General features: G+C 42.0%; 7 protein-coding genes, 1 long non-coding RNA gene and 3 pseudogenes across 22 annotated transcripts in view; 6 read left to right on the forward strand and 5 right to left on the reverse strand.

Annotated features, from left to right (window-relative positions):
• The first annotated feature begins 7,444 nt into the window (after window positions 1–7,444).
• On the forward strand, window positions 7,445–26,799 carry Snupn (snurportin 1). Its single transcript, XM_046428116.2, has 9 exons — window positions 7,445–7,569; window positions 12,818–12,980; window positions 17,813–17,957; window positions 18,625–18,729; window positions 18,967–19,063; window positions 20,757–20,854; window positions 23,035–23,112; window positions 24,685–24,765; window positions 26,207–26,799. Exons 2-9 carry the CDS (start codon window positions 12,823–12,825, stop codon window positions 26,525–26,527), a joined length of 1,083 nt encoding a protein of 360 aa, XP_046284072.1. The 5' UTR covers window positions 7,445–7,569; window positions 12,818–12,822; the 3' UTR covers window positions 26,528–26,799.
• Window positions 26,800–39,568: 12,769 nt separating this feature from the next.
• On the forward strand, window positions 39,569–136,003 carry Ptpn9 (protein tyrosine phosphatase non-receptor type 9). The gene is made up of 13 exons (XM_046428067.2): window positions 39,569–39,752; window positions 78,631–78,774; window positions 81,978–82,067; window positions 82,809–82,933; window positions 87,303–87,408; window positions 95,695–95,805; window positions 98,053–98,381; window positions 106,137–106,230; window positions 122,694–122,760; window positions 130,639–130,717; window positions 132,587–132,737; window positions 133,137–133,344; window positions 134,158–136,003. The coding sequence occupies exons 1-13, from the start codon at window positions 39,690–39,692 to the stop codon at window positions 134,370–134,372; spliced, it is 1,782 nt and encodes a 593-aa protein (XP_046284023.1). The 5' UTR covers window positions 39,569–39,689; the 3' UTR covers window positions 134,373–136,003.
• Window positions 73,842–76,286, forward strand: LOC124081679 (ras-related protein Rab-9A-like; annotated as a pseudogene).
• On the reverse strand, window positions 120,595–122,430 carry LOC124081680 (large ribosomal subunit protein eL37-like; annotated as a pseudogene).
• A 9,102-nt stretch (window positions 136,004–145,105) lies between the features above and the next one.
• Sin3a (SIN3 transcription regulator family member A) lies at window positions 145,106–204,391 on the forward strand. Of its 4 annotated transcripts, XM_046428003.2 has the most exons (22): window positions 149,524–149,659; window positions 159,813–159,847; window positions 161,519–161,740; window positions 164,511–164,687; window positions 169,888–169,994; window positions 170,783–171,065; window positions 172,103–172,354; window positions 172,774–172,926; window positions 173,069–173,227; window positions 175,209–175,298; window positions 177,986–178,104; window positions 178,682–178,892; window positions 179,346–179,462; window positions 181,830–182,068; window positions 183,584–183,767; window positions 184,664–185,237; window positions 187,451–187,620; window positions 191,491–191,664; window positions 193,917–194,009; window positions 195,282–195,376; window positions 199,937–200,162; window positions 202,415–204,391. In XM_046428003.2, exons 3-22 carry the CDS (start codon window positions 161,552–161,554, stop codon window positions 202,643–202,645), a joined length of 3,843 nt encoding a protein of 1,280 aa, XP_046283959.1. In that variant the 5' UTR covers window positions 149,524–149,659; window positions 159,813–159,847; window positions 161,519–161,551; the 3' UTR covers window positions 202,646–204,391. The 4 variants fall into 4 exon arrangements, with proteins under 4 accessions (XP_058429804.1, XP_046283958.1, XP_046283957.1 ...); XM_058573821.1 differs by lacking the exons at window positions 149,524–149,659; window positions 159,813–159,847 and adding an exon at window positions 145,106–145,125; XM_046428002.2 differs by lacking the exon at window positions 159,813–159,847 and having other exon boundaries at window positions 149,522–149,659.
• Window positions 145,485–149,648, reverse strand: LOC124081711 (uncharacterized). Of its 2 annotated transcripts, XR_006848105.2 has the most exons (3): window positions 149,510–149,648; window positions 148,977–149,162; window positions 145,485–148,865 (listed from the first exon to the last, which is right to left on the reverse strand). It is a non-coding gene; the product is annotated as an uncharacterized LOC124081711 (long non-coding RNA). The 2 variants fall into 2 exon arrangements; XR_009225265.1 differs by having other exon boundaries at window positions 145,485–149,162.
• A 1,188-nt stretch (window positions 204,392–205,579) lies between the features above and the next one.
• On the forward strand, window positions 205,580–216,683 carry Man2c1 (mannosidase alpha class 2C member 1). Of its 3 annotated transcripts, XM_046428006.2 has the most exons (26): window positions 205,580–205,724; window positions 205,999–206,124; window positions 206,518–206,641; window positions 207,500–207,570; window positions 208,881–209,058; window positions 209,329–209,518; window positions 210,741–210,847; window positions 211,010–211,120; window positions 211,513–211,605; window positions 211,725–211,841; window positions 212,016–212,111; window positions 212,209–212,354; window positions 212,715–212,838; window positions 213,164–213,285; window positions 213,405–213,490; window positions 213,614–213,769; window positions 213,975–214,072; window positions 214,269–214,363; window positions 214,617–214,721; window positions 214,809–214,965; window positions 215,078–215,221; window positions 215,568–215,677; window positions 215,779–215,858; window positions 216,026–216,174; window positions 216,256–216,365; window positions 216,451–216,683. In XM_046428006.2, the coding sequence occupies exons 1-26, from the start codon at window positions 205,627–205,629 to the stop codon at window positions 216,575–216,577; spliced, it is 3,120 nt and encodes a 1,039-aa protein (XP_046283962.1). In that variant the 5' UTR covers window positions 205,580–205,626; the 3' UTR covers window positions 216,578–216,683. The 3 variants fall into 3 exon arrangements, with proteins under 3 accessions (XP_046283962.1, XP_046283963.1, XP_058429805.1); XM_046428007.2 differs by lacking the exon at window positions 214,617–214,721; XM_058573822.1 differs by lacking the exon at window positions 212,715–212,838 and having other exon boundaries at window positions 213,064–213,285.
• Window positions 216,684–217,145: 462 nt separating this feature from the next.
• On the reverse strand, window positions 217,146–225,083 carry Neil1 (nei like DNA glycosylase 1). Of its 9 annotated transcripts, XM_046428010.2 has the most exons (12): window positions 224,955–224,998; window positions 224,601–224,685; window positions 224,176–224,239; window positions 223,055–223,508; window positions 219,821–219,940; window positions 219,667–219,730; window positions 219,342–219,441; window positions 218,669–218,796; window positions 218,325–218,352; window positions 218,087–218,148; window positions 217,729–217,894; window positions 217,146–217,562 (listed from the first exon to the last, which is right to left on the reverse strand). In XM_046428010.2, exons 4-12 carry the CDS (start codon window positions 223,486–223,488, stop codon window positions 217,492–217,494), a joined length of 1,173 nt encoding a protein of 390 aa, XP_046283966.1. In that variant the 5' UTR covers window positions 223,489–223,508; window positions 224,176–224,239; window positions 224,601–224,685; window positions 224,955–224,998; the 3' UTR covers window positions 217,146–217,491. The 9 variants fall into 9 exon arrangements, 7 of the variants coding, with proteins under 7 accessions (XP_046283966.1, XP_046283967.1, XP_046283970.1 ...); XM_046428011.2 differs by lacking the exon at window positions 224,601–224,685 and having other exon boundaries at window positions 224,955–225,083; XM_046428014.2 differs by lacking the exon at window positions 224,955–224,998 and having other exon boundaries at window positions 223,055–223,178; window positions 224,601–224,816.
• A 3,055-nt stretch (window positions 225,084–228,138) lies between these two features.
• On the reverse strand, window positions 228,139–232,195 carry Commd4 (COMM domain containing 4). The gene is made up of 8 exons (XM_046428016.2): window positions 231,986–232,195; window positions 230,245–230,316; window positions 229,946–230,011; window positions 229,710–229,749; window positions 229,305–229,424; window positions 229,045–229,125; window positions 228,529–228,705; window positions 228,139–228,415 (listed from the first exon to the last, which is right to left on the reverse strand). The coding sequence occupies exons 1-8, from the start codon at window positions 231,986–231,988 to the stop codon at window positions 228,375–228,377; spliced, it is 600 nt and encodes a 199-aa protein (XP_046283972.1). The 5' UTR covers window positions 231,989–232,195; the 3' UTR covers window positions 228,139–228,374.
• A 21,706-nt stretch (window positions 232,196–253,901) lies between these two features.
• LOC124081687 (N-lysine methyltransferase KMT5A-like) lies at window positions 253,902–254,645 on the reverse strand (annotated as a pseudogene).
• A 24,701-nt stretch (window positions 254,646–279,346) lies between these two features.
• Window positions 279,347–286,540, forward strand: part of LOC124081688 (taste receptor cell protein 1-like) — a 9,616-nt gene continuing 2,422 nt past the window's right edge. The window contains exons 1-8 of the mRNA XM_046427969.2: window positions 279,347–279,468; window positions 280,279–281,479; window positions 281,551–281,797; window positions 283,693–283,754; window positions 285,201–285,358; window positions 285,471–285,601; window positions 285,912–285,976; window positions 286,276–286,415. Coding sequence (XP_046283925.2) covers window positions 279,426–279,468; window positions 280,279–281,479; window positions 281,551–281,797; window positions 283,693–283,754; window positions 285,201–285,358; window positions 285,471–285,601; window positions 285,912–285,976; window positions 286,276–286,415 — 2,047 coding nt within the window. The 5' untranslated portion in view covers window positions 279,347–279,425. The remainder of the gene's footprint in view (window positions 279,469–280,278; window positions 281,480–281,550; window positions 281,798–283,692; window positions 283,755–285,200; window positions 285,359–285,470; window positions 285,602–285,911; window positions 285,977–286,275; window positions 286,416–286,540) is intronic.

Below are 286,540 nucleotides of genomic sequence, written 5' to 3' on the forward strand. Positions count from 1 at the left end.
CTCTTTACTTATTTATTCATTTTATATTTTTAATTTTTTTTGAGTACTGGGCTGGAGTTGTAGCTTAGCAGGAGAGCACTTGCCTGCGATGTGTGAAGCCCTGAATTCAATCTTCAGCACTGCATATAAATAAGCAAAAGATCCGTTGACAACTAAAAACAACAACAAAAAATATTAATGGGGTTTAAACCAAAGGGAACTTTAAATTTGAGCTACATCCCAGCACCCCAACTTCACTTTTTGAGACAGGGTTTTCCTAAATTGCTTAGGATTTTGCTAAATTGATGAGGCTGATCCTGAACTTGTGATCCTCCTACCTCAGCCTCCAAGTGGCTGGGAATACAGGCATGCACCACCACACCCAGCTTCTTCAGGTAGTTTGTAAACTGCCTCTCACCGGGATTGGGTATTTTGTGATTTTCATTCTGTTTTTTTGTTGTTGGGTACTGGGGACTGAACTCAGGGGCACTCAGCCTCTGAGCCACTGGGATTACAGGCCTGTACCATTGGCACCTGGCTATGATTTTCATTCTCATTCTTTTTTTTTTTTTTGGTACTAGGGATTGAATTTAGGGGCACTCAGCCACTGAGCCACATCCCCAGCCCTATTTTTGTATTTTATTTAGAGATAGGTGGTAAACCCAACTTAATTCCCTCTTAAGATTGGGATCCATCTCATCACAAAGGCATGAAAAATTAATTTCGGCTTTACTATAAATTACTGAGATTTCTAAACTTGCTTGGAATGCCTGCCTGTGCCTTGAACTCACCCAGGCCTGGTTTTCCCTGACCAGATAACAACCCTCTCTGAAACCTTAGTGGCGCCTCATAAATTATGATGTTGGGATCTAAATTTACTCCCTAAGTGCTGAACCATTTAGTCCATTAATCTACTACCTGCCTTTGTATTATGCTTGTCAAAATCCTGTTATCTGTAAGTTCTCAAGACACCCCTGTTTTGCAACTTTTTGTGCCATAAAACTGAGCTTCTAGAGCCGGAGGACTGTCTTCTATTCCCACGGATTTTGGGAGAGGGACAGTCCTGGCCAGTCGGAATAACAAGCTTGCTTTAATTTGATTTAAATTGGAGTTGGAGGTCTTTTCTTTGTGTTTAACAACAGGGTCTCACTGAATTGTTTGCACCTCACTTTTGCTAAGGCTGGCTTTGCGATCCTCCTGCCTTAGCCTCCTGAGCCACTGTGATTTTCATTCTTATCTAACCTGTTGTTGCTAATCAGATCAGGCCCTGGTCACCTGGGTGTGACTAGGTCCACACTGTCCTGGGCTCCCAGCATTGTTCACTGGAGCTGATATCTAAAGTTCTTCATCTCTGCCCCTGCTTTGATCTCTAGTCAGGCTAAATTAAGGAATATGAAGTTTATTGTTTTCTCTTTCCACAAACTTTCTCCATCACTACTCTAATGGAAAAGCAATTACAGTTGAAACAAACAAGTATAAACAAGTACAATTTAAACAGAACATGTTAGCTGGGCACAGTGTGGCGTGCCTAAAATCCCAGCTACTTGGGAGGTTGAGGCAGGAAGTTCAGCCTGGGCAATAAAGTGAGACCCTGTCTCAAAGTAAAAGGGCTGGAGGTATAGCTCAGTGGTAGAGCACTTACCTAGCATACATGAGGCTCTAGGTTCAATCCCTAGTATCAAAGAAAAAGTCTTGATGTAGGTAGGACTCACTTAAATACGCCAAGGTTGGAAAAAGTGGAAGGGATCTGACAGCTATTTTGCCAGATTCTGGACTATATATTTTACATGTATCATCTCATCTAGTCCTTAGAACAAAGAAAAGATCATCATCCCGTTTTATATATTTAAAGATTAAAACTAAGGGAAGTGAAGTTCCCTGCTCAAACACTCACAGTTGATTGATGTATTATCTGTGTCTTTCCCCTTTCATTGAGGTCAGGGGCCATGCCTGGACTCCATAGTTTAGAAATACTAATTATTTAGTATTAATCAAATTAAGTATAATATTTAATCAAATAGTAATCAAATATAAATTTAATACTTATTCATCAAATGAGAAAACATCCTTCACTTGTCCCTACTAGAGAGATTTCTGTGCTGGCCCTAGTATTACATTTTTTTCCCCTGGTACTGGGGATTGAACCCAGTTAGCATTTTACCACTGAGCTACATTCACATCCCTTTTATTTTATATTCTGGGACAAGGTCTCACTAAATTGCTTAGGGCTTCACTAAATTGTTGAGGCTGGCCTTGAACTTGCAATCTTCCTGCCTCAGCCCCACCCCCTGCCCCCCGCCGGTTGCTGAATTATAGACATGCACCACTGTACCCAGCCCAGGGCTGCTTTCCCATTGAGCTACATTTTAATTTTTAAATTTTGAGATAGGATCTCACTAAATCTGGCCTTGAACTTGTGATTTTCCTGCCTCAGCCTCCAGAATAGCTGGAATTATAGGCATGAGCCAATTGCCCAGTTTGGCCTAATAAAACTTTGACTATTGATGGACTCTCTAGAATGTAGGCTTTTTTGAAGCAGGAAAGAGCCAAGTCATCTCTTTGTCCTCACTGTCCAGCAGAGGGCCTGGTACTCAAGATACATGATAAATATGTATAATGAAAGAAGAGAGGAAGGTGGAAACTGAGGGAGGGAAGAAATGCACAGTTTGGCTGTACAGTTCATTTCTTTCTGAACATAAATATTCTGCATCTTTAAGAATGGACACACAAGAATGGCAAAATTTTTTATTTGTTCTTTTTAGTTACATATGACAGAATGCATTTTGACGTGTTACACATACATGGAGTATAAGTTCCCATTCTTGTGGTTGTACATGATATGGATTTTTTTTTTTTTTATGATACGGAGTTTCACTGGCCATATATTCATATATGAACATAGGAAAGTTATGTCCAATTCATTCTACTATCTTTCCCATTCTCATTTCTACTATCATTTCTTCATTCCCCTTAGTGTAATCCAATGAACTTCGATTCTTCCCTTCCCGTTCCTTTATTGTGAGTTAGCACCTGCATATCAGAGAGAACATTTGGCCTTCAATTTTTTTTTGGGGGGGGGTGATTGGTTTATTTCATTTAGCATGATAGTCTCTGGTTCCATCCATTTACTGGAAAATATCATCATTTCATTTTTCTTTATGGCTGAGTAGTATTTCATTGTGTATAAATACCACATTTTTCTTTTAAAAAAATTTTTTTGTAGTTGTAGATAGACATCATGCCTTTATTTATTTATTTTTTTATGTGGTGCTAAGGATTGAACTCAGTGCCTCACACAGGTTAGGCAAGCGCTCTGCCACTGAGCTGTAGCCCCAGCCCCTATATACCACATTTTCTTTGCCTGAGAATGGCAAATTTTAAAAGGAAACATGATCCTCTGCTAGCTGATAATGGCTACACTTGACTGTGCCAGGTTTGTGCTGCCTCAGGTATTCTTCACAACAACCCAATACTGTTGTTCTTATGACTTATTTATGTTTAGTACTGGGGTTTGAATCCAGAATTATTATAGCACTGAACTATATCCCTTACCCTTTTTTAAAAATTAAAAAAAAATTAAATGTCTTTTTGAGACAGGTTATGGCTAAATTGCCAAGGCTTATCCTAGAACTCAAAATCCTCCTGCTTCAGCCTCCCAAGTTGCTGGGATCACAGGCATGTGCCACTGTGAAATCAGATGCTATCTCTTCCACAACTGAATTTGTGATTTAGGAGGGAGAGGTGGTAGTGTAACGGGGTTCACTTGATGCTGTATGTTTTTCTTTTTACTAGTCTTCTTTTGCCTAAACCTCCCTGATCTTCTTTTCCCTAAACTTCTCCTCCCTGATCTTCTCCTTCTTGATCTCTCCTCCCTAATTGCATTTTCTTTGAATCACCTCTATAAAAGCCCCAAGCCCCGTTCGTAGGGATGGGCAGAATCACAGCCTTTGGGACAGGAGTCCCCTGTGTTTCTCCTTTGCTAGCAAAGCAATCTTCTTTTTTCTCAAGACCCTGTTTTTTTTTTTTTAAGAGAGAGAGAGAGAGAATTTTTTAATATTTATTTTTTAGTTTTTCGGGGGACACAAGATCTTTTTATTTACTTTTATGTGGTGCTGAGGATTGAACCCAGCGCCCTGCGCATGCCAGGTGAGAGAGCTACCGCTTGAGCTACATCCCTGGCCCCTTAAGACCTTGTTTTTTAAATTTATTTTTTAGTTATAGGTGGACACATATTTATATGTGGTGCTGGGGATCAAACCCAGTGCTTTACACATAGTAGGCGAGCACTCTACCTCTGAGCCACAGCCCCAACCCCAAGACCTTGTTTTCATTATTGGATTGGCCTCAAGGATGAGGACAGAGCTTTCGGTTACAGTAGAGAAACTGAGAATTTTCAATTCTAACAAGTTTCCATGTGATCTTTGGCACCTTTGGAAGGAAACAACACTTTAAAAAGCACAGGCCTACCTGGGCTCAGTGGTGCACCCCTGTAATCCCAGTGATTTGGGAGGACAAGGCAGGAGGATTGCAAGTTCAAAGCCAGTCTAAGCAACTTAGGCAGGCCCTAAACAACTTAGTGTGACTCTGTCTCAGAATAAAATATATAAAGGGCTGGGGATGTGGCTCAATGGTTAAGCGCCCCTGGGTTCAATCCTTGATACCAAAAGAAAAGAAAAGCACAAGCCTAGCTGGTTATGGTGATGCATGCCTGTTATTTCAGCCGCTCAGCAGGCTAAGGCAGGAGGATCTCAAGTTCCAGGCCAGCCTTGGCTGTTTATTATTTATTGGTACTGGGGATTGAACCCAAGGCTACTTTACCACTGAGTTACATCCCCAGCCCTTTTTCTAAGTTTTATTTTTTAAATATTTTTTTACTTGTCAATGGATCTTTATCTGTTCATTTATACATGGTGCTGAGAATTGAACCCAGTGCTTCACATGTGCTAGGCAAGTACTCTACCATTGAGCCACAACCCTAGCCTTTTTTACTTTTTGAGGCAGCACCTTCCTCAGAGTCTCACTGAATTACTTAGGGTCTCACCAAGTTTCCGAGGCTGTTCTTGAGCTTGTGATTCTCCTGTCATAGCCTCCCTGGTCGCTGGAATTACAGGCATGCACCACCATAAGCCTGGGCAATTTAGTAACACCCTCAGCAACTCAGACCTTGTCTGGGAATGAAAAATAAAAAGAACCGGGGATGTGGCTCAGTGGTAAAAACCTCCCTCAGGTTCAACAGAAAGAAAGAGAGAGAAAGAGAAGCATGGGCCTTGTGCCTAGTCCAGAGCTTGGCATGGAGACATGGAGAAGCAATCACCTAAGTGCTGGATCAAAAAGAAAAAAACAAAACAACACAACCAAAAATGCTCAATTATCTTCCAACAGCTGAGGGACAGAGGCTGGAGGGAAGGCCATACTGCCTTCTTGCTTTGGCACTTGGGGTATATACCTCTTCTGTCTCCTCTCCCTGATAGGAAGAGGCTGGGTCAGATGTCCCTAGTTTCTGCTCTGAAAGTTTCTTTAGAGAGGATAAGACACAGCACTTAGCTGTGTGTGATGGAGTATATACCATAATCTCAGCTACTCAGGAGGGCAAGGCAGGAGGATCCCAAGTTCCAGGCCAGCCTCCGCAACTTAGTGAGATTCTGTCTCAAAATGAAAAATAAAAAGGGCTGGGGATGTAGCTTAGTAGTAAGCTGCCTTTGCTTCAATCCCCAGTACCAGAAAACAAAACCACACAGGTGTATGCGTATGTGGACAACCTTGTGAAGGTGAAATGCTAATGGCTAGAGTTGGGGAGCCATAGTTTCAGGCAGAACAGCCCTTTTTGGAATATCCACCAACTCCAAATGAGCCCTTGGGCCAGCTGCTGTTTCTTTATTTTCAGGGATATGAGCAGTGATTCAGCTGGGTACCAGTGAAGGACCAGAGCCTTTCTAGACCTTGGCCGTGCATTCAGGAACTTCTTTCAAATACAGTCTACTTTGCTTCAATGTTAGGGGTCTTTTTTCTTTTATGTGCAGTTCTGACCACTAGTTGTGACCTCTATGGTTATAAGTAGGAAATGGTGGTTCTGGGACAAACAGACACTGCAATATCAAATTTCCTTAATGCAGGCAGGCCCTGGGTTTTTCTTTTATGACAGTCCCACAAATTAAGCAATTATCAGTTTTTATTTTGCTATATCCAATAAATAATCTTTGTTAAGCCTGGATAGTGAAAGTCAAGTGTTCACCTACATATAATCTGAGGTCCCAAAGATTAGTCTTCCAGGGTCCCCAATTTCCTTTAGCACCAAAATTGTGGTATGTACGTAAAATATATGCCCAACAGGTCCACATCTTGATATTCCTTATAAGTCGTATCTTGGTATTCCTTAGATTCAAAATATGCCAGCTTCCCCCAACCCCTTTGAGGTACTGAGAATGGAACTTGGAGATTGAACCCAAGGCTCCAAACATCCTAGGTAAACACTCTACCACTGAACTACACTCCCTAGCCCTTTTGATTTGGAGACAGGGTGACTACGTTGCCCAGAATGGCCCTGAATTTGCAGGATAGGATTGACTGGCCTCAGCCTCCTGAGTAGAAGGAATGTTACTATTGTATATAATAGGCACTCTATTCTCTATATTAAAATATCTAGCAAATTCAAATGTTTGGTTCAAGAGCTGTGTGGCTTTGGCTAAGGTACTTAACCTCTCTGTTTTGATGATTGAATGAACTAATGCCTATAAAACACGGTATCTGGCTCAATGTCAGCATTCAATAAATAGCTATTCATGTTTTTTTTTTTTTATTTTACATCTCATTAAGTTAGTGCTACCCTGCAGAAACTGCATCCAAGTTGAGGGGGTCTCCTAAATCTCGGCTGCTTGGTCCCACAGCTTGCACCAATTCAATCATTTTTTCATCGAGGGTCTATTGAGTCCATGCCTTGTGCTGGATGCTGACTCCCTAAACAGGAATCAAGCCACATTACCAAGTCCACAGCCGAATACGAAGGAGAAATTCCCAAACCTAGCAAATAGGGAGTAGTCCAGGCAGTTGCTGGTGTTGGAAGGGCGAACGGGGAGGGGACGTTTAATAGTCCAAGACTTGGGATGTCAGACGGGGCCATCCAGACAACGAGCACTGCCCGAGTGAGAGAAATGCAGAGAAGAGGCAGCAGGCTGAGCAGATATGGGAAGGCGGCAGGACCCAGGGAGTGGAGGGCGTTGAATGCCCGGCCACGAGGTCGCCGCTCCTCCTATTGGCGAAAGGGGCTGGGAGGAGCTTGTACCCAGGAGTGGGGTCTTGCCTTTGTCAAGCCATCTTGTTGGAGAGGGCCGGGACGCGCAACGCAAAAACAGGACCCAGCTGTGAGTGACCGGAAAAGCCCGAGACCTTCAGGCGGAAGTAACGGCCCGCAGCGAACCAACTTCCGGCGTGCGCCACGGTGGGAGGAGCCGGAAACTCCGGGCGCAAAGACTGTGGGCCTAGCGGCGCGACGGCAGCCGAGGGGGCGGGTCCGACCCTTTCAGGGCAGCTGATTGGCCGATCCCCGGGGAGGGCGGTGGCAGCGGCGGCGCGTGCAACTGTCGCCTCAGTCCGGTGAGTGCTGAGTTCGAGTTTGGGTCTTGCCGGTTCTCGAGTTGCCCCTTATCATCCGTCTAAGGCTCCTCTGACCTGTCCCGCTCTCCGGCTCCCGGGACGGCCCTTGGAGAGGCAGAGCCAGGCCGGGGCCTCCCCTTTGGCGTGTTTCCGCAATTATGTACAGGCTGCCCGGCTAGAAGCCCTGAGGGTCATTTTTGTAGGGGAGGGGCGAACCATGCAAGGCCTAGATGACCCCATCGCTAGAGAAGGGCATTGCGGGGCGGTGGCGGGGAGTACGGCCGAGTGGAGCAGGTAAAATCACTGGGCAGGAGCCCGGCACGTGGGGGTAGGAAGAGACGGAGGACACGTGGAGGCATCAGAGATGAGGAGGGGGACAGGAAGTGGGCCTGGGCCTCAGCGCGGAGGAGGGGCCTGGGTGGGTCAGATCTTGGGAAGTTAGTGGAAACTAGTGGAGGATGAGTCCACGTGGGACGCAGTCTGAACACTTGTGGACGGAACCTTCCGTGGAATGGGCTGAAAGAATAAGAGCCAGCAAGGATGCCCTTAACAGGAAGGTGCAGGGACCCGCCCTAGTATCCGAGGCATCAATTTTAACGATTTTGTGGTTCTTGGCAAATCGGGAGCTAACATCAAGCATGAGCCAGGCGCGGTGGTACACGCCTCTAATTCAGCGGCTCGGGAAGTTGAGGCAGGAACATCTTGAATTCATAGTCAGCCTCAGCAACAGCAAGGCACTAAGCAACTCAGTGAGACCCTGTCCCCCCACCCCCCCGCAGAAAAACAAAATTGGGCTGCAGATGTGGGCAGTGGTCAAGTGCCCCTGAGTTCAATTCCCACTACCACCACCACAACAACAAAAGTAAAGAATGAAAAGGCCTATTGAAGATGCTTTGGGGAGCTGGGGCTGTGGCTCAGTGGTGGAGTGCTTGCCTAGCATGTGTGAGGCACTGGGTTCGATTCTCAGCATCACATACAAATAATTAAAATAAAGGTCCATCAACAACTTAAAAAAAAAGATGCTTTGGATTTGGTCTTTTATTAGTTTTTTTGCATGCTACTCCTCAGTAAATCCAGGGCCTGATTCATCCTCAGCAAGCACTACCACTTAGCTACAACCCCCATTTTGAGATAAAGTCTTAGGCTGACCTCAAACTTGCATCCTTCTGCCTCAGCTTCCTCAGTTGCTGAGATTACAGGAATGTGCCACTGCTTCCAGCTGAATTTGGTCATTACTTTAAGACCCAAAGATAATTTTTAAAGAATTATTTTTTTTCATTACTGGAGATTGAACTCTATAATTTGGTAGATTCATCTCCCATTACCTACCCTTTTCCTCCTGGTCCCCTTTCATTCTATTGATCTTCCTTTGATTATTTTTTTTTTCGAAGTGAAAAAGTAGGCTTTTTTCAAGTAAGAAGAAAAAACAGCTCTCGCCAGTCATTAGGAAACCTGGTAACAGGTTGCCAATTCAGGGTTTAATGTAGCAACCAGGTAGCCCTTTGATTTGCAAGAGATTCTCCCTATCTTTCCCCCCTTATTTTTAAGTTCTAGCTTCCACACATGAGATAAAACATAACCATTGGGGCTGGGGTTGTGGCTCAGCGGTAGAGCGCTTGACTAGCACGGATGAGGTCCTGGGTTCGATCCTCAGCACCACATAAAAATAAATAAATAGATTGAAGATATTGTATTCAACTACAACTAAAAAAATAAATATTTTTTAAAAATATAACCATCGACTTTCTGAGTTTGGCTTACTTAAATTCTTAAATTCTATCCATTTTCCTGCAAATGACATATTTCATTCTTTTTTTTTTTTTTGTACCTGGGATTGAACCCAGCAGCACTTAACCACTGAGCCACTTCCCCAGCCCTTTTTAAAAATTTTATTTAGAGACAGGGGTCACTGAGTTGCTTAGGGCCTCACTAAATTGCTGAGGCTGACTTTGAACTCAAGCAAACTTCCTGTTTCAGGCTCCCCAGCTGCTGGGATTAAAGATGTGTCACCATGCCTGGCTCCCATTTCATTCTTATTTATGGCTGAATAAGAATCCACTGTGTAGCTGGGTGCTGTGGCCCACGCCTGTAATCCCTGTAATCACAGCTGCTTGGGATGCTGAAACAGGAGAATTTTGAGTTCAAAGTCAGCCTCACCAACTGTGAGGTACTAAGCAACTCAGTATAGATCCTGTCTCTAAATAAAATACAAGAAATAGGGCTGGGGATGTGGCTCAGTGGTTGAATGCCTCTAAGTTCGATCCCCGGTACCCACCCCCCCCCCCCCCCCCAAAAAAAAAATCCACTGTGTATGTCTACCACATTTTCTTTATCCATTCATCTGTTGATGGACACCTAGACTAGTTATATAATTTGACGTTGTGGATTGTGCTGTTCAAACATGGATATGTGGGCGGGGGGTATAATTTAATTGGTAGAGTGTTTGCCTCACATGCATAAAGCTCTGGGCTTAATCCCTAGCACCACCAAAAAAAAAAAAAAAACCCAAACAACAACAAAACCCATGAATATGCATGCATTGCTATAGTATGTTGACTTTTATTCTTTAGGATAAATACTAAGGAGTGGTACCACTGGGTCATAATGGCGATTCCATTTCTAGTCCTTTGAGAACTCTCTGTGCTTATTCCTATAGTCCCGTAAGCACACTGTTTTTTTGGTTTTTTTTTGAGGGGGGGTACTGGGAATTGAATTGTGGAGCACTTTAGCCACTGAACCACATCCCTAGCTTTTTTTTTATATTTTTATTTTAAGATAGGATTTCACTAAGTTGCTGAAGCTGGCTTTTAACTCATGATCCTCCTGCTGCAGCCTACTGAGCTGCTGGGATTACAAGCGCACGCCATTGTGCCTGTCATTCTCAACCGCAATTTTTTAAAATTTCCTTTAAAAAAAAAATCAACCAAGCACAGTGGTACATGCCTGTGAGTCCTAGTGACTCTGGAAGTTAAAGAGGGAAGATTGCAAATTCGAGGCCAGCCCTAGCCATTTAGTGAGGCCCAAAGCAGCTTAGTGAGACACTGTCTCAAATATAAAAAGGACTGGGGATGGAGCTTAGTAGTAAAGAGCCCCTGGGTTCAATCCCAAGTACCACCCACCCCAGTCAAATGCTTCAAATTAAGAAAGATAAAATCTGATATCAAGTGTGCAGTAGAAAGTACCTCATTAGAATCTGATGGAATGACACACTAATCCCAGACACTAGAGAGTCTAAGGCAGGAGTATCTCAAGTTTGAGGCTAGGTTGGGCAGTTTAGCAAGGCACTATCTCAAAAAATGAAGAGCTTGGAATGTAGTTCAGTGGTAGTGCTCCACTGGGTTCAATCCCCAGGACAGAGGAAAAAGAAAACAAAACAATTCAATGGCCAAGTGGAAGTGTATGGAGTCTTATTTATTTATTTATATTTATTTTTTGTGGTACTAGGGATTGAACCCAGGGCCTTGTGCATGCTAGGCAAGCACTCTACCAGCTGAGCTATATCCCCAGCCCCTGGAGTTTTATTTTTTACTATGGAACTTCTGGAATGAGCTTGTTCATTTTGGTGCTGAGAGCAGTGGGACCTGGTATGGGTGGTTTAGTATTGGTGGTACTCTCTGATTTGCACCAGAACTGAAGGGTGGGACCAGTTCAGCTGGTTTCTCCCAAATGCTCCTGTTTTGTTATAGTCTGAGGCTATAAGAAACCTTTATTGAGCTCCTAGTCCACCCAGTAAGTACTTCATTCATAGGAATTTGAATAAAAAGTGAATTTACTTCTTTTCCTTTTCTTTTTAAAAACATTTTTTAAATTTTTTCATACTAGGTATAGGTACAACTATAATCCCAGGGGCGCTTTACCATTGAGCCACATCCCCATCCCTTTTTACTTATTTTGAGACAGCATCTTGCTCAGTTGCTTAGTACCTCACCAAATTGCTAGGCTGGCCTCGAACCTGCAATTCACCTGTTTTCGCCTTCTGAGTAGCTGGGATTGCTGGCCTATGCCAGCACGCCCAGCATTTTACCTCTTCTTCTCCACTTCCATCCTTTAGGGCTCATGTGGGTAGTCTTGTCTCCCATGTGACATACACTCCCTGTTTCCCTATTGTACCATGTGTAAATTCTTTGTACTAGAGTAGCTGGCATTCTCTTTTAGGCAACCTTCCACACCCTAACCCTTTTTGAAGTGAGTCTCACATAGGTAACCCTGAAACCTGAAACCATTCAGCCCCTCAAAAACAAAACATAAAATGAGAAAGTAACTGTTAAGTTTGGTTGGTTTTTTTTTTGGCTTCTCCTGTCTTCCTCTAGGGGCGCCAGAACATGTTTCTTCTGGAGCTAAATTTCCTGAAAATGAGTTGGCATTTATTTGGGTTGGAAATGTTCAGTGGTAGAGCATTTGCCTGGCCCAACTGAGGCCCTGGATTTGATCCCCAGAACTGGGGAAAAAGAAAAAAAAAGCAAAACAAAAAGACATTTATTACATAATTAGCCAGTTGCATAAAATTTATATTGACAATGTTATTGAATGATGGCCATTTAGAACTACTCAGGAAAAAATTAGAAGCTTGGTCACATAACTAGATGTCCAGTGGTAAAAATGAACAACAAGTTGAGTGCGATGGTGCACAACTATAATCCCAGAGACTTGGGAAGCTGTGAGGCAGAAGAATTGCAAATTTGAGGCCATCCTCAGCAACTTAGGCCCTAGGCAGTTTAGTGAGACCCTATCTCAAAATACAACTGGGGATGTAACTCAGTTGTAGAGTGCCCTTGAGTTTGGTTCTCAATTAAAAAAAAAAAAATGAATGACAGTTCATGGTTATGGGAAACAAAAGGATGATTTGATGATGGAATAAATTTTTTTAAAATTATTTTTTAGTTGTAGTTGGACACAATACCTTTATTTATTCATTTTTATGTGGTGCCTCACACACACGAGGCGAGCGCTCTACCACTGAGCCACAATCCCAGCCCTATGATGGAATAAATTTGCTTAGTGATTTATATTAGGTTTATGCATTCAGAGCTATCATGATCATTATCAAAATATCATTAGAAAATAACATTGTTAATGCTGATGTGTAACTCATTTACCTTTTAATTTCCTTTTTTTCACTATGGAAAAAATTGTGATTTTAGATGAAGTGGTGTATTTTGGGAAGGTAGCCATTATATTACATCACAACTGCCTGTATACCCAGGATGATATGAATGAATGAACCATTTTCTTTTTTTTTTTTTAATAGGGAAGATGGAAGAGCTGAGTCAAGCCCTGGCTAGTAGCTTTTCTGTGTCTCAAGATCTGAACAGCACAGCTGCCCCACACCCCCGCCTATCCCAATACAAGTCCAAATACAGTTCCTTGGAGCAGAGTGAGCGGCGCCGCCGGTTACTGGAACTGCAGAAATTGTAAGGATGCTTTAACTCCTTGGCTTCTTTCTTCATTCTGGGAGCTGAGAATGATTCAGGGGTGTCTAGGCTTGTCTCTACAGAACCCTTTCAAAAATAGACTATTTGTAGATTGATCTTTCTGCCAATAGATTTGGGAGGGTAAATCCTGGCAGAGTTAGGTATCCTTAATGTTCAGATTTTAGGAAAAAAAGAGGAAGTAGGAAGAGACTAAAACTTGAAAGAAAAGCTCAGTTATTTGGTTAAATTTTGCTGTTTTTCCTGGCAACAGTATGGAGCTTTGCAATTTAGGGACTTGTGAAAGCCACACCTAGACTTCCACTCCCCACATTCTGAGGGCTGCTTATGTGTGGCTTCTCCCACGCTCTGAATTCTGGTATTGGTGTGGTCTTCCCGTCTGCATTTACCCCAAATGTTCTGTGGAGCCCTTGGGAGTTCAAGACAAACAATTCCTTAGGGAATCTGAGGAAATGTCTTCCATACTCTTAATTGTAAGTGCCAAAATGAACAAACAGGGGAAGAGAGCAGAATAGAAGTGTTTGAGGTTGGGCTGTTTTGAAGACAGGACCTGTATTTTATTCTCAGTGTGGTGTGTGCCTCTTCTGGATCATAAATTAAGCAATTAGGGACTGGGAGAAACTATTAACTACTGCAGTTTCCATAGAGTCTATATTTTGTCCAGTGCTGCATCCCTGGATGTGTTTGACAGAGATGGTTCCCTATGTCTCCTCAGTTGCTTGCAGATTACATTCCGAGATCACTCCTATTTTCCTCTCCTGTTTTCTTCCTTCCTCCCTGTCTGTCTCTGTTTCTCTCTTTCTTGGGTCCCATCCCATATCTCATTATCTATGTACAAATATTCCAAAATCCGAAACATTTCTGATCCCAAGCATTTCAGTAAGGGATACTCACCTGTATGTGTTTATTGTTCCTCCTCAATTAAAATACAAGCATGGAAGTATAGGCAGGGCTCTGTCCTCATCTGTTCCTGGAAATGCAAGAAGTGGAAATGTACCCTCCCTGCTGATGAAGTCCAGGTAGAGGGGGAGGAGAGTGGGGCTAGAATGTGAGAATAAGAACCAGCAACTGGCTGGCTGTGAGAACTGGGTGGGGAAGCCCAGCCTCGCTTCACTGTAGACCATTTGCTTTCTTCCTCTGTGGGTCCACCTAGCACCAATGTCAGCCTGGGTCTGAGTTTCCCTTTTGGTGGGCAGCACAGAAGGAAGCCCCTGACTGAAGAACAGAGTCAAAGATCAGAGGAGACAGCTGAAGATTTGAAGGATCATCCAGAGAACAAGGTGCAGAAGTATGGGGACTAATATGACAGGCCTGGAATCCAGATCTAGTTTCATGTCCCTCTTTGTGGCCCACTCTAGCACACCAGGAAGAAATAATCCTCCCCCTTTTTCAATTTTACTTTATTATTTTAGAATAGGAAATATATTCATTCATGTAGTTCAAAGTTTGTAGAAGAATACATGTTGAAAAACTTCCCTCCCTATTTTGTCCCCTAGTTGCCCAGTTTCTTTCCTGAACTATTAGTTTTCTTTCCAAAGATATTCTGTGTAGATATGAGCAAGTGTGTTTGATTGTATATATAAATTTTTTTTTTAATTTTAATTTTTTACAATGCTGGAGATTGAACTTCATGCATGCTAGGCAGGTATTCTACCACTGAGCTATACCCACTATTATTATTATTATTGCTTATTATTATTATTTTTGGTACCAGGGATTGAACTCAGGGACACTTAATCACCGAGCCACATCCCCAGCCCTTTTTCATATTTTATTAGAGACAGAGTCTTGCTGAGTTGCTTAGGGCCTCGCTGAGTTGGTGGACTGTCTTTGAGCTAGAGGTCCTCCTGCCTTAGACTCCCGAGTCGCTGGGATTACAGGCAGGCAGCCAGCACTGTGCCTGGCTTATTATTATTTTATATTATATATATGCGTGTGTGTGGGGGTGTTGTAGAGGGACACAATACCTTTATTTTATTTATTTTTATTTTTATGTGGTGCTGAAAATTGAACCCAGTGCCTTACACATACAAGGTAGACGCTCCACCACTTAGCTACATCCCCAGCCCCAACCCTATTATTTTTAAAATACACGTAGTAGTGTACTCTACACTATTGTATATTTATTTAATAGTGTTTATTTATTTATTTATTTTTGAGAGCTTCTATATCAGTTCATAAAAATGCCGTATCATCCCCTTTTATGGTGCCAGGTATTCCATTGGTTGTTTGTTTACATGTAACCTTATCATTCCCCTACTGATGGGCATCTGGGTAGTTTCCTTCTTTTGTGATTATAAACAATGCCTAGGAAATAACCACAGATATACATCCTTTCACACATGTAGGAATATATTTGCTGTCTTTTGTTCTTGAAATAAAAGACCATTGTGCTTTCATATGTTCTCTCAGGTATGCAAATTCGAATGAATGGGCATGAACATGTGAATTTAAGAAGAAATCATCTGGGTGCTATCGTGCATGTATGTAATTCCAGGGACTCAGCAGGCTGAGGCAGGAGGATTGCAAGTTCAAGGCCAGCCTGGGCAGCTTAGTGAGACCCTGTCTCACAATTTAAAAAGACGGGGGTGGGGGGGGGGGGGGGGGGGGGGAAGAGGAGTAAGAAGAAACCAGTTAACCAGTTGGGTGCTATTGTGGTTGCACATTGCAAGTTCAAAGCCAGCCTCAGCAACTTAGTGAGACCCTGTCTCAAAAATAAAAAATAGGTTGGCTGCAGTGGCTTACACCTATAATCCCAGTGGCTCAGGAGGCTGAGGGAGGAGGATCATGAGTTCAATCCACCCTCAGCAAAAACAAGGCTCTAAGCAACTCAGTGAGACGCTGTTCCTAAATAAAATACAAAATAGGGCTGGGGGTGTGGCTCAGTGGTCGAGTACCTCTGAGTTTAATTCCCTGTATCAAAATAATAAATAAATACTAGAAGCTTAAGGCTCAATGGTAAAGTGCTTGTGTGGGGCTGGGTTGAATTCCCAGTACTGTTTTAAAAAAAGAAAAATAGGAAAAGAAGAAAACAGTTATGCTGGTTCACTGCCTCAGTGGTTTAATTCTTACATTGCTTTGAGGAAATCAAGTTTAGGAGGTACATTTCCAAATCAATTTAAAACACTTAGGTTCCAGAAATTGCTTTTTCTAGCCTCATAATTTCCCAACCTTTCTAGAACATACAGTTAAAATAATAATAATAATAATAATAGTAATAATAATAATGTAAAGTAAAAGATAAAATTGTAAACTAAGTGGCTCTTCTTTTTTTTCCCCAAAATATTTATTTTTTAGTTGTAGTTGGACACAATACCTTTACTTTATTTATTTACATGTGATGCTGATGATTGAACCCAGGGCCTCACATGTACTAGGTGAGCGCTTTATTGCTGAGCCACAACCCCAGCACTTAAGTGGCTCTTTTTGAAAGTTAGAAACTGAAGAGAGGCCTGGCTTCTCCTCTGAAAGCTGTGTAAAGTGGAAATCCCCAGAAGCTGTCCTGTTTTAGACTTCTCACTGCATCTCATTGTTTCCTCTCTCTCATCCTAGGGCCTTTGGAAACAGTGTCTGCCAGGCAGGAAATGTCAGTTCTCACCTGGGGTGGGTGGTGTGAGGGTGGGCTCAGCCTATACAGTTAGTGAACGTTGCAAATTCCTTTAAATATCTTACTTTTTCCATTCTTAGGAAATTCAGAGGAAGGCTGTGTCTGTTCAGGGGGGTTCCCTATTTAGGATCTATGAGGAGGCAGCCATTAGTTTGGCTTTGCAAAGGAAATTCCATATTTCTTACTCCCACCCAAATCCCCAAGTTGCTCCCAAATCTGGAGCCTTTGAATTAAATGAAATCTTTTTCATTATAGGATGTTTCTGTCTAAAATGTAACAGCTTATTTATTTTATTTATTTATTTTTTTGGTGGACACAATATCTTTATTTTATTTTTATGTGGTGCTGAGAATCGAAGCCAGTGCCTCACGCATGCTAGGCAAGCAAACTACCACTTGAGCCACATCCCCAGCTCCTCCTTTTTATTTTTGATTAACACATATTAATTGTACATTCTACTGGCATTCAGTGTGATATTTTCACACATGTGTGTAGCATGCACTGATCACGCCCAACCTATTTTTTTTTATTTGTTCATTTTAGTTATATACGACAATAGAATGTATTTTGATGTATCATACATATGTGTAGTATAACTTCCCATTTTTGTGGTTGTACATGGTTACACTGGTCATGTATTCATATATGAACATAGGAAAGTTATGTCCGATTTATTCTACTGTTTTTCCCATTTCTATCCCCCCTCCTTTTCCCCCACTCTCCTGTCCAATCCCATGAACCTCCACTCCTCCTCCTCCGTTGTGAGTCAGCATCCACAAACATGGGATTGGTTTATTTCACTTAGCATGATATTCTCTGGGTCCATCCATTTATCAGCAAATGCTATGATTTCATTCTTCTTTATGGCTGAGTAATATTCCATTGTGTAAATATACCACATTTTCTTTTTTTCTTTAATATTTATTTTTTTTAGTTGTATTTGGACACAATACCGTTATTTTATTTATTTTTTTTATGTGGTGCTGAGGATCAAACCCAGGGTCTCACACGTGCTAGGGGAGCGCTCTACCACGCACTTATCACAATTCCAGCCCCCACATTTTCTTTTTCCATTCATCTATTGAAGGGCACCTAGGGTGGTTCCATAGCTATTGTGAATTGAGCTGCTGTGAACATTGATGTGGCTGTGTCACTATAGTATGCTGATTTTAAATCCTTTGAGCCTATGCCTTTTTTTTCATTCCAGGAAGCGGCTGGATTATGTGAACCATGCCAGGAGACTGGCTGAAGATGATTGGACAGGGGTGGAGAGTGAGGAAGAAGACAAGAAAGATGATGAAGAAATGGACATTGACACTTGCAAGAAGTTACCAAAACGTTATGCGAATCAAGTGCGTGGTCCAGAGATGATTAGACCCACCTTCCTGTACAATGCAGTCAAAGCCCACTGAAATAAATGCTACCATAAAGAGGGGTGGGTGAGCCCAGCTTGGTAGTGCATGCCTGTGATCCCAGCAACTTGGGAGGCTGAGGCAGGAGGATTACAAGTTTTGAGGCCAGCCTGGCAATTTAAAAGACCCTGTCTCAAAAAATAAAAAGAGGTAGGAATATAACTCAGTGGTATAGTGCCCCTGGCTTGAGTCCCCAGGACCAAAACATAATAGTAATACACAAATAAATAAGATAAAATCAAGTACCTTATTCATCCCTGAGGTGTAGCCTCTGGATCATAATAGTTATGAAACTGGAAGGAGATGGGTAAAGTAAGGAAAGGAAAAGGGCCCTACCACCTTGGTCCAGGAAATGAGATAGTAAGCCCTGCATTGATGTAGGTGATAGCACTGAGGAGAGAAGCTGAGTCTCAAGTAAGTGGCTTCCATCCAGTCAGTTGTGCAGGAGACTGGCTCAACTACTGTGAGCACCCGGGTAGAAGTCCCCTCTGCTGGCTTTTCTGTTCTTTTACTTGTATATGTATTGTGCATGTAGGACATGAACGCTTTGTCCTTGTAACATTTGAGCAGCAACCCCTGCTTATAATGGCATTTTTTGTGTTCCCAGTTGATGCTCTCTGAGTGGTTAATTGATGTTCCTTCAGATTTGGGACAAGAATGGATTGTGGTGGTGTGCCCTGTTGGAAAAAGAGCCCTTATTGTGGCCTCCAGGGTGAGTAGCTGCCTCCTACTCTCTGTTAGCCGGCCTGGTGTATGGTGTGAGGGATTTTTTGTGCTTCATTTTTCTCATCTGCTCTGGCAGTTGTGCCTGGAATGGGGCTTGAAATGCTTTCCTGCAGGAAGGATGTGTTGAGAGCCATCTTGGGCCAATTACACCCCTGCACAATGAGGAAGCAAGAGGGTGAGAAGACCTGGATGCCTAACAAGAATGGTTGCTTTCTTCCCACAGGGTTCTACCAGTGCCTATACCAAGAGTGGCTACTGTGTCAACAAGTTTTCTTCCCTTCTGCCAGGAGGCAATAGGAGAAACTCAACAAATGCAAAAGGTACTTACATAAGATGCCTGCTTACTAAGTAATTTTTTTTTTTTTGAACCCAGGATTGAACTCAGGGGCACTTAAACATAGAGCCACATCCCAGTCCTATTTTGCATTTTATTTAGAGACAGGGTCTCACTGGGTTGCTTAGTGCCTCACTTTTGCAAAGGCTGGCTTTGACTTGTGATTCTCTTGCCTCAGCCTCCTAAGCCATCAGGATTACAGGCATGTGCCATTTTGCTCAGCTTGTTTACTAAGTTTTATATTCAGTTCAAGACAGTGTCTGTTGCTTGGCTAGTTGTTAAGGACTCACTTTGAAAGCATACTTAAAACTGCACACAGACACTGTACTGATCCCTGAACTCAGGCTCTCCCATTCAAAGTCATTCCTCCTCAGTTGTAGAAGAGATACAACCCTGAGTCCTGCTGGGCAGTAAATCTCTGAGTTAAGGTCAGCATGCCTTTGGACTTCCATTATAAGATGACAGATGCAGATTTTGGGGTAAAGATCCTGAGAGAATGTCACATATCATGGTACAATCACTGCTGGGCTTCCCTTCTGAATTCCCTTTCTCCTTTATCATTGACCCAACCTTATCTTCTCCTGCCTGGCCTAGCTGCCCAGGCTAAGATAAAGGTAAATAACTTGTCCATGGCTATAGTTTAGCCCTTGACTTCCCTCTGTGACCATCTTATCTCCTTAATTGGATTATAAATTCCTTAAAGGGGGACTATTTATAGTTAAATTATAACAAAGCATCTAGAAACTTAAAAAGTTATTGTAAGCTGGCTCAGTGGCACACACCTGTAATGCCATCTTCTTTCTGAGGCAGGTCTGAGGCCAATTTGGGCAACTTAGTGAGACCCTGTCTTAAAATCAAATGAAAAAATAAAAAATAAAAGAGTTGGAGACATAGCGAACTAATACTGCAAGGCCTTGGGCTCAGTCCCCAGTAATGGAAAACAAACAAACAAACAAAACAAACAAGTAGTTGTAAACCAGGTATGTATTACCATTTACTAATATATCTACTTGGGAGTCTGAGGCAGGAAGATAACTTGAGCTCAGGAGTTTGAGACCAACCTGACAACACAGTGAGACCCCTCTCAAAAAAAAAAAATAAATAAATAAATTAAACCAAAATGGAAGATAACTTGCTTTAAAATTTGAGTTTGTTTCTGTAATGTTCCAATTTGTCTAAATGTTCAGAATTCCTGCTGGGCATAGTGGTACATGTTTCTATCCTAGCAACTCAGGAGGCTAAGGCAGGAGAATCACAAATTTGAGGCCAGCCTCAGAGATTGAGCAAGACCCAGTTTCAAAATAAAAATAAAAAGGGTTAGGAATGTAGCTCAGTGGTAAATTTTCCCTGGGTTCAGTCTCTAGTACCAAATAATTAAAAGTTGAGAATTCCCACTTGAGTGAAGCATTGTCTTGATTCCTTTTGACCTGTGTATCCATGTCACCCTTAACCCATTAAGTCCTAAGTTTTCAATTCCATATAGGATAATGAACATAATGGGTTAAGGTGTACCAGGTAGCCAGAAGGGGCCGTGAAGAATGCTTTCCCTAATGAATTGTTAATTCTAGTGCTGACTTGTTGCAAGCACTGAGTTTTTATCTAGAATGGGGTTCCCTAGATTGTGGTGGAGGGAACCCTGGTTGGAAGTGGAATCCTGACTTTTTGCCTTTTGTCTCCAGAGTACACCATTCTGGATTGCATTTACAGTGAGGTGAATCAGACCTACTATGTTCTAGATGTGATGTGCTGGCGAGGACACCCTTTTTATGACTGCCAGGTAAGGATTGATACTCCCCTCATGTTTTTTTCTGTCTTTTCCTCTCCAGGAAAGTGGCTCAACATGTGGCTTTGATACGTGACCAACTTCTTGGTGTGTACAGGATGTGGTATATCAAGAACATTATCTAATGCTCCCTGCATCTCTTAGTGTTTAAATTAGCTTAGTTTTGAAAAAGAAGTAGGAGGAACTAAGGGAAGGATAGCAGTTCTTGCAAGGAGGAAAAACAGCAGAAGTGTAGGCCGGGCCTGTAGCTGCTGAGGCCACTCCCTCACTTCTCTCCAGAGAATAGGAGGGTGACTGTAGGGAAGACTGTGGAGCAAGGAAGATGCCACCTTGTGGGGATGGGACCAGGAAGAGAGGGTGGAATGCAAGTCACCATCAAATAGACCCCCTCAACCTCCACTCCTTCACCAACCACATCCTGACCCTGAAGATGCCAGGGCCTCCGTGATATTATAGAAAGCCTCAAATCTCAAAGGCTCTAGCTCTACAAGGACAGCTTTCCAAGTGAGAAGAGGCCCACTACTCCCCCTCTAGTTTCACCTTCCCCAACATTTTCTCACTTTGGTGCTTCTTGTGGTGACTGCTGCAGTGATCAGAGTGAGGCTGGATGTGCACTAGGCCTCATGGCTGTTAACATTACGCCCTGTGTTGTTTCTGTTGTATAGTAGTACTCTTTTGCTCCTTGTTAATTAGTTTTTCATATTAGTACTCAATATGTGGACTTTAGACCAGGCATATCAGAAAGTTGTTAGAAATGCACATTCTCAAACCTACAGAACCATCAGGTGGGAGTGGGCCTGAAAGTTTTAAACAGCCTCCAGGTGATCTTCATGAAGGCTCAAGTGTGAGAATCACATTGTTACCACAGGCTGTTTCTTTCCATAGGCATTACCTCACAGTAGATTTCCAAATCTTGCCAGGTGGTGCCAGAATTCTCAAGTGATCCTTAAACATTTGCAGTTAGGATTTGTTGTTTTGTTTTGTTTTTGTGGTGTTGGGGATTACAACCCAGGTCCTTGTGCATGCAAGGCAAGCACTCTACCAACTGAGCTATATCCCAGCCCCTAGCAATTAGGATATATATTGCTAAACACTTTGTGGCATTAATGCATTAAATCCCTTGCAATAATCTGTAAGGCAAGTACTACTATTATCCTTGTGTAGATATGAAAAACTGAGATCCTCAGATGTTAAGTACCTTGCCCAAATACAGAGGCAAGATTACACCTATGAATGTAAATTCGGTCCAGCACATGTCTTCCTTTAATTCTGTTGAAGGATGTTTCATCACAGCCTATAAATTTGGTAACTAAAACCACTTATATTTTTATAATATAAAGAAAAGATGCCTAGTGTAGTTCAGTGGTAGAGTGCCTCTGGGTTCAGTCCCCAGTACCACCAGGGGAAAAAAAAGGCTGTATGTGTGCTTTTAATTTTTAATTTCCAAAAAGAACACAATTTGAAAGAATGATAAAGTTCAACATAAGTATAGAAGGATACATGTCACTGATTCAGAGAATAAAATAGTTTCTGAAAAGTTTCAACTGTATCATAGTTTCTAATAGTCAGGCCTAATATAAAGAAGAGGGGTTACATAATGTTCTTTGGAGTTGAAGAGTCCTAGGTCACACATTATTTTCTCTGTGTACCTGGGCAAGTGACTTAACTTCTCTTATCCTCAAGAGTCCTCACCTATAAAATGGAGATAATGTGATACAACTCCCAGAGGGTGATTGAAGATTAATTATATTATATTATGAAAGTAGGCCTTCAGTGATAAATGTTGGCTTTGTTGCTATTAATAGTCCTGTTGAGTTTTAAGGAAGAAAATCTTGAAGGATTTGATAATCTTCTTGCTGACCTTATGGTTTTAAATGAAAGAGGGATAATGACAGAAGGGAATAGGTCTTTGTAAGTCAAGTAGCTATTTAGAATTGGGTGCCCCCCCCCCCCCCACTTAAAGAGTTTGAAAGAGTTTGAAATGATGGGCTGGGGTTGTGGCTCAGTGGTAGAATGCTTGCCTGGCATGTGTGAGGCACTGGGTTAGATCCTCAGCACCACATTAAAATAAAATAAAGATATTGTGTCCACTTAAAAACTAAAAAATAAGTATTAAAAAAAAAAGAGTTTGAGATGACCAGTATTTCGTCTTTCTATGTCCCTTTTCTATGCAGACTGATTTCCGATTCTACTGGATGCATTCAAAATTGCCGGAAGAAGAAGGACTGGGCGAGAAAACCACGCTCAATCCTGTAAGACTTAGTGTTAGGATCAGAGAATTCTTTATAGGGATAAGGATTGATCTGTTATCTAAATATAATCATTCTAAATGAAATGATCTTTTTTCCTACTTTTTTTTTTTTCCTTTTGATTCCAGGGATTGAACCCAGGGTGCTTAATCACTGAGCCATATCTCCAAATCTTTTTTACTTTTTTTTTTGAGATAGGGTCTCACTAAGTTGCTGAGACTGGCTTTGAACTTGGGATCCTCCTGCCTCAGTCTCCCAAGCCACTGGGATTACAAACATGTGCTACCATGCCCATCTTTTCCACATTTTTTTTTAATAAGAGGCTCTGAACTCTTTTTAAAAAATATCTTTATTTTATTTATTTATTATGTGGTGCTGAGGATCGAACCCATTGCCTCACATATGTGAGGCAAGCGCTCAACCACCGAGCCACAACCCCAGCCTCCCCCGCTCCAGTCTGTGTAGTTTTGATTTGCATTTCCCTAATTGCTATTGATGTTGAATATCATATATTTGTTTGCCATTTGTATTTCTTCTTCTGAGAAGTGTCTGTTTAATTCATTTGGCCATTTATTAATTGGGTTATTTTTTGGTGTAAAATGTTTTGAGTTCTTTATATATTCTAGATATTAATTCTCTGTTAGAAGTCTAGGGAGCATGAGTTGGGGTTGTAGCTCAGAGTAGAGTGCTTGCCTTGAATGTGGAAGGCCCTGGATTTAATCCTCAGCACCACATAAATAAATAAATAAATAAATAAAGGTATTGTGTCCATCTACAACTAAAAAGTATTTTTAAAAAAAGTGTAGGGAGCAAAGATTTCTCTTCACATTCCTAATTCTCTCTCCACATTGAAATGATCTTTTTTGAGTCAGCATGGTACAATGAGAAGAGTATGGACTTAACAGTCATCCAGATTTGAATTCCATTTGTGTTTTTAATAATTACTAGGGTAAGAGCCGAGGTGTAGCTTAGTTGTAGAGCATTTACCTAGCATGCACATGTTCCTGGGTTGTGTCCCCAGCACTACAAAAACAAAACAAATCAACCCAGACCTTATCATAGACCAGTTCAGTAAGAATTTCAGGGTGTGACTTACCTGAGATGAATATATATATATATTTTCTTTTTTTGGCCTGTAATGGGCATTGAATCCAGGGGAGCTCTCCTAGACCTTTTTATTTTGAAATGGTCTCTCTAAGTTGCCCAGACTGTTTTCAAATAGGTGATCCTCCTAGTCAGCCTCTGGAGTTGCTGAGATTACAGGTATGTACCACCATTGCCTGGCTTGCATTAATAATTTTTAAAAGCTCCCTTGATTCTCTACCTCCTTCCTCCCTCCCAGATGATTGTTGTGTGTAATGGAAGGTTGGGAACCTTTGAGGGAAGGTGGTTGGGAGCAGATAGGGAAAGATGAGACTGAAACTTCTTTTTTTGTGTATTGCTGGGGATTGAACTCAGGGCCTTGTGCATGTGAGGCAAGCACTCTACCAACTGAGATACGTCCCCAGCCCCTGAAAACTATAACCAATCGCATTTGTAACTTGTACTAACTATTTGATCTAATTTATATTTCAGTTTAAATTTGTGGGACTAAAGAATTTTCCTTGTACCCCTGAGAGTCTGTGTAAGGTGCTATCTATGGATTTCCCTTTTGAGGTAATGAGACCATTGTCATTATTGCTTTCATGGTTGTAGGATACAGAGAGACTTAGTTACATGAGATCTTAAGATATCTTTTGCTGTGTCAGAGCATTAGAACAGTGCTGAAAATGGATTCCTGGGAAAGGATGTTCTTGCTGCCCTTTAGAGCTTGAGTTCCACCCCTGCTAGATAATCTGAATGCCAGAGCCAGAGCTGCATTAAAGGACAGATCATCCAACTCCCTCTGAGAAACTGAGGTCCGTAGTAGCAAGGTTTTCCATTCCTAGGTCCTTCTGTATGTCTCTTCCTGCTACAAGCTTAAGAAATAGGCCTCTTGTTTGACTGCCATAGTGGTCATAAAGTAAAAGGTCATCTGTGACTGACCCAAACAAATGTTTGAATCTCTAATCCTCTTTTTGGCCAAAGTATAAATGGCACTACCTGCTGAGCAGTGGTGTGAGAGCAGGGTGACCAAATCATCCAATTTTAACAGCACTCACCCTGTTATATCTCTGAATGTTTCCTGACACCAGAAGCTCCTAGGTCCTGGGCAGTCTTTTTTCATCTTTAGAAACTATAGTTACCCACTCCAGGCTCAAGCAGAATTTCCTTTTCCCATCACACCATTTAAAATTCTGCCTACTCACCCCAAGTATTTGCTTGAACTGTCTATAATTTTACAAAAGGATCACAGCTTCCTGAATGAGGAAATGGCACAGGCTGAGTTGCCTTCATTTCTGGAAGTCAATTAAGAAGGTGGTAGGAACACTATCTTTATTTATATCCCTTATACCCTAGTGGCAATAAATGCTTTTTAGAGATGAGTCACTGAATCATGGAAAAGAAAATATGGGACTGTAGGAGGTCTTCCCGTTGAGAAAACTGAGTTTCCCAGAATATGGCTTGCAAACATTTTAGGGGGAGGTTTAGGCAGCTGACAGTATCTGGGGAAGCAGGGCTTCTACATAGCCTGGTCCCTGTGCTCAGCAGTTCTGCACTTCAGAGGACATACCTAGTTTCCCTGACTTTGTTCATGGGGCCCTCAGCCTGAACACAGAGACTGTGGAGTAGTGCAAAATATCTGGAATTTGGATACAGAGGACCTGGGCTCAAGTTGAATTTCTGCTTTATACTCACCATGTGTTTCAGGGAGACCCTCAGAACTCCCCAAGACCTAGTAGCTTTCTCTCAAATACTCTTTTGGTGGGTAAGAGGGTGAAATAGTGGATAGGAAATCATTCTGTAAATAGGAAAATGCTATTTTATGTTTTTCTTTTCTAAATTTTAGCTTTTAGACCATTTCTTTATTCAGAGAAACTGCACATGTTAGAAGCAAGGACTCTTTTCCTCTGAATGCAGTAAATGTACACAAGAGCTGCCTCTGTGTGTCTAGGCTCTCTTGGAAGAGAGATGTGGCCCCAGATGTCATTGTGATCCCCAATTTCCCCTCTTTTAGGTAGATGGACTTCTCTTCTACCACAAGCAGACCCACTATAGCCCTGGAAGCACTCCCTTGGTGGGCTGGCTGCGCCCATACATGGTGTCAGATGTTCTTGGTGTGGCTGTGCCGGCTGGACCACTAACCACCAAGCCAGAATATGCTGGGCACCAGCTCCAGCAAATTATTGAGCACAAGAGGAGCCAGAAGGAGGGCATGAAGGAACTTCCACACAAGACCTCCGAGAATGGGCACTATGAGCTTGAACACCTGTCCACCCCCAAGCTGAAGGGGCCTTCCCATAGCCCAGACCACCCTGGAAGTCTCATGGAAAACTAAAGAGGGCAGCTTCCTTTAGGTCACAAGATGGGTCTTAGCCCCAGAAGGAAGACTGGAGAAGAAGACAGTGACAATAACTGGTGATTTCTTTTTAGAATGGAATTTCCAAAGGTCAGTCCATCTGGAAGCAGCTTATCTCCTATCTGAAATGCAGGCTCAAACAGCAGAGGAGGGCCCAGGTTGGGTGGATTTAGATTGATTTGAACAGCTTCTACTATGATTAAACATATCTCAGATCCACAGTGTAAATATATATAATTCTTAAGAAAGAACTTGTTTGTGATTCTTAAATTTTAGACAGCCTTGAATCTCCATCACTTCCCCCACCTGGACTACTTACCATGACTATTCAGGTCTCCCTATTTCACCCTTTTTAGCACTCCAACATTCTGCTGAGTTTCAGTTGCTGCTGTTGGTAACGGCATTTTCTGAAAGGTCTTACCAGGAACTGCAATTCTTGGTATTTGAATATGTTCCCTCTTCTGAGAAGACAAGTGTGATTTTCTTTGGTTTAGACATTGCCAAAGATAAAACGCTAATGGGGTTCATTCCTGCCACAGATGTTTGAGCTCCTACCAGGAGATGAACCTGAGTTGTCAAGTAGGTTTTTGAGGTGGAAAAACTTGGTTCCTGACTTTGAGGAGTGCCTAGTCCAGTCGGAAAATATACCCATCAGTGTGTCGAGTGCGTTGAGATGGTGACATGATTACTTTAGCACAAAAAGGCACACAGAGGTTGCAAGAAAGAACAGAGCAGGTAAATCAGGAGGTTAGAGCTGGCTCTGCAAAAGGGCACAGTGTGTTCTGCAGAACAGGAGGAAAGGAGTTCTTCAGATATTGGCACTGTGCAACTATACTCCTCTGGAGCAGGGCAGAACTTGCTCTGGAAACTGGTTTAGCATGGCTTAAGTGTAAAGTAGGATTGGTGAGTTTGGGAGAGGAGGCTGGAGAGAGATGGGAGGCTTTAGATTTTATGTCATGGGTGAGAGGGAGCAAAGGAAGAGTTCTGAGGCTAGATCCCTTCAGATCTGCGAACTAGAGCTCTAGTTTGTAAGTGGAAGATGGTGTCTAATACTAACCATTGCTGGGTGTGGTGGTACAGGCCTGTAATTCCAGTAGCTTGGGAGGCTGAGGCAGGAGGATTGCAAATTCAAGGCCATCTTTAGCAATTTAGTGAGACCCTGTCTCAAAATAAAACAAAAATAGAGCTGGGGATGTGGCTCAGTGGATAAGTGCCCCTGGGTTCAATCCGTGGTACCAAAAACAAAAACAAAACAAACAAACAAAAAAAAACCCAAAACCACTATCTAGTTTGTGCTCTGTTTTTAGGAAGTGTGTTCCTGTTCCCATGGGTCTCTTTCTGCTCCCCACCCAGTCCAATTTTCTAAGACTTCTCTTCTTGAACAAAAGAAGTTCACCATTCCTTCCAGCAATAATAGTGTCAAAATTTCAGAAGGATACAGTTCAGATCTTGTCTGACATCAGAGTTCCCGTTGAGTCTATTAGTTCTGAAAACAGATTTGGCCAGCAGCAGTGGTTAAGCAGAGCCTGATTACACCAGTTCTGCACATCCAGTGGAACTAGACCCAGTACTGGCTTTTATTTTTTTTTATTTTTATTTTTTTTAAAATTTTATTTTATTTATTTTTTTTTAAGAGAGAGTGAGAGAGATAGAGTTAGAGAGAGAGAGAATTTTTCAATATTTATTTTTTAGTATTTGGCGGACACAACATCTTTGTTTGTATGTGGTGCTGAGGATCGAACCCGGGCCGCACGCATGCCAGGCGAGCGCGCTACCGCTTGAGCCACATCCCAGCCCCCAGTACTGGCTTTTAGACATCTTCTGAAGGTGACTCTGCAAAATTTGAGAAGGAAGAAGCTCTCATTTTGCCCTCACCCAATGATGATCCTGCTGGCTATAGATTCAAGCATTTGCCTCATCAATAAGCTCTTTACTGAATTTAGGTCAATTTTAAAATTGGGATACAGTTCCTTTTGCCAAGGAGCATGTTGTAGACTTCCTAGATGTTTAGTCTCTATTTGATGATTTTCTGAGTGTTCTAACCTGGGCTCTTAGTAGTCAACTTTATTAGTTCAGGGGCTGTATATGCTAGTGTCAGTAAGCTTGGTCAGACTCTGCTCAGAAATAATGAAGTCTGAAAGGCCTGCTTTCCCAAAGGATTCTCTCTAGAGATAGATGCATGAGTTGAACACATCTGCCCAACTTATCAAATACAACTTGATATTGTTGAATGGTAGCTTGAAAGACTTGTCTCAGAGGAGTACCCCTTATATTTTTAACTGAGGATCCAGTTTTATTGGCGACTGGATAGTGATAATTGGTCATAATTTTTTAGGGATTATAAAATCACATTTGCTACTTATTCTAAAGATGGTTGTGTTATATGGGTTGCAATGATAGTATCAGTTTTTTGGCCACCTTTCTGAGCAGCTCTCACCATCTTTTTTTGTGGAATCATCTCTTCCCCATCTATTATGTAATCTGGAATAACTACTTTCCCTTAGCCAAGTATAAGATTCATGATTCAAGATGGTCCAATCACATGTTACAAGGATTTGTGTCTTTAGCAGAGGACCAAGGAGTATAAATCAGTTGGAATTCACTGATTTTGCTAGGGTGTACATTTCTTGTTCTTGCTATGAAAATTGAGTATCCAGTAAATCCTATCTTACTCAAATTAGCCAGAGCTATTATCTGGGTTTATAAGAATCCTAAGTGATACCATTTACCAGTGTGGCCTACCTTACTTGTCTCGGTTGGAAGGCCAGCTTGGCATGAGTTAACATTAATTTTAGGTGTAAACTTCATTAGGTTAAGGAATACCGAGAGAACTGGTAAAGCATTATTTCTGTGTATCTAGAGGAGTTAGTTGACAGGGGAGGATGCTCAGATGTGTGTGGGGGTGGGCAATGTACAATCAGCTGGGGACCCAGATAGAACAGAAAGGCAATTTTCTCTTCTGAAGCTGGGATACACTTTTATTCTCCTGCTATTGGGACATCTGAACTTTAGGCACTTGGATTTGTGGACTCTAGGACTTAACACCAGTGGCTCTCTAGGTTTCCAGACTTTGGACTTGAACTGAGCCACATTGCTGGGATACCTGATTCTCCAGTTTGTAGATGTCCTGACATGGGACCTGTCAGCGTCCATAATTACATGAACCAATTCCTCTAATAAATCCCCTCTCCTTCCTTCCTTTCCCCCCTCCCTCCCTCCCACTTTCTCTCTTTCTCTCTCTGTCTCTCTTTCTCTTTCTTCTATTGGTTCTGTTTTTCTGGAGACCCCTAATTTAGTTAGCAAGGTATTACTAGTTGAGATTTCCTACTTTGTTTCAAGTGTCACTTGAACCCATGCACCTCGAAAAAATCAGGCTTGGATGGTGATTGTTTTAATGTTAGCTCAGAAAATCTGTTGGGTTCCAAAGGTTGCATGGAAGTTTGTCATCCTGCTCTGCTTGTGTTTGGCAGTGATTTATCCACATCTGCTGTTGCTCCACTTGCTCCCTTCTTATTCATGTCTCAAGCCATTGAAATGTGATCTTGTTCCCACTATTGTGGATGCTCTCAAGTGACAATGGCCTCCTATTTTCTAAATCCAAGGGACATTGCCCAGGTTTTCTCTTATTTAAATTCAGCTGCTGTCTATTTGCTGATGCCTTCCCCATCTTAGTTCCATCTCTGAATCTATTATTCCAGGTAATAGGAATCTATTATTCAGATGGAATCTATTATCCATCTGCCAGTCAGTCATCTTTCAGTTACTTCAAACTCAGCATGTCTCAAACTGAATTCGTATCGTTTTCTTTTCATCCTCCTCAGTCATGCTCTACCTGGGATCCTTGTCCTCGTTCATGGCACTTACCCACGCTAGGAACCTGGGAATCATTCTGATGATTCCTGTTCATTTCTTTTCATACCTAGTGAGTCACCACATCCTATAATTCCTACCTCTTTCTTCTTCAATTCCTTTATGATTAAGGCTTTCATCTAGACCTTCATCATCTCCCCTAGAATCTTCTTCACTAGTCTTTCTTGCTCTAATCTGTCCCTGCCATGATACAGTAGTCTTTTGTAAGAATGCAAATCTGATCATGTTATTTGAAGGACATCCCATTGCCTACAAGGCACATGTGAAACTTCTCAGCCTGCCATGCAAGTTTCTTCATGATCTGGTCTTAGCATCTCTCTCCAGCCTTATAAGCTCCCTTGCCTCCTTCGCTGCCTGCTTTTAAGTGATGCTGCTTTACAGTTCCCTGTACAGATACCTACCTGCTTTGTACCTTTTCTTTTTCTTTTTTAAAAATTTACAGTACTGGGATTGAACCCAAGGAAAATCTACCATTGAGCTACATCCCTAGCCCTTTAATTTTTTTTTTTTTTTTAATTTTAAGGCCGGAAGGGTCTCACTAAATTTCTCCAACTGGCCTTGGACTTGTCTTCCTGCCTCAGCCTCCCAAGTTGCTGGGATTCCAGGTGTGTGTCACTGAGCCCAGACTGTTTTATGTGTTTCATAACTTCCCCAACACTATCACTCTGACTGCACTCTCTTAGTGAATATACCTACTTACCTTTGAAAAACTCCACTCAAGAGTTAACTCTTGCCAGGTGCAATGGTGCATGCCTGAAATCCCAGCTCCTTGGGAGGCTGAGGCAGAAGGATCACAAGTTCAAAACCAGCCTCAGCAACTTAATGAGTCCCTAAGGAACTTAATGAGACCCTGTCTCAAAATAAAAAAAAAAAATAGGGCTGGGGATGTGGCTCAGTAGCTAAGCATCTCTGGGTTCAATCCCTGGTACCAAAAAAAAAAAATTTAACTCTTTAAATGTTTTTAAAACTCATTTAAACTCATTTAACTCTTTAAATGTTTTTCCTTTATAGGCAGAATAACCATTCTCATCTTTGTGCTCTCTCAATCCACATAGCCAACTTACATGGTGATTATATTATTTGATCACACTAACTTATTCACCTATCTATTTCCCAAATTTAGGGAATAGTCCTAAAGGTCATCTAATCTTCTGACACCAGTTTTAAGTTTGGGGGTCCCCTAAGACCCATCCTCAGATTTGATAATTCACCGGAAGGGCTCACAGACCTCATTGAAAGTCGTTATAATTATGGTTCCAGTTCATTACAGTGAAAGGAAACAGTCAAGTCAGTTAAGGGAAGAGAAGCACAGGGCAGTATCCAGGAAAGTTCCAAACTCAGAGCTTCCAGTTGTCATTTGTTCCCTCTGGTGGAATTATGGACAGCTAATTTTCCCAGTAACTATGTATAATACTTGCATAGTATTACCAACCAGGGAATCTCACTCAAGCTTTGGTGTCCAAAGTTTTTATTAGAGCTCAGTCATGTAGAACAATGTAGGTTGTCCCCCACAGGGCTGACCTCTGTCTCCAGCCCCTCTAGAGTCTAGCTGATAATGGGTGATCCAAAGTTGCCCTCCTCTTCAGTCACATTGTTAGACTATCCATTGTGGCCTAAGGCTTCCGGGTAAACAAAGATTCTGTTATTGGGCATGTCATTCCAAGGATTTAGAGGTTATTTCCCAGGAGCCAAAGACAAAGGCCAGACCTCTCTTTGGGCAAGATTAAGTTATTAGATTCTAAGTTCCATGAGGTCAAAGACCTGCACTTACTCATATTTAATGATTCCCAAAGCCTGCCATTATGCTCTCTGGAGGAGAGCCTTTCCCCACCCGCTGCTGCAAAGGAGAGTGACCCTAGATAGACAGCTGAATGGAGGTATGTGCCAGGTGCTAATATGTGGTTGGACTCTGCAGATTTCTTCTTTCTGTAGAGCTGGGGAGTGAACCTAGGGCTTTGCATATGTCTCGCTGAATTGCCCAGGCTGGTCTAGAACTTGGAATCCTCCTGCCTCATTCCTTGGACTAGCTTGGATTATAGGTGTGTGCTACTATGCTGTTTAATGCTGCATACTTCTAAAAACAAGAATTATATCTAGTTCTGTGAGTGTGATTAAAAAGATAGCCTAGCTGAGATGGCTGCACACATACAGAATCCCAGCAACTCAGGAGACTAAGGCAGAAGGCTCACAAGGGCAAGGCCAGCCTGGGCAACTTAGCCAGACCCAGTCTCAAAAAATAAAAAGGGCTGGGGATGTAGCTCAGTGATAGAACATTTTTCGAGCATGTGCAAATTCCTGGGCTCAGTTTCAACAAGCAAGCAAGCAAACAAACAACCCCCCCCTACTACTTACATTGGAGGAGGGAAATAAATGATCCTCCTAGCTACAGACTTCCTTTCTAATAGAGAAATGAGTCAAAACTCCATAATATTTTTTAAACAAATGCTTTTTGATGCTTTCTAATATGTAGGGCAGGAGAAGTAGATGAAATCCTTAACATTTTAGTTTGAGTATAGCTTCTTGCTTTGGTAAAATGAACTGATTTTTGAGACCTACCCTGTGTGGTATTTTGTGTATATACCCCATCTTTACTTCAAAGGAGAGCCAGAGGCTGGGGATATAGCTCAGTTGGTAGAGTACTTGTCTTACATGCACAAGGCCCTGGATTCAATTCTCAGCACCAAAAAAAAAAAAAAAAAAGAACCAGATTAATTGAATTATTTTGTTTCCCTATCAGGTGCTGAAAGATTTGGTTTTGGGTCTTCATTTGGGGTGATTTATCCTCTCTCCCCACCCAAGAGCATCTACCATCCAATGACAGCACAGAGACAGAGAGGGCCTGGGAGTCTTAGGAGGCTGGCAGGAGCAAAGGTGAATTAAGAATGACTTCAGGTGGCAAATGTATGAGGGAAAGGATAGAGTCCACTAATACAGTGTGCAGGCATTTGTTCTCATATCCATTTCAAATGACCTTGATTTTTTTTTGAAAGGTTGATTTTTATGTGTTTTGACGGATCAGAAAAGTGACCAGAGGCAGCCTGGGAAACTTCAGAGTGGGCCTTACTATTCGGCCCAGCCTTGAGGCATTCTTTGCACTTTGAGGGATAAGTGGAACTTGAAGGGTTTTGGAGGGCTCTTCTAGCAAAGCCCTCACACAGACTGATAGCATTTGTAGTAAATCTACTTATTTGTAGCAGTCTCCTACATCTTCTTATGCCCTTCTGGTCTGCTCTATAGTCAGACTTGGAAAATGGGGAAATAAAAGATGAACCTCAAGTCTATCAGTTCTGCTTTTCACTGGTAACGTTAACAAAAGATTTTACAAAGAAGGAAGTTGAAACAAGCTTAAATAAGGTCTATCTGTGGACTTATCCTTTCTGCCTCAGCCTCCTATTAACCCAGATAAGGTGAGTGAAAGCAATGAAAGTCAGATACTATCTGTCTCTCATACTAAATGTTTTCTTGCTGGGCACTGTAGTATACACCTATAATCTGAGGCTGAGGCAGGAGGAGCAAAAGTTTTGAGGTCAGCCTCAACATCTTAAAGAGACCCTGTCTCGGGGCTGGGGATGTGGCTCAAGCGGTAGCGCGCTCGCCTGGCATGCGTGCGGCCCGGGTTCGATCCTCAGCACCACATACAAACAAAGATGTTGTGTCCGCCGAGAACTAAAAAATAAATATTTAAAAAAAAAAAAAAAAAAAAAAGAGACCCTGTCTCAAAATAAAAAAATTAAAAGGGCTGGGGATATATCTCAGTGGCAAAGCATCCTGGGCTCAATCCTCAGGAACCACCCCCTTCCCCCAAAAAAATTGTCACAAGCAACTAATTTTCTGAGGTAACCAAACCAGGTTTTCTTTGATAAGAATTGGACCTTGTCTGATAGAAAAGGATGGGCTCCTCAATTCAGCAAACATTGCACGAACCTGCTATGTACTATAGGTTGTGGTCTCTTCTGAAGAGAGAGCAATGAATGAGACAGGCCCTTGCCCTCAAGGAACCCATAGTCTAGTGGGAGAGATGGACAAGAAAGTAAATATTTATAATTTAGTGTATTGGAAAAACTCCAGACGCAGGGAACAAGTATAGAAGAAGTAACATAGAATCAGGAATGACGAGTTAGCCTATAATAATTAATTTATGATAATTAAGTAGTAGGTAGAAGTGTCAGATGAGAAAATAGTTTTCCTATGGTCTAAGAAAGAGCTAGCTCATATTTTACTTAAAAAAAATATATGACGAATAGTCCCTTAAGAGTGTTGGGTAATGGAGGAAATGTAATCTACTTGGGATAAAATTTTTTATCTTCCTTATAGTCATCTTAGTGATTATAGATTTGGCTTGTAATCAAGGGAAAAAAAGAAAACATGTTTCACCTTAGATAGTTATTAGCATTATGGTCTTATTTATTTATATCTTTTTGTGTTTTAGAAAAATGGCAATAAGAATTTTTTGGTGGACTTTGAGTAGAACTCAACAATAGAGCAGTTGCCTAGCAGGCATGAGGACTCAGTTCAATCCCCAGCATAGCCAAAGCATCTTTGTGATACAAATACATATCTTTTTCATAGTCAGTAGATATTTTAGAGCAATGCTGGAGAGGAACTTTGGATTTTATAAGTGTTTTTGAGAAAAGATTATAAAATTTTAATCACAACTTTAGATACGTCTATTTTTAGATCTGAACAAATATAATAGAGGTCTCAGTTGAGGTGATTCTCTTCCTTGACTTAGTCATTAACACACAGTTATGAAGAGCGTGTGTACTCTATACTAGGCTCTAGGCATTGGGAGTTTAGTGCCTCTATTAAGCTTAAGGTTAGTAGAGCATACAGCAGGCAAGCACCAGGCCAGTGAGCCTAATACAGTGCCACATGCCTATAATCCCAGTGATTTGGGAGGCTGAGACAGGAGGATTGAAAGTTAGAGGCCAGCCTCAGCAATTTAGTGAGAACCTATCTCAGAATAAAAAAAAAGGGGGCTGGGGTTCTGTTTCAGTGGTAGAGTTCTTGCCTAGCACATGTGAGGCATTGGGTTCTATCCTCAGCACCACATAACAAACAAACAAAAAACAGCTTGGGTGCTCAGTGGTGTAGCACCCTTGGGTTCAATCCCCAGTACCGCAGGGGGCTACGGGGACATTAGGCCAATAAACATGGAAACAAGTTCATAATTACAAATTGTAAACAACTCAATGATAAATGAGAGGGTGAAATGAGAGTAATTCAGTTTAGGGAGTAATCAAGGAACATCTTGCTGGGGAAGTGAATTTGGAGTTGAGATGTTTTTTTTTCTTGCGGGGGTAACTCCAGCCCTATTTTGTATTGAACTGGTAATCCTCCTGCCTCTGCCTCCTGAGCTGCTAGGATTACAGGTGTGCGCCACCACGCTGGGTCTGGAGTTGAGGTCTTAAGAATGAGTTAAATTTGGTGAAAGTGGGAGTGGAGAGAAGAAGGTTTCTAGATAGAGGGCTGGGGATATAAGCTCAGTTGGTAGAGCGCTTGCCTTGTATGCACAAGGCCATGGGTTTAATCTCAGCACCATATGACACCAGCACCACCTGCACACGCACACACACACAAAAAGATTTCTAGATAGAGATCTGAAAAATTTTTTTCAAGTATTTTTAGTTGTAGATGGACACCATAGCTTTATTTTTTACTTATTTTTTGAGAGAGAGAAAGAGAGAGAATTTTAATATTTATTTTTTAATTTTCGGGGGACACAACATCTTTGTTTGTATGTGGTGCAAGGATCGAACCCAGGCCGCACGCATGCCAGGCAAGCGCGCTACTGCTTGAGCCACACCCCCAGCACCCCCCCCCCATAGCTTTATTTTTATGTGATGCTAAGAATTAAACCCAGTGCCTCACAATCCCAGACCCGAAATTTATGTTTTAAAAGCAAAAACTAGGGGTCAGGGTTGTGGCTCAGTGGTAGAGCACTTGCCTAGCATGCATGAGGCACTGGGTTTGATCCCCGGCACACATAAAAATGAAAACAAATAAAATAAAGGTATTATGTCCATCTACAACTAAAAAGATATTTTAAAAATGTTTCTTAAAAAAAAAAAAGCAAACCCCACAAAAGTATAAACCTTCACACTCCACCCCAGGTTTCCCTCTTTTATTTTCTATTGTCGTATTTCAGTTCATGTTAATTTTTTTTTAAACTGGGGATTGGACCCCAAGGATCCCACTGAGCTTCATCCCCAGCCCTTCTTTTTGAGGCAGGGTCTTACTAAGTTGCCCATGCTGGCCTTGAATTTGGATCTTCCTGCCTCAGCTACCCTAATTGCTGAGATTACAGGTAAGCTCCTCCATACCTGATTTATGTTAATTTAATATAAATGTGATTTTGTCTGTCACATACAGTCCCTCAACCTTACCACAGTCTTCCCTTCCAGGCTATACAGCCAAACACCCAAAATCACAAGGAGGCTATATCAGAACATATGGATCTACTTTCTATATTTCTTGTAAAATAAAGATCAGAGTTTCACTTATCTTATACTTCTATGGTAAGATTATATATAACGAATGTCATTTAGAACACTATCTGGGGGAAGTGTAGTAGGGACACAATAAATGTCAATTTATTCTAGCGTATGTGTATGCTATCATTTTTCCTGAGTTTCATTTCTAGTCTCCAAGATTTTAAAAGACAGGGTCTCATTATATTGCTTATGGCCTCACTAAGTTGCTGAAGTTGGCCTTGAACTTTAGATCTTCCAGCCTCAGCGTCCCTAGTCACTGGGATTATAGGTGTGTGCCACCATGCTTGACAATGAATGTACTATTTCTTTTTTTTTTTAATAGAGAGAGAATTTTAATATTTATTTTTTAGTTATCGGCAGACACAACATCTTTGTTTTGTATGTGGTGCTGAGGATCAAACCCGGGCCGCACGCATACCAGGGAAGCGCGCTACCGCTTGAGCCACATCCCCAGCCCCAAATGTACTATTTCTTGATGTGTGTGTTGGTTACATGAGTGTGTTCAGTTATGAAAATTCATCAAGCTTTACACTTACATTTGCACTTTTCCTGAATGTATATTTTAATAAAAAGTAAATCAAACAAAATGTACAAAAGACCATATAGGGAAAAAAAAATCTCCCTTTCATTTGTTTCCATCTCCCAGGTCCCTCTTAAGAGAAAACCTCTATTACCTTTCTTATGTATTCTTCCAAAGTTTTTCTATGTATAAATGAATTTACAAATGAATATGCTGTTCTTTTTACAAGTGACAGCATATTTAAATTTTCTTTTAGTTGTCGATCGACCTTTATTTATTTACTTATTGCTGAGAATCGAACCCAGAGCCTCACACATGCTAGGCAAGCACTCTACCACTGAGCCACAACCCCAGCCCTACAAGTGACAGCGTATTATGCACATTTTTTGAGTTTGCCTTTTTATGTCATGATTCATTTTTCCCATGTCCTTCAACATGGAATAGACCACTGCAGTGCATAGCCCAGTACCTGGCATATAAATATATCTGTTAATAGACTGTTTTTGGAGGAGGGTTTGGTTTCAATACCCAAATTAGTTTCTATATGTGTTGATGAGCTCAACCTAGTCAGCCTTATTGGGGCAAAGAAGAAAATTTAGCTGGGGTAGAAAGAGATTCAAACACCAGGGTGTTTTTTTTTTTTTTTCTTTCTGATGTTCACTAAGAGCAGCAGAAATTGCTACTACACTGTGGCAGAAATAAGGTGAGGCTAGGGGTAGTGGTGCTGCAGTCCCAGCTGCTTATGAGGGTCACGTGAGTCTAGCAGCCCAGCCTAGTCAACTGAGCCAAGTCCCTGTCTGGACAAAGTATTAGGAGAGCATTAGAACTTAGCACCTTCTTCAGTTGTCTGAAGACCCCCTCCTTTGGGTCTCTCTGGGAGGGCCCCAGAGACTAGTTCTTTGGGACTAGCTGTGGCACTCTGGTTCATTGGGTCCCTTTGGTTTGGAATGATACAAAAACAACAGACCCAGCCTTGCCTTCCTGTGTCCCCTACTCCACCAAATTAACACTGTACCCTGTAATCCGAATCCTGTGAAACCCCTAAGCTCTTTGCTGCACTTGCCTGAGTGAAAAATCAAAGGTTTGCAAAGACTGAGTGATTCCTGAATGAGGTTCGAAACCGGATGTCGTTTTTTTTCTTTCTTTCTTTTTTGGTGAAGGATTAAAATTAGCTACACTGATGACGATTTACAGGATACAGGCAACAAGGAAAGTGCGTACGTGCTAGATGGGGCCGCAATGAACTGCGTCTGTCCCGCGCACCTGGGCATCCTGGACCTCGCAGCATCTTTCCCCGGGCCTTTCCGTCTCCAAATGACAAGGAAAGAAATGAGGTGGCAGTGGCAAGTCAGCCCCAGGGGAGATGCCCGCCAGCAGATAATTTTCCAACGAACGTATTCTCTTCCTTTTCCACAGAGTTTAGCCTCGTAAACTCACCCTTTCTTCCCTCTCCTCCCGCGGTGGAGTCGCCTTCCGCCCCCCGCAGCCCCTCCCCGCGGCCTCCCCTCCTCCCCCGGGCTCCTCTCTGTCTCCCCCTCCCGGACGGCTTCCTGGCTCGGCCGGGCCCTCCTCGCCGCTTGTTTGTGAATGAGACGCTCAGTTTCTCAATGGAGCCGCGGGGGGCTCGGGCGGACGCGGCGCGGCCGCAGCGCTGGCCGTGAGCCGCGAGGGGGGCGCGTTTCCCTCGCTCCCTCCTTCTTCCCCTCCCTCTCGCAGCCGCGGCTTTTGAGGAACCGGGCTGAGAGGCCGCTGCGCAGGTCGCGGGGCCCGCATCCCGGAGGACGCCCCGACTGGGCGGCCTCGAGGCGCCGGCACGTTCTGGAGGAGCTGAAGCGTCGCGGAGAAGCGGAACGCCGAGCAGGCCGGCGGCCTTCGGGAAATTTCCGCCGAGACCCTTCGCGCTCAGCTTTGAAAGTTGTCGATTGCATATTTCATTTTTTAATCCCGAGCGGCTGTTAGCTCCTCGCCTGCACTCCCCTTCCCCCCGCCCAGAGAGGAGGGGTAGGGTGAGGAAAGAGCGAGGAAAATAAAAGAGGATTTCCTCCCAGAAGAGAGCGACAGTCGGAGAGATTTTTCTGAAGGGAGCAGAGGCGGCGCTTGCAGCCGCCGCGGGCGCCGGGCCCCGCCGGCCCCACCATGCGTGAGCCGGCTTCGAGCTGCTGAGTCTCCGGGACACGGAAGCGGAGGTCGAGCGTGCGGGGCTCTCCTGCTCCCGGACGGCTCCTGTCCGCGGGGCGGCGGCGGCGGCTGCGGCGGAATGGAGCCCGCGACCGCGCCCCGGCCCGACATGGCGCCGGAGCTGACCCCGGAGGAGGAGCAGGTAAGCCGGTCCGCGGCTGCGGCGGTGGGTGTGTCCGAGCCCCCTAGGCCTAGTCCGGCGGTGGCTTTCCGTGGCCGGGCTCTCCGCCTCCCAGGGCCCGCTGCGCCATGCTCCCGCGCGGGGCCTGCGAGCTGCCTCCCCTACAGATGACCGCGCCCGGGGCGATCATTCCCAAACCCAGGGCGCATTGGACTCCCTGCGCCTGCTCCTGGCCTCTTATGTCTTTGAGGTTTCTTGGCCTCATATAGCCCCCACCCCATTCCGATGGTAATTGAAGTTCCCCAAACTGGGAGGCCCCTCCACCCCTGTGTTTGCAGAACACCTATCTGCCCCCGTCCTTCTACCCTCTTTAAATGTTTTGCTTCTTTTCCGTGAGGGTTTGGTTTTTCAAGGGCAGGAAAAGTCCATTTTGCGGGGTAGGGTTTCTACGGGCTTGACTCCCTTCCCCACAAGAGGGGTGTTCACACTGGGTACACAGATGCCCCAGATTTTCAGGTGAGCCCCTCAGGAGACTCCGACGGCCTTGGTAGGCCTATTTGGACAGATTCTGAAAGACCCAGCCCTCTTCGCTCCTACAGTCCCTGGACTTGACCTCCCTATTCTGCTCTCCCAGCCTGGGCGCATCCTCTCACCCTCTCTTCCCTACCCCCAACTCAGCTGATTATCTCCATCTTTTCAAAGCTTACATTGAGCTCCATTGTCCCTTAAACCTTATGACCTTCACTTCCCAGAAGGAAGTGGTTTTCGGTGTCATTTGGGGGGCTTGGGTATGGGAAGAGCCCATTGGGCCATCCCCCCCTCCCCCGCCCTTCCATCTTTGGAGACTTGGACCACTCCTGAGGAAAATGGAAAATCAGCTAGCTGAGATTGGGGGAACCCCAAAAGGTTTCACCATCTCTTGGCGTTGCCCATGCCCAGTCTTAGCTGTGCTCATACATAACCATAGTCTGGTTCTGTATTTAAAAAAAAAAAAAAGTGAAAAAAGAAAAAGGTGAGCCTTGCTGGTAACCCATTTCAAGCTCTCCAGCCTTTGTTCCCAAGGATCACATTTGCTAGCACAGTCTATAGTGTGAAGACAATTTGGTTTTACAAACTAATATTGGTTAGTGGGCTTATTCAACACCTGATTTAAAAAAAAAAAAAAAGTCCTTGATGTTTCTCCTCCTTCATGGAGATGACGTTTTTCATATTTGGCCTCAGACTAAGGTTTTGCCTTTTGATGTCTTAAGATAATATAAGTATTGGAAGAAAATAAATTTTGTTTTCTACAAGCAGTGGTAACCTTCTGGTAACTGCAATTGGGTGTTACTAAAATGCTAGTATGACCCTAGTGCAAGCAGGAGACCAAGTAGCCTATCCTGCGAGAATTGGGGAAATATTAAGAACTGGGGAAGTACTAAGATATGTTAGGTTGATTTTAAATGGGCAAATCTCTTTTCATCTCTATTTTCAGTCAGATTTGAAATTTCCAGAGACTAAAGATATCAGGCCTAGTATGGTGGCCCACACCTATAATCGAAGCTACTTGGGGAGGCTGAGGCAGGAAGATCACAAGTTCTAGGCCAGCCTGGGCAATTTAGGAGACTGTCTCAAAATAAAAAGAAACAGAGATGTAGCTCAGTGGGAGAGCAGCCCAAGGTTCAATCCCCAGTACTGTTAAAAAAAGAAAGGCTGGGGATATAGCTTGATTAGTAGAGTGCTTGCCTCCCATGCACAATGCCCTGGGTTTGAGATCCCCAGCACCATAAAAAAAAGAAAAAAAAGAAAGAAAGGAACGATGTCAGTATTTTATGAAAGTGGTATTAGATGGCAAATTAAAAAATTAAATCTGAAGAAAATAAATATTAAATTATCAAATATAAATAAATATTAAATTATTGCTTTTTATTATTTACACCGATTTTTCTTTTTTCTTCAAAATGCCACATTTTCTACAGGTATTTCAAATTATTGAAACAGACATAAAGGCATTTTCTAATTATGATAATACCTGAAATTCACATATTTTAGTTTAATATTGCATAAGAGTACTCTTTTTTAAAATTTCGTACTGTGAATTGAACCCATGGATGCTTCACCACCGAGCCATATCCCCAACCCTCTTTAATTTTTCCCTTTGAGGCAGGGCCTGACTAAATTGTTCAGGGCCTTGCTAAGTTGCTGAGAACTTCTGTTCTTCCTGCCTCAGCCTCCAAGTCACTAGATTACAGGCGTGTGCCACTGTGCCTGGGAAGAATACTCTTCAGTATTAAAGTTTTATTAAAAAAATATTTAAACAGTAGTAAGTGCATGTCAGCCTTATCAAAAGGATTGTCATCAGAAATCACACATTCCATAATGCTGCCCTATTGCTTAAACCAGTTGTAGAACTCATTTGGGGTTGATTTCAAAGCTTGTGGCAGAATCTCTGCAATATTTTGGTGTTGGAAAAGTTTTGTACTTTTGAGAGTCCATTTTAAAATAGTAAAAAATTCTTTTTTTGGGGAGTGGGGGTTAGTTGGCCACTGAACTACATCCCCAACCCTATTTTGTATTTTATTTAGAGACAGGGTCACACTGAATTGCTTAGCACCTCACTGTTGCTGAGGCTGGCTTCGAACTTGGATCCTCCTGTCTCAGCCTCCCAAGATGCTGAGATTATAGGCATGTGTGAGGGCTGTAAAAGATCTTTTGGAACCCTATTTCATAAGCAAATAGGGAATTGCACTGGATTAACACATTTTCAGGCAAAAGGAAAAGTGCCCCTTTTAGGGTGTGTGAACTGCCTACGGTTGTTTCTGGAACAGTTCCCTCCTGAATGTTGTCTCTCTTTATATAGTTGTGCCAATCAAAAGCCCAGACATCTTCTTGGACACTATTATGCCTCAGTCTTTCTACATAGTATTCCTCATTTCTCTGTTTCTTGAATTTATCAACTTCTGCCACCACTGCCACCACCCACCTAGTTCAAATTTCTGTTTCTATCCTGACAGGAATTTTGTTTCTTACATGATCCATTTGTATTTCAGGAGCCAAAGTCATATTGCAAATCTGATTCCATCCCCTTCAGCCTGCCTGTCCATAAAATAAGCATTTACAAAATCTGTTCGTCATTTTTTTTTTTTTAATATTTGTTTCTTAGGTGTAGTTGGATACAATGCCTTTATTTTACTTATTTTTATGTGGTGCTGAGGATCGAACCCAGGGTCTCACACGTGCTGGGTGAGCGCTCTACCGCTGAGCCAGAACCCCAGCCCCTAGTCATGTTTTGATGTTTTTGTTTTTGGTGGTGCTGGGGATCAAACCAGAGCCTCATGCATGCTAGGCATACATTCTACCACTGAAACACCGGGAGCCCTCCTTTATGGTTTTTCATTGCTCTTGGGATCCTGTGCAGCCTGCAACCTTGCTAATTCTCATACTTCATCTCTACTCCAGGCACTCTGGTTTATGGTTCTGCATTCTTGACATGTTTCCTCTTACTATGGGATCTTCCTTTTTTTTTTTTTTTTCTATATCAGGGATTGAACCCATGGGTGCTTACACTGAGACATATCCCCAGCCCTTTTTTACTTTTTATTTTGAGACAAGGTCTTACTAAGTTGCTGAGGTTGACTTTGAACTTTGGATCCTCTGCTCCAGCCTCCCTGCTTCAGCTTCCCTGACTCAGCTGGGATTATAGGCCTGTGCCACCGTGTCTGATGCTACAGGGGTTTTTTTTCTTTTTCTTTTTCTTTTTTTTTTATTGGTTGTTCAAAACATTACAAAGCTCTTGACATATCATATTTTATACATTTGATTCAAGTGGGTTATGAACTCCCATTTTTACCCCTTATACAGATTGCAGAATCACATCGGTTACACATCCACGTTTTTACATATTGCCATACTAGTGACTGTTGTATTCTGCTGCCTTTCCTATCCTCTACTATCCCCCCTCCCCTCCCCTCCCATCTTCTCTCTCTACCCCATCTACTGTAATTCATTTCTCTCCCTTGATTTTTTTTCCCCTTTCCCCTCACATCCTCTTATATGTAATTTTGTATAACAATGAGGGTCTCCTTCCATTTCCATGCAATTTCCCTTCTCTCTCCCTTTTCCCTCCCACCTCTCATCCCTGTTTAATGTTAATCTTTTTCTCATGCTCTTCCTCCCTGCTCTGTTTTTAGTTGCTCTCCTTATATCAAAGAAGACATTTGGCATTTGTTTTTTAGGGATTGGCTAGCTTCACTTAGCATAATCTGCTCTAATGCCATCCATTTCCCTGCAAATTCCATGATTTGTCGTTTTTTAGTGCTGAGTAATACTCTTGTGTATAAATGCCACATTTTTTTAATCCATTCATCTATTGAAGGGCATCTAAGTTGGTTCCACAGTCTAGCTATTGTGAATTGTGCTGCTATGAACATCGATGTAGCAGTATCCCTATAGTACGCTCTTTTAAGGTCTTCAGGGAATAGTCCGAGAAGGGCAATAGCTGGGTCAAATGGTGGTTCCATTCCCAGCTTTCCCAGGAATCTCCATACTGCTTTCCAAATTGGCCGCACCAATTTGCAGTCCCACCAGCAATGTACAAGTGTACACTTTTCCCCACATCCTCGCCAGCACTTGTTGTTGTTTGACTTCATAATGGTTGCCAATCTTACTGGAGTGAGATGGTATCTTAGGGTGGTTTTGATTTGTATTTCTCTGACTGCTAGAGATGGTGAGCATTTTTTCAGGTACTTGTTGATTGATTGTATATCCTCCTCTGAGAAGTGTCGCTACAGCGTTTTTGTACAAGCTGCTTTCCTCTGTCTGGAAATACCTCTACTGTGAACTCCTTCCTTATCCACTGCTCTCAGTTTTTATTTTCTTACAGAACCTTGATCTTTTTTTAATTGTTGTTGTTGTTACTGAAGGTTAAATCCAGGGGCACTTTACTACTGAGCCACATCCCCAGCCCTTTTTATTTTAAGAAAGGGTGTTGCCAAGTTGTGGAGGCTGGCCTTGAATTTGCTATCCTCCTGCCTCAGCCTTCTGAGTCACTGGGATTATAGGCATGTGCTATGGCTCCTAGCTTTACCTTGATCCTGATCTTTTGAGTTAGATTAAGTCCCTGCTCCTGGCTCTCATTTACTTGTTCTTCAGATCATTTATTACAAATTTGCACTTAATGTGATTTCATGACTATACACACTAGGAGGATTGGTACTTTTTGATTTTTTTCACCATCTTGGCACATTGCTTAAACATAATGACTGGCATTTACTGGACATTCTGGAAATACTTGTGGAATGAATGAAGGGTAGTTCTGGTTTGTAAAGGCAGCAGCATCTCCTTTTAGAATGCCTTATAAAAATAAGAACATTGCTTATTTTACTATTTATTTTGGTGGTACTGGTGATTGGACCCCCAGGGACTAATCCAGTACCTTAGTACATGCTAGACAAGTACTCTATCACTGAGCTACCTGTTCATCCCTTTTAAATTTTTGAGATAGGATTTTGTTAAGTTCTCCAGGCTGGCCTTGAATTTGTCATCCTTCTATCAGCCTCCTGAGACATTGTTTTTATATATATATATATAATTTTTTTTGGGGGGGGTACCAGGGATTGAACTCAGGGACACTCAACCATGAGGCACATCCCCAGCTTCATTTTTTAAAAAAAATATTTTTATTTATTTTTATGCGGTGCTGAGGATCAAACCCAGTGCCTTGCATGTGTGAGGCAAGTACTCTATTGCTGAGCTATAGCCCCAGCCTGCCAACTTCATTTTGTATTTTATTTAGAGACAGGGTTTCACTCAGTTGCTTAGTGTCTTGCCATTGCTGAGGCTGACTTTGAACTCTTCGATCCTCCTGCCTCAGCCTCCCAAGATGCTGGGATTATAGGCCTGTGCCACCACACCTGGCTTAATATGTATTTTTTTCCCTACATTACTAGGGATTAAACCCAGGGGCAGTCTATCACTGAACTACACCCCCAGCCATTTTTTAATTTTGATTGCCAAGGCTGTCCTTAAGTTTGTAATTCTTTTGCCTCAGCCTCCTGAGTCTCTGGGATTACTGGCTTGTGTACTGCACCTGGCTTATTGTGTATGTTAGTATACTTTTGGAAAGTCATTATTACTTCTTGTCATATTTCCTGTATATACATATGTTGCTAAAAAGTCTTCATTCGTAATTTTGGTATTTCTTCATTTTTCTTCATTTCCTCCAGAAATAGAGCCTACAATGGCATAATAATAAAAATATGATTTGCCTCTAAGGAGATTACATGTATAATGACAAAGTAATAACAGTAACTTCCCTCAGCTCCTGCTTTGACTAAGGCTTTGTATTGGGCATTTAAGTTACTTAGGGCCTCGATAAATTGCCGAGGCTGGCCTTGAACTTGTAATTCTCCTGTCTCAGCCTCCCAAGCCATTGGGATTACAGGCATGTATACTGTGCCTGACAAATATTCTCATTTTGCAAACAAGAAAATTCAGACTGGGAGAAGGAAATTACCCAACATCACATAGCTAGCAAGTGATGGAACCATGATTTTCACCCAGGTCTAAATTATTCTACAAATACTGCCAATGTTTCCTCTATCGTATTACATTATTTCCCATGAAGTAATAAGCCTATTTACTCAGATGCCTAAGTGATTATATAATAGGTAATTTTCTGGATTTTGATATTGATATGTGTGCTTGGTTTCAATAATGCTTCTTAAAATGTGATGTAAAAGATGCAGAGGAAACTATTTGGAAAACCTTTACTCAGACTATATTGCCAGGATTGGGGCTGTGGCTCAGAGGTAGAGCACTTGCCTAGCACACGTGAGGCCCTGGGTTTGACCCTCAGAACCACATTAAAAAAAAAGGTATTGTGTCCATCTACAACTAAAAAATAAATTTAAAAAAAGCTATATTGCCAACAGAAACATTGAAAACTCTGTGCAAGAAATTGTGATGAAGCCAGGTGTAGTGGCGCATGCTTGTAATTCCTCCAATTTAGGAGACTGAGTCAGGAGGATAGAAAGTAGGAGGCCAGCCTCAACAACTTATGATCATCAGCAACTTAGTGAGACCTTGTCTCAAAACAGAAAAAAAAGGGTTGGGGACATAGTTCAGTGGTAGAGTGCTTCTGAATCCCCCAGAACAAAAATAAAAATAAAAGTAAATTACTCTTGGAAAATAATTTGTTGCTTAAGAAAGTGTTGGCAGTTCTCCACTTCGAGGTGTGGCCACAATCACAATAAAATTTTATTTTCTTTGTAGCTGCTGCTGCTTTTTTTCTTTTTCTTTTTTTGTACAAGAGAAGTAATTATTTTTGGAGACAAATACAGAATGTTATCGTTCTAAACTAAAAACCCAAATGCTTTTGTGTCACTAATTCATTGCTTTTTTAAAAAAATTATTTTTAGTATTTATTTTTTAGTTGTAGTTGAACACAATACCTTTATTTTATTTATTTATTTTTATGAGGTGTTGAGGATTGAATCCAGGGCCTCGCACTCGCTAGATGAGTGCTCTACCGCTGAGCCACAACCCAGCCCCTAATATACATTGCTTTTTGACATGTTTATATGTACAGGTAAAAGCCTTTCTTAATGGCCTGGCAGTTGGCAATGTGAAGGATAATTTCTACATATCACTACTAATCTTCATTCTCAACATTATTTTATTTTTTAATATACTAGAGATTGAATCTGGGGTCTCCTTCATGCTAGGCAAGCACTCTACCATTGAAGCATATCTGTAGCCCATAACTTAGGTTATGCTATTTATTTATTTTTTTTGGTTCTGGGGCTCAAGCTCAGGACCTTGTGCATTGTAGACAAGTGATCTACCACTGAGTTATACCTCCAGCTCCTTTCTAAGGAGACTATTCGTAGAGTTCATATTTATTTAGAATTTATAGCATTGTAACAATTAATAAGGAAATGAATGTAGAGACTTAGTCCAATGGTTACATAGTAAGTACTGAGTAAAGTTAGCTACTATTATATTATTTTTTGGTGGTACTGGGGATTGAGCTACACTTCTAGGCTGCCTGCTCTATCTATCTATCTATCTGGCTATCGGTTTATCTACTTTTGAGACAGGGTCTCCCTAAGTTGCCCAGGCTGGCCTCACACTTGGAATCCTCCTGCCTCAGCCTACTGAGTCATCACTGGGATTATAGGCGTGCTGTATAAATTAACATCTTTATAATGCAGTTTTGACAAAGCAGTTTTAAAATCATGCTGTGGTTTTACTTTTATATATGTATGTATTTATTTTGTAATATCAGGGATTGAATCCAGGGTCACTTTACCACCGAGTTATAGCCTCAGCCCCACCACCTTCTTCCTCTAAATTGCTAAGGCTGACCTTGAACTTGCCTTAGTCTCCCAAATCAGTCTCCCGCTGGGATTACAAGTATGCACCCCTGTGCCCTACTAAATTAATATCTTTGTAGTGTAGTTTTGAAAAGCAATTTTAATTCCATGTTGTGGTTTTCATTTTGTTTGTGTATGTATGTATATATTTTATAGTACTGGGGATTGAACCCAGGGGTGTTCTACCATTGAGATATATCTCTAGCCATTTGATTTTTTTGAGACAGAGTCTTCCTGATTTATGGATTTGCACCACTGTACCTGGCTGTGGTTTTTATTTTTATAATATAATTTTTAAAGTTAACAATTTAACTGCTGTACAGTAGACTTCAGAGATTTTGGCACTTTTCCCAAGGGCCGGGTTTTGTCTTGTTTCTTGTGGCCAAGAACTTCCCTTTTCCCACAGTCTTACATGTCCTGTGCTAAATGTCATCTGTCCCCTGGAAGTAACCATATGTCAAAGACCAAATGATTCATGATGTTAAATTGAGGCCTTTGAAGGAGGGAAAGGAGCAAAGGGAAAGGCGAAAATTTCTCATTTTCATTACTGCTAGTAATTAATGATATTGTAATTGGCATTAGGTAAAATCTCATTTGGATATGAGAATTACTCTTACAATTTCCGAGTGTAGGTCTTAGACTTAGTAATTTGGGGTAAAAGGGCTCTGAAGGTTTTCTTCCTGAAACCTGACCTTCTAGTACTTATGAATTGAAAAGTAAAATAGTCCCTCCTTGAGAAAGGAGCTGAAATATTTTTAGGAGGTAAAAATTAAGACACAGTGTGGATTTGAATCTCATTTTCTGATTTGGATCATGTTGAGGTACTTCAATTTTTTCTAAATAGTGAAATTTAATTAATAAATGAATTGTGGACTGGGGATTGAACCCAGTGGAGCTCTCCCTCTAAACTATATCTCTGGTCCTTTTTTATTTTTTGAGATAGGATCTTGCTCAATTGCCCAGGTTGGCCTTGAATTTGGGATCCTCCTGCCTCAGTCTCTTGAGTCCCTGGGATTATAGATGTGCACCGCTGCACCTGATTTAAGCCCCATTTTAGAGTAGAGTGACTGGTCTATTGCAGTGCCAGCATTAGAAATCTTAGCTCCTATCTTTGATTCACATACCTCCAGTGCAATTCCAGCCATTTTACCTTCAGCCCCTTTTGTTCTTTCCATCTTGCTTTGCTATCTCAGATGGTTGGGAGTACTTCCTTTCTTCAAATCAATTACTATAAGATTTTTCTCCTGTGTACACCACAGAAGAACTTCTTGGTTGCCTTCCCTGGCCACTAGAATAATCATCATTTTTAATTTCTGTTTCTCTGGAATAGGGGAAGGTATTTCTATAGCAAGTAGTTTAGGCTGTACTTCTCAGTGCTAGAGAATCTAGAATAAGCAATTTTTTTTTTTTTGGTGGTACTGGGAATTGAACCCAGGAGTATACTATCACTCCAGTTCTTTTTAAATTGATTTTGAAGAAACCTCCTAACCTAATTGGTAGGCTAAGGGCATAGCTCAGTGGCATAGCTCTTACCTAGCATAAATAAGGCTCTTCTATTCCCAGCACTGTAAAAAGGAAAAAAAAAAAGCATAATATTGTGTGGGGGGGGGAGTGAGTATTGGGATTTTTTTTTTTTTTTATTTTTTTTTTTTTGGTACTAGTGATTGAACTCAGGGGCACTCAACCACTGAATCATAGCCCCAGCCCTATTTCCTGTTTTGAATTTTATTTAGAGACAGGGTTTCCCTAAGTTGCTTAGTGCCTCACCATTACTGAGGCTGGCTTTGAACTCATAATCCTCCTACCTCAGCCTTCTGAGCCTCTGGGATTACAGGCATGCACCAAGGCACCTGACTAGATTTTTTTTTTTTTTTTTGGTGGGGCGGGTACCAGGGATTGAATTCAGGGGTACTTGGCCACTGAGCCACATCCTAGCCCTATGTTGTGTTTTATTTAGAGACAGGGTCTCACTAAGTTGCTTAGCGCCTTGCTTTTACTGAGGCTGGCTTTGAATTCGCAATCCCCCTGTCTCCGCCTCCCCAGCTGCTGGGATTACAGGCCTGTGCCATTTACAGGCCTGTGCCCAGCTTCTGTCTAGATTTTTTTTTAATTAAAAGTTTTTATTGTTGCATTATGATTATTTGTTATAATAGGATTCTTTGTGACATAGTTGTATATGCACATAACATATTTTGGTCATTTTTGTACCCTAGGCCTCTTCCCTTGGTCTTTACTGAGATTTAATGAGATCACTAATTTAATGAGATCACTCTCCCTTTTTTCTTTATCTTCCACATGAACATTAGAGTCTTATGTGGTGATGGGGCCAGGCTGAGAAGCTCTGTAACCCATGAAAAACATTATTTGTTTGGTATGAATTGTTATTTCCTAGGTCCAGATTAAAAAATGATGAGACCAAAACAATAGAGGTGACTTTCTTTAGTTTCTGTCTCAGATAGGGGGAAAGGTAGTTTCTGTAATATATACCAGTTTTCTTTGAAATATCAAGTCCATTCAAAACATAAACATAACAGTTTTGTTTTGTTTTTTTTTTTTAACGGGGGCAGTGTACCTGGATTGAATTCAGGGGCACTGGACCACTGAGCCACATCTCCAGCCCTATTTTTGTATTTTATTTAGAGATAGGGTCTCACTAAGTTGCTGAGAGCCTTGCTTTTGCTGAGGCTGGCTTTGAACTCCCAATTTTCCTGCCTGTACCTCCAGAGCCTCTGGGGTTACAGTCATGCACCAGACATTACAGTTTTTTTTTCAGGTTTAGGTAGTGCATATGAAACTAGGATTATAGGGGCTGGATGTATATCTCATTATTACAATCTTTTGTGTGCTTAGTTAGCATGAATTCTTTTTTTTTTTTTTTAATATTTTTTAGTTGTCAATGGACCTTTATTTTATTTATTTGTATGTGGTGCTGAGAATCGAACCTAGTGCCTCACACATGGTAGGCAAGCACTCTACCACTGAGCCACCACCCCAGCCCCAATTAGCACGAATTCTTAAATTTGATCTGTAAAACAACAACAACAAAAAGGTATAAGATTATGGAATTACTCTGAAACAAGAATTTATCCCCAGAATTGATGGGTATGTTCTAGGCAAAGTGTTCTACCACTGGGCTACATTTCCTTTTTTTTTTTTTTTTGGGTACTGGGGATTGAACTCATAGAGAAGTGACCACTGAACCACACCCTCAGCCCTGTTTTGTATTATATTTAGAGACAGGGTCTCACTGAGTTGCTTAGTGCCTTGCTTTTTTGGCTTTGAACTTTCTTTTTTTTTTTAATATTTATTTTTTAGTTGTAGTTGGACACAATACTTTTATTTCACTTATTTATTTTTAATGTGGTGCTGAGGATCGATCCCAGGGTCTTGCACATGCGAGGCGAGCGTTCTACTGCTGAGCCACAACCCCAGCCCTGGCTTTGAACTTTCTTTTCTTTTCTTTTTTTTTTTTTTGGTTGTTCAAAACATTACAAAGCTCTTGACATATCATATTTCATACATTAGATTCAAGTGGGTTATGAACTCCCATTTTTATCCCAAAGGCTTTGAACTTTCGATCTTCCTGTCTCAGCCTCCTGAGCAGCTGAGATTACAGGTATGTGCCACTGGGCCTGGCTGAGCTACATTTCTAACTTGATGGGCAGGTTCTAAAGAGATTCCTCTATGACTTTAGGACTGATGTGTCTGTTAATTACTTGTTCCTTGCTTAAACACCTAGCTAATCTATTTTTTTCCCTCCTCCTTCCTGTATTTGGAGATTGAACCCAGTGGTGCTCTACCACTGATCTCTTTGTTTTTTGAGATAGGGTCTTGCTGAATTGTCCAGGCTGGCCTCAAACTTGATATCTTCCTGCCTCAGCCTTTTCAGTAGCTGGGATTACAGGTGTCTGTGTGTCATGGCACCTGGGCCTGCATTTGTTTTGATACACATCATTATTATAAAAAATATATAGAGAGAGCCAGGGTTGTGGCTTAGAGATAGAGCGCTTGCCTAGCATGCTTGAGGCACTGGATTCAATCCTTGGCACCACATAAAAATAAACAAATATATTGTGCCTATCTACAACTGAAAAATATTTAAAAAATATATAATTATTCACAATATGATATGAATTAATAGTAAACATCATTATTAAAATCTTTCAAAAAAGGATCAAGATTCTCTACAATGATCATGTTTCTTTCAGAATTGATTAAAAACTGCATTTTGTGGAGCTTAAGTTGTAGCTCAGTGGTAGAGCACTTGCCTAGCATGTGTGAGGCACTGGGTTCGATTCTGAGTACCTCATATAAATGAATAAGATAAAGGCCCATCAACAACTAAAGAAAATCAGACAAAAAACCGAAACCCCTGCATTTTGTAAAAAGTGGTGTATGCTCTAATACACATTTAGGATTATAGTATTAAGTGCCGGGATTCTTGTATTTAAAGTCAGTGAAAACCTGGCTTTTTTTTTGTACTGGAGATTGAACCCAGGTGTGCTGTGCCACTGAGCTACATCTGCAGGCTCCCCCCTCCCTGCCTCCCTGTTTAAAATATATTTTACTTGTAGATTAAACAATATCTTTATTTATTTTTATGTGGTGCAAAGGATTGAACCCAGTGCCTGGCAAGTGCTCTATCACTGAGCCACAACCCCAACACCCTCAGCCTTTCTTTTTTTTTTTTTTTTTATATTTTTTTAGCTGTAGATGGACACAATATCTTTATTTATTTATTATTTTTATGTGGTGCTGAGGATGGAACCCAGTGGTTCGAGGCAGGCGCTCTACCATTGAGCTCCAGCCCCACCCCCATCCCCAGCCTTTTAAAAAAAAAAATATTTATTTGGAGACAGTGTCTCACTAAGTTGTCAAGGGTCTTGATAAGTTACTGAGACTGACCTCGAACTTTTTTTTTCCTTTGTAATATTTTTTTATTGATTTAAAAAAAATGACAGCAGAGTGCATCATAATTCTTATTACATGTATACAGCACAATTTTTCATATCTCTGGTTGTATATAAAGTATGTTGACACCAGTTCGTGTCTTCACACATGTACTTTGGATGATGATGTCCATCACATTCCACCATCTTTGTTAATCCCTTGCCCTCTCTCCCTTGCCCTCCCACCCCTCCGTCCTATCTAGAATTCATCTATTCCTCCCATGCTCCCCCTCCCTACCCCACTATGAGTCAGCCTCTTTATATCAGAGAAAACATTCAGCAGTTGTTTTTTTTTTTTTTTGGATTGTCTAACTTAGCATTATCTTCTCCAACACCATCCATTTACCTGCAAATGCCATGGTTTTATTCTCTTTTATTGCTGAGTAAAATTCCATTGTGTATATGTGCCACATTTTTTTTTTAATCCATTCATCCTCCCACTGAAGGGCATCTAGGTTGGCTCCACAGTTTAGCTATTGTGAATCGTGCTGCTATAAACATTGACATGGCTGTATCCCTGTAGTATGCTGTTTTTAAGTCTTTGGGGTATAAACCGAGGAGAGGGATAGCTGGGTCAAATGGTGGTTCCATTCCCAGTTTTGACCTCGAACTTGTGAACCTCCTGCCTCAGTCTCCTGAATTGCTTGGGATTGTAGGTGTACACCACTTGGTCCTGCAAACCTGGCACTCTTTTTTTTTAAAACAACAATTTACAAGTGAAACCTAGGCCTTTTGGTGTGTGATGGTGATGAGTCTTGAAGAGACATCAGGAATCTCCAGCTACCACTGTAGCTCTAGGCATTTAATGTTTGAATCTGTTTTTTTCTTCTTAAGGAACTTTTGTTGTTAGGCCTGCTTAAAATAAAATACTCATAGCTATAAAATTTTCAGTAAAAAATAGTGAAAATAGTATTCTTGCTCTTTATTCTATAAGAAACTTCTTTTTTTTTTTTCAAATAAGGAAGAAAAATAATCTAGACTTTGTAGCATTGAAATGAAAGATTTCAAGATAGCCTAGGAATTCTAACAGTCACTGGGCTCATCAGTATAGTCCTTGCCTAGCACGTGGAAGGCTGTGGGAATTCAAACAGTTACCATGTATGAATAATATTCATAGAAAATAATAATGAGACTTGTCTGTAGCTCATTTTAAGCTGCTAATACTTTTTGCATCATCCAATGATTCATTAATTTCTTTATTTTTAGAGATAGGTTAGGGTACAGATTATCTTTAAGCACATTGGTGTTGGTGGTGGTCCACTTCAGTTTCTTTTGCTGCTGCTGCTTCTCAGAGAAAACATTTATTTATTCGTTCACTTATTTATTTATGTCATTTTGGGGATTAAACCCAGGGCCTTGTGTATGCTAAGGAAGTGTTCTGCACTGAACCGAGACTCCCAGACCCAGATGAAACTTGAAAAGGTCATCTGATGATCTAAATATGTCCCAGAGTACAAAAAATGGTAGTTTGTATCACCTTCTATATCTTATTAAGACAGCCTTTGTTAGGGGGAAAAATTCTTATCCTATTATTTATCTCAGTGGTTCCCAACTAGAGACACCTTTGGTTGTCTTCCCCTGGGAAGGGTTGGTAGGGGTGGGACGATACTTGCATCTTGCTGGTAGAAGTAAGGAATGCTGTTAAATTTCCTCTAAGGTACATGATAGTACCTGACAACAAAGAATTCTGGCTTAAATTATCAGTAGTATCAAGGTTGAGAAACCATGGTTTATCTCTGAAGAATTCTGTAGTTAGGAACAGTTTAAAAAATTCCTACTTTTAGCTGGGTATGGTGGCACATGCCTGTAATCCCAGTGATTCAGGAGGCTGAAACGGGAGGATTGCAAGTTCAAGGCCAGCCTCAGCACTTTAGTGAGATCCTGTCTCAAATAAAAAGGAAAAAAGCACTGGGGATGTAGCGCAGTAGTAAAGTTCCTACTTTTAAGTTAAAGATGGTTCTTTGCTTAACATATTTGTATATTCAAATATTTATCCCCAGGGCTGGGGGTGAAGCTTAGTGGTAGAATGCTTGCTAAACTCTGGAGCACCAGAACCACAAAACAAAACAAAATAAAAACAGATGGGTGCAATGGTAAAGGCCTGTCATCCCAGCTACGCGGGGAGCTGAGGCAGGAGGATCTAAGTTCACAGCCAACTGGGGCAAATTAGTGAAACCCTGTCTTATTTTTTAATTTTTTTTTACTATGCTTTTCATTATTATTATTATTTTTTATTTATTTTAATTAGTTACAATGATCTTGACATCATACATACATTTGAATCATTTTTCTGAGTATACAGGTTGCAGAATCACATTGGACATGCAGTTACATACATACCACATAGCATGAAACCCTGTCTTAAAATAAAAAAAAGAAAAGGGCTGGGAACATAGCTCAGTGGTAGAACACTTGCCTAGCATGTGTGAGGCCTTGGTGTTTTGTACCTAGTACTTGAAAAAAAAAAAATGTCCCCAAATACTGGTTTCAGGTATTCACATCACATACTGAAAAGAGTGCTTAACCCCTAAGCAACATCCCCAGCGCTTCTTTTTTTAAATTTTAAAACAGGGTCTTGCTAAGTTGTCTAGGGCCTTGCTAAATTGCTGAGGCTGGCTTTGAACTTGCAATCCTCTTGCCTCAACCTTCTGAGTTGATGAGATTATAGGTGTGTGCTGTGGTGACTGACTGTTCCTTTTTGTGGTACTGGGGATTGAACCTATGCTGTACCACTTAACCACACCCCAAGTCTTTTTTATTTATTACTTTTTAATTTTTATATTGAGACAGGTCCTTGCTTTGTTGACCAGTTTGGTCTCAAACTTGGAATCCTCCTGACTCAGCCTCCTGAGTTGTTAGAATTACAGGCGTGTGCCATGAAGCCTGACATTACGCTTCACATTGATATTTGACTGTGCCTTGCAGGATATAAGACTTGCTCTTTTTGTTGTTGTTGTTGTTGTTTGTTTGTTTGTTTGTTTGGTACCAGGGATTGAACCCAGGGGCGATTTACCACTGAACTATATCACTAAGTTTACTTACCCAGGCTGCCTTGAACTTATGATTCTTCTGCCACAGCCTCCTGAGTCGTTGTGATCACGTCACAATGAGCAAGGCCTACCCTTTTTTGCCTTTATAAAAAACAGTTGTGGGTGGTGGCTCATGCTTGTAAGCCCAGTGGTTTGTGAGGGTGAGGCAGGAGGATCACAAGTTCAAAGCTAGCCTCAGCAGCTTATTGAGGCTGTAAGCAACTTAGCAAGACCCTGTCTCAAAATAAAAAAAAATAAAAAGGGCTGGGAATGTGGCCTCCAATCCCCTGGTACAAAAACAAAACAAAACAAAAAACCTAAACTGGTTGGACTGGTGGGGTAATTCAGTGCTAGAGCAAAGAGTATGTTTTTAGCATTCTTGAGGTGGGTGGGTTTGATCCCCAGTACCATAGAAACAAAAAATAACCACTCTAAAAACTACCAGTCTTTAGGGCTGGGGTTGTGGCTCAGTGGTAGAGCGCTTGCATGGCATGTGTGATGCCCTGGGTTTGATTCTCAGCACCGCATAAAAATAAATAAATAAAATAAAGATATTGTTCAACTACTACCAAAAAAAAAAAAAAAAAACTACCAGTCTTTAGTATTCTATATTTCTATATGTAGACTCTTTCAAATATTATGGTTTAGCATAATGGAAAATGTATATGGTACACTTATCTATTAGTATCTGGTATGAGATTTCTGCTTCTTAAATTGTTTTTACTGCTTCTTCATTTTACTCATGCTTTTGATTTTATTTAATCTAGAAGATTTTCAATTCTTGTCAAGTCTAAGAAGTTGAGTAAGCAAATTTTTCCCCCCAATTTTTTTTTCTGCTTGTTTTTACTTTCTTTAATTTCCAAAATATTTTCTTATAATCATAAAGAAAGAGGATCCTAGCTGGGTGCAGTGGCACATTCCTGTATTCCCAGCAGATCAGGAGACTGAGATAGGAGGCTGAGGCAGGAAGATTGTGAGTTCAAAGACAGTCTCAGCAAAAGCAAGGCCCTAAGGAACTCAGTGAGACTCTCTCTAAATAAAATACAAAATAGGGCTGGGGATGTGACTCAGTGGTTGAGTGCTCCTGAGTTCAATTCCTGGTACCAAAAAGGGATCCTGAGAGACCTAAAACCTTGAATCTAATAAAAGTTTTATTTGGAAATGTCCATTGCCTCACTGAGACTAGCTCTTCTATGTCTTGAAAGTCCCTAAAATGAAGAGAAAATGGTATTACTGGCTAGGTTGGAGACTTAAAAGTGATATAGTTGGCAAAATTAAAATGTATAGGATTAGCTGAGCAATATGGTACATGCCTGTAATTCCAGTGGCTGAGGAGGGTGAGTCAGGGGGATTGCAAGTTCAAGGCCAGCCTGGGCAATTTACCAACGCCATGTCTCAAAATAAAAAGTGTTGTGGGGATATGTGGCTCAGTGACTGAGCTCCCATAGATTTCCTAGTACTGCCATTAAAAGAAAAAAAAAAAATCACAGGATTTTCCAGTGTACTTTTGTTTTCAAAAATTAAAACTTTTTAGCTAGATGTGGTGGTGCATGCCTGTAATCCCAGTGACTTGGGAGATTGAAACAGAATTGCAAGTTCTAGGCCAGCCTCAGCAATTTAGCAAGGTCCTAAAGCAACTTAGTGAGACCCTTTCTCAAAATAAAAAACAAAAAGGGCTGGGTATATGTGGCTCTGTGGTAAAGCGCCTCCCCCCACCCCCCCCCCCGCCCCTTAAATCTCTAGTACTTTAAAAAAAAAAAAGTTTGAAAACTAGTGATCAAGAAAATACCTAGGGTGCTATTGTTGGCCAAAGAATCATCCAGAAGTGAGTTTAGACATTTAGAACCACTTTAGCCAAGGAACTTCTGTATTTACAAATTGGTTCTGGAACTTGGTATAAAGCTAGTCTGATCTGGATAAAAAGCTCCAGGAAACATTTTGTTCTAGACAAGGAGTGTTCAGTCTCTGGGAAAGAAACAGTAAGGTAAAGTTTTCAAAGACTAGCATTTGTCATTTCTCTCATCTATCCAGAGAAAGAGTAGAGTCTTTGTCCACTTGAGAAATAGAAATGGAACCAGGATGTCTACATGGTTGAAAAGAAGACATTGAGACACCTGATTTTCACTGCAGATGGTGTTCTCTGGAGATGTGCTTTGCTTCCAAGGGTATAGAATTAGACACCAGCTGTTATATTCAGGCAGGAAGACCTGCCAACTTTGACATGGCTTTCCATAGGAAAGCTCATGTTACTCTAGTGTCAGTTGTCTTGAGAATCTGGTCCTAGGAGTTATGGGATTTTACTACTGAGTCCTGCTAAGGAGCTGAGCCCAGTTCTAATTGGAATTGAAAATAGAGGACTGCAGTGAGAACATTCAGATTGTTGGCAGCTTTTTCAAGCTTCATTCTATGTAGGTTTGAAAATGGCCTTTTAGGTGATCACTTGGTATAACAGCATGAGCATTGTAGGTTTGTTCCTGAGTCTATCTGTAAGCTTCCTTGGATTTGGAAGTATTGATTGATTTTAAAATGGCTGAGATCTAAGATTAGCTTCTGAGATGACTTGCTTTGCCTAATTGCAATCTTCTGGCCAGCTGTGTCCCTTTGAGGGCATAATTAGAGCTGTGGTGCAAGGAGATGTTCAGGAATAGTTCTACTTTCTTGAGTAGGAGACTCAGAATAGGAGTCAGTTACCTAGAGCAGAGGGTTGGGGCTTAATCTCAGGAAGAAATCATGGGGCCAATTAGATTTAATGTAGATTAACAACAAGTCTTAATTTGCAGGCCACAAATAGATTAGCATCAAGTTTGATGTACCACCTCCTAGAATGTTGAACTGAATGTCATCAAGTCACTTCTGTCAGAGCCATTTGAGACTTAGGGTTTGCAAATTGAATCTGAGAGAGAGAGAGAATATCATGTTAGAGAGGATATATGAGAGTGAATGTGTTACTGGAGAATCAAGATGGAAGCAATCATCAAGTAGCTTCAGTTGTGTGGAGTAGAGGGATTGTAGAACCAGGAAGAAGGGGCTAATTACTCTTTTCAGAATTCTTACCATTCTGGTTTTATATTGGGATGATTGTAATTTTCCAGTGACTTTCTTAGAAGTTTAGCACTCAGAACTGGGGATGTATCTCAGTGGTAAAGCATTTGCATAGCATGGGTAAGGCCCTTTATTTGATCTGCAGCATCAAAAATCAAATAAGTAACAATTGATTTTTTTTAACTTATCCTTCTTAAATTTCATTTTATTAGATGTAATGTTCACCAAAATTATTGAGCTTTATGTTCCAAGACCTTTACAAATAGTATGTTTTCTTCCCTGCCACATTGTGGGGTGTTCCTCCCATTTTGTAGATGTGGATGTTAAGACTCAAGTTAATTTGCTTAGCTTCTAAACAGTAAGTAATAGAACCTAATATTCAAACCTTTGTCTGTCTGACTCCAAACTTGTTTTGAAGATTGGCAGTGTAGCACTTGCCTCTTATCTGAGAGGCCCTGGGATCAGTCCCTAGCACCACCAAAACACAATAAAACACCACATTGCTTTTGTATATCATTCTATTACTCATTGTCCCATTGCTCCATCCAGTTTGGATCTTTTGGAACTTGCTAAGTTGCGGAGGCTGACTTTGAGCTTGTGATCCTCCTGCCTTAGCATCCCAAGTTGCTAGGATTATAGGCATGCCACAGCACCCCACGTTTATGGAACCGATTCTAATTCTAATCTCAAAATTCAACACTTATAACTGAAGAAAGTATTGCAACTCTGATAGATCTCCTTGTTTTGAACACCAGACTTCTGTAATATGCCTATTGCCATCCCTGGCAATGGGACTGCGACACAGATGGATGCAGAGTAAATCAATGGAGAGAGCATGGGGTCTACAGTCAGAACTGGTTTTGAACTCTAGTTGTATGATCATAAACAGTGAGACTCTGCAAGGCCTTTTTTTAAAAAATATTTTTTAGTTGTAGATGGACACAATATCTTTATTTATTTATTTTTATGTGGCACTGAGGATTGAACCCAGTATCTCACACATGCAAGGCAGGTGCTCTACCATTGAGCTACAGCCTCAGCCCTCTGCAAGGTCTTTAACTTCTTTGGGCTTCCATTTTCTCATACTTAAAATGTCTTAGTTATCTCTAAATATGTCTGTTGGAAGGGTTGAATAAAATATGGATATAAAGTACTTGATTCATGGCTCAGCACTCTGTATAGGCACTCAATAAATTTTCTCTCCTTTCAGGGTATTCCTTTAACACTCCTTTCCCCACCTAGTTACTATTGATTTTTTTTTTTTTAAGGTTGTGTTTGGGTGGTTGGGTTTATGATTATTTATTGTTTCCAGCAGGGCCATTTTATGTCCCACTGTGGCAGCACACTTGCCCATAGAAAGTAGTGGTTAAGAACTGTACCTCAGCTGTGTGCCAGGGTTCAATCCCCAGTACTGCAAAAAAAGAAAGAAAGAAAAGAAAAGAAAAGCGATACTACAGAATTCTCTGATTATGGGCGAATTGCTTAACCTCTTTCTGCTTCAGTTTCGTCTTCAGTAAAATCTGGATAAAACAGTACCTACCATGAAGGGTTGTCATATGAGTTAAATGTTATTCTAGGTAAAGTCCTTAGAATAGTGCCTGGCAGATAGTGCTATTTTAATCCTTGCTACTACAGGTTGAACTTCTCTAATCTGAAATTCCAAAATCTGAGATGCTCAGACTAGGGATGTTCAGTTGGTATAATCTATACAGGTATTCCAAAAAATCTTAAAAAAACTCTGAAATCTGAAACCATTCTTGTTTCAGGTAAGGTTTATTCACCCCGTGTTAATATCTTTAAAATACGATAATAATGCCTAGTTTATAGGGTTATTATGTGAATTAAATAAGATAAATATGTCAACTGCTTCACAGTTTACCTAGCAAATTTTTATATAAAACTTTTAGATTAACAGAAATTTTACTGCCTACAAAGATAGGGAGCACTTTTTTTTAAACTGATTTACTGAAATAAATCTGTTTTATATATCAATGCTATTCAAACTTTATCATCTATAAGAATTACATGTGGCCCTCGCAGTAGTAGTGCATACTTATAATCCTAGCTGTTTGGGATTATAGGCAGGATGATGCAAATTCAAAGTCAGCCTGAGAAATTTAGTGAAACTGCAAAAATCCTGGGTATGTAGTTCTGTGGTAGGACATTCCCAGGGTCAGTCCCCAGTATTTATCAACTGTGAATCTTGTTAAAACACAGATTCTATCTATGCTGGTTTGCATAGTGAAGTCTGAGATTCTGTGTGTTTCTCATCAACTCCTGGGTAGTGTCAGTGTTGCTAGACTGAAGACTTTGAGTATTACTGCTGCGTATTATAGCTCTTTATTTCTCAGTATAGTTTTCTTTTTTTTTTTCCTTTGTTTGATGCTGGAGATTGAACACAGGGGTGCTGTACCAGTCAACTATATCCCTAGCCCTTTTTTATTTTGAGACAGGGTCTCATTAAGTTGCTTAGGTTGGCCTCTAACTTTTGAATCTCCTGCCTCAGCCTCCTGAGTTACTGGAGTTAAAGTGTGTGCCAGTCACACATGCCCATCTTATTTTTCAGTGTAGTCGTGTGTGTTGTTAAAACCCTTGTTTTCAGTGAATCGTTTCTGATTATTACTACTCCTTTTCTAAAAGTTTAAAATTCACCTTTTAATAAAGAATCCAGGCCCTGTGTGATGGTGAATACTTGCAATCCTAAGGATTGAGGACACTGAGGCAGAAGAAGAATCAGAGTTTGAGATTAGCCTTGGCAATTTAGGGAATCACTGTGTCAAAAAAAAAAAAAAAAAAAAAAGGACTAGGGGTGTATCTCTGAGGTAGAGCATCCCTGGGTTCAATCCCCAGTACTTCATAGATAAATAAATAAATAAGAATCCAAAGTTTAATGCCTGAAGGATTATTATTAGAATTAAATAAGTATTAGCTACTTGGGAGATTGAGGCAGGTGGATTGCTTGAATCTAGAAGTTCTAGGTGACCACCACTTCAAAAATCAAAAAAGAAAGTAAATAAAAATTAAAAAATAAAATATAATCCATTTTAGGGCTCAGTGTGTGTATGTATGTGAAAAAGAAATTGGTGTGTTTGCCAAGAATTAATGTGAAAGTTGCTAGGGACTTGGGAACTTTTTTAACACTCAGTAGATGCCCTCTTTCTCAAATTAGGATCACATTTGGTCAGCCCCAGACTTTGACACCTTGGTTATCAGCAAGATCTACAGTACAGCCAGTGTGGTATTGCAGCTACTTATGAGGCTGAGGCAGGAGTATTGCAAATTTGAGGCCAGCCTCAGAAATTTAAGCGAGACTTTGTGTCCAAAAAAATTTTTAAAATAAATAAATAAAAGGGATGGGGGTATGACTTAGTGGTAAAGTGCCCCAGTACCAAAAAGGGGAGGGGGAAAGATTTACAGCAGAGGTTCCCCTAGAATTCTCAGGATTATCAGGTTCTAGAAATCTGGAGCTTGAACTGATTTGGAATAGTTAGGGGGCTACACTGTTTTGAGCTTCAGTTCTCTTTCTACAAAGCATGCTTTCCCCCCTCTTGAAGTTCATACTTATTGATAATGAAATGGAAGAAATACAAATTGACCTAGATAGTTCTTACAAAACTCTGTTATCATTTGCTTTGTTAATAGTTGGCTTATTCTGGGCTATGACTTTTCTTTCACCACTTTTTTTTTTTTTTTTAACTGTTCTTTGTGTATGTTTGTGGGTGTGCCTCCTACCCCTAGCCATGTGGGAGATGAAGCCCAGCGTCTCCTGCTGTTTGGGCTATACTCCTAACCTTTGAGTGCCCTTTTAACACCTGTACTCATTTTTGGAGAATGGTGTTCAGCCATATTAGTTTTTTCAGATTGTCTGCCTTTAAATTTGAAATTGGAATAACTTATAATTAATTGCATAATTGTCACAATCTCACTTTTGAGGATTTCTTTTAAAAACACCAGTATCTATCTTAGATTATGAGATTTTAATTCTGTTAATATGCATTTTAAAAGCATTATAATACAATGGATAAAAATGTAGGCTTTCTAGAGTTGAAGAACCTGGGTGTTTGTTTTTTTTCCTCATACATGCTAGGTAAATCGCTCTACCACTGAGCTGTAGCCCTAGCCTCAGAACCTGGATTTTGATTCAGGCTCCATCACTTTCCTTTCCTTTCTTTTTTTTTTTTTTTTCCTTTCTGGTACTGGGGATTTGACCCAGGGATGCTACACCACTGAGCTGCATTCCCAGCCCTTTTATTAAATTTTGAGACAGGATCTCACTAAGTTGCTGAAAGTCTTCTAAATTGCTGAGTCTGGTCTTGAACTTGCAATCCTCCTGTCTCATCCTCCAAAGCCCACAGGATTATAAGCATTGCATGACTTACTCTTTTTTGTATGAGGAAATTTGTGGTAGAGAGGGTTTTGACTTACCATAGGGTAAATGGACATGGGCAGAACTGGACCTTTAATCCAGGATCAGTGGTGCTGACTACCTCCTCCTCCTTTTTTGGGGAGGGGGTGGTACTAGATGTTGAACACAAGGGCTCTCTACCACTGAGCTACATCCCTAGCCCTTTTTATTTTTTGAGACAAGAGTTTCACTGAATTGCTGTGGGTCTCTATAAGTTGCTGAGGTTGGCCTTGAGCCTGCTGGCCTTGAGCCTGCTGGTCTATTGCTTTAGCCTCCTGAGTAGCTGAGTAGCTGGGATTAGAGGCATGTACACTGTGCCAGACCTCCCCAACCCATTTTAAAGGAAATGTGATATGTAGCAAATGTGAAGGTGCTTGATGTTTCCAAACTCTATATTACGGCCAATTTGAGGATCTGAGTCAAGAAAATAGTCTATATTTTTCATTATTAAAGAGGTTGAGGGCATTCCTAATAGCTATATCGTGTCTGTTACTCTCTTTTATACTTTTCCAGAAATACTCTTGTGTAGTCTGTGGATTTCTTCTGGGAAATACATTTTAGGTTGTGTGTCCCTTCTTCCCCTTTCTTCCCCCTTTTGTTTACCCTCTTCAGATTTGAATGAGATTTGCCTTCAGATTGGCATATTGTTTTTTGTTTTGTTTGTGGTGCTGGGGATTGAACCCAGGGCCTTGTGTATGCGAACTAAGCGCTCTACCAACTGAGCTATATTCCCAGCCATAATTCACTAAACTGAGATTTTCATGGGTAAGGATCATATCTTTTATTTTATACAATTCATAAATTTACTTTAAATTATTTTAATTTGCATGTCTCATAGATTTCTGAAATCAAGATATTGGCAATTTAATTCCCAGATATTTTTTTCTGTGACTTAATGTTCACCTTTTCCATTGCTTTTCTTCTAATGTCATTTCTTGTATTCTCTTGTTCAGTTTTATACAGGGATTTTTTTGCTGTCTCATTTTCAATTTTAAGTTCTCATAATCAGATTGGCAAGTGTTCAGGCATGTTCTTCCTACTCTCTGTGAAGAGCACTCTTTCAGCAGGCCAAGAGCCCATCATTATTCACGCATTTACTTGTCAGAATAGTGTCAGACACTATGCCTAGTGTTGAGTTCATAATTGTGATCATGGGAGTCTTTTCTCCTTTTCCCTCCCCAAGCTTACAATCCATTGGAAGCAGGTTCTGTGTGGACACCATCTGACTGGAAAGTAGTAAAAAGTAGTAGGTAGAAGTAGAATTTAGGATGACCTGAGGGGTGAATAAGAGTAATCCAAGTTTGGCTGTAGGGGAAAAGGAGGAATGTTTCAGCATGATTTGGAAAACCAACTCCCAGTTTATTGACAGCCACTCACATTCCTCCTTTCTTTCCTAAAGTCTCAGCCATCAATTGCAAGAAGAGATAAAAATTTTTAAAGTGGGTGTGGTGGTGCATACCTGTAACCTCAATGGCTTGGGAGGTTGAAGCAGGAGGATTGCAAATTCAAAGCCAGCCTCAGCAATTTATTGAAACCCTGTCTCAAAAATAAAAAGGGCTGGGATGTGGCTCAGTTGTTGAGTGTCCCTGGGTTCAATCCCTGATTACCAGAGCACCACCCCCGCTTTAAAAAAAAAAAGTTATTAAAGGCCTACCAAGTTGTTTGGATTTTTTTTTTCCCCAGAAAGACTTTCTAGGTTTCTTCTGATTGTGTGATTCACCTCTTAGTAACTAGCTAGAGTGGATAGCAGTTGGCAGTCTGTCCTCAAGTTCTTCATGGAGAATGACCAACTACTTTTGTTTTCTCCTGGGAACCTAGATGATTTTGCTCTTGTTGATGAGTGAGGGGCTTCCTGTTTATTCTCCAGATTTTTGTTTTTTTTTCTGTTCTACCTCTATGTAATATTCTGCCCCTCAAACTTTTGGCATGAATTTGGATTGTTTACTTCCTTGTTTTCTTGTTGATGTTTTTCCTCTGTTGTTTCTGGGAGTTCTTCATTCTCTTTGATAACCTTCGCTGGAGAGTGGCTTTTAAGCCTGAGACTAGAGATGCCAGCTTGTTATTGGCCAATGCCTCCAACAGGAAGTGAGAATGGCACACTTCTGTAGTGCCTTGGAGAATCCCTGACTAGGTCTAGAGGTTCATAAAAGAAGCTATAAGCTGGACATGGTGGCATACACTTGCAATCCTAGCAACTCAGGAGGCCGAGGCAGGAAGATTGCAAGTTTGAGGCCAGCCTGGGCAATTGAGTAAGACCCTGTGAGGGGCTGGGGTGATGGTGGTCAGTGGTAAAACACTCCTGGATTCAATTCCCAATATTGGTGGGGGATGCATGTATAATTCTTTACCCCTAACTCATTTCCTTTGATCTTAAATTAAGATCATCAACAAACATTATTTGATGGTATAATTTAAAATTCTTTTAAAAATGTTATGTTCAGAAATTCCTAGTATATATACTTTAGTTAAAGGCTTATAAAATGAATATATTGTGCCACTGTAGTGGTGCACACACACTGTGATCCCAGTGACTTGGAATGCTAAGGCAGGAGGATCACAAGTTGGAGGCCAGCCTCAGCAGTTTAGGGAGACTGTCTCAAAATAAAAATGGCTGGGGATGTAACTCAGTGGTAAAGTGCCCCTGGGTTCAATCCCCAGTACAGTAAACAAACAAAACATTGTATGTTTATTTCTGCATCTTGAGTAGATAATGTCATAGATATCAAACTTTAGAATGTACAGGATCCAAAGCCTTGGGTTCTAGCCCCAGCAACACACAAAAATGAGATATAGGAGCAAGAGCCTGTAATCCCAGCTATGGGGAACACTGAAGGAAGAAGATTCTTTGAGCTCGGGGAGTTCAAGGCCAGTCTGGGGAAGAACTCTACCTCAAAAAACAAACAAAACAGGAGGGAAAATACTCTTTCTTTCAGTGTCTCTAGTCACCCAGTTCTCCTCAGAGATGTTTCCAGTTTCTTGTGAATACTTTCTGAGTAATATTGTGCCTAGATAAACAAACATGTATTACTTGATGAGATGAATGATAAGGGTCTGACAATCTTTCCATTCCACAATTTGAAAACACTTGGATTTAAACCTCAGAACACCAGTTGTGCCCTTTATTAAACCGCCCTTGGACAGCTTGCCTAGGTTGTGTGAATCTTTGAGATAAAGAGAGAGAGACTGAGTGTGTGTGTGTGAATGTGAGTGAGAGAGAGATACTGGGCATTGAACTTAGAGGTACTTTACCACTGAGCTACATTGCCAGCCCTTTTAATTTTTTGTTTTGAGACATGGTCTTGTTCAGTTGCCCGGGCTGGCCTCAAGCTTATGATTCCCCTGCTTTCGCCTCCAGAGTCACTGGGATGAACCTCAGTCACTGTGCCCTGCTGATTTCTTTATATGGTTAACAATACTTAGCTTGCCAGGGCTGTTGAATATAATATATGTTCCCTCTTTGGGGTGAGTCTTAAATGCTTCACAAATGGTTACTACTGTAGTTGTTTCGCGCTGGGTCATACTTTTTGGAGTGTGTTAGGGGAATCCTCTATCAATTATGGATTAAATTGCTTTCCTTCCTGATGCTTTCTTATGTATGGAAGAGACCCATGGGCCAAGGGAAACAGAAATAACATTTTGAAAAGAACAGAACATTTTCTGCACGTCAGATATTTGAGGTAGGCTGTTCCTGGTCTGGGGCCTTCATACTTGGTTGATGGAATGCTGAAAACCCTACTATACTTTTATTTTTTTTTTTTTAACTCTTTTTTTTTTTTTTTGAGGGACACAATATCTTAATTAATTTATTTTTTTATGTAGTGCTGAGGATCAAAACCAGTGCCTTATCCGTGGGAGGCAAGCACTCTACCACCGAGCTACAATCTCAGCCCCTACTCTGCATTTCTTTATGGTAGGAAGTCTTTGGCACTGAGGGGCTTTTAATGATTAATAGATCTATTAACTCTGGTCCTTTGGTGTTGCCTGAAGCTTTGGACTTTTGGAGAGCTGGTTTCCTATTGTTCCTTTCTAGTGTGATGTTAATCCTTTAATAGCAGTTAGTTTTTTCTTCTTTGATTCTTACATAGTGATTGCTGTAATACATAGAACAGTTTCCAGTTTTGGAACCATCCTCATTTGGTTTCTCAGGAGGTGGGTATTAGGTCTTTCTTCATGGGTATTTGGCCCTAGCATTTATTTTTGTTCCTTTCCTATTCTTTTGAGGAAACTCCAAACTGATTCTAATAGAGGCTGTGCTATTTTACAATCTTTCCAACAGTGTAAAAGTGTACCTTTTTCTTTATATCTTTTCCAGCATTTAAAAATTTATTTCCTTCCTTCCTTCGTTTGTTCCTTCCTTCGTTCATTCGTTCATTCCTTCCTTTCTACTGGGTTTAAACTCAGGGGTACTTTACCATTGAGCTACATCCCCTGTCCTTTTTATTTGGGACAGCTAAGTTGCAGAGGATCTCCCTGAATTGCTGAGGCCAGCCTTGAACTTGCAATTCTCCTACCTCTACCTCCAAAATTGATGGGATTACAGGAATGCATCAATGCATCTGGCTTATTGTTTGTATTCTTGATGGGTGCCATTCTAACTGGAGTGAGATGAAATCCCAGTGTAATTTTGATTTGCATTTGGTTAATTGCTATAGATGTTGAACAGTTTTTAATAAAATATACTTATTGGCTGTTTGTATATCTTGTTTTGATAAGTGTCTGTTTATTTGCCCATTTATTAATTGTAGCCTTTTTTATTTTATTGCTAAGTTCCACCAGCTAGCCTGGAACTTGTGATCTTTCTGCCTTAGTTTCCCTAGTAGCTGGAATTACAGGTGTAGGAAGCTGCAACTGGTCAGAATGGAGTTTTTGTTGTTGTTGTTGTTTTTAATGTTTATTTATTTATTTAGTTGTAGTTGGACACAATACCTTTATTTTATTTATTTGTTTTTATGTGGTGCTGAAGATCGAACCCAGGGCCTCCCACGTGCTAGGTGTGTATTCTACCTCGAGCCACAACCCCAGCCCCAGAATGGAGTTTTTATATTGTATCTTCTCCACAGCTTCTATAATCTTAGCATAGAATAGGCCCTTGGCAATACTTGTAAATTCTTGACTATGACTGCATCCCCGAAAGAGCTCTACTGTACTGTTGCTTTGAAGAGAAATATTACTGCTGCTAATCCTAGAGGGTTGTCAGAGAGGAAATTATTTTCTCAACTAAAACAGTAGATACCAGTAGAATCCTTTCTTCTATCCTTCCCTGAAGCTCTTCCCTTCCTTCAAGGCCCCGCCCCGCTGGGGATTGAATCCAGTGGTGCTCCGTAGAGCTGTATCTTCAGTCCTTTTTAAAGTTTTGGGATAGAGTGTTGCCAAATTTTCAGGCTGGACTTAAACTTTTGATTTTTCCTGCCTCCATTAGAGGTGTGCTTTATTGTGTCTGGCTTTTTTTTTTTTTTTCTTTTAATTTTCTCCCTTTCCCCTCACTTATTTTGTTGATTGTAGGAACTTAATTATAAAGTTATATATTTATTAGCATTTTCTGTTGATTTTAGTTTTTAAATCATTAAGAGATGAGGGACTAGTGGTGTAATGTAGTGGTAGAGCAGTTACCTAGCATGTGAGGCCCTTGGATCCAATCACATTATGTCAAAACAAAACAAAACAGCAGCAAGCAAGCAGCTGTATGGATGGGATTATTCGCCCTCAAAGTTTCCATTATTGTTTCATAGCATCATAAAATCAGAAAAGTTTTTTAAACCCTCTTCCATCCCTAATAAAGTAAGGCACTATAAAACAGCATTGCTTCAGACAGGTGCCTATAATCCCAGCAACTCAGGAAGCTGAGACAAGAGGATATAGCAAGTTCGAGGCCAGCCTGGGCAATTTAGTGAGACGCTGTCTCATATAATATAAGGACTGGAGATGAAGCTCGATGGTAAAACGACCCTGGGTTTAATTCTTAACAGTGGGAAAAACAAAACAAACAAAAAACACCAGACACCATTGCCCAGTTTAAAAATCATATTTTAAGATAAGGCAGTATTTTCCTGATAAAAAGAAAATATTCGGGATAAACTAGTAAATATTAATTTAAAGAGACTAGGTTTATTTCCATGTTTGGTGCAGTAACAGTGCTAATGGAAAATTGTATTTTTAATTTAGAAATTCAGTAAACCTCTCCTTGCTGCCTTAACACAAACTAGTATGTGTTTGCTTAGATTCTGCTTCCTAGCTGATTGATGTGGACTGAGGGATTAATAGACACAAAAAGGCAGTAATTCACAATGAAGTAAGATGGGAAAACAGGCAAGAGGGGAAAGTAGTTTTACTAATGCATTTGTCAGAGAATAATGGGGAAGTAGCATATGTCTTGAAATAACGAAGGTAGCCTCAAATTTTTTTAAAAAACAGACATGGTGTATTCTATTCAATCATTTTCATTCTTTTTTTAGTTGTAGTTGGACACAATACATTTTATTTATTTATTTATTTATTTTTATGTGGTGCCGAGTATCGAACCCAGTGCCTTGCACGTGCTAGGCGAACGCTCTACTGCTGAGCCACAACCCCAGCCCCTCGTTTTCTTAAGTATTCAGTGCAAGATGAGTAACTGCTTTTTTCCTTTTTTTCTTTCTTTTTTTTCTCTCTCTTTCTTTCTTTTTTGGTACCAGGGATTGGAACCCAGGGGTGCTTATCTACTGAGCCACATTCCCAGCTCTTTTTAATATTTTATTTAGAGATAGGGTCTTGATGAGTTGCTTAGGGCCTTGCTGAATTGCTAAGACTGGCTTTTAACTTGTGATTCTCTTGCCTTCGCCTCCCAAGCTGAGTTTGCCATTGTGCTTGGCCTTTTTGTTTTGGGGTGGGTACCAGGGGTTGAACCCAAGGGTCTTAACCACTGGGCCACATCTCCAAATTTTATTTTGATTTTGAGACAGGGTCTCACTGAGTTGCTTAGGCCTCACTATAATTGCTAAGGCTGGCCTCAAATTTGTGACCTCCTGCCTCAACTTCATAAGCTGGTGGGTTTATAGGTGTGCTCCACCAAGCCCAGCCTAACTGTATTTTTTGCATTGTGTTTTTATTTTATTATAATGTATATATTAAGTACTTCCTTTATTATAATGGCAGGTAATCATTAGTTTGATGATGTTAGAAAGAATTGTGTTTAGGATGGTCATGTTAATCCCTGGAGCTGCCACTGTAGTGGGATAATAGGGAGAAAAGGATTACTGGCTGCAGTTGTTTCTGTATGGCCACAGAGCATGAATGAGGAGGAATTGGTCCTTTAGAGACTTTGTGTGTGTGTGTGTGTGTGCGAGTGTAAGTGTGTAAGCCTAGGGGCATTCTACCACTGAGTTGCAGCCCAGCTGTTTTTTTGTTTTTTAAGTTGTCAATAGACATTTATTTTGTTTATTTATATGTGGTGTTGAGAATTGAACCCATGGTCTCACACATGCTAGGCAAGCATTCTACCGCTGAGCCACAATCGCAGCCCCCAGCTTTTGTTTTTTATTTTTTATTTTGTGACAGTCTCACTGAGTTGTCCAGGCTGGGATTTGGAATCCTGCTTCATTCTCTTGAATCTCTGGGGGATTACAGGTGTGTGCCACCATATCTGGCACCTTTAGAAACTTTTTTGGAGTTGAATACATATTGGAGTTTTCTAACTTTTAAGTACACACTAAGTTGCTATGGCTGGCCTTGAACTTGTGGTCTTCCTGCCTCGCTTCGTGAGTGGCTAGGATTACTTCCTGAGTGTGCCACTGTGTCTGGCTGTTTTTTTTTTTTTTTAATACGATTATAGGAGAAGTATGTAATTATAGAGAGCCTTTTGTCTATGCTGGGACAAATCTTACCTTTGTTGGAAAAGTTGGTTGGAGCAGGTTGTGGTAATATTAATTTTTTCTATATATGAATTCAGACCTTTTCTTTTTTTTTAATTTGCTTTTTTTTTTTAAGTTGTAGATGGACACAGTATCTTTATTTATTTATTTTTATGTGGTGCTGAGGATCAAACCCAGTGCCTCGAATATGTGAGGCAGGCACTCTACCACTGAGCTACACAGCCCCAGCCCCAGCCCTTTTCTTAAAGTAAGACCAAAGCTGTTTAAAACTGTGACCACTCCTTAATTGCCAGGTGTCAGCAACTCATGCTTATCATAAGCCTAGATAGACTGAAACCACTGACCTTGAGTTGAAATATTTTCTAAGTTGCAACTGATCTTTTGGCCCATTATTTCACCAGGAAAATCACGGAATATTAATTTGAAGAATTTTACTTATCCCTCCCAAAGAGTATGCTGTTCATTAAAGTTGCTAGGACTTTTTTAGATTGAATTATATAGGCTAAAGAAAGAGAGGGCATGTGATTCTAAGGAACTCTGTGAGTGGCTAGGATTACTTCCTGAGTGTGCCACTGTGTCTGGCTGTTTTGTTTTTTTTTTTAAATACGATTATAGGAGAAGTATGTAATTATAGAGAGCCTTTGTCTATGCTGGGACAAATCTTACCTTTGTTGGAAAAGTTGGTTGGAGCAGGTTGTGGTAATATTAATTTTTTCTATGTATGAATTCAGACCTTTTCTTTTTTTTTTAATTTGCTTTTTTTTTTTTAAGTTGTAGATGGACACAGTATCTTTATTTATTTATTTTTATGTGGTGCTGAGGATCAAACCCAGTGCCTCGAATATGTGAGGCAGGCACTCTACCATTGAGCTACACAGCCCCAGCCCCAGCCCTTTTCTTAAAGTAAGACCAAAGCTGTTTAAAACTGTGACCACTCCTTAATTGCCAGGTGTCAGCAACTCATGCTTATCATAAGCCTAGATAGACTGAAACCACTGACCTTGAGTTGAAATATTTTCTAAGTTGCAACTGATCTTTTGGCCCATTATTTCACAAACCCACACTAGATTAATTTTTTGATGGTTCATTAAGTGGCTAAAAACTCAGGAGAAAGTTTTTCATTTATTTCAGGAGCAGTTTTCTTAGTTCTGGCTTTTCACCTTCTCTCAAGGTTGTCTTGGAACATAGGATTTAGGTACAACTGTGAAAGTGAGAGTACCAACACATTCCTTGATCTTTTGGATAGTTAACCCTTTGCCTAAAACTCATCTCCAAATTGTAGCTATTTTTGGGAGTTTGATATAACACAGAGACCATGTTGTCGGTTTTATTCTCTTTGAAATGATTATTTCAATATCAGTAGATGGTGTCTGCCTGCTTAAATGTACTTCTCAACTGTTTTATAGCAGGTTCTCTAGTATTTTTAGCTCCATGATCTTAGTCAGAAAACTTGTTTTTACTTATTTACAGTACTGGGGATTGAACCCAGGGGTGTTCTACCACTGAGCTACACCCCAGCCCTTTTTATTTTAAGGTGGGGTCTCACTAAGTTGATGATTTTTTCTAGTAACCAGCTGGATTACAAATCCATCTGTATTCAGTGGTTATGATGTTGAATCCATGTGCAAACAGTGATGGAAATATGATTAGTTTTCTAGAAAAAGGTTGTTAATGACTCCTTTCAAAGGTCCATCTCTTTCAGAGGGATAGGGATGCAGGAGAGTAACTCAAAGGCTGAAGAGAGCAGGTGGTGTGTGTATGTTTGTATCTGTAAATATCACATCAGTGTTTATAATACACTGGACTCTCTTCATGCAAGGCCTGGTCAGGCCAAACCAGGAGGAATTGTTCCCCTGCTTAAGGCCAAGAATAACATCCTGACCAGCAGGGGACAGAGGTCAGTTCAAGGCAACAGCTCTTGGAAGCTACAGGACATTTAAAACTTTTGAACAACTGAGTTTATTAAAAAAGGAAGGCAAGATGTACTTTGAAGGAAGTATGTGAAACCTGTGTACCTTTTTCTTAGGGCATGGTTTATTTATGAAAAATGAAAAGTTCTCTACCACCCCTATCCTACCTAGGCTGGTGGCCATGTTCCCTTCATCCATGCTGGAGTAGCCAGAACTGGAGTCGGGTAGTGCCATTGCTGTCCCCTCTTGCTTACTTAGACCCCGGCCCTCTTTCTGTTCTTGCACTGCTCTAATGAGCTTGGCACTGTGACAGAACATTTTTGTCCCATAACCTGAGTGAATCTTCCCAACAATCCTATGAGGTAGTGATGCTTGAACTGAACTATTAAGGGTTCTGAAGTCAAAACTTATAAGATTGGGGCTGGGGATGTGGCTCAAGTGGTAGCATGCTTGCCTAGCATGTGTGAGGCACTGGGTTCAATTCTCAGCACCATATAAAAATAAAATAAAGATATTGTGTCCACCTAAAACTAAAAAATAAATATTAAAAAAAAACTTGTAAGATTAACTGGCAGGAAAATCATTGCTTTTTAAAGTAATTCTACTGGGAGATGTGGAGGTGGGAAGAGTTCCCCATGAACAGATATAAAACTAATAAGCTTAATGCCCAGCTCTTCCATACAATAGGTGTGGAATTTTTAAACCAAGATTTTGAGGTGGGTGAACATTTTGTTACCATGCAGATTTAAGACACAGCTGGTCAAGAGCCATTTGGAAGCCCAAGAATACCATTTTACAGAGGTTCTAGCTGTTGCCTGCTTACTTTTAATGTTGATGATTCACAGAGCTTCCAGAAATTAAATAACTGGAAGAAAGAATTCATATTTTCTATTCCATTTTATCAATAAAGCTGATTTAACAAACAAACAAAAAAAATTCATATTTTCTGCAGATGTGAAAGAGCTGGGAAAAGCTTTCCATTTGTGATTTTGGGCAACAGGATCAACATAAGTGAATGGCAGGTATCTATAGAAGAAGCCCAAGTCAGGTGCAGGGACAGTGGCCACCATGTTTACTTTGTAACAAGTACAGAAGATGCCACCAATGTCAGATCACCTGATTCAGACAGACTAGATCAGTATTCACCGGAAGACCAAGCCAAGCTTGTTGTTGATTGTTAGATTGTTGGTGTGTTCTAACCACCTCACATGTCACAAAGTAAACATTAGTGTGGATAAGAGTTTGTAGCAGTGTGTCATCTAATAATAAACTCAGACTAAATGTTTATTACTGCTTCATTAATTGGTGAGAGAAGGGACACATCTATCCTCTTTGGAGGGATCTGTTTACTCAATAATGGCACCTTACATTCATAAATTGTAGCAGTTATCTAATAATGTTTCTTTAAATATGTAAGTTAGAGCTAATAAATGGGACGATCACAGTTTAATATAGTTAAAACAAAAAACTTGACTGTTCTAGAAGTTATACTTGGATTGTTTTCCTCCTCTCCCCACCAGAAAATGGAGAACTACTTTTATATTTATGTATTTTTATGTAATTAGTACTCTGTTGTTGATTTGAGAAAATGAATTCCTAAAGTAATAATATTAAATATTAAAGCTTAAAATCCAGCTGTGTGTAGGAGTGCACACCTGTAATCCCAGTGAATCAGGAGGCTGAGGAAGGAGGATTACAAATTCGAGACTGGCTTTAGCAATTTAGTGATACCCTAAGCAATTTAGCAACACCCTGTCTCAAAATAAAAAGGGCTAGAGATGTGGTTCAGTGGTAATCTATCCCAGGGTTCAATCTTCAGTATCCAAAAAAAGAAAAAGAAAAATAATGCATGCCTGTAATCCTAGCAACTCGAGAGACTGAGGCAGGAGGATCAGGAGTTTGAGGGCAGCCTCAGCAACTTAGTGAGGCCCTAAGCAGCTTAAGGAGGTCTTGTCTGAAAATGAAAAATAAAAGGGATGGAGATGTAGCTCAGTGGTTAAAAAAAAACAAAAAAAAAAACCCTCTCCATTCAATCCCTTGTACCCTTCCCCCCAAGAAAAAGAACGAAAAAAAAAATCTAATACCAAAACCCCCCCAATAATTATCTTAACAGTTGGGTATATGATGAGCTCATCTCACCTCCTGGTCATTTAGGTGTTCTGCTTCAACCTGTATACTGATTTATCCCTCCCTTCCTTTCTTCCAGTGAAAAGGATTGAATTTAAGGTCTTGCACATGCTAGGCAAGCACTCTACCATTGAGCCATACCCCAACTTAATTTGTCAATTATTTTTATTAAAGATATTGTATACTTAGCTAAGCAGTGGGGAAAGTATGTTTTATTATTCTGGTACTTTATTCTACAAGCAACATCAGATAAGCCCAGTAGAGGACTGGGTTTAAAAGATAATATGTTTATTTGCTATGCACAGTGGTACGTTACTGTAATCCCTGGTCCTTGGGAGACTGAGGCAGAAGTTTTTAGGCCAGTGTTGGCAATTTAGTGAGATCCTGTCTCAGATTATAGCTCAGTGGGAGAGTACTCTGGGGTTCAGACCCATTATAGCCCCAGATATAAAACCCTTTACAAAGTCTTCTGGGAAGCTTTCTGAGGAGTTTTTTTTCCCCTTGGGGTGGGGGTGGCGTGGGGGTGGTTTACCAAGGATTGAACCCAGGGGTATTTAACCACTGAATCACATCCCCAGCCCTTTTTATTTTTTATTTTTAGACAAAGTCTCACTAAGTTGCTTAGGGCTTCACTAAATTGCTGAGGCTGGCCTTAAACTTTTGATTCTCTGATGAGTTTTGTTACTGGGATCTTTCTGTGCCCACTTCTTTTCCCTTTGGTCTTTCCTCATTCTAATGCTGGGCACTCATCCACGGAGGCATCTTAGATGTTTTCTTGGACAAGATCTAAGTTTGCCCTGTTGTCTTCTCTGGGACTCGTTTCTTTCGTCTGACTTCAACTGACTCTGAGCCAAAATGATCTTCTGAAAGCTTTGCTTCATGACCTTTATTTCTTGACTATTTTCATGTACTTTGCCTGATTGTCTTTGCTGGTTCTTTCCATTTCCAGTGATGTAAATTATATTGTCTTAGTTGTAAGGCTTTAAAGCTTAGGTGCAGCTTCAGGCCTCTTAGACTTTTCCCTAGTTTATAAAGTTTCTTTGTCCTTTCCTAGAAATTGAGGGAAGAGTCAGGTGCTCTGTTAGAGGTATTGCTGACTCTCCTGGAATTTTGGTTTGTTAGTTGTTTAAATAATATGTAGCAATTTGGATTGTATTTGCAAGGTAGGACTTATTGCCAAGACTCTGAAGTAGGTCATTGCCATTACCCTTTCTCCCCTTATTTTTCAACTCAAAAATTTTGTGAAGAGAGATTGACCTTGCCCATGATCATGTAGTTAAATTTTTTGTTTTGTTTGGTGGTCCTGGGGATTGAACCTTGGGCCTTGCAAATCACTGAGTAACATCCCCAGCTACTTTAGGTTAATTAAATTAAATTATTTGATTTATTTATTTTGGGGGAAGTACTGGGATTGAATCCAGGGCTGCTGGACCACTGAGCTATGTCCCCAGCCCTTTATTTTTTATTTTGAACAGGATCTTGCTAAGTTGTCCAGAGTGGCCTTGAACTTGTGATCTTCCTGCCTCAGTCTCCGGAGTAGTTGGAATTGCAGACATGTGCCATTGTACCTGACTCGGTTTTAAAATGAAATTCTGAAGCAAACCTCATTTTTGTATTACTTATACTACCCACCCCCCAAAAAAAAACTTGGGATTGAACCCAGGTATACTCTATCTCTGAGCTACATCTCCAGCCCTTTTTAATTTTATTTGAGACAGGGTCTTGTTAAGTTTACCAGGCTGGCCTTGAACTCGGAATCTTCCTGCCTAATCCTCCTGAAAAGCTGGGATTACAGGTGTGCAGTAGTGTACCCAGCTATTACTTATACGTCTGAGCATTGATATAGCTTAACAAATAGTAGATGCTTAATAACAAATGTTAAATAATAACATCTTAACTTTCAGTTGATTGATAATAGGGATATGGTTAAAATTCAGAATTCTCATCAGGTTGATCACATTGTGGATTAATAGCTGAAAAAAGTTTCTAGTGTGAAGGGGCATAATAGCTATGTAGAAAGTCTTTAGCAATTCAGAGAATACATGCTCAAAATCTTGATTCAAATCATTCTAAAATGAAGGAGTAGAAGAGTAGTTTGGCTAGAATGAAAATTAGTTATAATGTAAGGAGAAATAGGACTAAGATCAATTCTAGAAACAGACATATTTCCTGCTTGAGGTCAGACAGCAAAAATGAAAAATCCCTACCCCCCCATTAGTTGCTTTCCCCAAAATCACTATCCAGAGAGGCTAGAGGCTACTAATTATTCTTTGCATCCTAGTGCCCAGTCTTTAGGCTGCAGTGTAAAGCTTGGAAGGTCTTATGGGGTCAGCACAAAGAATAGTTTGGCCTTTTTTTTTTCTCAAATATTTTTAGTTGTAGATGGACACGATGCCTTTATTTTATTTATTTTTATGTGGTGCTTGGGATCAAACCCAGTGCCTCACATGTGCTAGGCAAGCACTCTTCTACTTAGCCACAACCCAGCCCAGTTTGGCCTTTTAATTTAAATTCTTAATAGTTTTGCTGCTGTCAAATAGTTCTGTTAATTCCAAAGCCCAAATCATTTTCTGATTGTTTTGCTGTGTCCAGTTGGCTTGTGGGACCAAAATAGCCTCCAAGACTGCTATACTACACTGCATTTTATAATATAATCCCTCAGAGGACCCAGCTACTTTTTTTCCCCCTTAAAAAACAACACAGCCAAGCATGGTGGCACATACCTGTAATCCTAGAAACTATGGAGGATGTTGCAGGAGGATTGCAAGTTCAAAGCCAGTCTCAACAATTTGGAGAGACCCTCAGCAACTTAAAAGGACCCTATCTAGAATATAAAGTACTGGGCATATTGCTCACTGGTATAGCACCCCTGTTTTCAGTCCCCACCAAAACTAAAAAGCAACAACAACAAAAAAATTGTGATATCTTCTCCGTTCTACCCCACCCTTTGAGACCAATTATTTATATCTCATTTGGGAGCTCTGATCTCCCCTCATGACTTTTCCATATGCTAAGAAGTCCTGTTCTCTGAACCTAATTCTAGCTTCTTTGTGTTGCATAAATTTTAACTTTATTTGGTTTCAGACCTGATTCTATCTTGTGTCTTTTCCTGCTCTCTGTAGTAAACTTTGGATATAGTCTTACTTGGGAAAAGAATGATAGCTTTTGCCTATTTGTTTGTTTTTTGGTTCCTTAAATGCTTTTTATTAATTGTTATCACTTTCTTTGTCAAACAGGCCACCAAGCAGTTTTTGGAAGAGATTAACAAGTGGACAGTTCAGTACAACGTTTCCCCACTCTCTTGGAATGTGGCTGTCAAGTTCCTCATGGCCAGGAAGTTTGACGTGCTCCGCGCTGTGGAGTTGTTCCACTCCTACAGAGTATGTGGCTTGGAGTAGACACCTCTATGGTTGGGCTTTGGGCTTTTTCAGTGTTGTTTTCTTTTAAGTATACTGCACACACATTGCTTCTTTAATTGCCCCCTTTTCCTGCCATGAAAAGTCGATCAATATCCAAGAAGAGAGATACTGTGAGAGCTGACGCTGGGCAGAGCAGCTCCTGGAAACACCACTTATATGCCTAAAGTTTGTTGTAGAACCGGATGATGCTTTTAATGACTGAAGCTAAGGAAGTAACCTGATATCATCCTGGTGGTGGGATAGTTGTTCACACTTGTTGGAGTTTGAGTCATAGCTCTTCACTTTGGCTACCTGCCCCATTTATTCCACTGGTTTTCATGATCTCTGGGAGTTTGAAAACCTGTCATTCAGATGAATGCTGAGCTTAATTTAGGAAGGTAGCCCTAGTCCTGGAAAAGAAGAGTAACTATATTACCTAGGTCTATATCTTAACAGTACCTTTATACAAATCAACCAACATTTTCACTTTTTAAAATTTTTATATATTTTTTATTTTTTTTTGTAGTTGTAGAAGGACAGCATACCTTTATATTTATTTTTATGTGGTGCTGAGTATCAAACCCAGTGCCTCATAGAGCTAGGCAAATGCTCTGCCACTGAGCTACAGCCCCAGCCGGTATTTTTTTGTTTTTAAAAGGGCTCAGTCTTTGATTCTGTATTTTTTGATTTTTAAAATTTATTCTAACTAGTTATACATGACAATGGAATGCATTTTGACACATTGTACACAAATGGAACATAACTTCTGATTCCCGATTCTGTGTTTTTATTTGCTTCCTCAGCAGTGTCCTTTAAAGCAATCTATATTTAGGGGCCATAAAATTGTTCTGAAAAGATATAAAATCTCTATAAATTAAAATATTTGGGATAACAATACTAGAATTAGCTTAGGACTGAAGCTCACTTATACCTATCGTGTGGGTCATTCAGTATATTCAATATTTATAAATTTATTCATTGTATACCTACTATGTTCCAGTTGCAAAGATGACCTTTTTTTTCCCCACTGTAATGCTAGGGATTGATTGATCCCAGGGCCTTGTTCAAGTGCTCCACTGCTGAGCTACATCCCCAGACCAAAGATTACTATTTAGAAGGAGAGAGTAAACAATTATAGCAATGTCATGAGAAAGCAGCACTGGGTTCCCTGGGAGCACATTTAGTTAGGCGAGTCAGAAAAACTTTCCTAACTGAAAGGATTTGTAAACTAAGATCTGAAAGATGAATAGGAATCAAGCAGATGGAAGAGTGTGGCAGAGAACAGCAAGTTCAAATGTTCAATGGAAAGAAAGAAATTCAGCTGAATCAGAATGTTAAGTAGAAATTGGGGGGCATGGAAAGAGATTGAGTAGCAGAGATAATTAGGGCCAGATTAGAGAGTGTCTGATTTCTGAAGGGCAGAGAAGTTCACTAAAGGTATAAGCAGTGAAATGAATTAGTCATATTGGTATTCTGGAAAGATTTTTTCCTCACTGTGCTTTGGAAAATGGATAAAAGGGCTGCACTGTATTAGAGACAGACCAATTGAAAGGCTATTGCATTTACAAGGGCAGATGATTGCAGTATTAATAAGGATAATGTAAGAGGAGGTGGAGAGAAGTGGGAAGACTTATAAGTTACTCAAACTGGTATGAGGAAAGAAGAATCAAGAATTTCAGAGTTTTGACTTGCATGTTGGGGTAAATGGTGGAGGTATTTATTTTATACTGAAGTGGGTATAGGTGTGTGGAGAGAAGGAGATTTTGAGTTTAGTTTTTCTGTGTTAAGTTTGAAGTGCCTTTGAGATATCCAAATAGACATATCTTTTAGTGGTTGGAATATGAATCTAGGCTTAAGAAAAGAAGTCCATACTAGAAATAGAGATCACGGTATGACCAAAGTAGAACTGAATATTGGAGCCTTGGGAATGGATGGAGGTCATATTGGGAAGGTGTGAGGAATGGGAAGATTTATAGGGTTAGAATCTAACCATAGACTTTTTCTTCTTTCTTTGGTACAGTATTATTTTGAAAATTGAGAATGCCTTGGGTAGGTTATAGGTCATGCACTCTCCTGTGATGTCACCACAAATATTGTCTTTACTTGCTGCTTTGTCTCTAAAGGTACTTGAATTTGACTTTAGGGAGAGAGAGGAGAAGAACACAAACAAAACATACTTATTTTTATTTGCCAGGCACTGAGCTAAATTAAAGCACATAATAATTGCTTTATAAAAATTGGCAAAATGAATAAACCAGTGAATGAGTAAATTAATGAACAAATGCTCATATAGCTGGGTATGGTGGCACACAGAATCCTGGCTATAATCCTGGCTACTTGGAAGGCTGAGGTAGGAGGATTGCTAATTTGATGCCAGCCTCAGCAACTTAGACCCTGTCTCAAGATAAAAAGAGCTGGGGTGTAGCTCAGATGTAGAGCACTTGTCCAACATGTGCCAGATGCTAGGTTCAATTCCCAGTACAAAAGAAAGAAAAGCCCACAGAAGAAACTGATAATTGAGTACTTGTCATCATAGTGTGATAAGCTTAGTGAGACACCATTTTAAAATAAAAAAAAAAAATTTAGAAAAAGGGCTGGGGGTGCTGGGGTTGTGGCTCAGAGGTAGAGTGCTTGCTTAGCATGCATGAGGCACTGGGTTTGATCCTCAGCATCACATAAAAATAAAATAAAAGTACTGTGTCCACTTACAGAAAAGAAAAAGGGCTGGGGATGTAACTCAGTGATAAAGTGCTCTGGGTTCAATCCCCAGTACTGGGGGGAAAAATGGTTTTCAAGTGGAGGGAAGGCTCCTATTTAAGATAGGAGAGGCCTAATCCTGGAAGATGTTTGAGAATGTATGAATCCAGACAATTTCTGGGTCTGTATTTCCATGTCTTTGTGTAATGTCAGTGCTGCTGCACTTGATCCTGTATCCTAATGTTATAGATTGTTTGGGCTTAGGGAGAGGATTTTTACTGATTGAGAGAAAAATATACTATCTCAGGGAATAATAAGGTAGATTTGGACAGAAGTTCTGATAATGCTAGCTGGCCTGAAAGAAGTGACAAAGGAGTTCATAATTTAGTTTACTTCTGACTTCTCTTAGCTCTAAAATTTGTTGGTTTCATGAAGCTGTTCTGTATGTAAAATATTTTCATATTCATCTTGTTGTGTTTCCTATTTAGGAAACCCGAAGGAAGGAAGGTATTGTGAAGCTGAAACCTCATGAGGAACCTCTCCGTTCTGAGATCCTCAGTGGAAAATTCACCATTTTAGTGAGTCTGTGGACCTACCTTATATTGCCTTGTGACTTCCTTTTATAGCTGTTGACCATTTTGGACTTTGTTCCTAGAAGCTTATCCACAGTCAGGAGCAGATTGTGGAGTAGACATGCTGTTTGGCACAAAATTATTATAGTAATTGAATTACTAATAAGTATTTACTAGAATTACTTATAGTAGTTGAATCATTGAATTATGGAGAATTGGATGTATAGTAAGACTTACAAAAGTTTTTTCATTGGTATGTTAAGATTAGTCAAGGCCTTGAGATGGGTATATAATACATCAGAACACATCCTCCCTTATTTATTGGAAGCTCCCTACTTATAAGAGACCTCTTGGCCTCTTGGATAAGTATATGATGGTACTTTGAAGGAAGTGTGGAAACCATGGTCCTGTTTTATGATTCTCTCCTTCTGATTGTTTGTTTTGTTATCCTACTTGGGAAATCAGTTACAAAGTAATGCAGAATTATCCTTTGATCACTCTACAGTTGAAGATCAAAGAAAATGTATTTTATTTTCTTACTACAAGAATGTGGTTCAGCAAGTGCTGAGAGAATCAGGCATGGAATGATACTAACATTCTTCCCTCTCCAGAGTGATTGGTGCAAGTCAAGGAAGTATTGCCAGCATCTTTTTTTTAATGTATTACATCTTTTATCTGTATAAGTCTTAGTGATTATTGTGATTTTTCTGTTTGAGTTTTAAGTATTTCTTGTTTCATTTGCTTTAGAATGTTCGGGACCCAACAGGAGCTTCCATTGCCCTCTTTACTGCCAGATTGCATCACCCCCACAAGTCGGTCCAGCATGTGGTACTTCAGGCTCTGTTTTATTTGTTAGACAGAGCTGTGGATAGGTAAGCATTGAAATTTTCTTTTAGGTGGTCTACATCCAGAAGGAAAGTGACAGTTATTGACCTGATTATTCACAGTGCCTTCATCATGTTCCTAGGATGTACTCAGGGCAGTACTATGAATATAAAACAACCTATGTTTTTGAGGGTATGGCATGTTTTCAGGTAGTATCAGGATTTTAGGTATTATAATTCTATCACCTTAGCTCTATTTCAGGGTAACAGAAGCTGAGATAGCCAATTATTAGCAATTGCCAGTATATTGAAAATTATTTATTATAAGAGAGAGGGAGGAGGTAATGACTTGTGTTGGTTTTTTTTTTTTTTTTTTTTTTTTTGCTCGTATCAAAACCCTTTGTGGGGCTGGGGATGTGGCTCAAGCAGTAACACGCTCGCCTGGCATGCGCGGGGTGCTGGGTTCGTTCAATCCTCAGCACCACATAAAAATAAAGATGTTGTGTCCACCGAAAACTAAAAAATAAAATATTAAAAAATTTTCTCTCTCTCTCTCTCTTTAAAAAAATAAATAATAAATAAAATAAAACCTTTGGGGCCTCAGTTTTTTTGTCTGTAAAAGACGAATGATACCATTTAGTTCAGGGGATTTTGAGAATAAACATTCAGGAAGAAGAACCCAAAAGTATAAAGTTAAGCAGAATCATTGTTGTAATAAAAATAGACACATAGGCAAAAAAGAACTGGCTCAGGCCATCTCTCCTTCCCTCTCTAAAATAAATGAGATTCAAGTTCTATAGACAGAGAAACTGAAGTACAAAGAAATTATATGACTTTTATTTGTTTAATTATATAAACATAATTAAACTTTGCATTCATCATGTTTATCATTCTATTAAAAAGTTCATTGGCTTTTTATTATTCAGAAGTTGAGTATAAGCTAAATAAATGTGAACCCTCTTTCCAAATGTGAACCCAGGGCCTTGAGCATGCTAGGTATGCTGTCTACTGTTGTGATGACAATTAAAAAAAAAGTCACATGTGTTGGTTCAACTAGGTCCAAGATCTTATTTTCTTTGCCCTTGGCCAGAGCTGTTTGTACTGTGCTGTACTGTTTTCCTGCCTTACTTCCTTTTTTCCCTCGTGCTTGCCATTTACAATTTATTACTGCTTTTGACATCTTTGGTCCTTTGTTAAAAGTGCTGTATTGTGGACTGACACCTCAGAATAGAGATAGCTACTTTAGTCAGTCTGTGAACTTATAGGCTGGAAATAGCCATGGGTGGGGTTGTCTGTCTACTTCACTTGTTACTGCCTTTTTATGTTGCTTTCATATTTATTAGCTTATCCTGTTGATGCTGAGCTGGAGATATATCCAAACACCACACACAACATTATCTTGAATTAGAGAAGTTGTCAAGTGAGGACCAGTAGTCTCAGTACCCTGCCCCCAACAGAAATGTGGAATTTCTCAGCTCTACTTCCTTTTGACCAGTCATTAGGCATAATTTCTAGGATGTGATTCTTTTTAAGAGTTTCTTTAGCTCAGGAAATGTATAAAAGACTCTCTTCCTAAAATGCACTGTCAGCCTTCCTCCCTGAGAGCCTTAGAGAGTTGGAGCTCTCACATAGGCATGGCAGGATGTTTGGCAGTGGTTAGATCTTGATTTTTCTAGTGTGAATATTGGATCCCACAGGAGGACCACAAATATAAACATAATTAAACTTTGCATTCATCATGTTTATCCTTCTATTAAAAAGTTCATTGGCTTTTTATTATTCAGAAGTTGAGTATAAGCTAAATAAATGTGAACCCTCTTTCCAAGCAAAATATTCCCCCCAATGAGTAGAAAATCCTGTTTTCCTTTGTTTCCTTGAGCCAGAATGGTTTTCCCTCTCCCCTTCTCTTCACTTTGAGGCCTAACTTTCATCACTGGCTTCTTCACCATTCCAACCTGTTAGAAATAAAATTTTTTATTAGTACATTATAGTTGTGGATAACATTGGGGGGGTTCATTTTGATGTCATTATATAAGCGTAGAATATAATTTTGTTCCAATTCAGTCCTCAGTACTTCCCCTTTCTCTCCCCTCCTCCCTCCCTCTGTTCCCTTTCCTCGACTGGTTTGCTTTCTATTTACTTTTATATTTTTTAAAATTAGTGCCCCCTCCCCCCCCACACACACACGGTGTTCATATATGCACACAGTATAGTTTGGTCAGTTTCATTTCACCATTCCTCCTTATCCCTGTCCCTCCTCCCTCCCCCTCAGTTTCCTTCCTTTACTCCACTGATTTCTCTTCTGTTTTTGTGGGATTCCCCCAACACCACTTTTTCCCCCTTTCTTTTTTTGCTCTTCCACATAAAAGAAAATATTGAGCCTTTGACAGAAAATTTCTGAGTCTGGCTTATTTCACTTAGAATGGTGTTCTCCAGTTCTATCCATTTACCAGCAAATGCAAAAATTTCACTCTTCTTTATGACTGAGTAAAGCTTCACTGTGTGTATATATCACATTTTCTTTACCTATTCATCTGTTAGTATCTGGGCTATTGTGAATTATACTGCTATAAATATTGAAGTGGCTGTATCACTATAAGTCTGCTGATTTTAGTTCTTTTGGATAAATAACTGAGGAATGGGATATCTGGCTCAAGTGGTGGTTCCATTCCTAGTTTTTTTTTTTTTTTTTAATATTTATTTTTTAGTTTTTGGCGGACACAACATCTTTCTTTGTATGTGGTGCTGAGGATCGAACCCGCATTCCTAGTTTTTTGAGGAGTCTCCGTACTGCTTTCTAGAGTAGTTGTACTAATTTTTTTTTTCAGTTCCACCAATAATGTATGATAGTAATAACAATGAGATAATTTTTTTACTCTGAATTTAATAGCAGTTATTACCAATACCTGTCATTATGTATTTAATTATACATGGCCTCAGTGTGTCATTTATCTTATTTTTCATCTACCACAGAATGTTAGCTCCTTGAGGGTAGGGAACTTTTCTTTTTAATACTACATAGTGGAAACTTCTAAATCCTTGTAGGGAATGGTATCATGAATATCCACATACCCATCATCCATCTTCTTCAAAGCAATTCATAATCAATATTGTTTCATTGATTGCCTCTCATGTATGCTATATCCTCGATTCTTTGAAACAAATGTCAGGGACTGTTTTCAACTTTTGTTTTTCCCTGTGGCATGTAGCTCAGGAATCAAAATCAGTAGGGGAGCAGTCAGCTATCACTGTAAACCTCATATTTTGTACCCAGAAAAGCAAGAATCTTATTGCATTTGTACTTATTTCATATATGCCTTCATAGGATAATCAGTTTCATCTAGGAATATAGAATATAGAATATTCATCTAGGAATATATTATTTTGTAGCATAGCTTCTTTTTATTAAATTCTCTTTCTCTTGTCTCTGACTTAAGTTTTAGTCCCTGGAGCCTAGAGGGGAAATCCCATAATTCTTTTAGTTGGTCCTAAATGAATTCATGGAGAAATGGAAATTCTTCAGACTTGTATACAGGTCTACTCAATAATTGTGTCTCACTTTTTTTTTAATATTTTATTTTTTAGTTGGACACAATACCTTTATTTTATTTATTTTTATGTGGTGCTGAGGATTGAACCCAGGGTCTCGCACGTGCGAGTTGATGGACCTTTATTTTACTCATTTATTTATATGTGGTGCTGAGAATTGAATCCAGTGCCTCACACATACTAGACAAGGGCTCCACCACTGAACCACAACCCCAGCCCAGTCCCCAGTTTTTTGTTTTTTTTTTGTAACTGGACACAATACCCTCATTCATTTATTTTTATGTGGTGCTGAGATTTGAACCCAGGACCCCGCACATGCTAGGCAGATGCTCTACTGCTGAGCCACAACCCCGCCCTGTCCCCAATCTTTTTTGAGACAAGGTCCTGATAAGTTGCTGAGGCTATTCTTGGGATCTTCCTGTCTCAGCCTCCTGAGTCACTTGGGATTATAGGCATGTGCCACCATGCCCCACTGCCTTTCAGGGTTTATGGAAAAGTAGTCAAGATTCAGCAGTAAAAACAAGGTTTGCTGGAAAAACTTGCACATGCCTCAGAATTAGAGATTTTTTGAAATGTCATCTACTAGATGGATGCTTCCATCTTGGATCTTGTTAAAAGAATGAAGGTTTGGAGGGTTCTAGAAGATAATACAAAAAATCAGGATACAGATTAACATTGAGAATACTGATTTTTGAGGAATGTGTTTTCTCAATTCTAAATAAATGTAAAAACTTGCTATTAATAGTTTAAATAATTTATTCCCTATAATATTTTGGGAATATAAATCAAATAAAAAAACAAGGTCTGGCTTACTTTGAATGAAATATTTTCATTAAATACATATTTTTGTTCAATGATTGGTTTGCAGCTTTGAAACTCAAAGGAATGGACTGGTGTTTATCTATGACATGTGTGGTTCTAATTATGCCAACTTTGAGCTGGATCTTGGCAAGAAAGTCCTAAACCTGTTGAAGGTAAGGCGTGGGAGGATTCTCTCAACTCCCCTTCAATGCTTAGTATTTTTTTCTCCCTATTATTTGGGAAAAGATTTAGGAATGATGTAAACTTTAGATACTAAGTTTAATTTAAAGGTCATCTGTAAACGATGACTAATATTTGCTTCCTCAGAAAAAAAATGGTCTTTTTTTTTTTTTTTTGGTGTTACTGGTGATTGATCCCAGCGCCTCAGACATGGCAGGCAAGTGCTGCATCACTGGATGTCACTCTCAGCCCTTGCTAAATTGCCCAGGCTGGATTTGAATTTGTAATCCTCTTGCTTTAGTCTCCTGACTTGATGGAATTATACATGAACCCCATCACGCGAAGCTTGTTTTTAATTTTTTCAACTTTTTTTTAAAACATATTTTTTAGCTGTAGATGGACACAATACCTTTGTTTTATGTATTTATTATATTTTTATGTGGTGCTGAGAATTAAACCCAGGGCTTTGCATGTGCTAGGTGAGTGCTCTACCAATGAGCCACAACCCCAGCCCTATTTTTTTTAAGAGAGAGAGAGAGAATTTTTTTTTAATATATATATATATTTTTTTTCGTTATCGGCAGACACAACATCTTTGTATATGGTGCTGAGGATCGAACCCAGGCCACACGCATGCCAGGTGAGTGAGCTACCGCTTGAGCTACATCCTCAGCACCCCCAGCCCTATTTTTTGAATTTTAAAAGGTAATGTGGGGGCTGGGGATGTGGCTCAAGCCATAGCGTGCTTGCCTGGCATGCATGCGGCCCGGGTTGGATCCTCAGCACCACATACAAACAAAGATGTTGTGTCCGCCGAAAACTAAAAAATAAATATTAAAACATTCTCTCTCTCTCTCTCTCTTAAAAAAAAAAAAAAAAGGTAATGTGGTTTATATGCCACTCTAAAATCACAAAGCTTCACCAGAGAAACTACACCCTTACTTTGTGTAATGACTTTGATTATTCTATTTCTTTTTTCCTTTTTTTTCCTCTGGTGTTGGGAATGTGACCTATGGACATCCTACCACGGAGCTACACCCCAGCCCTTTATTTTTATTTTTTATTTTTTTGCTACCAGGATTGAACTCAGGGGCACTTGGCCACTGTCCACATCCCCAGACTTATTTTGTGTTGTATATTGAGACAGGGTCTCACTGAGTTGCTTAGTGCCTTGCTTTTGCTGAGGCTGGCCTTGAAGTCACGATCTTTTTGCCTCAGTCTTTTGAACCACTGGGATTATAGGCATGCTCCACTGCACCTGGCTACAGCCCTTTATTTTTATTCTGAAACAAGGTCTGGCTAAGTTACTGAGGCTGGCCTTGAATTTGTGATCCTCCTACCTCAACCTCCCAAATTTCTGGAATTACAGGCATGCATCACCATGCCCGGCTTTCTGTTTCACATTTTTAAAATAGTTAGTCATGACCAACTAAATTGATTTCTGGACTTACTGAGTCATAGCTTGCTGTTGGAAAAGCATTGGTGTAGGAGTCTGTTCCAGGACCTCACTTAGAAGTATTATTGAACTAGACTTTTAGAAGTATTTATTTATTATTACAGCTTCATAACAGAAATCATAGAAAGAGAATGTATACTGTATGCTATTTTCAAGGACTTGTTTCTTTCACTCAGCATTATGTGTTTAAAATTCTTATTTTGGTAAGTAGCTATGATATATTCCTTTTCATTGATCAAAGTATTGATTTCTTTGCATTCTTCATTCGTTGATGAATATACCACTGTTTTATATATTCTTATTGATAGCTCCTCAGGTTATTTCCTATTTTTTGTTCTTGTGGACAGTACTGCTATAAACTAACTTTCTTTATCTCTTTCACTCCTTTTTTTTTTGGGTGTGTGGAACCATAGATTGAACCAGGGATACTTCAAATCTGGCCCATATTCCTAACCCTTTTTACTTTTTATTTAGAGATGGGGTCTGACTAAATTGGTTATAGCCTCACTGAGTTGATGAAGCTGGCTTTGAATTTGTGATCTTCCTGTTTTAGCCTCCTGAATCCCTGGGATTAAAGGCGTGTACCACCATACCCAGCTGTCTTTCTTTTTGAAATGAACATTTTTATACATGTTTTTTGGTGAAGTTTGCAAGAGAGTGTCTTGAGCAATATTTCTCAATCTTTTGTTTTTCCTCCATTTTTTCATGATTGCCTCACTAAAGAGGCTTTTCTTCCCCTCCTTCCTTCCACCCCCTCCTTCCCTTCATTCCTCTGCTTCCTTCTTTCTTTTTTTAATTTTGAGACAGAGTCTCAACTAAGCTGTTGAGGCTGGCCCCAAACTTGGGATTCTCCTACTCCGAGTCATTTGGATTACAGGTGCCACATTACCAGGGCTAAGGAGTCTTTTTAGACCTTTTTTCCCTAGTAATTTCTCTTCTTCCTCCTCCTCTTTTTTATTTTTTTAAATTGTGGTGCTTGGATTTGATCTGGGGGCCCTTGAAAATGCTAGGCAGGTTGTTATTACTGAGCTTAATCTTCAGCAATGTTTATTTTATTTTGTAATAGGGTCTGACTATATTTGTTCAGGCTGGCCTTGAATCTGGCAATCCTCCTGCCCCAGCCTCCCCAGTTGCTGGGATTAGAGGCATGTGTCACCATGACTGGCTCATTTAGACCATTTTAAGATCATTGGCTTTAAATACATTCATATTGCAACCATAAGCACTATCCATTTTCAGAACCTTTTCATCATCATGAACAGAAACTCTGTATCCATTAAATAGTAACTTTTTCTTCTTTTTGTTGGTACCATGGATTGAACTCAAGGGTACTGAACCTTTTTATTTTTTGAGAGAGGATCTCGCTAACTTGCTTAAGGCCTAAGTTGCTAAGGCTGGTTTTGAACTTGTGATCTTCCTACTGCAGCCTCCCAAGTCGCTGGGATTACAAGTGTGCACCACTGTACCCAGCCTAAATAATATCTTTTTATTTTCTTTTTTTCTGGTCCTGATTAATCTCTATTCTGCTTTCTATGAATTCACCAAGTATAGGTGCTTATATAAGTGGAATTATTAGAATACTTTTCTTTTGTCTCTGGTTTATTTTAGCATAATGATCTATAGCATGATTAGAATTTCATTGCTTTCTAAGGCGAATAATATTTTGTGTATGTACAATTTACTTCTCTATTCATTTGGCTATTGTGAACATTAGCTATAAATATCTGGTTGAGTCCCTTCTTAGTTTCGAGAAGTGGAATTACTATTTTATGGTGCTATAGATTGAACCCAAATCTCAAGCATGAGTTTATTTATTTATTTTTGCCATACTGAGGATAAAACAGAGATACAAGCATGTTAGACTCATGCTCTGACATTGAACTACATTTCTAGACCTGGAAGTGAAATTTGTTGGGTTATATGGTAATTCTATTTTTAACTTTTTAAGGCAGAAGTGTGTTACTGGGATTGAACTCAGAGGCATTCTAACACTGAGGTACATATGCAGCCCTTTTTTAAATTTTTTATTTTGAGACAGGATCTCTCTGAGTTGCTCAGGCTGGTGTTGAATTTGCAATCCTCCTGCCTCAGCCTCCTGAATTGGTGGAATTACATGGTGGCATCGCCAAGCCTGGAGAGATTTTGCTTTCATAATTTAAGAATTTTATCTTAACCTGGGAGGTGGTACATGCCTGTAATCTCAGTGACTTGGGAGGCTGAGGCAGGAGGATGGCAAGTTAGAGGCTAGTCGCAGCAAATTAGCAAGACCCTAAACAACTTAGTGAAACCCTGTCTCAAAATAAAAAAGGGTTGGGGATGTGGCTTAGTGTTAAAGTGCCCCTGGGTTCAATCCCCAGTGCAAAAAACAATAACAATAAAATGCTAAGACCTTTTTTTTAAGTATGATTTGTAGGGATCTTTTTTCCTATATCAATCACTTTTTCTCCTGGTTTTACATATTTAAATAGTCCCCATCCTCAATTTTTTTTTTTTTTTTTTGAGCCACAATGTGTATTTTATTTAGATAAGGGGTCTTGCTGAGTTGCTTAGGGCGCTGCTAAATTGCTGAGGCTGGCTTTGAACTCAGGATCCTCCTGCCTTAGTTTTTGAACTGATTGGATTGCAGGAGTGTGCCACTGCCCAGCCAGTTTTGTGTTTTTTTTTTTTAAAGATGCTTGGAATTGAACTCATAGCCTCCTGTGCTAAGCATGTGTTCTACCACTGAGTAAATGTCCCAGCCCTTTTCCCCAGTTTAGACTTTCTCTTTGTAAGCTTTAACAAAATCATAATATCTTGGTAATTTAATATACCTTTGATAATTTAGTTAACTGTCTAACCATATTTCTCCTTTATTCACCTTGTCCTCAGGATTAAATAATACCATTATGATCAGTTTAGTTTCTCCTTTTAAATTATTTTTAACTTTTTAATTTTTACATTTATTTATTTTTATAGCACTGGGGATTGAACTCAGGGCCTTAAAATGTACTAGATAAGCACTTTTATCATAGAGCTATATCCCTAGTCCTTTATTTTAATTTTTTGAGATAGGGTCTCCTTAAATTGCCCAGAACTTGAACTTGTGATCCTGCCTCAGTCTCCCAAGTATATGGGACTAGAGGCATGTGCCACCACTTCCTGATGGGAATTGAAAATAAAATTATAATTTTACTTATTTATGTGTGCATGTGTGTATGTATGCTAGCAGTGGGATTGAACCAGGGGCGCTTTCCCAATGAGCCACATACATAGCAACAGCACCCCTCCCACCCCCTGCCTCTGATTTTTGTTTATTTTTTGGTAGCAGGAATTGAAACCACTGAACCATGTCACCAACACTTTTTATTTTGAGACAGGGTCTTGCTGAGTTATTTAGAGCCTTGCTAAGTTGCTGAGACTAGCCTTGAACTTGTAGTCCTCCTTCCTCAGCTTCTTGAGTCGCTCAGATTACAGTAGGCATGTGTCACTGTGCCTGACTTTAAAATTATAGTTTTGATCCTCTTTAATTTAAAATTATGTTGTGAGAGGGGCTGGGTTGTGGCTCAGTGGTAGAGCACTTTCCTAACACAGGTGAGGTCCTGGGTTTGATCCTCAGCAGCACATAATAATTAATTAATTATTTAAAGGTTAAATTTTAAAAATATTTATTGTGAGAAATTCTTTGAAATCTTCATTGTAAAGTTATATGACATTCTATTGTAAGATACACCATTTAGTTAATCACTACTAATTTTGGACATATATGTTCTGTTCAGTTTTGAAATGGTATTCTATTTATTTATTTAGGGACTGGGGATTGAACTCAGGGGCACTTGACCACTGAGCCACATCCCCCACCTTCTTTTGTGTTTTATTGAGAGACAGGGTCTCACTGAGTTCCTTAGTGCCTCACTGTTGCTGAGGCTGGCTTTGAACTCTGGATCTTCCTGCCTCAGCCCACTGAGCTGCTGGGATTATAGGCATGCGCCACTGTGCCCAGCTTCAAGTGTTATTTTTAACCATCAAAGTAAATGTTTAGGGGTTGGGGACATAGCTTAGTGGTAGAGCATATGCTTATCATGTGTGAAGCCTTGAGTTCAATCCCCATTTACCATTTTAAAAAAAGGGTAATAAATGTATTTTTAAAAATAAATCTGTGTTTCTGGTTATTTCCTTAGGATAGAGGGTCAGAAATTGATGATTGAAGAGCATGCACAATTTTAAGGACTTATAATGTCAGATGCTTTCTTTCTTTCTTTCTTTTTTTTTTTTTTTTAAAGAGAGAGAGAGAGAGAGAGAGAGAATTTTTTTTTTTAATATTTATTTTTTAGTTTTCGGTGGACACAACATCTTTGTTTGTATGTGGTGCTGAGGATCGAACCCGGGCCGCACGCATGCCAGGCGAGCGCGCTACCGCTTGAGCCACATCCCCAGCCCCCTTTCTTTCTTTTTTTAAAAAATATTTTTTAGTTGTAGGAGGACACACTATATATTTATTTTTAACATAGTGCTGAGGATTGAACTCAGTGCCTTACGGGTGATAGGTGAGCACTCTACCACTGAGCCACAACCTTAGCCCACCACATGCCTTTCTAAAGGTGTTATCCATTCACAATTCTACCAGTAGTATATGAGGGTGCCATAAAGTCATTTAAATGAACAGGTAGCAATTTGCGGTGATGAAGAAGACAATGGCTCCTATTTTCTATAAATCATTTTGTGGAAGCGCAGGTATTTTTCCAGACTGTTTTTTAAATTTGGCAGTTTAAGGGGCTATTAGTATGAATCATTGCATCTTTGAAGAAAAATATGAATTTAGTGGCCTTTGGAATATTTTGTTGTGGATGCTGTCTACTCTCCATAGGCAATATTTAGATTCTCTAAATTAGCTCACTGAACAGTGACTGAAAAGAATAGAATAACATATCAAATCGAGATTTAGCCTTTTTTCCCCCCCCTGTAACTGGCAATTGAATCCAGGGAACTTTAAAAGTGAGTTACATCTCAAGCCCTTTTTATTTTTATTTTGTGACAGGGTCTTCCTAAGTTGCACAGGCTGGCCTGGAGCTTGTGATCCTCTTGTTTTAGCCTCTAGTAGCTGGGATTACAGGTGTGTGCCACTGTACCTGATTGAGAATTAGTTGTGTGTGCATGTATGTAGTACTGGGAATTGAACTTTATCTCTTAACTGTCTCCCCAGTCTTTTTTATTTTTGAGACAGGGGCTTGTTAGGTTTCCCAGGCTGGCCTAGAACTTTTGCTCTTCCTGCCTCTATCTCCCAAGTAGCAGAGATTTTCTATGGTGCCAGTGTGCTTGGCTGAGAATTAGTCTGTCTCTCTCTTTTTAATTTTTTTTTTTGTTTTAGTTATACATGGACACAATATCTTTATTTTGTTTGTTTATTTTTATATGGTGCTGAGGATCTAACCCAGTGCCTCACATGTTCAAGGCATGTACTCTGCCTTTGAGCCACAACTCCAGCTTGAGAATTAATCTTTTGAAAGTGTTAGAATACAGACAAAAAAAAAAAAAAATAAGGTAAAAGATTTGTAGTTACAGTTTCCTCTTTTTAGGATGTTTTGGAAATAATTTCTTCACAGTTAGAATGCTAATATTATATCAATCCTGCATCTGAGAAGGGCCAAAATATTGAAAAACTGAATTAAACCAAGCATTGTGAATGATTTGTCATTCTTAAGCTTTGTATAGGCCATTTGCCTTTGTGCATAGTAGGTCATTTGTGTTTTATTTTATTTATTTTTTGGTGTTGGGGGTCAAACCCAAAGTGTTCTGCATGCTAAAGATATTCTGAACCCCTGAGCTACCCCAGCCTCTATAGATTGAATAAATAAATTTACAGATGAAGAAATGGGTAAAAAAAAAAAAATGATGATACGGGGTGGGCTGAGGTTGTGGCTCAGGTAGAGCACTTGCCTAGCACGTGCAGGGCCCTGGGTTTGATCCTCAGCACCACATAAAAATAAATAAACAAAATAAAGGTATTTGTCCATCTACAACTAAAAAAAAATATTTAAAAAATGATGATACATACACAGATACCAAATTAGATGCAAATTATGAAAAGAGATGTTTCTTTTATATTCAGTTTTTCCTCAGTCTAACTTTTCTTATAATTTTAATACATAGAATTTTGGGGGGATACAATATGTGTGTTGATGTGCTATGTAAATGTATAGGATAACTCCTGATAAGAGAACTCAGAATACTCTTTCATCCATAAAGCTATGGTAAACATGAAGTTAATATTATTAATTTAAATAGTAAATCATCTTCTAATTTCTTTGTTGTTTGTATTTTTGCTGAACTGGGGATTGAACCAGGGCTAGTCTAGTATTGAGCTACATCTCCAGCCCTTTTTATTTTGTATTTTTTAGGTATTTATTTATTTACTTACTAGGAATTGAACCCCGGGGTGCTTTACCACTGATCTATATCTCTAGTCCTTTTTATTTTTCATTTTGAGAAAGGATCTTGCTAAATTGCTACTGGTCTTGAGCTCCTGAGTAGGTGGGATTACAGGTATGGGCCACCATGTCTGGTTTAGTTTTCATTTTCAGACAGGGTCTGCTAAATTGCTTGAATTTAGGGTCTTGAATTTAGGATCCTGCTGCCTTATCCTATACAGTTGTTGGGCTCATAGGCATCACCACCTCACTTGATTTCTTTTAACTACTTTTCCTCTAGCTATTGAGAAAAAACTAGAATTAGTCGGTACACTCCCCCTGCTGGGTAAGAATGGAGAGAAGTATAGAAAATCTAACCTTGGGGCTTGAACAGTTATGGGTCCCATTAGGCTTAAATCCTCATACGTTTTTTTCTACAGGGAGCATTTCCAGCTCGTTTGAAGAAGGTGCTTATTGTGGGAGCACCAATATGGTTCCGAGTGCCCTATTCCATCATCAGCCTCCTTCTGAAGGACAAAGTCAGGGAGAGGGTAAGACAAGTTAGCTTTTTCTTATTTGGAGGTGGATAAATTCCCATTTGTACTATTGGAATCCTGTCAATTAATTTGCTGCTGTCAAAAAATTATCCTGGCTTGTTTCCTGAATTCTTCTCTACTTCTGTCAGTGTATTCTCTCCTATCCTCTCTTTGATTCATTCATCAGCTTGGAACACACTGCCTTCCTCACTATTCTGTAATCTCCTTGTATTAGGAACTGGCCATAGTTTATCTGGCTCTTGCATAAGATAGTACTGAAAGAAAAAAAAAGAAAAGGAAAAAAAAAAAAGATGGTATTGAAGGAATGTGTCCTGGAGGTAATTTAAAGATGGCTACTATTTCCAAAATTTTAGGGCAGAGGTGTAGCTCAATGGCAGGGTATGTACTTAGCATGCATGAGGCCCTGGGTTCAATCCTTACTATCCAAATAAAAACAAAGACAAAAAAAACCCTAAGAATTGAAAATCAGCATATAATTTAATTACACTAGTTGAGCTGGTGTTAGACTTTGTTCACCTGGATGTACCATTCGGCAGGATGGAGAGGGAGAGTCCCTCACTGTATCTCTTCCTATTTTTATTCCTGGTACTTACTCTTAAAACAACTTGTTACTTCCAGTTTCACAAGAATGGTTGCAAATTACTTTAATTCTATTTTAATTTCAGGAGTGCTTCAGGACTAAAAGATGATAGTCTTAGTCAGTGATTGTAACCCTTGAAAGAAAGGGCATATGAAACACTGGCATTATAGGGTAAAAATAATAAACTTTTTTTTTTAAGGGTTTTATATTGTTGTTGTGTTTTTTGTTTTTTTTGTTTTTTGAGACAAGGTCTCACTAAGTTGCCATATTGGCTTCCAATCTTTGCTGTCTTCCTGCATTAGCCTCCCAAGTCACTGGTATTTCAGGCATATATTACCAATCCTGGCTCTCTTTTTAGAAATATTATCAGAGATTTTTGCGGCAAGGAATTATTAAGTTAAATGAATAATGCAGATCTTTATAGCTGAGGTGACTTGGGTCAGAGAGGGGAAAGTGGTGGTGTTTCGTACTCCAGAAATTACATAGACACCTAATGAGTCAGAGCAAGAGAGATCTTTCTTTCTTTTTCTTTTTCTTTTTTTTTAAGATATTTATTCTTAAGTTTTAGGTGGACACTATATCTTACATTTATGTGGTGCTGAGGATTGAACCCAGTGCCTCATGCATGCTAGGTGAGCACTCTACCACTTAGCCCCAGCCCCAGCCCGAGATCTTTCTTAAAAGAACTCTGTGAGAATACTCCTTAGTTATGTTCTTGCATATGAATTATACATGCATGTATAAACTCAAAATATATTGAGTGTCCTATGTAGTCCAGGCATTCGACCCTGGGGATTAAACAATGAGTGAGATATTCCTTACTTCAAGGAGCTCACAGTCATCATAGAGGCCATAGAGGTATACATTGGAGAAGACTTGGACTTTGAAGGAGCATAGAAGAAAACATTGCCTCAGGAGGTCAAGAAGGGCTTCACAGAGGAGGTGAAAAATGAGCAGGTCCTCAAAGAGGTAGAGGAGGAAAGAGGGTGGTCTAAGAAGAGGCAATAGCAAGAAAGAGAAGCTTTTAGGAAGAAGAGCATTCCTGCTCCAGAGAAGTTGACTAAGGAGAACCAGCTAGGCTATCTTGGTCCAGCAGGCCATGCCAAGCAGAGAGCAGATTTAAGTATTATGATGACTTATCTAACATTTTTCCTGGTCTACCCTGTCTGTGGGTGGTTGGTTTCGTCTTGATTTCATAGAAATCTGTTTTTGAGAATACCCATACCAAGCTATGAGTAAAATATAAAGTAATAGGCTTAGAATTGGTAGCCTCAGTATAGGGTTGAAAAAAATAACCACTACCTATGCATTGTTAGTGGTCAAAAAGAATACCAGCATGAGATAGTACAGAGAAGCATTGTTAATAGTACATACAAAGCCTTTGTTCTCTATACCTTCCTTTCAGAAGGTATATAGCAAAGCCTCTAATTCCAGAAGTGAATTTGATACACATTCTCAAAATTCAAACTTGTAGCTGAGAAATTCATTGGACTTAATCCCAGGCAGATGAAATGCATTCTACTTCTTTTATAAATATACCTGGTTTTTCAAGCAAATGTCAACCCATTTCCCAAATTCAAATAAGCACATTTGTTCTTTATCTTCATTATCTGTGCCCCTTTCCTGCCCCAGTACTCACATGGTTCTTTCTGGCCTTCTAGATTCAGATTTTAAAGACTTCTGAGGTTACCCAGCATCTGCCCAGGGAGTGCCTTCCAGAAAACCTGGGTGGGTACGTCAAAATTGACCTCGCCACTTGGAATTTCCAGTTCCTACCCCAGGTGAACGGCCACCCAGATCCCTTCGATGAGATCATCCTGTTCTCCCTCCCTCCTGCCTTAGACTGGGACTCAGTACATGTTCCAGGTCCCCACGCCATGACTATCCAAGAGTTGGTAGACTATGTTAACACCAGGCAAAAGCGGGGGATATATGAGGAGTATGAAGACATCCGTCGTGAGAACCCTGTTGGCACTTTCCACTGTTCAATGTAAGTAGGAAAGTTTTGGGACAGCAATTAGTTATCAAGATGCCTCTGGTGGTGCTGACAGCAGCTCTTCCTTATGTGAAGGAGCATCATTCTCACATAATAGTTTTCTCTCATTCAGAAAGAGGTTGTCTCCTTTTTTGGTGCTTGCTGCCAATGTCCTGTGCTTTGAAATTTCAGAAGGTCTTTGATACCAATAGAGGATCCTTGTAATAATGGACATGACTTTGGATATTTTCCTGAAATGCAAGTGGTTTGGTTTTTTTTGTTGTTGTTGTTTGTTTTTTAAACTCAAATGTGATGTTTTCTATTCTCGTCCTCAGTGTGAGCTCTGGTCTGTTCAGTTTTTCCCTAGAGCATTTATTGTGAATCTCTACATCTTGAAACAATGGATGCTGGTGCATTTAAAAGAATGCATAGTCAAAAAGAGAAGAGTTGCCTCATATGAATTTAACTTCTTGAAACTTTCCTTCTACATAAATCCTACCACAAAACCAACTGGCTAGTTTATAACTCTGGTTCATAACTTGGTAATGTTGTTGACAATAGAACATCAATCATCTCTATTACCATATTGCTTTCATTTCTCTTGCCATGTTTTTGTTGTTGTTGTTGTTTTTCGTACTGGGGATTGAACCCAGGCAGGACCTTGTGCATGCTATGCAAACCCTCCACCATTGACATACATTCTCCAACGCTTATTTATTCATTTAATTTTGTGGTACTGTGATTGAACCCAGGGATGCTCTACCTCTGAGACAGGGTCTTGCTAAGTTGCTAATGCTAGCTTCAAATTTGCAATCCTACCTCACCTTCCAAGTAGCTAGAATTACAGGCATGTACCACCATATCCAGTTATTTTTTATTTGGGGGCAGGTCTCATTAAATTGCCCAGGATGACCTTGAACTTGTTATTCTTCTGTCTTAGCCTCCTGAGTTACTAGGATTACCCTCACCAGATTCTTGACATGTTTTAAATGGCTACAAAAGAAATCCTCTTTATTACTATTGAACTGTCTTTTGAAAATTAAGGAATCTAGGGGGAGGGAAAAGGGAGATCATGAACTGAAATCGAATTCCATGCATGTATGTGTTTTTGGGATGACCCCAACCACTATAAGTATAACTATAAAGCTCTAATAATAATTAAAAAGAAAATTAAGGAATCTGTTTCAGTGGGTCTCAGGCTCAAGTTCCACTTACTGAAAGTCTTCTCTGAAGATTTTTATTTCCCATTTATGTACCTTAGTTTTCCTGTGTGTGATATGTGACTGTATGAGTTTTAAATGTTTCACCTACCTTAAAGCTTTAGGAATCCATGATTTTGTGAGTACCTATACTCTCTCAGAATTCTGCCCAGATTAGTCAGGGTGTAAAGAAGAAAATGTAAAGGAATAAGGGGAAATAATTAGGAAACTGTGATGAGGGCAATAAGAGAGAATTGGCAATTGAGAAGCCAATAAGCAGAACAAGAATGAAAGGAGGGGTGTGTGGGCGGGTATAGCTCAGTGGTAAAGTGCTTGCCTAGTAAGCATAAGGCCCTGGGTTCGAACTCCAGCACTCCCCTACCTCCCTCCCCGCAAAAAAAAAAAAGGAAAGAAAAAAGAATGTAAATGTAGAGAAGTAAATGTAGAGAGCGTACTATAGGGATACTGCTACATTGATGTTCATAGCAGCACAATTCACAATAGCTAGACTGTGGAACCAACTTAGATGCCCTTCAATAGGTGAATGGATTAAAAAAATGTGGCATTTATACACAATGGAGTATTACTCAGCACTAAAAAATGACAAAATCATGGAATTTGCAGGGAAATGGATGGCATTAGAGCAGATTATGCTAAGTGAAGCTAGCCAATCCCTAAAAAACAAATGCCAAATGTCAGTTTGTTTAACCCTCACCTGTTGAAGGACATCTGGATTATTTTGGCTATTGCAAGTAAAGCTGTTACAAACATTTGTTTCTAGATTTTGTGTGAACATGTTTCTTCTTCTGGCATAAGTGTCCAGGAATTCAATTGCTAGGTCATATGGTAATTCTGTGTTTAGCTTTTATGAGAAACTGCCTGTTTTCCAGAGTGTCTATACTGTATTCCCACCAGCAATGTATGAGTAATCAAGTTTCTTCACTTCCTTACCAGCATTTAGTGGTGTCACTATTTTTTATTTTAGCTGTTTTGGTAGATGTGTAATCTACCAGAATTATTTAATTTGAATTTCCCTAATAGCTAATGGTGTTGAATCTTTTTTAAAAAAACATCCATTCCTTTTTATTTTTTATTTAAGACAAGGTCTTTCTAAGTGGCCAAGGCTAACCCCAAATATGCTATCCTTTTTGGCTCAGCTTCATGAGAGCTGGGATTATAAGCGTGTGACACATTACTCAGCCAGGTTGAATTTTTGTCTAAATTGTAAGATTTAGTTTGATATTCATTTATTTTGTTATTGAACATCTAATTTGTTGCAGGTCCCTGTGTTGACAAGGAAATCCTTCCCATTGAATTGTCTTTGCAACTTTTTGATTTTAAAAAATTGGCTAGGGCCAGATGTGGTGGTCCACACGTGTAATCCCAGCTAATTAGGCAGCTGAGGCAGTAGGATCCCAAATTTGAGGTTAGTTTGGGCAACTGAGCAGTTGCCCAGACTTCTATCAAAATAAAAATTAAGAAAAAAAATCTGGGGGTGTAGTTCAGTGGTAGAGTGCTTACCTAGCATGTGCAAGTCCGTAGATTTAATCTCTGGTACTGGAGGGAAAAAAATCAGGTAGGCACAAGGGGAAATTTTTAAGATATAGAAAACTACAGAGAATGACCTAACAAACTCCATGCATATCACCTGAACTGACGACACATTGACACGATTATTAATCTTTTTTGTCATGATTATGTAAGTCTTTTTTATTTTGAGACAGAGTCTCACTAAATTGCTGAGGGCCTTACTGAGTTGCTGAGGCTGGCCTTCAACTTGCAATCCTCCTGCCTCAGCCTCCCAAGTTGCTAGAATTACAGGCATGTGCACCACATCTGGCTACTTCACGTCTTTTTTTTTTTAATTATATAAAAGGAAGAATTCATTATGAATCTGAAATCTCTTCCAATCATCACCCTCAGTTCTTTGCACTTCCCACATGCAGCTACTGGTACAAATATGATATATTTCTTTCCATTTAATTTTGTACACATACCCTTAGAATAATATGGAATATTATTTTATGTGGGTGACCTTTGTAAATTTTTCATTTCAATCAATAAGCAGTATTTTTTTTTTTTTTTCAAAAACCAAGTAATACCAAGGGGCGAAAAAAGCAGAAGCAAAATAAGCAATCTTTTGCTTTACTCTCAATTCTACTGTTGATAACCGTCCATTTTCAGCTTCTTTTTTTCCTCTTAAGACTGGATGTCACTATACCTGCCTGGCCGGTTTCTAACTTGTAGTTTCAAGCCATTGTCCTGCCTCAGCCTCCCAAGTAGCCGGGAGTACAGGCATGTGCTATCATGCCCAGCTTATTTTCAGTTTTTAACAACTGTTTCTCCTGGTATTGTTTCTAAATTAAAATGATTATGATTCTCTTTATTGGTTTTTGTTATAGGTGAGCATTTGATTCTTATACCATGTCACCATTTCTTTCTTGGCTATTTTCCAATATATGTTATAAATTTTAATTGAATCAGTAGTCACTGTTTACATTTTTATGACTGATTTTTTTAAACTGCAGAGGTAAGTGTGCTACTATAAAATCAATAAACATTAAATAATTAACTAAATCCATTTTTTGTTTTTTCTGGAGTTATCTAATTTTTAAACTGTCTTTTAGTTTTTTCTGTACCTATCCTGATTATTTTTCTGTATGCTTAATCTGATTTATTTTACCCTGTCATTATTGTTTCCCAAGTAATCAAATAGATAGTCATTTGATTTCATTTTTTAAAAAAATTTTTTTAAAGTTGTTGATGGACTTTTATTTGCTTATATGCGGTTCTGAAAATTGAATCCAGTGCCTCACACGTGGTAGTTGTGGCACAGCCACAACCGTGATTCCATTTTTATACCTGGAGACCTCACTTTCAGAATTTTTTGTTCTTTTGCTCCAACCTAAACTAATTGTTGGTTATACTTTAGGCCTGGTCTTTGTTTTTCATCCTGTAATTTTTGCTCTTTATTTTGTTAATCCTGTTTCCTCACTTACATTGCGTTTGGCAAAGTACAGAATTCTTGGTTAGAAATAATTTTACCTTAGAATTTTTGTAGCCATAACTTCCTTCCTTCTTTCTTTCTTTCTTTGTTAATTTTTTTATTTGTTCTACTTAGTTGTACATGACAGTAGAATGCATTTCAATTCATCGTTCACAAACGGAGCGCAAATTTTAATTCTCTGGTTTTACACGGTTTAGAGATGCACAATTCGTGCAATCTATCTATGTATCTAGGGTAATGATGTCCATCTCATTCCACCATCTTTCCTATCGTGTCTTCTTTCTTTTTTATTTTTATTTACCAGGGATTAAACTCAGCTTAACCACTGACCCACATCCCCAGCCCTTTTTGTGTTTTTAGAGACAGGGTCTCACTAAGTTGCTTAGGGCCTCGATAAATTGCTCAGGGACTTACTGAGTTGCTGAAGTTGGCTTAGAACTTGGAATTCTCCTGCGTCAGCCTCCCAAGCAGCTGGGATTACACAGCTGCACCATTACGCTCAGCTGGCAATACCTTTCTAATTGCTGGCAACGGTACTAGTAGTCTGTTGTTTCTGTTCCTTCTTAATCTTTTCATTTGTAGTTAACCTCCTTTAATGTTTAAAAATCTCATCATGCTATGTCTTGGTTTAATCCTTTTGTTTCATTCATTATACTGGGTGCTTGATAAGTCTTTTGATCTTAAAGCCTTTGAACTTGGAATGTTTTGTTTTGTTTGTGCTAGGGATCTCACCCAGGGCCTTGTGCATTCTAGGGAAACTGTACCACTGAAGCTGCAGCCCCATATAAGACATTTATTTATTTATTTTTTCTTTTTTAGTACCAGGGATTGAACTGAAGTCCTGGTGCATGCTAGGCAAGCACTCTACTATGGCTGTGTTACATCTGCAGCCTTAGAACTTTTTAAAGAATTGTTTTTTCGTGCTTCCTTCCTGACATGTTTGTTTTCTCCCTGTCTTTATCTCATATTCCTATTAGTCTGATTGGAACTCCTAAAAGTAAGAATTGATATTTTTCTTTTTGTAAAGGGCAAGATAGTAGTTATTTTACATTGTGGATCTTTGTTGCAAGTACTCATCACTGTGGGTATTAACATATAAACAGGTTGGCTTTGCCATTTTCAAAAAAACTTTATTAACAAAAGCAGTTGTCCTGACCATAGTTTGCTGATTTCTGCCCTAGAATGATTTTATTTTCTTAATTTTTTTCTTTTTTTAAAAAATATTTTATTAGTTGTTGATGGACCTTTATTTATTTTTATGCGGTGCTGAGAATCAAACCCAGTGCTTCACACATGCTAGGCAAGCGCTCTACCACTGAGCCATAACCTCCGCCCCTTAAAAATTCTTATATTTTTTCATTTGTTTCGTGTTCTTGGTAATTTCCTGATCTCTTACCTATTGAAGTTCCTATTTTGGCTATCTTTTTTCCTTTTTTTAATTTTGCTGTGGTGGGATTGAAACATGCCTCACATGCAAAGCAGGTGCTCCACTACTGAGCTAAACATCACAACCCTGCATACAATTTTTAATTTGCAAGAGCTTTTCACTGATTGTTCCTTTTTCAAAGCATCCTCTACTTGTTTTCTGTACAATGATATTATCTTTTTTCTCTTGCAGGATATTATTTATAGCCTTTTAGCAGTCTTTTTCTCTTATTGAAAAACCATTTTGTCCTTTTTCTCCCATGTATATTTAAACTAGTTCCCTTTGTTTAGGGGATTTCTTCATAATCTTGAGATCCAAGGCTGTTAGTTCACACTTAGTACTGGGATCCTTAAGTTGCTTAGTAGAAGTTCTGTTTGTATGGGTGAACTTCAAATTAAAATGATCAGTTTATTTTTAGTGTACTCCAATTGAGTTTTCTTGCTAGTGGCTATTTACTCATCCCAATCAGAGTTCTGCTGGGTCCAATTTTACACGCCTTAATCCCAGCAACTTCAGAAACTGAGGCAGGAGAATCTCAAATTGGAAGCCAGCCTCACCAACTTAGTGAGGCCCTAAGCAACTTAATGATATGCTGGGGATGTGGCTTAGTGCTTAAGCACCCCTGCCTGGATTCAATCCCTCGTACAAAAAAAAAGTTCTTCTGCTTGGGCAAATAAGAGTGACTATGTCTCTAAATAAATAAATAAAATAAAATAGGGGCTGGGGATGTAGCTCAAGCAGTAGCGTGCTCGCCTGGCAGGCATGCGGCCTGGCCCGGGTTCGATCCTCAGCACCATGTACAAACAAAGATGTTGTGTCCGCCAATAACTGAAAAATAAATGTTAAAGTTCTCTCTCTCTCTCTGCCTCTCTCTAAAAAATAAATAAAATAAAATAAAATAAAAAGGAAAAAGGCTAGGAATGTAGTTCAGTTATAGAGTGCCCCTGGGTTCAATCCCCAATACTGAAAGGGTCAGGGGAGAGTTCTCCAATCTCCAGTGTCTTGCCTGGTGGGGATCCAAGCTTGGATATTACTGTAGGATACAACAGGGAGAATTGGGCAGGGGTTCTGATTGTATGCCATTTGGATTTTCATTTATTGCTGGTTTTAGATTTTAGATTTTGCCTTCCAGGGTGAGAGACTTGAGGGTATCATTTTGTCTCTGTGTAGATCCCAGCTTCCTGAATTTGGCTAAGCCAATTAACATCTTCCCATCTGCTTTTTCTGCCAAAACAGGTTGAAATCTGTTTGATGTTTTCACTGCTGGTTGGTTTTGTACTGAATAGTTCCTTTATCTCATTCTAGTAAAGCTGCTGGATAGAATAGAGTCAGTATGGGTTATCAGTCCACCAGGGCAAACTGGGATTCAGCAAATTAATTTTGAACATCTTTTGAGAAATGAGTAGTAGAAATTTTTGTCTGCAGTTAGATTTTTTTTATGTGTGCTGTATCTTATTTTTTCTCTCTACCCCTTCTTCCTCTTTATTACATATTCCTCATTTCTGTCTGAGACATCATCAGAATTGCCTTTACAGTACATATTTCTACTAAGATTCTTATCACAATCTCTTAGGTAATCTCCAAGAATGATTGAGGCTTTCTGCAAGGCCTCTTCTTCTGAACCCTCACTAGAATCACCCTTCATACTTCATATTTGGCAGTTTAGGCTTTTTCTAGCTTATACTTCCAGATTTCCAGATTCTTCCAAACTTTGCCTGTTATTCAGTTCTAAAGCTGCTTTCACATTTTTAAGTGTTTGTGATAGCAGTATTCCACTTACCAATACCACTTTCTGTTGTAGTCCATGTGGGACTCCCCTTTTCTTTTGAAAGGAAAGATCTTTATTTCTATAAGTAATGTATATACTTTAAAATGCTAAATGAATACTTGAGGGTGTAGGTCATTGGTAGATAACATGCCCAGCCTGCATGCATCCCTGGGTTCAATTGCCAACACCCCAAAATCTCCCCCAAAGAAACAAAAACCCGATTAAATGACATTGAACTATATAGACTCGAGAATGAAAAGCTGAACACCAGTGGTAATTGATACTCAGCTTTGCATTGCCGACTTTAAACATATTTACATACTACCCCTATTTTTTCTTTATTCTAGCTTGTCTATTTCATTTCCTTCAGGTCTCCAGGAAACTTAGAAAAGAACCGCTACGGAGATGTACCCTGTCTCGACCAAACTAGAGTGAAACTAACAAAACGAAGTGGCCACACTCAGGTATGCAGATAAATGCCATCTCTTTTGGATAACTGGGGGAAATTAAACCTCACCCAAAGTGAAACATTAATATTTTAGTAGAATGAAAATGGATACTTAAGGTAGATAAGGTTCAAGTTCTGATTTTGCTACATAGTAATCTGTTATAATAGACAAGTGCCTAAATGCCCATTTCATAGTACTGAGTGGGAAGTAAATTAAATTATTTATGTGAATGTTATGATAGTACAAGATCTGGTTTATTGTAGTTTCTTTTATTGTTAAATTATTTCTCCTTTTACTTCTTAGTTGTAAAGGCATGGCTATATAGTTCCAATTTGATGAATATATATGTAGCAATACAGGGCAACTTTGATTATATGTGATGAATTTTCCCATCTATATCTGAAAAAAGTTGTGGATAACTACTGTATACATAAATGTCTAGAGATAGAGATGAAATGGCCAGATGACTATTACTTATGTATTAATTTGTTCATATCTGTACATATTAATAAAAACCTCATATGTAAAATATTGAGATATGTAGTAAACATTTTACTCACCCTCACCTTTTTTTTTTTTTTTAAAGATAGAAGAGAGAGAGAATTTTTTTAATATTTATTTTTCAGTTTTCGGTGGACACAACATCTTTATTTTATTTTTATGTGGTGCTGAGGATCGAACCCAGCGCCCCGCGCATGCCAGGCGAGCACGTCACCGCTTGAGCCACATCCCCAGCCCTCACCCTCACCTTTTACATGCACCTTTAAAAAATTTTTTTTTTTTGTAATTGTAGATAGACAATATGCCTTTATTTTATTTGTTTATTTTTATGAGGTGCTAAGGATAGAATCCAGTGCTGCATGCATGCTAGGAAAGTGCTCTGCCACTGAGCTACAGCCTCAGCCCCCACATGCACCTTTGTCTTTACTTGTATTTGAGCCATTTTTAAAATTAGTCTCACATGGTTTTGCAGAATACATCAACTTTATTTCCTTTTAAGTGCATGATATTGTCATTGGCAAGTTTATTCTGAACCAGAATAATCTACTAGGATAATATTAGGATAGTTTTTAATTTTAATTCATCTCACACATTCTATATATTATAATCATTTACTTATTTCTTTTTTTATATAATATATATTTAGTTGCCGATGAACCTTTATTTAATTTATTTATATGTAGTGCTGAGAATCGAACCCAGTGCCTCACATATGCCAGGCAAGCACTATACTAAGTCACAACTCCAGCTCTTCTTATTCTTTTTTTTTTTGTTGTTGTTGTTGATACGAGGATTGAACCCAGGAATGCTTAAACACCGAGTCACATCCCTAGCTCTTTCTGCCTCAGTCTCCTGAGTCGCTGGAATTAGAGGCATGTGTCACCATACCCAGCTACTTATTCCTTTTTTAAGTAACATGTAACCTTAGAATTTTAGATTAACAACTAACTAGGTATTATATATGTATGTATTTTTTCTTTCTGATATACCAAGTTTTTTCTGGTGACCCTTATCAAAAAATAGCATTGAGCTAGGTGCAGTGGTGCACACTTGTGATTCCAGGGACTCAGGAAGCTGAGGTAAAAGAAGTAAAAGAATTGCAAGTTGAAGGTCATCCTGGGCAACTTAGCAAGACCCTGTTTCTAAATAAAACTAAAATTGGCTGGGGATGTAGCTCAGTGGTAGAGAACCCACCTCCCATCCCCATTCAATCTCCAGTATTGGTGGGGGAGAAAAAAAATTGACTGCAATTGCTGTTTCAAAAGAAAGTTACTTAAATAGAATCTCTTCAGCATTACATATATTTAAAGACTTCTTATAACCAAGGGCAATGGTGTGCACTTGTAATTTCAGCAACATAAGAGGGTGAGGCAGGAGAATCACAAGTTCACGGCTTTGTTTTGCTAAATTGCCAAGACTGGTCTCAAACTTGGAATTCTCCTGCCTTAATCTCTTGAGTTTCTGTGATTATGGGTTTGTGCCACTATGTCCAACTCTGGGGGCTAAATATTGGAAAAATCAGTGCTTTGTATTTGAGCATGTATGATATGTGATTCAGGACCCTAGGGTCATAGTTTCAATCTCTCTTGACCGTACTCTTTCAGGCACATGAACTGAACTCACAGCCCTGCCCAGGAGTCTTGCAATTTTCTCCTGTGAAGTATTGCTTAGTGTATCTGGCTACCTGAGGGTAAATTAATCAGTATGCTGAGATCCTCATAGTCATAGTACATGCTCTGAAGGAATGAAGTAGAATGGTTAACTTGGGGCTATGGAGTCAGATATCTTTATCTGTTTTGTTGAGTGCTGTCTCCAGTTTGTAGAACAGTGCTTAACTGCACTTATTAGACAGGAAGTATGTGAATAAGTGAAAACCTGGAAACTATCCTAGTTCATTCTATAATTAATCTGAAAATCATTGCCTGACTTTTAGTCTCACTACTGAAAACATCGGCAGTGGCTTTATTTGTGCAGTAAATGAGACATCAGGTTTTTTGTTTGCTTGTCTTTAGCTTTTTGGACATTATTTCTTTATTTAGTTTCAGGGATATTGTATACTCATGGATTTTCTACTTTCAGGATTATTCTTATTTTGTTTCTTGACATTTATTTTCAATAACAAAACCTGTATATTTATAATGTACAACACAATATTTTGAAATATGTATACAAAAACAATAATTAGTATACATTGTCAAATGGCTAAATCAAGCTAGTTAATATTTGCATTGCCTTACATACTTACTTGGAGCTTTTCTTTCTTTCTTTTTTTTTAATATTTATTTTTTTAGTTGTAGTTGGACACAATACCTTTATTCCACTCATTTTTATTTTTATGTGGTGCTGAGAATTGAATGCAGGGCCCCGCGCATGCTAGGCTTGCACTCTACCACTGAGCCACAATCCCTGTCCTGGAGCTTTTCTTTTTTATTTTATTTATCTATTTGTTTTGGGGACTGGGGATTGAACCAAAAGGCCCTCTACCACTGAGCTATACCCTCCCCTCCCACAACCCTTTTTGTTTTAAGATAGGATCTCACTAAGTTGCTGAGACTGATCTTGAACTTGCTATCCTCGTGCCTAAACTTCCCAAGTTGTTGGGAATGCAGGTGTGTGCCACCACCCTGGACAACTCTTTTCTTTTATAAGAGTACTAAGTGCCAGGGTGGCACACCCCTATAATCCCAGCAGCTTGGGATGCTAAGGCAGGAGAATTGCGAGTTAAAAGCCAGCCTCAGCAATTTAGGCCCTAAGCAACTTGGAGAGACCCTATCTCTAAATATAAAAATATAAAACAGGTCTAGAGTTGTGGGTCAGTTGTTAATTACCCCTGGGTTCAATCCCTGGTACCAAAAAAAAAAGTACTGAGGGTTCTACTTTGGTGGTCCTCATGATATAATTACCTCACAAAACTCATAAAGGTTCTGACCCCTAATGCCATCACATTGGCTGTTAGGATTAAAACATGAATTTTGGAAGTGGACACAAGCATTCAATCCATATAAACTTAACTATGTGTTGTGTTTGGTTTGGCTCATCCTCCTATTTTACTTTGCTCCCAGTCCTATGCTTTGTCTCTGACATCATTTTTAGTTGTAACATCTGATGCTTCTTCTGAATTTGCCAATATTCCCGGAGACAAGTGATCTCAGAGACAAAGATGTTAAAAGCTAATATCCTTAGTTATAAATAAATAATAGGAGTTGGATGCATTAGCACACACCTGTAATCCCATTGACCTGGGAGGCTGAGACAGTAAGATTCCAAGTTCAAGTCCACCCTCAGCAATTTATTGAGACCCCGTCTCAAAAAAAAAAAAAAAAAGCGCTGGGGATGTAGCTCAGTGGTAAAGCTCCCTGGGTTCATTTCTAGTACCAAAAATAAAAAATAAAGAAATAATAGGTCTCCTTTAGAGGTAATATATTTCTTCAAAATATCAAGACAGATCCTGGCATAACTGCTTATTTATTACTTAGGTATGTAGTAATGTTGATTCCTATATCAGGAAAATCTTATGTACTTTTCTTGGATCCTCAAAGGTATACCACTTGAATGTACCGGGCTGAGAAGAGGTCGAGTAGGTTTTTGCTAACTGTAGGTCTACCTTAACTGAGAAGCCTGGTTGGGAGTGAGTAAGGCTTTTAGCTTGCTGATCTCCTGCAGGTAGTCTGTTAGCTCAGTGGAGTTGTCTATGTCAGGCTAGAATACTAGTAATGTGGGTGCTAACTCCTTAGGAGGGGGAAAGAACAGAAAACCCCTAACTAAATAAATAGGAGAGTGAAAAGTTGATAGACTGTTTGGCTAATGGACACATATCCAAATTTCATGAGTTTGAACGTGAGGTGGAGATGTAGCCATGGAGTGCTGACACTTCATATTCCTTTCCATGTGATAGGACCCAGTAGAGTAATGGTAATAGATTAAAAGAGGAATCACTGACTTCTGTAGAATGGAATAGTGCATGTATGGGTTTTCCCTGGTTTGCTATTGCAACTTTTTTCTTTTTGGTGATGCTGAGGATTGACCCCAGGGCTGGTGTATCACTGAACTACATTCCCTACTTCTTTTTTTTTGAGGGGTTAGGTACTAGGGATTTAACCCAGAGCCAGTTTACCACTGAGCTACACTTCCAGCCCTTTTTTAGTTTTTATTTTGTGAGAAAGGGTCTCACTCAGTTGCTGAAGCTGACCTCAGGCTTGTGATCCTCCTGCCTCAGCCTCCCTAGTAACAAGGATTACAGGCTTGTGCCACTGTGTCTAGCTGAAACTTTTTTTCTTTTATTTTCCTAAACTCTCAACTCTTTTTGTCTATCCATCCAACTGTCAACTAGTTATAGTATGACTTGAAAGGATAGATGTATCAGTCTTTCTTTTTTTTTTTTTTATTAGCCTGGATTAAAGGCAGTTGGCATAGATCTTGTAAATTTAATATAAAATGATATTGCAACCAGGTATGAGGTGAATGCCTGTTATCTCAGTTACTCAGGAGGCTGAGGCAAGAGAAAGATTGCAAGTTCAAGGCCAACCTGGGTAACTTAGTGAGACCATATCTCAAAATCAAAATAAAAAGGTCTAGGGATATAGCTTGGTGGCATAGGGCTTGCCTAGCATTCACTAGGTCTTAGTTTTGATTCCTAGTATGGCAAAAGAAAAAAAAAATAAATAAAATATGTTGAAGTAAATAAGACTGAAGATGTTGGGAACTGGAAAAAGACCCTGGAAGAGAGCGAGTCAGGAGCTATTTAGAGAGACTCCTTTTTTTTTTTTTTTTTTTTAATTTTTTATTGTTGGTTGTTCAAAACATTACAAATTTCTTGATATATCATATTTCACACTTTGATTCAAGTGGGTTATGTAGAGAGACTCCTTTGAATTTGGCTAGAAGTTGCTTTGCTCAGGCAGTAAAGGAGTCTGGTTATTGGCCCATCCTCTTGATAATCTCAAATATGAGATATAGTTTTCTTCCTTTTTCAGTCCTTGGCCTTTGTGTGTGGTGGGTTGGATGGGATGTTCCTACCTAGGTTGTTGACTTGCCTTGGGTTTGGTTCTATGCTATAGTGCTGCAAGCCCCAGTGGACTCTGTTGTTTGGTAAATAATAGATTTAGATATAATTCACATACTACGGGTCCATCCATTTGTAGCTTATGTCAGTTTAATATATTCACAGAGTTGTGCAACCATCACTACAATCAACTTCAGAACATTTTTATCATTCCTAAAAGAAACCCCGTACCCTTGGCAGTCATTGCCCTTTTCCCACTAACTAAAAAAAATTTAAAAACAAAAACAATTTTAATGTGGTTCTGGGCATTGAACTCAAGGATTTATGCATACTAGGCAAGTGCTCTATCACAGAAATATATTTCTCTTCCTTTATAAAATTTAACTATAAGCTGGGACATTGATGCATGCCTGTAATCCCATCTACTTGGGAGGGTGAGACAGGAGGATTGAAAGTTTGAGGCCAGCCTCAGCAATTTAGTGAGGCTCTAAGCAACTTTGCAAGGCCCTTCTCAAAATTTAAAAACAGGCTGGGGCTATAGCTGAGTTGTAGAGGCCCCCTGGATTCTATGCCCTACTACCTCAAAAAAAAAAAAAAAAAGAGAGAGTTTTAAATTTCTTTTTATTTTGAGGTATGGTCTTGCTAAATTGCCTAGGCTGGCCTTGAACTTGAGATCTTCCTGCAAGCAGCCTCCCAAGCAGATGGTTACAGGCCTGACTCACTGTGCCCAGCTTCTTCTTTTCTTTCTCTTTTTCTTTTATGAAGTGCTGTGGATTGAACCCAGAGCCTTATTGCATGCTAGGCAAGCACTGTACCATTGAACTATACCACCAGCCCCTAATTTTGTTTAATTATAGATAGGTAATCTTTTTCGTTCAAAGTATTTCATATAAATAAAATCATATAGTATGTGACCATTTGTGTCTGGCTTTTTTCACTTTGCATGAAGTATTTTCATAGTTCATCCGTGTTATACCCATATATCAGCACTTTACTCCTTGTTATTGCCAAATAATATTCCATTGTATGGACATATTATACTTTGTCCTCATATATCATATATAGTTAGTTAGATAGATAGATAGATAGATAGATAGGGAAAGACCAAGTTATGTCCTAAAAGAAATAACTTGGCTATTATAGATAATGCCACCATGAATATTTATGTACACATTTTTGTGTGGATGTAGTCATTTTCCTTAGAAGTGAAATTGCTTGGGTCATGTGGCAATTCTGTTTAATCTTTGGAGGAACTGACCATTTTTATTTTATGTTACCACTAGTGTGTATAGAGGTTCCAATTTCTCCACATCCTTTTTCTTTGTTTTTCTTTCTTTACTTTTTTTTTTTTTTTTTTTTTTTGTAGTTCTGGGCATTAAACCCAGGGCCTTATGCATGCAAGGCAAGCACTCTACCAACTGAGCTATATCCCCAGCCTCTGTTTTTCTTTTTCTTTTTGTACTGAGGATTCAGTCAAGTGTGCTTTATCACTGAGTAGCTGAGTACATCCTCAGTCATTTTTATTTTATTTTATTTTATTTTTTCGGACAGAAACAAAATAAACTTATTAAAAGAAATATCACACATCTTACACTTTCATGATAATTACATCTATGTTAGCATGTCATGTCTTGATACTGCTTGGTACAATATAATGTGCTCTTTATAAAAAATGAGGTCACTTAACTAATGTAGTTAAAATTAGTGAGCTACTCAGTGCCGCAGTCTGGCTGGGCACAATCAGGAGCCACTTGTCAAAAGAAACTAGCTTTATTTTTAGAACCACACACGCCAAACAAAACAGCCTCTCAGGAAAAACCCTCAGAGCCTCAACTGCCACCACCGGCTTTCCACAAGCCTCTCTCTCCCCCACAAGCTTCTCTCCACCTCCCACAATCCTCCTGCTCTTGAGGCCGATTGGCTGGGTCACGTGGGCGGAGCCAAAAAAGTCCCCCAACGAGCAGCTCCGTGGTCTGAAAGGGCAGGGAAACAGCCCAATGAGCATCACCGCAGAGGAGCCAATCAGCTAGATGTTGCTGGGGCCGAGGAGCCAATCAGCTAGATGTTGCTGGGGCCGCTGTGAGCCAATCATCAGCCGGCAGCTGGAAGTTTGCTGGCAGCTGGAAGTTTGCTGGGGCCCCTTCGGCTGTGGCTCTCAACATCTCCCCCTCTCTGTTTAAACAACAAGCATGTGGCTTAGGGACCGTGCCTGCCTTAGGTTGTCCAATAGTACATATGGTCCTTAGGTTGGTACCATTGCAATTGGATCTTACCCGTCACTGACTACCGGTCCAGTATACAGCCACACCTGTGGAGAGGTCTCTGTACCAGCGGGGGGGTGAGGTTCTTTGCCTCACCTCTGTTGGCCCCCAAATTTTAGCTGGACGATCATGACAAGCAGAAGGGAGGAAGATACACCAAGCCAATTGACGGCTCCTTTTGGAAAAATTGTACCACCAATGACATCATCAGCAAAAATACCCCAACACTACCACAAGTCGCTGCACCAACAGATAGTTCACAATGCATACAGGTGAGCTCACAATGTGTCCAGGCAAGTTCTGCAAGCAGTTCAGTGATGACTATTGTAGAAGCTGTAGATTGGTTTTATCTTTGACTTCACCAGCACTGGGATGAAGATAGGAATTCTGGCAATAATGGCTAAAGAAAAAATTATGTAACATTACAGAAGGCACTAAAAGAAAACAATTTTCTTAACAATTTACATTGTCTTCACCGGCACTGGGATGAAGATAGGAATTCTGGCAATAATGGCTAAAGAAAAAATTATGTAACATTACAGAAGGCACTAAAAGAAAACAATTTTCTTAACAATTTACATTGTCTTCACCGGCACTGGGATGAAGATAGGAATTCTGGCAATAATGGCTAAAGAAAAAATTATGTAACATTACAGAAGGCACTAAAAGAAAACAATTTTCTTAACAATTTACATTGTCTTTAAGAGAATTATTAAATATAATGAAAAGGAAAGGTGAAAGTAAACAAACAGATCTGTTAACCTTCTTTTTTGTTTACATATTAAAACAATCCTCAACAGTTGTTTACCCAATTTAAATTAAACCATATAAATCACGTGAAAAAAAAATATTTGGATCCATTTTATCATGAGCGCTCATCATATATGATATATGGACATACGTACATTCAAACATATAACACAAAACACAAGTGTGCACACATAATATAATACATACAACACATAACATTATAGTAAAGGCCTTATAACTTTTTACAGGTGAAATCTCCATTGCAATGTTTAAAAACTCTATAGTCAAAAAATAGAACTGATCAGCAAAACATTAACCTAGGTCTGTATGAGCTCAAAAAACAAAATAGAACTTCATGATATGGCAAAGGGCAATAATAAAATAGATATTGAAAAAAGCATCCTGGTTCTGTTGCAGATGTAAGAATAGCCAAACTGGAGTTTTGGATATCAGTTGTTATGGATTTGAGCCAAATCATCTTCTTTTTGGTCTGTAGAAATCGCTTTAGTTAATCTTTCTGGAATCCAAATCGGCTGCTGTTCTCCCTGTGGAAACACATAAACAGACCCCCGACTCCAGACAATCACTGGGTCAGGACCTTGGTTAATCTCTCTGGAATCCAAATCGGCTGCTGTTCTCCCTGTGGAAACACACAAACAGACCCCCGACTCCAGACAATTACTGGGTCAGGACCTTTCCATTGTCCTGTTAGAATATCCTTCCAAAGTACCTTGGGCTTATGCACATTTTTTGGACACATATGCCTTTCCGCAGCACTAAGTCCTGATGAATCCAAATTTAAAAAGTTTAGAGTAAAAAGGGTTATTTTAAGTTTATCTTTGGGGAATATATACCCCTTCCCAATTCCTTCTTTTTGCTTTAATAAGTACATTTTAATAGTTTGATGAGCTCTTTCAACTATGCCTTGTCCCTGTGGATTGTATGGAATTCCTGTTATATGAGTAATGCCAAATGTTGAGCAAAATTGTTTAAAAGAGGTAGAAGTATAACCAGGGGCATTATCTGTTTTTAACTGTTTTGGAACACCCACAGTGGCAAAATTTTGTAAGCAATGAGCTATAACATCTTTAGTTTTTTCTCCGGCATGAAGGGAGCCCATCAAAAATCCAGAAGAAGTATCAACTGTAACATGCAAATATTTTAATTTTCCAAATTCTGGCAAGTGTGTGACGTCCATCTGCCAAATATGGTTAGGTATCAATCCTCTAGGATTGACTCCAAGATTAACTTGTGGTAAAAAGGTCACACAATTTTGACATTGTTTTATTATTTGTCTAGCTTGTTCCTTAGTTATTTTAAAACGCTTTTGTAAAGTATTAGCATTGACATGGAACTTTTTATGAAAATTTATAGCTTCTTCTAGTGTAGAGAAAATATGTATGTCATGTGTAGTTTTATCTGCTAAATCATTGCCCAAACTAAGGGCTCCAGGCAATCCTGTATGTGCCCTGATATGTCCTATAAAGAATGGATCTTTTCTGTCCCAGATTAGACTTTGTATAGTGGAAAGCAAAGAGAAAACAGTAGAAGAAGGGGAAATCCTACCAGCATCTTCAAGAGATACTATAGCATTAACTACATACTGACTATCAGAAAATAAATTAAATACAGAATCTTTAAACATCACAAAAGCTTGTAAAACTGCATTAAGCTCTACCTTTTGAGCTGATTGTTTGGGTACTAAAAATGTAAAAGTTTGATCAGGGGTAACTACTGCTGCTGTACCGTTATTTGACCCATCAGTGAATATATTTGGAGCATTCATGATAGGTGTTTTTCTTGTCATTTTTGGAAAAATTACAGGATGCAATGACCAAAAAGACAATAAAGGATTAGATGGTAAGTGGTTATCAAATGAAACATTAGATTTGCACATGATTATTGCCCAAGTATTTAACTCATTAGCTAACTCATCAATTTGATTCATAGTATATGGAGTAATAATTTTATTGGGAGAAATTCCAAACACTCCCTTTGCTGCTTTTATTCCTTTGAGTATTAATTGTCCTACAGCCTCAGGATACCTAGTAAGAATAGTGTTAGGAGAATAAGATAAATGTATCCATAATAATGGACCTTCTTGCCAAAATACTCCTGTAGGAATATTTTTTGTTGGTAGTACAATAAATAATAAAGGCAAACTTATATCAATTCTATCTAAATGCATATTTTCCATGCCTTTCTTGCTTCAGGCGTTAACATTCGGGGTGAATTTGGATCTGATGGACCTTTTAGGATATCAAATAAAGGTCCCAACTCTCCTGTTGGTATACCTAAATAAGGCCTTATCCAATTTATGTCTCCTAATAACTTTTGAAAGTCATTAAGTGATTTGAGTTGATCTACTCGTATTTGAATTTTTGGTGGACGGACCATGGTTGAGGATAATAGAACTCCTAAATAATTAATTGGAAAATTTAATTTTACTTTATCTATTGCTATCTCTAGATTATAATTTTTTAATAAGTTTGTAAGTGTGGCATAACATTCTAGCAATGTGTTTTTATCTTTGTGTGCTAATAATACATCATCCATATAGTGAAATATTTGTAGTTCAGGATTTTGATTTCTAAGTGGCTGGATTACTTTGTTAACATAAATTTGACACATAGTTGGGCTGTTAGCCATCCCTTGAGGGAGTACTTTCCATTCATATCTCTGATCAGGACCTTCATGATTCAGTGCAGGGATAGTAAATGCAAAACGTGGACTATCCTCAGGATGAATTGGAATTGAAAAAAAACAATCTTTAATATCTATAACTAAAACATACCAGGTTTTTGGCAAAGCAGACAACTGAGGAATCCCTGATTGAGCAGGTCCCATAATAACCATCTCATTATTAATGGCTCTTAAATCTTGCAATAATCTCCATTTACCGGATTTCTTTTTGATGACAAAAATGGGAGTATTATGGGGAGATACAGAAGGTTGTATATGTCCTTCCGCTAATTGTTGTTTGACCAGGTCATGGGCTGCTTGTATCTTTTCTTTAGTCAGGGACCACTGAGGAACCCATACTGGTCTTTCTGATTTCCAAGTAATTTTTATTGTCTCAGTGGCCCTTTCTGAAAATCCAACCCATGTCTTTCTGTTCCTTGATCTATTTGTATTGGTGCTGCTATACCTTGTTCTTGTTTTTCTAATCTTTTTCCTTTCCTAAAACCTTGTCTAGTCATAATAGTGGGTGCATTTTGGTTGATGTTGTTTGTTAATGTCAAACCTAATTGATCTAGGACATCTCGTCCCCATAAATTTACGGGAAGATGATCCAATACATATGGCTGTATAGTTCCTTCACATCCTTCAGGATCCTTCCAATCTAATACCATTGCACTTCTACGGGGATTAGTCGCCACTCCTAGGCCTCGAAGCGTTTGAGTGGCTTGTTGTAATGGCCAATGTTTTGGCCATTCTTGACGAGAGATGATGCTAAGGTCTGCACCTGTATCCAGTAGACCATTAAATTCATGTCCTTGAATATTTAGTTTTAGCATGGGGCGAGAATCTAAATTTAAAGAAAGCATAGCCCAATCTACACCTGTGGAGCCTAATCCCTTGGAACCTCTTTCTACAGTACGACTGGAAAATTTATCATGTAGGCTGGGTATTATTAGTAACTGTGCTATTCTATCTCCTGGTGAAATTACTGATATACCCTTTGGAGAACTGGCTATAATTTTTATTTCACCTTCATAATCGGGATCAATTACCCCAGGACTTATCATAAGTCCTTTTAGAGTAGAAGAGCTGCGTCCCAATAATAAGCCTACTGTTCCTTTGGGAAGAGGTCCTTTCACCCCTGTGGGAATGATTTGAATTCCCATCTCTGGAGTTAGTACTGCTCTGGCGGAGGCGCAGATGTCCAACCCTGCGCTCCCTCTGGTTTGTCTGATGAGGGATCTGATGGACAATGTGTCCTGGGCACTACCCTGATGGGGTTGCTGGGTTCCTCCAGTGCTCCGTATATTTGTGGTTTTGGGCCCCGGAGCATTGGGCCCCCCTGTCCATTTTTTGGCAATGGAGCCCGATGCCTTTCTCCACGATATCGTGGATAAACACCTGGTCCTTGTTCGTTTTTTGATAATGGAGTACCCTCTATGGTGGTTTGAGAACGGCATTCATTAGCCCAATGTCTCCCTCTACGGCATCGTGGGCAAATACCTGGTATTCTACTCCTTTGATACCTAGTTTTGTTAAACCCTCCTCCAATGGGGCAATTCCTTTTAAAATGTCCTGTTTGTTCACAATTGTAGCATGTTCTTGGCCTGGCATCTAAAGCCTGTTTTACTGCAGCTGCCACAATTTGCCCTTGTTCATTAATGTCTCTGGCATCTAAAGCCTGTTTTACTGCAGCTGCCACGACTTGCTCTTGTTCATTAATGTCTCTACATAATTTAATATATGTGTTTAAATCTTCATGTTTCCATGGTCTAATGATATCTCTGCACCAACGATTCGCTTGCTCATAAGCCAGGTGTTTTAGTAATGGCATTGCTTGTTCTGTATTCCCAAAAACTCTGGTAGCTGTTTGAATAAGCCTATCTACAAATTCAGCATAAGGTTCATTAGCTCTTTGTATTACCTTAGATAATTGACCTTGTAAACCTCCATGTCCTTGTAAAGTCTTCCATGCCTTAATTGCATCTGCAGCCATTTGTGCGTATACGCCAGGATCATATGCAATTTGTTGCTGCTGATCCTCATAAGGTCCCTTTCCTAACAACATATCTAGATTTCTCTGAGGATAACCAGCTGCTGCATTTCACCTAGCCGTCTCCTTGCAAAATTCCTCATTGGCAACCTTCCATAACAGGTATTGTCCTCCATTTAGCACAGCTTTACACATATTAGCCCAATCTGCTGGTGTCATGTTCAAGTTGTTAATGGATTCGACCATGCTTACAGTGAAGGGTGCTTGAGGACCATAGGTTGTTACGGCCTCTTTTAGCTGCTTCACTGTTTTGAAATTTAAAACTTGGTAAAATTGCTGCCCTCCTGCCTCAAATACAGGGCATGTTAATATTTGAGATCTTGTCTCAGGATCCCAACTATCAACTGCGGGGGTTGGGGACCTCCCAGCATATGGAGGTGGCCTTGTTAGTTGGACACTTACATCCTCTGGTGATAGAAAGGTGTTAGTAGCAGTCTCCTGTTGTAACTTTCCCCCTGATGGCTTTTTCTGTTTTACACTTTCTTTCTCTGTCTGACTAGCTTGAGAGGCCTTCTCTTTTACTTGAATCTTTTCCTCTGTCTGACTAACTTGAGAGACCTTCTCTTTTACTTGAATCAATATGTCTTCTCCTTCCTCTACCATTGTCTGAACTGAAGGCTTTGGACTAAGCAAACAAGATATGAACGTCCACAATGGCAATGTGCCAACTGGCAGAGTCCCTGGGCTTTTCTTTTCTATTCTTTTTAAATCTTCACCATGATGGTTCCATTGTGATATATTTAACAACTCCTCCTTAAAAAGCCATGGGCTACATTTTTGTATTGTATCAACGTATGCCCTGATTGTTCTTGATTTTACTGAGATGCCTCCTTCCTCTAACAATTTACTTAACACTCTTTCAGTTTGTTTTTTACTAATTTCTGATCCCGTATTTCTACTATAATACAACCCAACAAGATAACGCCTAACAAAACTGAAACTGAGTGAAACAAAATTGGAACAACACAAAATCATTATAATAGCCTCCTGAAATGTCCATCCGTCCTTTCTCCCTATCTGTTCCTCAGATGTGAGCGGTTTTTCTTCCATCTTACACATCTCCAGGGACAGGCAACTTAAAACAAAAGTGAAACAAAATAACAAAAGAAGAATCTTAAAATGGCTACCCATCCTCTCGCCCTGCCCTCAGGGGCGAGCAGTTCACTTACCCTCAGTCGCTCCCCGTGCGAGCCACCAAATGCCGCAGTCTGGCTGGGCACAATCAGGAGCCACTTGTCAAAAGAAACTAACTTTATTTTTAGAACCACACACGCCAAACAAAACAGCCTCTCAGGAAAAACCCTCAGAGCCTCAACTGCCACCACCGGCTTTCCACAAGCCTCTCTCTCCCCCACAAGCTTCTCTCCACCTCCCACAATCCTCCTGCTCTTGAGGCCGATTGGCTGGGTCACGTGGGCGGAGCCAAAAAAGTCCCCCAACGAGCAGCTCCGTGGTCTGAAAGGGCAGGGACACAGCCCAATGAGCATCACCGCAGAGGAGCCAATCAGCTAGATGTTGCTGGGGCCGCTGTGAGCCAATCATCAGCCGGCAGCTGGAAGTTTGCTGGGGCCCCTTCGGCTGTGGCTCTCAACAACTCAGTATGTTATGGGTTCAGCAAAACTCCAACCTGGGTCAGAGGATTCCTTTTTATTTTTGAGACAGGGTCTCACTGAGTTGCTGAGGGTCTTGCTAAGTTGCTTAAACTGGCTTCGAATTTGTTGATCCTTCTGCCTTAGTCTCCTGAATTTCTGGTATTAATGGAGTGTGCCACCATGCCCAACTTTCTTTAAATCCTTACCAACACTTCTCATTTATCTTTTTTAATCTGTAGCCATCCAACTGGGTGTGAAGTGGTATCTTAATGGTAGTTTTGTCCATTTCCGTGATGACTAATAATGTTGAGCATCTTTTCATGTGCTATTGGCTATATGTATATTTTCTTTGGAAAAATGCCTATCTCTTCTTCAGCTTTAAAATAGGTTGTCTTTTTATTATTTGAATTGTATGGTTCTGTATGTATTCTAGATACAAGATATAATTCTCTTGTCAAATGTGCATTCCATGTATTGATGATTTTTTAACTTTTTTGGAGGGGGAGCATTGAGGATTAACCCCAGGGTCTCACTTGTCTAGGTTAGCACTCTACCATGAAGCTACATCCCTAGCTTTTTAAAAAAAAAAAAAATTTTTTTTTTTTTTTGAGATGGTGTCTCACTGAGTTGATCAGTCTGGCCTTGAGCTTGGATCCTCCTGCCTTGAAGCACAAAAGTTGTTTTTTTTTTTTTTTTAGCCAGCACATTTATTGGGTGGGCTAATCATTGAAACTCTCAAGATGAACTGGATGCTGCAACAGATGCATCTTTGGTTTGGGAGTCATTCCGTCACAGCATCCATGCCCAAATCTGCAGTATACAACTTTCAGGTGCCTCATTTGACCAGACCCAGTGTTATTCAGTCTTTTGGCCTTGGCACTCCAGTTATCCAGTGCTTGTCAGGATAGCCACATTTGCCACAGGTTGACTTCTAAAGATGGTAGGGCTTAGAGCCATAAAGGCAGCACAATGTGTACATCTTATTACAGTGCTTTCCAGATGATGATGTTCCTTTTTGTTATCTTGTTTCTGCTGCTGAGACCAAAGAGTGAAGCACAAACGTTTTTAATTTTTTTCTCCCTGTGGTACAGGGGGTCGCACCCAAGCCACTCTACCACTGAGCCACATCCCCAGCTTTTTTTAATTTTTTTACTCTGAGACAGGGTCTTGCTAAGTTGTTGAAGTTGACCTTGAATTTTTGATCCTCCTGCCTCAGCCTCCTGAGTTTCTGGGATTACAAGCATGTGCCACTGCGCCTGGCTAAAAATTTTTGATTCTTAATATAGTCAGGTTTGTCTCTTTCCTTTTGCTTGTGACTTTGGTGTCATATCTAAGAAGCCTTTGTCTGGCCCAAGATCACAAAGACTTACTCATACATTTCCTTCCAAAAGTTTTATAGATTTAATCTCTTGGATTAGGTCTTTGATTCATTCTAAGTTAATTTTTGTGTATGGTTTGAAGGGGTCATCTTCATTTTCTGCATGTATACATCCTTCAATTGTCTTAGCACCATTTTTAATATGAATCAACTCTCTAATTCCTCATTTTTTGGGGGTTATACTTTCCCTGCACATTATTTTCTAATTCAAATGCTATATTCCATGTACCTGCAGTAATGTCTCCTTTTTTATCATTAGACAGATTACATCAATGCCAGTTTCATGGATGGTTACAAGCAGAAGAATGCTTACATTGGTACACAAGGTAAGCTGGTCCAGCCCCATGCTTGTGCCATCTATCTGTGATTCCTTGTGTCAGATGATGCCATAATTTTTAAATATAACTTAAGTTGATATAAAGGTTGGTGGTGGTTGAGGAAGGCAGATGAGAGATACAGGATGTTTGCACTAGGTATGCCTGGAAACTCAATGCACAGAGGTTAACTACAGATTTAAACCCACAATACTACTCCCCCCCTGCAAGTTTTTAGATTGTGCCTTAACAGCCAATCCAAGGGAGTAAGGCATGTTCTTCATGTTCAGAAAGAGCCCAGGAAAGTCAGTGGTGCTTGCAGAGTTCAATTTAGGAATGAGTGTTTGTGTCCTACAAGAACTTTGCTGGTTGGTCCCTGAACCATCATACAACATTCAAGCAAATGTTCTGATGGGATAGTCTATGTTAAGTCTGACAGTCAAGTAACAGGAGGCTAAGAGGATTTCAGATGGAGTTTTGATATATGCTTCTACGGGTCCGGTACTCCTGTCTTGGCCTTTGCCTATCTTAACAATACCATATCACATTCAAAGAAGGCTGGAGGAAGCCAGGTGCAGTGGTGCACACCCATAATACCAACCTCTCAAGGAGGCTGAGGCAGGAAAATCAAAGTTCAATGCTAGCCTGGGTAACTTAGGAAGACTTTGCCTCAAAATAAAAAGGAATGGTGGTATAGCTCAGTGGTAGAGTGCTTGTGCAAAAGTTCAATCCCCAGTACCACAAAAGAAAAAAGGCAAAAAGAAGATAGGAGGAGTCTAGGGATGTAATTTAGTGATAGTAGAATGTGCGTGTGAGGTATGGAGTTCAATCCCTAGCACTAAAAAAAAAAAGAAAAGAAAGAAAGAAAATCTAGCAGATAACTCAACCAAGTGATCAAACTGAGTATCTCCAATAAAATTAATATTTAACACAGGGATTGTATATGCCTCCTGACGTGATGCAATGAGAAATGCATATCACCTATGTTGTCAGTCTGGGATTACAGGTGTGGCTCAGTGGCAGAGCATGCATTAGGCTCTGGGTTCCATCATTCTCCAGCATGGGAGATGGAGATAGGGGACCTGAATCTAATCATGAGAAAACAGACAGATCCAGATTATGGAACATAATATATGAAAACTGACTCAGACCTTTGAAGTTAATACCATTTAAAAAAAAAAGGACAGTGGAACCAACCTAGATGCCCTTCAATAGACGAATGGATAAAAAAAAATGTGGCATTTATACACAATGGAGTATTACTCTGCATTAAAAAATGACAAAATCATAGAATTTGCAGGGAAATGGATGGCATTAGAGCAGATTATGCTAAGTGAAGCTAGCCAATCCCTAAAAAACAAATGCCAAATGTCTTCTTTGATATAAGGAGAGTAACTAAGATCAGAGTAGGGTCGAAGAGCAGGAGAAGAAGATTAACATTTAACAGGGATGAGAGGTGGGAGGGAAAGGGGGAGAGAAGGGAAATTGCATGGAAATTGCATGGTTATACAGTGGAGGGGGTAGAGAGAGAGAAGGGGAGGGGAGGGGAGAGGTGGGGAGGGGGGAGGGGGGAGGATGGGAAAGGCAGCGGAGCACAACAGACACTAGTATGGCAATATGTAAATCAATGGATGTGTAACTGATGTGATTCTGCAATCTGTATGGGGTGAAGGTGGGAGTTCATAACCCACTTGAATCAAAGTGTGGAATATGATATGTCAAGAATTTTGTAATGTTTTGAACAACCAACAATAAAAAATTTAAAAAAAAATTAAAAAAAGGACAGAGAACTCCTTTAGATTAAAGGAGACTAATAAAGTAATCAAAGTCAATGTATGATTTGGTATTGGATCTTCAATAGGCAGAAAAAAGTATTAAGGACAAACTCCTAAGACAGTCTTTATTTCAGCTAACGTTGTATCAGTGTTTATTTAATTGGGTCAGTGTGATAGTGCTACTTTTCTACAAGGGGGATGCCTTTGTTCTAATATGTACTCAAGTATTTAGGAGTGAAATGTCTAATGTCTGGAAGTTTTAAATTTATTTATTTTTTATTATGAGAAAAAACATTTAAGATGAACTCTAACCTTTTAAAACTGTAAAAGCACAGTGAAATATTAAGTATAGTCTGCAACTTGAGCCAGGCATGGTGGCATATACTTACAATCCCAGTTACTTGGGAGGCTAAGGCAGGAGGATTGCAAGTGAGAAGCCCTGGGCAACTTAGTGAGACTCTGTCTCAAAATCAGAAATAAAAAGAGCTGGGGATGTAGCTCAGTGGTAGAGCATTTGCCTAGGATGTGTGAGATCCTGGGTTCAATCCTCAGTCCTGAAGAAAAAAAAAAAGTATAGTCAGCCACTTAATTTTTTTGAGAATGAATCTATCTATGTTGCCCAAGCTGCCCTCCAAGTCATGGGCTCAAGTGTTCCTCTCTCCTCAGCCTCTTGGGTAGCTTAGTGTATAGCCATGCACCACTACCCCCAGCTTAGTCTGCAACTTATAAATAGTTCAGAGAAAAGAAAAATAGGGGTGTCTGTGTGCACAGAGAAGCAGGTCTTGCAAAATGATAGTTTTCTAGCTAAAGAATATATGGGTGCATTGTACTATTTTCTGTAGGTTTGAAATTTTTCAAAATGAAAATTGGAGGGGAAAAAAAGGGATAAAGGCCTTTGGATTCTTAGAATGTTGTTAATTGATCTGATGGTCACAATTTCAGATTTTTTTTTTTTTTTTAAAGGATGACTGTTCCCAAAAGGAGTTCTTTTGGAACCTTAAAAATTGAGAACTATCAGAAAAGACCTGTGGTCTGCCTGAGAGTAGATAGAGGCTTTACTTAGGATTTCCTTGGTGTGGATGGGCATATTGAGCCTTAGGGTTGGCTTTGGGGGACCTCAGAATGTTCCTTTCTCTAGGTTTAGAAGGAGGGGTGTGCCTAAATTTGCTAATTACCTAAGGGTTGAATCCTTTAAACTGACTCAGAAGGTCCTGTGCAGGAGAAAGTACTCCTCTAGGTGTGTGGGAATTCCTCCCCACCCCCCAGTACTGGAGATTGGACCCAGGGGTGTTCTACCACAGAGCTACATCCTTAACTCTTTTTTGAATTATTTAGAGACAGGATCTCATTGAGTTGCTTAGGGCTTTGCTAAGTTGCTGAGGCTGGCTTTGAACTCAAGATACTTCCTGCCTCATCCTCCTGAGCCACTGGGATTATAGGCATGCACCACTGCACCCAGACTTCAGTCCTTTTTGTCATCAACCTTAATTAGGTTGACTCAATGTTCAGGTCTCTACCAACTTGACATACATATGCTCACCATAATTGGATGAAAGCACATAAACATGGGCTTGGCTCTTGTCCAAGGCTTTTGGCTTACTAATTCCACATACAAGGCCACCATGGATGAGGATCAGTCTTCAGTGCCTCTTATAAAACAGTATTAACACCCATTCCACCTCCAGCAGCAGTACCTTTCTTGGCCATGCCAGTAGGTTACAGGTGAACGCACGTTTGAATATACTGGAGCCTCTTACCCCTGCATAACTTGGGGACAGAAAAAGAGTTGATATTTTTGAGTCAAGCAATGATCACTTTTAGAAGGCTTCAGCATTCTATGAGGACAGAAGATGGGTCCTGGAATGTTGAGAGGGTTAGTTTGATTGTGTGGCTAACCTTTTTGGCTATTATATTTAGTAGTGTGATTATTATATAAAAAGAATATAATAGTATTCCTACTAATAATAACATCTGTTGAGAACACCTTTATATCATGTTCATGCTCTCTATCTAATCATTAAAGAAACTCTGCAAGGAAGACTTATTTTTTAAAAAATTTTATACACAAGCATACTGAAGCCCAAAAAGTTAGGTGACCTTGGATCATATAGTTAGTAAGTGGCAGAACCAGGACTTGAATCCCTGTCTGCTTGTTTGGTTCAGGCCTCCTTGCAAACAAACTCAATGAATTGTTTCACCTATCTTGGTATAAACCACTAACTTTATTTATTCAGAGAAGTCCACTATTAAAGGGCCTAACCTAAAGACCAAGGGAGGGATATACCCTAGAGGTAGAGCATGTGCTTAGTATGTATAGGCCCTGAGTTGAGTCCCCAGCTCCAACAAAAGTGGGAGAGGGTCTAACCTGGGAAGTATAACTTTGTCCTCTTTTTTTTTTTTTTTTTTTTGGTAGGGGTGGGGTACCAGCAGTTGAACTCAGGGGAACTTAACTACTGAGCCACATCCCCAGCCCTATTTTGTATTTTATTTAGAGATAGGGTCTCATTGAGTTGCTTAGCACCTCACTTTTGCTGAGGCTAGCTTTGAACTTGAAATCCTCCTGCCTCAGCCTCCTGAGCTGCTGGGATTACAGGTCTGTGCCACAATGCCTGGCATAACTTTGTCCTCTTAAATCTCTCTCATACCTTCGAGGAAGTTATGACCCTTTATACCCACTGAGTGTGGTGTCTGGTTTTCCAGGTGCTCTGGCTGCTCTAACCTCAGTTCTGCCAATGATTTGACTGGAAAATAAAGTGTAGGAGAGGGGGATGCAGCTTAGTGATAGAGCACTTGCCTAATATATGTGAGGTCCTGGGTTTCATCCCTAGTACTGCAGCTATACCAACAACAGCAAAGCTATGTGACATAGGAAGGGATGTGGATGAGGTTGGAAGTCAGAAATGTGAAAAAGGTGCTCTCATTTTCTTCTTTTTATTCAGGGCCTTACGCTTGCTAGTCAAGTGCTTTATCACTGAGCTAACCCCCAACACTTTTTATTTTATTTTGAGACAGTGTCTCACTAAGTTGCCCAGCTGGCTTTGAACTTGTGATCCTCCTGCCTCAGTTTCCTGAGTAGCTGGGATTACAGGCATGGCTAAAGCATCTGGTTTCTTATTATCTTCTTGATATGCATACAAGGCTAATGAATATCCACTGTAGAACACTTAAGAATCTACAATAAAAATCACTTACAACCCCAAGATTCAGAGATACTGTTAGCATTTTGCAACACCTCCTCCTATCTATATCTTTTCCAATGCATACATATAGATAATATTTGATAGAATTGGCTTTTTCTACACATCAGCTCAGTTTTTCATGTAATTTTTTTTTCCAATCTAGTGGTATCATAAACACCTGTTTGTGGCAAAAAAATACACTTTTTTTTTTTTTTTTTTGATACTGGGGATTGAACCCAGGGTGTTTAACCACTGAGCCATGTCTTTTTTTCCTTTCTTTCTTTTTTTTTTTTTTTTTTTTTTTAATTTGAGACTGGGTCATGCTAAATTGCTTACAGCCTCACCAAGTTGCTGAGGCTGGTCTTGAACTCGCAATCTTCCTGCCTCAGGCTCCTGATTTGCTGGGATTACAGGTTTTTGCCACTGTACCCATCCTTACGACATCATTATCAATTGTATAAATTTGGAATGTGCTATAATTAAATCCTCTCTTCATGGACATAAAGCTTATGTCCAATAACTCACATGCTTTTGGCAGTGCCTACTTTTGCAAAGATATAATGGAACTCTAATATCATAAGATGTTAGTGCTTACTAAAAGACTTTAGCACAAATTGTAATGGAACCAGTGAACTTTCAGGCTGATCAACGCTCCTTCCTTTCTTTATTTTCCTCCTTCTTCCCCCCCCCCACCCCCCGCTACTTTTTTTATTTAGGTACTGGGGATTGAACTCAGGGGTGTACCCACACTGAGCACATCCCCAGCCCTTTTTATTTTTTCTTGTGAAATAGGGTCTTGATAAGTTGCCCAGGCTGGTCTCAAACTTGCAATCCTCTTGCCTCAGCCTTCCAGAGTTACTGGGATTATAGGTTTGTGCTACTGTGCCTGGCCCAAATCAACCCTTGATATTGAAAGTAGAGAGAAAAACACTGGAAACATGAAAGGAACCGTCCTGAACTGTTTGTTACTTTCTTTTTTTTTTTTATTTAGTTTTTTATTTGTTACTTTTTTACTTGACAATATGGCCCTTGCTCTAAAGACCATGCTTACCGAGGCATGAATTACCACAAAATAAAATGTCTAATATATGATCATATAAATTGAATGTTTATGCTGTTTAGACCCAAATGTGCCATCAAGAATTTAGAAGCTGGACACAGTGGTACACAACCATAATCCCAACAATTGGGAGGCTGAGGCAGAAGGATTTCAAGTTCAATGCCAGCCTCAGAAGTTTAGTGAAACTCTATCTTATAAAAATGAGTACATATGGGCTGAGATTGTGGCTCAGAGGTAGAGTGCTTACCTACCATGGGTGAGGCACTGGGTTCGATCCTCAGCACCACATAAAAATAAAGATATTGTGTCCAACTATAACTAAAAAATAAATACTAAAAAATGAATACATATATACAATAAATAAATAAAAAGAGTAGTTGGGTACAGTGGCACATGGCCTGTAATCTCAGCAACTCTGGAGGCAAAGGCAGGAGGATCACAAGTTTAAGGTGAGACCCTTTCTCAAAATAAAAAATGTAGAGGGCTGGGAATATAGCTCAGTTGCAAAGTGCTCTGGGTTAAATCAATTTAAAAATAAGTAAATAAATAGATCAGAGAAGAATAAGCCCTCAAGGAGTGTGGGAGTCAGAGAAAGCTTTGAGGTAGAGGCCATACTTGAAAATGGATAGTAAGTGAATGGCACTGGAGATGAGGGTGGCAGCTTGAGCAAAGGAATATAGGCAAAAGTGCCATGGTGTGTCTGTATTGTGATAGAGCAATTTTTATGAAATATTAAACTGTTGCTGTTATTCAGAACAGACTGGAATGGAAAGAGACCTATTTAGAAAAGTAAACTTATATGGTTTTCATTAACTCAAACAAAAAAAGATGTGGTCCTTATTGCCATAAAATTGGTCAGGAAGAGTAGGAGGAAGGTGAGGGCAAAACTATAAAAGCCAAAATACTTTAAAGGCAGAAATCTAGGATTTGATAACTGCTTCTGCAAGATGAAGGCAATGGATAAGTCAGATTTGACTTCAGCTTTTTATGACTGAATCCTTTAAGGATGATAGAATTGTTAATAGAAATGAAAGTGTTGGAAGATAATACTAATTTTGAAGGAGACCCTTGAAAACATAAGGGAATCTGAGAGATCAGGGAGCACAGGAGAATGGCTTGCTTTTTTTTTTTTTTTTTTTTTTTTGGTCGTGGTGCTGGAGATTGAACCCAGGGCCTTGTGCATGCAAGGCAAGCACTCTACCAGCTGAGCTATATCCCCAGCGCTGAGAATGGCTTCTTAAGCAGCCAGTTATTATAAGGCTATAAAGCTTAGGTTATAAAGTCACCAAGCTTAGGTGAGATGGAAAGAGCCCGAGACATATACCCAGGTGGGACTGTCATCCTTGTAGTGATGACGGCTGAAGCTCTGATGGCTAAGGCACTGAGAAGGTATCTAACATTGCTTCCACACAGTACCTGTGCACATCTTATCCAAACATTTTGCTAATGTGCACATTCTGCATTTATTTTCTTCCTTCCTTCCTTTTTTTTTTTTGTACCAGGGATTGAATCCAGGGGTGCTTAACCACTGAGATGCATCACCAGCCCTTTTTATTTTTTGAGGCAAGGTCTCAGTAAGTTGCTTAGGGCCTCGCTAAGTTGCTGAGGCTGGCTTTGAACTTGTGATCCTCCTGCCTCAGCCTCCAATGCTCCTGGGATCACTGTGGGTACCACTGTTCCCAGCATATTCTGCATTTGTAACATTTTCCCACACACTGCTGGTGTGGTTTGAAGGACCACAGTGAATAGCAAGTATGGAGCAAGAGCAGGGAGCTAACATATGTGCTTTGGAGTTCTATTTGGAAGAAAAGCAAAAGAACCTGTGAAGGAATATAGTGCTTCCAAGGATCATGTTCCTTATCTTCTTGTATTCTAGGCCCTCTGGAGAATACTTATCGTGATTTCTGGCTCATGGTTTGGGAGCAAAAAGTCTTGGTGATTGTCATGACCACCCGGTGAGTTCATCTTCTTTTTCCTAAAGCTCTCTACCCTCACCCAGACCCCAAGCATGGGTGATTTAAGAAGAAAGTTTAGGGGCTGGGGATGTGGCTCAAGCGGTAGCGTGCTCACCTGGCATGCGTGCGGCGCTGGGTTCGATCCTTAGCACCACATACAAAAAAAAAAAAAAAAAAAAAGATGTTGTTTCCGCCAAAAACTAAAAAATAAATATTAAAATTCTCCCTTTCTCTCTCTCTCTTAAAAAAAAAAAAGAAGGAAGTTTAGGAGCTGGGGTTGTGGCTCAGTGGTACAGCACTTGTCTAGCATGTGTGAGGTATTGGATTCGGTTCTCAGCACCACAACAAATAAATTGACAAAATAAAGGTCCATTGACAATTTAAAAAATATTTAAAAAGAAAAGGAAGTTTAGCTCCTAGAAACTGAAGTGTTAGAATGTGACGGCAAAGAGTTAGCAATACTTGGGGCTGGGGAATGTAGCTCAGTGGTAGAGTGTTTGCCTAGCATATGTAAGGCCCTGGGTTTGATTCCCAGCACAACACATGTGCGTGCACATAAACACACAAAACAGCAAAATACCAAATAAAAGTTAGCTACCTTAGCTTTTTCTTAACTGATGTAGAGTTAACAAACCAGGTTATGGTAGAGATAGATAGATATTTTTTATGTGGTGCTGAAGATTGAACCCAGGGTCTCACATGTGCTAGGCGAGCCACCCAGAGATCTTACTTTTTAATGCTTATAATTCATAGCTCTTGTGACCCTGGGCCTGTGATAGCCTCTGAGGTCCTGGCCTTGTCCACTAAAGGAAATACTAGGAAACTCAGGACAATTCATCTTGAATCTGACCTGTTTCCAGATAGGCTCTGTCTTCCTGGGTACTAAATCGGTTCCCTTTTGCTGTCCATTTCCTGTGTGTGTGTGTGTGTGTATGCATATTATAAGGGATTGAACCCAGCATTGCTTTATCACTGAGCTACATCCTCCGCTCTTTGACAGAGTGTTGCTAAGTTGTTGAGGCTAGTCTCAAATTTGCAATCCTCCTGCCTCTCAGCCTCTTGAATCACCAGGATTACTTGTGTGTGTACTTCAGCTACTTTTGACCATTTTCTTGCTCATCCATATTTCCACCTATGGGGGAAGAGAAAAAAAGGAGGTAAAACAGTGGGTCAAGCAGGAAGCTCGAAATAAAGGAAGGTTTTGGAAATTTTTGTGTGCAAATCTGCCAAATTTAAAGAATTAACTTAATTAATATTATCATTGCCATTATGATAATTATAACCTATTTCAGATGAGGAGGAAGGAAATGTTTGCTCAGTTGCCTTCTTGAAGGCACTGTTTGGAGAGGTAATAGTGGGAGAAGTCTCACCTTGGAGTAATTTAGGACCACTGAATAATGATAATGTGGATTTAATGCCTTTTCATAAACCTGCCTCTAGCATCCAAGACCTATGTCTTTCTCACTCCTTTGTTAGGCAAGGGTCTTAATTGGAGAAGAATAAATAAACAGTGGCTAAGGTAATAGGCCAGAGAGTTCTGTCTGACCCACCATATTTCTCTGCTGTCTATTTGTGTACTAGAGTTTATCCCAGATATGTGATATGTACCATAAAGTATTAGAAAAGACACCAAATGAAACATTAAGTGCACAAAAAGTGTCTGCTAAATGAGCACATGTAGAAACTTTACCTGCTTTTACGTCTGCTTAAAATTAAGAGGTTTTTATTTTCTGCCAAGAATCAATGTGTAAGTTAGAGGCAAAGCAGGACATGACATTTCTGTCTATGGGTACAATAGGTCATTGGGGGAGTGGGCTTGTTGCTTTGAAGAGGAAGGATGGAGGTTTACCTTGCTCTGTGTGTGTTCAGCTTTGAGGAGGGCGGCAGAAGAAAGTGTGGCCAGTACTGGCCTTTAGAAAAAGACTCTCGGATTCGATTTGGCTTCCTCACGGTGACCAATCTAGGTGTGGAGAACATGAACCATTATAAGAAAACAACACTAGAAATTCACAACACAGAGGTAAATCTGGGTTTCTCTTTATTCCTTTAAAGCTGGGGATAGAACTCTTTCTGTAAAGAAAATTTCTAGAGGTAATAGATAAAGTTCCAGGCAGGTTATATGCTGCTGTTTATCTGGTACAAAATGAGAATATTCAACTCAGAGCCAATATAGTAATATTATTTCAACATAACAGTGGTGTTACAAAAGAGTAAAACTTTCAGGATAAGAAATGTGGATCCTGCAATGCAGCAATTCTACCCTTTCCAAACATTTAATCCTTCCTTTAGATTTGCAGTAGAGAAGCAATTGTGGTAGAAGGGAGCCCTTGGCAGAGTGTTGAGAATCTAACAAAACCCAAGGTAGTCAGGGGCAGATAGAAATTACCTCCTTAACTTTTGCATCATTTTTTCATCTAAGGAGCGGCAGAAACGCCAGGTGACCCACTTCCAGTTTCTGAGCTGGCCAGATTATGGTGTCCCTTCTTCAGCAGCTTCCCTCATTGACTTCTTGAGAGTGGTCAGAAGCCAGCAGAGCCTTGCTGTCAGCAGTATGGGAGCACGCTCCAAAGGACAGTGTCCTGAGCCACCCATTGTGGTACATTGCAGTGCAGGCATTGGCAGGACAGGTAATATACTTAATGCACCTCTTGGTATATCCCGAGGTGTTAGGGGTTGGGAGGAAGAACAAAGCTGTTCAACCACATTTGTGATTGCAATAAAGAACTCATTTGATCCCTTGGTGGTAAATTGCTATGAAAATTGCTCTTTAATATCCTTTTGGTTATCCCTAATGCTAGGTGCTGGCCACAATGTACACTTCATAAACCAAGCCCACTAGGGATTGAAGTTTTATACTTTCCATTGCCATGGTTATCTTCTGACCCTGACGCCTTATCTTCATCACTCTGGGTGTCCAGAGAGCTTAGCTGAGTTGCTGCTTCCTTCCCTTTTTCCAGCTGGGTTCCCACCCTGTGTTGGATTCTGTAGTCTGGAAGTCAGGTAGTAGCTTTTGCCTTAAGGGAATGTACACAGCAAGAACTCCTGGCCTTTCTAGTTCACAGGTCCCTTTGGGAGAAAGTTATGAAGGATAGATTTGTGTTAGGCCTCTGTGGAGAAGATACAGAGTGTCTGAAAATTGGGTGTGGGAGTACTGTCACTCTGTCCTAGATTGAAGATACATTCCTCTTTGTTACCTACCTTACTTATCCTGTTGACCCCATGTATGTCCTGAGAGACAGGAGGCTTTTGCTTTTCTCTGGCCTTCAGTACTCTGTGACCTCCTTCCTGATTCCTCCGGCCTGAGGATATCTGGCCTCCTGCCAAGAGGCATCTTGCCTTTGATTTCACTCATCCAGTCCTGCCTGGGTTATTTAGTGAAGGGAGGGAGATAAGGGAGGTAAGCCAGACATGACCTTTTGACCTTTTCTTTCTTTCTTCAGGTACCTTCTGCTCGCTGGACATCTGCCTGGCACAGCTGGAGGAGCTTGGCACCCTTAATGTATTCCAGACAGTATCACGCATGAGGACCCAGAGGGCCTTCAGCATCCAGACCCCTGAGCAGTACTATTTTTGCTACAAAGCCATCCTGGAGTTTGCAGAGAAGGAGGGAATGGTGCCCTCTGGCCACAGTCTACTGGCCATGGAGGGGCAGTAACTGTCCTACAAGTCTTCTTCCTGCTGGCCAGCCTTCCTTAAACTACCCTGGACACCGCTGAGCCTATAGGTTGCCATCAGTTATGCTGAAGCCATGGATCAACTTCTTTCTCGTGTCTCCTGGCGCACGTGTTGCACGCAAGGCAGCCTTTCCCTTTGGCTAGATAGATGTGGTGAAATTGCCACTAGAAAGGGCCAACAATGTGTTCTTAATTCCTAGCACCTGCTATCAAACTGTGCCTTATTAAAACCAAATTGTGGCTATTGATTTTTGCCAGGGGCCCTGAGGTAAGTGGGGAAGGAAACTCCCTCCCCCTTTCCCAATGCCATTCTTTTTCTGGAGGTCTCCTCTCTTCCACTCCTTCCCTTTGCTAGGATTTGATGGGGAGGTTTGTGCTCAGAGAGCTTGACCAAGTTACATAATCTAGAGATTGTCCCGAGTGCCAAGCACGTTTATACATAGGGCGTATATTCCAGTCCTTTCTGTCATTCTGTGTGTGTGCGCCTGTGCATATGTGCACTTATGTGTATGGGTCCATATGTATGTGTGTATATAATATATATTGTATGTGATAATATGGTCATATCCTATAAATACATATATACACAGATACTCTTTGTAGACATTTCTGGGGCTCTGTGTTATGGTTCAGAACTCCTTGCTTCTTAGACCTTGCTGTTTATCCCGGACTATCACGGGTTGGGGATCATGGCTCCTGTTGTCAGACATCAGAGTGATGGAAGAGGACACACATCTCCTCCCTTCTCCTTCCACAGGCCCTAATCCTTAAATAATGACTTCTTTCCTTTTGGGTTCTGCCTGTTGGAGCCAAGAATACTGGTTTATGGTGACACTGATTTAATTCAGCATGAATTGTCCTTATCTAACAGTTTTGCTGTTTACTTTGACGATTTTGAGAACAGACCTCCACTGTGATTCCAGACCCTGTCTTTTCTTTCACTCCCCCAAGTGGAGGACCGCAGGTAGAAATGAATTCACTTAGCATTCAGAGCCAAAAGCAATCGGTACGAAGCCTACGAGGAAAAAAAGGGAGCCCAGTGTGTGAGAGAGGAATCTGTGAGAATTCCTTCTTGGGAAAACAAGTTTGGGTCCCTTTTTCTTTTGTTTGAAGGTTCCTTTTCTTATACAACGTGGCCCTATCTACTGAGATGCTCATCTCTCCATGCCTGCTAGCTTGCCAGACCCTAGAGCTCAAACTGGGTGGATCCTGTGCCAATAAAAAGCTTAACCCCTGGCTGGGTGAGATGGTCCCTTGCAATCAGTCAAATCCTTCCTACCCAACCTGTTCCTGCCTGCTCCTAGCCTACGCAACCTGATGTGCCAGGGATGGAATCAAGAGCCCCCAACATTCTACATTCCCAAGAACACCCTGGAACCTCCAATCCTTCGTCCCCCATTACAGAAGATGAGGTTGGCAGCTGATCAAACCTCAATATTTTATACTGTAATAAGCTCTTTGAATGTGTATATTCTTATTTTTTACAATCATTTCATTTTGTATTTAACATCAATGAACTGAGTCAGATTCAGAAAATAATTGTAATGTTCATATTCAATATCTTCAGTGATACAGTTTTGTATTTACATATAAATATACCAACATGATCAAACCCTTTTAGCTTCATCAATTTAGTGGGCTGGGAAGGTGAGGAGGGGATCCAGGAACTGGTCTGGGATGGATGGGGAGGTAGCCAGATACCCAAGACTTCAGTATCTGAGACTCAATTCTGACAACCACCCACCTGTCTTTAGGCTAACACTTTAGCTTTAGGCAGAGGGACCAGCACCAATTGAGTGCTTGCTGTGTGCTAAGCTCAGTGTTAAATGCTTTGTCCCCCATGACCTGACTGAAACTTTACAGCATTCCAGTGAGATATTATCCTCCCTCCCTTCTCCTATCCACCCCTCTCCTATTTCTGTATAAATGAAGAAGGTGAGGTCCAGAGGGAAACAGTGATTTACAGTGATTTGCTCTAGAACTAGAGCTCAAGTTGTTCTGCTTTACAAAGACTTTGGTCTTTCCACTGTGTCAGAGAAGCTCTCCTTTCAGAATATAAGCAATTTTAAAAATCTAGGTAGATAATCTTGTACCCATCCTCCTTATAGTGGGTTAGAAGGATGACAGGGTTGTTGTCTCCCAGACAAGAACTCTTGGCATGTTCTTTATTTGCAGAATACCAAAAGGGTTATTCTCCCAGGAAAACTGGTCTTTGTGGGAAAATCTGGAGTCATTTGCATTGCTCCTATCTCAGAATGGAACCAAAAGTTTTGTCCCTGTAGGAACTCTTCCATATCTTGTAGCTACTTCCTGTTGGACAGTGACAACATACCAAGTCGGGCAGTTCTAGCCTAGAGAGTGCAAATACTGGAGTAATAATGATAATAATCATAATAACCACTAACATTTACAGGTTGCTTACTCCATTCCAGGCACTGTTCAGAGTACTTTCTAGATATTCTGCTCTCCACAACCATTTGAAGTACGTATTGACAAAAGAATTGAAACAGGAAAATTAATTGGTTACAGTTAAGAACCTGCACTCCCAAGTACCTATTCCTCTAGATGCCCTCAAAGAATCCTTCTCCTGATCTGCCAACAAATTTTTCTTGATTTTCTTACTTTAATCAAGAGTTAAAAGAATAGAGCAGATTAAACCAGTTCTTGCCCTGGATGAGCCTCTAGTTTTTTGGTTTTTTTTTTAATATATATACTTTTTTTTTTTTTGGTGAGCGTTCATTTTTGGGGGGCAAGCTAGTGTAAGAAGTGAACATAGGTTCTTTGAAATCTGTTAGAAAGTCAGGGGAATACGCAGAATTGGTGGAATATATATGATACAGCATTAATGATAAAAAGTTTGGAGCGGGTAATCTCAAACTATCATTTGTTTGAAGAGGCTATAATCCAGCTGCTCTATAAATTCAGTTCCTCGTTGCTGATTCCTGGGCTTACCCGGTAGATGGTTTGAGTGACAGAATGATCCAGGTTTGGAAACAGCTGACTTAGTTCACATTTCCTGGCTCTGGAGTATTAGCCAATTGATGTCTACGAGAATGTTCAGTAAAATCCTGAAAAAAAGTTCAGTAGCGTCCCTGTCACTCCCATTTTTTATTTGTAGTGAGATTTTTGTTTGTTTTATTTTGTTTGCGATCCTGGGCTTTACATATGCTAGGCAAGTGCCCTACCACAGAGCTACACCCCCAGCCACCTCACCTTTGAAAATTTTATTTGGACAAAGGGTGTCCTTGACTTGCCCAGGCTGGTCTCCAACTTCAGATCTTCCTGCCTCAGCTTCTTGAGTACAGGTATTACAGGCATGCACCAATTATATCCAACTGTCTTTTTTTTTTTTAAGTCAATGTCTTGCTATGTTGCCAGATAACTGGGACTATAGATGCACACCAACACCCCTTGCTGTAGCTTTTGCCAGCTTGAATCTATTTATGCTAGGAGGCACTAAAGAAGGAGAAGCCACAGGAACCCTAGAATCTGTTCAGGAAGTCAAGGTTCTCACACAGGTGACTTAGTGAACAAAGCATGAGGAAAATGTTCAGAGGAGACAAGTAAACTTCTGATTTGATTGTTTTCCTGACTTATTCTGACTAAATTCTGACTTATTTTAACGTTCTCATGGTTTTTAATTCTTTAAGCACAAGAGAGATTCCCACTATCCTCTCTTTTTGTATTGCTGTCTTCATCCTGCCCTTCCCTCTTAAAAAGGATGGAACTACTAAGATGAAGGATGTCCCAATATTTTAAGCCTAGGAGGCTCACCACTGTCAGTCTTTATGTGACAATATGCAGGCAAATGACATGAATATTTTATTTAGCAACGTGGTCTTATGGACACGTGGTTTCTGTCCTCAAGGATGCTTCCCATCTTTAGAGACAACCAGAAACACATAGAGAAACGCTTGTTACAAGTTGAAGAACTGAAAAGTGATGAGCTAAGACACACAAGCTAGGGAGAAAAGTCTTCCTAGAGTGACAACTTTTCTGTGGCTTTGAGTCTTAACCACTCAACCCAGCCAAGTCCTAGTGTCCTAGCTTCTCTTCTATCAAAGAAGGGGGCTGCACTGGATGGTCCTATTAGGGGACTAGTTCTTTGTGAGATATAGCAAATACCCATGGAAGAACTATCAGGCCCTCCCTTTCGATGAATCAGCTCCCACTTGCACTCTCCTGTTTTAGCTTGCTTTCCAAATCCCCATTTTGAAGTTGTTGTCACTTCTTTATATTCCCTCAGTTCTCTTCCCTTTTGCCCCCAACTTAAATAGAAAATAGGCTAGGTCTCTTCTATAATCTCTAAAACTAGCCCCTAAGCATTTATGGTTTTTCTGTTGCTTCTTATGGGACAGAAGGTATTTGAAAGCCAAGGAATGAACTGATCAAGGGTCCCAGAGCGTCTCACCTAGGTCTTAGATTTGTCTCAGGCTTTGGTCACTTCTCATGGGCTATTGTTAGCTTACCAAGGGCAGGAATTAATGCTCCCACCAACTTGGGTGCTATCTGCCCCATCGTTAATAATCACACAACACTTGTGAATATGCAGTATTTGGGACTATACTGCTGCTCTTAATTGACTACAGAGAAGACAGGTCTTTTCCACGAATAGAAACGTAGCACTCAAACCTGTTTACTCTCCACCACTCTTTCTCCATAGCTGTCATATTCTTCCTTCTGTTTCAGATAAATCTGACATGCAGCAGTGTGAAAACCCCACATTTTTCAGGCCCCGTGGGGGGCATAGCTAAGTACACTAGAATCCTAACTAGGGGGTGTTGCATAAGGGCTAGGAACTGTGGTGCCTTTTCACCATTTTGTGTAATATGTTCCTCTTAGCTGTTAGAACTATGATAATTAAATTAGGAAAGCAAGACAGGGAGATGTAGAGAGAAGGTAGTCACCACAGGTCTAGCACAGCTCATTTCCTTCTACTATTCCCCTGCATCAGAATCTAGCAACTTGTCCTAAGTAATCTCAAGACTGGCCAGATGCACAGCAGAGCTAAGGGGTGGAGTCATCTTGTGCGATCATTGTTTTATTTTGTCTTTTTTTTTTTTGAAATGGGATCTCATTATGTTGCCTGGACTCAAATTAAAAAATAAAAAGGGCTGGGTATGTGACTTAGTGGTTAAGCACCCTGGGTTCAATCCCTGGTAAGAAAGAAAGAAAGAGAGAGAGAGAGAGAGAAAGAAAAGAGAGAGAGAAAGAAAGAAAGAAAAAGAGAGAGAAAGAAAGAAAAAGAGAGAGAGAAAGAAAGAAAGAAAGAAAAAACCCAACCAGTGGAAATGGAGGTATGCACTCAATGTGTCTATAATTTTATTATTTTTAATTGATAGATTATTAGAGCAATTTTGGGCTCATAGAAAATAACAGGGTTCCCATGTACTCACTCTCCCCACAACCAGTTGCCCCTTTAAGTAATATCTTGTATCACTATGATTTTGCAAAATGCATAGTCAGATATCTGACTCCTGGACTCAAGTGATCCTCCTGCCTCAGAATCTGGAGAAGCTGGGACTATGTATGTGTACCATCATACTTGGCTTTCTTCCTTGACTTTTTAATTTTTTTTTTTTTTTTTTTTGCTTCCTAGTACTGGGAGTAAAATCCAGGGGTGCTTTACCCTTATGCTCTTTTTGAGACAGGGTCTTGCTAAATCGCAGAGGTTGGCATTGAATTTGTGACCCTCCTGCCTCATGTGGCATCTCTGGTATTACGGGCATGCACCATCATTCTTGTCCTTCCTTGACTTTTTTTTTTTAAGTATTTTATTAGTTATTGATGGACCTTTATTTATTTTTATGTGGTGCTGAGAATTAAACCCAGTGCCTCACACATGCTAGGCAAGCACTCTACCACTGAGCCACCATCCCAGCCCCTTCCTTGACTTAAAACTCTTTTACAGCCAGGTGTGGTGGTGCACACTATATTCTCAATGATTTTGGAGGCTTATGCAGAAAGATCAGAAGTTCAAGGCCAGCCTGAGCAACTTTGAACAATCTCAAAAAAACAACAACAAAAAAATGTATGTAGCTCAGTGCCCCTGGGTTCAATCCCCTGTACCCAAAATTATAAAAGTAAAGACCAAACACCATTTTTGTGGCAAGCAACCAGTGAAAGTATAGAGTCTGATGTTTGGGGTACATACCTAGCTACCTATGTCAAATTGGGACTTAGTTTTATTTTTAATTTTTGGTACTGGGGATCAAACCCAGGGGTGTTCTGTCTCTGAGCTATGTCCCAGTCTTGTTTTTTTGAAACAGGATCTCATAAGTTGTTAAGGGTCTAATGACGTTGCCAAGGCCTGGCCTGATTTTCAATCCTGCCTCAGTCTCTGGAGTCGCTGGGATTACAGGAATGTCTCATTGTGCCCAGCAGGACTTTTTTTTTTGGATAGACGAATCTGGGGAATAGGTGAGGTCAGTGAAGCATGAGACAGGTAAGAAGGATAGATCTTTCCGACCACCAACATTTAGGGGATTCCAGGTCAAGGAAGAAAAGCTCCTGAAGGACACTAACAGGCAGAGGTAACTGAGGACAAGGTCTGGCTGCATTATCATAAGCTGCTGAGAGATAGGAAGTGGCTAGAATGAACAGCATTCAGAAATGTGGATTGACTAGAGGTCTCTACTTGGCAGGGCTATCAGAGAGGAGGCATGAATTTGAGGTGAAGGTGTAGAAATCTCAGTGCTTATGCTGCCCACTCAACTCACTAAAACAAGGCCTACCTTTATTTCCTGAATAAGATTTTGTTTTTTTTTATGCTGGGGATGGAACCCAGGGCCTTGTGCATGTAAGGCAAGCACTCTACCAACTGAGCTATATCCCCAGCCCAATTTCCTAAATAAGATTTTGAACAAAGAACCTGCAGCCTTAAAAAAGGAAGAAAAAAGTCACCATCTGGAAGCAGTGGCACACTCCTGTAATCCCAGCAGCTCAGGAGGCTGAGGCAGGAGGATCACACAAAGCCTGATAAATTGGGGAACATACTATTATATGTAGTTTCCTGATTTAGACACAGAGGTAAACTAAATTCTCAGTGAGGGGAAGACATTTCAAGGGAGTAAGGAGTAGCAGTCTTTAAATCTATTAAAATATTCCTAGTTCCCAAGGCTCCCCAGAAATCAGAAATAGAATATATACAACCTAAGCCAGCAGACTGCAAGAGAGATAGAGTTTATTCACATAGTAGAATTTTTTGGTCTTTTAGGCCTGCTCCAGGGCTTTTATTTATTTATTTCGGTATGGAGGGGATTGAGCCCATGGGCATTTAACCACTGATTTATATTACCAGTCCTTTTTGAGACAGGGTCTCACTAAGTTGGTTAGGGTCTAAGTTGCTGAGGCTGGCATTGAACTTGCTGTCTTCCTGCCTCAGCCTCTGAGTCACTCGGATTAGAGGCATGTGCCACCGCACCTGGCCTAAATATCTTAATTACTACCTACCATGAGTACCCCAAAAAACTGTGAATGAGTCCTTTTTAAGAGTGAGGGAGTGCATGTGAGAGACTAAGGGGTGTGATAGTTTGGATTTTATGTGTAATGAGTTGAGGTCATGTATGTGGTTAGGAGACAAATCTTGCTGCTTTGAGGATAATTTTTTAGAAGGGGTCAGAGATTATCTAAAACAAGTTGGGGACAAATTGCTCTTGGAGTTAGAGAGGTTAGGAGTGTGGAGCAGGAGGGGAGGTAAGGTATTTCTCAAGGCCACAACATGGATCACCAGCCTGAGTATGTATGGAAACAGCTATGGGGAAGTGGATGCAACTCACAATTTGGATCCAGATAGATTTTACCTTGGTTGACTTGACATGGGCAAGTCATTCTACTCAGAGCCTGAGTTTGCTTATCTATAAATAATGATAATAGCCTCTAACTCATAAATCCTATGGGAAATTTCACACACAAGAGGCCTGGGAATCAGAACTCCCATGTGGTTTCTCCATGGAGGGCCCTCAGATCCATTCAGTTTTGTTCTCAGTGGTATAGTGGGGAGGCAGGGAAGATGGGTGCAACCCTCAGTGCAGCCAGGGACAATGTTCACAAACCAGATTCACTTCCCAAAAAGTCTGGAACTTGGTTGTGCTGTGCAGATGTCAGCGTTAGCCAGAAACAATCACTGGACCTCTTCCAAAGGCCTCCTGTGCTTGACTGCTGTGAGCCCTGGGGGCCCAGAAGTGAGACAGAATGGCTGTCCTGGAGCAGCTCAATGGGGCGGGGGGTTGGGGAGGTGTCAGCAAAGTCTGATTTTCTGAGTTGGGGGAACTGGGTTTCAAATTCTCCACATATAACTTCATCTATAGCACACCACTTGTTGCCCAAGGTCATAGCCAAATGCTTAGGTCTTTGGCCTTCACAGAAGCATAGAATATCATCAGATGATAGAGTACATTTTATCACATTTGATCCTCATAATGGCAAGGATTCCTATGTTATCCCCTATATACACAAGAGGAGGCTAATTCACAGATAAGGGACTAAATGACAACCAGGGACCCAACAAGTGTTCTTCGGGTTGGGAGTGTGACCCAGTGCTAGAGCACTAACTTAGTATTCACGAGGCCCTGGGTTCAAATCCCTAGCCCTGCAAAAAAGCAACCAGACAAGTGTTTTTTCTGCCCTCCTGCTCTGCCTCTTATCACATTAACAAAAGCATCTATTGTGCCTTTACCTAAGGCAGAGTCCCTTGAGAAACAGAGCAGGAATCTGCAGTGGGGATCCAGATTTCAGGGAACTCTGTCCTGATAAAGGAAATTGTGACTGACCCTCACCCTAAGGAGGATGGACCTCTACTTCCATGGCTCTGGTGGCCTCCCACTGAATACATAGTCCTTATCTCCTGGCCTTTCTCCTCCATACCCTTTCCCTCAGTGATCCCACCAAGCTACTACTCACATTCCAGTCTCCCAACTCCAGCTGGGATGACCTACTACTCTCCTCAAATTAGCACTTCTCACTTGCTTTCTCTCTTTTGAGGCAAGCTTCCCACATGGACTCTGAAGAAGGGAAGGGTCCATAGAGCCAATGTTTTTACTCCAATTTCCACCCCCATTTCACAGGGAAACTGAGGCCCAAAGGAAGGGATTTACCTCAGACTATAACATCATATAGAAACCTCTTCCACTTCCCACAAAACCCCACAGGCTGCTTCTTTCCCTTACTATCCACATTGAATAAGTCAACCACTTCCCTTAAGTCTTTATCAAACATGGATCTCCTTTTTAGTCTTCTTATCCACTGCCATGTCCTGGTCAAGTAGTCATTAGCTGCCACCTGAATTTTTGGGACACTCTCCTAAATGACAGGCCCCCATTTGCCCACAGGATTCTAAGATCCTTCACATTCTGCATATTGCACCTTATATCCACACTAACTTTCTTCAGTGTCTCAACAAATCTTTCTTGTCCGCACAGTGTGCATCCTGGCTCTAGACTCAGCTCTCTTGAACAGACATGTGGGATGCCCCCAGAACTCACAAACTCCTTTGGTTGGAAGTTATGATAAACAACAAATGATGCATGAAAGGATCTGACTCAAGAGATTTGACTTGAAGCCCGCTGAAGGTGGGGAACACTCTGGATTGGGTGATTGGGAGGAAAAAAGAAAACTTGGTTTCTCCAACCTATTCTTCACACAAGATGTACATCAGTATTCTCCAAACCCACTATTAGATTACAACAGCTTGTGTGCCTGCTTTGGTGCCTGTAGGCACCAAAAGGTCGGTCCAACCTCAGAATCCATCAAGCTGCTAGGTAGAATGTTGAACATCTTATACCACAGTTCTGGGCCTATGGTCCTATGATCATGCTGCTGGCACATTCTGCTGTGGAATTTCAGAATTTTCACCAGGTTTTTTAAGTCTTTCAGTGGTTTCATGTTTCAAAGCCTGATTTTCACTACTACATCCACATTTGAAGTTTTCTATCTATTCCTTTGTATCCTTTACTGAAAATAACTTGCCCCTCCATTTCTGATAAAATATTTCAGACCTCACATTAAACACACTTCCTCCAGTTTTCTTTGGTTGTAAGGAATCTCCCTGCTCTGATATCCTAAGGGTGTCTTATTTACATATACATTCCTACCTTGCTTCAATTCCTTTGGCATCTGTTTTCTTGACTGGATCTAGAACCCTTGGAGGGTAGAGTGTGCGTCTCAGCTAGTGTATAACTGCACGCAGCAGCAGGTACAATGGGAATGTTAGCCTTCCCCACACTAGGTGCTCATACAAGTGCCTGTTGCCCTGGATGCAAAGCTTTCCGATTACATTGCTCATTTTTAGGTGCCTCGCAATGTGGGCCGGACACAGTTAGGTCACACAGCCTGGGGAGTCTGGACATTTCAGCCAGTCGCTAGGGAGCTCTGTTTCTCCCTATCCAGCTCCAAAGGGTCGTGTACGTGAAGGAAATGGGGGTCCGGCACCTTCTCAGTTTCCACCATGCCGATCTCCGATCCCAGAAGGCCTCGATCCAGTCCGAGCGCTTCTGGAAAACTCAAGTCGGCGGTGCGCGAGATACGGGGGCCTCTACCACAGTTGCACCTCCCACTCGCGGCTGGTTTAATTTATTTATTTTTATTTTTTTCTTGGAGGGAGGGGGCGTTCAATGAAGGGGAAGAGGCGGGGCGAGGAGAGGAGGCGGGCCGAGGGTGACTGACGTGAGCGCCAGGGAGCCAATGGCCCGCGGGGGGCGTTCCCCCCCATTCAGTACTCCTCGCCGGGCTCGGAAGGTATGTTAAACAGCTGCTTTTAATTTGGTCCCCCTAATCTCGGGCGTTTGGGGGGCTAGCTCGCCAGCCTTTCGTTTTGGCTGGCTTGATGCGGTGTGGGCGCTGCGAGTCCTGGGACTCGGCGGGGGGAGGCTCGGAGTCCCGCAGCCGAGGTAGGCGAGGGGCAGGCCAGGAAAGAGAGTCTTGGCGCCGCCCGCTCGCCAGTGTGTGTGTTTCCAAGCCCGGCTGGAGCCGAGGGGAGGGGGTATGCCCGGCCTGGGGTCGCCCATGCGCCGGCCGCGCCGCCTAGTTTATTTCACCGAGCAGTCGGTTTCGGTAGGTTTAGGCGGCGCACTGGGGATTGGGGCCGACAGTAGGAGATCCTCCGCTCCGGTTATTTTTTTAAAGAAATGTTTTGTAAAAAAGGGGGGTTCTGTGCACTGACTGGAACAGGGGCCTGGCTGTGGCGCGCGGGCTTGGCAGGGGGCGGCGGCCGGAGCTTGGTCCGCCGGGCCCACCGATCCCTTGGCGCCCGGAGTTGGTCGAGAGCTGGAGTTAAGCTAGCGAGCCGCGGCCCGCCGCTTTCCCGGGTAACCACGCCAGCAAGGGCGGCAGCCGCCGGAAGGTTTTGTTTCTGCCCGCAAACTTGTCGTAGGGGGCGGTGGGCGCGCTCGGAACAGGCGCGGGCGCATTGGGCCCGCGGTTGTTAAGGACTCTGGGGGCGGGGGCAACGCCGGACTTGCGGGAGGGGAGCTTGGGGGCGGGAGAGGTGCCGGAAAGAGCCGCCTGCGCCTCGCCACTAGCCCCGCGTGCCGCTTTGGGCTCCCTGAACTCCTGGGCCAAAGCAGTCGAGCTAACATTCGGCTTCGGAGTCCGTCAGGCCGCGGGCCGGCACAGAGCTCAGGCCGGGGGTGTGGAAAACCTCCAGGAGCTCGGCGGATTCGACTCGCAGCCCCAGCTGATCCCCTTGCAAACATGGAGCTGCCTCCTTCCCCGCCCACCCCAAGGCGGCGGCGGCCGCCGCTGCTGCTCCTTTCCCCTCCCCCGACCGTGCCGGACTGCCGGGCTCCCTCTTCCCGCGAGGTGCCGCGGCGGGCAGCAAGACCCAGGAGTGGGCGGGGGGCTAGTATGCGCGCCCACAAGGTTGGGGGGTGGTCTGAAAGGGGCAGTGAAGGTCGGAAACTGGGAAAACAGTCTCCACGTTCAGAATCGGGAAAAGGAAATGCATCAGCGGGCGGGGAGGGGCGCAGGGGGCGCGCCTGTCAGCCGGGATGGCGGCCGCTGTTGGAGAGGCGGAGCACCGGCGTCTGGCGGCGCAGCGATGGGACTAGGAGCGAAAGACCGCTCCTTGGAGTGCTGCGGGGCTACCCCTGCCTCCACTTCTCGGCCCAGACTGTTTACTATCTACTCCGCCGGTGCCTTGTGCAACCGGCCTGGAGAGGACCCGTGGGGCGGGGCTGTTTCCTCTCTTCCACCCACCTCAGGCTCCAAAAGAACCCCCGCCTCCTCTTGTCTTCCACTGGTTGGGAGAGAGTCCCTTTTTCCCATCTCGGATATGGATTGGATGGCATTCTCCTGAGCTCCGCCTATCCGGAGGCTGGGCTGGAGTTTAAGTTGCTAGGATTCTCCCCCCCCACCCCCGTGAAGGGCGGAGGAGGATTCTCCTGGCTTACGTGCAGCGCAAGGTCCCGCCCCTGCGTCTGGTTGGAGGAATGGATAAGCCCGCCTCTCCCGCAGACGGAGCTTGGAGGGGGAAGTCCAGCCGTGTTCTCCGCCCTTCTCCCTTCGCTCGGGAGCGCGCTCTGCACATGTGTGAGGCCCGCCTAGCTCCTTCGAACTGCCCTCCCGCCCGGAAGTCCTAGACTCGGCGCCCTTGGCGAGGGGGGCGGGGAGATACGAGGAGGCGCACAAAGATTCCTCTGAGGCTGGAGATCTGGTAGACTTCGGGGTGACTGAAGCTCGGGGATTATGGGTGGAGTGGATTTGGGGCGCGTAGCTCTGGGGTTCTTGAGGCGCTGAGATCAGGGCGTGGGCTCTCCCCTCTCGGGCCAAGGAGAAGTACTAAATTTATGTGGTGGCCTGGCTGTTTCCACGCTCCTTAACTTTCCTGAGCTTAAAAGCTAGAAGGCTGCCCATGATAGCTTTGTCTTTTCTACTCTGGGCAAGACAGCCGCGTCAGTAGTTGGCTTTATCTAAAGCTCTGACCACCTTGGTTTGAAACCTTAGGCAAGATCCAGGGCAGCCCGTCCCCTGTGGTCAGGGGATATGAGGGCGGCCTAATTCTGGCGCGGGTTCAGAGTGGTTTTTTGATGTCCAGGTGCGACTGCCATGCGGTACCCAGTCTAGGGAAGGAAGGCGGCCGGAGTTAAAAGGTAGCCGTTGGTGAGTGCTGAATATCGCGTCTTAATAACTTCCGAGAGTTTATGAGGCCCCGAGGGCCACCTGGGGTCGCTTTCTTTAGTCCTTACTTTTTAGTGCCTTGTCCCGAGGTTACTGGCGAAAGGCTGCTCCCACCTGTCGGCCACTCGTGGAGTTCACAGCTCACTGCTGTGGACTCGCGGCTGGAAGCCCTCCTTGGAAATCAGACCCACCTGTTGCCAGCCCTCGTTTTGGACCGTCTCCGCGGAATTGCGGAAGGATGACAGTATTGGATCTAAGAATTGAGTTCACTGGGGCCTTTTGAGGAATTCAAGTCGATGGGGAATGTATCTTTTTTGCTGGAGAGAGCGGGAAGACTAGTCCCGCCCCTTCTCCTGACGCCGCCAGAGCGTCCCCCAAAGCAAGGCCAGTCAGCGTCTGGCCCAAGCCCTGTTTGGTTAATAAATAAAAGCAACTAGGTATCTCAAGCACTTTGTCAATCTATGTGTTGGAGGCATTATTATCTACACAGGGAACCTAGGGACTTCCATTAGCACACCTTGGCAAGGATGAGATAAACAGCTCCCTTTTTATAGATAGGGTTTCGATTTGTTGCCCAAGCTAGACCAAAGCCCTGGGTTCAAGCGATCCTTTTGCTTCAAGCATCCAGGGTAACTGAAACTACGTACGCTGGCCGTGAACAGCTTTTCTTATCTCTTGACCCCAACCCTGAAGTTTTTATCCTTTCTCAGTGTGAATATATTCAAGGTTCATTTATGCCATGGCCTGTTTTGGTCTCTTCCTCCGTATCTGAGTTCCTCCAGTCTGAGGATGCCTCCAGATCTGCCCTAGAGATCGCGGAAAACATTAGGCCCCGCCTCCCGGAGGCTTGTCAGGGCGGTGGCTTTTAGGGGCCGCCCTTTGGTTATCTCCGCCCTCTTAGGACTACATATTCAGGTTCAGGGAATGTTCAGAGAGTTAACGTGCAGCCACCCTATCGTAGGGGTGGCAACCCCCCCCCCCCCAGGTTATTTCTCGGCTTGGGCTCCAAGCCTTAGTTCAATACTCCACTTACTGAAAGGAGCTGCCGGCCGCTCTAGATATTTGTGCTTACAAAGAGACAGCATGTATAATTGTGAAGATAACTGGGTGGGAAGGATGAGGTTCTTTCATTGTTTTGGTAAGGGAGTCCTTCAGAGCAGTAATATTACCGCCTTTCCCCTTTAGATCCCAGGGCCTCGGGTCTCGGGTGCTGAGCCTCGTTGTCACCTCCTGTCCCAGGCCTTCGAACTCTGAGCTTCACTCTCTAGTGTAAACATTCCACAAAAGGACTGCTCAGGTTCAGTCTTCTCGCGCAGGGCGGAATCAGCTTCCTGGACAGGCGAGGTGTCCAATGGAGGTTCCTACCGGCGTCAAGATATCCAATCCGACTCTTGGGGCGGGGCCTGGCCGGCAAGTGTGGTAGGAGGAGCCTGTTTCACTTACAGACATTTTACCCCATATCGGTTACTTACCTTCCTGGGGCGGTGTGAGAGCCAAAGGTAGCCTTCCAATGCAATGACCGGCGGAGGCGGGAGCCGATTTCTTAGGCCTGTGGCTTAGGCAGCACGGGGCGGGCTACTTTGTGTTCTCCAATGAGACTTGAGGAGCTTCCCTTCTTCCTCCAATAGTATTGCGCCTTGGGGGTGGGATTCAGCAATCTGTCTCCAATAGGCGGGGTTGAGTTAGGGACGCTCCCCGCCAATAGGGGCGTGGAGAAGGTGAGCAGCTCGCCCTCCCCTCACAGCCGAGGGGGAAGGGGCGGGACGTCGGTAGGCGTGGCTCAGTGATTGGTTAAGCCTTTGACGGATGGGTAATGTGTCCTTTGGCGGAGCTAAGCTGAGCCTTCCCTTGGCGGGGCGGCCGGGGGAGTGGGCGGGATTTCCCGGGTAACAGAGAAGCGGCCGCGGCGGTAGAGGCGGCGGAGACGGTTTCTCCATCTTCCCCCTCCCCTTCCCCCCTCGGAGTTTCCCTCCCTCCCTCCCTCCCTCCTTCCCAGTCTGGGCACCTGGGTCTGTGACCGCTTCGTGAGAGGAGAGGAGACTGCCAGCCCGCTTCGGCGGGCCTGTGTCCCGCGCCGTTCTCGGGGCCTCCCTGCTGAGTGCGAGGCTCACGCTGAGACGGACACGCAGTGCTGAGCGACCAAAGGAGCTTTGCGGTGAGAGCACGCTGGGCCGAGCTCCGGGCGGCAGCCTGGGTGGCGGGTAACGCGGGACTCGAGGGCGTGTATTTTTAGGGGGGGCCTGACCTCCTCGGCTTCCCGTAGAGCAGACGGGCGGGAGGTGTGTGAATGTGTGAGGGGGGCGGGGGGCGGAGCGGGGCAGCTCTCCGTGCGGGAGGGGGAGGAGAGCGTAGTCCCGGTGCGCGCGGAGGGGGCGGGCTCTCGCGCCGCCGCTCAGAGGCGGGGCTGGCGCGCGCGTGCGATGGTGGAGAAAGGGGCGGGGCTGGCGCGCGCCAAATGCTGTTTGCGACAGGCCACCCCCCTCCAGTCCTCGGGCTGGGCGGAGCCTCGGGCTGGCGGCCGCCCTCTGCTAGGGTAGGGGGACTGGAAAAGGGTCTCTAGCTTGTGGCTTCTGGGCGCGGCAGGGAAGGGGCGTGAAGTCTCCGTTCCTCTGCATTCTCGGGATCCGGTTGGCCAGAGGGCCGTCCAGAACGCCGATGCCACTCCCCTTACGCCCCCGCGGGGTTTCCGCCTCTTTGGAAATGAGGCGGTGCTCTGGAAAGCCCGCTGTTGGGTCTGGCTGGGAGTTGCTGCTCCTAGATCTGCCCCGCCCCCAATGTGTCGGTGGGTGGGAGGGGCCCCTATTGACTGGAAGCTGTGGAAAGGTGTCAGGACTTACTCTTGTGGCTCTGCCATGCCTTCTGCCCAGGGCACGAGGGCCGGAGGCCAGAACTGTTGTCTCTTCTTTGCTCCGTGTAGCGTGGATGACACTATACAGCTAGGAGAGTGGGTGTATGGCCGTTGGAACTTATCTTCTGGTTGTAAATATTGGGATGAGGTGCTCAAGGAACCTTTCATAGTAGTGTCTGCGGCCGGTGCTGTTACCACGCTTCCGCGGTGGTGGTGTGGGGGAGGGGCGGAGAGTCTTCAGGGACTAGAAATGTGGCCAGGGACAACCTTTCCTGGAGTTCCCTTGATGTTCAGTTACTGTGGCGGCGGGGCGGCGCTTCGTTTGCACCAATGGGATGGTGGGTTGGTAGGTAGACTTGGTGACTGTTTTGATGCCTTAGGACTTTAAACCCAGTTAGCCATGCAGAGGGAGGGGAAGCTCTTCACAAGGTTGAGGTTTATTACAGGAAGGGTCGGGTTTACATTTCAGTCTCCTCAACTGATCTGTTTATGAAAGGTTTTTATTTTTAAAAATTATTTATTTTTGGTTTTTGGTGCTGGGGATTAAAACTAGGATACAGCTTAGCACTAGCTTTACCACCAAGGTTCAGTGCAAGTCCCAATTTTTATTTTTTAATTCAAAATTTGGACTAAAATGCTCTTAATTTCTTCAACACTTGCATCGTTTAATGCTGTCACTGTAATGATGGTTCTAATACATAAACATCGCTTCACAAAAAATAAGTTGTAGTTTAGGTAACTACAGGTGAAAGAGACTAAGGTGAAGTCTGGAATAAGGAAACCTTTATATAACTCCTGTAGCATTGCCCTCTAACCCTGTGTTGGAGAGTTGCTCTAGGACATTGCAGATGTAATGTATAGGTAACCACATTAGATGAGGTTTTTGTCTGGTTTTGTTACAAGCTCTTTCCCTATTAAGAGAATTACTTGTTTTTGACATTTTCCATGAGAAAATAAGCATGGAATCATTATTCAATGACTCTGAGTGAGTCTCTAATTAATTAAACTGAAGTTAAATTCTAGATTTGTGCTTTTCCCAGTAGGGATTGAAAATTTGATGTCCTTTGTCAGGGTCTGAACTCGGGTACTATTGTTTGAGCCTCCTAACCCTATACTTCAGTTGCCTCTTCTCTAAGTTTAGGGAACAAAGAAGGAGCAGTGTGCTTTTTAAAAAAGTTTTTAACTGGCAAAATACACATAATGTAAAATTACCATTTAAATAATTTTAAGTATATTTTAGTGGTATTAAATGCATTCACATTGTTTTGCAGCTCTTACCACCATCTCTTTAGAATTGTTTTATTTTCCCAACTGTAACTTTGTACCAGAGAAGCAAATCTCTCCTTCTATATCCCCCAGTGTTGGCTACCACCATTCTACTTTTTTCTAAATTTCACTACTCTAGGTACCTCTTTGACATTTGTAACTGGCTTATTTTGCTTAGCATAACGTCCTGAAGATTCAACCATGATGTAGCATGAGTCAGAATTTTCTCACTTTTAAAGGCTGTATATATATGCCACATTATGTTTATTCATCTGCCATGGACATTGGGATTTTTTCCCCCTTTTTTGCTTTTATTAATAATTCTGCTATGAACATGGGTGTATAAATATCTCTTCAAGTCCTTGCTTTCAGTTCTATTGGATATATATTCAGAAATAGTATTACCATAATCATATGGTAATTCTGTGTTGAATTTTTTTGAGGAACAACTAGTGTACTTTTTTGGGGGGGAGATACCAGGGATCGAAACCAGGAGTGCTTAACCACTGAGCCCATATCCCCACACCTTTTTATTTATTTATTTATATAATTTTTTTTTTAATATTTATTTTTTAGTTGTAGTTGGACACAATACTTTTATTTTATTTACTTATTTTTATGTGGTACTAAGGATCGAACCCAGGGCCTCTCGCGCATGCTAGGCGAGTGCTCTACTGCTGAGCCACAACCCCAGCCCCACCTTTTTATTTTTAAGGCAGGATTCCACTAAGTTGCTTAGGGCCTCACTAAGTTCCTGAGGCTTGCCTCAAATTTGGGATCCTCCTGCCTTAGCTTCCTGTGCCACTGGGATTACAGGTGTACTCTGCTGTGCCCAGCCACTAGTGTACTTTTGCAAGTTGTTTTGAGGAGAAAAAATTGGGACTCGGGTTCTAAGACGTAAATTGTCTCAACACTCATTTCTTTTTTAAAAATATTTATTCTTAAGTTTTTAGGTGAACACAATATCTTTATTTTACATTTATGTGGTGCTGAGGATTGAAGCCAGTGCCTTGTGCATGCTAGGCAAACACTCTACCACTAAGCCACAACCCCAGCCTCAAAACTCATTTCTTTATTACCTGCTTAATACATCTGGATTGACACAAAGTTTGTTGTCTCCAAGAAATTAACATTTTTATAAAGTAAGACAGGCAGATGAACGGTTTCTACTGTACATCAATGAATGGTGGGTGCCATAAGAATCAAGTACAAAGTGTTTAAGGATTTCAGAGGGGAGAGAATCTATCTTAGAGGCGGAGGAAGAGGAGTCACTGCATGAGAAACAGGAGGGAGCAGTGTGACATCATAGATCCTCTTGAAGTAAGTTGTTAAATATCCTTAGGCGGGCTGGGAATGTGGCTCAAGTGGTAGCGTGCTCGCCTGGCATGCGTGCGGCCCGGGTTCGATCCTCAGCACCACATACAAACAAAGATGTTGTGTCCGCCGAAAACTAACTAACTAAATAAATATTTTTTAAAAAATATCCTTAGACATCTCTTTTTTTTTGAGAGAGAGAGAGAGAATTTTAATATTTATTTTTTGGTTTTCGGCGGACACAACATCTTCATTTGTATGTGGTGCTGAGGATCGAACCCGGGCCGCACGCATGCCAGGCGAGCGCGCCACCACTTGAGCCACATCCCCAGCCCCTTAGACATCTCAAAGTGTCACTTGGGAATCACTTTAGGAATGTTAGAAGGGGTAGTATCATGTTGAAATTGAATTCTCTTGTGAAGTTACTCTTCCAGTGTTTGTGAATTGCACCATCTTCACTTTGCAGACCTGATCCTTTCTATTACTTTGGAAGGTATTTAGGAATCACATTAAAGAAATTATGGATTTGGTGTGTATGTGCTTGATTATGGGGCACTTACCCCAGCCTTGGCTGGAAGAGGGATATGGTGCACAATAAGTGCATTATATAGCCAGTGGCCTACTTTATGTTTCCTCTTGAACAAACTAATCAGCATTCTTGACTCTTCTTTCTTATTTTTTCATATGTTGAACATCCCAAAACTCATTTGCTCTATGTTCAAAATATTATGAAGAATTGGACCACTTAGTATCCCCACCTCCCCCACATCCTCAATCAGTGTCAGCAGCATCCCTAGCAAGGATTCTGTTTGCTTTGTTATTGCCCGTCTTTAGTCTGTTCTCAGCATAGTGACCCAAGTGATTCTTTTAAAACCTAAGACCATGTCACTTCTCTGCTTAAAACCATCCATTGAGCAGGGAATGGTGGCATAGGCCTGTAATCCTAGGCTGAGGCAGGAAGATTACAAGTTTGAGGCCAGTCTGGGCAGTTTAGCAAGACCCTGTCTCAAAAACTAAAAAGGGCTGGGGATGTAGCTCAATGGTAGAGTGTTCCTGGTTCAGTCCCCCAAAAGAACCATTCAACGGCTTCCTCTTTCAGTCTTGAGTATTATATCCAAGTCCTTATTATAAACTGTAAGAACAAGTCTGATACCCTCTTTGGCTATGTTTCCTACTAATAGTCTCCTGATTGTTTTCTAGCTGTATAACCTTGCTGTTTTGGGAAAATACCAAGTGTTTGTATGCCTGAGGGTCTTTGCATTTGATATCCCCTTTGCCTAAAAAGCTTCCTCACTGATTTCTACATGGTTGGCTCCCTCAGTTCCTTTACCCATAACTTACCTTTTTTGTGAGAGATTCTTTGGCAGTTATATACAATTTCAAGAATGCTTTCCTGCCTTTTTTTTTTCCTTAGCATTTGTCACTGATTTTTTTGTGTATTTCTCTCCAAAATGTAAGCTGCTTCTTCTTTTTTTTTTTTTTTTAAAGAGAATATCTTTTTTGTAGATGGACACAACACAATGCCTTTATTTTTATGTGGTGCTGAGTATCGAACCTGGGTCCCGCCCGTGCTAGGCGAGCGCTCTACGCTGAGCCACAATCCCAGCCCCAGATTCAGTATTTTTTGAACAAGAATCAAAAACAATTCCAGTTTTCTTTAAGGGTGTATTTTTGCTTTGAGGATATTTATACATCAAAACTTAGCCAGTGTGACTTTTAAGTGTACGGTTGCCAAAGGCAGGTATGTATATGAATTTGTACTTACTTGGCCTAAAAAAAGGTGAATGCTTGCCAGTTGTATAACAAAGGAGATGACTGTTCTCTTCAAAATTGTAAAGTAAATTTTCAGTGTATTGCATTTGATGATGTGATGTAGGGGCAACAAAACGACGACAAAAACCCAGAAATGATAAGTGAGAACCTTAGTGGAAAGGTACCTGGAATCAAGAGTTTATGAAATGGCTGTATTCCAGATTCGTGCATTGACAGTTAAGAGAAGTTGGTTGCATTGTATGTTTAACACACATTCAAAACAGGCAACTGCAATAAACATTTGGATGGTGAGGATGAAAAGTTTTTCTGGTATACTAATGGTCAAAGTTGAATAATAAGACATAAAGAAGCCAGTGATATCTTTGCATAGCCAAGATGACTATTCTAAAGTACCATGGTAAAAAAAAAAAAAATTGTCACGTCACGTGACATAATCCCACCAGCATTCACCAAAGGTATATGCCAGATGGAGTGGTAAAGATTTCTCAGCCTCAGCAATACTACGGATGTTTTGGGCCAAATAATTATTTATTATATATGTGTAGTGGGGAATGTCCAGTGCTTTGTAGGATGTTTTGATGCATCCATGATCTCTACCCATAAAGATGCCAGTGGGACACTCCCTCTCCCCCACAAGTTATGATGACCCAAAATGTCTTCCAACATTACTAAATTTGTGCCTGGGTAGGGAGTGAGGCAGAGTCTCCCTAGTTGTGGTCACCACTACATTAGAAGAATATAAAAATTGAGACTTGGGTATTAGATCTTGTGGCTTTTGAGAAAATAAATTGTTTATTTTGCTGAGCTGTAATTCTAAGCAATAGGTAAACTCCGAATAAAATACCTCTCCTTTATTCTGGAATAGATTCCATTTCTTAGCAGATTTAAAACTAGAGGTGGATTTTCGGACAGGTTTTGGAGCAGACTATCATGGGCAATTGTACCAAGATAAAGTTACATTTACATAATGTTTTGATAAAAATTTCTTTGCTTTTGAAGAGGAACTTCCAATTTTTTTGAATATTCATTTAAATAAACTAACCAGGACACATTTTATATCATGTTGACTACCAATAAAAGATAATCTCAGTATAGTTTTAAAATTAAAAATAAAATAAAGGAACTTTAACTATCAGTACAAAATTAAGAGGCACTATAGGGTCAGCTGAAAATTAATTTCACTTTAGAAAGAATAAAATGTACTTAAGTTGTCTTAGCTTCTGGAATAGGGCAGTTTGAAGTTCACATATACTCTTACTTTGAGTTTATTCACCCTAAAGTGGTCCTTGTTAAGGCAATTATTTGAAACTTAATGTGAGAAAGTTAAGAAGCTTCTATAAAGTTGGACTTTTCATTTGGATTTTAATAATCATGGATAAATGTCTAGATTTCTAGGAGGCCAATTCTTCATTGTTAATAAAGAGTAGAAAATTGGTCTTTAGCTTTTACCTTTGCCCTTCAGTATTTCTCTAAAATATATCACGTTTGCTCCCTAAGTGTAACCTCCAGAATTTCCCCCATAATGTCAGAGTCACCTTGTTTTATTGTTTACTCACATTAGTGTTCCTTCTATTTTCTATCATTTAATTCTTTTGAATCTCTTTTTTGCCTTCATAGAGTTCTGCTAACCCTGTTTCAAATCTGAAATGATTTGAAGACCATAGTGGCAGATGAAAATAATGTGAACTGAAGCAGTGCTTGAAAATACTTCTGTGTCTGACTCTGTGGCCCTACCATTTGACATTCAAATACTTTATAACCTTGAACTACACTGTACCCCTCTATAAGTGGGATTTTTATAGTCCATACAATTTTCCTACTATAGATCTGTAAGGTATTCTAAGGAGAAAGAGTCTAACCCATTGCTCCTTTAGCCAAGTATATGACTTGGAACAAGTCACATGATTTCTTTTGAGTGTCAACTGCCTTCAAAATAAGAGAGTTTAGTTGATGAGTGGATAAAGAAAATGTGGTATATATAATGCTAAGTGACATTAGCCAGTCCCAAAACACCAAATGCCAAATGTTTTCTCTGATATAAGGATGCTGATTCATAATGGGGTTGCTGGGGGGGAGCATGGGAGGATTAGATGAACTCTAGATAGAGAAAAGGCGGGGAGGGGAAGGGAGGGGGCGTGGGCGTAGGTAGGAAAGATGGTGGAATGTGATGGACATCATTACCCTAACTACATGTATAAAGACACAAATGGTGTGACTCTACTTTGTGTACAGAGATATAAAAGATTGTATTCTATATGTACAGTATGAGTTGTAATGCATTATGCAGTCATATATAACAAATTAGAATAAAAAATTTGTTAAAATTAAGAGTTCTAGGTCTTTCTGACAGGATTGTTTTGAGGAACACATCACTTTATTATAGCCATGTATGGAAGACTTGGTTGTTGTTGGGCAGGAAATACCCTCTTGAGTCCTGGAACCCTAACACTAAGTCCAGTACCTGGCAGTTAGTAGGCACTTGGTAATTGTTTGTGGGATGAATGAATTGGCAAAGAATGTAAAAAACTGTCTATTTTTGTTTGTAATTTTAAAATTACTTTACTATTTCATGGCATATATCCTGTACTTCCTAATTCATCCCAAATTTTAAATCTGTAATTGATTTTTTTTTTTTTCAACTGAGGATTGAACCCAGAGGTGCTTTACCACTGAGCCACATCCCCAACCCTTTTTATTTTTGAGACAGGATCTCACTAAGTTGCAAAGGGCCTCACTTAGTTGCTAAGACTGGCCTCATAGAGTTTGCCCCTTGTTTCCTTCCAAGATTTTATTAAGGATATCTTCAAATATATAGCAAAGTTTGTAGAATTTTGTAGTGAACACCCATATACTCACTACATAGAGCTTACTATTATCACTTTTAGAACACTGGCTTTATCATACATCTGTCCACTCATCTGTGAATCTAAACTAATTTCTTAATACAATTTGCAGTAAAATTCCAGACATTAACTGTACTTTCACCCAGTATTTGAGCATGTATATTATTGTCACTGTGTTTATAGCATTTTTCATTTGATGCAAACTTTATATAAAATGAAATGCACAAATCAAGTACATTGTATGTGTGTACACATACATGAGATCAAACATTATGTGTTTGGTAGCTTTTCTCACTTTTGCCTCATTTATATCTGTAAATGTAAATGAATACTGATCTATTTGCTGTTCACTTTCCATACTACATTTGTGTCAACTTCATTCAACTATTATTTAGACACTTAGATTTTCATACTCTGTAGTAGATATACTTAATAAATGTATAGGATAGAGACAAGTGAAAATTGCTAGGTTAAACATTATGCACATTTTAAGTTTAGGATGCCAACCAAGTAGGGTATGTTGATTAGAATTTCCATTAATAATGTTTTCCCATATTTTCATCCACACAATTATGATTTTGTTTAATTTTTGCCAGTTGCTTTGATGTAAATATCATTTTACACTTATTTGATTACTGGTGAGGCTGTATATGATCTTCCCAGCTGGTTTTTAAGCTTTTCAAGGGCAAGAGCCAATATCATCTGCCACCTTCATGTTTACTCACTGAGAATTTGCTAATTATGTGAATGAATGCTGCCAAAGCATTCCTCTTACTATGTTGAGGCTGCAGAAAGGATGAATTAGTTAAGTGTGTGTTAGGTTAAAGAATGCAGAAGTTGCACAGTGCACATGTGCTTTAAGTAAAGGGATTCTTTATTTCTTCTCTTCTGTTAGGCCTGGAATAGTTAAGTGGTTGAGAGTCCAGGCTCTGGAGGCAGATTTTATGGATTTATATTGCATCTTTGCTTCATAATAGCTGTGCAATTTGGGGGAGTTTACTTCTTTGTGTATCAGTTTTCCTTGTTTATAAAATAAAAACAGTACTTTACTTACAGTGCTGTTGTGAGGGTTAAATTAATTCATATTTGTCAATTGTGTAAAATGGTACTTGGCATTCAGTATGTTAAGTATTACTTTTGCTTATTTTCTTAGAATGCATGCCTGCTAGTCAAAGTGCCTCACCATGGAGCCACATCTCCAGATCTTCATGTGAATTGACTTGGTGTATCCATGGGTTCCACATTCACAGATTTATTCAATCTCAGATCTGAAACATTATAAGTAATCTAGAGATTATTTAAAGTGTATGGGAGGATATATGTGTGAGACTATGCAGAGATTATATGTAAGTATTATACCATGTTATATAAGGGACTTTATCCTTCATGAGTTTTGATATCCATGGAGGGGTCCTGGAATCAATCCCCTATGGCTACGAAAGGAAGACACTATAGTTGAGTGTGGAGAATGCACAGTTGAAAAGGACCCTACCTTGAAGAAGCTTATAGACTTGAACTTCTTTAAGGGAATGTTGAAAACATTTGGCAGGACTGGATGACAGGGTGGGGACTGGATGAAGATAATCAGTAAGTTAACTTTCTCCTCCAATTAGTAAAGAAGGATTTTGTTTGGTTTGGTTTGGTTTGTTTTGAGACCTAGGTATTGCTGTGATACCCAGCCTGGTCACAAATGCCTGGACTCAAGTGATCCTCCCTCCTCAGCTTCCCCAGTAGCCAAACTACAGGCACACAACTGTCCCAAGCTCTTAAGAGTTTTGTAGGTTAAACAAAAGAATTTTGACTGTGTCTTCAATGATAGAAGCCAGTGATAATTTTACAGCTAGATTAGATTCAGTTGAGGCAGGTGGTTTTGAAATCAGTGTAGAAGATATACTAGAGGAGAAGAGATGCTGGAGAGTATTGGCAACAGTCTAGATGAGGGATGATGAAGGCCTAAAATAAAGGGGTGGCGATTTGAGAGACAGGAAAGAGAATTATGAGTAGTGATTGGTAAGGGACTAAAGTATGGTTCAGAGCACGCTCCCACCCTGGAGAGCCTCCTAAGTGTGGTAAACATGGTCTGGAAAGCAAACTCTAGAGCTGAAAGAAGTTAAATATTTTATAAAATGACAATCACTTTATAAAGTAAATGATATTTTAATAATAAAAAAGAGCATGATCTTAGAGTAATCCTTAGTACTTTAATACTTAATCTATGAAAAACTTGCTACAATCTTTTTTTTTTTTTTTTCATTTTCCTGTAGATTGATCCACTCACCTGCCATGAGGAATCACTAAGGTAGTCTAATCTCCCCTTTTTGTAGATGAGAAAACAGGACCAGAGTTACAAAGCTTTTATGTCAGAGTTGAATAGAATCCAATTCTTTGACAGGTGTCCAGTGTTTTTTCCTTAGTTTTGTGCTGTGCTGTTCACACATATGTTTTATCACTTGTAAGTGTTGGTTTTGGATTTTAGAGAGATTAATCTCAGAGGAGTTAAACATACAATTTTTAAACCAATAGAAACCAAGACCAAAAAAAAACATGGATTAAGTCATAGGTAGAAGTAGCAGTCAAAAAGTCTTCAAGACTTTTATGCATTTATGAGAACCAATTTCTCATCACAAAATAGGCTTGAGGTTTAGTGTTCATAGTTAGTTGACTAGAGGCTCTTCTTCCAGGTACCAAGTAGCATGTGCAAATCTATATTTCTAACCCCTTATCTGAAAATTATGAAAATATCTATGAAAATTTTTGAAATATCAGGCTAAGTATATATTACTTTATCCTTCTGAGCTGCTGGGATTGCAGGCATGTACTACGGTGCCCAGCTAATTTTTAGTTTCTTATTACAGGAGTAATGTCTTTTTTCAGAGTTTCTGGGATTGGAAAGTGGTGAGGCTTGGTCACACTCCCCACATACACACACTGGGGACTGAACCCAGGGATGCTCTTCCAGTGAGCTACATCCCCAGCCCTTTTTAAATTTTTATTTTGAGATGGGGTCTTGTTAAGTTGCCAAGGCTGATCTGAAACTTGAGATCCTCATTCCTCGGTCTTTCAAGTCACTGGGATTACAGCCCATCTTGGGGCATAATTTCTTAACTATGCTGCATTATGCTTGAGTTAGTGGTTCTGATGTTAGAAAATCTCTGAAAAGACCCAAGAGGATTTCTAGTAAAGTTCTATTTTTGTTACTTTTGTGTCCTGTTGGAAGGAAAATGTCCTTTATAAAGTATTAGTAAGCTAAAGAAATTGTGTCTTATATTAAAGAATGCTAGAAAGAGACAAAAGAAACCTTGGACATGATTTGCTAGTTGGGAAACCGAAAATCACATGAAACAAGGAACTTGTTGAAATGTGTATATCCTTGGTCCTTTTACTCCTGTCTCAGTGTTCTTTCCATGATAGCATTTAATTGTCGAAGTAATTGATATTTTAAAATCAGACCCTAATTTTACTAGGTTTTGAGTAGAGTTAAGAACAAGGGGCTGGGATTGTGGCTCAGTGGTAGAGTGCTTGCCTAGCATGTGTGAGGCCCTGGGTTTGATCCTTAGCACCACATAAAAATAAATAAAGAAAGAAAGAAAGAAAAGAAAAGGGAAGGAAGGAAGGAATATTTTTGCAGCATGTGGATTGTGTAATTAATATTAGGAATGGCAGCATTTGAGGAGCAAACTAAAAAGGGGGAAAAAGGGCTGTGTTTGTTTTTAAATTGGAGGTGACTTTTTAGGTTATCGTACAAATTAAATAAAACTATTTTATTTAAATTTTTGTCTTTCCACTATAACTTTTTCACTATAAGGTGTGTGTGTGCACGATTGAACTATCTAGTGACCATCTGTAAGATGAAATTGATAATCAGTTCTGGGAGTTAAACTTACACTAAACCTGAGTGACTGGTCCTGAGTTGTATACATCATACTGGAGTTAAAATTATTTTGCTCTCATTGCTTTTTGATTTTTGCAGGTTTTGAAGTGCATCCCTGAGCATGAGTGCAGAATGAAGCGACGTTTGGATGACCAGGAGTCACCGGTGTATGCGGCCCAGCAGCGTCGGATCCCTGGCAGCACAGACGCTTTTCCTCACCAGCATCGGGTGCTTGCCCCTGCCCCTCCTGTATATGAAGCGGTGTCTGAGACCATGCAATCAGCTACAGGAATTCAATACTCAGTAACACCCAGCTACCAGGTAAATAGGAACTAGTCGGGGGAGTAAGGAAGGAGGGATAGTGATTTCATCTAGTTAGAAATTTTATATTAAGCATTGAGTTAGATGTTAAAAAAAAAAATTCAAGCCAGATGCAATGGCACATGCCTATAATCCCAGTTATTCAGGAGGCTGAGGTAGGAGGATCACAAGTTTGAGTACAATCTGGGTAATTTAGTAAGACCCTGTTTCAAAATAAAATCAAAAGAGCTGAGTTAATAGTTTTGTGGTAGAGTGCTTGCCTAGCAAGCTTGAGGCCCTGGGTTTAATCCCCAGTACATAATAATAATGAGAACTATGCAAGTTTGGCCAGAAAAACAAACCAAAAAAAGAAATCTTACAGGTATGTGTAAGGTATAAAAAATAGCGAAAATAATGTGCAATCTCAGTAGTAAAGTGCCGTGGACTCAATCCCCAGTACCTAAAGAAAATTAAAATCATATTGATGTGACCTTTATTTTCTTTTGACACATTTTTTAAAAACTGTTCCTTATACTGATCTATATTTTAATGTGTATTGTTTGCATTATGGTGTGAACTATGTAAATATGCTCATTTCATTTCTCCAGTCTACTATTAGATGATTGGAACTTGGAAGAAAAATAGTTGCTTGTTTTCTTTGGGTGATTAGTTTTATTATCTGAACTAGTTCATGACTGTTTCCTACACTAGGGATAGTTACATGTATTCCTACTGGAAACTGTAATATGCTTATATAAAACCAGCCATCTCAAACATAAACTCCAATAAACTTGTAAAACCTGTAAAAACACACATTTTGAAATATATAATCTCAGAATAATACCTCTTCCTGTGAGAGAGATATTAGAACTTATAGAATTATTTAAATAAGTCCTAATATGTTTTGTAATATTTCATAGATTAATGCTTAGTTGCTTTATTTCTCTCTTTCCTTATGCCCTCCCCTGGGTAACTTATATAAACCTGTGATGATTTGAAAAAAAAGCTTTATTCCCTCTTTATGTTGTGGTATACAACTTACATTGCTTAGAAGAAATTAACTTTATGTCATTTACTCTATTTATTTTGGTATGAAGCAGTCATGTACATTGTCATTAGTTATTTTTTGTGATTAGCGGTTTTGAAATAGGAAAGTAAAAGTACTTTGGAAATTTTATACAGCATTTTGTTGTAATAAAAATGGAAGGAAAGGTACTTTTTTTTGTCCCTAAACTTAGAAGAGGATAAGAGTTTGAAAGAAAAACATTTGGGGCCAAACCACCAGCAACTCAATAAATTTTTTTTTTTTTTTTTAAACTTTGGAAGTATAATTGTCTCACTTAATGACAGGAACATTTTCTGAGAAGTACATTTTGTCATTATGCAAACATCATAGAATATGCTTAAACCCAGGTGGTATAGATCAATCACTTGACATGGCCTCTTGAAGAGGAAATAAAAATAAACACAGAATATATGAGACTCTACCAGCATAATTTGTCGTACTGTTTTATGTTATACTTTTTCTAATAAGTAGGAGTACATTCTAAAATATTGATAAAGGCCAGTGTTGTATGCCCATAATCCCAGTTACTCAAGAGGCTGAGGCAGAAGGATTGCAAGTTTGAGACCATCTTATGTAACTTAGCAAGACGCTGTCTCAAAATAAAAAGGTCTGGGTATGTAGCTCAGTGATAGCATGTCCATGGGCTTAATCCTCAGTACTACACACGCACAAAAGAGTATGATATGGTAAATAACATCATCATTTATTATCATTATCAAATATTATGTATTGTACATAACTGTTCTATGTTCTTCTAAGATTGGTAGCAGTAGAGTAAATATGTTTACACCAGCATCACTGCAGATACATACTGAGTTGTGTGATGGCTATTATGCTACTAAATGGTAGGAATTTTTCAGTTCTATTGTAATCTTATGTTACCACCATCATATATGTATGGTCTGTTGTTGGCAGAAATGTCATTTTGCAGTATATGACTATAATACTTGGTCATCGTAGCAAGTAAAAGATAAGTGAAATAAAACAAATAAAAATCTTTTCTAGGGCTGGGGTTGTGGCTCAGTAGTAGCGCTTGCCTCGCATGTGTGAGGCACTGGGTTAGATTCTCAGCACCACATAAAAATAAATAAAAGGCCACATACAACTAATAAAATATCTTTTAAAAAAATCTTTTCTAATTCCACTTCCATAAAATAAATGCTAACATTTTGCTATATATTTGTTGTCTAGGGTTCAAAATCTTTTCTAATGTTGTGTGTGTGTGTGTGTGTGTGTGTGTGTGTCTCCTTTTATCAGTACTATTCAAAATGTGGTCCTCAAATGACTGATGTGTACACTTGGTTACTAGCCTGTAATGAGATGACAGAAATTGAGTGTTTAGAAACTTTTATTTATAGCAGGTGGATGTTGTTATTTTATATCTGTAAAATCTAATAAAATTATGTAGTTGATTTTTTTATTTCACTTTCTTAGAAATTTCCTTTTTTTTTTTTTTTTTTTTGGAAAACTGAACCTTAACCACAGAGTTTAAGAAGCATTAAGCTCTGTAGTTTTAATAGCTACAAAACAATTGGTATAGATGAACTGTAATTAATTTCATTAATTCTCTTGTTTGGGAAACTTGGATTTCTAATAAATTATTTTTATGCATTCAGAGCTATGCAGGTATGCCTTGTGCATTTGCGTTTGTGTTATTTCTCTAAATGTGTTTGAGGAAGAATGCACAAGCTTTGAAATTTCTTGTCTGTATTTTGTCTATCCCAGGTTTCTGCTGTACCACAGAACTCTGGTAGTCATGGGCCCACCATAGCAGCGGTTCATAGCAGTCATCATCATCCAACAGCTGTCCAGCCCCACGGAGGCCAAGTGGTCCAGAGTCATGCCCATCCAGCCCCACCCGTTGCACCAGTGCAGGGACAGCAGCAGTTTCAGAGGCTCAAGGTGGTATTCATCTCCCTTTTTTGGGTCAAAAGTTTAGTAGGAAATAATAGCTTTATCCTATTAGTGGTGGTTACAACTTTTAACATTAAAAACTAAGGGTTGAATCAAAAGAAGCTTTGTTTTTTGTTTTGAAATCTGTTTCTCGTGTTGACATTAGTTCCTGATCCAGAGAAGAATAGCTATAAGAAATGTTAGTGGAATATATGAATGCACAATACTCAAATATTATTAGAATTCAAGGACTCTTCATATAAAATGAACTTTAAAATCCAGTTTTGGGTTGCTTCCTTTTGAACTTATAGTTCTTAATATCATATAAGACTTTTATTGTGTGCACATGATTGGCTATAAGCCTGTCCAGTAAATCCGTTCAGTAGTATATCTGGTGGTTCTTATTCCATTTATTTATGTATATATGTACGTAGGTACATATGTACTAGGGATTGAACTCAGGGGCACTTAGCTACTGAGCCATATCTCCAGCCCATTTTATTTTTTTAACTTTGAGATGGTATTACTAAGTTGTTGAGGCTGGCTTTGAACTTGTGATCGTCTTGCCTCAGCCTCCCGAGCTGCTGGGATTATAGATGTACGCCACTGTGCCTGCTTCTTAGTCCTTTCTTCTTTTTTATTTTTATTTATTTATTTGTTGTTGTTCTTATTCCTTTTTATGAATAACTGATTTGCTATCATTAGTAAAACATATGTTCCTTTTGGGAATGCCTTTCCTTTGGGGGAAACTAATTGTGAATGAGATGTTATTGTTTTCATCTCTTCTAAATATGTGCTGTAGGTTTTCAGTGCTTTGAAATGCATGAGGCATCTATAGAGAAGTGAAGCTTGTGTTCTCAGCTAACCTTGTCTCTGCTTACTTGAGTGTTTTCAAACTATGTGATTGCTGTAGCAAGTACACCAGGTTTCAGTTTTCCTAGGAAATATGAATTGAAAATTATTATAATCATAATGAGATAAATGTTAGATCTTCATTTGATTATAATAGCCTGAGCACACAAAATTATTGCAGTTAGGAATGAACAATATACTCTTAAAAGACAATATACTCTTCTGTTTTCCCTGATTTATTAGTGTCCCCCCTTAGCCACAGTTTCACTTGCTTCTCTTTGCTTTCTGTTGTTACCTGTAGTTAACTGCAGGTCTGCAAATATTACATGGAAAATTCTAGAAATAAAACGATTTATGAATTTTAAGAATCATGCCATCCTGAATAGTATGAAATCTTATACTCTCCCTCTGTCCAAAGTGGGATATAAATCATACCTTTGTTCATCATATCTATACTATACTTATAGTATATATATTTAAGTAAGCAGAGACAAGGTTAGCTGAGAACACAAGCTTCACTTCTCTATAGATGCCTCATGCATTTTAAAGCACTGAAAACCTGCCTGTTATTCACTTAGTAGTCCTCTTGGTTATCAGATCATGTGAGATTATCAGGCCTACTGTTGTGGTATCACAGTTTTGCACTCAAGTATTAAATATTTGACTTAATAAAGGCCCCAAAGTGCAAGAATAGTGGTGGTGCTGGCGATTCATATATGCTAAAGGGAAGTGTTATAGTACTTCTTTTTAAGTGAAAATATGAAAGTTCTCAATAAAGAAGGGGGAAAATTGTATGCTGAGGTTGGTAATATCCAAGGTAAGTTATTGTTGTTAATCTACTTATATGCCTAATTTATAAATAAAACTTCATCATAAACAAGTGTGTATAGGAAAATACCTAGTGGGTTCAGTACTATCAAATTTTATGCATCTAGTAGAGTTCTTGTGATTAAGAGATGACTATAGCACCATCCATAAGAGTGCAAATTATTTGGGCTCATTGGGAAAATTTGGTGTTTTTCTTAAAATGTCTTCACAAGTTGCTTATAGAATGATAACTGTATTGCAAAATGTAATATTTCTGTAAGCTTAGCACCCTACCAACTCCTGAAAAACATTTTTAATTGATTTTGTGTGATTTAATGCTGTATTAATACTATATTCTATAGGTAATATCTTAACCTTCCAGAAAAGCTTATAATATGCTCCTTTTTGTTTTGTTTGCCGTGCTCAGGATTGAACCCAGGGCTTCATACATGTTAGGGATGTGATGTAGCACTGAGCTACACTGACAGCTCTATAAACTTAACTCTTTGTGAGTGTGTGGTTTGAAGTATTAGGGATTGAATTCAGGGGAGCTTTACATGGAGCTACATTCCCAATCCTGTTTTTAATTAGAGACAGGATCTTACTAAGTTGCCAAGGCTGGCCTTGAACTTGCAGTCCTCCTGCCTTGGCCTCCCAAGTCATTAGGCATGTGTGACACCTTATCTAGCTTAAATTTGCCCCCCCCCCCCCCCCCCCCCCCCCCCCCTTCTGGGAATTTAACTCAGGGGCACTTAACCACTGAGCCACATCCCCAGTTCTACTTTTTGTATTTTATTTAGAGACAGGGTCTCACTGAGTTCCTTAGGGCATCACTAAGTTGCTGAAGCTGGCTCTGAACTCAAGATCCTCCTGTCTCAGCCTCCTGAGCCACTGGGATTACAGGCATGTGCCACCGCACACAACTTCATATTATATTTTTGATAACTCTTACTTGTCACGTAGTGGTAAATGCTGTTCTTAAGTATCTTCCTAAATCTTTTGTTTCTACTGCATACCTTACAGTTTTTTGTTCAATCAACTTGGCCATTAATGAGACATTGAAAAGGAAAGTTTTGAGTATAAGTTAGTCTATTGAATCTCAACAGAAATTGTCACGTAATTTTTGAAGTATCATACAAGTAGGAATTGACCAGTATACAATATGTGTCCTAACAATACTGAAATACTCTGAATAACCACAGTCAGAATTGAAATTTGGACCATTCTGTTTTTGCTTTTAAGACCATGTCTTGCTATGTTGTCCAATAAGGTCTTAAATTCCTGGGCTCAAGTGATCCTTCTGCCTCAGGCTCTCGACTGGCTGAGACTATGTTTTTACCACTGTGCCCAGCTTAGACAACTCTTGAAATATTACTTGCCTCTATTCATTAGTACTACTTTAACAAAATACCTGAGAGTTGGTAATTTTATGAATAATGGAAGTTTACCTCTAATAGATCTGGAGAATGGAAAATTCAAGATCTAGGTGATCTAGAAGTCTGGTGAGGTTCCAGTCTTTGCTTCCAAGATGCTGCCTTAAAACAGTGTCCCTATTGGGTAAGAGTTGTTGAGGGAGGAGGAAAGTACCGAGGAGGAGCCATATTAGCCAAATTATGTTGTTATATTGTATATTGTGTAATATATGATATGTAACAACGAATCCCATCAGTACGTAAAATGATAATGTACCAATAAAAAAATGTGGGGAGAAAAAAACTGCCCTCATGTGGCAGAACATAGAAGGGTAAAAAGGACCAATACTAGTTTCCACCAACCCTTCTGCTAAGTTGCTAATCCATTCATGAGGTTTTGTTTTTATGACTTCCCCTCCTAAAGATCCAAGTAAATATTTTCACATTGGTGATTAAATTTCAACATATAAATTTTGGAGGACAACATTTAGACTATAGCATCATTTAATGGTTTATTTGAACATAAATGTTCCATTTCATAATATATCAAAAAGTGTGGCTTAATTCAGCATTCCAAGATGCTGCCTTAAAACAGTGTCCTGAATGGGTAGGAGTTGTTGAGGGAGGAAGAAAGTGCTGAGGAGCCATATTGGCCAAATTATTTCTGAAACTTTCCTAAGCCTGTTATTTTGTATAATACAAAATGTCTATCCCAGAATACATAGGAAACACCTAGTGGGGATTTCCTTAGATGTCTCCTGAGTAACTTAAAGTTGAGTTGTCCTAAATCAGACTCATAACTTTGTTACCCTTCAAACATTTTACTTTTTGTGGCGAGTCACTTTTGAATGCCAGCTCTTCCTTGTTGCTCATCTGGCCAGTCCCCAAATTTTGTTTTGAATCTTTTTTTTTTTTTTTAAATTTTATTTATTTATTTATTTTTTGTTGATAGACATTTATTTTTATATGGTGCTGAGAATAGAACCCAGTTGCCTCACACATGCCAGGCAAGTGTGCTACTTCTGAGCCACAACCCCAGCCCTGTTATTTGAATCTTTTAAAAGCTTTTGCATATGTGCTGTTCTCTCTCCTCTTCACCATTACTGAAATTCAAGTCACAGTTCCTAATGTGAGTTATCCAATTAGTCCCATAGCATAACTGGTCTTCCTCCTTTTCTCTTTTAGGCTGTCTATCCTGCTCTGCACCAGTGGTCCCCCCCCCCCCCAACACTGGTCAAATTGAGTACATGAAAATGCAGATGATAAAAATCTAGGGTTGGGGTTGTGACTCGGTTGTAAAGCTCTTTCCTCATGTGTGGCACACTGGGTTCCATCCTCAGAACCACATAAATAAAAAATATATAAAGGTATTGTGTCCATGTACAATTACAAATAAAACAAATGTTTTTTTAAAAATCTAAATTGTTTTTAAATAAGATGTATAATTTCTTTCAGGATCTAGAGCCTGTTTTTGTTGTTGTTTATGTTGGTCTTATCTCTTCTTACTCTTCCTGTCAATACTTATCCTCCAGTCAAGGTAAACTATTCTCAGTTTTCCAAATGTTTTGCCACCTAATGTCCTGTCTGGGATTTTGCCCATGCTGCTTCCTCTGACTTTCTTTGCTAATCTGTACTTTTGACAAATTGTACTCATCATTAGGTCTCAGTTTATGCTTTATCTATGGATTGTCCTCACTTTTTGTGGGGTAGGGCAATGCCATTTCCATGCACTGAACAGGTATTTGGTGATTACCCATTTATCCCACTGTGTTATGATTTCTTGACTAGATGTGAACAAATTTCTACTGAATGGTGGCTGTGATTTACTTGTTGATTTCTTTAGTGTCTGCATGGGGCTCACCATGTTGTATGTTAATAGGTACTTATGAAATGAATCTTGCTGCATTATTGTGATTGTTAATTACTGATCATTTTCTCCAGAATTGTCCAGGGAAGGCTACAGATTTTTTAAGTTGATTTTGAAGATTGAATTTTATTATTAGCACCCACTGCTAATTTCTAATACTTTATGTTTATATTTCATTTACTGTTTTGAATGTATTTAGGTATAAAGCCTTTCTTGTGATTTTTGCTTATGTTTTAATTTTTTATAACTTTGAGATTTATTCCTGCCTCAGGTGGAAGATGCACTGTCCTATCTTGACCAGGTGAAGCTACAGTTTGGTAGTCAGCCTCAGGTCTACAATGATTTCCTTGACATCATGAAGGAATTTAAATCTCAGAGGTAAAAGATGTGGTTACACTTAAGTTTGTGGTTGGCATGTTGTTTTTAGATGGAGACTTATTCTTATCTGTTGGATGTCCCCTTTTGGAGGTTGAATTTTCAGGATCATGCTTTTATTTTACAGACTTATTTGTTGGTTTGTTGATGGAAATTACGGCCACTAGACTTTTGTTTTCTCCCTATTGGTAAATTTTTCTTACCTAGAATATTTCTTAATGCTGTATCTGAATCAGTTGAGTAACACAAATAATAATTTAGGCTACTTGATTTTTGGATTAGTTTAATATACCCTAGTATTCTGGCGTGGCTCACTATTGCAAGAGAATAACATGCCCAGAAAATGGTTTATTTTGGCTTATCAAAGTTTGATTTTTTGGGGGGGGGGGCAGTGGTAACTGTAAATGCTGCATTTACTAAACTGTAACATGCTAAGGGCAAATGTATGTACCTCCACCAAAGCCAAGTATTAATTTCAAGAAATAGCAAAATTCAAAGGTTGAATCTTGCTCAGGAATCACAACTTTAGATTCACTGAGAATCTTCTTGATAGAATTGTTGCCATGACTGTATTTTCTTCAAAATTGTGACCAAGCCTCTTTGGGCTTAGATTTAGAATTTCAGAATTATTTATGTCATTAATTATTATACTATACAGGTTGATTATTTTTTATATTTTCCTTTTTAGAGAAAACCTAGTTAAATTTTTTCCTTAGGGTGTTCATCAAACCTGCTATTCATCAACCTGCTTTTCTTTCTTTCTTTCTTTCTTTTTTTTTTTTTTTAATCAGCATTGACACTCCAGGAGTGATTAGCCGTGTGTCACAGTTGTTCAAAGGCCACCCTGACCTGATCATGGGTTTCAACACCTTCTTGCCTCCTGGCTATAAAATTGAAGTACAGACCAATGATATGGTGAATGTGACAACTCCTGGCCAGGTTCATCAGATCCCCACCCACGGCATCCAGCCCCAGCCTCAGCCACCACCCCAGCATCCTTCTCAGCCTTCAGCCCAGTCAGCTCCAGCTCCTGCTCAACCTGCTCCTCAGCCCCCACCTGCCAAAGTTAGCAAGGTGAGCACTTGGCAAATACTGCATTGTATGAAATGTATCCCCTAGAAAGCATCCTTCTTGACATTTTCCCTTTATAAAACTCAAATAATAGACAAATCACAAAGATTTCATTAGAGAAGATGTAGGCATCACTATCATGTGGCTCACATTTGCATATCACATATTTAGTTATCTATTTAAATTGACATATCAGGAACCAGTGAGAGCTCAAGGTTTCCTCTAACCTTGGCTTCCCAAGTAGCTGGGACTACAGGCATGTGCCATTGCACCCAGCTTGGAAATGATCATTTTACCATGGTCAAATTTAGGGTACTAAAATAGGGCACTAAATTTAGGGTACTAAGTCACACATGGTTATTTGAAAAAGATATTCCGTTTTTCAGGTTAGGTCATATCAGACTAGAAGATCTTGATGATGGTGGTGGTGGTGATGGTGTGTTGTTGGTCTAGACCCACACTGTTTGGTACACTAGCCACATATGACTGTATTTTAATTTAAATCAGTTAAACAAATTCAGCTTTTCATTTACTCTGACCACATTTTAAGTGCTCAGTAGCCACATATGGCTAGTGGCTATTTTACAGGATGGTGCAAATAAAGAACATTTCATGATCTCACAGTCTACGGGACAGAGCTGGTCTAAAAGACATTTTTATGTGGAGTTAAAGTGTTGTTATCTTTGAAATTAAAGATCCATATAGAATGAGTTGGTTTTTTTGTTTTTTTTCCTTTGTGTACCTGTTGAGATAGTGAGCACATGAAAAACTCTTCTCTATAATGGAGATGGCTCCAGTTTCAAGGTTGTAATTTATTTTTAGAAAGTTTAAGACTTAAGATATTTGTATCATAATTTGCAATACCTCTACATCTCCTACCCCTATCCAGTATGATTTGAGTTGAGCTAAACTAGCCTGCCCTGAGTGGAGAAGTAAAGGATATCAGTTGATCAGACATTTTGTTTCTTTTTAGTTTGAACTTTCTAGCCCTTTGTCAAACCATCTATGCTCTTGAATAAAGGCTTTTTTTTCCTTTTTAGCCTTCCCAGTTACAAGCACATACTCCAGCCAGTCAGCAGACTCCCCCACTCCCACCATATGCATCCCCACGTTCTCCACCGGTCCAGCCTCACACACCAGTGACAATCTCATTGGGAACTGCCCCATCCTTGCAGAACAATCAGCCTGTGGAATTTAATCATGCCATCAACTATGTTAATAAGATCAAGAACAGATTCCAGGGCCAACCAGATATCTACAAAGCGTTCCTAGAGATTTTGCACACATATCAGGTAAGTGTCGTTAAAGTCAGTTTTATTTGCCCAATTTGAGTGCTCTGTATCATCCAGTCAGTGGCTGGTGAAATGAATACATGTTTTATCTGTTAAGTTTAGAGGGCAATTTGTGTAGACTGGTTAACCTACTATAAGAGCAGAAAGTTCTCTAATATTTTGTTTTATCAGTCCACCACCACCCAGGCACATTAACATTTATTGCCCTAATTTTAAAAGTAATTAATTGTCATCAGCATCTTCTGTTCTTTCTCAATGTAAATGTCTGTCATCAAAACAAGTATCAAGAACATAGACTTTTTTTAGTGCAGCCTATGTAGATGATATAGGAGCATCAAATATTATAGAAAGTGTTCAGTGGTATGTGATTGAAAACGGTGGCCCTCTACTATGATCTCTTCCTACTTGCAATTCCTCAGAAAGAACAACGCAATGCCAAGGAGGCTGGAGGAAACTATACTCCAGCTTTGACTGAGCAGGAGGTATATGCCCAGGTGGCTCGTCTCTTTAAAAACCAAGAAGATCTTTTGTCAGAATTTGGACAGTTTCTACCAGATGCCAACAGCTCTGTGGTAAGCTTTAATTTAGAAAAACTGCACTATTTAGAATTATCATCTTAGATAAGTTGGTAAGCCATGATCAGAATGGGACTTCCTAGATGCTACTTAACTTGCTTTGATCAGAGCATTAATCTCTTGCATGTGTCTTAATCAGCTTTTAAGCAAAACAACTGCAGAGAAGGTTGATTCTGTGAGAAATGACCATGGAGGCACTGTGAAGAAGCCCCAACTCAACAACAAGCCACAGAGGCCCAGCCAGAATGGCTGCCAAATCCGCAGGCACTCTGGAACAGGAACCACACCTCCAGTGAAGGTGAGAATGGGCAGGAGCTACTCATTTTAACTTCCACAAGCAGTCCCAGTATATAAGTATTCTAGGTTTGATTGTGTGTTCTTATCTTAAGGGTGACAGTTGGATCCTGAATATTCATAGCAAGTTGTATAGGTCACAGAAACTTAATCGTAAAACTTTTTATCTGGTTTTGCAAAAGAATGTTAGAATAATATTTGTTGCTTGGATTATTGTGGTTTTTTGACTGTTTTATTTCTAATTTTCTTTGCTATGAGCTATTATTTATTTTTGTTTGCTGCTAAGGCTTTATGAGATTTACTAATTTTTCCCTTCTTTAAGTCTGCTTTCTGCTAGGATGATGTTTAGGCTTGATAATTGTTTCAGAAATATAAGGGGATGGTCTCTGGGGTCTACTTGCAAATATAGCCCAGGTGCTTTGTGAGAACTCTTTAACTAGGGGCCTGTCCTGCCCAGGGTTCTTTGTTGGGTTGCCAGATCTGATCTATATCATCTTAATCTGCAAGGCAGAGCCTTTGGGCTATAGCAGAAGGAGGTCTTAAGCTCCTGTTAGTAACCCATCACATGATGCTTCTTGTTATAGTAAAACACTGATGGCCTGTCTACAGAAAACTAAGCTTTCTCCCCTTCTTTGCAATGCAACTATAATAGGAATAGGAATAAATGGATGTAACAAATGTTGAAATCTTACATGAATTCTAAAGCAGTATGTAATATGGAAAAGATAAACATGTCTACACAATTTCATTGAAGAATCGGAGAAGCTAGTGAAATTTCTAATAGTAAGAGGTGACTGACTGGGGGCTGGGGTTGTGGCTTAGCAGTAGAGCACTTGCCTCGAATGTGCGAGGGCCTGGGTTCAATCCTCAGCACCACATAAAAATAAATAAATAAAATAAAGGTATTGTGTCCAACTACAACTTAAAAATAAAAAAAGGTGACAAATGACTTGACTCCAGGGACTGACGTAGTAGGTGTTGCCAATATTTTTGAAGGACCCTAATTTGTGTGTGTGTTTTTAATGGTTTCTCTTTTTGAAATCAAATTGAACAGTTATGATTTCTCTTTTTTTCACTTCAGTAAAGGTATTATATGGATAGCAAGAATCATCTTTGCAGATAGGCTCCACTCTTGGATTTATTTTCCTTCCATAATTGATGATATGCAGGTGGAAACAATATGTTGGGAGCTACAATTTCCACCTGCTTTTTATAGGCATTATGAGCAGAGGCTATCGCTCCTATGAATGTGGGCTGAGATGGCCAAGGTAAATGTGCTGCTTCTTAAAAAGTTTATGAATTTCTAGTGAGAAGTGGGTTTTTTAAAGTAAATTCTTGGACTTCGAGTACCTAGCATGTGTGAGACCCTCAATTCAACCGCAGCACTGAAAAAAAATTTTTTTGACAGGACTATAGCATAGCCTGTTCATTCCCTTTAAATTATTCTGAGTGGATATTATTGATGAGATAGTTATTCTTTCTATTAGGAAAGTAAAGTATGTTTTTTTAATGAATTTTTAAATTAAAACATTATTAAAGGGTAAAGATTGAATTTTGTCTACCATAGGCAACACATGCCAGATAGTTTTTATAAATAGCCTTTTTTTTTTTTTCCTCATCTGATAGAAAAAGAAATCAGTGGTACTAGATTAGAAATTAAGTTACTTTTGGCCTCTAGGAAAAGTAAGGATATTCTGAAAGTTTTCCACAGTAATGCTGTGATCATTTCTGGAGATAACATTTTAGGGGTAGTATGAGATTCTATGAGTTTCTGATGGAGAAACAAATTGACAGGCAAACAGAGAGAAAGAGAGTAGAAATTTTTTAGGGTATAAAGTGAGTTAGTGACTTGAATTCTTATTTATTTCAATTTATTCATCAGCAGCAATTTCAGTAATGAAACCATTTAACAGAGATGAAAATACAAGTCAGAGAAGTCCACTTTGAGCCTCACATATCTGTTTTTTTTTTTTTTTCCTTTGCAGAAGAAACCCAAACTGCTCAGCCTAAAGGATTCTTCTATGGCAGATGCCAGCAAGCATGGGGTTGGAACTGAATCATTATTTTTTGATAAGGTGAGTAAAGATGAATATGGTTTGATATTAGCTATTAATGATGAAGGAGAATCACTCCATTCCCAGAAAAGGCTCCCCCCCCCTGCCCCGCCCCAAAGGCATCAAAATGATTAGGATGTCCTCTCTTTTTGTCTGTCTTTTCAGTGTTGGGGATTGAATCCAAAGCCTTGTACATTCCTATGCAAGCATTCTACCACTGAACTGTACCCCCAGTCCTAGGTCTTTCTAGTTCTTAACTGGGTCCTTGCTGTCAGCTACTGTTAGCCCTACTAGAGAAGTAGTAGCACTTTCTTTTTTGGTTCTGTGAAGTACTTTGTGACAATATACAGCATTTCATGGTGGAAGAAAGCCTTTTTAGAAATGTGTCATGTTCCTCTCAAAAGAAGGTGTTGGGCCCTCTCTGTACTAGCACTGGTCTGTACAATGGGAAGTGTTAGTACCAGCATCTTGTTGAGAATTTAAGATGTCTCTTTGGGGTGGAGGTGGGGGTGGGTGAAAGGGATACTAGGGATTGAACCCAGAGGAGCTTTACCACTGAGCTACATCCCTAGACATTTTTAATTTTTATTTTGCATCAGTGTCTCACTAAGGTGCTTAAGTCCTTACTAACTTGCTGAGGCTGGCCTTGAACTTGCAATCCTACTGCCTTAGTCTCCCAAATCACTAAGATGACAGGCATACACTCCTGTGCCTAGCAACGTTCCCCCCCCCCCCTTAGGATTTTTTTTTTCTTAGGGATTGAAATCCAGGGCCTCACATATGCCAGATGTGTGCTTTACCACTGACTTATTCTCCCAGCCCCAAAATGACTTGTAATCTTCTAATTGCTGTGATAATTATTTCCAGTAAACACATATAGTGTTGTGGGAATTCTGATTTAATGGAATGTTTTCAAAGATCCCCAGGTGTTTCTAATGAGCAGGCAGAATGGAGATTACTGGTACAAACCATGTTGTGTGATATTATAGTTTGATTCCTCTCCTGTAACAGGCTTCCTTTTTGGAGTTAGCTTGGTGATTAGCAGTCAACTTTTGAGTGGGGTAGCTGGCAACTATTTGGGCTTCTTACTGTAGGAACCTGCCTGAATTGATCTGGTGGTGATTAAGCTTATCTTGTACCTCTGGATTTTTATAGAAAGGCAGATGATATCTCTCTGTCTCTGTGTATATGTGACCTCTCCTGTAAAAGGTAGTGATATTTTTTTAGTGCTTTTAATAAGGGATACATAATTAAGAATGTATTCATGATCTATGTGGAGCTTACTTTAAGATGTCAGTGGTAGAAGAAATGAAAAGAGAAGGAACAAAATTTACTATATATTGATCATTGAGGCTGAATGAGTATATAGGGTTAAACTTACGTATGCTTTTGTGTACATTGAGAAGCTAATAAAAGCAAATAGGCATATAGTACAAAAAGTACAGTACATTTATCTTTAGCTTTAAAAGTTCATATTCCATACAGTATCTATTGCTGGACAGTTATGAAAAGAATAGTCTACTATTAAAGGTTGTAGTCTTGGAGAAAAGACTTTACCTTTGTTAGTTCAGTTCTAAGAAGACTCAGTATGAAGAACATATTTATCATTGTGAAGATGAACGCTTTGTGGTATACACTCCTTTGTCATTTGAAGTTTGTGGAAATGGGAAGTGCTAATAATAAAGAACTTTGGTGACAGTCTACAGTCCCCACCAAAGAACCACAATGCTATTTACTTTTGTAACTGAAACTCCAGATTGGTCACCTAGTTAGGTTAGTTTTACTCTCTTCTGTACCAATGACTTCTTTATGTTTTGGAATATTAAAATGTTCAGCTGGGTATGGTGGCTCACACCTGTAATCTCAGCAACTTAGTAAAACCTATCTCAAAATTAAAAAATAAAATAAAATAAAAATGCAGCTGGGGATGTGGCTCAGTTAAGTGCCTCAGGCTTCAGTCCCCAGTACCAAAAAAATAAGTATGTAAATAAAATGTTCAGTGAAATAGAAGTAAGGGAAAGGAGCAAGTCAGAAGACAGAAGTATCTTTAATTTAAAATGCCTTCATTTAAGATTACTAGTTTGAAAACAGTGTTGACAGAAATTCTTGCTGCTCTAAACCCCCTGTTAGGAAGAGCATTAAAAGCTTGGGTAGGGGCTAGGGCTGTAGCTCAGTGATAGGGCGTTTGCCTAGCACATATGAGGCACTGGGTTTAATCCTCAACACCACATGAAAAAATAAATAAAATAAAGGTATTGTGTCAATCTATAACTAAAAATATTTTTTTAAAAAAAAAAGCTCCAGTAAATCTAACATGGTCTGGAGAAGCAAGTATATAAGGATGTATACTCTAGGATTTTTTTAATTTTTATTGTTGAAATATTAAAACATATGAAAGTAAAGAATAAAATGATCCCTTATATATCATCCAGCTTCTGCCCTTTCCAACTCCTAGCCAGTACACTTGACTCATGTTTTCTCACTCATCCTAGCTTATTTGGAGACAAATGTCAGATGATACATTATTTTATCAATAAAAATTTTAGTAAGATGACTTCTTTTAAAATATGATCATTATTGCATCTTTTAAAAACTAACATTGATTCCTTTATCATCAAATATCAGGTCAAAATTTCCCCAATTTTTAAAAAGTAGTTCAAGTCCTTGAGTCCCCACATGACCATCTTTCTTCTGTTTATCTCCATAAGGTGCGAAAGGCTCTACGAAGTGCAGAGGCCTATGAAAATTTCCTGCGTTGTCTTGTTATCTTTAACCAGGAGGTGATTTCTCGGGCTGAACTTGTGCAGCTAGTCTCTCCTTTTCTGGGGTAAGTAAAGTGAGGTACTTAACCCCTGATTCTGATAAGAAAATAAAGTAATAATTGATTTGTGAGAGTATATGATAGGCAAAGTTGATTTAATTGAGATAAGTCAATTGACTCAAATGCCAGTGTTGAGTTCTAAGAGATCTTCTAATCTAACTCTAGAAATTAGGCAGAGTGTACATTGAAATATTTATCTACAAATGGCCAAGACTAGTTGTCTCCTGATTCTCTAACAAAGTGCTTGATGTTTGTAGAGACAAATCTTTCCCAGGTTCTAGAATCTTGACTATATTTAACAACCTAAGAATTATGTGAACCTGAAGCAATATTCTTGATCAAAAAAAAAGGCTGGTTATTGCCTAGTTTCAGTGCAAATCTTCCATTAGCACCTTAATTGATCTGAGAGCATTCTATAACAGGAAACCAAATGCTTAGAACCGGTGTTTCTTAGGAAGTAATTGTCAATGGCATTTGTTTCTGGTAGCAGAGTTCTGACCCAACCCCAAATAGTGGAAGTCTTACCTTGGGATTACTATATCATGGCTCTAATTGTTTACCAGTTTTTGGTTTGATTCTTCAGGAAATTCCCTGAATTGTTTAATTGGTTTAAAAACTTTCTGGGCTATAAGGAATCTGTACATCTGGAAACCTTTCCGAAGGAACGAGCCACAGAGGGCATTGCCATGGAGATAGATTATGCCTCATGTAAACGGCTTGGCTCTAGCTATCGAGCCTTGCCCAAGAGTTACCAGCAGCCCAAGTGTACAGGACGGACTCCTCTCTGTAAAGAGGTAAGGATCAGCCCTGAATTCTTAGCTTCCTTCAGAAGAGAGCAGTGGTACCAGGGCTTAAGGATTTATCTGGATAATAGAATTAAGAACCTTCTCCAAGCTGGGAACAGTGGCTTATACCTGCAGTCCCAGTGATGCTAAAGGCTGAGATGGGGGATTGCAAGTTCAAAACCAGTCTCAGCAATTTAGCAAGACCTGGCTCAAAAAATGCAAAGGACTGGGGATGTAACTCAGTGGTAGAGCACCAATTCTCAGTACCCCCCAAAAGAGCCTCTATTTTTTGAGAATGCTTAATCACCAGAAAGCTTTTGTTAGGTTTGCTACAGTCTCTCTTTTTCTACCCGAAGGTTTTAAATGACCTTAGTACCCCCCAAAAGAGCCTCTATTTATTGAGAATGGTTAATCACCAGAAAGCTTTTGTTAGGTTTACAGTCTCTCTTTTTCTACCCGAAGGTTTTAAATGATACCTGGGTTTCCTTTCCATCATGGTCTGAAGACTCCACCTTTGTTAGTTCTAAGAAGACTCAGTATGAAGAACATATTTATCGTTGTGAAGATGAGCGCTTTGAGGTAATACACTCATTTGTCATTTGAAGTTTGTGGAAATGGGAGATACTAAGTGAAAGGATATCTTAAATATGATATGTGAAGGTTGGCTATTTTAAGATCAGAGAACCAGAGGCTCACATTCTTCTGTGGTAAATGCTTATACTGATAGTAGCTATGCTTTCTGCATTTTGTCTAATGTATTAGAAAAAAAATTTTATATGTATCTGTAAAATTAGTATCTTAAGATCTATATTGCTTTCTTGAAGTTGTTTTGAAAGATTTATATTTTTAAGTTCTCTGTATTGTTATGCTTAGCCTGGTATCTTGGTATGGTTAGCAAACCAATTCTACTGTGGGAACTGGAATTCTGCCAGGTGGGGTGGCACACACCTGTAATTCCAGTGATTTGGGAAGCTGAGGCAGGAGGATTGCAAGTACCAGGCCAGCCCCATCAATTTAGCAAGGCTATAAGCAACTTAGTAAGACCCATTCTCAAAAAAGGACTGGGGATGTGGCTAGTGGTTACATGCCCTTGGGTTCAATCCTGTTTTTTTTTTTTGTTGTTGTTGTTGTTGTTTTAAGGTGTGAATTCTTCACTCATGTAATTCATATTGATTTGGCTTCTCTGGGAAGAAAATTAAGTTGGGGGCTTTATGTGTTAAAGTAGTTGGGAAGGAGTGAGCTAGAGTTTAAATTAGTGAGTTAGTAAAATGCTATTATATTAGGAGAGGACTACTGAAATAAAATCAAATCCCCATTATTCAGATTGAAGTCTACTTATGCTACCGTCAAGGGAAGTACATACGTATATCTTTACAGATGTAAAATTAAGTATATCCAGTTTAGTGTACATTGAGTGGCTCTGCTAATTCATATGGATAGGAGATATCTTTTTCAACAAGGAACCACATATTGCCTGGCTACTGGCAAGTGGTTGGCCATCTTTAGCCTCAGGATTTATGAACAGTGTCAGCCATTTGCAGAAAATTCAATCATGATAGGTCTTAACTTCCATGGGGAGTTGTTTGTTGTTGTTTTGTTTTATTTGCTGTACTGGGGATTAAATCCAGGACCTTGGGCAAGCTAGGCAAACATTCGAGCACTGAGCCACATTCCCAGCACCCATGGGGACTTTCATCAAACTACAGAAAGCATTTCTTTATTACCTATGTTAGCAAGGTCAGATGACTTGGAAAACATAAGTGCCAGCAGTTCAGTTACAATAAGTTGTTCCTTTTCTTTCTCAACTGTTAACGCCTGCAAACGAGAGGCAACATCTTCATTTTCCATTTATGACTCTAAGGGCAAAGGAGAAGAAGTGTGGCTTGTTGGGTGTGTGTATATGCTTCGAATTTGGCAGAATAGACTATTTGAAGGAGTGTTGCAACTCCCAAATCTCAGTGACTTAGAAAAACAGAAGGCTTATTTATCATGCTATGTTGTGTTTTCATGTTTAACAGTGGATTTTGCTCATGAGAATTACTTAGGGACCTATGCTAACAGTGCTACTATTTTGAATGCTAGTCCCTAGAATGAAGAGAGCTCAGAAGGACCTCACACACCTAAATGTTCCAGTCTTGAAATAATAAACATTGCTTCTCACCTCATCACAGCTCATTTACCAGAAGTAGTTATATTACCCTATCTAATCATCTAGGAGCCAGGAAGATTGGGGAGGGCAGAGAGCTAGAAATACTTGATGCCTGCTGCAGTCCCCAAAATAAGAGAATTTAGGAAACACTAGTCCCTTGAGACTATTAATTCGCTTTTTTAGAATTTCTTATTTAGAGATTCTTTTTTTAAGCTTGGGGAAAAGATATTTAAATGTTGCCAGGACAGGTAGGTTGTTGCCTAAGAATAAGTGCCAGCAGTTCAGTAACAATTTAAGTGGCTACCCATAGATAGAACCATGGGTAGAACTCTCAGTTTTGGGAGTTGTTTTTTGTTTGTTTGTTTGTTTGTTTTAACTGTAACAGGTCTTAGCAATTTAGGAAGGTTCAGAGAGAATTTTCAATGAAATTGCCTTTTAAATCCCTCTCACCTAAGATTAGCAATTCTAAGCATACTGTGGTGGTGGTGGTGGTGGTGATAATAATGATAATAGGAATAATAATAACTACTACTCCATTTTTATTGGATTTCTGTGTGTGTGTGCGCAGTGTTGGAAATCTTGGCTGTTTCTTGTTTGCCAGGCATTGTGTTAAACACTCTACATGGATCATATCATTTACTCAAAAAAAAAAAAACTTCATGAGAGTAGTAGGTGTTTTAATCCATATTTGGCTAGTATGACAGATTCAAATCCAGAGTGTTTTGACTCCCTACTTTATTCTCCCAACCACTGCTCTATTCTGGTTTAGATCCTGACACCTTTGTCTTCCTCTTTAGCTTGATGTAGTTTTAGAGACCAATCTGGCAACAATCCGAGTTCTAGAAGCAATACAGAAAAAGCTTTCCCGATTGTCTGCTGAGGAACAAGCCAAATTTCGCCTGGATAACACACTTGGGGGTACTTCGGAAGTCATCCATCGAAAAGCACTCCAGAGGATATATGCTGATAAAGCGGCTGACATCATTGATGGTCTGAGGAAAAATCCCTCCATTGCTGTTCCTATTGTCCTTAAAAGGTACCCAGGCAAATGTGCCCTTCGTGCTTTAGTATGTTTCAGTGTCTCATTAAATAAGGCTCTTAATTTTCAATCTGATTGTCCCATGAGACCTCCAATGTGCTCCAGCTCTGGTGTTTGGATATCAGGCGCACAGGTTGGATAGTAGAACTTCTTTTGGGGGTTCTGTGTAACCAACATTAAAGAACAAATCTTGAAAGTTTATAGTGGAGTGCTTTGTGTGTACAGTTGAAGGGTTTTATCATTTTTAGTTAATGAGCTTAAAGAGATGGGGTTCTCACTATGTTGCCCAGTCCAGCATCAAACTCCTGGGGGCAAGTGTTCCTCCTGCCTTAGCCTTCCAAATAGCTAAGATTACAGGTAGGCACCTTGGCCATCTCGGGAGTGTTTAGATTTAAAATATAAAAAGAACAAAGAAGGAAACAAGTATCTGTATTCCTGCCACTGAGGATTAACTACTGTAAATGTCTTAATTCAGCTTTTAATAAAAAAAGTCACTTTGTCATTGTAAAGTCTGATACATGCTCATTATGAAAAAGGACCTCATTTACTGTTTTTGCCAAGAATATCTTACTTCTTATAGCTAAGCTAACAACCTTCCATGTCAGACTTAGGTGTAAAGGAGCAACATGTTATGCCCACCTAAGTCCAGGCATTAGTGCAGGAGGCTGAGCCCCCCTGTGCTCTAAGTCTAAAGCACTCTTGCCCACACTAATTCTTTTATTAGTAACTGACTCTCCTTTCAATGTCACCTGGTAAAAGTTAATTCTGGTTTGCTACACAGTTCACAGATACCCAGCTTTTTATTTTTTTACCTAGGGTTTCCCTCAAGATCTGACACAAATTGATTATTCTTCTTACCAGTAGCATGTAACTTCTGGCTTTTGAGACATAGTGTATTTTTTACTTGTAGTGTTTTTTTGGTTTTTATTCTTCTGGAGCATTAGAATTAGTTGTTCTGGTCGCAGTTTTGTAGACTGTCCAAATGAACATTTTTGTGCAAGTTCTCTGCTCTTGTACTTTGTATTTTCTTTAGCATTAGTAAACATTAGTCATGTAATAGAGAAATAGGTTTAACCTTGTTTTAGCTGGCCAAGGAAAAGAACCATGTTTTCAAAGAATACTTAATGATCTACTACTGTGTGCCATAGTGTGGAATGTTTTCTTAAAAAAAAAAAATTATGGTGCTGGGTATTGAGCCCTGGGCCTTACACATGTTAGGCAGGTGCTCTATCACTAAGCTACACCTGCAGTCCTTGAAATGCTTTCTGAGAATTAACTGTTCTGGGTAAGATTTCTGACTTGGGAAAATTACTTCCCTGAAGTAAGTTTTGAATGAGTATTTTTCTTTTTTAATAAAATTCAAGATTGGTTTGATGTTATCTCAAATTGTCAATAATCTTGAAAGACCTTGCATCTTTGACTTTTGAAAGAAAGTAAGCCTGCCATCTTTCTTATTTTGAAACCCTCTGAATCCCCACATATTGTTTCCACCCCTTTTCTGACCCCCACTAGGTTGAAGATGAAAGAGGAAGAATGGCGAGAAGCTCAGAGAGGCTTTAACAAGGTGTGGCGAGAGCAAAACGAGAAATACTACTTGAAGTCTCTGGACCACCAGGGCATCAACTTTAAACAAAATGACACCAAGGTCCTGAGGTCTAAGAGCTTACTCAATGAGATTGAGAGTATTTATGATGAGGTGAGCTGAGGGTTCTGCATCTGAAGAGACTCCAGTCTTCATGTTCAGCATAGCTTTGATTTTTGGAAATTACTTTTGTTATAGGAAAGTGATACCCTCCAAGACCTGCCAGGTCTTGGTTCATGGCTGTCATAACCTTTTATATTCCCGATCCTACCATTTTAAACTTAAGCCTTACCCTTATACTTACAGTTTCACTAGTTTCAGATTTTACCTCATGCCTTCGTCCTCCCACTCCTTCCACCATATATTTCCCTCAAACAATGCCTTGTATTCATATTCATATAGATCATTTCAACCTCAGCTACAACCTAAAAACTTATCATTGACCTCAACTCTTTTTAATTCTTGTTTACTCAGCACACTTATCAGTACTATAAATAGTACTAGGAGCTACAATACAGAGATGAATTCTAAGAAATTAATTCTTTCTGTGAGCTTATAGTCTTAGGAAATAGAAATAGAAATGCAGTATAGTGGGAATTCTTAGAAATTGTCTATGTTCCTGAGTTTTAAAAATAATAGTAAATGAGCCCTTACATAATCTTAACCTATCCATGTTTTTTCAGTGTTATATTATCACCCTCCCCCACCCCTACCCCCCCAAATTATTTTGTGAGTCCCAGTCCTCATTGTATCCTGCACAGATACTAATCCAGAATTGTAAAAGATGGTTCTAATTCTATCCCATTATCCCTATAAGTCATATTTTTGCATCAAACACATCTTCACGTTACCTATTTGTTTCTGGAAGAGGCACAGAAATTATTGTTCAGGTCAGTCCTTAATTTTAGGATTAGTTAACCACTGTGGTTGTTAATGGAATGTACTACTTGTGAGTCTTGTAGGTTTGTGGATATAAACATGTCACACAATACTTTTGTCTCTCCCATCAGAGGCAAGAGCAGGCTACAGAAGAGAATGCTGGTGTACCTGTTGGTCCACACCTCTCACTGGCCTATGAAGACAAACAGATACTGGAAGATGCTGCTGCTCTGATTATCCATCATGTGAAGAGGCAAACAGGCATTCAGAAGGAAGACAAGTATAAAATCAAGCAAATCATGCATCATTTCATTCCAGATCTGCTCTTTGCTCAGAGAGGTGATCTTTCTGATGTAGAGGAGGAAGAAGAAGAAGAGATGGATGTAGATGAAGCCACAGGGGCAGCCAAGAAGCACAATGGTGTTGGGGGCAGTCCCCCTAAGTCAAAGCTATTATTTAGTAACACAGCAGCTCAAAAGTTAAGAGGGATGGATGAAGTATACAACCTTTTCTATGTCAATAACAACTGGTATATATTTATGCGACTACACCAGATTCTGTGTTTGAGGCTGCTACGCATTTGTTCCCAAGCTGAACGGCAAATTGAAGAAGAAAACCGAGAGCGAGAGTGGGAACGTGAAGTGCTAGGCATAAAGCGAGACAAGAGTGAGAGCCCTGCCATCCAGTTACGGCTCAAAGAACCTAGTGAGTGCCTAGACTGTTGGTTCACAGAGGATATGTGGGATTGGGGACCTCATTACCTAGTTATACTTGGTAGTGCTTTCTTTTATGCATAGAGTACAGGCCATATTTGAACTAGGTTCAAATCCTACCTCTCCAGTTTACTTTAACCCGGCGAACCTATTTACTTCATAAATGGAGGCACTAAGTGTTGCCTTATGGACTTGCTAGGAAATAAGAAAATATGCATAGCACACTGCTTGGATCATAGACAGTGCACCAATTGTTGGTACTGTAGACACACTGGGGACAGGAGATCAACTGCCCAAGTGATAAATCTCAGGGTTACTTCATAATGTACAGACAACAGAGACTTCAATTTCACACCAAGAAAGTACATCAGTTCCTAGTTAATCATGCCTAAGACAGATGGGAATTTTCTCAGATGTGTGAGAATGGACTTCTCTTTAGTGGGGTTCATGGCTCATTCCTAATAAGTAGGAATAGTTTCTGAAAAGGAGATTGTAATACAGGTGGTGTGAGGCATAGTAGAATAAAAATAAAGACAGAAAATTCAAGAAAAGGAAAATAAGGGAGTGTTAATGAAGCCACCATATAACAGTTCAGTTCATAAATTAGGTACTTGACCTGTGAGCCAAAAACTTTTTCATGAGGCCTTTTTACTGGGTTCTTCAGGAAATAGAAAATCTGAGGAGTGAGGGATGGTGGTGGTGTTCTTTTTAATGGGTGCTATTGTAGGAATCCCATGAATGGCCCCAATTTTCTGTGTACTAAAAATCTAATAATAATGGGAATTAATTCTAAAAGCCCTTATCTGAATTAATCCTAGTTTCAAAAAGAATTTTGGACCGAGTGTAATGATTCCTCTGCTTGGATAGAAATTAGAGATATAATGGCCTAATTCTGGCTTGAGACCTGACTTAACCTGATTTTTAAAGTATAGTTTTGTCTTGTGATAGTGCCATCCCTCAAACTGGTTGTAATCTGAGGTAATTCAAGTCAGTTCCTTCTTTTACATAGTAATTGTACTGTTGTGCTTATCCATGATTTCATCCCACCTCCAAAAATGAAGATAGATCAGTTTTGCTATTAACTTGCTTTGTTTTGGTGGGAGTACTGGGGATTGAAGTAAGGGCAACCACTGAGACACATCTCCAGACGTATTTTAATTTTTTTTTCATTTTTAGTCATTTTTAAAAAAATTTTTTTTAGTTGTAGTTGGACACAATACCTTTATTTTAAAATATTTTTATGTGGTGCTGAGGATAGAACCCAGGGCCTCGCTCGTGCTAGGCGAGTGATCTACTGCTGAGCCACAACCCCAGTCCCATTTTTAGTCATTCTTTTGGAAGTGCAACATGTATACAAAGATGTAAGCAAATCGGAATTGTACAGCTCAATGAGTTTTTCTAGTGAACACCTTTGTTTTCAAGAAAGAGAATGTAACCAAGAACTCGGTAGCTTCTTTGTGCCACTATCTTAGAGAATAGGTTTTGAACTTTAATGGGCTTATTTTAGTAAGCTCAAGAGAGCTTTTACTGTTCTTTGTGCCCTCTGCTAGTTGCCAGATGTCTCTTTAGTGATAAGTAAGATTCATTCTAGCTAGAGGTTGACAGTGATTCATGTGGGGCAAGTACAGATCATTTATTGCAATTTTCGAAGTACAATGTTGCAAATCCATTTTTAAACAAAAGGACTTTTGACAAATGCAGATTACTTCATTATTCATAGAGGATTTAATACTTCTGTTCTGAAGCGATTTCCCAGTGCTAGTGTACGAACAGTGTGTGTCTTTTCTCAAATATATTTCATGTTTCATTGAAGTAGCTTTATGAGCAAATAATTGCTGTGAGGAATGCTCTTCTGCAGGCTAGAGAAATAACTTCTTTGAAGGCCCTTCTTCCCTGGTGTATTTTGTTCTATCAAGAAGAACCCAGCAGTGCTATAAAGTATCTTTCTGGCACAGTCAATCAGAAGTTAGAAGTCACTGTTGAAGTTGCAGAGTCACTGTCCTTTCATAGCCAGCACTGGTGATTATAGCCACCTGTCAGATTTCATCTCAAGTCTGCTGTGGGTTGAATGAATATGTTTTGAATATCTAGTATTTATTTGCCTTTTCAAATACTGTTTGGGCCAGCTGTGGGATTTTTCCCTGCCCTCTGTCCTTGATCTTTTCTTAGCAGGGTAAGACCTCACCTATCTTATCTCTCCCACAGTGGATGTTGATGTAGAAGATTATTACCCAGCTTTCCTGGACATGGTGCGGAGCCTACTTGATGGCAACATAGACTCATCACAGTATGAAGATTCACTGAGAGAGATGTTCACCATTCACGCCTACATTGCCTTTACTATGGACAAACTTATCCAGAGCATCGTCAGACAGGTGAGGGCATGGTGGAGGTTAGTGCTTGTGAGGGAAAAAGTTCTTACCTAAAAGAAAGGCAAGATTTCTGTAGGAAAAGGAAAGGCAGTTTGTTCAAATAACAGTTATTATAAATGCATCATTCTGAAATGGAAAGGGCAGGGTTAAGATGAAGTCTGATTTCACATGTTAACAAAGTGTGGTTAATCCAGCCTCAGAATTGGCTCCTTTATTCTCGAGTGTGCCCTCACAGTAGTGTATACCCTCCTCAGACCCTTGCTTCCTTGCCACATGTACAGAGTACAGAGATACAAAGGCCAGCTCCCTGCCCTCCTATTCTTTCTCTTGTTTGTGAGGAGTCAGCAGTGTATAATATCTCATTCATGGATGCTAATTCTGTGTACTTGCTTGTATTTTATATGAAACCAAGAAGGGTTTCATATAAAATCTTTTTCAATATTTTGCCCATTTTACCCATCTTGAGTTTTACTCCACATTACACATTTGATTGGTTTTATGTTTTGTTCTTGAAAGTTTGTAAATAAGTGGTTCTTTACAATAATATCTGTAACAAATACCTCGTAATGTATGGTCAAGTTTTTTACTTCTTGGCTTGAGCTCCCAGAGAGATCAGGGTCGGTGGATACATAACTTTTGGAAAGTAAAACCTGGAAAAAGCAAATAGTAATTCTAACCCTAGAACCCACACTGCCACTATATAAGGAAAAGGCTTATTGCTCAGTTTTCTCTTGGGATAAAATGTTGAATCCTTTGTGAAGTTACCCATATTTTTGTCTTGATTTTGGAAAGATGCATGTCTCTATACCCCTCCCACAATATCAAAGATTAGGAAGAAAGCTTCGTATGACTGAATCTTGGGTCTTAGAAAAAGTTGTCTTCCTCAAAGTTGAAGAAATTGTCGGGCCTTACCATAATGGTGACTGACAGACATCGTTACATAGATACAGTCAGCTATGCTCACAATTTCTGAAAAACAAACTGTCAATCCCTTAAATATATATAAAATAATAACTCCAGTTACCTGTTTCTGCTTACAAGTTTGAGTTTGCTATAGCAAGGAATAAAGTTTCATAACCACCAGCACAACAATTTTCAAAGAAAGCCAGTAAAACTTTTTATAAGCCTTATAAGCCTGAGGTTTTGATACACATACTGTCTCAACCTTTTTTTTTTTTTTTTTTTTTTTTTAAGGAAACAGTTTTCCTTCAGAACACCTCAAATCAGTGAGGTGTTTTTTTGTTTATTTGTTTGTTTTGTTTTTTTCTTTTTATACTGGTGATTGAACTCAGGGACACTTGACCACTGAGCCACATCCCCAGCCCTATTTTTATTTAGAGACAGGGTCTTACTGAGTTGTTTAGCCCCTCGCTTTTTGCTGAGGCTGGCTTTGCGTGGTCCTCCTGACTCCACCTCCCAAGCTACAGGAAGTGCATCACCGCACCTGGGTCAAATCAGTAAGGTGTTGGGTTTTGTTTTGTTTTAATATTTTTTAGTTGTCAGTGGACCTTTATTTTATTTATTTATATGCAGTTCAATTATCATGAGAATTGAACCCAGTGCCTCACACATGCTAGACAAGTGCTCTACCACTGAACCACAACCCCAGACCCACAAATCAGTGAGTTTTTAAAGCCATGTTTGTTTCTCATCTTAACAGGAAGCATCTCTTCTCTCATTCTCTTTTTCTCACTTGGTGTTCTCCTAGAGTACATTGCTAACTGGAGGTTAGAACATGTTTCATGGTCAAGCCATACATTTTTCTTACCTTTTCCAGACTGACTTGAGAGGGAATAGTTTTTAAGTATACAATAGGCAGTCTCACAATCTATAAGTACAGAATTCAGAATATGATCATACCATGTGAGGGCAAGACTAGGAAGTTTTTCTTCTCTCCTGGATCCCTTCATCCTGGCCATTTGCTTCTTTCTCATGTTTCTCTACAGATGAATGTTCAGCATGTACAGCCTTCTCCACTCCTCTTAGACTTGCCAGAAAAGCCTTTGGCCCCAGCCTTTCAAGTAGCTGCTCCTCTGTAAAAAGTTGACATAATACTTTCCGAGTGTCATTTCAAATTACCAGGAGAGAGAACATGGCCAGCCTTCAAGGGTGGGGAAAAGTGGGGATACCCAGTTGTCTCTGGATTTGTAGTGCTACCCTTTCCAAAGATGCAGGGTAGGGCCAGATACAAAAAGAGGATATAAATAGAGACTCATTGACAGTCTTTTTTTTTGTACCAGAGACTTAACTCAGGGGCACTAACTACTGAGCCACATCCCCAGTCCTTTTTATTATTTTGAGACAGGGTTTTGCTAAATTGTGTAGAGCCTTGCTAAGTTGCTGAGGCTGATCTCAAACTTGAGATCCTCCAATCTCAGCCTCCTGAATTGCTGGGATTACAGGCATGCATAACATATGGTGACACCCAGCTAATTTAGTCTATTTTAATAAGAAAGTAATTAACTGAAAGCATCTGCATATTAGAGAGAGATCAGTCTTTTGACATACTTTTTCACCCTGCTTTTTAATTCTCTTATACACTGTATGTTAAGCTTTTAATTGTGTAACCAAATCAGTGTTATTTTAATAATAATATCAGAATCCTTTATATCAACTTATTGTAATTTATGTAATCATCTGCAGTTGCCCCTTCTTCCTCCCTCAAACCACTCTTCTGACTCTGCCTTGTGTCCAGTTATCTACAAATACCTACTTGTCATTTTAAGACTATTTAGTGTTAAAAATGAGTCGTCATAGTTACCTCAAAAAGAACATTAGGGGGCTGGAGTTGTGCCTCAGTGGTAGAGCGCTTGCCTAGTATGTGTGAGGCCCTGGGTTCGATCCTCAGCACCACAAATAAAGGTATTGTGTGCAACTACAACTAAAAAATAAATATTTTTTTAAAAAAAGAATATTAGGACTTCCTTTCCATCCTGCTTTTTTTTTTTTTTTTTTTTTGAGAACTAAATAAGAATATATATGAAGACAGTGGCAGGATTTGTGGCTCGATGATAGAATACTTGCCTAGCATGTGTGAGGCACTGAGTTTGATTCTTCACACTGCATATAAATAAATAAATAATAAAAGTCTTTCAACAGTTTAAAAAATATTTTAAAAAGGATATGTATGAAGACAAATTGTAAATAATAGAAAGTGCTAATAAAAATGAGCCAAAGCTGGGCACAGTGGTATACTCCTATAAGCCCAGCGACTTGGGAGGCTTAGGCAGGATTGCAAATTCATCGGGAACCTCAGCAATTTAGTGAGGCCCTAAGCAACTCAGACCTTATCTTAAAATAGAACCCTTGGATTCAATTCCTAGTACAAAAAAAAAAAAAGAAGAAGAAGAAGAAGAAGAAGAAAAGGTGCCAATCCACACACCTAAAATCCCAGCAACTCTGTAGACAGGATTGCAAGTTCCGGGCCAGCTTTAGCAACTTGGTGAGACTCTTGTCTCAAAAAATAAAAAGGGCCAAGGGTACAGCTCCATGGTAGAGCACCCCTGGGTTCAATCCTTAGTACTCCAATGAAAAACTAAAAGAGCCATGGAAAAATTCTTAAAGATCCTTAGAATTATATTTAGTTTTTTTTTGTTGGTGGTGATTGAACCCAGAAGCATGGTAGGTAAGTGCTCTACCACTGAGTTGTACCCCCAGTCCTGTTTTTGCTTTTAAATAAAGTTGTACTTATGAATCACTAATAAAGTTGCAGACTTTCACTTGGTTACTCTTCAAGAAAATGATAACAGTGCTTCTGTGTGATTAATTATTAAAAATTACCAATCAAAACCCTCACTTTTCTAGTTGAGTGACTAGATTATAGGGAGAAATATTTTTTTGGTTTACTGATGACTTGTCCTTGCTTGATTCCAGCTGCAGCACATTGTCAGTGATGAGATTTGTGTGCAGGTGACTGACCTTTATCTGGCAGAAAACAATAATGGGGCCACTGGGGGCCAGCTAAACACACAGACTTCAAGGAGCCTCCTAGAGTCAACCTATCAGCGGAAGGCAGAGCAGCTTATGTCAGATGAGAACTGCTTCAAGGTGAGAGTTGATCATGTGACCAGGCCTTTGTTGGTAACTGAAGTTATTAGGGCTGTACCAAAATTCAAAGTGCAGTATTTTAACCAAGTGATTTTCCTCCTGGAACTCTTAATGGTCTCATCAGAAGAAATACAAAGAACATGGAAAAGTAGAAGTAGTCATCTCCCCTGACAATCTAGTTTTGTTCTTTCCTTTGTTTTTTTTTTTTTTTTTTTTAGTTTTCGGCAGATACAACATCTTTTGTTTGTATGTGGTGCTGGGGATCGAACCCAGGCCGCACACATGCCAGGCGAGCGTGCTACCGCTTGAGCCACATCCCCAGCCCCTTTACTGTGTTTTTTAAAAATGAGGTCTATAGGGTGGTTTTTTGTTGTTGTTGTTTATGGTTTTGGGGTGTTTGTTTGTTTGGGGGAGGTACGGGGGATTGAACTCAGGGGCACTCAACCACTCTGCCACACTCCCAGCCCTATTTTGTACAGAGTCTCACTGAGTTGCTTAGCACCTTGCTGTTGCTGAGGCTGGCTGTGTCTCCTCCTCCTGTCTGAGTCTCCCAAGCCACTGGGATTATTATGTTTTATTTTTACTATTTTGTATTCTGCTTTTACTGTTAACTTTTTTCATATAATGCTTTGTAAATATATGTACACATATTTTTGTTGTTGTTGTTTTGCAGTGGTGAGGATTAAACCCATGGGTTTGTATATGCTAGGCAAATACTCTCTAACAAGTTACCTTACCAGAACTGTACTTTTTTTGGGGGGGGGGGCTGTACATATTTTTAAAGAATGTTCAAACCAGATGTGATAGCACATGCCTGTAATCCCAGCAACTCAGGAGGCTGGGGCAATAGGATTGCAAGTTTAAGGCCAGTCTCATCAACTTACTGAGACCCTATTTCAAAATTTAAAAATAAAAAAGGCTGAGGCTGTGGCTCAGTTGTAAAGTACCCCTAGGTTCAATCCCAGTACCTAAAAATAAAAAAGTAATTATTAGACAACCATAATGACTTATTTCCAGAAATAATTATTGATAACATTTGCAGACTGCTTGCTTGAATTTTGTTTGTTTTGGAGTACTGGTGGTTGAATCCAATGACCCAATGAGGCTTTGCCACTGGACTAGATCTCTGTCCGCCGCCTGCCCCCCCTTTTAAAGACAGTGCCTCACTAATTTGCTGAGGCTGATCTTGATTGAATTTGCCATCTCCCTGCCTCAGCTCAGTGGTCAAGCACCCTGGGTTTAATCTCCAGTACCAACACACCCGCTTCTCCAAAATAAAACAAAACAACAACAACAACAAAAAAAAAACCCCAAAATGACTATCAAGCTTGCTGGAATTACAGTGTGTGTGCCACCATGTCCAGCTTCAATGTATATTTAGAAAGCACTCATACTAAGCAAAGTGTACTGTAATTTATTTTGCTCAGTTGACAATAACGATACCTGGGTCTTCAACATCTTAAATAATCTTAAGAGAACCTAGAATTTCAAGAACTTCAAATGCAATTTATGACATTGTAACAAAACACTTTTTTGGTACTGGGGATTTACCACTGAGCCACATCCCTATCCCTTTTTAAATTTTTTTATTTTTAGACAGGATTGCACTAAGTTGCTTGGGGCCTCCTAAGTTACTGAGACTGGCCTTGAACTTGAGATCTCCAGTCTTGCCTCCTGAGCTGCTGAGATTACAGGCTTGCACCACCATACCTGACACAAAAATACTTCTTTAGCATTTTATTTTAAACACCATAGACTTGTTTACATGTTTGTATGAAGTCTTGGAAGTGGGATTATCAATCAAATGGGCATATGTTTTTTTTCCCCTGATGGACACAAATCTCTTTTGGTGTGGGGGGGAACCCAGGACTTCACCCATGCTAGGCAGGCTACATCCTACCTCTAAGCTACATCCCAGTCCAAAATACTTGTTTTTTAAAGCATTCTTAATGGCTATTATTATTTTTATTATTTATTATTTTAGCTAATTCAAGAAGTACCTATTTAATTTTGCTAGTAGCAAGATTGGACTTTTTGTTGTTGTTTATTTGTTTGTTTTTTAATCAATGGCCTCTCAAATTTTGAGTATCTTCCTCAGCTCTTCAGTTAAAACAAAATCTTAGAACTTTATTTCCTCCCCAACTCCCAGAGCTTCAGATGTTAATAGCTTTGGCAATTACCGATTAAAAAAAAAAATCTCTGATAAAATCAAGATTTTTGTTATTGTTTATACTTTGACTTCTTATTTTCAGCTTATGTTCATTCAGAGCCAAGGCCAGGTTCAGTTGACCATTGAGCTTTTGGACACAGAAGAGGAAAACTCAGATGATCCTGTGGAAGCAGAGGTATGGGCAAGTGTATTATAGATCCTGTATGCCAAGCAGAACTGGCACATCCTGAGCGTGCCTTATGGCCCTGTCTTCTAGAAGACCAAAGCTCCTGAGGTCTTTTTGAGGGATCAGAATGCTCTAGGTGAAGGTCATTCCAGCCATGTTTTTAACTAAAGAGAATGGCTGACTGCTGTGGATGTTTAAGGTTGATGGCAGTGTCATCTTACCCTCAGTGAAGCCATGTCTCCTGAGAAATCATGGTTGGCATCTTTGCTGTTTTTCATAAAGTATAAGAAACAACAAATGAGATGTTATTGTCATTATCTTGACTCTTTGTTTCATGTTAATTTTTATTAGGCTAGGTGAAGCCAGAAATTGTAAATTCATAGAATTGACAGAATGATGTGATTATTATAGTTGGTCTGGCAGGTAAGATAAAATTATCTGTGGGGAAATAAAACACGCTAGTGAGCCAATTTCTACTCATTTGTGATTTCTATTGGTATTGGGGATTAAACCTGAGGGTGCTCTACCACTGAACTATACCCCAAGCCCTTTTTATTTTTTGAGGCAGGGTCTCCCTAAATTGCTGAGGCTGTCCTTGAACTTGCAATCCTCCTTCCTTAGCCTCCCTGATGGTATTACAGATGTGTATCACTATGCCCAGCCCCATTTATGACTTCTGATAACTTAAGCATATCAGAGAAACTTGTCATCTTACTGGGTAACAGAACTTATTTTTCATTTTGTTTTTGTGGTACTAATTCTAGGGCCTCTTACATTGTAGGAAGTGTTCTGCCACTGAGCTGCATCCACAACACTTTTAATTTTTTATTTTAAAACACTACCTGGCTAAGTTGTCCAGGCTGGCCTAGAATTTGCGATCCTCCTTCCTCAGCCTCCCTAGTAATTGGAATTAGGTGTATGCCACTATGCTTGGCTTTGAAATTTTTTTTTTTTTTTTTTTTTTTTTTTAAATAATATTTATTTATTTATTTTAGTTTTCGGCGGACACAACATCTTTGTTTGTATGTGGTGCTGAGGATCGAACCCAGGCCGCACGCATGCCAGGCGAGCGCGCTACCGCTTGAGCCACATCCCCAGCCCGAAATTTTTTAAATCTAAGAATTATATTGAGTAGCAAACATGTCATTGGGGAAAAGTTTGGTTTTGTCTGATTTTAATCTTGACATGTACAGTTAGTCATAGAATTGACTAAACTGCTTGATGAGGATGTTGCTCAGTGTTTGATTCCCCTCCACTTCCATTTTGTGTTTTTCATCCTAGAGATGGTCAGATTATGTAGAACGATATATGAATTCTGATACTACCTCTCCTGAACTTCGTGAACATCTGGCACAGAAACCAGTATTTCTTCCAAGGTGAGTGCACCAAGTCACCAGTTGGCAATCTATACTTGTGCACAGTTGAGGATTAGAGAGTTAAATCAGATTTGGGTTTTCATGTATTCTTGTTTATTCTATGTGCTGAGGATGCTAAATTCAAGGTTTGTGTGTCTATAGCAATACATACTTACCTGGAGCATGCCTCAGAGCATTAGGGAGGTGAGAGTTTTAAAGAATTAGCAGTAACTTCCCTGCACTGAATGGGTTATTGGAGTCTGCAAAGTTTGGTGATTGATCAGGAGGACTCAGCACGTAGTTATACCTTTAACTAGGTTTTATTACATCAAGAAATTATAAGTAAAATCGGCAAAGGGAAAAGGTGTCTGTGGCAAAGTTGGAGGAAAAGGCCCAAGCTTCCAAGAGTCCTCTCCCAGTGTTGTCACATTAGACACTTTTAATTTTTCTAATAATATATGTGAAATGCAGTCTACCAGGGAAGCTCATTAAAGTCTCGATGTCAGGGTTTTATTGAGTGCCAATTATGTAGGTGCCCTCTTTCAGACATGTACCAAAATCCCAGACTCAGAAGAAAAGCAAATTTGGGGCATAAATCCCAGTTTGTATAATTAGTAGGTATATTGGGCCACTGCATGATTTTTGGAAGCAACTGAAGATCTTCCCAAATCCTAGATGCCACACTCAAGCCAAGGGCCAAACTTCTAAGCAGGCATTCCAAAGGATAGCAGTCTTAGAGCTGCTGTGTTAACACTTTTTGGCATAGAATTTTTATTTATTTATTTATTTAAACATTTATTTTTTAGTTATAGATGTATCCAATATCTATTTTTATGTGGTGCTGAGGATAGAACCCAGTGCCTCATGCATGCTAGGCAAGCACTCTACCACTGAGCCACAACCCCAGCCCTGGTATAGAATTTTAAATCCTCCCCCTATATTCAGGCAAATTGTAATGGTGATCTTCTAAGTATGAAAATGATATTTTAGCTGGGCATCTGTGGTATAGGCCTATAATCCCAGCAGTTTAGAAGGCTGAGGCAGGAGGATAGCAAGTTTAAGGCCAACCTCATCAATATATGAAAGCTTTGTCTCAAAAATAGAAAGGGCGAGGGACATATAGCTCATTGGTAGAGTAACCCTAGATTCAGTTTTTAGTGCTAGAAGGAAGGAGGGGAGGAGATAAGGAAAAAAGGAGAGAACAATATTTCAGAAGTTAGAAAATAGATAGAATGGGAAATTTAGAATTGAAATCTTACATTACTAAAAAAGTAGTATTCCAGGGCTAGGGATATAGCTCAGACGGTACAGTGTTTGCCTCGCATGCACAAGGCGCTGGGTTCAATCCCTAGCACTACCAGAAAAAAAAAGTAGTAGTATTCCCTCACTATTGGACTACTCCTAACAAGAACATGGAAAAGAGTACCTGCCGTTTTCCCTACTCATTGATTCATTTAGCAGAGTTTGATTAATTACTGTGTGCCAGTATCCTTTCAACAAAACAGACATGGAGTCTGTGTGACAGAAACATACAGTGGTGTATTTTACACCAGATTTGAAGATTTTTGTGTTCATACTGTGAGAACAATAGAAACTGATAAAATTATTCTAGGAGTAGGACAATGAAAATGTATAGAAACTTAAGCCTAAAACTTTGGTTTGTTTTCTTTCTTTCTTAAGGACAGTTTAGCTTTAATAATTTAGCACTTCTAACAGTGTTTAACTTCAGGAGACTTTGAAATGCTTTACAATAAAAACTGTTTTCCTTAATTAGTAGAATTAAGTAGAAGTAGAATCTGTGTTGTCAGAAGTTAATTCTCATATTCCTGAGCTACTGGGAGATAAAATCATAAAATAGGATCCTCACTTCTACCTACCAAAAATGTAAGGCAAAGTGTACATTTTAGAGTTGCACAACCATTAAGACCATATAATTTTAGGCACTGATAAGTTAAATGATAGAAAAAGGTGCCTCTCATTATAGGAATTTAAAATTGGCTGTTTATAAAATAAATGATGAAGTAACTGGTTACAGGTCAAACAGCCTATGTACGGTACAATCAGCAAATGGAGTCAAAAGGATCACATAAAACATATTGTCCTCCCCCTTTTTTTTTCCCCCCAAACATCAAAAACTAACTCAGAATTGCTCTTTTAATTATTATATCTATTAGTTTATACTTCCATCTGAAAATAATATTTGAATGGAACACATTTGAATAGCTCATACAGCACATGTTTTCTATGAAGTTTAATAACTCATCAGGCAATGCTTAGGTTTAGGCAAATGTTAAGAATTGCAATGAGCAACATCTTATGAATTTCAAGATAACACTGTTTTTTTGTTTGTTTGGTTTTTTTCCCAAATATGGACTAAAGGTAAAATCTAAAAGAACATATATAGTAAAAAATAAATAAATAAATAAAAAACAACTATTTTTTTTTTTTGGTATCCAGGTACACACTTTCAGTAAGCTATATTCCCACCCTTTTTATTTTTTAACAGGATCTTGCTAGGTTGCCAAAGCTGGTCTAGAACTTGTGATTCTCCTGCCTCCTCCTCCCAAAAAATCCTCTGGGATTTTAGGTGTGTGTCACCATACCTGCCGTTTTAAAAAAAAAAAAAGCATTTTCTAATTTAAAAGACATGTAGTAAATATAGACGTGAATTAAATGCTAAAAATTTTACCTCCTTACACACAAACCAAATCAGAATAAACACAACTTTTTTTTTGTCCTGGTGATTGAACCCATTGGCATTTTTACCATTGAGCTACATCCCCAGCCCTGATTTATTTTTTATTTTGAGACAGGGTGTAAGTTGCGTAGGGCCTCACTAAATTGCTGAGGTAGGCCTGAAGGGGGATTATACTGATAATAATTACTGTATTAGAAACCAAAACTGAAGATTGTTTAAAATGTTTAATTCACTAATTCAAAACAAAATTGGTGGAGTAATATTGTTTATTATTCTGCAAATCTCTTATGTCTGGCTTAATAAAACAGCTGAATTTCTATCTGCTTCTATATTCAATCAGTTGTATTAAATAAGTGGAGAAAATCTGGCTTGACACACATATCTAGCTGGAAAAGGACTGTTTTCATAGAATTGTAATATTCTTTGAGATGACAACAAAACTTAAAAATTTCATAAAGGTTAGTGCAATATTAATGCAAATATCAATGAGTTTTTCATATAATTATGTGAAAATCCTTTGATTTATCTTATACCTTGAAGGAATTTTTTTTTTTCATTCATGATTTCATAACTTCATGTGATTGGTTATTTGGAAGATACTAGTTTACTGAGTTATTCACAAAATACTATATTTTATACTATAGTATATATTATGTATATACTATATATAGTATTATTTTATATAATATTATATTTTATACACATTTTATACCCCACCCCCAAAGGCACGCTCACTAATGCTGCCACTGATTTCATCAAGCACATTTTGTAGTTTTGCCTAAAAATTTAAATCTTAACATTGATTGCAAATATGTTCAAAGGTCCTTGAGAGTGTTGGGCACGGTGGTGCACACCTGTAATCCCTATGACTCGGGAGGCTGAGGCAGGAGGATTTTGAGTTCAAAGCCAGCCTCAGCAAAAGAAAAGCGAAGTCCTAAGCAACTCAACAAGACCCTGTCTCTAAATAAACTACAAGAAAGGGCTGGGGATGTGGCTCAGTGGTCCTGGGTTCAATCCCCAATACCAAAAAAAAAAAAGTCCTTGACATAAGCATTACTATTGGATGGAAATCATGTTTACAAAGATCATCTTCACTGAAACAATGTTTTTAATAGCAAACTATGGGAAACAAAACCATTGTCTACCTGATAACCTGTCTTCACTGAATGTTGTTGAGAATTAGGCTAAAAACACTACTCCCCCACTCCTTTTGCATCCATTGATGTTGTAAATATTTTCATTCCTACCTATTTAAAATGGCAATGGGTATAAGCTATCTTTCGGGAAAAAAATTTAAAATGGGCCTTCAAATTATTTTCTATTATGTGGTTAAGTTATTACTCTGTAGTAGTTAAAGAGAATGAAAAAGCTTGGGATGGTGGTGACATCTGCCAGCACAGCTACTCAGGGGGCTGGTGTAGAGGATCACAAGTTTGAGGTCTCAGCCACTTAGTGAGACCCTGTCTCAAAAAAATAAAAAGGACTAGAAGGCATATATCAGTGATAGAGCACCCATGGGTTTAATTCCCAGTACCAGGAAGGGAGGGAGGGAGGGAGTGAAAGAAAGAAATCTATGTAGTAAAATTAAAAAAAAAAAAAAATCATGACAGTAAGAAAAAAGTTGAATAAAATATATAGTATGATCATATTTTGTCATTTGAAAAACATCCTAGTTGAGTGTGATGATTGACAATTGCTACTTTTTTAAATTCTGTGTATCTTTGCCATTTAACTTTTTATTTTATTTTACAATAAAACCCTTGAACATTTTTTAATACAGGTAACTAAAATTGTGAAAAGTGCTCTGAAGGCATATAATAAGAAAAGCTCATTTGGTGTAGAAGTTATAGAAATCTACATCTGGATGAACTTTCATCCTACAGGCATTTTCTGCTTTGCAGGAATCTTCGCAGGATCCGTAAGTGTCAGCGTGGTCGAGAACAACAGGAAAAGGAAGGGAAAGAAGGAAACAGCAAAAAGACCATGGAGAATGTGGATAGCCTGGATAAGCTGGAGTGTAGGTTCAAACTCAATTCCTATAAGATGGTTTATGTGATCAAGTCAGAGGACTACATGTATCGAAGAACTGCCTTGCTCCGGGCTCATCAGGTGAGAACCAGTAACAAATTTCTCTTCTTAGCCATGAGTGGGCTGGGGGTGGGGGGAGGTTCTGATTGTTTTCTTCTCTTTTTAAAAACCTCTTCTTCCTTGTTCTGATCATGATGACATTCGCCTGTAATCCCAGTGACTCAGGAAGTTGAGGCAGGAGGATCACAAGTTCAAAGTCAGTCTCAGCAACTTAGCAGGCCCTGTCTGAAAATATAAAATAGATGTGGCTCAGTGGTTAAGTGCCCTGGGTTCAATCCCTGATAACAGGGGAAGAAAAGGGGGGGGGGGGAGAAAAAAAAAAACTCTTCTTAAAACTAAGAAGTGTTAGGTAAGCAGGTACATTAGTTTGCTAAGGATTTTGTAGTGGAGTACCTCAAACTGTGTGAATTAAAGAACAGAAATTTAACCTGGGCGCAGTGGCACACACCCATAATCCCAGCAGCTCTAGAGGCTTGAGACAAGAGGATCACAAGATAAAAGCCAGCCTCAGCAAAAGCGAGGCAACTAAGCAACTCAGTGAGACCCTGTCTCTAAATAACATAAAAATAGTGCTGGGGATGTGGCTCAGTCGTTGAGTGCCCCTGAGTTTAATCTTTGGTACATCCTTATCTTGAAGTTCTGGAGGTTAGAAGTTCAATATTAGTGTATCAGCAGGATTGGTTCTTTCTGAAGACTGGAAGGGAAAATAGCTTCTTGTGTTCAGCTGGCAATTGTTGGTGTTTCTGGATCTTTGTGTTTTTTTCCTGGGTGCAATATCTGTATCCAGATATATCCTAGATATATCTGGACTTAAACATAGGAATTTTGGGATGTATGGTTTAACCCATAAAAGCAAATACCTGATTCCACATTCTAGTGAAGCTCTTCCCAGTATTTACCTTTCAAATGGTTTTTGATCTTTTGTTTGCATGGATCCTCTCTGTTTTCACATTCTGTTGCCATTGTGCTACCTTCCTGATGAATTATGTACTGAGTATTGTGCCAGGCCCTGGGACATAACCATGAAGTAGAGCAAATGTGGTATTATGACATGTGCTACTAGGGACACAAACCAGATGAAGGGCTCAAGGGACTGACATGCAGTCCTTGCTTTGTTGGAGATTTCTGTAAGGAGGTGAGGTTCAAGGCCTGAACAATGTAAGGAGCCAGTGTGGTGAAGAGTTGAGGGAGAAGTTTTTTCTATTCAAAGAAAATGTCCACTACTTCAAGGCACAAATAAGAAGTAGGCTACTAGGGTAGCAGTGGAATTGTACAAATTAGATTGTAGATAAAATTTGGAGATAGAATTGACAAGATGTGGTGGTGAGTCAAATGTGGAGGTAAATGAAGAGGCATCAAGGATGCCTGGTTAATTTGGGGAATTTTTTGTTGTTATTCTTAAATTGAAAGTTCAGCAATATACACCTGTTTACAGGAAGGGATTGTTCAGTTTGGAGGTAAAGCAGACTGTGGAACTGTTAAGTTGGAAGGGACTACAGAACATTCAAGGTAGAGATGTAGGGCAAGCAATTTAATGTATTTTCTCATGGCACCGAGTATAGCTGCTTGTCTCTAATACAGATTTTTCAGGGAGCTGAGCTATGCTTTTCATATGGATACCAGTGAAGATCTGTGCCTAGACTCTGCTGGCCAGAGTAGGGTAATAATGGTAAATGGAGAGTGAGATTTAAGACCTTCACTTTGCACTGTATGTCATAGAAATAGATCTCCATGCTGATAGAAAAGACTTAACAGCAAGAGCTCATTATTTCTTATCTGAGGTACATTAGAAACAGCATGTCTGAATTCAAATGCAAATTTGTGTCTGAAGAATATAGCTCAGTGGTAGAACTAAGTTAACATGTGTGAGATCTTGGGTTTGATCACCCAACACTACAAACAAAAAAGGGAGGGGGGCAGATTTGTGGGACTAAGTAAATTTTGTATTGTTAACAAATTCCCCAGGTGATACTGATGTATACTAAAATTGAGACGTATTATGCTTACTCTGCCCAGGTGCTGTATTGGTAATTCTTCAGAAGTTTTATGGGTTTCCATCTCCTTATAGTGCTCTTACATTCTTTTCTCTTTTAACAGAAAATATCTATTGCCTTCTTTTTTTTTTTTTTTTCCCTACTTAATTTTTAGCCAGTAATATCTAAGAGCCCACATCTTCCTTCTGCTACTTTAAGACAAAATTGAACTTTGTATTTAAGGGATTTTTTGGTTATGCTGCTTCTTTTTTTTTTCTTTTCCTTTTTTCTGTTTTATAGTCCCATGAGCGTGTAAGCAAGCGTCTACATCAGAGGTTCCAGGCCTGGGTAGATAAATGGACCAAGGAACATGTGCCCCGTGAAATGGCAGCGGAGACCAGCAAGTGGCTCATGGGTGAGGGGCTGGAGGGCCTGGTGCCCTGTACCACCACCTGTGACACAGAGACCCTGCACTTTGTGAGCATTAACAAGTATCGTGTCAAATACGGCACAGTATTCAAAGCCCCTTAACTGCAAAACCAGAGAAGATAACTTGAGGGGTGTGTGTGTGTGTGTGTGTGTGTGTGTACGCGCGCGTGTGCGCGCTCATGCTCACACACACTGAAGAAGAAAGGACAATGCCTTTCAAGCCTCACTGGTCTCCCTGAGACATGGCCACTGATGCAAGCTGGCACCAAGTAGGATGCACATAAGGAATGTGAATACCATACAAAGCTTGAGCTGGCATTTTTCCCAGGGGATTTCTGAGTATTAGCCTGCCCTGGAGGGGAAGGAAGTCCATGCAAGCACAGAGATAATGTGGCTTGCTTGCACACACCAGCAGAGCTACGAATAGTCTCCTGACCTTCAATGAGAAAACCGGATGCTGTTCACATTTTGACTGGATGAAAGTGCATTTACAAAACAGATTGGGGAAGGACTTAACAGTCAAATGGATTGTAACTATTGATGATCAGCACTCCTCTTCATTCCCTCCAAAAAGGAAAAAAAGGCTGGATCTGGCTTTTTTTTTTTTTCTTCTTCTTCTTTCCTCCTGGTCACTTGAGCACATCTAAAATCACCCATTAGGTTTTTATCTGGGACTCACAGTTTGGCTTAGGGATTAATCATCTTGTGGATTTGATTCCTGACAAATCCCTTGCTGCCCACCCTTTCTCTCTCCTCTGGTTCTCAACTTCAACAAGTTCAAATCAGTTGTCCTTTTTAGCTCCCGTGGAACTGTTTTGTACCTGCTCCTTTACTAGTCTACCCTAGTGCCATCCACCAGCTTTACTCTGACACACATGCACACACACACAATTTTAACTTGTTTTTTTTTTCTTTTTTTGTAAATAATGTACATACTGTCAATTTTTTATTAAAAGAAATATGCTTTGATGTGCTAGCATAATTGCTCTAGCTTCTTGTGTACCATAGTACTATGTGGCTTCAGATTTAGAACCTATGAACAGATGTATAAGACATTTATTACACTTTTTACCAAAGGGAGTTACCATTGTAGTACTTTTGTGTAAAACTTTGTCTTCTCCTTCACCTCTAACTTTTTCTTTTCTTTTTTTCCTCTTTTTCTTTTTCTTTTCTTTTCTTTTTTTTTGTACATAAATAAAGCTTGGTTCTTACTTAAGGAATAAATTTTCAACCCAAGTCCCTTATCCTCACCAGAGAACTGCTGTGAAGCAGTGATTCTGGCTTCAGTTCCTTTTTCAGGGTACAAACAGAATTTTGCTTTAAGTAGTCAATAGTCACACTCCTCCCAAATCAAAATACCCCAAAATTTAAAAATAGAATACTTCAATCTTTTAGTACATGTATTTCTCTCTTGAAATACTTTTTATATTGGGTGTTTGTTAAGCTATGTAGCTTGTATTTACAACTATTTTTTTTTTTTTTTTGGATCTTCTCCTTATTGGGAATGAGAGTGAACAACTTAAAATACCAAACCAGTATTTGAAAGAAGTATGTATAAGGTATGAGGTACAAGTGGGCTTGGGAGGGAGAGAATTTGATAAATTTCCTTAGCAACTCCAAGTGGGAGATAGATTTTTTTAATCACATAAAATTTAATTGGCATACATTTAAACATGAATGATAAGGAATTTTATATGTGAATAACCTGGATTATCTGAACAAAGACTAACTAGCCCTCAGTCATCTGGTGGGTTTTTTTTTTCCAGCAACCATCACCCTAATCATACTAGTCACAGTTGTAATCAAGAGTGTTTTGTGTATTTTTTTGTTCACTTTTTAATTAAAAATCCCCAACACCAACACAAAGAAAAAGTTTGTGATTTTCAAAACACAAGGTATATCTTTGTTTTTAGGCTTTGTGTTACAGGGTGACAACAGATGAATGGCAAAAAGAGCCCTGTGGGAGTAGGAGGTTCTAGGTCAAAGCTGGAACAGATCCTGACTTGGGGGAAAAGTGATAAGTACTAAGTGGGACAAAAAAAACTTGAGGTTTTCTCAGCAATAATTCACCCATTGCCTTGTGCTCCCCCTCAAGAAAGATCATGATGACTTGGGGCTATGGGGGAAAATTAGCCTGACCCAGTCAGCCACAGGTGTTGCTGCCTCTACACAGTATTGTCCTAAGCACCTAATCACATTTGACATTCTGAATTTGGTCACATTTATACGTGACTTGCTTTTGAACTGTTGTCAACTTGGTCAGTATTTCCACTAAAATATCAGGGCTAATGTGTATATATTTTACCTTCTGAATACTTTTGTAGACAAGATTCTAGCAAACCCAGAAGGGGGAAGAAGGAAGCATACTAGTTGCTCTAATACAGTAGGGATGATGAGAATGAAATTATTTCTGGCATTATGGCTTCCATGGACTCTGCAGTCCTGTATGGTGAAATACATTATTGGGATCCCCAATACTCTGACTCTGATCTGCAATCTCAAATAAAAAATTTTCATTTCTAGTGGTGAACAAGAGTTAGTGGTTGAGATTCATGTAGATAATATAAAGCATGGAAGAGAGGCTTATTGTGGTGCAGATCTCTTCCTATTATTTAACATTCTGACAACTGATCACTAAAAACCCATCTGGGCGACTTTCCAGGTTAAACAGAACACTTTACCTGTTAGCCAGGATACCTAAACCAGAATTGGTGTTGGAAATAGAAAGCAAAGGAATTAAAAGATTGCTGCTTCACAGCCGTGGGTTTGTAGCAGCCAAGGCTCCCGCCTGTCATGCTAAATGAATAAGTTGTAAGTCTGTCTCAAGATCCTTATAGAGCTTTTGCCAAGCTTACCATTTTATTTAGGGATTTACTCTGAGGCCTGCTAGAGACTAGAGAGCTTCAAAAGCTTAGCTTCTAACCCGAAGTTCAGACAGTGGCTGGGCCCCTCAAAGCCGCCGGTGTTTCAAGAAAAGCTGCCCGGGCCGGAAGGCGCCTGTCAGATGCCGGAACGTTTAGTTCCAGGCTGTGGACCGTGCAGGCAACACCCAGAACCTTCCGGGGAGAGGAAGAGGGCGCATCATGGCGGCGCCAGCCCTGAAGCACTGGCGCACCACGCTGGAGCGGGTGGAAAAATTCGTGTCGCCTGTCTACTTTACTGACTGTAACCTCCGTGGCAGGTGTGGCCCCTTGCGAGGAGTTGGCCGATTGCACCCTCGTGCTTCAGCCTTACCTTCCAGGAGAAAACAGGCTGTAGCCAGCTGGGTCGCGGGACTGGGTGCTTGCATTGGACAGGGCGGGACTCAACAGGAGATGGGTAGAGGATGGGATGTGCTGCGGGGCAGTTCTCATGGCGGTGAGCTGGGGGAAAGTTTGTTTCCCTCACCTGCCGGCTGGCTCACTGGCAGAAAGGGGGTGGCCTCAAGCGCGCGCCCACCGTCCCCTCCCGCTTAGGCTCTTCGGGGATAGCTGCCCTGTAGCCTCACTCTCCAGCTTCCTGACGCCGGAGAGGCTTGCCTACCAGGAGGCAGTCCAACAGGACTTCAGCCCCGCACATGTCGGCGACACCTTCGGACCCACGTGCGTAATGCCCAGCCTACGGAAGCCTTTCCAGGCTTGCTCACCACCTTGAGGCAGAGCCCTCCATTGTCTATCCTCTGCCCTAGACAGCTGCTGGGGACAGAGCAGCGCTCTCTGCTGGAAACAGCTCCCTGGTCCCTCAGAGTCTTTATGGAAGAGTTTTCATGCTCTCTGGACATCCCTTATTTTCCTGATCAGGACCCCTGATTCCTCTGCCTCTTTTCCTCACTTTGCTGTTCACTGGTTCCTACTTTCTTGGGGCCCAGAGCTGAGTACCTTGTGATGCTTCAGATACTTGGAGGAAGTATCAAACCCCTGCTGACACATAATCCAAGGAAGTATGAGGACAGACAGGACTTCAGTCCTAGGCCCATCAAAATGACTCTCTTGCAGATGGTGGACCTGCTGGTTCAGGGTGGAGCTGAACATCCCAGAGGCATGGGTGGGCCAGGAAGTTCACCTTTGCTGGGAAAGTGATGGAGAAGGCCTGGTCTGGCGTGATGGGGAACCTGTCCAGGTGAGGGTCTCTGCCCTAGAGCCAGGTGTGACCACATTTCAGCTCTGTCTTGAAGGAACAACAGTTACGGTTTTGCCTGTGACTGGTCTCAGGATTTCAAGACTGGGGAAGTAACTGCTTGGATACCACTATGGTGGGTCCGTAGTTTATAGCAAACTAGTGTTTATCATATGTAATACATGCATATGGAGGAATTTTCAACTGTTCTAGGTAGTATAAAATAAGACAGTTATGTAATTTTCCCCTGAAGTAATAGGTTTCTTCTACTCCCCCATCTCATTCCCTAGATATAACTCTAAAGTTTTATATCAGGTTTAGTCTTCGTAATCCTATGTGACAGGTCTTTATGTCCATTAAGAAGAAGATACATAGAGGTTTGCTCACTGGTTCACACAACTTCCATTCCAAATTGGCTTGGACTCTGGATCTGGGTTTAGGACTGTTGTTCTTCCTGACCTAAAAGAAGACAGAGCCCTTCCCTCCTTCACTGGCTTGACAGATGTCTCCTGGTGCACTGTCTGCTAAGTACTAGGGACACAGAGAACAAAGCAAACCTGTCCCTAACTTCATGGAGTTTACCTTCTGATATTTATTCAAGGTGTGCACAGGCCTCCTAACCCCTGCCCAGGACTCAAGACCATGGGCTTTATTGCTAATAAAAGGTGCTCTTTGGGGGTCATGGTGCTGGCTGCCCTAGAGAGTGAGGCACCTACTACCAGGGGTCCCTAATTTGTCAATCTTGGCCTTAATTTGAAGAGAGGAGCTAAGGACCACTTGAAGGAACTTGGCCTCCCTCAACTTATATTTCACTTGAACTGTCCAAAGTCCTCAGGCCCTCTCTTCTCCCCTCCCTACCAGGGGTTGACCAAAGAGGGTGAGAAAACCAGTTATGTCCTGACTGACAAGCTGGGAGAAGGAGACCCCCGAAGGTGAGTGAGTCCCTGTGCCCTGTTGATCTAGGAGGAGCTGGGGCCCAAGTAACCTCAAAAGCACCCCTACCTCTAATACATCCATCTTACATAGTTTGTTTTCAGAAAACATGATTTTTTCTTGTGCTAAATACAGAAAAGCACGAAGAAATTAATTTCCATTGTCTTATCACCTAGAGATGACCATTATTAACATCTCAGCTTTCATATTCTCAGTATTTCAATTAAAAAAAAAAGAAGAAAAGTTACAGTTAAGATTATATTGCTTCTAAATTTTTACTTGTTTGTTTTTTTATTGCAGTGCTGGGGATTGAACCCAGGGCCTTATGCATACTAGGCAAGCCTCTACCACTGAGCCATACCCCCAGCCCTGCTTTGATACTTTGCATCCTGACTTTTAACATTTCATATCATAATGTAGGATTTTATGATACCATCTGAAAGGCTTCTTATACATTATTGTATTTTATGTTTATTGAAACTGTTTCAAATAGTTCCAAACACTGGGAATATGGTGATGAATAACCTAGTTCTCACCAGGCATTGTAGTGCATGCCTATAATCCTAGTTACTCAGGAGGCTGAGGCAGGAGGATTGTAAGTTCAAAGCCAGTCTGGACAATGTAAAGGGACACTGTCTCAAAACATACATACATACATACATACATACATGTATGGGGATGTGACTCAGTAGTAAAATGTCCTTGGGTTCAATCCCCAATACTACAAAAATAATGTCCTCAACAGCAAAAGGAAATAGAAATACTCATAATTACAAAACCAATGAGGGTTCTGAAAGAAAATATTGGAAACTCAATAGGTAATCTGCTAGACCAGGTAGGGGTAGGAGGAGAGTCAGAAAGCCAAGTTTGCTCTCTAAAGGTTAAGTAGAACAGTTTCACAGCTGAGATGGCATACCCAGGAATGGCCACCCCATGTTGGCTTGGTATGAACACTCAGCCCTGAGAGATCCAAGCATGACTTTATTATACAAAGAGGATTCTGAGACAGACATTCCTTGTGCAGGCAGCTTTGAAAATATGAAGCTAGAAAGCAGTGTAATTCACTTGATTCTAAGCTTGGCCACTATTCTCCCTGGCCAAGGCAGAACACTTAGGAAATGGATTTCACCTGGTGTTTCTACCATGATCCTCCTGCACACACATGGAAATAAAACATGGAATCTTCTGGGTGGTGGGTCCTGGAGGTGAATGGGGAGGGGTCAATTGAATACCTCCCATGTGTCCCTCCCTATGCTCCTAGCATCCTCTGTCAATCTCTTGGCCTGAGGCTGCTGCCCTATGTTTATAGCCTGACCCTCTATGTGGAAGTAGCCTGCAACGGCCTCCTGGGGGCTGGGAAGGGAAGCATGATTGCAGCCCCTGACCTTGAGAAGACATTCCGACTGAGCCGAGCTGAGCTGGCTGTATTCCACCAGGATGTCCACAAGCTCCTAGTGGATCTGGAGCTGCTACTGGGCATTGCTAAGGTACTGACACCCCTATTTCCCCTATTGTCCATGCTCCAGATAAGTTGGGTTTTTTTGGTTTTTGATTTGGGGTTCAGATTGTTGGGACTCTGGGAATCCAGAGTAGGAAGAGGGTTTCCTTATGTAAAGAGATGGTGCTGAATGGGACCCCTAAGAGGAGCAGAGATTTGAGGTGGTGGTGGGGTCTTACTGGGATACTTGGGAGGTCATCTGGGGCCTAGTTCTAGAGTTGTGCTCCAGAGGGGGATTAAGGGCAGATACCTGTTTCAGGGCCTTGGGGAGGACAACCAGCGCAGCTTCCAGGCCCTGTACACAGCCAACCAGATGGTGAACGTGTGTGACCCTGCCCAGCCTGAGACCTACCCAGTGGCCCAGGCCCTGGCCTCCAGGTTCTTTGGCCAGTGTGGAGGTGAAAGCCAACATACCATCCATGCCATGGGGCACTGCCACATTGATACAGGTAGGGTGTTAGCTGGCTGGGTTGGCTGGGAAGGAAGGAGTATCTTTCAAGCTCTGGCTATGCCCTGGAAGTACAGTGTGATTCTCAGCAATTTCTTGCCCTTGGAGTTTAGATTTCCCTATCTGTAAAAGGGGGCAGAGGCACTGAACTGTGCTATGCTAGCTGAGGTTTATTTATTCTCTCAACAAAATCTGGTGCATCATGAGGCCACTTGCCAGACACCAAGGGTGGCATTTCAAAGGCTGATGATCACAGAGTAGGCCAGCAAGCACAGTGAAGGGAAGACCTGTGGGAGACTGGAGAGTCAGAAGAGATACTTAAGCCCAAGTGAGTTGGGGGATTCAGAGAGGCTCCCTGGACAAGGTGACATTTCACTTGAGTGAGAATGAGGACGTTTTTGTTTGTTTTGGTTCTGGGGATTGAACCCACGGGTGCTTAAACTTAAGCTACATCCCCAGTCCTTTTTTAGTATTTTATCTAGAGACAGGGTCTTGCTGAGTTGCTTGGGGCCTCACTAAGTTGCTGAGGCTGGCTTTGAACTTGAGAGTCTCCTGCCTCAGCCTCCTAAACCACTGGGATTACAGGTATGCACCACCGCGCCTGGCAAGAACAAGGAAATTTGACTAGGGTGCCCACGTCCTCAAGAGAGGAGTAATATGAAATTAATTGAGGTGGCCCAAGTATAGGGTGAGGTTTCCAAGGAGGATCAGGAGTTGAGCTGATGGTATTTGTTCCCCATGGTATCTGAATCACAGAACAAGGTCTCTTTCTACGGTGCAACGGTGTAAGATAGATAGCATGAAGGGATTCTGGGCTGAAAGGGTAGGAGCTAAGGCCTAGAGGTCTGGAGAGGCTGTAGTGTCTTCCCAGACAGGTTAATCGTGGGTGCTTGTGCCCTTGTTTCAGTGTATCTATCAGATGTACAGGGCCAGGCTAATCCCTATTCCCTCTTAGTGGGTCCTTCTGGGGTATCTGAGCCTCAGTCTGAGGCTATTCTACAGCCTGGGGCCTCTGTTTCCTAATCTGCAAAAATTTATCTCATATCCCCCGGAAGCACCACAGGGCTTTGCAGGGTAAAGGGCCTGGAGGGGAGGAAAGCTAGGATAGCCATTTGTAGGCCCAGGTTGGGCCTAGTTGAAGTGCTGGGGCAGGTGAGGGACCAGAAATCTATGAGGAGCCAGGGACTTTGCCACTCCTCTGCCCTTACTCCTCTCCTCTGTAGCCTGGCTTTGGCCCTTCAAGGAAACTGTACGGAAGTGTGCCCGGAGCTGGGTGACAGCTTTGCAGCTTATGGAACAGAATGCTGAATTCATCTTTGCCTGCTCCCAGGTCAGAGGGCAACTGCATGAACCCTTTAGCTCTCTTGGCTCTTGAGTGTTTTCAAGCCTGAGAGTTGCTCCTCACTCTCACCCACCATAGAGCTCTAGATTCTTGACTCTAGGTAGAGTCATTTTGATTCCTGGCCCAGCTTCCACCCCATTTGCTCTACAGGCTCAGCAGCTAGAGTGGGTAAAGAACCGCTATCCTGGCCTATATGCCCAGCTCCAGGAATTTGCCTGCCGAGGGCAGTTTGTGCCTGTGGGGGGCACCTGGGTGGAAATGGTAAGTACATTCAACAGTCCCTCAGCTTTCTTACATTTGGCCATGGCCTTCCCTCAGATGACCCAGGATCCCTTGGCTGTGCTGGTGACTTCTGCAAGTCATGAAGGGCTTATTATTGCAGGGCTTATTAGTCCCTAGAATCCCAAGATCTGGGACTTGCAGAGGAGTTGGGTCTTCAGCAGGGGGCAGGCTATCTGCATGGCCCGTTCCCAGCAGCACCCTGAAGTTGGACAGTTGGGCCTGAAGCAAAGAGATCAACGCTTCCTGGGGCTTGGCTGTAGAATTGTGTTGGAGCAACCCTGGCTTCTCTACAGTGGGTGGGTTGGCCTGAACTCCTGCCTGTTTCCTATCTAGTACTAATCTCAGCTGCCTGTCTCTCCCCTCACTGCCAGGATGGTAACCTTCCCAGTGGAGAAGCCATGGTGAGGCAGTTCCTACAGGGCCAGAACTTCTTCCTGCAGGAGTTTGGGAAGATGTGCTCTGAGGTAAATGGGGAGCTACTTCTCCAGGCTGTGCTTGGGTAGGGTGAGGGTTGGCCTAGAGTGCTGAGGAGCTGAAGGTGGGGACAGCTCCACCTGGAGCTCCAGAAGCTTTCTCTCTATAGTTCTGGCTGCCAGACACATTTGGGTACTCGGCGCAGCTCCCCCAGATCATGCGCGGCTGTGGCATCACACGCTTCCTGACACAGAAACTGAGCTGGAACTTAGTGAACTCCTTCCCGGTGAGCAAGCCTCAGGGGGCCAGGGTCACAATGGGCCTGGATCCTAACTGGTCCTTTCTCTTCACCACGACCTCTACCAGGATGGTACAGCAGGCAGAGGAGCTGGTGTGGAAGGCCCACTCTGCCTCAGCCCTGAGTCTGGACTCTCCTGTGCTTCTGTCTCCCTGCTGGCAGCACCATAGCTTTTTCTGGGAGGGACTGGATGGCTCCCGTGTGCTGGTTCACTTCCCACCTGGTGACTCATATGGAATGCAGGGCAGTGTGGAGGAGGTGAGCAGATACCTATTGACTGGGTGGGGGATGCATTGGAGAATTCTGGCTATCCCATCCTAGGCTGACCCACATTGACCTTCTCCCACCTCTCCAGGTGCTGAAGACTGTGACCAACAATCGGGACAAAGGGCGGACCAACCACAGTGCCTTCCTCTTCGGCTTTGGGGATGGGGGTGGTGGCCCCACTCAGACCATGCTGGACCGCTTGAAGAGGCTGGGCAATACTGACGGACTGCCCAGGTCAGGCCTGGGCCGTTAGTAGCCCTTGGCTGTCACGAAGCCCTACTCTTAGCCCTTACCTGTTGCCTTTCTTCTGCTCATACATGCCCCCCTGCCACTGGACAGACCTTATCCTGCTCTAATCCTGCCCCCTTCCCCAACTCCTACTTGGAAATAGGGAGGAGAAATGCTGAGGGTGGGAAGGAATTCAAACCCACCACAGTATGCAACTCTCCCAGGTATCCAGTCCAGTACTGTATGGGCAGGGAGGCTTTCTAGAATGGCTTCCCTGTCGGGGCTTGACTCTTTATCTCTTGGAGTAGAGGAAGGCTGAGCTTTGTGGCCCCTGGCAGGGAGGCCCAAGCTTGTGGTCTCCCTCAGGGTGCAGCTGTCTTCTCCAGGGCAGCTCTTCGAGGCACTGGAGAGTGACTCAGAACAGCTGTGCACATGGGTCGGGGAGCTCTTCCTGGAGCTGCACAACGGCACTTACACCACGCATGCCCAGGTCAGGGTCAGGCTGCTGGTCTGCCATAGGTCTGCAGAGGGCAAGGGAGGGAAGGGACAGAGCCCCTGTTCCAACAAGAGGCTTGGAGGCGAGAAGTATAAGAACTTGGTCTTCAGGAAAGCTTGCAGGAGGCAGGACAGTCTCTGTAGAAGAGGAAGGTTTGGGTGGAGGGGAGCAGAGGAGAGCACTTAGGGCAGGTTGCCCACATGCGGCCTTATCTGGCAGTCCCTGGGGAGCCATCAGGAGTTCTGAGCAAGGAAGGGCTTTGGAAGGTGTCCTGGGATGCTTGAGCAGATTCCAGACTGATCCCTCCACCTGGGCACAGATCAAGAAGGGGAACCGAGAATGTGAACGGATCCTACATGATGTGGAGTTGCTCAGCAGCCTAGCCCTGGCCCGCAGTGCCCAGTTCCTATACCCAGCAGCACAGCTACAGCACCTCTGGAGGTCAGCCTAGCATCTACCCACCAGTGCCTACCTGACCTCTCACCACAGACATCTCTAAGGCTGCCCCTCCTAACTTCCCCTTCTCCAGCCTTTCCCCTCCCTACCCTGGGCCCCTGCAGGCTCTTACTTCTGAACCAGTTCCATGATGTGGTCACTGGAAGCTGCATCCAGTTGGTGGCAGAGGATGCCATGAGCCACTATGAAGGTGAGGCTGACAACGGTCCTGCTACTCTCTCCAACCCAGGTCTGAGCACAGTGTCCTTTGAGGACACTCAGGTCATCTCAGATGCACTGCCCCTCCCCCTATGACCAGCCAGTCTCTCCTCAGATATCCGTTCCCATGGCAATACGCTGCTCAGTGCTGCAGCTGCAGCCCTGTGTGCTGGGGAGCCAGGTCCCGAGGGCCTCCTCATTGTCAACACACTGCCCTGGAAGCGCACCGAAGTGTTGTCCTTGCCCAAGCCTGGAGGGGCCCACTGTCTAGGTATGAGCTGAGAGGTGGACTGCTACTGTGTCAGAAGAGACCAAGGCCAGACAGATCAAGGCAGGGACCCTCCCCTGGGGATCTCTGCCTTGGAGTGTGTCAGGCTGGGGAGTAGTAGCCACATCCTTCATTACCCCCACCCCTACCTGAGCAAGGTTTGTGGAAGGTTAGGGAGGCTGCACTGATACCCAGGCCTCATTCCCAGCCCTGGTGACAGTGCCCAGCATGGGCTATGCTTCTGCTCCGACCCCCACCTTACCGCAGCCCTTGCTGCCCCAGCAGCCTGTGTTTGTGGTACAAGAGGTGAGTCCTGGTGGTTCTTGGTGGGGTAGGAGCTGGCCTGGGATACTGCCTAATGACTTGGGTGTTCTGAGTTCCCTATCCTGGAACAAGGGGGTGGAGCAGTACACAGCCCCAGCAGGGCTGGGGGGGAGCTGGGGCAGCTGTTGGTTGTAGGAAGCCTTTATAGACACAGCCTCAAGGCCCCCTCCCACTCAAGACTGATGGTTCCGTGACTCTGGACAATGGCATCATCCGAGTGAGCCTGGATCCAACTGGCCGCCTGACATCTCTGGTCCTGGTGGCCTCTGGCAGGTGCCAACTCCTCACTGTCCTTTCCTTGTGCCTGGCAAGTGGATCCCAGATCCTGTTCTTTTTGTCCCTTGGCCACAACACTGCCCATAGCAGTCCACCAGTGTCTCTGGGTTGGGACCCACACAAAGAATAGCATCAGCCAGGCTAGGAGTCCCTGACCCCTGGGTCTCCTTACCTGCTCCTACCCCACCAAGTGCAACTGGAGAAAGCAAGGTCATAGAGTTGTAAAACACCAATCCCCATGTCCTTCCAGGGAGGCCATTGCTGAGGGTGCTCTTGGGAACCAGTTTGTGCTGTTTGATGATGTCCCCTTGTACTGGGATGCATGGGATGTCATGGACTACCACCTAGAGACACGGTATAAGCCGGGCAGGACTAGAGACAATGTGGGGAGCTGGGGAGATACTGGCTGCCCTAGCTTAGTGCCTCCCATCTCATCCCACAGGAAACCTGTCCTAGGCCAACCAGGGACCCTGGCAGTTGGCAGTGAGGGTGGCCTTCGGGGCAGTGCCTGGTTCCTGCTACAGATCAGCCCCAATAGTCGGCTTAGCCAGGAGGTTGTCCTGGATGTTGGCTGCCCCTATGTCCGCTTCCACACCGAGGTAGCAGGGGCAGGGTGTGCCTATCTTTCCCAAGTGTAACTGGTAAGGGGGGGCCAACCCCAACCAATGTGTGTCCCTCCCTTCCCTGTTCCCTTCTCTCCCCTACTCCTAGGTACATTGGAATGAGGTCCACAAGTTTCTAAAGGTGGAGTTCCCTGCCCGAGTGCGGAGCCCCCAGGCTACTTATGAGATCCAGTTTGGGCACCTGCAGCGGCCCACCCACTACAACACTTCTTGGGACTGGGCTCGATTTGAGGTCCGAAATGGGGAAGGAGGGAAAAGGAGGGGCTTTGATCCTCTGAGGAGACTAGTTGTGTGGTATAGGAGAGGACGAGGAAGATGGCCAATATTTTCTGCCTCCTAATGTGTCGGGCATTGTGCTAATGCTTTAAATTTAGTTTGATACTCATGACCATTTATTCCCACTTCACAGAGGAGGAAACAGAGGCTGAGGCAGGTTGGGTGGTATGCCCGGGGTCTCCTTGAGTGGGAGCTAGAATTCAATCATGGGTTCCAAAGCTTGCTGTCACCCAAGTGACAGAAGCTCTGAAGACTAGCGCACAAAGAAGGGAATGGGGCTACCAAGTGAATCTGCCTTTCAGGTGTGGGCCCACCGCTGGATGGATCTGTCAGAGCACGGCTTTGGGCTAGCTCTGCTCAATGACAGCAAGTATGGCGCATCAGTACAAGGCAGTGTCCTCAGCCTTTCACTGTGAGTGGTGTGCCTACCACACCAAAGACTGGCATGGGGTGTGGGCCTTCCCAGGATGGAACTCCAGCAGCTCTAGCTGGGTCCATATTTTCCCACCCCAGCTTGCGGGCACCTAAGGCCCCAGACACCACTGCTGACATGGGGCGCCATGAGTTCACCTACGCACTGATGCCTCACAAGGGTGAGTTCTGGGGATACTGGGGTTCTCCTTGGGCCCTAGACACCTCTGCCCTTCTCTGCGCTTGCAGCAGTCATTGGGTTAAACCCTGGGGCCTGGCCCCCAGCACCCTCTGGAGGCATGGGGGGAGCCCGTTTTCCACCATGCCTCTCTTTCTGGTCATGTCCCAGGCTCCTTCCAGGATGCTGGTGTTATACCTGCTGCCTACAACCTCAACTTCCCCTTATTGGCACTTCTGGCACCAGGCCCTGCTCCTGCTGCCACCTGGAGTGCCTTTTCCCTATCATCACCAGCAGTCGTATTGGAGACTGTCAAGCAGGCAAGGAGCAGCATGGTCTGGGGGTGGGGTTCCTGACTGGGCACACCCTCAACCTCTCCTACCACCTGCCTCTCTCCCCAGACTGAGACCAGCTCCCAGAGCCACACACTGGTCCTGAGGCTGTACGAGGCCCATGGCAGCCATGTGGACTGCTGGCTGCACACATCACTGCCAGTTCAGGAAGCTGTCCTGTAAGCAAAGCAGCAAGGTGGGGATGGAGGTGGAGGTGGAAGTCCTACCTGCACCAGGTCCTCACAGGCCCTTTCTGTTCTCCAGCTGTGACTTCCTTGAGAGGCGAGACCCTGCTGGCCACCTGCCCCTTCAAGATGCCCGACTAAAGCTCACCTTTTCTCCCTTCCAAGTGAGGTCCTTGTTACTTGTGCTTCAGCCTCCACCAAACTGAGGATGGTGTTTTGTTTATGGAAAGTTTTGGGAAGTCCTCATTTCTGCCCCCCAAACCTGAAACAAGGATCAGCCACTTCTTATATAATAAATCCTTGGATCAGTAACCCTGCTGATAATTCCTCCTGACTCCCAAGAATTCATCCTCAAGCTTAAGGGGATGGCTTCTTCCCAGGTATATAGAAGCAGAGACAATATAAAAGGGGACCTTTGTGTGCAGGGTCTGGGCTGCAGCCCCTGAGAGAGAGATTGGGGACCTTGGGTGACAATATGCCAAGAGATCCTGAGATAAAAAGCTCTTCCCCTGTGCCAGTGGGCAGAGAAGCTGTGAGTAGCCCAGGTCAGGCTGGTGAAATAGCCAGAGACTCTGAAGAACTTTAGACTAGAAGAGCTATAGAGCCTGGGCTATCTGAAGCCAGAGTCTCCACACTTTTGCCAAGTGACTGGCCATGTCTTCTGATAGCTAATCTCGAGGGCTGGGATGGGAGCTCATTTTGCCCTGTCTCAGGGTGAAGTAGCAGGTCCTTCCAACCTGGCCATCTCAGAACTTCTGTAGCAAGCCCAAGAAGTGCCAAGAAATTCAGTTTTATTAATTTAGTTTAAAAATGCATTTCTCACATGGGCTTTAAAAAATGTGGAAGGTGGGGCCAGGATTGTTGCTCAGTGGTAGAGCACTTGCCTAGCAAGCATATGTGGGGCACCACATTTAAAAAAATAATAATGTATTTATTTGTGTCCATCTACAACTAAAAAAAAAAAATTTAAATGTGGAAGGTGAGGTACAATGAAAAATATCAGTTGTGTAGGGAACAGCCACAGGCTTGGGGCATAAAGCCCTTCAAATACTTAGGGAATTCAGATGGGCCTCCAGATTATTGGCAAGGAAAGGGTGATACAAGCAACACAAGTCTCTTGCTAAGAGGCTGAGGTTCTCCCAGATCCCTTAGATGGATTGTCAGCCTTATTTTTCCAGGGTCCACGGCGCTCTGCGGGGAGAACAGATGAAACAGTTGGCTCAGACCAGCAGGCCAGGCTGGTCCCAGTGGCGTCCATCTCTGTTTGCATAGTCCTGCATTGCCATCCCATTGGATCCTGAAGAGACACTTTCTAGGGGCCCCCTTCCCTCCCCAGAGGATGCTGAAGAAAGTCCACCTGTGGTTGCCTGTTTCCCCTTCCTCCTCCCTTTCTCAGGGACTGTGGGAGCTTTCAAGTCCTGTTGGAGGCTGGTCCCCTCAGGCTGCTGTATTGCAGTCTTCTTGGGAAGGTGTCTCCTAGCCCTTGGTGTTCTGGAAGGGGCCTTGTTTGGAGGTGGAAGGTCCTAGGCAGAGACACGTATCCCTGAGAATCCATGGCGGGCTTTCCTCAGAGCAGTTCTGAGGTTAGTTGGGATTCACCATTGACCCCAACCCACCCAACTTCATCCAGAGCCTATATGGCCAGAGCCTGGCCTGAGAGGCATGGCCAGGGCAGGAGAGAGTGCAGGGGAAGAAGGAGGAGCTGGCAACCATACCTCCAATTTTTCCTTGGGCTGAAGCTGTGTTTCCTGGGATTTCTTTTTTCGGGATTTGCCCCCTGTAGGACATGAGACTGGAGCTGGAGGATCCTATGGCCTCAGCCCCTTTCTCTAGACTCCCACTCTGTGGGATTACTCCAGGGGTTTGAGAGGGATGGGATGAGGAAAGGTGCTAGAGCCCTTGCAAGCAAGTTCTTTATAGCTCTATTAGCCTATTACATGAGGAGTTGCTTACCTTTGGGTGCCAGAGGTCCAGGATCACCCTAAAATGGTACAAGGGCAATTCTGAATCAATCTGGGTTAGGGTAGGAGCAGTTTTCCTTGGAGAGGTGAAACACATCTGTTCAGATTAATATAGCTCCCCACCTAGTAAAAACCTCCCCCAAATTTAGTTCATATCAACAAAGCTGTCCTGCTCTTGCACTGCTCCACTGGCTAGGACCCTGGGTGTCAGGAACGGTGACCCCTGAGAAGCCTCCACAGGTCCTAGGTATCTCCACCTGGGAAAGACCCCCAATTCCTGCCCTGTTTTGCCTTCCACCCCACAGGCTTCCCTTATGCCAGCCATAGAGCCCAAACCTGGAACCAGATGGTACGGCCATGCCGATCCCGTAGGGAACTCATGCCTGGCATGCCATAGCACCTCAGCCAGGCTCGAAAGGCAGCAAAGTCTTCCTCCCCGTGCTCCGGCCCGTAGCCTTTGCCCCCTATGGGACAGAGGAACCAGCGGAGGTCAGAGGGCAGACACAGGTTGAGGAGAAGTGGGGAGCCTGGTTCAACTTAGCCCAGACCTCAGCTGCACAAGCTGATGGACTGAGCCAGGGAGCCAAGCTCCCTCTCCTCCCACCTTTTTTTTTTTAAAAAATATTTTATTTACATATTAGTTTTTGGCGGACACAACATCTTTGTTTTTATGTGGTGCTGAGGATCGAACCCGGGCCGCACGCATGCCAGGCGAGCACGCTACCACTTGAGCCACATCCCCAGCCCCTCTCCTCCCACCTTTATTGTGTGATTCTGAGTCATGGCTTCCCCACCCTGGAGTAGGGTTAAGAATCTTTGCCCTGTCCATTACATGGGTGGCTTGGGGGAACAGACACTTGCCAAGAGGAGGCTTAGTCTTTTTAGTCATAACCAGGTTCATGAACTCCCTCCTCCAGTTGAGGAACCGGGTCTCAAAGAGAACTGCCCCAGGGTTACACAGTATGCCGAAGCAGAGGTCACTGGCCATCTTGGCCTCCCCAGGTCTCACCCAGCTGAACAACTTCCTTTGGCACTGAATGGCACAGTTCCAGCAGGTCTGGGTTTTGCAGCTTGGCTCTGATCTTCTGGCTCAGGGTCATCTCTGGACTCTGAAGAAGGGGCAAGGAGGACCTAGCTGTCAGCATGGGGCAGGGCCACTCTGAAGGCAACAGACTTCTTCTCTGCGCTTGGCCAAAACTCTGAGGCAGCTCATTCCTCCCCCCACAAACACATTGTTGAGCTAAGCAGGAGATACCCATGCCCTTGCCACCTATGCCAACATAAGGTACTGACATGCATGCTCATGCATCACCCCTCCCTCTTGGCACCCTCACCGGCCGGTGGTGCTGCAGGGCCTCTAGCACAGTGCGGGCCTTCTCAAAGGGAGGGATCCTCAGCCTGGAGTGGTGTGGGGGAGGAGACCATGTTAAGCATTAGTATCAGCACACCTACCCCTGAAGCCCTCATGCCCTTGGCCTGCCTGCTGACCGGTACAGGATCTCTGCCCGCAGATAGTTGCCAATGCCATTGAAGAACCTCTGGTCCAGGAGGGCCTCGCAGATGGGCCGGTCAAAGGCCTTGTCTGATAGGTTTCGTAGCACATTCTCCCTGGAGGGGTACAGCCTGATGCATAAAACCCATCCCCAAACCCCTGGGGTAGGGGAAAGGGCTTGAGAGAACCTGTTCCTGAGTACAAGAAGACTGGGTGTCCCAGCTCCCCTCAGTGCTATGTAGGCATCTGGAGCCTAAGTTTTCCAATCTATTAAATGGAACAATATGGATTTAAATTTATTATGAAAGGTGAAAAATACCAATTAAAAGCATGTGTTCAAGCTAGGCGCAGTGGCACACACCTGTAATTCCAGCAACTTAGTGGCTGAGGCAGGAGAATTGCAAGTTCAAGAGCAGCCTCAGCAACTTAGAACCTGTCTCAACATAAAAAAGCACTGGGATATAGCTGTATGGTAGATTACCCCTGGATTAAATCCCCAATACCACCACAGACAGACACACAAAAAACATAAAAGGCAATATGTTCAAGGGACATGCATCTATATATGGTTGTGTGTTTATCACCAAAATTCCTTAGATGACTCGGGACAATTTTCAGCACAAGGTCATCACAGAACCTCAGGTATGTCTGCAGTCTGCAACACATCGTCTAGGATTCATGGTTGGTTAGAGACCATATGTGGATTTGACATTGGTTGGTTCCACTCATCTCAGGACCCTAAAGATTGCCTGGCTATGTGCAGAAGGCATTTGAGAGCAACCCCTGGCTACTAAGCACCTAGCAGCCCACCTCCAACTGTCAGGGTTCTCCTCATTCATGATGAAGAAATGCATCTTATTTCTTTGTGGAAAAAGATCAAGGAAGAGGAAAGCTGGGAATGGAACCACCATTTGACCCAGCTATTCCTCTTATTGGACTATACCCAAAGGACCTAAAAACAGCATACTACGGGGACACAGCCACATCAACGTTTATAGCAGCACAATTCACAATAGCTAAACTGTGGCGCCAACCTAGATATCCTTCAATGGATGAATGGATAAAAAAACAAAAAAAGTGGCATTTATACACAATGGAATATTACTCAGCACTAAAAAAGAATAAGATCATGGCATTTGCAGGGAAATGGATGGCATTAGAGCAGATTATGCTAAGTGAAGTTAGCCAATCCCAAAAAAAGAAATGCCCAATGTTTTCTCTGATATAAGGGGGGTGACTCAAAGTGGGGTAGGGAGAGAGAGCATGGGAGGAAAATTACCTCTAGATAGGGAATGGAAGGGAGGGAAGGGGAGAGAGAAGGAGAATAGCTAGGATGGTAGAAGGAGACGGTCATCATTATACAAAATACATGTATGAAGATGTGAATTTGGTGTCAACATACCTTATATACAAACAGAAATATGATAAATAGTGGTATAAAGGTGTATTAAGAATTGTATGTGGGGCTAGGATTGTGGCTCAGCGGTAGAGCGCTCACCTAGCACCTGCGAGGCCCTGGGTTCGATCCTCAGCACCACATAAAATAAATAAAATAAAGATATCGTGTCCAACTACAGCTAAAAAATAAAAAAGAATTTCATGCAAAAAAAAGAGTTCATGTATAATGCATAATTTGGCATGAACATACTTTATATACAGAGTTACAAAAAAATGTGCTGTGAATGGATAATTATGAATGTAATGCACTCCACTATTGTCATGAATGTAAGAAATAAATTAAAAAAGAAAAAGATCAAGGAAGAATGACTGGGTGATGGGTACAAGGAAAGCATGGCAATGCTGGGGTTAAGGTAAGGGTGGAAGACTTGCTGGGTGGGGCTTAGATCCCCACAGGCTCCCCAGTAGGAGGACCAAGAAAACAGCCTCAATGCTCATCATGAGAAACTCCAGTGTCAGCTGGCAGAAAACCTGTGGCCTGACTCCCTAGGAAAGGGGAAGTGGAAGGAAAGGCACCAGTTTCATGCCCAGGAAGGTGAGGAGTGCCAGCAGTGATCAAGTCTAAGTGACAACTGCAGACACAAGTTCCCTCTAGGAGGGAGAACTTGCCAAGTGCACTTCAGGTCTTTGCCTCAGTGATTTTTGCCAGTTAGAATGCTTTCCTCCACAGCGTTACATGGCTGGTTCAGTTCTGTCAGGCCTTAGCTCAAATATCACCTTCCTGGAGTAGTCATTCCCAAGGCACTCCCCCACCCTCAGAGTCACTCTTTTTTTCCTTCACCTGTTGGATTTTTCCTGAGGCATGTGTCTATTTGAACTCATCTTGTATTTCCTGGTTCCCTCATCCTACCGGAACATTAGGGCCGTGGGAGCAGGGGCCACGTTCTTGTTCACTCCTGAACCCCAACCTAAAATAAAGCCTCGCACAAAACAGAGACAGAGACTCATACATAATTTCCTCTTTAGAGGGAAGGACATGGCTGACACCATGTTATCTTTGACCGGTGAATCACATCCCAAATGAATTATTACTTTTCCTATAGGCAACGGTTAGTCATAGAGGAGACCACAGGACACAGTGCAGAATGTGGTAGGGCAATAAAACCTGACTTAGAAACTATTATCATTAGGTGGTCGCTTTCACATCCCCTGAAACACCTATGTAGCTTCACCTCTACTGTGTTGCCAAAACCCTCCACCTTTCCTAGCCTCCTAGGAGCACCAAGGAGCAGAGTGGAATTCTGAGCGTGAGCTCCAGCTCCAATGGTAACTGGCTCTATGTCCTCAGAGCAGTGCCCAACTGGCTGGGCACAATCAGGAGCCACTTGTCAAAAGAAACTAACTTTATTTTTAGAACCACACACGACAAACAAAATAGTTACCTAGGAAAAACTAACTTAGAATGATCAACTCTGAAACATAGTATAGTAAAAAATATTTGATTCAAAGATTGTTGAGAGCCACAGCCAAAGGGGCCCCAGCAAACTTCCAGCCCCAGCAAAGTTCCAGCAACATCTAGCTGGGGCCGCTGTGAGCCAATCATCAGCCAGCACCCAACCATCCACCTCTGGGCTTCCTTCACCTCACACATCTGTCTTAGGTTTTCATATCCGTTGACTCAGGGAGCTAAGGGACAGGACGTGGACACTGTCTTGGACCACATCTGAGGGAACTCTTTGAGGGCTGAGACCCACACCCTGTTGGCCAACAAGGCACTTACCCAGAGCCAGGCCTGGACCTACGCCTGTTCATTACACCTGGGGCTGTCCTACCTGAACTGTTCATATTCCAGCAAGACACAGGGCCCACGACCTGGCTGCCACTTGCCCCCAGGGTCCCAGTGGCCAAATCGGCGGATGTCCACGAAGCACAGAGCCAGCCGCGGAGCAGGTGGAGCTGTGTAAAAGCGCAGATGGGCATGGGGTGGCAGTGCATCAGCAGGTGCCAACTGGAAGGAGCCAGACATGCCAAAGCGGAAGATGAGGGCCAGCGGCTCCTGTGGGGGCTGGGCCCCAGGCAGGGGACTCAGTGTCAGGCGCAGCTCTTTGCCCCGGGCTGAGGCGGAGATATGATAGGCACTGCTCTCAAAGGGCACCTCAGGGTTGCGGCTGACAGAAGACTTCTCCACACACCCACCAAACACCAGCCCTCTGCATGCTTCATTCACAAAGTGACTGGCCAGATGCAGCTCAGGGCCCTCTGGCATTCTGTGGGAGTGGCTGTGCCCTGTAAGGGGAAGGAGGGCCACAAGTTGGGAAAGGTGGCACCTTATGAGGTAGGAATTATCACCTGTGATTTACAAAGGACTGAGTGACATGGCCATCTGGGACTGGCAGGAAACTGCTGGCCTGGCTAAAGGCCCCATCCCCAAAGTACTGGACAGTCAGGGAACTGGGAGCTCAGGCTGGGGGAAGCAGCAGGACTCTTGTCTTCTGCTGGGGAAGCAGCAGGACATTAATGTCTTCCTTCCATTTGCTGGTTGCTTCCCCCACCCCGCTTTGGTACTAGGGATTGCACTCAACCACTCAGCCATATCCCAAGCCCTATTTTATATTTTATTTAGAGACAGGGTCTCACTGAGTTGCTAAGTGCCTCGGATTGCTGAGGCTGGCTTTAAACTCATGATCCTTCTGCCTCAGCCTTCCAAACCGCTGGGATAACAGCCCTGAGCCACTTGGCCCAGCTTCCTCCGCTGCTTTCAGAATTAGGTCCCAACCCCTGCTGGTGCCTGCATCGTATGCCCCCACCCCCCCACACACACACCCCACACACACTTGCTCCAAGCACACTGCTCTTCTCATCTCCAGGCCTTTTTCCCAGCAGTCTCTTCCATTGGGACACTTAAGGGAAGTCCTCTCCAATGCCCCAGAGATAGTATCTCCCTCCCCCCTACCTTGTCTTTTTTCTTGCGGCCTTCCACAGTCTGAAAGAATCTCACCGTGTCTCCACGCCTCTACCTGCCATGGCAACCCAGAAAGTAAGCTCTGCTTACTCATCACCCCACCGTTTAGATGGCCCTGCATCTGCCCAGCACCCACGGAGGGAACGTGCCCAAGCCGGATGGGACTCAGGGGGCTGCATACCCACACTGGGACGGCTGTTAGCTACCAGCCGGCCAGGACTGTGACGGGCTCGCCTGATCAGAGAGGGATCCAGGACCAGGACGAGGGAATGGTTCGTCTGTGCCGGAGCCAGGTTCTCATACACCCGAAGGGGAGGTGGGGACTCCAGGAAGAGCTGCCCGAGCTCTCGGCCCTGGCCTCCGGGGAAATGGAGATGCCGGGTAGGCGCCTCGGTCCCAAGGGACGTTTAACTTACTTCTTCACTTTTGCCCAGTCTCTTTGCCACTTTCGTCTGATGCCAGGACTTTTTGGGATTGGAGGCGAAGGTGTGTGTCGGGTAGCTGGGGGACATTTAACCAGGACAAACGCCTTTACTTCGCCCTCCCCCACCTCAGCACCGCCGGGGTCTGGTAAACCTTCAGATTTCCAGGTTTTCGAAGAGGCGGCACTCTATGGCCCTCCCCTGTCCCGCCCCCACTGCGACCCAGTCCTCCGCTAACTCTGGCTTCCTTCCTTCTCCAAGTTTCCAAATCCCATCCCATCCCATCCCATCCCATTGGATCCTCAGCTCCGCGGCGCACTGCCACATCACCCGCGCTTCCCGGAATACCTGCGCTCAGTGCGGATCGCAGGCACTGTGCAGTCACCGAGGGGTTAATGCCAGAGCCTAAAGGAACTCTGGGAGTCGTGGTTGCCCCGCTGGCGCTTGCTGGGAAGTGTAGTTCCTCAGGAGACCGCACCGACTGAGATGGGTCCCCCTCAAGCTGGGGGATTCCTGGATGTGGGATAACCTTAGAGACAGTAACCTGGCAGGGTGATGGAGGAAAAACCTGTCTTCCCTCTGCCCGACGCCAGCAGGAAATGGGGTCAAATCTGGGGTCCTGAGTTGCAACGGTGTGTGCAGCTGGGGGAAGTGGTCCGCTAGTCCCGAGCAGAATCAGCACCCCCAGCAGGAAACAGTGACGTCCCAATGCAAAGCCACCTGCAGCTGTCCGCAGGGATGCACAGGTGCACCATAAACGTAGGCCCTGGGGACCCAGTGTGGCTTTAAGTGTCACTGAACACACTGTCCATCATAACACAAACAAAAACATCGTCACTGCCTGCTGGGCGGAAAGGGCAGTGAAGCAACAAAAACCAGATGCCCAGAAGTTGAACCCACTTCGGATAGTTCTGACTCCCGTGGGGGAGGGTTGCTTTGCAGAGACATTTAGGCTAGTCGGATTCACAACGCTAAAGTCTGGCTGTCACAGCCTTGGGCACAAAAAGTGTGAAGAAGATAGTATGCCAGGCAGGAAGGAACCTGCAAAGTCTCCCAGATGGGTTGAAAGAACCTGGAAAAGTGCTGTGTAGCTGCAGTGTAGCTGGAGGTAGTGCTAGATGGGGAGGACAGAGGGCTCTATTGGACCTTGGGAGGCCTCTCTAAGTTGCATTTTGTAGCAGGCACTGGTGCCTGCCCCTACCCATGACATGCCCTTCATCATATTACTCTGCCCCCTCATCTATTTATTCACTTCTATTGGCCAGAAGCCTTTTAAAGTAGACAAATCATGACATTTCATCCCCAATGCTTCAGCATCCACCTCTAAAAAGCAATTTCCTTACAAGGCCAATACCTTTATCATATAAAAAAGTTAATAACTGCTTCTTTTTAAAAAAAAATATTTATTTTTTAGTTTTAGGTGGACACAATATCTTTATTTTTTTAATGTGGTGCTGAGAATCGAACCCAGTGCCTCACGCATGCCAGGTGAGTGCGCTACCAGTTGAGCCACATCCCCAGCCCCAATAACTGCTTTTTAATGTCATCTAATACCTAGTTCACATGTAAATCTCCCTAATTGTCCCCCAAACACTATTTTTTGGCGGGGGAGGGGTTTGCCTGGGATTGAACCCAGTGGTGCTTAACCACTGAGCCACATCTTCAGCCTTTTTATTTTTTGTGACAGGGTCTTGCTAAATTGCTTAGGGACACCATGACCAGATATATAGTTGGTTTGTTTTTCCCATCCTACCCACCTCATCCCCTTATCCTTCCTTTTATTATTATTATTTTTTTTAATCTTGATACTGACCTTTATGAGAGTTCAAGTTGTTCCTTGGACATGTGAGTCACATTCATTCAGGATTTCTCTGAATGTTTCTCAGAGTGTCATTAACTTGTTCCACTATCTGGAGTTTTTTCTGCATGATGGAATGAAGGCTCTATGCTGGATCATACACATTCAGGGTTACCTCTTAGGTGCTGCTGTATACTCCAAATTGCATCACATCAGGATGTACAAAATACTGGGTTATGCCACTTTAGTGAGGATCAAATTGATCATGGGGGAGGCTGTGACAGTCAGACTTCCGCATTTCTTGGTTGTTGTTTGGTACCAGGAATTGAACCCAGGGGTGCTTAACCACTGAACCACATCTCCAGCTCCATTCATATATATATATATAAATAAACAGGGTCTGAGTTACTTAGGGCTTCACTAAATTGCAGAGGCTGGCTTTGAATTCACAACCCTCCCAAGTTGCTGGGATTACAGGCAACTTGTGGTGTGCCACCACACCCAGCTAGACTTCAGCATTATGAAAAGTGTTTCATACCTTGTGATCACTAAAGCAACCTATGGTGTGCTTTGATTTTTTGTTCTCTCATTTGTTTCAATTAAGATGTAATTTATATACACTACAATTCCCTTTTCAGTGTGAGTTTTGACAAATGCATACAGTTGTGCAACTATAGCCACAATCAGGATATAATATACATCACAGAATGACTCTCAATAGATAAGACATGGAAACAACCTAAAGGTCCATCTGCAGATAAATTGATTTTTAAAAAATGTGGCATATACACACAGTGGAGTAGTATCCCAACTTTAAAAAAGGGAATCCTGCCATAGACAACAACATAGATAACCTTCAGGACATTATGCTAAGTGATATGAGTTAGTCACAGAGAACTAATACTGCATGTCTATTTGAGGTGTCTAAACAACAAAGATTAAAGCAGAAAGGAGAATGATGGGTTATCAGAATGAGGGCACAGAAGAGGGGAAGTTGCTATTCAATAGGTATATAGTTTCAGTTATGTAAGATGAGTAGAGTTCTAGAGATCTTCTTCTTGGACTCTCCCTGCCCCACCCTGGCATCAGTCTTTCCAAAAGGAGCTCTGGTTAGCCTAAGCCAATCCTGAGACCAGACGACTTAGCTCTAGCTGCTAGAACGGAAGTCCAGCAACTGGGTAGTTTAAATTTATTTCTCACAGTTCTGGAGGCTGGGAAGTCCGTGATCAAGGTGCTAGCAGATTCATTTCCCAATGAGAGCCTGTTTCCTGCCTTGTGGACAGCCACCTTCTTCCCTGCGCTCACAGAGCCCTTCTCAGTGCACACACATGGAGAGCATGCCTTCCACATTCAAACTGTAGGGACATCACCACTCAGTCTGTAACAACCTTCCTATTGCCACTGAATGGTTCAGGCCTGGGTTCTTCTCTCTTTCTATAGAAGAGGGCAGACACAGGGCATTTGGCATCTGGGCCACTCACTTGCTACCAACCTGAGGACAAGACCAGTGCAGAGACGACAGAGCCAAGAGCATCACAAGTCTAGGAGCCAGCACCCTATCTACAGACACTCCTATCTATGGACACACTGTTCATTTGGGGCTTCAGTCAGCAATGAGAAAACGAGTGATGGGCCAGGTCAGAATGTCACTTGGTTTCTTTCACAAAAACCCTTAATTAGAAAAAAGAAAAAAGAAGAAGAAGGAGGAAAAAAAAAAAAAAACCTCACATACACTCCTTTACATTCCTGTTTATTTTTCCTGCTCACAAAAGCACCTGAAAGTGCCTTTCAAGGAGAGGAAATGCTAGAGCAGTTCCTCAGAAGCCCAATGCTGAAGTCTCAAGGGGGAAGCCAGGAGACCAGGCCAGGGACCCCCAGCATCCTAGAATTGGGGCCAGGCCCAGAAGAGTTTTAGAAGGCAGCAACTCGACACACAAAGGGCAGCTCTGCACAGGTCAGGAGCACCCTTCTCAGCCCAAGGAGCTCATCAGGCTCTGGGCCTGCTTCAGTTCTGCAGGGGCAAGAAATGGACAGGAGGGAAGCAGTCAAATGAGGTCTGGGAGGGTCCCTGGGAGGGTCCCTCCCCCCTCCCCCCTCCCCCCTCCAGGGGCAGCTGAACCTCACCTGCCAGGAGAACCTGGAACTTGTCTGCTGAGAGGGACATGACCACAGGCTGAGCTGAGGCACCTGGGGCAGGTGCCACCTCCAGTCGCAGGTGCACCATGGGCTCTTCCACAGAGCGCAGCAGGCTGGAGCTGAGAGTATAGTCCACCCTCCAGCCCACTCCTGCCAGCCTGTTCACTGTGAAACAGGATAGGGCATCTCTCAGGCAGGCGAGCCAGGCAGCCTGCGGTCCACATCCTGGTTTGGCCTGTAATACCTCAAGGCTGTGTGGTCTCTCAAGCTCTTGCCCTTTGACCCAGGCTTGGTACAGGGCAGGTACTCAGTCATTAAGAATTCAAATATTCACCACAAGCCTCAAAGAAAATAAAAACTTCTAGACTGCAGTCTAGAGATCTAGGGCCAGGTCCCAGCTCTGTACCTGCTCCATGTGCTGAGGCCTCAGAACTGGCACTCAGCACACTGCATGCACCTTCCAGAGTGGAGCCTGGCACCTACCCTGCTGGGCCCCATACTCACCACGCAAGCTACAGGCCCGTAGGTGCTCCTGCAAGGGACTCTGCTTCTCCTCGTAACAGCGGCACAGGCTGGCTGCATGCTCTAGGGGCAGATGGCAGTTGGCTGAGGTGGCAGGTGGGGCTATGGATGGGACCACCCAGAGGGCAGGTTTCGGGCTCCAAACCCAGAATGGGCAGGCACACCCCAGGGTCACATAGCCTGGCCTGCTCTTTAGCAGCCCTCGCCCACAAGCTAACCACCTGCCCATCCCCATCCTGTACCTTTGGGCAGCCCCAGCTGCTGCAGTTCACTGGACAAGGACTCGCCATCCACACTATGCTTGGCTGCACTGGAGAGGATGAAACTCAACACGGCGACTGTGGCTTTCACATCACCTGACTCTGCAGACCCATGAGTGGGGCAGGGTGTCACTGTGGCTCCAGCCACCTTCCTGTTGCCCTTTCATCTTCAGCTCAGAGCCCGAGGCTTCCTTGAGCCATAGGCACTGCTACTGCCCCACCAGAAGCCGGCAGAGGATGGGGGCAGGATCACTGAAGTTTCTTCTCCTCATGCTACTCCACTAAGGCAGCTGAGCTAGGGAGGCTGCTAGAGGAGGGGTCCTCCATGCCAGCACCAGGTTGAGTTCCCAGGACCACCCAGGGCCTGTGGACACAGTGGCTACTCACCAAACTTAGCATCAGCAGTGAGCTTCAGGATCTTTTCATACTATGGGGAAAGGAGGCCCTCAGGGGGGTGCCAGAGCCCTGCTCGGCAGCCCCCACCCCCATCCTGCATCCTGTGTGAGGAACAGGCTGGGGCTGAAGAAAAGGAAGAGGGTGTCCAGAAAGGCGGGGAGGCTGGATCACCCACCTCCCTGGGGGTCATAAGGTCATGTGACAATGGGATCCTGGGCTGTACTTACATCAATCCCCTGTCCCAGAAGCTCCTTCAGCACCTGGCTACACAACAGCCGCAGCTTCACAGAGGACTGGAAGGAAGTGCTCATATTAGCCAGACTGACACATCTCACCCCTCACTGCTCAGGGACTGGATCAGACAAGGCTAGCCATGTGATCAAGGTCATGCAGCATGGGAGCATAGGCTGAGAGCACTGAGGCCCCAACCTTAGTGAGATCGCCACTTAGATCCCACCCTCTACTTTCACAAACCCCAGTGCCAACCTCCTCTCCCCCCACCCTGAGAAGACTCCAATCACTCAACAATCTTGGCCAGTGTGCTGATCTCTGCCAGGACCCAGTCAGGACAGTCCAGATCACCACAGAACCGGAACCTCTGCAAAGGAATGAGGCAGGCTCGCTGCAGGGAGGGCTGAGGTGTGGCCAAGATCCATGTCCAATCCATGCCACTTGCCCTCCCCTATCGGCAGGCTATTTAGAGAACTCTTCTCCCTGACCCACAACACCACCAGACCTCGTTGGTGTCTACTCCAGGCATTGCTTTCTCTATGACAGACCCCATTCTGAAAGCCCAAGGTTCAGCAAAAAGCAAATCTCTCTTACCTCCACTCCAACTCCACCACGGCTCCAGCCACAATGGTTTCCCTGCTGTTCCCCTTATGCCAACCCCATTCCCACCTGCGTCCTCACTGTCCCCTCTATGGTTTTCTCTCTCATTTCATTCAGGGCCCTGCTTAAATGACCCTTTGTTGAGTGGGCCCTTCCACATCATACTTCCTAAAATGGCCCCTTGCATAAGGAAATTTGGGAGTCCCGTGGATATGTTCATTATCTTGATCATGGTGATCCAAGGCCCAGCAAGATTTGGCCTTTGCTTGCTGCCCTGCCTCACCTTTCACCAACCTCTGATCAACTACTGTAGCTACGCAAGATGCATGCATTCTGGGGGGAACCTTACCCCCTCAAAAGAGTCTGCACATACTCTTCCCTGTCTGAAGATACCTTCCTGCCCTCTTTTTTAAAAAATATTTATTTTTTAGTTTTAGGTGGACACAATATCTTTATTTTTATGTGGTGCTGAGGATTGCACCCAGTGCCTCATGCATGCAAGGCAAGCACCCTACCACTGAGCCACAACCCCTGCCTGCTTCCTGCCAATCTTGCTTCCTAACCTCTAGTACACAAATGGACTTCACCAGCCAGTTCCCACTCCACCCTCAGGTGGATTCCATTCTCAGGAAGCCTCCCAACATCATGCACAAGGCACAGTCAGGCCTCTACCCATGGAGTCTTAACTATGACCCTCAATTCATGCCTCCGACTTCACTCCCTTACTGCCACTTAATTCAGGCGCCTGACACAGACCAGGCACTCATCTGTTGAATGAATGGATGGATAAGGTGAGAAATTCCAATATAAAAACTACTCTCTGGCTCTGGAAAGAGCAGAGAGGATTCTAATAGTGTGCAAGAATGGATCAATTCCATGGGACTGGAGGGCTGGGGCAGTGGGCACCTTTAGAGGCCCTCTTGGGAACCGTATTAGGACTCCTGCTCCTGCCAACCCCCGACTCCTGCTCCTGCCAACCCCCAGTTCCTGCTCTGGGAGGACTCCTGCTCCTGCCAACCCCCGACTCCTGCTCCTGCCAGCCCCCAGTTCCTGCTCTGGGAGGCGAGGGCTCTTTCTTTTTTTATATATTTATTTTTTAGTTTTCGGCAGACACAACATCTTTGTATGTGGTGCTGAGGATCGAACCCGGGCCGCACCCGTGCCAGGCAAACGCGCTACCGCTTGAGCCACATCCCCAGCCCCCGAGGGCTCTTTCTTCCAGTCAAAGAGCAGCCCAGGACTCTAAGCTGGTGGGTCTCATCTGTCCCATCCCCGGGCTGAGAAGCAGGGGGCGGAGAGGGACCTTTCTCTCCTGGACCTTCGGCCCTCACCACCGCCCCCGCAGTGGTTAAGATGAGCAATTCCCCGCTCCCAGGGCCACCGTCACACCCTTCCCGCCCCGGCACCCAGGCATTATATCTCGGCTGGTGCCTCACCATCGCGCCAGGAGGCCGGGGCCCAGGCCTTGCTCCTTCCGGTCGCTCAAGGTCAGCTGATCCCGCGATCACGTGATCCTTCTCAGCGCCTGGGAGGGGAGGGCCGCCCCGCGAGAGTGCGAGGTGGTCTCCGCTCGCTGGAGGTGTCAGGGCTCAAAGGCCAGCGCGTTCGCCTCTGTCTCCGGAATCCTTTCCTGAAAACCGCCGGCGCCATTCCCCAGTTTAACTGAGGGCAGAAGCAAGGCGGCAGGAAAGGAGGAGGGGAGTAATTTCATTTGTTTATCTTGGGCAGGATCCCGGCGGCCAGGGTTATTCGGGTCTTTTCCATATTTTCCTCCATGAAGCGATCGATTTACAGCTGTGGGCTGTGCAAAGGGCATATTTTAAAAACTTTGTTGAAATATGGATACATACATATACAGGAAATTGTGCATAATTTAAGTACAAATTCTTTTCTAAGTATAAAGCTTAAAGAATTTTTTGTAAACTGTACACCCCGTGTAACCAGCACCCATATAAGGAAAGAACGTTTCCAGTACCTCTGCTCTCTCCTTCGAGTGTGCACGGGTATTTTATTTCATTTGACGAACCCTCCTAGGTGCTAGCAGAAAGGACTGTAACAATTTACAGAATCAGGAAAACCCTTTTCCTACAGCTTCACCAACACCAGACTTTTAATTTAATTTTGTCAGATCTGATGAGAAAAAATTTTTTTTCTCTAAATTGCAGTAATGTGCTTGCTGAGTGACTCAGCAACTGCGGATCTAGGAAAAGTAAGTTTCCAACTTTGACTTGAAAAAGCTTTTTTTTAAAAAAAATTAATTTTATTTGTTCTTTTCCTACATGCATGACAGTAGAATGTATTTTGGCATATTATACATACGTGGAGTATAACTTATTCTAATTAGGATCCCTATCTTATGGTTATACATGGGTAACCCTGGTTGTGTGTTCAAATACAAGGCTAGGAAAGTTATGTCCCCTTACTTATACTGTCCTTCCTATTCCCCGACCCCTCCCTTCCTTTTGTTTCCCTTTGACTAATTCAATGGACTGCCTTGAAAACTTTTTTTTTTAATCAGAAACTAGACTAAGGAATGAAGAAGAAATTGAGTAGTTTGAGATCTCTTCTCTCCTCAATATTGTGGCTGTCTCATCTACACTAGGTCTGCTGGATATCACAGCCCTTTAAGCTTTCAAAGGACAAATAGAAGGCCAGGGATGTAGCTCAGTGGTAGAGTGCTTGCCCTGGATTTGATTCCCAGCACTGCAAAAGAAAAAGATAAGGAATAGATTTAAAGTCCATGAAAATTAAACTGCTTCGTAAAATAGAAAGAAATCATGTCCCAGTTTGCGCTAATATTGATGCCATTCATAGAGTTTTTAAAATCATAAACCCAGCATATCGAAGACAACAATGTGTTAAAATATCATGCCATATCAAAATTATTTTAAGAACATTTGAATGGCTCAATTTGTATTTAATCATATCAATAGGTGGATATATTGAAAAATCATTTTTTAAAAAATGTTTTTTAGTTGTAGATGAACACAATACCTTTATTTTATTTTTTTATGTGGTGCTGAGGATCGAACCCAGTGTCTTCCACATGCAAGGCGAGCACTCTACAACTCCAGCCCTGAAAAATTATTTTTGATTAAAAAATAGAAAAAAGGAAATGAGAAATAGATGAAAACTGCCTTAAGTTGATAGAGTATTTGAAAAACAAAAGAGCAAACATAACATCAGACAAATTATTTAAATTTGGGAATAAGGTAAAAAGGTGGACAGAGTGTCCTTTTTATGTCATTAGGAGCTTCATTTCACAGATATTTGTTTCACAAATGAAATTATTTGGTTACTTACAGCAGTGATTCTCAAACTTTGGAGTGTCCCTGAAGGACCTACGGGCTTGTTGGAATAGATCACAGGGTCCCTCTCTGGACACCTACTTCAGTATGTCTGGGGTGGGACCTGAGAATGTGCATTTTCAACAAATCCCTAGGTGATGGCAGTGCTTCCAGTTTGTTATCACACCTTGAAAACCACTAATAGAAAATGCAACTGAAAGTTACATGTTAACTTGCAGATAGAAATTCTGTTCAGTAGAAAAGATAATCCGGGACGATTATAGATTATAGCTTTCTTGCCCTGTAAAATATTAACGAGTTTTGTCTCTAACTCAGCACACATTTGAAAGTGCCTTTCCTGATGTGCTATAGATACTGTCTCAACTGTTTCTTGAACTGGCTGTGCCATCTTGCTCATGTACAGGCCCAGAGCCCTGACCCACTGCAGGCCCACTCCTTCCCAGTGTTCTCTAAAACCGAAGGCAACCATGGTAAAGTGCCCTGTGTCCTGGGGGCCAAGAAAGGTGAAGGGTTGTCCCACCTACTGTCTGCCAGGCCCCAGAGAAGAGAATAGCCCCCATCCACCCAAGCCTAACACCATATCCTAGGGACTAGTCCACTTGAAAGCAGTAGCTTTCAAGTTCCCCAGAGAGTATTTCCTTGACCACAGGCACTACCAGGCTGTGGGTGGCCCAGAAGCCTGCATTAGCATCGGTGTAGCTACAGATTTGTCTCTCAAAAGCTTCCAGGGCTTCTGGTAACTGGTTTATATTTGGGTTTGCGAATAGAGGCTATCCCCCAGCAGGAAAGCAGGGAACAGCTGTTATATCATCAGTCCTCTGCAAGGAGAAGTTCTCCAGGCTCAGGGCAGCCATTAGCCTTTGGCCCAGTTGAGTGGTCCTTCAAGTTGGGTGTGGTGGTGCATTCATATAATCCCAGTGTCTCAGGAGGCTGAGGCAGGAGGATTGCAAATTCAGAGCCAGTCTCAGCAAATTAGCAAGACCCTGCCTCAAAATAAAAAATAAAATGGACTGGGGATGTGGCTCAGTGGTTATGTGCTCCTGGGTTCAACCCCTGGTAATTCCACCCCCCAAAAAGTAGCACCTCAAATGGGAGCCCCTCTTCCCACCTCCTTGTGCCCCTACTATCCTCACCTGACTGCTCTCCCGCCACCCCAGCCAAGTTACATTCTGGAAAACCTCTACATGTCCTTGGGAAGTCACTTCCTTCTTCTTCTCAGAGCTGTTGTTCCCACCCCACCCCCATTTGCTACCTTTCATGCAATGCAGAGAGATGACCAGTTTCTGTTCCTGGGTCAGAGCAGAACTTAAGGGACCAGGTGGGCCTTATGGCCTCACTGTCCCCCCTTTGTCCTACCTGCACACAGAAAAGGGGCAGGATGACTGGCCACCTGCCTTGCCTCCCACCCCGCCATCCTCCAGGCCAGAACTGTAGAGTCCTCCCTCCTTTGCTCATCTGGAGTAGCAGCACTGGATGAGGGATTTTCTTTTTCTTTTTTTTTTGCAGTGTTGGGGTCAAACCAGGTCCTCTCACATGCCAAGCAAGCGCCGTACCACTGAGATACACTCACAGCCCTGGAGGAAGACAGGGATGGGGCTGATCTGAAGGGCGGGAGATCATGGACAAGTCATGGGTACAGTGTAGCGGAGAGTGGTAGATCAAGCTCTCTAGGCTCACCTGAAACAATGGAGCCAGCACCCCCTTGTCCAGCCCCACCTACCTCACAGGTGGAAAGGGGGACTTCATAGAGAGTGGAGGCAAGCAGAAAAGGCCAGGCCATCTCCATCTGACCTTCTGTTGGCCTGGGTGAAGGGTAGAGGTTAGAGCTGAAGGTCTCCGGACTCCTGACCCTGCACTGGTGGAGGCAAGGCCCAGGAAGGGGCAGGGGCAGCAGCACCCACGTCATGGAGCCCATGGAGGAAAGAACTGACCAGAGTCCTGGAACCCTGGTGCTAGCTTAGGGCCCCCTCCTTCCCCCACAGATTGAGGTGGTGTCCAGTTTGGCCTCTGGTCAAGATGTAATCTTCTGACTTCTGACTCCAAAGCCCACCTTACCTCACCTTTCCCTCTTCTCACCTGAAGCTGGCATGAAAGTCCATATGAAAGGTGAGCATTTCCCTGAGCAGGGCTGCGGGGCTGGGACACAGCTCCGGGGGCTGGTGCAGGCAAGGTCAATCCCTGAGTCTTTGCAATTCTCACCCTCAGTTGAGCCTTCCCCCACCACACAGCTATGTTTGGGGGCTTCATGGGAGGCCAGGGGATGTCAGGGACAAGGTCTTCCTGAGATATCCATAATAGCACTGCTACTGCCAGACCCACCACAAACCCCGTGTCCCCAGTCTGCCTCCCAAGCTTTCCTTGCCTCCCCTCCCCAGTCTGCTAAAAAGGGAACTGGCCCCATCCGGACCCACTGGAGAAGGGTCTTGGGAAACCACCTGTTGGGAGATTAGCTCTACCTTGGTTTACTCTTTCATTCCCCAAACATCCACTGTCCACATTGCAGAGGCTGGCTTTGAAGTTGCAGTCCTCCTGTCTCAGCCTCTTCAATCGCTGGAGTTACAGCACCCAACCCAGCTCCCACTGTCTATTTTTCTTTTTCTTTTTTTATCTTTCTTGTGGTGCTGGGGATTGAACCCAGGGCCTTGTGCATGCAAGGCAAGCACTCTACCAACTGGGCTATATCCCCGCTTCCCACTAGGCCAGCCTGGAGTGATAGGTCAAGCAGGACACTTGCCCAAAAGTTCCCTCTCTGTTTGGAGATGGGCAGACTGTCGGACTATAAGATGCCCTTTGGTGGGGGCATGCCAGAGCTTCGTGCAGGAGAGAGCCTCCTCCAAGGAATAATGGAGAGTTTGAATATGGAGGGGGTGGAGGCAAACACATGGTGAAGGCGTCTACACGAGGGCTCCACAGGTGCACAGGCTCAGAAGACTTGGGACAGATATTGTCAGGAAGACTACTTGACCATCCCGGATCACAGGTAAAGGCTTCATGTTGATATGTATTTATTTATAGTATCTGGGATTGAACCCAGGGCCACTCGACTACTGAGCCACATCCCCAGCCATTTTTATATTTTATTTTGAGACCGAGTCTCACTCAGTTGCTTAGGGCTGTAATAAATTGCTGAGACTGGCTTTGAACTTGTGATCTTCCTGTCTCAGCCTCCTGAGCCACTGGAATTACAGGCATGTGCCACCACACCCGGCTCATGTTGATTTTTTTTGGTACTGGAGATTGAACTCGGGGGCACCAATTGAGCCTCATCCCCAGCCATATTTTGTATTTTATTTAGAGACTGGGTCTCTCTGAGTTGTTTAGCGGCTAACTTTTGCTGAGACTGGCTTTGAACTCACGATCCTCCTGCCTCAGCCTCCCAAGCCACTGGGATTATGCCACACATGGCTCATGTTGATTTTTATTTGTTTTTATTGTTATTTTTTTGTTACTGGAGATTGAACTCAGAGGCACCAACTGAGCCACATCCCCAGCCCTATTTTGTATTTTATTTAGAGGCAAGGGTCTCACTGAGTTGCTTAGCACCTCATGGTTGCTGAGGCTGGTTTTGAACTCATGATCCTCCTGTCCCAAGTTGTTGGGATTACAGGCATTCGCCACTGTGCCTGGCCCCATGTTGATTTTTAAAAGATGATTTTTTAATACACTTAATTTACATAACTGAATATGATTACTATTATAAAATTGTGACTGAATATTATCATGTAATAATCACAAAATATAAAAGTTAAAAACAAACTAAAAAATCAATCAATAAACCTCTTCTCTCTTCAAATAACAGTGTTTTCCCAATGTATTCAACTGTACATGTAAATTTCATGAGATGCCATCTTGAATTCTTAGAAAAATATTGCCTTGATAGTAGGCCTAAATTATCCCTGTAGTAAATCCTTCTCTGAAACTGTCCTAACGAAGATTAAAAGCAAACCTTAAATGGAGCCAACTTATTTCAGGTAATAGGTGCTGGAACAAAGTACAACACTATGTAAAGAAAAACAACAAAATCCAGCATCCACAACATAAATGTCATGATGTCAATCACCCAGTCAAAACCTTGGCAGTCAAAAACTGCCAAAGGGCTGGGGATGTAGCTTGGGGTAGAACACTTGGCTCGCCAAACACACACACACACACACATACACACACACACACACGGGGCGGGGTGGGCAGGGATTAGCAGAAGATAAGGACATTTAAAATCTGCTGTTATAAATGTACTCCTTGAGCCAGAGTCATGGTAGAGCACTTGCCTAGTGTGTGTGAGGCACTGGGTTTGATTCTCAGCACCACATAAAAAAATAATAATAATAAAGTTATTTTAAAAACTAGATGACCATCTTTTAAAAATACATACATACATATACTCCATGAAAAATTTGAACATGCCAGGTATGGTGGTGCATGCCTGTAATCCCAGTGACTCAACTGGCTAAGGCAGGAGGATCACAAATTCAAGGCCAAATTCACAGTGAGACCTGTCTCAAAATAAAAAAAGGACTGGGAATGTGGCTCAGTAGTAAAGCACTCCTGAGTTCAATTCTCGGTAACAACAACAAAAAAAAAAAAAAAAAAAAAAGGAGAGAGAGAGATCAGTGGAAGTTGTTTTTGTTTTATTTTTGTTTTTTAAATAAGAATCTCTGGAGATAAAGTCAACCTGCGCAGGAGTAATAGCAGATTAGTCACCTCAGGGAAAAAGGTCAGTGAATCTGATGGGAATGAGCTTGACATTACCCACAAAAAAGCAAAAAGCAAAACAAAACAAAACAAAAAGAAGAGAACATTAGGAATTTGTGAAAATAATACCAAGTGGTCTGTTATTTCTGGAATCTCAGAAACATGAGAGAGGGGACAGAAAAATACTTGAAGAAATCATGATGAGAGGGGGGATAGTAGAGGATAGGAAAGGCAGCAGAACACAACAGACACTAGTATGGCAATATGTAAATCAATGGATGTGTAACTGATGTGATTCTGCAATCTGTATATGGGGTAAAAATGGGAGCTCATAACCCACTTGAAGCAAAGTGTGAAATATGATATATCAAGAAATTTGTAATGTTTTGAACAACCAACAATAAAAAATTAAAATAATAATAATAATAAAAAAGAAATCATGATGAAAAATTTTCCAAATTTAATGATAACTATAATTTCACAGACCCAAGATCCTCAATGAACCCTAAGAAGAAACCTACACCAAAGCATAGCATAATAAAACTGCTTTTAAAAAGTCATAAAGAAGCCAGGTGTGGTGACACATGCCTGTGATACCAGCAGCTCAGGAGGCTGAGGCAGAGGATTACAAGTTCAAAGCCAGCCTCAGCAACTTAGCAAGAATCTTTCTCAAAATTAAAAAAAAAAAAAAAACTTAATGTAAGGTCAGGCAGCAGCAACCAAAAGGAGGCAGATTTTAAAAGGCTGCTGAACGAGGCTTTGTTGAGATTTCGCTCCCAGGTGGAACCCTCAGACCAACAGAGCAGGTCTAAGGAGAAGCGCGCTGGGGCTCAACCGACTGGAATTTTTATTGGGCTTAGGGCAGCAAGGGAGGGCTGGGGACAGGAAGAGAGGTTTTTAGGGTCCCTTGTCCTACTGGAGTTGGTCAGGGGTAGCTAGCTAAGATCCAGAATTGGCCAGGAGACCCTGCTGATTGACAGGCAGTTCCCTCTGGGCTGGAGTTGTGGCTTAGTGGCAAAAACTCCCCTGAGCAATCCCTGCTACCAAAAAGAAAAAAAAAAAATCTTTATTCAGTAAAAATATTCTTAAAAAATGAAGGCAAATGAGTTTCCTACACAAACAGAAGCTAGTTGTCACCAGCAGACCTATACTACAAGATACATTAAAATTAAACTGGGTAAAGTGGTGTATGCCTGTAATCCCTGAGACAAGGGGGGCTAAAGCAGGAAGATCTCAAGTTGGTGACCAGTCTCAGCAACTTAGTGGGACCCTATCTCAAAAAACAAACAAACAAACAAACAAACAAAAAAAAAACGGACTGCCGATGTAGCTTAGTGGTTAAGTGCTCCTGGGTTCAATCCCTAGTGCCAAAAAGAAAAAAAAGTTAAGCATTGGGGCTGTAGATCAATGGCAGAGCACTTGCTTAGCACATATGAGGCACTAGGTTCCGTTCTCAGCATCACATGAAAATAAATAAATAAAGGTAATGTGTGTTAGGTGCAGGACAGGCTGAATAAATTGAATGCAGGGCATGCCAAAAAAAAGTTAGCTGCAGGATGACCTGGCTTCTCAAACCCTCTGGTTCTTTATCACCTGTTTGCTTCAAGCCCAAATGCCCAAGCCCCGGCTCAAAACTGAGCTCTTCACCCCCCTGCTCAAGGCTGAACACTTAACCCCCCTTATGCCAGCAAGGCAGCTTGCAGACCCAGAGACCCCATTAGATTTGGGCTATAAAAACTCCCTCCTGCCTGGCTCCTCTCTCTCTTGCTCTCTCTCTTGCTCTCTCTGTCTCTCTTGCGCTCTCTCTCTCTCTCTCTCTCTTTCTCTTTCTCTCATTTCTCCTCTGCTGCACTGCTGCAATAAAGATCTCTTGGTCACTCCGAGTGTTGTGGTCACTTTCCTTTCAGTGTGTCCATATACAACTAAAAAAAAAAAAGAGAAAAAAGTTAAAAGAAGTTCTTTAATCAGAAGAATCATTTGAATCTATACAAAGGAATGAAAAGCAGTGAAAAGACAAATATGTGGATTAATGTAAAAGAATATTTTCTCTTTTTGATATTTAAATATAATTGACTGTTTAAGACAAAAGTATGTTGTGAGGTTTATAACATAAGTCAAAGTAAAATGAGGAATCACACAAGGGCAAGGAGAAGAAATGGAAGTACCCCATGATTATAAGGTAACAGTCACTGTTGAGAGGCCCTCACCTCTGCAGAGCCACCTGGAACAGTGTGTTGCTGTGGCAGGGTGAAGGAGGCCGTTTTAGAGATTTCCACTTGGCCCTTGCTGCTGTACTGACTCATATCCACAGGTCAGGGAATAAGTGTGTGAGCTCTGTTAGCTTCTAAGCATACTGCGTCAGTTGTAAGTGGGGAGCAAGGCTGTAACAGGGAGGGGGGATGTGGCCCCTGCCTCCAGGGTTCCATCTATTACCTAGTCTCCACATGGCCCCACCCCATAGAGGGCAGGGGCATGATGGCATGTGGGTCTTAGGGTGTATTGGCATCAGATTCACCATTTTAGGCCAGGAGCCATTTTATCTAAAGATTCCAAAGTTTCAATTCTGAGGCAGAGTTGCTGAACTTCCCATAAGAACATGTGCCTGCTGAAATGATCAACCCTGCGCCCAGCTGAAACTCCTAAGCAGCCTATGAGATTCCTCTTGCGGGCTATAGAGCTGCTCTGTGAGTGCCGACAGGCTGCTGTTGTCCCAGTCGGTATGCCTCCCATCACTGACGATAAATCTCTTGTGTGGGATTCCAGTGTGTGGCGTGGTCTTTGGACTTTGTGAGTGTCCTTTTGATGAACCTAGCCTAATTCCATTTTAACATTGGGAGCCATCTCATCACAAAGTCATGCAAAGTTAATTTCTGTTTTACTATAAATTACTGCGATTTCTAAACTTGCTTGGAATGTCTCTACCTTGAACTCACCCATGCCTGGTTTTCCCTGACCAGATAACAACCCTCTCTGAAACCCTAATGGCACCTCATAAATTCTGATATTGGGATCTAAATTTACTCCCTAAGTGCTGAACCATTTAGACCATTAACCTACTACCTGCCTTTGTATTATGCTTGTCAAAATCCTGTTATCTGTAAGATCTCAAGTCACCCCGCTTTTTGCAACTTTTTGTGCTATGAAACTGCGCTCCTAGAGAGCTGGAGGACTGTTCTCTAACCCAAGGATTTCAGGAGCGTCAGTCCCGGCTGGTCGGAATTACAAGCTTGCTTTAATTTGATTTAAAATTGGAGTTGGTGGTCTTTTCTTCACGTCGTGGTTAAACACTTTCAGGGTGTCCATGTCAGCTCTGAGCCTCTATCAACAGCCCCTCCAAGGGTCTGGGTCTTCACTTTTCACCAGATACATTACTCTGATAAATGCCTCAGACCCCTTTGGAGAAGGGCTGAGGTTATGATACTGCCAGTTACCAGTGATGAGTTCTGCTCCCTCAAATGTTGAAGTATGACATTAGAGAAGCACGTTGAGGCAAGCATATAAAGCAGGGTTTATTTAAAAAGGGGTAGCATAGACTTCTCCAGGGAGGGAGAAGGGGGCCATAGCTGGTATCCTGGTATCCCAAGAAGCGAGAGAGTGTTTTGCCTTTTTATAGACCCAGACTTCCTTTGTTCTCCTTCTCTCTTCTCCTTTGAAAGAATTCCCCACGCAAAAACACTTCCCCGGGAGAATTCCAATTTTATTGCAAAAGGCTGTGTGCTTACATAGATCTAAGGGGAGATGGCAGGGCTTAGATAAATGGCAGGCCACCGGTTTATTGGCAAGTTCTTCCAGATATCAGCTCTGGAGCCCAGGAATTAGTTCTTATTGGGGCTAAGGTTCCCCGCCAGCGAGATTTGAAATTGGCGACAGTGGGAGAGTTCACACGGGCGGGAACTGCAGAAAAAGGGGAAGGTAGGAAGAGGAGGTCGTTAGGCGCCATGTTGGGGTTTTTTCTCTGGGGTGTGGCTGCCATTTATACTTTTACCAACACCCTTATCTCTCTCTTTCCTGTGTACTAGGCTCAGGAATGCTTGGTGGGATGGCAAAAAGGTGGGAAACAGGTGGGCTGAAGGGGGAAGGACCTGATGGAGCAGCCCAGGACACATTAATTAACATCTTTATAGCTCCCTGTAGGAGGGGCAATTCCTGGGACAGGTTACCTTAGCAACAGGTAGAAGCAGGGGCAGGTGCTTGGTAAGGGTGGAGGAAGGGCTCTGAAGGAATTAATATTTCACTCCCTCAGGGGACAGTCTCCAACTTCCTGGACTCACTCAAATTGGCCTCCTTGATCCGACCTGACTTAATTTACCTATCTATACTGAGCATATAAGCCTGTCTAATTCTGGCTTTAGTCATATCTGCAGAATATCTTGTAATATTGCAGTTCATTTCCTCAAGATTCGGACTCTCTTCCAACCGATGGATTATAGGTATCATTCATCTCATTCTGGAGACCGAGTGACTGATTGTAATTTTGTTGTTGCAGCCTTATGGGTTTTTTCCTGATTATACAAGAAATACCCAAGTGCTATGGCATGGGTATGGTTTGAGTGTGTCCCCCAAGGGCTCATTTGTTTGGAGGCTTGGTTCTTAGCCTGGTGATGTTGGGAAATGGCATGAAACTTTTAAGTGGTGGGTCCTACTGGTGATCCTTAGGTCAAATGGGGGTGTGCCTTTGGATTATGGGATCCTGATCTCTCTCTGCTTTCCTGTTTTGTAATGTCTCACTCCCATCCCACACTTGCTCCCACTGTTGTGATGCTAATGAACTCAGCCTAATTCCATCTGAAGATTGGGAGCCATCTCCTCACAAAGTCATGATGAGTATAAAATACTGATTTCTATTTGGCCTGACCATGTTTAAACTTGTTTGGAATTCCTGCCTGTGCTCTGAACTCACCCGTGCCTGGCTCTCCTTGACCAGATAACAACTCTCCTTGAAACCTCAGTGACACCTCATAAATTCTGATGTTGGGATCTAAATTTTCTCCCTACCTTGAAATATTAAGCCATGTAGATCATTAATCTGCTCTCTGCCCTTGTATTACACTTGCCAGAATCCTGTTAGCTGTGAGTTCCCAAGACACCCACCTTTTAACTTTGTGTTATAAAAACCTCCCTGCTCTTAGACCAGGCTGTCCTCTGGCCCAGCTTTTGAGTGAGGCAGTCCCCTGATCAGCTCTCTTGTGTACACAATATAAGCTTGCTTTAATTTGGCTTAAAATTGGAGCCAGTGGTCTTTGTAAGGTCAGGCAGCAGCAACCAAAAGGAGGCAGATTTAAAAAGGCTGCTGAACGAGGCTTTATTGAGATTTCATTCTGGGGTGGAACCCTCAGCCGACAGAGTGTGTAAGAAGAGGATCTGAGGAGAAGGGTTTGTGGGGGGCTCTCGACCTGACTGGAATTTTTATTGGGCTTAGGGCAGGAAGGGAGGACTTGGGACAGGAAAAGGGGTTTTTAGAGTCCCTTGTCCTACTGGGGTTGGTCAGGGGAGCTGGCTAAGATCCAGGATTGGCCAGGAGACCCCACTGATTGACAGGTGGTTCCATGGGTGCCTGATTGGTGGTTCTTTCCAGTGAGGGTTGCTTTGTGCTTTGTTCCTCAGCCACCTCCACCTAACAGTCTTTTCTTTGCATCGTGGGTTTAACAATGCCATCCATTATGAGGCTGTCATCTAAGCTAAAAAATGCTGGTGCCATACCTTGAGCCTCCAGAACTGTGAGCTAAAGAATCCTCTTTTCTTTATAAAGATAGCCCGACTCAGATATTTCATCATGGTAATACTAAATGGAGAATTCTGCTAGTTTGGTGGCACACACCTATAATCCCAACAATCTGGAGATAGAGACAGGAGGATTGCAAGTTTGAGACCAGCTTCAGTAATTTAGCAAGATCCTGTTGTTGAACCCACATGGCTTAATATTTCAAGGTAGGGAGTAAATTCAGATTCCAACATCAGAATTCATGAGGCGCATGGAGCTGGGATTATGGCTCAGTGGTAGAGCACTTGCCTCGAACATGTGAGGCACTGGTTTCGATCCTCAGCACCACATAAAAATGAATAAACAAAATAAAGGTATTGCATCCATCTATAACTAAGAAATATTTAAAAAAAAAAAAGAATTCATAAGGCGCCGCTGAGGTTTTAGGGAGGGTTGTTATCTGGTCAAGGAGAGCCAGGCATGGGTGAGTTCAGAGCACAGGCAGGAATTCCAAACAAGTTTAAACATGGTCAGGCCAAATAGAAATCTTGGTATTTTACAGTAAAATAGAAATGAACTGTTCATGACTTTGTGATGAGATGGCTCCCAATCTTAAGATGGGATCAGGCTGGGTTCATCACTGTCTCAAAATAAAAATTCTTTCAAAAAAGGGTTTGATATGTGGTTCAGTGGATTAGCATTTCTGGGTTCAATCCCTAGTAACAAAAAATTTTAAAAAATGGACAATACACCTAGCCAACTGCCTTATACCTCACCTCAGGGATACCATTAGGCAGCCAACCTTGCAGGTCAAGGCACGCTGGTCATCCTGAGAGCTAAGAAAATGGCATCCACCTTATCATTAATGGTTTGGTGCCACCACCTGGCCTCTGCTATTCTGGACTCCCACAGCCCCACTGATACCAAGAAGCATAGTCATCATCTCTTGTCAGTCCTGACCTAGAAAGGATAGTGTCATTGAGTCTCTCAAAGATTTGAGTGGGCCTCTTGTAGGGCGCTTCTCATTAACTTAGGAAAGGGAGTTTCTCTGAGTCCTCTAAGGAAAAGAGTCCAGTAGCGCCTTATCATCAGTGTATAATAGACCTTCGTCTCCTTCCTTGACCCTCTGGGAAAGCGGTTACAGAATCTCCACCGCATTTGCTGCGGGGACTCTTAGGTGCACGTTTCAAGGAGCCATTCCAGCAGTGGGTTAGAACTCCAGGTGTCCCCCAGTCCATTAGTCAGAGGCAATGCTTCCAAATCAAGGAATTCTTATGTGCACAGCCTTTTATCCCCCCACCCCCCAACACCCTCAAGTCTCTGCCTCCTCTCCTGGATTCTGCCAGAACACATCACACGGCAACTCCACTGGTGAATAATTCACGTCACCCAGAGCAGATGGTACCTGTGACCTTGGGTCTCTGTGAGGACTGACCCTAGGTTTGGGGGCATGCATCCTCATTTTATAAGGATCCTCCTGAAAGAGAAGTGGCGCAGGACTGATCACACACACACCTGGGATAAGAAGCGGGTTTATTATCAGGAGCCTGGCAAGGCTGCTCTGCGCAGAGCAGGGGATAGCAGCAGCAAGGGGGGACAGCAGCATCAGCCCCCCCTTGAATGTTATCTTTTATAGGCTAGAATCATGGCTGCGCTAGGGGCGGGTTTAGTCTTGACTGACATAGTCAGCATCCCCTGATCTTGTGGAAGGCAAGTTTGTTTCTTGGGAACAGAGACAGGCACTTTTCCTATCTCTCAGAGGGGGAACAGGGAAACTGGCATGTCCCTTTATCTTCTCAAGGAGAGAACAGGGAAACCAGTATGTCCCCATCTCAGGGGCCAGTAAGTTGTCTCCTATCTCTCAATGAGAGAACAGGGAGAGACCAGCACGTCTCCAAGCTGGTAGTTTTTATCTCGGGTTACTTTCTATTTCTTGGGAATAAGAACAGTATTCATATAGTGGGGGTGGGGGAAAGGAAGATGGCTGCGATTATGCCAACATGGCCTCTTTGGATGTTCTCAGCCTTGTCTTCAGGCTGGGGACAGCTGTTCCCCTCTGGTGAAGGGAGGGCTATTTCTTTCAGCCCAGAGCATCCAGAGGAAATTGGTCAAGTTTCTCCAAGGTGCCCACGCAACTTTCGTGATAGCACACATCTGGATCCCGTATGGATGTGGCGTAGGAGGCTGCCAGCCTCTTGGCACAGTTCCTTGACTTTCAGCCCATTTCGCTTACCAGGTGTAAAAGAAGAGGCTTCTTAAGCCTTGCCATGGAAACTTTCTGACTTGCACAACATGCTCTGAGCTGACAGGCCTAAGCCTGTCATTCTTCTTTTTAAGGTTTGTAAGGAAATCAACAAAAGCCGGTAATTCCATAATCCTTATAATTGCTGTGTGTGTCCTCTGCCCCCTGCAGTTCAGGTCCTAGGCAATGCTTTTGGCCACAGGATAATCACACCAAAGGCTTGGTGAAACAGACAGATAGCCCCTGGGGACTTTCTGATTCAGGGGGTCTGGGGTGGAGTTTGAGAATCTGCATTTCTCACAAGCTGCCAAGTGATGCCAACGCCACTGGACCAGGAAACAGCTTTGGAGAGCATGTGTTCAGGGCCACCGTGTGAGCCTTCCACCAGGACAAGCCCCAGGCCATGGCACTCCAGTGCTCACTTCCCCACTTGGCACTGGTAGTCCTTGTTGTCACATGATCAGTGAGTTCCAGAACCCAGACATAAGAGTCCACCTTCTAGAGCCACTGCTGTACTTTCTGGTGTAAATTCCCCCCCCCCCCCCCCCGCCCCCAGCAGCAGAGCCTGAGACAAAAACCCATGGATGGATTCCAGTAGATGGAAGGAGATAATCAGAGGAAGCCAGTGAGGGGTGGGAGCAAGATGGGAAGGAGGGAGGGAACTGCAGGGTGTATCATCTAGCTGCTTGGGGCCCTTGGTGCTCAGTCCCACTGGGGGTCCTCTAAGGAGCCATATTGAATACACTTCATAAAGTCCCCCTAGTGGGCAGGGGAGGCCAGGCATTTATCTGCTGCTTCCTGTTCCCCACTTATTTCAAGTCCATAAGGACATTAGGCTCATGCACTGACATTCTTGGAGTGCATCTATTTGCAGAAAGAATAAGTTTTCCCAGCTTTGGAAAAAACCCAAGGTAGACTAAGAGTTGCTTCAAATCCAGGAAAGCCACCAGCTGAGCAACAGCTCCGTGAAGGCCAAACATGCACCAGGAAGATATTTTGCATAGAGCAAACAGTGCCTACTGGGTATGCTAATGTCATTAGGAACCCAGCTTTTCAGTATGAAAAAGAGATACAAGTTTAAATCAGAGATGTAACAAAACCCTACTGTTCCAAATTTGAATTATAAATACAATGAACACACATCTATTTTTGTTTTTTTTAAAAATCTACTTTAGTTTCCTCCTTTGAAAAGGACAAGGTACAGTGACTACCTTGTATAATAAACATTCATAGTGCCCAGATTGTGGTAACTAGATGCCATTTCCTAATCGAAGGAACAGGAGTTCCTTGAAGGCTCTTTCAAGGTCTGGATTACAATGCACATTAAGAGCCTGGAATATTTTCTTAGCAGAAAAACAGAGTTACCAAAGACTAGTTGGGTCATGTCAAAACTCAACTTGAAGAATCCCTCACGCCAAAATAGGATATTTTAAATAGCAAAACTACATGCACGGGCTGGGGATATAGTTCAGTTTGTAGAGTGCTTGCCTTGCATGCAAAAGGCCCTGGGTTCAATCTCCAGCACCACAACAAAACAAAACAAAACTACAAGCACACTTGTAATCTCACTACTTAGAAGTCTGAGGCAGGAGGATCACAAGTTCAAGGTCAGCCTGGGCAACTTAATAAGACCCTGTTTCAAAATAAAAAAGTGGGGCTAGGGTTGTGGCTCAGTGGTAGACTACTTGCCTAGCACATGTGAGGCACTGGGTTCGATCCTCAGCACCACATAAAAATAAATAAATAAAGGCGTTGTGTTTATCTACAACTAAAAAAAAAAATAAAAATAGAAAAAGGGCTGGGGGTGTGTCTCAGTGGTAGAGCACTCCTGGGTTCAATCTCCAGTTAAAAATAAAAATTATTGAAACATATCAAACATACTAACAATTTGTAAGTGCTCTGAGTTGATAGTTGGCTATTTATCCCAAGCCCTATCTTGTATTTTATTTAGAGATGGGTCTTACTGAGTTGCTTAGCGCTGTGCTAAATTGCTGAGGCTAGCTTTGAATTCACCTTCCTCTGTGAAACCCTGCCGCAGTCTGGCTGGGCACAAATGCCGCAGTCTGGCTGGGCACACAATCACGAGCCACCACACAGCTTGTAGATTCAAACAGCAACTCTTTATTCCCGAACTCACACCAGCCGTCTACAAACACGTTCTGGGGAAATCCACGTTCTCTTCCCAAATCCACCTTCTCTCCCAAATTCACCTCCACTGGGCTTCTATCTCCAAAATATACTGTCTGAATCCCTTGAGAACTCAAGGGGAACTCAGGCAGCAGGATACGCCCTATTCCCAGCAGGAATAATCTTAAACCTTAAACCTGGAACCTAAACTGGGAACGCCCTAAACAAGATTATCTTAAAACCGGGAACACCCTAATCTGCCTTGGTCCTTGAGCAAGGTTAAGTACATTCAATGTCACTGCAACATGGGGTACGCTGGCAAGGAAATTGTCATACTTACTTGGCTAATGGCTCCCAGCAAAACCCCAACACAAAGAAAAGACCACCAATTCCAATTTTAAATCAAATTAAAGCAAGTTTGTATTTGTTTACACCAGAGCTGGCCAGGACTGTCTCTCCTGGAAACCCCAGGCTAGAGATCAGTACCCCAGCTTTCCAGGAACACGATTTTGTAGCACAAAAAGTTGCAAGGGTGGGTGTCTTGAGAACTTACAGATAATAGGATTCTGACAAGCATAATACAAAGGCAGATAGCAGATTAACGGTCTACATGGCATGATATTTCAAGTTAGGGAGTAAATTCAGATCCCAACATTAGAATTTATGAGGTGCCACTGAGGTTTCAGAGAGGGTTGTTATCTGGTCAGGGGGAGCCAGGATTTATGAGGTGCCACTAAGGTTTTAGAGGGTTGTTATCTGGTCAGGGAAAGCCAGGCATGGGTGAGTTCAAGGCATGGGTAGGAATTCCAAACAAGTTTAGAAATCACAGTAATTTATAGTAAAACAAAAATTAATTTTCACGACTTTTTGATGAGATGGCTCCCCATCTTAAAATAGAATTAGTCTGGGTTCAGCTCCTCCTGCCTCTGCCTCTGGAGCTGCTGGGATCACAGGCGTTTGCCACCATGCCTGGCCCTGTGCCAATATCTTGAAGCATTTCCTCTAGTTTTAGAGTTTCAGGACTTCGATTCATTTTGAGTTGATTTTTGGGAAAGGTTAGAGAGAGATCTAAGTTCAATCCTGTTTGTTTGGATTCTAGTTTTTTCAGCACCATTTGTTGAAGAAGTTGTCCTCTCTCCAGTGTATGTTTTTGGCACCTTTGTCAAGAATCAGTTAGCTGTAGATGTGTGGCGGTATTTCTGGGTAATCTATTCTGTCTCACTGGTCAATGTGTCTGTCCTTATGCTAACCTCATGCTGTTTTGGTTACTGTGGGATGTAGGCTGCCTTGAAACCAGGTGTTGTGATGTTTCCAGCTTTATTTATTTTTTTTATTTGCAGATGGACACAATAGCTTTATTTTGTTTATTTAGTTTTTTGTTTTTTTTTTAATGTGGCTCTGGGGATCAAACCCAGTATCTCATGTGTGTTAGGCAAGTGCTCTACCACTAGCCACAACCCCAGCCCCTTCAGCTTTATTCTTTTTGCTCAAGATTGTTTGGGCTGTTTGGGGTCTTTTGTGCTTCCATGTGAATTTTAGGATTGTTTTTTCTAACTTTGTGAAGAATGTTAATATATTTTGATGGACAGTGCATTAATAAATTGTTTTGGGTAGTATGGACTTTTGAAGAATATTAATCCATGACCTTGGAAGATCTTTCTCCTAGTATCTTCAATTTCTTTCTTCAGTGTTTGGTAATTTTTATTACAGAGGTATTTTGCATCCTTAGTTAGGTTTATTCCTCTGTCCAGAGTGGCGGGCTGTGGTGTGCTGAGGTGGGCTAGTTAGATTTATTCCAAGTTTTTTGTTTGTTTGTTTGTTTGTTTATTTGTTTTAAATGGAATTGTTTTCCTGGTGTCTTTCTCAGCAAACTTATTATTGGTGTATATATAAAAGCTACTAATTTTTTTTCAGTTATGGGATTAAACATAGGGCCTTGTGCATGCTAGGCAAATGCTCTACCACTGAGATACATTCCTAGCCTTTTTTATTTTTTTATTTTGTGATTGGGTCTTACTAAATTTCCAAGGCTGGCCTTGAATTTGCAATCCTCCTGCCTCAACCTTCTAAATCACTGGGATTACAGGCATGTACTCAAAAGTTACTCAGTTTTGTATGTTGATTTTGTATCCTTCCACTTTACTGAATTTATCAGTTCTAATAATCTTTTGAAGGAATCTTTAGGTTTTTCTAAGTATAACATCATATCATCTGCAAACAGGGATTATTTAACTTCCTCCTTTCCTATTTTTATGCCTTTTATTTCTTTCTCTTGCCTAATTGCTCTGGCCAAAATTTCTAGTACTACATTGGATAAGAACAATGAAAGCAGACACCCTCATCTTGTTCCTAATCTTAGAGGAAATTTTTTCAGTTTTTCCCCATTCAGCATGATATTGGCTATGGGTTTATCATATATAGCCTTTATCATACTGAGGTGTGATCCTTCTATATCTAATTTGTTTGGGGCTTTTATCATGAAGAGATGTTGAATTTTATCAAATGCCTTTTCTGTATCTATTGAGTTGTTCATGTGTCTTTTGTCCTTGATTCTATTTATGTGATGTGTTATATTTATTGATCTGCACATGTTGAACCATCCTTGCATTCCTGGAATGAAACCAACTTGATTGTGGAGTGTGATCTTTTTGTTGTGTTGTGGAATTCCATTTGTGAGTATTTTGTAGAGGATTTTTGCATCTGTGTTCATCAGGGATATGAGTCTATTTTTTTTTTTCTATTGTGTCTTTGTCAGGTTTTGGTAACTGAATAATGCTGGTCTCTTAGAATGAGTTTGGAAGGTTTCTCTCCCTTTCAATTTGGTGGAACAGCTTGAGAAGCAATGGTGGTCCTTTTTTAAAGGTTTGATAAAATTCAGCAGTGATACCATCTTGTCCTGGGCTTTTCTTTATTGGGAAACTTTATTACTGATTTGATGTAATTATTTATTATTATAGTCTATTTAGGTTTTATATAGCTTCCTGGTTCAATTTTTTTTTTTGGCAACAAATGTTTTAATTTTTGTTTCATTTTTATGATGACAAATATTTTTAAGTTTATTTCCCTTTTTTGTTTGTTTGCTTAAATACAAAGCTAAACCACAAATGGGTACAACCAAGACATTTTATCTCACCTTTAATTACTCCTGTCAGATCCTCCTCCAATTTGATGACCATTGATCAGACTAGTGGGGGTGGGGGGGAGACTTTCTTAGATAACACTGGCTGGAGGCCCAAGATGGGGATAAGGATGAGGACAGGTTCTCACACCTCTCTCCATTTACATTTATCTGGGACCAGTGTGGACAGGAGCTCCAGCCCTGTGGACTGAAGGTGAGCAGTGAGGAGAATCAGACTCCCTGGGGAGGGAAGAGGAAGCCAGCTACCCCTTCTGCTATCACATTCAAGCTGAGAATAGGAGCCTTGTCCTTGCTCCCTGGCTGTGGCCCCTGCCTGTTCCCCTGTGCCCCTGATGCCTTTCTTTGAGGCTGATGGTGGAGGCTGGGCGATGTCCTGAGCTCTAAGCTCACAATTCAGGTTATGGCTGTTCTTCACAGGCAGGACACCTGGTGTTCTGACAAACAGAAGGCCTCCACAGCAGGTCTGGAATTTTCAACCTAGCAGAACTGGGAGGGAGGATTGTCTAAATAATATCTGGTCCCTCTATAAAATGTTATTTTTGTTTAGAATAAAGTATCATCTCAAATCCCTTCTACAAAACAACAATAACAACAAAATCGCAGCCACCTCACTTACTTCAAGACCTATATGCATCTGAGTTGTTTTCTATGTTTTTTTTTCCTTTTTAAATTTTTTTATTAGTTTTTAAAATAAACTCAATGTTCACATTTCTATAAAGAATTAACCCAGTTTCAGGAAGCCCTGCCCTGGCAGGTGCAGGGAGCAGCATTTGTCCCTGCCCACCTCTAGAGTGACTACTTATCCTGATGCTTCTAGGTGCCCAGAAAAGCACCCGCCTATGGAAGAGAAAATCTGTGCCCTGTTGTGCCCCTGGGCCACGAATCAGTAAGCTTTCAAGAAAGCAGAGAGGAAGACTATTCACTTTTTTAAAAAATTCATACACTTCAATGTGTGCCTGTCAAATCCTGAAGAGAACAAGAGCTTGGAGATATCCTGGCCCGGCTGTGGGAGGCAGTGTCCCCACACACCCACCTGTCCTCTGATATCAGGGTGTGACAGCAGTCCTGGCTCTTCAACTAGAGTCACTAGACTCACCCTGCTTCCTAGTTCATGGTTTTTTTTTTTTTTCCAGGCACGGGGGAGGTACTGGGGATCGAACTCAGGGGCACTTGGCCACTATAACACATTCCCCAGCCCTATTTTGTATTTTTATTTAGAGACAGGGTCTCACTGAGTTGTTAGTGCCTTGGTATTGCTGAGGTTGGCTTTGAACTTGCAACCCTCTTGCCTCAGCCTCGCAAGGTGCTGGGATTACAGGCATGTATCACTGCACCTAGCCCTAGTTCATGTTTAACTCTTTCCTGTAAAACCTGTGCTTAGTCTTTGATCGCATGCACAGGAAGCACAAATGTTCAACTTAATGCAAAAAAAGGTACACAACAACTAGAATATAAAAGTTTTGTTAATGTAAGTCCATCTGTTCGAGTCCACCTTGGAAACCTTTAAATACTACAGTGAAAAGGCATCTTAAAGGACTTTTTTTAAAACATCTTTTTTTTTTTTTTTTTTTTTATTTTTTTTTATTTTTAGTGTTTATTTTTTAGTTTTCGGCGGACACAACATCTTTGTTTGTATGTGGTGCTGAGGATCGAACCCGGGCCGCACGCATGCCAGGTGAGCGCGCTACCGCTTGAGCCACATCCCCAGCCCTTAAAACATCTTAAGTAATCTCCTAAGATCAAGTGCATTAAAAAAAGAAAAAAAAAATCATTTCCCAGCCGGGCATGGTGGTGCACAACTTTAATTCCAGTGGCTGGGGAGGCTGAGACTGGAGGAACGTGAATTCAAAGCCAGCCTCAGCAAAAGCAAGGCACAAAGCAACTCAGTGAGACCTGTCACTAAATAAAATACAAAATAGGGCTGGGGATGTGGCTCAGTGGTTGAGTGCCCCTGAGTTCATTCCCCAGTACCCTCGCCCCCCACAATCATTTTCCCTTGAGGACACTTTGTCCTTTGAAGAAGGAGAGGTGGGGCTGGGAGGGCGCCGGCGCTGGTCAATACTTCAGCCATGCTAGGCCTCCATGGAGGCCCAGCTGCGGTCTCCATAGTCTTACAGCAGCTCCCGGGAGTTGAAGGCAGGCGTCAGTGGCAGGTGGACGTCCTGCAGTTTGGTCTGGCCGATCCGCTTTTGCTGCTATTGATCAGTCTTTCCGGCAAACCGTCTCTGGTGTCGCCCAGGCAGTAGGTTTTGCTCAGATACTGAAAATAGTCCTTGTAGCAGCCTGTGCGTACAGAGAGAGCCTCCAGCTTCTTGGTGTCAGTGACCTAAGGTCGCCCTGGGAGAATGGCTTGGTGACAGTCACGTCCCTGACTTTGCCTCACGTCCCTGACTAAGCCTTCTTCCTCCCCACTTTGGAGCAGCTCATTTCTTCCTTTCTTCAGACTGCGGCTCACTGTGCTCTTCCCGGAGCTCCTTCGGACCCGGTACAAATCTGAGTTTGCAATTCCGTTGTGTTTTTCCTTGAGCTTTTTTCCGAGGGGCCGTTTTGCCCTTGAGGGGCTTTTTCAAGGTCTCCTTGGCTGCACTGGTAGAATCAAAAGACGAAGTTGAAGTTTTAAAGGTTCTGCTGCTTCCGATTTTTGATGTGGAAAAGGTGCCGCGGGACCTTTCCTGGTGTCTTTCCTCTTCCATCCCTTGGACCTCACGGAGGTTACTGTCCCCGCGTTTGTTTTCTTCTCTCATTTCCTGTGGTTTCTGGCTAATGACTTCCCCTGGCATTTGACTTCGTGTTGTGCGACTGAGTGCTCTTCCTCTAGCCATGGCCCGGCTCTGTCACCGCCTTGGTTCAATTTTGATAGGTGATATGTGTCCAAATATTTGTCCATTTCTTCTAAATGTCTCAATTTATAGCATATAGTTTTCCCCAAAATGATCCTTTGAATTTCTATGGTATCAGTTGTAAATCTTCTTTTTCATCTCTAGTTTTATTTATTCAGGTTTTCTCTCCCTCTTATCCTCCTTCCCTGTACTGAGCCACATCCCTAGCCCTACATACATACTCTTTTAAAAGCTTATGTGGTGCTGAGGATCCAACCCAGTACCTCACATGTGCTAGGCAAGCGCTCTACTGCTGAGCCACAACCCCAGCCCATTCTCAGCCCCTTTTACTTTTTATTTTGAGACTGGATCTCACTAAATTGCTGAGGCTTGCCTTGAACTTCTGATCCTCCTGCTCACCCTCCTGAATTGCTGGGATTATAGGCATAGGCCGCCACACCTAGCTTCTATTTCATTTATTTCTGCTCTGATCTTTCTTATTTCTTTCCTTTTACTGATTTGATGTTTGGTTCATTCTTCCTTTCCTAGGACCTCACGATGCAATATTAGGTTATTTATTTAAGATCTTTCTCTTTTTTATGTAGGTATTCATTGCTATAAATTTCCCTCTTAATACTGCTTTCACTGTATCCCAAAGATTTTGGAATGTGATATTTTCATCTAATTAAGGAATTTAAAATTTCTCCTAAGACTTCTTCAATGACCCATTGTTCATTCAAAAATGTGTTAGGCCAGGTGAGGTGGCATGTGCCCATAATTCCAGTGAATTGGGACATTGAGGTGGAAGGATTGCAAGTTTGACCCTTGGCAACTTAGTGATACCTTGTCTCATAATAAAAAAATAAAAAGGAGGCCACATGTGGTGTTGCACGCCTATAATCCCAGCAGCTTGGGAGGCTGAGGCAGGAGGATTTTGAGTTCAAAACCATCCTCAGCAATGGTGAGGCACTAAGCAATTCAGTGAGACCCTGTCACTAAATAAAATACAAAATAGGGCTGGGGATGTGGCAGAGTAGTTGAGTGTCCCTGAGTTCAATCCCTAGTACCAAAATAAATAAATAAATAATAAAATTAAAAGAGCTGGGCATTTAGCTCAGTGGTAAAAGTCAGCTAGATTCTCCCATCTGCTTCTGTTTTTTTATTATAATTATTATTTAAATTTTTTTAGTTGTTGATAGACCTTTATTTATCTTTATGTGGTGCTGAGAATCAAACCCAGTGCCTCATGCACGCTAGGCGGGCGCACTACCACTTGAGCCACCTCCCCAGCCCTAGCTCAGTGGTAAAGCACCCCCAGGTTCAATCCCCAGTACCCCCTGCAAAAAAATTATTCAGTCTCCATTTGTGTAATTTCTACAGTTTCTCTTGCTGTTGACATCTAGTTTCATTTCATTATGATTAGAAAAGATACAGGACATTAGTTTTACCTTTTGGATTTGTTAAGACTTGTTTTATGATCCAATATATATTCTATAAAAAGTTACATGTGCTGATGAAAATAATGTGTATTCTACAGTTATTGGATGGAATATTCTGTATATGTTAAGTCCATTTGATCTGTTATGTGATTTAACTCTGATATTCCTTTAAAAAAATTTTTTTTAGTTGTTGACGACCTTTATTTTATATATATATGTATATATATATATATATATATATATATATATATATATATATATATCTGATAATTGAACTCAGTGCCTCACACATGCAAGGCATGTGCTTTACCACTGAGTCACAACCCCAGCCCTCTGATAATCCTTTTAAATTTTTTTTCTGGATAATCTGCAAGAGAGGTACTGAAGTTCCCCACTATTATTGTATTAAGACCCATCTCTCCCTTTAGGCCTAATAATGTTTGTTTTATAATATTTGGTGTTCCAACATTTGGTGGTATACATTTGTAATTGTTATATCTTCTTGATGATTGACATTCCTTGTCTCTTCTTACTGTTTTTATCTTTTTTTTTTTTTTTTTGGCAGTGCTGGGGATTGAATCCAGGGCCTTGTATATACCAGCTGAGCTATATCCCCAGCCCCTGTTTTTATCTTAAAGTGTATTTTATCATTGAGACCCTGTCTCTAAATAAAATACAAAATAGGGCTGGGGATGTGGCAGAGTAAATATGATGTAAGTATAGCTACTCCTGATTTTTTTTCAGATTCCATTTGCTTAGAATATTATGTTCCATCCTTTCCGTTTCAGTCTATGTGTGTCTTTACAGCATATTGTTGGGTCTTGCTTATTAATCCATTTAGAGACTGGGCTCTATCTTTTAATTATTATTATTTTTAGTTATACATGGACACAATATCTTTATTTTGTTTATTTATTTTTATGTGGTGCTGAGGATCTAACACTGTGCCTCACATATGTGAGCAAACGCTGTCACTGAGCCTCAATCCCAGCCCTCTATCTTTTAACTAGAAAATTAAGACCATTTATGTTCAAAGACATTGTTGAAAGATGTGGACTTGTTCCTGTCTTTTAAATTTGTTTCTTCTAGCTATGATTATTCATTGTTTATTTTGTCTGATTTTATTTATCTTTGTGTTTTGGTGGTTATTGTATTGTTAATGTTTGTTTCCTATTTCTCATTTGCATATCTATCTTCTAGTGGAATTTATTCTTTCATATGTTGTCATGACAATAACATCTTTCTTCTGCTTCTAGGTGTATGGTTCCTTTTATAAGGTCAGAGAAGTGAACATAAATTCCCTTATTTTATTTTATTTATTTATTTTCTTATTTACTTATTTTTATTGGTGGTGCTGGAGATTGAACCACTGAATTGCTGAGGCTGATTTTGAACTTGTTATCCACCTGCCTCCGCCTCCCGAGCCGCTGGGATTACAGGCATGTGCCACCACACCTGGCTTTCCATTGATTTTTTTATCTGACTTATTGAGATTTTCATTTCCAAGACTTATGTTTGTTTGTGTTTCAGGATCTCCTCTTAGTCAGGCATGGTGGTGCATGCCTGTAATTCCAGCAACTTGGGAGGCTGAGGCAGGAGGATCACAAGTAGAAATCCTGCTTCAGCAACTTAGCAATACCCTGTCTCAAAAAATAAAAAGGGCTGGAAATATAGCTCAGTGGTTAAGAGCTCCTAGGTTCAGTCCCCAATACCAAACAATAAATCAATCAAATTAAGTGAATAAGGGCTAGGAATGTAGCTCAGTGGTAAAGTACCCCTTGTTTAAATCTCCAGTACCCACCCCCCCAAAAAAATCTACCCTTGAAAAAGTTCTCATTCACACTCTGAATTGTCTTCTTTATTTAACTGTGTATCTTGAATTTCATTGAGCTTTTAAAAAGAATCATTCTTTTGAAGTCTTCCCCGCCTAGGTCTGGGGTACAACCACTGAGCCACATCCCCATCCTTATTTTGTATTTTATTTAGAGACAGGGTCTTAGTATCTTGCTGAGTATCTGAGCTGCTTAGTATCTTGCTGAGGCTGGCTTTGAACTCGTGATCCTCTCTCAGCCTCCTGAGCAGCTGGGATTACAAACATGTGCCACTGCCCCGGGCTCTTTTGAATTCTTTTTTTTTATATATATATTTATTTTTCAGTTTTCAGTGGACATAATATCTTTATTTTATTTTATATGGTGCTGAGGATCGAACCCAGCCCCCATGCATGCCAAGTGAGCACGTTACCGCTTGAGCCACATCCCCAGCCCCTCTTTTGAATTCTTCATCAGGCATTTCATCCACTTTGATGTCTTTGGAGTCTGTTTCTGTTATGAACCTTAGGAGGTGTCATATTACCTTCTTTTTTTCATATTTCTCATGTTTTTATGTTGATATTTTTGCATCTGTTGGGATAAATAGCTCTACTGCTGTCATGTGAGGACCAACCTAGTAAGCAGTTTTCTCCTAATGATTCATTTGGGTATTGGTTTGTTTTGAAGTATTGAGTTCATTCCTAGCTGGACACTGTAGTGTAATGTCCCTGTATCTTTGAACATTAGTGGATTTGGGCAGAGCGTGCACCATATCAGAGTCATACAGACCCACTTTTGTAGGTCTTATGTTCCGGTAGATGTAGTTACTTCCACCATGGGAATGGCATCCCCATCAGGTGATGGAGTTTCCAAAGGCTCTGTTGATATTGGCACCAGATTGCCAGGGAGTGTGTTGGGTAGAAGCTCTTTGAGATTCCTCTTGCTGAGGTGCTCTCTGAACAGCCTAGTGCAGAATGAGGTGGCACCAGGCAGAGATTCTCACCAAGCTTCTTAGGATGCAGGCCCCCAGCCAGGGCAAAAGCAGAGCTTGGACAGTTTGCTGGAGACCACCCCAGATGCCTCTCAGGGTGGAGGGGTGTAGAGGAACCACAGGGTTCTTTGCAAGAATCTTATGGGCCACCGTTCTCTCTCCTGGTGCCTTCAATCCTAGTACCCAGCTGAAGCCACTGAGATTGGCTGTGCCCCTGTCTCAGAGGGCCACTTCCTCCCTCCGTGCCCTCCTCCCCTCTGTGTTGCAGCCCATAGTCCCCACAGCGCGGGGCTCTTTGCCGGTTCATCTCAGAATCACTCCCCTGAGCCAAGACTGATTGTGAGGCATTTACCTATTGAGGCAGTACAGTGGCATGAATGGGGGTTCCAGAGATGGGAATATGTAGGGGTTTTCAGAGTGTCCCCAGCTCAGACATTAGGACCTTTCTCAAGATGGCTCCCAGCTCCAGTACCCAGGGGCTCACTTTATGTAGTGGATTCCTTCTCTCAAGCCAGGCCCCTTGCAGACCCAGGGCCTTGAGGTCTCCCATCCTTTTAGGCTGGATGTCCTGGAGGTGCTGCTCCTGGGCTGACAGTGCCTGTGCCACTCTCTCTTTCACCTTCACCCTGCACTGGGGAGACTCCCTCTCCCTGGGCCACGGAGCCAGGCAACAGGTGCCGGAGTGTTCTTGTCCCAGGTCTCTGGATTTCCCCCAGGCTTTTGCCTTTCTACTGAATTCTAGTGTTCTCCCACCATCACCCTCTTAACCTGTAGCCACACTTCTGTTCCTTAGCCGCACTGGGGGGTCTTTGTTCTGCCGTCTTACCTGGATTAGACCCAGGGGTGCTTAACCGTGAGCCTCATCCCCAGCACCATCCCCCCCTTTTTTTAAATTTTGAGACAGGGTCTTGCTAAGTTGCTTAGGGCCTCGCTAAATTGCTGAAGCTGGTCTCAAACTTGCTATCCTCCTGCCTCAGCCTCCTGAGTCACTGGGATTATAGGCATGTACCACTATGCCCTGATTGAAAACTCTTTCTTATAAAAGAACTCCAGCCAAAAAGTTTGAGATTGGATAGAAGAAATAAAGATAGGTAGAAAAGAGACAAACAGAGAAGGAAGGAGGGACTGTAAATTATCTAAAAACTCCACGGTCACCCTTACCTTAACCCCCCATCCCTGAAATTCTTAAAAGGTCCAATAAATCTTAGAGTCTTGTAAGTTCAGTTGATTCGTGCCTGTATGTCTCATTAGCTTACAGAATGTATTTCTAGACTCATTAGGAGAAGCCTAGAGGGAGATGGTTAGAGACCCAAGATATGGTATGGTCCAGGCTCTATTAACTAGATAATGTCAACCTAAGGTTCTGAGAAGAACCAGACGACTGTGACTCGCTCTGTGCTCCACAAATCAAAAGAATGCAGCCCATTAATCTGACACCACCCCATATATCTCTCATGCTCACCATTTACAAAGTTTCCTTTTAAAGAGGTCTGAGACTCCAAGAGCACAGCTCTCTCTGAAGCGCCCCCACTCCCTCTCCCTCTGGGTGTCTGGCTCTACTCTTTGCTTTCCTGAATGAATCTCTGTTTGCGCCTCTTTTGACCTGTCCTGAAATTCCTTTCTGTGATGTAAGTTGAGAACTTGCCAGAGCTGACTTGAGGTCCTCTTTTCCCATCTGGGGGATCTCCTTGGACCCCCATCAGGTGACAAGTTTAGAGAAATTATAAAATTAGAATATCACCATTTGTGCAAACCTAATGAAACACACTTGGCTCTACATATTCTGGGGTTCCACATCTGTAGATTCAACTAACCATGAATTGAAAGTGTAATTAGGCCAACAAAAGCTGTATCTGTACTGAACATGTACCATCTTTTTTCTTGTTGTTATTCCCTGAACAATGCAACATAACCATTTACATAGAATTTGCATTGTATTAGGTATTAAGTATCTGGAGATGATTTAAGGTATATGGAAGGATGTACATATGTTATGTACAAATATTATTATTTTTTAAAATTTATTTTAAAATTTGTTCTAATTAGTTATACATGACAGTAGAATGCATTTTGACACATTGTACTTAAATGGAGCACAACTTCTCATTCCTCTGGCTGTACATGGTACAAAGTCACACCAGTCATGTATATACCTGTATATAGGGTAATAATGGCCATCTCATTCCACCGTCCTTCCCATCTCCACCCTTCCTTCCCTACTCTCACTTCCCTCTGCACAATCCAAAGTTCCTTCATTCTCCCCCACCCAATTATGGATCAGCATCCGATTATCAGAGAAAACATTTGTTGTGGGGGGTTTGCTTTATTTCGCTTAGCATGATATTCTCCAGCTCCATCCATTTACATTACATTTACATTTACAAATGTCATAATTTCATTATTCTTTAAGGCTGAGTAACATTCCATTGTGTATATATAGCACATTTTCTTTATCCATTCATCTGTGGTAAGGTACTAGGTTGGTTCCATAGTTTAGCTATCTTCATCATTTTATATTAGGAAATTGAGCATCTAAGGATTTTGGTATCTCCAGGGATCCTGGAACCAATCCCTGGAGGTACTGAAGGATGACTTGTAATGGACCAAGAAAAAGGAAATCAGTGACTAATAAAACACAAAAATCATGTTTGTGTGGTGGTGCCTGCCTGTAATCCCAGCTGCTGTAGAGGATGAGTGGGAGAATCATTTGAGCCGAGGAGTTCGAAACCAGCTCCGGTAACATAGCAAGAACCCGTTTGAAACAAACCAACCCATAAAAATCTGATAAAAACTTTTATAAAGGGTGAATTAGACACCCCTTCCATCCTTAAAGGACACAGAAAGAAGGTACCATCTATAAAGGAAAGAGCCAGCCCTCACCAGACACCATATCTGCTGACATGCCCTCACTGTGCACTTCCCAGCCTCCCAAACTGCCCTGCCTGCCCAATCTCTGCAGGGGTCAGAGGATGGAGCTGCAGGAGCTCAGAGAGCCAGTCAGGCCCAGTACAGGGAGGAGCAGAGAGGTGCATCTGGGCCCCAGGGAAATGTCCTGAAAGTCACAGGAATGGGCTGCTTCTTGAGATAGTGGGCGCCTTGTCACTACTGGAGTCCAGGAGGAGTCTGGAGGGCCACTGGACACTAGCAGCAGATGGGTCCCACTCTGGTTGGCAGGTACCCAAGCAGTGGCAGGGAGAACAGAGCCTGGAATCCTTGCTTCTGCTGAGCTACTGATGTCCACTGCAGGAGTCTAGCCTCCCCCTGGACTTCCAGTGAAAGGAAGTCCTACTGAGCCAGGTTCCTGCGACTAGTCCTTGAACTCATCTGCCAGGTCCACAGCTTGAGGGGGGTGCCACCTGCTGGGATAGCCCCCAGGGCAGTGCCCAGCATGCAGCAAGCACAGGATCAAGCCAGTCCTGCCACTCTTCTCTTGTTCACAGATACTGTAGCCAGGGCTCTTGGCCACCGCTGGCTGGGATCCAAGCTCTAGAACTTCCATCCCAGCTCCACCCCTTACTATTCAGAGCTCCATTTCACCACCTTAAAGATACAGAGGATTATAATAATACATACTACTATTTTTTTATACCAGGGATTGAACCCAGGAGCACTTAACCACTGAGCCACATCCCCAGCCCTTTTTATGTTTTCTTTTGAGACAGGGTCTCGCTGAGTTGCTTAGGACCTCACTAAATTACTGAGGCTGGCTTTGAACTTGCGATTCTCCTGTTTTAACCTCTGGAGCTACTGGGATTTTGGGTGCGTACCCAGCACCCAGCTAACCATACCTACTTCTTAGCATGACTATGAGAATTAAATGAGTTAAGATGGGTGGAGCCCTGAGAATAGTGTGGGGCGTGTTATAAACGGTCAATAAACCTAAGCTGCAAACGTTAAAAAAATGGATTAGAGCTGACAACACCTCAACCAACTGGTCAGACCTAACGTGCCTAAGGGTGGGGTGGAGGGCACAGATCACTTCTCTTCTGACTTGAGGCAGTATGAGGGGTAGCATATCATAAATAAGAAAAAATAAAACCTGAAGGATATGATCAAGCTTCTAGATCTAGTTATCATCTTATAGGTACCATAGGAGACACTCAAAAACTATAGATTAAAGGATATTGTGGGGATGTAATCAGCAAAATTTAAAAAATTAAAGCTGAAGCCATGCGTGGTGATGCACACCCAGCAACTGGGGAGGCTAAACCAGGAGAATTGGAAATTCAAGTCCAGCCTCAGCAATTTAGCAAGACTCTGTCTCAAAATGAAAAATAAAAAGGACTGGGGATGAACTCAGTGGTAAAATGCCCCTGGGTCCAATCCCCAGTCCAGAAAAAAAAAATTGTAAGCTATAGGACAAATTATCTAGTTTCAGAGCACTTGGATTACATTTAATGAGGCCCTGGGTTTTACCCCTAGCATTGCCCCCAGCAAAAAAAAAAAAAAAAAAAAAAAACCGAGAGTTAAAAGACACATCAATTAAACATGATTCGCCAACCATATCTTGATGCTGATTAAAACAATAAAATCTAAAAATAACATTGGCGAAACAATTGAGGACTTTTGGATGCTGACTACATATATGAGGCTAGTAAGGAATTATTTACTTTTAGGTGGGAAAATGGTATTGACCATACTTAAAAGAGGAGACCTTATCTTTTAGAGGCACATGTGTAAAACTGAGGTACTAGGTCCATTACACACTGTTTTTGTTTTTGTTTTTTTAGAGAGAGAGAGAGAGAGAGAGAACTTTAATATTTATTTTTTAGTTTTCGGCGGACACAACATCATTGTTTGTATGTGGTGCTGAGATTCGAACCCAGGCCGCACGCATGCCAGGCGAGTGCGCTACCGCTTGAGCCACATGCCCAGCCCTCAGCCCTATTTTTTTGTCTCATTTTTTTTTTCCAGATGAATGTTCAAACCAAGATTTTTGTATGAGTGTGTGTGAACATAATTCTGAGTTGAACCCAGGAACTCAAGCATGTCGGGCAAGCACCCTACCACTGAGCTACGTCCCAGACATTTAAACTTTGAGACAGGTTTTAGCTAAGTTGTCCAGGCTGGATTTAACCTTGTAATCTTCCTGCCTCAGTGTCATGTGTAGCAAGATTCTTAAAATATTATTTTATTGCATTTGCTAAAGTGTTTGTGTCAGTTTTTTAAAAGATTAATTTAAAAAGTAAAAATATTGCTGGGTATAGTGGCACACACCTATAATTCCAGTGACTCAGGAGAATGAGGCAGAGGATCCAAGTTCAAGGCCAGCCTTGGCAATTTAGCCAGACCCTGTCTCAATATAAAACATAAAAAGGTCTGGAGATGTAGTTCAGTGGTAAAGTGCTCCCAGGGGGTTCACTCCCCAGTACCAAAAAAAAAAAAAAAAAAAAAAAAAAAGAAAGAAAATATCTTTTTTTAAGAGAGAGAGAGAATTTTTTAATTTTTTCTTTTTTTTTTTTAGTTTTTGGTGGACACAACATCTTTATTTTATTTTTATATGGTGCTGAGGATCTATCCCAGCGCCTTGCACATGCCAGGCAAGCGCGCTATCACTTGAGCCACATACCCAGCCCAAGAAAATATCTTTTTATATTCCTAATCCTTTATTGTCTTTTTGGTCATTGCATCCTGTAATTTTTCCAAAAATGACAAGAAAAACACCTATCATGAATGCTCCAAATATATTCACTGATGGGTCAAATAATGGTACAGCAGCAGTAGTTACCCCTGATCAAACTTTTACATTTTTAGTACCCAAACAATCAGCTCAAAAGGTAGAGCTTAATGCAGTTTTACAAGCTTTTGTGATGTTTAAAGATTCTGTATTTAATTTATTTTCTGATAGTCAGTATGTAGTTAATGCTATAGTATCTCTTGAAGATGCTGGTAGGATTTCCCCTTCTTCTACTGTTTTCTCTTTGCTTTCCACTATACAAAGTCTAATCTGGGACAGAAAAGATCCATTCTTTATAGGACATATCAGGGCACATACAGGATTGCCTGGAGCCCTTAGTTTGGGCAATGATTTAGCAGATAAAACTACACATGACATACATATTTTTTCTACACTAGAAGAAGCTATAAATTTTCATAAAAAGTTCCATGTCAATGCTAATACTTTACAAAAGCGTTTTAAAATAACTAAGGAACAAGCTAGACAAATAATAAAACAATGTCAAAATTGTGTGACCTTTTTACTACAAGTTAATCTTGGAGTCAATCCTAGAGGATTGATACCTAACCATATTTGGCAGATGGATGTCACACACTTGCCAGAATTTGGAAAATTAAAATATTTGCATGTTACAGTTGATACTTCTTCTGGATTTTTGATGGGCTCCCTTCATGCCGGAGAAAAAACTAAAGATGTTATAGCTCATTGCTTACAAAATTTTGCCACTGTGGGTGTTCCAAAACAGTTAAAAACAGATAATGCCCCTGGTTATACTTCTCCTCTTTTAAACAATTTTGCTCAACATTTGGCATTACTCATATAACAGGAATCCCATACAATCCACAGGGACAAGGCATAGTTGAAAGAGCTCATCAAACTATTAAAATGTACTTATTAAAGCAAAAAGAAGGAATTGGGAAGGGGTATATATTCCCCAAAGATAAACTTAAAATAACCCTTTTTACTCTAAACTTTTTAAATTTGGATTCATCAGGACTTAGTGCTGCGGAAAGGCATATGTGTCCAAAAAATGTGCATAAGCCCAAGGTACTTTGGAAGGATATTCTAACAGGACAATGGAAAGGTCCTGACCCAGTAATTGTCTGGAGTCAGGGGTCTGTTTGTGTGTTTCCACAGGGAGAACAGCAGCCGATTTGGATTCCAGAAAGATTAACTAAAGCGATTTCTACAGACCAAAAAGAAGATGATTTGGCTCAAATCCATAACAACTGATATCCAAAACTCCAGTTTGGCTATTCTTACATCTGCAACAGAACCAGGATGCTTTTTTCAATATCTATTTTATTATTGCCCTTTGCCATATCATGAAGTTCTATTTTGTTTTTTGAGCTCATACAGACCTAGGTTAATGTTTTGCTGATCAGTTCTATTTTTTGACTATAGAGTTTTTAAACATTGCAATGGAGATTTCACCTGTAAAAAGTTATAAGGCCTTTACTATAATGTTATGTGTTGTATGTATTATATTATGTGTGCACACTTGTGTTTTGTGTTAAATGTTTGAATGTATGTATGTCCATATATCATATATGATGAGCGCTCATGATAAAATGGATCCAAATATTTTTTTTCACGTGATTTATATGGTTTAATTTAAATTGGGTAAACAACTGTTGAGGATTGTTTTAATATGTAAACAAAAAAGAAGGTTAACAGATCTGTTTGTTTACTTTCACCTTTCCTTTTCATTATATTTAATAATTCTCTTAAAGATAATGTAAATTGTTAAGAAAATTGTTTTCTTTTAGTGCCTTCTGTAATGTTACATAATTTTTTCTTTAGCCATTATTGCCAGAATTCCTATCTTCATCCCAGTGCCGGTGAAGACAATGTAAATTGTTAAGAAAATTGTTTTCTTTTAGTGCCTTCTGTAATGTTACATAATTTTTTCTTTAGCCATTATTGCCAGAATTCCTATCTTCATCCCAGTGCCGGTGAAGACAATGTAAATTGTTAAGAAAATTGTTTTCTTTTAGTGCCTTCTGTAATGTTACATAATTTTTTCTTTAGCCATTATTGCCAGAATTCCTATCTTCATCCCAGTGCCGGTGAAGACAATGTAAATTGTTAAGAAAATTGTTTTCTTTTAGTGCCTTCTGTAATGTTACATAATTTTTTCTTTAGCCATTATTGCCAGAATTCCTATCTTCATCCCAGTGTCAGTGAAGACAATGTAAATTGTTAAGAAAATTGTTTTCTTTTAGTGCCTTCTGTAAAGTTACATAATTTTTTCTTTAGCCATTATTGCCAGAATTCCTATCTTCATCCCAGTGCTGGTGAAGTCAAAGATAAAACCAATCTACAGCTTCTACAATAGCCATCACTGAACTGCTTGCAGAACTTGCCTGGACACATTGTGAGCTCACCTGTATGCATTGTGAACTATCTGTTGGTGCAGCGACTTGTGGTAGTGTTGGGGTATTTTTGCTGATGATGTCATTGGTGGTACAATTTTTCCAAAAGGAGCCGTCAATTGGCTTGGTGTATCTTCCTCTCTTCTGCTTGTCATGATCGTCCAGCTAAAATTTGGGGGCCAACAGAGGTGAGGCAAAGAACCTCACCCCCCGCTGGTACAAAGACCTCTCCACAGGTGTGGCTGTATACTGTATACTGTAGTCAGTGACGGGTAAGATCCAATTGCAATGGTACCAACCTAAGGACCATATGTACTATTGGACAACCTAAGGCAGGCACGGTCCCTAAGCCACATGCTTGTTGTTTAAACAGAGAGGGGGAGATGTTGAGAGCCACAGCCGAAGGGGCCCCAGCAAACTTCCAGCTGCCAGCAAACTTCCAGCTGCCGACTGATGATTGGCTCACAGCGGCCCCAGCAACATCTAGCTGATTGGCTCCTCTGCGGTGATGCTCATTGGGCTGTTTCCCTGCCCTTTCAGACCACGGAGCTGCTCGTTGGGGGACTTTTTTGGCTCCGCCCACGTGACCCAGCCAATCGGCCTCAAGAGCAGGAGGATTGTGGGAGGTGGAGAGAAGCTTGTGTGGGAGAGAGAGGCTTGTGGAAAGCCGGTGGTGGCAGTTGAGGCTCTGAGGGTTTTTCCTGAGAGGCTGTTTTGTTTGGCGTGTGTGGTTCTAAAAATAAAGTTAGTTTCTTTTGACAAGTGGCTCCTGATTGTGCCCAGCCAGACTGCGGCAGGGCTGTAATAGAGTGTTTACCTAGCATATGCAAGGCCCTGGGTTTGATCCCCAGCACTGAGAAAAACTACTTTATCTTTTAGAGATACATTCTGAAGTATTTATAGATGATTTTTTATGATGCTTGGGATTAGCCTCAAAATAATCTGGTATCAGCAGGATGTGGAAAAAAAACAGAGGAGGAAGTGAGAGTGTCCATATGTCGATAATTATTGCTTATGAGTGATGGGATTGTTATTATTTTCCTTACTTCTGTATAGGTAGAAAATTTCTAGTAAAAGCAGGGGAAATGTCATTTAGATGAAATATGACTTTATAAGTCTTCCCTATTGCATATCTGAGCTTTCATCTTGGAATATTGAAGAGGTTTCCTTCTGCCTGAAAAGTACCTCTTAGGTCTGAAAGTGACAAATTCACTCAGTTTTATAGTCTGCAAATATCTTCATTTTGCCTTTTTTTGTTTTTCTTCTTTTGAGGGGGGTGTGTACTGGGAGTTGAACTCAGGGGCACTCAACCACTGAGCCACATCCCCAACCCTGTTTTGCATTTTATTTAGAGACAGGATCTCACTGAGTTGCTTAGTGCCTCACCATTGCTGAGGCTGGCTTTGAACTTGCCATCCTCCTGTCTCAGCCTCCAGAGGCGCTGGGATTACAGGCGTGCACTACTGTGCCCAGCTCATTTTGCCTTCTTTTGTGATATGCATTTTTGCTAATTATAGAACTTGAAGCTGGCAATGACTTTCTTGTGGCACATTGAAGGTATCATTTCATGATCTTCCAGTTCCTGTTACTTCTGTTGAGAAGTCAACTGTAAGCCTAATCATTCTCTTTGGAAGGAAACCTGAATGTTTTCTTAGTTACTTTTAAGATTTTTCTTAAAAAAAATGCTTTTGGTTTTCTGCAGTTTTACAATTATGTATTTAGGTATAGAATTATTTTTTAATTTATCCTGCTTTGGGTTGAGAAGACATCTTCAATCTATGAACTGTTGTCCTTGTTACTTAAAAAATATTCTGTTCTTATTTTTTAAAATATTGCTTCTGCCTCATTACCTCTTTCTTTTCTTTCTGGAAATCAGATTATAAGTATATTTGAGGAACTGGGGCTGGGGCTCAGTGGTAGAACACTTGTGTGAGGCACTGGGTTTGATTCCCAGCACCACATATAAATAAATAAAATAAAGGTCATTGGCAACTAAAAATATATTTAAAAAAAAAGTTTTCCTCCTGTCCCTTTCTGATCTCTCCTTTTCCCTACTTTCTCTAGCAACCACCCATCTGCTTCTCTGTCATTATAGATGAGTTTGCATTTAAAAAAAAAGTATATTTGAAAGAAGGGTGCAGTGGTACATCCCTAGAATCCTGGCTATTTTGGTGACGAAGGCAGGAGGACCACAAGTTCAAGTTTAGCCTGGGAAACTTAGCATCCTGTTTCAAAATAAATAAAAAAGGGTTAGGGGTGTAGTTCAGAGGTGAGTGCTTGCCTAGCATGCACAAGGCCCTGGGATCAATCCCCAGTGACTTGTACATGTACATATGTTCGTGCGCACACACACACACACACACACACATTTGAGCTTGTCAGTTTATCCTTTGTATATTTATTTATTTATTTATTTATTTTGTGTGTGTAGTGCTTGGATTGAACCCAGGGCCTCATACATGTTAGGCAAACATTCTGACACTGAACTTCATCCCCAGCATATCCTTTATGTCTCTCTCTCTCTTTTTTTTAAATTTATTTGTTCTAATTCTCTTCTGTATGTTTCATTTTTTCTTTCTTCATGTTTCTTTCTGAATGTTTTCTTCTAACCTGTTTTCCAGTTCACTAGTTCTCACTTAAGCTGTGTCTAATTGGCTATAAAAACTATTCATAGCAAAGGAGAAACTCAGGAGACTCCTGTTCCATACTGTGATTATGTCCATCAGCAGGAACAAGAAGTTTTTAAAGAAGTGATTCAAAGGTTGTTCTCTATTGGAGTTGTAATTAACTTGTTAATTTGGGAGAGAGTCATTTCTGAGATCTTCTGGTACCATCCCCAAAGTCTGGAATGCTTCCTTCCTATGGTAGGTGTGTACTCAGGGACAGAAGAATCGGCCTCAAATGGGGAAGAAAGGTAATCCTTTTTCCCCTGAGATTGGGGAGGGGGAGAGATTAGGGAGGAGCAGGGAGAGAGGAAGAGAAAGAAACATGTCCATTTTAAAAATAAATTGCAGTGGCAGGGCAGCAAAGGCTATATTCAAAGTATACCATGGTTACGTTGGTAGATGGCTTAACAAGAATGTCTTTTTTTGGCTGGGCATAGTGGCACACTCCTGTAATCCCAGTGATTTGGGAGGCCAAGGCAGGAGGATCAAAAGTTTGAGGCCAGCTTCAGCAACTTAACAAGGCCCTCAGCCAGAGAAACCCTGTCTCAAAAGAATGGCTAAGGATGTTGCTCAGTGGTAAAGTGTCCCTGGGTTCAATTCTCAGTACACACACACACACACACATACAAAATGTCTTTTCTTGGGGCTGGGGTTGTGGCTCAGTGGTAGATCACTCACCTAGCACTTGTGAGGCCCTGGGTTTGATTCTCAGCACCACAGAAAAATAAACAAATAAAGATATTATGTCCTGCCGCAGTCTGGCTGGGCACAAATGCCGCAGTCTGGCTGGGCACACAATCACGAGCCACCACACAGCTTGTAGATTCAAACAGCAACTCTTTATTCCCGAACTCACACCAGCCGTCTACAATCACGTTCTGGGGAAATCCACGTTCTCTGCCCAAATCCACGTTCTCTGCCCAAATTCACCTCCACTCGGCTTCTATCCCAAAATATACTGTCTGAATCCCGTGAGAACTCAAGGGGAACTCAGGCAGCAGGATACGCCCTATTCCCAGCAGGAATAATCTTAAACCTTAAACCTGGAACCTAAACTGGGAACGCCCTAAACACGATTATCTTAAAACCGGGAACACCCTAATCTGCCTTGGTCCTTGAGCAAGGTCACGTACATTCAATGTCACTGCAACATGGGGTACGCTGGCAAGGAAATTGTCATACCTACTTGGCTAATGGCTCCCAGCATCTCCCCCCTTCTGATTAATTAAACAACAAGCAATGTGGCTTAAGGACCGTGCCTGGTAGGTTGTCCAATTCAACATATGGTTCTTACCCGTCATCGGAAAACTGACCTTTAGGCGTCAGCCTCCTGTCTTAGGTTGATACCACTGCAATTGAATCATACCCGTCACTGACTACCGGTCCAGCATACAGCCATACTTGTGGATAGGTCTATGCACCAGTGGGGGGGTGAGGTTCTTTGCCTCACCTCTGTTGGCCCCCAAATTTGGCCTTGGTGCCAGTGGGGGAGTGAGGTTAATGTGGCTTATGGACCGTGCCTGGTAGGTTGTCCAATTCAACATATGGTTCTTACCCGTCATCGGAAAACTGACCTTTAGGCGTCAGCCTCCTGTCTTAGGTTGATACCACTGCAATTGGATCATACCCGTCACTGACTACCGGTCCAGCATAAGCCATTGGCCCCCAAATTTTAGACCATCACTAGCAGAAGGGAGGAGGATACAGAAATGCCACGACACCAAGCCAATTGACGGCTCCTTGGGAAAAATTGCATCACTGGTGACACCATCAGCAAAGATATGTCAGCACTACCACAATTAACATGGGGTGCGCTGGCAAGGAAATAAAAATTGCATCACTAGTTAATCACTGTCGCAGATGTAAGAATGGCCAAGCTGGAGTTCTGGATATCAGCTGTTATGGATTTGAGTCAAATCATCTTCTTTTCCATCTGTAGAAATTGTTTTAGTTAATCTCTCTGGAATCCAAATCGGCTGTTCTCCCTGTGGAAACACACAAACAAAACCCCGACTCCAGACAATCACTGGGTCAGGACCTTTCCATTGTCCTGTTATAATATCTTTCCAAAGTACCTTAGACTTATGTACATTTTTTGGATACATATGCCTTTCTGCAGCACTAAGTCCTGATGAATCTAAATTTTTAAAAGTTTAGGGTAAAACAGGTTATTTTAAGTTTATCTTTGGGGGGTATATACCCCTTTCCAATTCCCTCTTTTTGCTTTAATAAGTATATGTCTGTATCTAATAGTTGTCTTAGCTTTTTGCATTTTCTATCTGTGTAATACCTTACTTGACATTTTCAACCATTTTTTATCTTGTTTCTATCTTCTAGTTTTTTTTTTTTTCCTAAGGTTTGTATTTTTACCCTTAGTTGCTTATTTTCCTCCTAGTTTTTTTTTTTTTTCCTATTTTGTGGGTTTAAAATTCTTGTCTTCCTACATTTTTTATCTTTCTACATCTTCTTTATCTTTATTCTTTTTAACTTTCTATACTTCTGTCTTTAAAGTTTTTCACTTTTTGATCTTCTTTATCTAAGTATCTTTTATCCTATTATCTTCCCATTTTTTTTAAGTAATGCCTTTAAGATTAACTAGGCTTCTAATGATGCAATAAAGCAATCTTTTTTCCGCCATGAAGGTATCTCGACCACCTTCAATTTAACCTTTTAATTATCATCTATACTGTACTTTTAAATGTACTTTTTCACCACCTAGAACTTCACTTTTAAACGAGGCTTAGATTTTGTTTAAATCGCTTCAATGTTAGTTTACATGGCTGCCCTTCAACCAAAGGCTTTTTTTTTTTTTAACTCCATTGAGAAACTTTGTCTCAATCTGCCATGTACAAATACCTTTTTTTTATTTCTTCTTTTCTCAAGCTTTTAAAGTAAGTCTAGTTTCCTCAAAATTTTTTTAAATGGCATTTTACAACTTTTTACTTTACCACACAGAGATTATCTCATCTAGAAACATTTCTTTCTCCTTTAACCTTTTATATTAAAATATATTTCCACATCTTGAATCTTTTTTTATCTCTTTTTTAACAGTTAACCCTTTTTATAAATTCATATTTTGAAACAACTCTTATAAAATTTCTGATTTAGACAAATTACTCCACTTTAATAAGATGAAAGACTTTCATGTTTCTTATGACACTATAATACTATAATTGAAACCCAACTGAAAATTTTTCTACTCTTTGTATATAAATTACACATGATAGAATCTTAACACTTAGTAACCTTGTTTTAGCGAAGACACAGACACAAAGCAATATTAAACCTTTTTCCATTTACCAATTTCGGAAAACACACATAATGTTTAAATATATTACCTTATGGAACTTAATAAGTAAAGAGTACTTGATTTCATATTTAGTGGTTGATATTTTAACACTTTAGCTTTGTAAATAAATCAGATGTCTGTAAAAACCAAGATCTTAGACAAGTGTAGTAAACAGAACTAGCCATCTCTTTCTTGTTGAAGAAAAATCCTTCTACAGGATACCATGATGGTCTCATTAATATACTTAATAACTCATCTTTAAAAAGCCATGTGCTACATTTTTGTATTGTATCAACATATGCCCTAACTGTTGTTGGTCTTAATGGGGTGCCTCCTTCCTCTAACAATTTCTCTTCCTCGGAGGTGAACAACTTCAAATCTTGAGTCAACCATTTTCCCCAGTTTGCCTGAGAAAGTTCTAAGAACAGGCAGCTCGAAACAAAAACAAAATAAATCAAAACAATAACACATTGTTTTTTGAATTGGTCACCCATTCTTTCGCTCTTCCTCAGGGGCAAGCAATTTCACTTACCTCCAGGCTTCAGAAGTTCCCCGTACGGGCCGCCAAATGGAAATGCCGCAGTCTGGCTGGGCACAAATGCCGCAGTCTGGCTGGGCACACAATCACGAGCCACCACACAGCTTGTAGATTCAAACAGCAACTCTTTATTCCCGAACTCACACCAGCCGTCTACAATCACGTTCTGGGGAAATCCACGTTCTCTGCCCAAATCCACGTTCTCTGCCCAAATTCACCTCCACTCGGCTTCTATCCCAAAATATACTGTCTGAATCCCGTGAGAACTCAAGGGGAACTCAGGCAGCAGGATACGCCCTATTCCCAGCAGGAATAATCTTAAACCTTAAACCTGGAACCTAAACTGGGAACGCCCTAAACACGATTATCTTAAAACTGGGAACACCCTAATCTGCCTTGGTCCTTGAGCAAGGTCACGTACATTCAATGTCACTGCAACATGGGGTACGCTGGCAAGGAAATTGTCATACCTACTTGGCTAATGGCTCCCAGCAATGTCCAACTAAAAAATAAATATTTTAAAAACTGTCTTTTCTTTCTCCTTGCTCCATGATCTTTCCCTCTTAGCTCCCCCCTCCTGATCCAGGAGCTTAAGTTACTGAGGTCAGCAGAATGGAAAAAGGCAAACTGAAAGCCAAAATATCCAAAACAGGGAATGGATCTCAACGTATCAGCAAGCTTTCTTTATTAAGCAGCGGAATGGCACATTGTCAGGAGAGAAAAATGGCAACTGATTGCAGGAGGGGTCTGATTTTTTATAGGGTTTGAGTGAAATTTGATTGATAGGTTCCTGTGAGATTTGATTCATAACAAGATTTGAATCATTTGTAAAATGCACTGGATGGGCAGTCAGGGGGAACAGTTGTGCACGGTCAAAGCCCCAATCAGGAAACCGTTGCAAAAATTCAAAACCCACCGTTGCTGGGGAAAAGGTGCAGGAACTCCAGAGCCCAGAGCTCATTGTTTCCTCTCCCTGGTCCCTGGTCCCTAGTCCCTGGTTCACACTGTCCTCCTTTCTCCCTGGGGGTGTTACCCACCCCACCCCCTGCCTTTTTTTTTCTTGTCCTTCACAAATAGTATCCGCTTTTCTTCCTTTAGGGGCCACTTGTCCTAAGCCCCTCTTGACACTTATGTCCTCTTGGCCAGAACTGAGTTATATGGTCACATCCACCTACAAGGGAGGCTGGGAAATCCAACCTTTTTTTCCAGAGCACCAAGTGCTCAGTTAAAAGTCAGGAATACTAGGCTAGAGACATGGCGCAGTGGTCGGAGGCTCACCTAGCGTGTTTGAGGCTCTGGATTGACCCCAGTACTTGAAAAAAAAATTCAGGAATACAAAGATGACCCTGGTGCATTAGCAGGGCAGAGTCTACTGAGCAGACAGCTATTCCTGAATCAGGCAGTGCTGGACCCCAGGGGGTTTAGGAGTCCTTCAAAAGGAGGACAGAGGAGATTTAGAAGGTGCTAGAAGCAAGGTAACAATCAGACAAGATGTTTGGTTAAAGTGGAGCAGGGGCCTGAAAGCCCCTAGTTAGAGGTTAGTTGGTGATTTCATTAGGGAAGGGTGACACTGGACATCAAATAGTTGATTTCGATGGGCGAAACATCAATTTCATTTCCTAGGCTACGATCATTCATGCTGAGTTGAGTTGGGTTTCAACTTGTTTATGTAAGAAGTCAGGGCACCAGAGCCGCCTCAGTCTAGTGTCTTCACAATTATCTTAAATGGGAAAAAGATTACCTGAGGGACACTAGTGGTTATTTTTTGTTTGTTTGGCCCTGCTGGGGATGGAGCGCAGGTCAAGGGCCTCACTTGCTTTATAAGCAACTGAACTATCAAGCTACACCCCAGCCCCAGGTAATTATCTTAAATGGAAAGAAGATTATTTGGGGGACATCTAGTGGTCTCTACTAGTGTCCTCCCTTCCTACTCTGTCATCGTCTGTCCTCCAGGAAACCTTCTCAGGCATCTTCAATGCTTAAGTCCCTCTTCCTTTGCCCTCCGGCTTGGGAAGTCTAACCCCTGTAAGGAATTTGGAATAAGGGGGGAAAATTATTGGATATTTCCAGTGGAAAGCTATGCATTTTTGGGGGGTAGGACACATCTTTAGCCTTTTGTGGCCTTGGAGCTATTTTATGACTAACTCTGCATTGTAGATGACAGATAGTGACGCAAAATAACCCAGGTCTGGGCTCATGCAAATAAATTGCCCAGTGGATGTCAAATTGAAGTGGAAGTAGGCGATTTTTACATTTATATGTAAATTAATTTCAACTTTCCTTTGCTTCTCATAAATGTGTTTGACTCCTCTGAAGACATGGTAAGTCTGCCAGGTCCCCTCATCAATAATGACTTAAATACAATCTTTAATGCATTTATTTGTTTATCTATATGAGGGTCTGAGTTTTCTTCTTTCTTTTTTTTGAAATTATCCTTCTCCACCACACCACTCAGTAAGGGGAGGAGCCAGCAGGGCAGATGTCAGCCTGGCAGAAGAGCCCAAAAAGAGAAACAGGAAGAAGAAAAGGAAGCGCCTCTGGAGATAAAAGGCAGGTCTTGGGCCTAGGGCCAGGTTCCCAGAGAAGAAGGCCAAGCGGTATTGGGACTGAGGCTGGGCCACGGGCAGCAGGGTGGGGGGCAGGCAGTCTGCCTAGTTCCATGGGGCCATCTACTTGACCTTGTTCCTGACAACCTGATTATTCTGGTCCTGTTAACCTGCTTGGAAGATGTGGGTGATATCCCAGATGTCTGGATGATGACAAGGTGGGCAAGGCTGTAACCAAGACTCCTTCCAAACCTGGGGGAGCCTGGGCTGGGACCTGAGCCTCCCTCTCCAGCCCCTCTTTCCTGCATACCCATCACCCCATGACCCAAGTCACCTCTTCACCTCTGGGGCTTGATCAGGCCATTCCCTCCACTTGGAACACTCTTGCTCTTAAGACACAGCAAGTGGGGAAATGAGAGTCAGTGTATAGCCAGGTGTTGAGAGCCACAGTTGAAGGGACCCCCGCAAACTTCCAGCTTCCAGCTGATGATTGGCTCACAGCGGCCCCAGCAAACTTCTAGCTGCCAACTGATTGGCTCCTCTGCCGTGATGCTCATTGGGCTGTTTCCCTGCCCTTTCAGACCACGGAGCTGCTCATTGGGGGACTTTTTTTGGCTCCGCCCACACGACCCAGCCAATCGTCCTCAAGGCGGGGGGGGGGGGGAGGTTGAGAGGCTTGTGGGAAGCCAGTGGTGGCAGTTGGGCTCTGAGGGGATTCCTGAAGAGCTGTGTGGTTCGGTGTGTGTGTTCTAAAAATAAAGTTTGTTTCTTTTGACAAGTGGCTCCTGAATTGTGCCCAGCCAGACTGCGGCAGCCAGGGACAATCATGGCAATTGTGGCAGGCATGGGAGAGAGCCAGGACTAAAACCTCAAGTGCCTTATGGAAAATTCAGAATCAGGCAGAGGCTGTGCAGGGTCCCAGCCCCCGCCTCTTTCCTCCTTGGCATTCCAGTTCCATCCTCGTCTCGTGGCCTGAGCTCATCATCAAGAAACCTTTTTTTTGGGGGGGTGGGGGACAAGGGACTGAACTCAGGGGCACTCAACCGCTGAGCCACACCACCAGCCCTATTTGGTATTTTATTTAGAGATAGGGTCTCACTGAGTTGCTTAGTGCCTCTGATTGCTGAGGCTGGCTTTGAACTCATGATCCTCCTGCGTCATCCTCCTGAGCTGCTGGGATTACAGGTGGGCACCACTGCACCTGGCACAGAACCCTGTCTGATGGATGAGCTAACAGACAGTAATTAGTTCTGGGTCTGGCAGGAACTTGCCCGTTTTGCATGGGTAGTGGAAGGTACCATGCCACCCCTCCTCCATAGGGGCTTGAGCCGGGAGCCAGGAAGACGGCGGCAGGAAGGGGAAGCCCAGCCTGGCACCCCATCCGTGCAGCCAGTAGGACATAGGCAAAATTGAGTGTGTGTCTAGGCAAATGTCTACCTGGCTCAGCTCAAGATGACCTGCCTGTCTGCCCCCATCCCCCTAGGTCCCACTGTACTCACTGTCACCCCACTCTCAGGACCCTTTGAGGACCCCAGTGACAGTATGGAATGGTCTTCAGGCATGTTTCTGTCTCTCCTCCCTTAACCTGTCTCAAGTTGCTTCTGCCTTTACCATTCTGGCTGGCAGACCCCAGTGCCACATCTCCAGCTGAGATCTGGGTCTACTGAGTCCTGCCCCCAATTCTGGCTCCAGCCCAACCTGGCCTGGAGGGCACTGGCGGGGGGTGCGGGGGAAGAAATAAGGTCCTAGTGTCCTAGGGTGTGGACATCCTTTGCTCTTGGACCCAAGCCATTAGTAACTAGATCTTCCTGGGTGTGAGGGTGCCTGGGAAGGGGGTGGCCCCCTGCCAGGCCCAGCAGGGGTGGGGTAAAGGGTGCTCATACTCACCTCACCCCTCCTCAGTGGGACATCAGTGCCTGTGGGGACAAAGCTTCTTGGCAGCTCCAGGGCCTTCAGGTAAGACCTGGGGGCACAGATAAGGGAGGCAGAATAGGGGTGCCGGAGTGAGTTGGCTGGCCTGGGAGACAGGTCAGTGGCATAGGTGGGTAGAGTGTCTTCTGGAAGAATGGGGGCCATGAAATTAGGACTAGAGATAGAGGGTGCCAAAGCCTCTCCTCGCTCTTGGAGGGTGTCCCTCCCTACTGTACCTGGCTAGGCCCAGGCCTTATCCCTCACCCAGGAGTGGGAAGGGGATGGAGGCAGAAGCCATGGGTGTTGCAGACAGGAGATGGGCAGTTAAGCAGTGGGAGGTATGCTGGTCAGGGGGATTGGATGATCCTGGGATCACTGGGGTCGGGGAGGGGCTATGGAGGGTGTTTCTCCATCCCCCCTCCTTAGAAAATATCCCCAACTGGGAAGGGGAGCAGACTGGGGAAGGGGTATGTTCAAGCAGAAGAAACTGGATAGGGTTCAGAGGTAGAAGAGGGACAGGAGATCAGCTGGGGTGCTCTGTGGGTCTGAATCCTACTGCAGAATTCCCTACCTCTGGGTTCTAGCAATTAACTCCCCAGAAGAGGAGGCTCTGATGCTCCAGAGTAGGTACTGTCCCTCTTGGTAGGGCGACACAGAAGCTAGTCTCCTTGGTGGGAGAGGCATCCAAAACTTCCCAAGGACTCATGCGTGTAACTCCTGTGACTCAGGAGGTTGAAGCAGGAGGATCACAAGCGCAAGGCCAGCCTCAATTTAGTGAGACCTTGTCTCAAAATAAAAAAAAGAGCTGGGTAGAGTGTCCACAGATTCAATCCCTAGTACGTTTAAGGAAGAAAGAAAGAAAGAAAGAAAGAGGGGAGATAGATAGATAGATAGATAGATAGATAGATAGCTTGTTTCTACTGGCCCCTAGCAAGGGGTGTGCAGTATGAAGCTTCTCCAGCCCCCTCCTGTGACTGGAGCAGGGCAGGGGAGGGGCAGGGGGGTGAAATGAAAGCAGGAATGATTGGGAACTGCTGTTAGCTGCAGAAAAGACAAGAGGGTCTGGGAAGGACCCTCTACCCAAAGCCCCAAATCCTCCACACACCCCACATCCAGTGCAGGCCTGTGACCAGGATTCTGTGTGGGACCATTGCAGGGGGACAATTCTTTTAATGGTTCTTTAGACTCACCACTCAGTCTGATGAAGTGGGAGCAGGGACCAAACTGGGACAGGAGCTGGGTTGGGGACGGGGTGTGGCCGTAAATATCAACCTATCATCCATATGCTCCGTCCTCCTGCACCCAGAGCTCTCCACACGACCATCTGAATCATAACCTCGCTATCCTCACAACCCTCCTGTGACTCTGCTGTTACGGCAGCCACATCCCACACCACATTCCCACCCTCACCATCACCAACCTCATCTGAGGCTAACAGACTTGAGACTCTTCCTCAATGTGTTTTCTGGCCCATACATCCTCAGGCGGTGGGGCAGACAACAGTGTCCCCTTTCAAGAGTCTGCGGCCCAACAGCACAAGACCTGAGGACATTTTTGTGTCTGTGCCAGACTCTGGAGCCTTGGGAGCCTGCAGGCGCCTTCAGCATGGGCGAGCAGTGTCTTCCAGCTGCTGCGACTCTCCTGGCTGGTAAGGGGGTAGGGACAAGGCAGGCTAGACTGTAAGGCCCTTGTCCCTACCCACTCACTTGGGGGGGTGGCAGGGGTGAGCCCCCCCTGGCTCCCACATCAGGGCTGACCTTCCTTGTTCTTGTATGAGTCTACCTTGGCCAGCCCAGAGGATGCCAGGGAAGGGCCAGAGCCCAAGTCCCTAGTTCCCAGGCTTGGGGCTTCCTGAGAGCACTAGGGTCACCACCTGAAGGAACCTGGTGCAGGGTAGGCCAGCATGGGGTTCAGTGCACACTTGTAGATAGGTGAGGGATTAATCCCCAGAGTTCAGAGGTGACCCCACATATGCACCCCTCATGTCCAGTCCCCAAGAACCATTCTGAGTGCTGGGAATGTGGTCAGGCCTGAGCCTTGGCCATGATGAAATGGGCAGCACTTCCAGCACCCTTGGGATGGGCCCCAGGAGTCATTTAAACAGAGCAGCCCAGAGCCCCCGGCCTCAGCTCCTGGGGAGCACTTGGGGCCCAGGGACCTTCCCTTAGGGAGGGGCCCTGCTATGGGGTGAAGTTGGGATGGGACGCAGAGAGAGGGACCCTTAGGGTGAGTCCCTTAACCTCTAGAATCCTTCCTGGGGGGCAGCAGGGCTGGCTGTCTGGTGGGCTAGCATCGGACATCTGGTGGGAGGTTATTTGCCTGGGGTAGCTTAGTGGTTTGGGGGCAAAGGTTAGCCAGGGTTTGGATCTCCCAGGCTCCTGAGGGAAGGGGAGATCCCAGGGGCTGTGGGCCAGCCCTGCCCCTACAGTGTCCCAACAGGGTCTCTCCTGTTTTGCAGCTTTCATGGTGGTCTCGGCTTCTGTCCTGCCCCTTCCTTCTGCTCACAAAGACTCTGGCCAGTCACCCTTGGCCCCTGGTGCATCTCATCTGCAAGTCAGCAAGAGGGCACTTCTGGCACTAGGCGTCCTGACAAAGACCTCTGATAACATCATTTCCCTCCTTGGTGGGGAATTGGAAGCACCTGGGAAAAGGGCAGAAGCCCTCTCTCAGGGGGCAGCTGGGGGCCACAAGGCTCCTGGAAACTTGTCCTTGGATTCCTCCTCACACCAGCTGACCCCTATGGGAAAAACTGAGGTCTCGGGCAAGGCCACACCTGGCCCAGCATCATCATTACTGACTGAGTCCCAGTCAGAAGCCTTAGTGACTGAACCTGCAGACACGATGTTGGCCCCTGGAACTCGGAAGATTACTGCCATGTTACAGTCGTGGGCTTCTCCTGTCCGTGGGACTGGGAAGAACTTCAAGATCCCTGGATCGTCTGTGACAGTCCAGGCTCCTGCCTCTGCAACCCTGGGGGCATCTGCCACCCCTAGACCAACTCAGGTGTCAGCTACAGCACCCCTGGTCCCCACCACTCCTACACCCCAACGACCACCAGCCTGGCTCTCCGTCAGGCATACCCCCATTCCCAGTGTCCAGATGCCATCTGTCTCAACAGCAGGTTTCTTCAGGCCAGAAGCCTTCCCATCTCTGACATTGGCACCAAGGGGCCCAGGGAAGGCAGTGTCCTTGGTGTCCTTGGTGTCCCCAGGCCGACTTGAGTCTGCTGTGTCAATGGCTAACACACAGCCAGACACAGAGTCCCTTGCCCCTGCAGTTCCAGAGTTGTCAGGGCTGGACATGACCTCCCCTGCCCTTGTAGCAGGCTCAAGACTACCCCAAGCTGCTGTGGCTTCTGGCCTGGGGCCCAGTGGTCCCCTGGGGCCATTGCCCTCAGTATTGCCATTCTTCTCCCCACAGCCCTCAGCAGCACTGCCCCTGTCTCCCTCCCCATCAGCCATATCTTTGTCACTGTCACCTTCCCTGTCACCACCACCACCACCATCCCCAGTCCTGGCCCAGTTTCCTCCCTCACCACCAGAGCCAGAAGTCCTCCTCCGCGCTTGGAGTCTGCGCCAGTGTCTTCGACCCCAGATTCTCCCCTCACACCTGCCCTGCTACCCGCGACAGTTCCACAGCCAGCCACGCCTCAAGGGACAGTTCGGCCTGGGTGGAGAGTTTCTGCCAGCCCAGCCCCCACGACCACCCTCTCCCTCCCATCTTCCTCCAGTCTTCCCTCCGCTGCCCCTAGCACTGGCTCCCCCAGGGTCCCTGCAGGTGCTGACCCCACCCAGCCTTACGCCTTGCCTCACCCTGGCCAGGCCGTCTCTTTGCAGGACTCAACATCCTCCGCCCCAGAACCCAGTTACATAACCCACTACGTGACCTTCAAGATCTCCAATGAAGCCTTCTCGGCTTCACAGTGGAACCCTGTGGCCCTGGAGCACCGGCTGCTGAATGAGCACGTCCACCATGAGGTGAGGCCACTGCTGGGTGCGGCGCGGAGGGGCGCGGAAGGGCACAGAGGGGCGCGGAGGGGCGCGGAGGGACGCGGAGGGGCGCGGAGGGGCGCGGAGGGGCGCGGAGGGACGCGGAGGGACGCGGAGCTGTGTCCAGAGCACAAGCTCCCTGGGGGCAGCTGGGCGCAGAGCTGAGCTGGGAATGCCCCGTAAATCAATGAGAATCACCCCTGTGCTTCTTGGGGTGCAGGAGAGACATGTGGAGTAAGCGGTGGGCAGGAAGGGGGAGCCCAGGCAGAAATACCTCTGGGGAGTAGATGCAGGGAGAAAACATCCCCATTGCAGAGACCCTGCCATGGGAAATCAGAGGAGGCTTTTTTTTTTTTTTTTGGAGGGGGGGGGCGGGTTATGGGGATTAACTGAGGGGCACTCACCCACTGAGCTGCATCCTCAGCCTTATTTTAAATTTTATTTAGAGACAGGGTCTCACTGAGTTGCTTAGCGCCTTGCTTTTCTGAGGCTGGCTTTGAACTCACGATCCTCCTGTCTCAGCCTCCCAGCCGCTGGGATTACAAGCGTGCACTACCGCACCCTGCTGGCTGACTTTTTAAAATTTTAAATATATAATGTTATTGTATTTATTTCATACTTTTATTTTATTTATTTATTTATTTGTATGTGGTGCTAAGGATAGAACCCAATGCCTCACACATGCTAGGCAAGTACTCTACCACTGAGCTAGAAATGCAGGTCTGGCTGACTTTTTTCTTGGCCCAAAGCCTCATCAGAGACCTGTGGGGCCCTCATGCCCTGGCAAAGAAGGCACAGTTTCTGGACCCCAAACCAAATCCACCTGCCATGATTCTGGAACCACAGGCGTGAAGGTGCCTTGGTAGAGAGTGCCAGTTCTTGCCTGTCATCCAGGAGGAATTCTGAGTGTCCACTAGTTCACTGGTTCATGCCTCCATTCAACTAATTCATCTCTTCATATAACTCCTTGAGTGCTTACTATACTGAGTGCACCGTGGTCCTACCCTCAGGGAGCCTCCAGTCTGCAGGGGGAAAGAGACAGAAGGAATGCTTAAACAAATGTGAATGTGCTTACAATCACGATAAGCTACGTGAAGAACAGACAGGCTAAGCCCATGGCCAGGGTCAGAGGGTTGCCCAGAGAAAACTTTCTGAGAGGGGGAAAATTTTTGAGAGTAGGGGCTATGCCAGGGATTGAACCCAGCAGTCTTAACCCTTGAGTCACATCCCTCTCCCTTTTTAAATAATTTTTATTTAGATACAGTCTTGTTGAGTTGCTTAGGGCCTCACTGAGTTGCATAGGGCATCGCTAAGTTGTTGAGGCTGGCTTTGAACTTGTGATCCCCCGGCCTCAGCCTCCTGAGCACTGGGATTACAGGTGTGTAAACCTGTAGACCTGGCTTCAGAGAGGAAATTTTTAAGTGGGGTAGAGATAAGGTAGTCAGATTAAACAGGGAGGGGCCTTGTAGGCAGAGGGAACAGTATATGTGAGGACCTCCAGATGGACAGGTGTCAGAGATGGCACGAGGGCTCCATGGAGAGTGACTTGGGGCAGGAGTGGGAGAGAGAACAGGAGAAGGGACTGTAATACAGGCCAGAGAGGCCTAGGTGGCAGCTTTGGAGTGCAGAGCCCAGGATGATTGGATTGGAGAGGGATTTTTCAAGAAAACCAATAGCAGAGAGGGAAGAGCCCAGGGAGGCATTTGCAGCTCCCTGGACAGGTTTTAGAGGTGATGGGCAGGTCTCTGGCCAAGCGTAGGGAACAGCTCGGGCAGGGCCCAGCAGGGCAGGGGGTCAGTGAGGAGGCCCCTGCAGAGGCCAGGTCAGGGATGATGGTGGTGGAGGGGAGGCTTGCCAGCCTCCACGGCTCTGTCTGTCCACAGCTGCAGTTCATCTACCACAGGGCCTTCCCCAGCTTCCAGGACGCCTGTATCCTGGAGTTCAGGTGAGTGCATTTGGCTCTCAGCCCCCCACCCAGCTGATCTATGCCTTCCAGCCACAGGGCACTCTTCCAGGCTACTCAGTCCCCCATCGCCCATTGTGTCCAGGAGCCACAGGGGCCAGGAAGAGACCCCACTGTGGTTCTGCCCCTGGTTGTGCTGTGTGACCTCAGATGGCCACCTGTCCACTGTGAGCCTGATTCCAGCTGCAGGGTTTGGACAGGAATGCTGGATATTGTCTGGGCACAGTGGGAAGGCAGGGCAGCAAGAACAAGTCCCTTATTCCCAGGACAGAGTGTGCGAAGAGATGCCACTCCCCTAGGTGCTTTCTGATTCTGAGCATCCAGGGAAAGAGGATGCTGGGGCGATCGCGGCCGATTCAGCTGTGAACCAGTCATGATTTCATGAGCGAGGCTGAGGATGTCCAAGTCGCCACAGCCCCACTTTAGTGAGCTCAGGGGCACCTAGAATCCCCTACACAAAGGAATCTAGAAGCTCGAATACTCTCAGTGATGGGGAGCTCACTATCTAGCCAGGCCAACGTCCTAGCTGGTTAGAAAGCTTACCCACTTAATGAACTGGAGTCCCCTTTGACTCCCCTGCCCTGGGCCTGAGCAGAACTTTTATCTCCCCACCCTTGAGATGGCTCAGGTAGTCAAGGGAAGGAAAAAAGTCATTCTGGATCTTGAGCCTACTTGTTTCCAGGCCTTTCTCTAACAGCTTCTTCAGACCCCTGCTGAGACCAGCTGTCTCCATAGAACATGACCAGCTGGTTTATCCCACAGGCTTTCAGAAATTCCCCAGACGTGCTGGGAAAGGGGGCACATGCCTGTAATCCCAGTGACTCCTGAGGCTGAGGCAGGAGGATTGCAAGTTTGAGGTTGGCCTGGGAAACTTAGTGAGACCCTGATTCAAAATTTAATAAAGGGCTAGAGGATAGAGCTTTATGATCACGTGACCCTGGGTTCAATACCAGCCTCCAAAACAAAAACAAAAAACCTCAGACCTCCCTGTCTCCAGAACTCCTGCTCCTTATGATGAAGCCAAAGATAGTTTTCTCAGTGTCATTCAGACTAGCATCCTGAGAGCTCAAAGCCAGCTGCAGCCTGGCCGGGTAACCCTGGCCCCGGCTTTGCCTGGGCAGGATTCACAGTGCTCTCATGAAAGCCACCTTGCTGTGGTGTCCAGGTGAACTTGCTTTCACTGAGCACCTGCTTTGTGCTCTCCTGATGGGGTCATTCAGGCTTCACCAGAGTCATCCAGAAAAGGGCTCATCATCCCCATTTGACTAAGGAGGACACTGAGGCCCAGAGGGGTGACAGGACCTGCTTCAAGTCATACAAGAAGACTTCTCTGTACAATCAATGGCTTCCCCTATAGACATCCCTCCCTCGGGACACTGGTCCCCGTCACCTCCTGGGGCCCCAGTGAAGACATGGCTCTGTCCACAGGCCTGGCTCTGGATCTGTAAAGGCCTCCCTTGTGTTCGGGGGCAGGGCTCTGGGCCCCTCTGCCCGGGAAGTCCTCTGGATTTTGTACCGCCAAGTGAAGGCCTCTAGGGGCATGCTGGGGCACCTGTTCCTGGATGAGAGCAGCCTTGCTGCTTCCGGTGAGTCCGTCCTGCCTGTCCCCAGGCCTCTGTGCCAGGCCCACAGGGAGTGCCAGGAGGTGGTGGGAGAGGAGGCTCCCGGGGCCTCCCCAGCTCCCCCTGTGGCTTGCAGGGTCCCCCCTCACCGACTTAGCTCTGGAGACCATCTGCATCAGTTTCACGGCCATGAAGCCCTTCCTGCCCGAGCTCGTCCTGCCTGGTTCTGCTCCCTTTGTCCTGCTGGAAGACCAGATCCTCCACCTGGTGAGGTGGCTCTCCCCGTGTCTGGGGGCTGGCGCGCTTACCCTGCCTTCCTTGAAAACAGGTGCTGCGAAAACAGAGGCAGCACCCAGCGTGGCCCTGTGGGGGGTGGGCAGGGTTGGGTGGGGTTGTGAGGAGGACACAGCTCTTCAGGGGAACATGTGACCAGGCTCTGTGACCAGATACCCCAGCCCAGGAGGCCTTGTGCAAGGAGGCTCTCAGATCCTGCCCCACCCCGCCTGGGTCTCAGGAGAGACAGCTCCTGGCCAGCTCTGGAGATCATCCGGACACTGACCTCCAGGACTCCCTGCAGGTCACCCCTGTGGTGTCGAGATTCTACAAGGAGCATCCCCAGGAAGGCCCCCTGCTCCTTTTCAGGTGGGTCAGGTCCTGTTCCTGCCCACCCAGCCTGCTCTGCCCCTCTCTTGGGGCCTCCTCTCTGGAGTAGCAGGGGCAGCTCCATCCCTGACCCAGAGCTAGGACATGGAAGCATTGAGTTGGGGGCCACCCAGGGGAGGACTCTGTCCTGGTAGCTCCCTCTAGCCTCACGGAGCTCTGCCCTTGGAGGTAGGAAGCCCCCGCCTGAGGGTGTGCACATGGGTGCTCAATGCCTGCTTCTAGACGCCCATGCTAGCACAGAGCCCGTGACCCTGGCACTGTCCACTGTTCCTCCCTAGTAACGCAGACCAATGGGTGAGAGTGTCCATGGAGTACAAGTTCCAGAACTCTATCCCCACCCACCTTAGAGGCCTGGCCAATCACCTGGCTCACAGCATCATGGATCCCATCCTCCAGAAATCCAGCATTGTGGCCAATGGTGAGTCAGAGCAGGGTCCCTGTTGTCTCTGGTCAGCAGTGTCCTACCTCTTTAGGCCTCCTCATTCCCTTTCTGCAGGTGGGCAGAACTTCCTTTCAACAGCAAAGTTCAAGTGCCAGGGCCAA

The sequence above is a fragment of the Marmota monax genome, unplaced genomic scaffold (assembly GCF_021218885.2).
Source record: "Marmota monax isolate L192 unplaced genomic scaffold, Marmota_monax_Labrador192_F-V1.1 WCK01_AAM20220418_F8-fsc00111, whole genome shotgun sequence".
Taxonomy (NCBI): domain Eukaryota; kingdom Metazoa; phylum Chordata; class Mammalia; order Rodentia; family Sciuridae; genus Marmota; species Marmota monax.

What these genes read in the sequence shown, in the direction of transcription:
- Snupn (XM_046428116.2), top strand. Translation starts at nt 12,823, where the DNA reads ATGGAAGAGCTGAGTCAAGCCCTGGCTAGTAGCTTTTCTGTGTCTCAA. An exon ending in CAAAACGTTATGCGAATCAA is followed by an intron (nt 17,958 to 18,624) that starts GTGCGTGGTCCA and finishes TTGTGTTCCCAG; the next exon opens with TTGATGCTCTCTGAGTGGTT. An exon ending in AGAAAACCACGCTCAATCCT is followed by an intron (nt 23,113 to 24,684) that starts GTAAGACTTAGT and finishes TTTATATTTCAG; the next exon opens with TTTAAATTTGTGGGACTAAA.
- Ptpn9 (XM_046428067.2), top strand. Translation starts at nt 39,690, where the DNA reads ATGGAGCCCGCGACCGCGCCCCGGCCCGACATGGCGCCGGAGCTGACC. An exon ending in AACGAAGTGGCCACACTCAG is followed by an intron (nt 106,231 to 122,693) that starts GTATGCAGATAA and finishes TTTTATCATTAG; the next exon opens with ACAGATTACATCAATGCCAG. An exon ending in TAGAAATTCACAACACAGAG is followed by an intron (nt 132,738 to 133,136) that starts GTAAATCTGGGT and finishes TTTTCATCTAAG; the next exon opens with GAGCGGCAGAAACGCCAGGT.
- Sin3a (XM_058573821.1), top strand. Translation starts at nt 161,552, where the DNA reads ATGAAGCGACGTTTGGATGACCAGGAGTCACCGGTGTATGCGGCCCAG. An exon ending in CAGTAACACCCAGCTACCAG is followed by an intron (nt 161,741 to 164,510) that starts GTAAATAGGAAC and finishes TGTCTATCCCAG; the next exon opens with GTTTCTGCTGTACCACAGAA. An exon ending in GAACCACACCTCCAGTGAAG is followed by an intron (nt 173,228 to 175,208) that starts GTGAGAATGGGC and finishes TTTCCTTTGCAG; the next exon opens with AAGAAACCCAAACTGCTCAG.
- Man2c1 (XM_046428006.2), top strand. Translation starts at nt 205,627, where the DNA reads ATGGCGGCGCCAGCCCTGAAGCACTGGCGCACCACGCTGGAGCGGGTG. An exon ending in GACTGTAACCTCCGTGGCAG is followed by an intron (nt 205,725 to 205,998) that starts GTGTGGCCCCTT and finishes CCTCCCGCTTAG; the next exon opens with GCTCTTCGGGGATAGCTGCC. An exon ending in GGAGAAGGAGACCCCCGAAG is followed by an intron (nt 207,571 to 208,880) that starts GTGAGTGAGTCC and finishes CTATGTTTATAG; the next exon opens with CCTGACCCTCTATGTGGAAG.
- Neil1 (XM_046428008.2), bottom strand. Translation starts at nt 224,696, where the DNA reads ATGTCCCCCAGCTACCCGACACACACCTTCGCCTCCAATCCCAAAAAG. An exon ending in CTGGAATATGAACAGTTCAG is followed by an intron (nt 219,941 to 223,054) that starts GTAGGACAGCCC and finishes GTACCCCTCCAG; the next exon opens with GGAGAATGTGCTACGAAACC. An exon ending in CCCTGCAGCACCACCGGCCG is followed by an intron (nt 219,442 to 219,666) that starts GTGAGGGTGCCA and finishes CCCCTTCTTCAG; the next exon opens with AGTCCAGAGATGACCCTGAG.
- Commd4 (XM_046428016.2), bottom strand. An exon ending in TCAGCACACTGGCCAAGATT is followed by an intron (nt 230,012 to 230,244) that starts GTTGAGTGATTG and finishes ACTTCCTTCCAG; the next exon opens with TCCTCTGTGAAGCTGCGGCT. An exon ending in CACTGCTGATGCTAAGTTTG is followed by an intron (nt 229,425 to 229,709) that starts GTGAGTAGCCAC and finishes ATGGGTCTGCAG; the next exon opens with AGTCAGGTGATGTGAAAGCC.